Source organism: Dunckerocampus dactyliophorus, chromosome 8 (genome assembly GCF_027744805.1).
Source record: "Dunckerocampus dactyliophorus isolate RoL2022-P2 chromosome 8, RoL_Ddac_1.1, whole genome shotgun sequence".
NCBI lineage: Eukaryota > Metazoa > Chordata > Actinopteri > Syngnathiformes > Syngnathidae > Dunckerocampus > Dunckerocampus dactyliophorus.
The window spans coordinates 12,678,552-12,966,909 of record NC_072826.1 but is presented as its reverse complement, the minus strand read 5'-3'; the positions used below and the strand labels follow the sequence as shown (position 1 = coordinate 12,966,909).

At 41.2% G+C, this 288,358-nt stretch overlaps 2 protein-coding genes across 2 annotated transcripts; both read left to right on the top strand.

Moving 5' to 3' along the window:
- Positions 1-48,743: 48,743 nt before the first annotated feature.
- igsf21a (immunoglobin superfamily, member 21a) lies at positions 48,744-278,232 on the top strand. The gene is made up of 10 exons (XM_054784820.1): positions 48,744-49,225; positions 123,270-123,382; positions 172,474-172,595; positions 193,377-193,495; positions 233,408-233,523; positions 252,627-253,110; positions 262,310-262,410; positions 266,556-266,748; positions 270,551-270,589; positions 276,196-278,232. The coding sequence occupies exons 1-10, from the start codon at positions 49,126-49,128 to the stop codon at positions 276,270-276,272; spliced, it is 1,464 nt and encodes a 487-aa protein (XP_054640795.1). The 5' UTR covers positions 48,744-49,125; the 3' UTR covers positions 276,273-278,232.
- A 4,362-nt stretch (positions 278,233-282,594) lies between these two features.
- klhdc7a (kelch domain containing 7A) lies at positions 282,595-285,911 on the top strand. The gene is made up of 2 exons (XM_054784808.1): positions 282,595-284,131; positions 284,210-285,911. Exons 1-2 carry the CDS (start codon positions 283,453-283,455, stop codon positions 285,583-285,585), a joined length of 2,055 nt encoding a protein of 684 aa, XP_054640783.1. The 5' UTR covers positions 282,595-283,452; the 3' UTR covers positions 285,586-285,911.
- Positions 285,912-288,358: the final 2,447 nt, after the last annotated feature.

Genomic DNA, 288,358 nt, shown 5'->3' with positions numbered 1-288,358 from the left:
CCGGTTTCCTCCCACATTCCAAAAACATGCATGTTAGGTTAATTGGTGCCTCTAAATTGTCCATAGGTATGAATGGTGAATGGTTGTTTGTCTTTATGTGCTCTGCGATTGGCTGGCGACCAGTCCAGGGTGTACCCCGCCTGTCGCCCGAAGTCAGCTGGGATAGATTCCAGCATGGCACCGCTACCCTCATGAGGAGCGGTATAGAAAATGGATGGATGGATGAACTCAAAGAAGTTAATTTTTCTATGGACACAAAATATGAATATATAATAAATTTTTCTCTAAAATCCATCTAAATCTGTGGTAGTGAACACTTCTCTTTTTTGCAGAGATAATCCATCCACCTCACAGTTGTGATATATCACGATGATGATTAGACAGCATGATTACTGCACAGGTGTGTGTCTTACATTGGTTACAATAAAAGGTAACTCCAAAATCTGCAGTTTTATCATACAACACAATGTCACAAATGTTGAAGTGTTGAGGGAGTGTGCAGTAAGCATGCTAACTGCAGGAATGTCCACCAGAGCTGTTGCCCAAGAATGGAATGTTCATTTCTCCAACACAAGCCTTCTCCCAAGGTACTACCAAGAATTTGGCAGTACTGTAATCCCTTTTTTTTTCGCAGTTAATTGGTGACAAGTGAATTTCAACTGAAATAGGATTCCTTATTTATAAATCAAACATTTTCACGTGTAGAGCATAGAAAACCTGTTGAGTTTTAGTTTGGAGTGGATTACAGCACCAGAAGAAGCCCGTGTTACTGTTAGGATTATTATTATGATGATTATGTTTAAATGTGTACATTATTATTGTGCCTGTTGTGAGATCATTCAAAACTGCAATAAAAGCCTATTGTTCCGGAGATCAAGTCTGTGTGCCTCACCAAACATTACAGGAACATTACTGACACCAGTAATGTTATCAGTGTAAAACACTACATAGCATCACGTTTGTGAATGCATCTTCTGAATGCCTTTTATTTTTATTTGTTCATTTGTCAATTTTGTGCTTGAAAATGATATATACCAAAAATATGTAAAGATTAGCTTAAATATGCATATTTTTAGGCTGTAGTCAACCACAAAATCGCATGCTTAGTTAATTTTTGTAAAGTTTGAACCGCAATGTGACGACGGACGACTGTACATGCAATCAGCCTCAAAACCGAAGTCCACACATAACTACAAAAGTCAAGGGCCTCCGCATCCAGCATCTTCACCTTCAGAGAAGCTCATCTGACTTGACCTGACTTTGTAACCGACTTGAGTGGGCAGATGCTCACATTCGATGGCGTCTGGCACTGTGGAGAGGATGGATCACAGATGAATCCCGGTTTCCACTGTACAGCGGAGATGGCGGAAGCGTACAATGTCACGTAGGTGAGCAGTTTGCTGACATCAATGTTGTGAATTGAATGGCCCATGGTGGCGGTGGGGTTATGGTATGGGCATGCGAAGAGGCACCATGATAAGATCCTGAGGCTCTTTGTTATGCCATTCACCTACATGTACGACATGATAATGCACAGCCCCATTTTGCAAGGTTCTGTACACATCGCAGTTGTTGCATAGCCAGCATACTTACAGGAAATGTCACCCATTGAGCATGTTTGGGATGCTCTGGATCAGCATATACGACAACAGTTCTTGCCAATATCCTGCAACTTTGCATTGAAGAGGGCTGGACCGACAGTCCACAGGCCACAAGTAAAACCTGATGAAATGGTGGTCACACTAGATACTGACTGGTTTCTAAAGTGTATCCAAGTTTACATTGTACAGTATTGTACCTTGATTTGGATATAATAGCATTCTGAAATTGCTGAAATGTGAGGGCTGTACTCACTTTTCACTGTAAATGAGCTCAATTCCAGCAGCTCGACGCTGATGTGATTTCTAGTAAAGATGTGGAACACTTCTAAATATGAATTCACAGATCGGTGAGCACATAAATCTCCCTAACCTGGACGTGTCTGCAGCACTAGCACACAAGAACAAATGGCGGTTTTAATGACCTTGAAATTGGTGTTGAGCATTAAGTCAATGGTGTGAAAGGTTGGCGTTGACCCCGTCCTAATGTGTCGCTGACCACCGTAAGTCACGTTGATTGCATTTTAATGCAGCGTGCAAAAAACAAGCACTAATGGCCCTGCGTTGGCTCGGTACGCTGACAGAGACGTATGGAGCCCATTTTGGAGACGAGTCAATCAGAGCAAGGGCCCCTGCCAAGCACGTGTCATCGTTGCGAGATTCTCTCTGAGGGGTCACGCTGGACCGCTAATACACCTCGAAAGGCTGTCTCAAAGGAAAGTAATTACTTTGCTGATATTCAAAGGCAAGATTACAACTATGTGATATGATCTCTGCTTCCCTGATGCGCAAAATGAGCATAATAGATCCTGGGGGACCTGATAGCGTTGTTGATCAATACCAATGACTCAATTATTACGCTGGCAGCTTCTCGGGCTGCTGGCTTTCAAACTTCATTTTCCAGCTCATTTTCGGTAATGAAGAAAAATCTACCTATCAACATCACAGCTCATGCTAAGACAGATGAATTAAGTTGCTTGTGAGTAGCACCTACAATACACTGTGGACCTTTTTATATATGAAAAATGGCTCCAACCACTTTGCTAAGCTATGTAACAGAAAAAGTCCAGTATTGTCCACTTTAAAACTGAAGAAAGGTCCAGTACTTACTGTCCAGTAAGTTATACACCCCTGATCCAAATTTTAAGACCAGTTGAAACGTTGCAAAAATTTACATTTTTACGTAGAGCTTCAAAATGCAACAAGAAGAAATGAGAGGGAGACAAAAAAATGAGTAAGAAATTTATTGCAAACAAGCAAAGTGAAATAGGCTATTCCTTTCCTGATCAAAAGATTAACCACAGCCTTTAAAAAAACAAATCATCTCTCATTGTGCACCATTGCAGCTGAGGTTGGATGTAGTAAGACTGTCATTTTAAACTACTTCAAACATCCTGAGGGTTACGGAACAAAAACATCAAGTGGGAGACCCAAAAACACGTGACCGGCCCTGGGTAGGGGGATCCTATTGGCTGTCCATCAAGACACTGGACGATCCTTGGGCCATATTAAGGTTGCTCCTGGTGCCGAGTGCAGTCCAATAACCGTCAGACGGTATATGCGAGAGAAGGATTTTCAGAATGAAAAATGCCACAAAATTGCCTGTTTGGAATTTGCACGAGAGCACCAAACATGGGACACTGAAAGGTGGAAGAAAGTTTTGTTCTCTGATGAGAAAAAATGTAACCTTGACGGTCCTGATGGCGTCGAACGTTACTGGCAGGACAAGAAGATCCCATTTGAGATGTTTTCCACCCCACACAGTGGAGGTGGCGCCATCATGATCTGGGGTGCTTTTTTCTCCAATGGAACAATGGAGCTTGAGGTTGTGCAGGGGCGTCAAATGGCAGCTGACTATGTGGAGATGTTGCAGGGGGCATCACTTATGACTGAAGACTCTCGTGTGTGTGGGAATGACTGGGTTTTTCAAAGTTTTCGGATGCCCTCCTTGAAGCCATCTTCACCACCTGGAGCAGCATTCCCACTAGCCTTTTGGAAACACTGGCAGCAAGCCATGTAAACAAATATTTTAGGTGATTAACAAGAATGGTGCAGCTACTCATTACTGAGTTCTTTTTTGAACATTTTATTTCCGTTTATGGGGGTTACGGGTTTTGTTTTTGAGCTACAATCTTAAATGTTTGACCGGCTGATGAACAGGCCATTTCAGTTTCATGGTTGTTTGCAATAAAATTTCTTATTTTTGCATTTTAAAGCTCTACGTAGAACCTCCTAAAGATCCATTCATCCATTTTCTGTACCGCTTGCCCTCACTAGAGTCGTGTGTAAGCTGGAGCCTATCCCAGCTGTCTTTGGGCGAGAGGCGCTGTACTCCCCGAACTGGTAACCAGCCAATCGCAGTTCTTTAAGATGTGTATTTAGCGGTCACACATTTCTCCAGTCACATGTTGCTAGGCAGAATTTGTGGGACACAGACATTTGCTAAGCTGCAAATGCAATAATTAGCTTATATCATTTTTAACACTTGTTGCTGCGCAGAATTCATGTGGCACAAACATTTGTGCCTCAAGGTGTAATTTCCAATAATTTCAACATTATTCCAAAATCAATTCAAGGAGGTTATAATACAAACATTTTTAGACCTATTAATATCATATCTGATATCACTGCTCTGTATTTAATATAACATTTTAATTAAACAAGATTAAGGTAAGGAGACTTAAAGGGCACTGCAAAGTTGTCATGGAAATACGGTACAGTAATCCCTTGTCTATTGCGGTTGACTGACTCCATACCCAACAGTGATAAGTGAATTTCACGTGATAATTCGATAAATCAAATATTTTCATAGGTATAGCTAAGACGTATACAGCTGTCTTGTGAAATGCACCACGTACGTAACAAAACACGTTTAATATTGCAACGTGCATACTAACGGCTCATGTGGCGTTGCCCACTGCCTCCACTTTATTAGGTTTTCCTCAGCTCGCCTCTATTTCGGTTTGTATCTAAAGTTACTTGGCAAACTTGTTTCGTCAAGTACGCGGTGCCTTTCACAAGACGACTCTGTGCAGGCTTGTGGTGCGTCAGTCACATAACAAACAATTAAATTGGAGTAGCATGATCGCTTTTTCCTTGAAATGTGTTTTTGTCTTATTCCATGCCAGCTGTATACGGCTTGTGCGTCAGTTACCGACGGTGATTTTTCCTGCTTGTTTATAATTTGGCTGGTGATATAAAGTCAGTCGGAAAATTTTGCTTGTAGTACTGAACGCGGTGCTTTTGAGAAAAATACAGTGAACAAGGCTGACAGATTATTTCCCTCTTTGCCATCAGTGGATGTTTGCATGAATCACCAACTTCACACAGAGCATTAAAAAAATAATGAAATAATGAAGTCTTACAGATCACTTACACACATACACAGTACACATATAGCTGAATAATAAACAATAAGTATAGCAACTTCTGATCAATCCATGTCCATTTCAGACTTACAATACTGTACTGATAATGTACTGATTTAAGCCCCACCATTTCTGGTTAAACCACCCCCACTTCTGGTTCATTCCCCACCCACTCCGAGTACAGATACAGATACAGATAGTGGTGCACTCGCTCATCCCTTATAGCATAGAAAACCTGTTTAGGACTTTCTAAATACGGCTTTTAACATTAGTAGCGCCCTCTAGATATGAGCACCTCTATAGTCACCTGTACACTTGTATTACCCAATTTAGTAGACATAAGAGTAAATAAGCCATTTAAGGCATAAATAAGACTCATGCTCGTGTGTGTTGCTATAAATGTGTTCCCGAGGGGAGCTGAATGGCAGGCTGACAGGAAGTGATGCTGGTTGGTTACTGCAGCAACAGTAGCATATGTTTTTATTGGGGATTATTGTGCCTGTTGTGAGATAATTCAAACCTGCAATAACTGCCTGTTGTTCCTGGCAATCAAGTCTGGTGATTGTGTGTCACCGAATATTACAGTAACATTACTGACACCTAGTGACAGGTGTAGAATACTACATATCATTCACAGTGTCTTTGAATGCATCTGCTGAATGCTTTATATTTTTATTTTAGTTAACTTGTTCTTTTTTATGCTTGAAAAGGCTTAAGTCAAGCAAAAAAGGCATACAACTTGCTTCAATACGATTAATAATAGGCCGTATTCAACCACGAAACAGCATGATTCATTAATTAATATATTTTTGAAAAACCTTCATAGAGTGAAGCTGCAAAATTCGAACCGTGCAGTGGCGAGGGACGTGTTCTAACTTCAGCTTATTGCTTGGTGGATAAAGCAAGCAAAAAAGACAAAATTATCTGCCTCGCACAGCAGAGAAAGGACAGAGTAAGACAGACTCATACTGTGGAAAATTACTCCAAAAACAACACAAGATGGATTATAACTAAAATGAAGATTCTTTCATAACTACAGCATCTACCGGATATACCACCCCTTTCCTTACCCCATAACTACCACTGAATACATAACGTAACTCGTGTGTTTGTAGCACAAAATTACATTTCAGCCTGTAAAGTCCAGTTGGTGGTTGTAGGCTTGCAGGGTGTGCTTGTTTCCCTTTTAGACAAGATACAAGGTCACAGAAAAGTCGTTCAGAGCAGCTCTGCATGGGCATCAGCCACATATAGTACAGGAGTGCACATCAGCAGGTTTGAGAACTGACTGACGGCTTAATGAACTGAATCTCCACCACTGAGGCCAGCCATCAGCCATCTATTAACATCAGTCAGAGCCACCGAGCTCTGCTTCTGTGCTAGCTTTGCTAACACTGACTTCTTGAGGAGACTATGCAGCAGCTCAGACGAGCACTATTTTGGAAGTGTGCAAAATGTTGAAAGCAAATAATTATAATTACAGGAACGTAGCGAGACAGTTATAAAGAAGCAGACCCTCCTCTTGAAAGCATCATCAATTTTGACAATCGTCAATAACTGTCAGCTGTTGGTCTGGTATTGTGCTGCCTACAAATGATGAAAACTAAATTCATGTACTGTACAGGAGTCATTACGTGTGCTGAAATTGAAATAAAAAGTCTGATCGGGTTTTATTTACTCCTTCTGTGCTGTGTTAAAATATGTTGGTTCTGATACCCATTATTTAACCCCTATTTGACAAAGCAACGGTGCAGTTTCATTGTCAAATGTTGTCACACTTACCAAGGTAAGTGTTTCTTGCCACTTTTATAAGTTTTATGTAGATACTAATAGAGCTAACCAGACATTTTTTGGACACAACAGTTTATCTGTGAAGGGCAGGCACTCTGAAGGTTTAGTTTTTGTTTAGAAAGTCATAAAAATGTCCTGTTTTTCATTGTTTTTCATTGGTCCATTGAGTTGAGCGGCATTACGGCACTAGGGCACTCTGCTGCATGTGACATTTGCCTTCCGGCTCACATCTCTCTTCACCAAGACGGTCTGGTACAGCATTACTGCAGATGCTGCGCCGATCCCCCTGTCAACCTTACGCTCCAACCTTCCCTCACTCGTGAACAAGACCCTGAGATACTTGAACTTCTCCGTCTGGAGCAAGACCTCGCTCACAACACGGAGGGTGCGATCCACCCTGTTCCGACTGAGAACCATGGCCTCAGATTTGGAGGTGCTGAGTCTCATCCCAGAATCTTCACACTCAGCTGCAAAGTGCCTCAGTAAACGCTGAAGGTCACAGCTCGATGAGGCCATTAGGACCACATTGTCTGCGAATAGCCGAGACGAGATCCTCATGCCCCAAAACTGGACCCCCTCAAAGCATTGGCGGCGCCTAGAAATTCTGTCCATAAAAATTATGAACAGAATCGGTGACAAAGAGCAGCCTTGACGGAGGCTTACTGCTGGCAATGCTAACCAGGCTCCTGCTCCGGTTGTACAAGGACCAAATGGCGCGTAGTAGTGCGCCACCAATTTCGTACTCCCGGAGCACCCCACATAGGACACCATAAGGGACATGGTCGAATGCCTTTTCCAAGTCCACAAAGCACATGTGGACTGGTTGGGCAAACTTCCATGTACCCTCCAGTACACTTGGAAGGGTATAGAACTGGTCCAGTGTTCAACGACCAGTACGAAAACCACATTTTACCTCCTGTAGCCGAGGATCGACTAACAACCCTTCTCTCCAGCACTCTGGAATAGACTTTCCCAGGGAGGCTGAGGAGTGTGATCCTTCTATATCCTTCTATATACTATACCAACTTCATTAGTTGGTATAGTTGGTATAGTTGGTTACGTTCCAAAACTTAACAAGCTACTTTAAATATATTGAAATTGTAAGACTTCTTTGAGTAAACTTTGAGTATCATTTCAGTATCTCATTTCTGAGCCCAGTGTTCTAGTTTTTGGTATTCAAAATATGGTCATCTTAGTCAACAATGTCCATGAAAACATACAGTAACATTTTGGCAATGTAACTACTCAGAATTAAACCTGAAATTGATAAGGAAATATGGTCTGATAGCCATTCAATTCATACATGAAATTTGGTGGACATGTTTATCATAAGAGGGCGCACAAAAGCATCTCAAGAACCCATCACTGTAGTCCATTCTTGTTCTCTGCAGTCACTTCCTATCCACATGGGTTTTGCTTCCTGTTATTTACCAGATTGGGCATTTAATGTTTCTGAGGCGGACAGCCATCCATCTGTCCATCTTCTATGCTGCTTATCCTCACTAGGGTTGCAGGGGTATGCTGGAGCCTATCCCAGCTGACTTCGGTCGAGAGGCAGGGTACAGCCTGGACTGGTCGCCAGCCAATCGCAGGGCACATATAGACAAACAACCATTCACACTCACATTCATACCTACGGACAATTTAGAGTCACCAATGAACCTAACATGAATGTTTTTGGAATGTGTGAGGAAACCGGAGTACCCGGAGAAAACTCACGCAGGCACGGGGAGAACATGCAAACTCCACACAGAGATGCCCAACGGAGATTCGAACCAAGATTTTCCCGATCTCCTGACTGTGTGGCCCAAAATCTTTTGTTCTTGGAGACATCAGCATTTCACCAGCAGCCTTCGTGCACCTGTGCTCTTCAGAAATTTAATCGGCCACTTTGCTGGAACGAACATCGCCTCATAAAAAGCCTTTTGAGGCTGTGTAAACAAGCAAAACACACACGCACACACACGCACACACACACAAAGTTCCAAGTTTGACGTGTTGCACGCTCATGAAAGAACATCAACGACATGTAATTACAGTATGTTAGAACTAGAACCAGCTGATTGACTTTTAAACAGCATCTGATCCAAGATGATGATAAAGGTAGCTGAGGTTGAAGGTGATATGCGTTTGATTTGGTAGAATTTGAATGAAATGACTATATTCAGTGGTAGTCAGTGCAGACGTCTTTGGATGGAAAGTAGAAAGTGTGAGTCCATATTACTTCAAGGCAAACTGCTGATGGGGTGAAAAACACACAAAATGTGTTGTTTATTGAATGACATTTTTTGGGCTCCATTTCCTCCTCCTGTACACCGGCATGGACAGGAGAAATATGGTGGTGTGTGTCATTTATTTTTTTGTATTTATTGTTATTACTGAGACATTTCCGTGGGCACATTTGGGAGGACGGGGAAAAATGACAAAAAAAACGACACAGGAATAAAAGACTATGTTTGAAAGAGTAAGTTTCTTTGCTTTGTGTTTTATTCTTTTTTGATAAAGTCCACTACTTAATTCCAAATTAAAGTCATTTATTTGATGTCATCAGGCCTCCCTGGCTGCCTTAACTTATTGTGCACCTGGCAAATGTTTGACAGTAGGTTTGTTTGAAAAAACCAAGTCAGAAAGAGTTTAAAGTAATGATTTAGAAAAATGCAGCCAAACAAATCTGTTGTGTGTGTCAATTCAGTCGTCATTGTCTAATGTAAACATACATGCAGTGTAAATGCTTTAATCATTTTTAGCTAAACCAAAAAGAGGATGCGTTGATTGCAGGGGACAAATGGAGAGAGAAATTATTTCCAAAAGGCGAAAATCATTATCTATAACAAGTTATTTTTTTTTTTTTTAGTTTAATAATAATTTGGAGTGCATGAGAAAGTGGAAAGGAAAATATAGCTCTCTTTGACCACATGGTCATTTATTAGTAAGTGCTTGTATATTGCACAACACAGCAGCAACAGAACCAATGTTGTAATAGTGGCAAGGAACAAACTGGTCAGTTCATTGTAAACAACAGTACAGCCAGTGTGACACGCATGAGTTTCATGATACTTCAAATGTTTTGGCAAATTTGCTCAATCTATAAGTGACCAGCAGTATAAAGTACGTCACCCGTTTGTATTAGCTTGGAACAGTAGCTGGTTTTGGAAGTAGTCGTAGTTTTGGTATTGCTTAGAAACTTTTGCTAGAGGCATCATGTGTATATTGTACCCCATCAGGCTAATTACTGGCCACCACTGTTTGTACATTTTCCATGGTCAAAAAGGTACAGTCTGTTCCCTTGTTGTAAAAGTCAAGTGTATAAAAGCAATACATTTGAGAGTACCCACCCCAGTGAAAAGCGATTTTCCCCCTCAAGGTGCAAGGATGTACTTTTATTTCCTGAGGATGTGTGGACCCATCAAAGACCATAAAATGTATCATAACTCCATTCTGAATACCTTGCTGCTGAGGAATGACGTGTTTTCTTTGGACTTTTGCGCTTCATTACACTAAAGCCTGGGGGTAGTAATCTTGAAGATTACAAATAAGTGGGGCTCGTCGCCGGAAGGCAGAATGGGTGCACTTTTAGCGTGGGAAGTAGGAATTTGCCAGGATGCTGTCAAGCTGACGGATCAGCATCTTTTTTCGCTGCCTCAATGGCTCGTCAACCCCCCCCCCCACAACAAAAATAAAAAACAAGAGTGAGACAGTGAACAAAATCTTGGAAAGACTGCAGTTTAAGACACTCACGCTTGGCTTAAAGCGTACCATTTTAGATGCCAGACTTGCTGATCGTGGCTCCATAAAGCACTCAAGTCAGCAGGGGGAGACAGATGAGCTGTCACTCTCAGAGCAACCAAAGCAACGCCAACCGTAGTGCACGATATGGATGTCAACAGTTTGTGAAAGTTCCAATTAAAAGGAAGATGTAGAAAATATACATTTTCATTGAGATGATGCAGAAGTAAAACGCACAAGGGATTATAATGATCAGCAGTTGCTTACATGCTGCCCTGGCATTAAACACATCTCTCAAAGAAAGTGTAATCCATGCTCCAGTCCATTCCCCCAGCACACAGCCAAGACAGGGAGCTGAGCACTATTGTATATCATATATTTGCTTGGTATAATAAAACTATTAAGGTATACATTTTGTTGTTGATGGATTTGGATCATGGATTTTTATGCCATGCACGTTGATATTGGTTGATGAAGCGCCAGAAAGTCAGTTTCAACCAAAAGCTTGACAGTAGTACCGGTAGATTGCAACTGTCTCCTATAGTAAACATGTATTGTATTTTCCGGCCAGTTTACAATGGAAGTGGAAATGTCCTATTTGGTTCCAAATTGAGTGTCCACCTGGTGGTATCCATACTAAAGCTTTTGCAGAGGCATTTGCCCTTTACTCAAATTCTATCACATTTGGTACATGTGTAGTCAAGGAGCTGCTGAAAGTGACCAGCAGACAAGGCGAGTATAGAAATTTCACATTTCTCCTTTGGTTTGTTTAAATTTACTCAGGCAAAGTAACAGGCACACTAGTTTGGACGTTCTCTCATGTCTGTAGATGTCCCCAGAAAATACATATACAGTATGTGCTTATTATTGTGGATAAATTCTTGATTTTCTTTGAGTAAGTCTGTTTTTTTTAAACTATGGCTAGGGATGAAAGCAGGGGTCACCAAACCATCAATCGCGATTGACCAATTTATTTTTGGGACTTGCCGGTAGATCCAGAAAATATTAGGAAAAATTAACACATTATCACATCAGTGCCTTCCCCTCCTAGAGAGTGACCACCAGACCTGCCAACAGGCACACATTTTGGTCCATAAATTCACCACTCTCCAGGCACACACTCCACCACCCCTGAGCCCAGTCCCTTAAACCCGGAGGTGCCAGAGCATGCCACACCGGCTTGCCTCGCTACGAAACAAGTGTTGTGTGACGTGCACCTCCAAAAAAATCCTCAAGCTACGGTGACATGGATTGTTAAGGCTGACTGTTGTAATGCATCGACCAGCTCCAGCCGTAACAACCCTCCCCCTCTCCCCTCAACCGCCATCGCTTGGCTGCGGCGGAGAGCCACCAAGCCAAACAGAGTTGTGGTTGTGTCACATATCCAACGCCATGTGCCGAACCCCGACAAAGAGCAACAAAAGCCCAAAGTGCAGCCCAAGGGCCATCTACTGCCCGTGGCTCATTTGTCACTGGCTCGACACTAGAAAAACAAAATTAAACAAAAAATAAAGCAAACATTTTAAAAACAGCAGAAGGCATAATTGGTTGACACCAAAAAACTACAATCACTTACACAAATCTTTGTCTGTAAATAAGTATCAGCTTTTAAAAACATTTCTATAAAAATATATATTAAAATATCACAGTTGGAGGGAGGGGATAAATGTTGCCTGAGTCACAGGTAAGCTTTAGCCTATCTGAGATAACTTTGGACGAGAGGCAGGGTACACCTTGTACTGGTCGCCAGCTAACCGCAGGGCACATCTAGACAACCATGGGGAAGAACATGTAAACTCCACACAGAGATGCTCCAGTAGTGAAGAGTTAGTTCGTTGAGCCTAAGCTAAAGGGCTATGTTATGCTGATGACTGACTGAATACAGCTTGTTTGTAGTTAAGGTTTTTGTTTCGACAAATATCCTCACATCACATCTTGTTTTCCCACTTAAACAAAAACACAAAAGCTGCACATAATGAAAGCAAAGCTACACAGGTGGTGTTGCACACGTGGTCCCAGCTTGGCGGGGATCATGTGGTCACATTTTGATCACTTCTTCTCAGTTGTGCAAATTCCGAGCTAAAGCGACAGAGCGCCCATCTGTCCCACATGCCTTTCTCCTAATTACAAAGACAGACCACCGTGGAGAGACAAGAAAGGTATACATTTTTTCTAAAACAATGTGTTTCCTCAACACCGTCTGTTGTCTTTCTACGCCTGATTTGGCTTTGAAAGACGGCAAATGTGTGAGCCAAATGTTTGTCTTTCTGTTGCGAGTCTAGCTGTTTGACAGATAAAACTGCCGATTGCAGACTATATCACTGCATCGCTTCAATAAACTTTTGTATTTCTCACAAAATGCTCGTTTATAAGGCTGCAGCAAAGTGGTTCAGGTTTTAGGGGATTTTGTGAAGCCAGTACTACTTATCTGGGAGGAAAATGGAAAAACTGCATCTGGCAGAACACTGACACAATGCATTACCTGAATATGAACTTTGACTCCAGGTACCAGAGGCATCTGTCATGAAATGGGTTTTTAAAAATCAGTCCTACGATTGTACCATCAGACAGGGAGTGGTAACCTTTGGAGTTGTGGAGGGTGTTAATGGAGGACAATGGCATCATGTTTTGCCAGTTTTCTGGCACATACTTAAGATGCTTGATGCAATTTTGTTGCACATGTGGCAGGTCGTTGAAGTTGTTAAATGGTACTTACCAGACAGAAGGAACAGGTGAACTTCAGGAGTCCGTCAAATATGTTAATATAAGGGGTATAACGGAGGTATAATCATTTTCCGGGTAGTGCAATTGTAATTTGTTTGGCTTATTGAACGTGCACTTCTCGGCTACCAGCATTAACCGGAAAAGGAATTTACCAACTTCCCGGAGCTGATTGGTCCAAACATTATCACTTCCGATAAATCTGGGATTTGGTACATTCCCTTTCTGGCTGGTGTAATTGTAATTTGTTTTGCTTTTTGTTAACGTGTTTTGCACTTCTCGGCCACCGTACTGCAACACCAAAGATCTATTGCAAGTTGTTCTCAGTAAAAAAAAAAATCTTCTTGTTTTCCAAAAATCCACAATCTGCTTCACTCCTAAAAGATGAAGGATGTGTTGAAAATGTACGTATGGCTGATCATTCAAAATCAATTGCATTCTTTAGAGTCAGTGGTTGTTTTTTTGTGTGTGAGTAATACTGCTGTTAGCAGCAGCAGGGAGAGATCAAGCAAATTACAGTTAGATGATGAAGACAAAGTGGTTAACACGTCCGCGTTTCAGTCAGTCACACTTTGATGTAAAATAACCTGCAGCGGCGTGGCGATGAGCGAGCCCAACATACGCTGCAATCTGATCAGCCATGTGTGACAATATGTAGATAGACGTTGACATTGCAATTCCAAAAAAATCAGTGGGCTCAAGGTATGCAATGAGATTGGAATGTTCCATTAACTCCTTAGCCCTCCTCACCCCCGACATTCATGTCTCAACATCGGCCAAGGCTATTACATCAGTCGGGACATTACCGGCGAGGTGAGGTGGTGAGAAAAATAGATTTCATATTTGACAGGTCTTATCTGCCCTTCACTAAGCACATTTGCAGCTAGGAAGGGTAGACTAGATTAGTCAGTGCATCATGTGGGAAGATTAGCGACATGGGCAGCTGCCAATAACGCCACGCTTGATTGAAAAATTCGGAGTTGCTCTGGAAGCAGTCACAGGAAGTCACCGACAACAGGAAGCATAGTGCATCAAATGAGATGAATTTTAAATATGACGAGGATGAAGGTAGGACGGATTTTTTTTCTTTGACATAAATGCTTGAGGTAGCATGAAGTCTAAGGTCAAACTGGAAAGAAGGGGATCACTCTTACATGGTCTTGTTCTTTACTGAAGCAAGCCAGTCAACACTCGTTGCATTTACTCGCTGCACTAAAAATAATGTCTCATTCGCAACATTAGTGTTTTTCTTCCGAGTAATGGCCACTTACTGACTCACCGGCTCACAGCTATTCTTGTCTTTCAGAGCCATTAGAGCTGTTTTCCCAGTTTACCTGGCAGACAATACAGTGGGTGCATGCCATATCTCACATCTCCAGCCTCCCGGCATCTAATTAGTGACACAAATCACCCAGAGATGGTGCACCCGGATATGCCATTAGCACGTAATTGACGATTACGCTTTATGCTGATGCTCTTGCAACGTCTGCATTTGGGAATGACGATTTGAATAGATGGTATATATAAATCAGGTGGGGCTGGAAAAGCAAAGGCACTGACCAGAAACAATCAAGCCCTCACATACTGTATAATACATTGTGAAACACCAAAAGTAAGAGAGCATCAAGACGTGGCGTTTTGGCTTGAGATTCCAAAAAAGATGCAAGAAGTGCCAAATGGAAATCCTAAAAAAGCAATGAAAACATAATGTTTGCAGGGTGCCGACAATGCCATCAAACAGAGAGAAACACATTCAACTGTGCATATTTATTTACATGGCAAGTTCACTGCCAGCGTGAAGAGTCCAACTTCCTGTTGTCGCGAATCAGACGCCAGAGGCTCAACGCAACCATCTGGACGCGTCAATTAACCAACATTTTACAATCCGACTCTGCCATCACAGCTTTGCACTACTTTTTTCATTTTCCTGTCACTTGTCATTGCTCGCAAGGAATTGTACGTAAAACTAACAGGTCATACGAAGCACTGTAAGAAGTGAAAGATTGTAAAACATTATAGAATATGACATTAGAGTTGAAAACAGTATGTCCTCCCTTAGCAAAAAAGAAGTGTATTCAAGTGTTATATGAGTACACTTTTTTTTTGGGAAGTTAGTGATTCATGCAAACATCCACTGATGGCAAAGTGGCAAATAATCTGTCAGCCTTGTTCACTGTATTTTTTTCAAAAGCACCGCGTTCAGTACTATAAGCAAAGTTTTCCAAAAAAAAACAACCGGGCAGTGACTGGCGCACGAGCCGTATACAGCTGTCTCGTGAAATGCACCGCGTACGTTAGGAAACAAGTTTAAGATTGCAACGTGCATACTGCAGCGTATTGAGAGGGGTGTAATATTTTACCACGCTTATGTATATAATGTAGTATGATAGCCATGGTGGAAAAATGAACCCATTCATGTGAATGAGACAGGAAGCGGCACGCTTTGATGTGCACCACCCACATTGTCGGCACATACGTAGGTTGCGGTGCATTCAGCACTAAATTATGGAAATTATGCTTGCCACAAATTTTTAACATTTTGAAAGGAGCCCCGCACTCTTTAAACAGACTTCACATACTTTAACCACCAATTTACTCACTGGCACGCCATTGGCACGCAAAATTCGTACCACTGTGGGGACAAAGCGTCTGTAAGTGTAAACAAGGCTTCAGACTGTTGAAATGATGGCAGATCATAAACAGGGCCATGTGCACATTGTGAATTAGTTTTCATTCTCATAGTAATTTTGAATAATTAAGCATTTTGGAATGGTTTTATGATATTACCTTTTTTCTCATTGTTTAAAACACCATTTTCACATATACGATCATTATTTTTTCTGTTGTTGTATAGGGTGTGTCAAAAAATTTTAAAAAATCAAATATTCACACATTGTATAGAAACAGATCAAGATTCTATATTTCATGTTTTATTTATTCTGTTCTGTCCCAAAGAGAAGTCGTTTTGCATCTTGGAATGTGCTCGCAGACAGTTACCCAAGACTGTGCAGCTGTGTGACAGGCGGTGCACATATTCAACACTTATGAAATCGGTCCCATGATAAACTTATGATGTTCAACACCTAAACTGTTGAATTTTTTGAGCTAGACTTTTTCAAAATAATTGCTTTTAAAATGATGTCAGATTTTTTGGGACACCCTGTGTATTAGCTTGCTGTACTGTCAATCACGCCACTGTATTGACGATACCAGTGTGAATTTTACTCAGTACTGGATCGGAAAGGAAATGAGTGGTATCACACATCACCTACTAGCAGTAACTAGTTTCTCTTACGGTAATGTCGGCATACGTCAGTCAGCCAGTCCGAGGAGTGTCGAGATATGCCGCTAAACAGAAATGGGCACGCGTCACACAACCGTTTGCACATTTAGACATGTCGCTCAGCTCGGCACTGTTTCACCTCTGGTTTCTCTGTTGTATTTGATGGGGAAATGGGCAAATTCAGTGATCTTTATTTCCGAAAATGTTAAAGTTGTTTGGAATCATACAATACGCTCATTTACAACACAAATCAGTGGAATTAATATTAATGTTTATTTTATGTTATTATTTTTTTTAATGTTTCATGATGGCAGTCAGAGCCTCACCTGTCATCATGCCTCCCTGACTGCACGTCACTGTTTGCTGTCATCTTTACACTCAAACAGCCTTCATTCTGTTACCCCGGTGGTTGCCAAGAAACAACACCGCACCTAATTATGACTTATATTGTCAAAATATTCACATTATTTTCCCGTCTCATTTCAACAAGCACACGGCCTCGGACGTTCCATCAGCCATCACGCCTGCACTGCCAACATCCATCCCTGAGTGATGATGATGATGATGATGATGATGAAAACACTTGCAAGCACACCAGGCCCTACTTCATTTGCAAGATGTTAATTTCAGCCAAATGTCATAACCTTTTCCAGCCTTTTTCATGAAATGAGCGTGATGACTTCAAAAGCAATGTGGCGACCATCATTAAATAAGGTGCGCTTAGTTACCATTACAGCTCCTTAAAGGGTCCCAGAAATGATTTATCAACTTTACTTAAATATGTCCCTCCATCCATCCATTTTCTATACCGCTTCATCCTCATTAGGGTCGCGGGGGCATGCTGGAACCTATCCCAGCTGACTTCGGGCGACAGGCGGGGTACTTAAATATGTATTGTTTGTAATTATTTCTACATTGTTCAGTTTTTGAAAGCCAACCCTAAAGTTGCGAAAATTACATTCATAGTTAATGGCTCCACCCATGACAAGCTAGCTATTATTCTTCAGTTAATTTCCGGAAGTGACGAGAACACTGGAATACTGTCACTCACCTACACAAACATAGTGATGTACGAGACAGAGGATGTTTACAGTGATTATAGCAATGATTTGAGCGATGTGTTGATAGTTTTCGAGGAGAAACATTTGGAGATGAAACAGATAACTTGCAGAACATGGACTTAACCCTTAAGACATGAAGATAACGATTGGTCACTTAAAAAAAAACAGAATGGTAAGTGTAAATTACTCTGGAGTTGCTTTTCCTTCAATTGGTGTATTAATGAGCGTAAAGGAGTCTTTTTCTAGCCTGATTCATTTCAGATTTTGTCGCGGTCACAGAGGCAGCCGTTGCCTCAGTATTTGGTGAATGTAAACACAGTGACATCAGATATATATCACCTGAAATGACATGTACATAGACAAAAATCATTGGATAAAGACACTAAATCAGAATTGGGCACTTAGACCTGCAGTGTAAATCCAGCCTATTTTGAGTCTTGATGTGACAAACTTTAGGAAACCTAGTTCAGTTCATATTATGAAGATATATTGGGCCATGTTAGCAGATGTGATGGCAACGCACTATAACTATATGCATCATAGTACAAAATATGTCAATGTGGTAGCTGCCTTTTAAACCTATGGGTGTCAGTCCAGGGGCCTGTACTATGGACTACTATTTTACGGGCACTGTAAGCACACTGTTTCATGGTGTCTCATTCCAAACATCCAGTACGACCCCAGAAGCAGGCAGAGATAAGACAGTCCCTCTGATGACAAATTAGAACTTCCCTGATATGAAATCACGAAGAAAGTCAAAAGCTTTTCACCCAATCTCTGCATATCCTTGCATTTAACTCTTACTATCTGCGCTGAATTGGTGGCGTTGGTGTCCACATAATTGTCAATGAACAATGACGTCATTTTTCCAAGACACCTGATTGGTCAGTGGCCGTTATTGGCTCTGATGTTGCATTGCACGAACCTAACCTACTCACCCACAGTTAGGCTCCAGCGTATAAGTTACCGTGGCGACGTATCTTTGCTAAGAAGTGAACCAGCTTTAAACTTAATCCTTAAATTTATCCAGGATAAGGAGAAATCTTGATTTGTAGAACAGGCCCCAGGCCAAACTACTCAAAAGGCTTATTTGGCTTATTTCGCATAAATACTATTCATAAATCTGTCTCAATCTGTGACAGCACGATTATTGCACAGGTGTGGCATAGGCTGGCCACAATATACGGTCACTCCAAAATGTGCACTTTCATATATTGTGGGAGGGATCAGTATCACTATCTGGTGTGACAACAACTTGCTTCACGCAGTGGAACCCATCTCCTTCACATTGAGTTGTTGATTATTCTAGCATGGCCAGCATACTCGCCGCACATGCACCCACTGAGCATGTTTGGGATGCTGTGGATCAGCATATACGACAGCATGTTCCAATTCCTGCCAATATCCAGCAACTTCGCATAAGCCATTGACGAGGATTGCACCAACATGTACGACGCACTCTGTAATGTTGAATGTAATATTCACAATGCACTTTCTGCTGGATGTCATGTCTTTTTCTGTACTGTTTACTTGAAAGTAGGTATACAATATCAAATATAGGACCATAATAGGCAGTACGACCAGCAGTGTAAAGCTTTACCATCTCAGATGGTGCGCTATTGCAGGATGGATGTTGGTCACACACGGTGGCGCTGTTCAAGCTGGTGAGGCTCAGTTGCGTCCTGCCAAACGTTGATGCTGCGTTGTCCCACTTTCACGGATGGCCTTAATCTCTGCCCTTAGCTCAAACAGATTAATCCCAACAGTGCTGACATTATCTCCTGTCCAACACAGCAACACTGGATGCAGGAGGAACTCCCAAGGTCCTCTCACGTCGCTAAGCTAAAAAACGCCACCTTTGGTGCTGCCGGATCATAAGAGCACCGAGGAGTAAGGGTGTGGGTATCCGCTGACAGTCATGCTAATCGCTTAGGAGCATATTTATTCTAATCCACAGTTAACACCATGCAGATACATGCGGTATATTGATCTAATGTCAACAATTCATCGTCAAGGGAGCTGTGCTTAAAGGCCTCCTTGGTTAATTTGTGTGTGTCTTACAGGTACACAGTGTGTTATATGAGTGCAATGAATGCAGTTGTAAACTCAGGCCGATTTTGCTTTTTTCGCCACTCCATAATGGAGCCACAAGCCAAAAACAGCTTTGCCTTTTTATTCATTCATTCACCCCCCGGACTGGTGGCCTGTAGCGCCGTAAAGCGGGCATGCTAACCAGTCATCGCCCTGCAACACTTGTCTTTTTATTTGACTGATTTAGAAATTAGGGCAGCTTGCTGCAACTTTTGCTTGTGATGGAGCAGCTAGAAAAAGACACACATTACCTTTACCATTAAGGAGCTTATAGAAGCTGCCTGATGCACAGTGACAGATTATCGGAATAATGACGGAGGATGGCGGGCCACTGGAAAACATGTTTTGACAAGACAATGAAGCTTTCTCCTGCCAAGCACACTTCTCCACACATGCTTTTTAGAAAGAAGCAGTCACTGATACCACATTGTGTTGAAAGGCTTTCAGTTAGCACAATGTGGAATTTTTAATTATTTTTGAAAATAAAATAACATTTATTTTTTGAATATGCTTTGCAGCTGGAGGGCTGAGCTTCCTGAAACTCAACACACATTTCAGTTGTATCTGCATTTCAATGATTCTTAAGGTCATTATGAGTGTTTAATGAGTTTATGAGTTTAGGCAGCCTCATTTCGTACAAGAAATTCCCCCAAAACTAGAAAAGCACAAATGCTCATGAGCGATAGCCATCTATTGAACTGTATGTAGGGATATTTACCATCTTTCTCCAGCAGTAGGCTGAGGCAACAACACTTATCCCCTGAGGAGCGTCCATTTTTGCCATCCTGCCTCCAAACGCAGCTGAAGGACAAGTCTCCATCTCCTGGCAGACACACCGCCGATTCCTGTCACTGCACGGAGAGATAACTGAGCCCGTCCTTCACCTGGAGGTCAATCGCGTGGCCGGTGAAACCAAAGTGTAAGTCACAGACGTCTATAAGCATCCATCTGCACGTGAGTGAAACGCTTCCTTCTCCATCGATTGTCAGACAGGAATTTATTCCCTTTTAGACGACATCTAAGCACTTTATTATCTATTACCTATATGGCGTTCCAACTATGACGCTCCTCTCATGTTCAAACTCAGGTTGAGCAGCAAACCTGCATATGTCACCTCATCTAAGATAACAGGGATGAAAGCCACTTTGTGGAAATATCCTAAAACATTACCTTTCCAGTGAACAAAGGTTTTATAATTGAAATAGTTTGACACTTATTTTCCTCACACATGAGAGGTTGACCAGCATCCTGGAACGGAACTTTAGGATTCCACTGTCATCATTTTATAGCTTAAATATATTTTTTTCACATCTGAAGTAACATTTGGTCCACTATCATTTTCAACGGGTGTACTCACACTAGGCCATTCAGGCCATGCTGGACTTGGGCGTACTACGGCCCGTTTGCTTGGCCCATCGCTTCTAAATTACTGAAATTTCCCTGACTAATAGAATTTCTATGTTACACTCTTCTGTACTCTGTGTGTATTCTACCGGCCCTGAATGAGGACTCTTGTCATGTTTTCATCTCTGACAGCCCCCATACTAATTGTAATTAATATGAATAAATAATAAATAATAATTAATAAATGATTGCTGTTTCATGGTTGACTACAGCCTATCATTATTTTTAAAAATATGCACATTTATGTACAATTTTACATATTCTTGCCTTAAATTAAGAATTTTCAAGCATAAAAATGGCTAAATGAAGTAAACTACGCATATAAAGCATTCAAAGATGTTGATGAAATGTAGCGTTCTACACTGGTTACTCGGCATGTAAATCTCTTTGTGATAGACGATTTGATTCGAAGTTCGAACACAAGTTACGATATGATTCAAAAAGGATATATTTTAAAAACAGAACGATTCGATACGATTCAATTCAATACGATTTGATTCTACGGTTAATGTTTGTGGATGTAGACATTAAAGGGATAGTTTGGATTTCTTGACATGAAGTTGTATGACATCAGCAGTGTAGTCCACCAACAGCAACGCACCCCCCACTTGGTCTAGTTCCAGGTACTCGCTGCGGTTTCACAAGTAAGGAGTTTGGCGCAACCCGTCAAAAGCCTGGGCAGATGGGACAATGCGAGTCTCAGGGACAAAGAAGAGGTGCAGGTACTAAGGCAAGACATCACCACCGGTCTGGACACCATCAACAAGACAATGATGCCAGGGAAGCTCAAACTCTGGTGCCTACAATCTACGAGGTCCCAATAACAACGGTGGAGAAGATGGAGCGAAACATAACTTCGTATGTGAAGAAGTGGCTTGGGGTCCCACGCTGTCTGACCAGCATGAACATCTACGGCAAAGGAGTTCTTCAGCTACCAATCACAAGCCTCGCTGAAGAATACAAGTGCTCTAAAGTGAGACTACATATGACATTGAAGGACTCCAGAGATCAGACCGTCAGCAATGCTGCACCACCTCTGTTAACGGGAAGGAAATGGATACCATCCGATGCAGTGCAGCACGCTACGTCAGCCCTGAAGCACAACAACATTGTGGGACATGTCCAGCTGGGAAGAGGAGGATTTGGCGTTAATAATAAATCAAGTTGGCACAAAGCTTCAGCTTCACAAAGGAGTAAAATGGTGGTAGAGGATGTGCGCCGTCAGGAGGAGGCTGAAAGAAGCGCAGAAGGCTGTCTCTGTTGCCAAACAGGGACAATGGATGAGGTGGGAAGGCGTGGAGAAGAGAAAGCTCACCTGTAGCCAGCTCTGGGAAATGGAAGCAAGAAACATCAGCTTCATCATAGGAGCTACATACAGTATGATGTGCTCCCATCCCCAGTTGACTAGTTGTAGGACCAGCCTCACACAAGGCCGCTACACCTGGAGGCACAATCAGGTCCTCAAGAGTCTGGCAACAGCCCTTGGGAGTGAGAGGATCAACTTTCTAAAAGAAAAGAAAAGGAACAATAATAATGTAATAATAATAATGTTCCCCGGTAATTTCTAATGTGTAAAAGAGCACATCATATCCCCAAGCATGCTGTAAGGCACTGGCAATCATAAAGTCAACAGAATAAAATGTCAAATGTTTTTTACTGATTAGACACAGACCCAAAAAAAGAATAAACATATTTTTCTTTGATGAACCCTATACTCAAAATGTCACAACAATAATGATCGTAATACAATAATGCAATAATAATGTCATAACAACATGCAACACTTCAGACTGAGCATGATAGTGTTTTCACTAGATAAGAAAGATGGAACATTTCAAAGTAAACAAGTTACCATACTCACCTCGGTTGCTCTGGCTGCTCAGGTTTTGCGCGACTTATTGTAAAATCCAAAGATGTTCCAAACTTTAGTGTTTTGGGAGAGGGATGTGTTGAAAGTCTGTCACGGTGATTAGCTAGGTGGTGACTAGTAAATAGCGGTAAGTAGTGGTGACTCGTAAATAGTTCCAGGCGCGCTAGGTAGCAGCTAGCTAGCGGCCGGCTAATGGCTAGATCACTGGAGCAACAGGCTTTTATTGCAGGTTTGAATTATCTCACAACAGGCACAATTGTCACGTTTCACGGGCTCTCTCTCGTTGCCCCCGTCTCCCGTGCCTTTTCTGTGTTTTCTGTCCAGATCCTTAGTTCCTGGCTGGAGGCGGAGCTGCTGAACGCACCTGTTATTGAGTGCCTACGCCACTACTTAAGCTGACTACGGACAGCTGGAGAACGCCGGATTATTCCTTCGCTACACCACGTTCCAGCCGTGTGTGTCTCTCAGCCTCGTACTGTTTCCAGTCTCTTGCTAGCGCTCAGCAGACTCTGCCTCCAACCGGCATTATTTGTGTTTTATTTTTTCATGGTGAATCAGTTTTGTCACCATCGCTTTTCGTTGTGAGTTTTGGAACAGAATAAATTCTGTACTCACCTACCTGCCTCCAGCCTTTGCATTTGGGGTTCCCAGACCGGCACCTACCCGCACCGTGACAGAATAATCCGGCCAGATTATGGAACCTGGTGACATGGACCCCCTTAAGAAATCACTTCGTCTCCAAGCGATGCGCCTCACCAAGCAAGAGGAGCAGTTCGGTGCACTTGGAGCCAGTGTGCAGGGGTTGGCCGAGCGACAAGACGCTCGTATGGCCGCACTTGAGTCGCAGCTCAACGCGGTGCTGTCCGCCCTCCAGGGTCATCCGGCTCTCACTCCACCACAAGCCGCTGACGCCGCTCCGGATCATGCGCTCCTTCCTGCCCCCGAGTCCAGCTCGACGGTCGTGTGCCCCCAGCTTTCCAGGCCAGAGCGATTCTCCGGGGACTCTGGTGACGTGCGCACCTTCCTGACCCAATGCGAGTTGCATTTCGAGCTGCAAGCGGCCGCTTTCCACTCGGAGCGCGCTCGCGTAGCCTTCGCCACGTCGCATCTCACCGGCAAGGCGGCGGCCTGGGCGACGGCAGAATGGAGCCGGCGATCGGCCATCTGTTCGTCCTTCTCCGCGTTTGCCAAATCCCTGGAGCAGATATTCCAGCGGAATCAACCAGGCCGCGAGGCGGCCCGGACCCTCCTGAGGCTGCGCCAGGGTCGCCGCAGCGTATCGGATTATGCAATCGAGTTCCGGGCGCTCGCGGCGGAGAGCGACTGGAATCCCTCCGCGCTCTTGGATGTGTTCGCTGACGGACTCGCTGAGCGGATAAGGGACCACATGATCCCTCTGGAGACTCCGGGGAATCTCGACGAACTGATCGCTCTGGCCGTGCGAATAGAGAAGCGTTTGGACCACCGGGAGCAGGACCGCCTGTCCCGTCGAGCAGCACCAGGTTACGACCGGAGCCTTTTCGAAGAGCGCCCTCTCGACAACCGGCCGCCATCCACCACGGGAACCACGCCGTTGCTGGCGCCGGAGGAGCCCATGCAGCTCGGTGGGCACCGTCTCACCCCAGCAGAGAGGAGGCGGCGCATGCGGCTTCACCTCTGCATCTACTGCGGACAAGCGGACCACACCATCTCCCTCTGCCCCATTCGTCCTGGCCACCAACGTTTCCAGACCTCCCCCTCGTTTCATCCTAGTTCGCCGATGGACTCACGGACTACGCAGCCGCCTCCTGCTGCTCCAGCGGCCACCCGGTTGCAGCTGCCAGGTACACTCGCATGGTCTGATATCAATGTCGATATCAATGCTTTTATCGACTCGGGCTCGGACGATTGTTTTATTGATGAGCTTTTCGTTGCTAATTCCGCTATACCTGTAGTTCCGCTAGCAACAGCTAAAGTGGTTCGTTCCCTGGATGGGCGTCACCTGGCTAATGTCACTCACAAGACACGCCCCCTCTCGCTCCGTCTGGCTGGTAATCACCGTGAATTTATGACATTTTTTGTCATTCCCTCGCGCTCTGCTCCCGTGGTGCTGGGGCTTACATGGTTAGGCAGACACAATCCGCACATAGATTGGGCCAGACCTGCCATTGTTAGTTGGAGCGTGTTTTGCCACACGCACTGTTGCAAGGGGGTGTGGCCTCGGTCCGCGGCCGCTCGCGCCTCCTCGCAGGAAAGTATCGACCTCACCTTGGTTCCTAACATGTATCATGATCTCAGAGAGGTTTTCAGTAAAGATAAAGCCACATCACTCCCCCCCCACCGCCCTTATGATTGCTGTATTAATCTCCACCCGGGTGCGGTTCTCCCTTCCTCACGCCTGTACAATGTTTCTAAACCCGAGAGAGAGGCACTTGAAGATTACATCTCCTCCTCACTTGCCTCCGGTCTTATCCGCCCCTCCTCCTCACCACTTGCCGCTGGGTTTTTTTTCGTTGAAAAGAAGGACAAGTCACTCCGCCCCTGCATTGATTATCGCGCCCTTAATAATATCACAGTTAAGAACAAATATCCACTTCCTTTATTAGATTCCGCATTTAACTCTCTGCATTCTGCAAATTTTTTCACCAAGCTTGACCTCCGCAATGCTTACCACCTCGTCCGCATCCGCGAGGGGGATGAGTGGAAGACTGCCTTTAACACACCATTGGGTCATTTTGAATATTTGGTTATGCCTTTTGGCCTCACGAATGCTCCGGCAGTTTTCCAGGGTCTCATAAACCATGTCCTCCGTGATATGCTTGGACGTTTTGTTTTTGCGTATTTAGATGACATTTTAATTTTTTCCACTTCTCTCGAAGAACACATTCAGCAGGTCCGGTTAGTCCTCCAAAGACTTCTCGAGAACAAGCTTTTTGTTAAGGCAGAGAAGTGCACTTTTCACTCGTCATCCGTTTCTTTTCTGGGGTTCATTGTGGAGAAGGGGCAACTCCGAGCCGATCCTGCCAAGATCCAGGCAGTGGTTGACTGGCCCACTCCTACATCACGTAAGCACCTTCAAAGGTTTCTGGGCTTCGCAAATTTTTACCGTCGTTTCATTCGGAATTTCAGTCGGGTTGCAGAACCTTTGACCAGGCTCACATCTACTAAAGTTCAGTTTATGTGGACCCCAGACGCTAACTCCGCCTTTGAGAAGCTTAAGTCCTATTTCACCTCTGCTCCGGTTCTTGCTCACCCTAACCCTCACTCTCCTTTTGTTGTCGAGGTCGACGCTTCCGATACCGGCGTCGGGGCCGTCCTCTCCCAGCGCTCCACCATCGATCACGAGCTGCACCCCTGCGCCTTCTTCTCACGCCGCCTGACCCAAGCAGAACGTAATTACGATATTGGCAACAGGGAGCTGTTGGCGGTCGTCTTGGCGCTGCAGGAGTGGAGGCACTGGCTGGAGGGCTCGGAGGTCCCATTTGTTGTACACACAGATCATAAGAACTTGGCCTACCTCCGATCTGCCCGGAGACTTAATCCCAGGCAGGCGCGCTGGGCACTTTATCTGGCCAGGTTTGACTTCACGCTAACGTTTCGCCCTGGATCCCAGAACGGCAAGCCGGATGCACTCTCCAGGATGCATTCCCCACCTATGGACTTACCTCAACTAGAGACCATCCTTCCTCAGTCCCGCATCCTGGGAGGTCTTCAGTGGGACGTGGAGAAGCGAGTGGCGGAGGCAACCAAGGACTCCTCTCCTCCGGGGGACTGCCCCGCTGGTCGCCTATTTGTGGTCCCAGAGCTGCGCCCGGAGGTTCTACGTTGGGCTCACGAATCCAAGCTGGCTTGCCACCCGGGAGTATCACGCACAATCTTCCTCCTGTCTCAGCGGTTCTGGTGGCCTTCCCTCCGCTCGGACGTCAAGGAGTTTGTGGCCGCCTGTGCTAGTTGTGCCCGGAATAAGCCGTCCCATCAAGCCCCAGCGGGGCTGCTGCGCCCCCTGCCCATCCCCTCCCGACCGTGGTCCCATGTGGCACTGGACTTTGTGACGGGTCTCCCACCATCCAATGGCAACACGGTCATTCTTACCATCGTGGATCGGTTTTCCAAAATGGCCCATTTTGTCGCCCTCCCCAAGCTCCCCTCGGCACTGGAGACAGCTCAACTTTTGGTCAAAGACGTCTTCCGGCTTCACGGTATTCCCTGCGATGTGGTCTCAGACCGGGGACCACAATTCTCTTCGGCAGTTTGGAAGGCCTTCTGCAGGGCCTTGGGGGCGTCAGCAAGCTTGTCCTCCGGCTACCACCCGCAAACTAACGGCCAGTCAGAAAGAGCTAACCAAGATTTGGAATCCGCCATCCGCTGCGTCTGCCACCAGCAGCCAGCCTCATGGTCCTTCAATCTGCCGTGGATTGAGTATGCGCGCAACACCCTGGTCAGCTCAGCCACAGGCCTCTCACCTTTCCACGGGGCCTACGGGTACCAACCTCCAGCTTTCCCTTCGCTGGAGGCGGAGTCGGCGGTCCCTTCCGTGTCAGCCAACCTGCGCCGCGCCCGCCTAGCCTGGCGGAATACCCGGACAGCACTGGCACGTACGGCCGAGCGGAACCAGCGTTTGGCCAATCAACATCGGTCGGTGGCCCCTGAGTACAAGACTGGACAGAGGGTGTGGCTATCTACTCGCGATCTACCCCTGCACACGGACTCCAAGAAACTACAACCCAAGTACATCGGTCCTTACCCTGTGGAACGGGTCATCAGTCCCTCGGCCGTCATGCTGAGGCTCCCGGACTCTCTCAGAATTCATCCTACTTTCCATGTGTCCCTCATCAAACCAGTCAGTGTCAGCGACCTAAGCCCTCCGGAGGTGCCTCCTCCTCCTCCCAGGCTCATCGACGGCCATCCCGCATTCACGGTCAAGGCCATTCTGGATGTGAGAAGAAGGGGCAGGGGTTTTCAGTACTTGGTCGACTGGGAGGGTTACGGCCCCGAGGACCGCTCGTGGATCTCTCGTGCCCTCATTCTGGATCCCCAATTACTATCCGAGTTTTACAGTCGCTTCCCGGAGAAGCCAGGTAGGCCGCCAGGTGGCGCCCTTTGTTAAGGGGGGGGAATACTGTCACGTTTCACGGGCTCTCTCTCGTTGCCCCCGTCTCCCGTGCCTTTTCTGTGTTTTCTGTCCAGATCCTTAGTTCCTGGCTGGAGGCGGAGCTGCTGAACGCACCTGTTATTGAGTGCCTACGCCACTACTTAAGCTGACTACGGACAGCTGGAGAACGCCGGATTATTCCTTCGCTACACCACGTTCCAGCCGTGTGTGTCTCTCAGCCTCGTACTGTTTCCAGTCTCTTGCTAGCGCTCAGCAGACTCTGCCTCCAACCGGCATTATTTGTGTTTTATTTTTTCATGGTGAATCAGTTTTGTCACCATCGCTTTTCGTTGTGAGTTTTGGAACAGAATAAATTCTGTACTCACCTACCTGCCTCCAGCCTTTGCATTTGGGGTTCCCAGACCGGCACCTACCCGCACCGTGACACACAATAATTGTCATCATAATAATCATAATAATAACAGTAGTCATAACACTGACTACTGTTGAGGCCGTAATCAAACTAAAACTCAACTCTGAACTCCTGACGTCACTTCCTGTCCTTCTCACATCTGGAACACATTTAAAGCAACACACACAAGCACAAGTCTTAAATGGCATATTTTCTGTTATTATGTCTACTATATTGGTTAATACAATCCTAAAGGTACAGTAACTATAGGGGTGTTATTTCATGTCTAGAGTGCTTTCATAATGTTAAAAACCATATTTATAAGGTTGTAAACAGTTTTTTCTTGATCTAATTACAAAAATATTTGCTTTATAAAAAGGATTCTGAATTTGTGGAAATTCATTCACCACGATAAACAAGGGATTACTGTATAACATTTATTATTATTATTTGTATATTTGTATATTTATCTTTAACGTTGATATTTATGATTTAAATGTCACGTTTAGTTTTAGCATTTAGATTAAACATTTACATTTACTATTTCTATTTACCGTTGAATTTCTACCTCGAATCTGAAGAAAACGGATTAAATGTGAGAAGAGCGAGCTACATCTGAGAAAAGCCAGCTGACTATTCAAAATATGTCAGCTGAATAAGTGTGACTGAATTTTTACATTCAACACACCATAGTTCTCAAAAGTATTTAAGTTCACAAACTGAGAACCACTGCATTACGGCCTTTCTGTGACTGAATTGTGTGTGTGTGCATGTGCATGGAATTAAGACCATTAAAAACATCTATTCCAATCACACCAAACATGGGGAAGTGTGCCATGCCTGAGCGCGGATCAGTGTTATCAGCCCAGCCAAAGGTTCCAGATTGTACAGTAGGTGTGAAGTGGGCCCAGGCACCCTAAGGATTTTGATGATGCTCCCACTTTAAAGCAACTCAATCAAAAGCAAAGAGGGCGACACAACATTTATAGTACATTATTAAAGTATATGATTATGTGCGATGGATTATAACATTCTGCCGAGAGTCATTCAGAGGAGGTTGACTACTTTAATTCTACGTAGGGCTGTAAAATTCTTTGACTTTAACTAACCCTTCTATTTGGCAATAAATATTTTAAATAATGTTCCCTGGGGGTCATTTTTAAAGCATGAATGTGTATTTCTTTAGAAGGTGTCATAAAAGACTACTGCTAAGTAGCTTAATTGCCTTCGCATTGATCAAAATGTGCTCGGAGATGGAGGCCTATTTCTTTGCTCCTCATTGTCGCTTCACATACTGTACTGTAATTACACTCACGGAGTGCATACTGTACTGTGATATACATACAGTAGTGTACAATAAAGAAACACTTATGGGCTTATGTGAGGCAGCAAAGCAGAGCGTAAACAAGGTAAAAGGCATCTTCCATTTCTTGAGCCCACCTTGAATTAATCCCATTTAGCGCTTTAGCTACACTGTGCACCACAGAATTCCCTCAAACTAATCCATATCACTCCCACATGGCTTTGCCCAAATGCGTCACATGCATGCAAGATTGGTAAAATTGTGTCCACTTCCATGTATCTGGTCACTGTCAGACTCTGCATTGGCCTCTGGCTCTCACAACATGTCATTGTTGCAAAAAATGTACATCAATAAAGATTAATCCCTCATTTATTGCGGTTAATTGGTTCCAGACCCGAGTGTGATAAGTTAATTCCCGCAAAGTAGGATTCCTTATTTATCAATGGGATAATTTTGTAATAAGAGCATAGAATAAGAATAGCATAGAATACCTGCATAGAATAGAATACCTGTTTACGACCAGATTGGGAAGTGTGAAGGGAGCCAATTGACTCTCAGTAAACACTCCAGGCTCAATATAGCATTTCATTGTAAAAATTCCACATAGAACATTTAGTAAGATATTACAACAACCTCTCATGGCCAGCGTTATAGAAGTGTATGGAGTACATTATGTAGGCAGTACAGTGAAGGGTGGTGAGCTTCATGGCTGGTGAAGCAATGACTCCCATTCAGTTATTTCTTTCATATTAATGTACTTTATGCAACTCACTCAGAATTCCATTTTTTGAAACCAAAATGATAAGAACACTACCACCGACCAGCATCCACAAAACGAACAGATTGTACAAAAAAAATGTCTTTATTTTTCAGAATTACGAATGAAACTGCATGAAAATTGTCGTCAAATTTTGCTCGGCCCGAAAAAAACAACTTGCCTTCATGTCTGTCACTCACGGCTGCATACACACACTCAAAAGCAGTCTCAGAAAGACGAACGACAATTTACATTCATGTTGCTGTTAGGCTATATACTGTATATTCAGTGATAGTTAACCTTAGTAGCTAATCTTTGCCAAATTGCTGTCATTAACTGACAACAAACCCAACCAGTGCACATGCATGTGGTGTGTACTCAAAGCAGGATTGATCTATCTATCTATCTATCTATCTATCTATCTATCTATCTATCTATCTATCTATCTATCTATCTATCTATCTATCTATCTATCTATCTATCGATCGATCTAATGCCTGCATGACGTTTGAATGTTGGCAGCAGGTGGAACCCAGTATGGACAATCTGTGACGAGCACAGGAGTGAAATAACAAAGCACCTCTCTGGTTCAAATCAGGAGGGCCATTCCTCCCAGTTAGGCCTCTCCAGGTGTCACTGTCACGGACAACGTATCCCCCAGCAGAACAAGGGAATCCCCAGAGGGAGCACTCTCTAGTACTTCCTCTAGAGAAAACAGAAAAAGGGGGTACTGTTTGGTGCATCAGAACAAGCAACAGTTAGGACCCGTCCCCCCCACCCGAAGGTACTACCGTCCACAGGGTTAAACACCAATGTACAGGCACTAAGCCAGAGTGCAACAAGTATTTCCATCCCTGCTCGTCGACTCTCACCGCTGGCAACGGCAGAGTGAAAAAGAGTCCAATCCCTCCCGAGAACACTTGTTCCAGCACCCTTGCTGTGCGTTGAGGTTTGTCTGACTGTATCTAGCCAGATGTTCTCATTTTTTCTCATATCTAATCCACACATCATCATAGTACACTGAGCTTTATGGACTTTCCTTATGTGAAAGAGTCGCTGGGACCCGGCAAATGAAATAACTATCAGAAAGACAGAAAACCAATAAAATACAACAGACATTGTAGTTTAAGAGACTGCTGACGTATTTTTGTCTCTGCAGAAACAGAAATTTTAATGACTGTACGCCATAGTCTGTTTTGCTTCCTCTAGTAAAGATGTTTTCCAATCCCAAAGACTTTGAGCCAGAAATGAACCGATTCCTATGAGTGCTTACGTTTCTTAGAAATGCTTGGTGGAAATTTGTACCAAGCGAGCTTTCAAGAATGGGACTGATTTGATCCCTGCTGCATGCACAACAAATTTGTATGTGTTTGTAGCATCTCTTTTAATGTGATAAACATCACAGTCCGTATGAGTTTCATTTCCACTTGCCTTTCCTGTCTGTTTTTGTGTTTCGTCCCTGGATGCCATGACTTCCGGCTTGAGGTGGGACTATGGCGCACACCTGCAGCTGCTTTGCAATTAGCGGCGCTTTGAAGCACAGCAGCTGCGAGTAGGGAGACGCCTGTTTGTTCCACATACTGTATCTCTCCAGGTTTCCAGAGAGATTTTTTTTTCCTAATTGAGACTCCCTTGTACGTCCATGTACTCCCATGCACCCCACTACACATTTGTCTCCTTTTATTAATTCTCCCTGTTAGGTACCTATCCTCCCGCGGTAAGATTAAGGTCCTGTTTCCTACAGTGTCTCGTCTCAGCTGCCCCTTTTGGTTAGCTGTTTATTCTCCCTGTTTGGTCTTGTTCCCTATTTTTCTCTACTGTGCTGTTTGTCATTCCTTTTTGCGCTGTCGCCTTTTGTTAGCCTTATCCACCGTTGTTTATTTGTGCTTTGTGTTCGGACTTTGCCACTCTTACATTTTTTGCCCCTTTCTCTGTATCCTGGTGTCCAAACCTAGTAACATGTGACCAAGTCAAATCATTTAGGGTGTGCATATGTTTCTAGAAATAGGTTATTTATTATTGCTGCTGTTGTCAAGATTAATTTTTTGGCTTGAAAGAATTTGAAATCTTGAAAAATGTTGTGTTGGATGTGAATAATGAATGTGCTTAGCCTGATGTCTCTTTTCTAGAGACAATTTGAGGCTCCTAATCGACTCACATCCCAGATAGCGAGTTAACATAGAAACAATATTGATTGTTTTGATTTTTCATCAGAACAGATGACAAGGAAATTTCAATGCAAAGCAGATGTTGATTCAACATTGACAAACTGATGAAACTTGACATGTTGACAGTAGTGACATTGAAACAACACTGATACATAGATGAGAGGAAAGATGATTTTGTTGGAGATGAAATTCTCCACAACCTACTAAAGGTCAAAGGACCTTAGAAAATTAATTGAGCCAATTTCACCTCCCCCTTACGTGTTCGTTAATCTCCAGTTATGAGAAGGAAAGAAGACTCAGACACCAGATTAAGTTTAAGAATTGTACTGAGAATAAATCAGACACAATATCTTAACAGTTTACGAAGCTCCGGACTGATTCTCTTCCCACGGACGCCTTCCGCCTCCTCTCCGAAGGAAGAGAAACAGGCCTCGAGCGATGGTCCCCTCTGCCGTTTTATAATCGTTTTGCTCAGACTCTCCAAAGATAACTTTCTCCCGGATTCTTTGACGAAGTTGTGTGACGCCAGCAGGTGGTAGTCGCTGAGTTGTTTACACTTAGCTAGCATAACCAAGACATTCTTTTCCCCAGTCTATCTCAAGACTTGTTTGTGCTTCCCTATCTGGCTGCTGGTCCCGGCTGGCCTTCACTGTGTGTGAGCTCTCACTACTATTACAAGTTAATCTTTGACACACTTAAACAGTTGTTCATCTACCCAGCTAATTATTTAATAAACCATTATTTCTATAAACTACTTGTAATTACTCACTCAGTTAATCATAAAACAGTTATATTTATACTCTACTTATATTAAGGCACTCAGTTACTAATTCAGTCAATAAATATCAATGCAAACAGTTATTCTAAAATCTACTTGTATGTTACTTATATATGTTAATAATAAAATCACTCGGTAAGTACATTTTTGCCTACAATTTAGAGTTGAGCGGGAGACCATCGTGTGGTAGACTAGTGCACTAGACCTGCGCCCAAAATGAAGATGGGAAATTTAGCAGCTGCGATTCCTGTTACAGACGAGCGGTGGCAGTAATACACCATTTCAACCGTCATTTCAAGATGAAGGAGAGGGGAAGCTAATCGAATGGATGAGTGTGGCTTTGCACATCTCTACCCATGTAGAGCATTATAAAGGCACATGTTTGTTTCAATGTTCACCTTAGTTGACGCACAATTGAAATTGTATTGATCTATAATTATGAAATCAACGTTGTTTCAATGTTAAACTGATGCTAAATGAACATTGAAGTCTGACATAGATGTCATGGTCTAACTCTGAAAATTCGACGTAAATTTGACGTTGTCTTTTTTAACAAAGGAAAGAAAACGACCCCAAATCCAACCCAATTCCAGCTTTACAACATTTACACACACATCACAATGCATTGCAGTGAGATGCAGTGCATCTCACAAGCTTGACAAGCTGCTCTTTCTGATTTCAATAAAATGTCTGTAATTGGCATATTGAAATACGACTGAAAACGAACTAAATGTGCAATAAAATACCTTTTTAATGTGAATCTGGATCAGCCAATTAGCCACTATGCCACACGGCATGCTATTCAAATTCACTGGAGTGAAATCAAAATGGAGTGTGTCGGAAAACACACCATTCCATTCATGGCCTACCTCGCCATGCAGCAAAGCGCTAAATCCGTTTAGGGTGCATGGATCATCACACTGGAAGACAGGAAAGAGGTAAAATGTGAATGTGATATATTTACATAAAGAAATAGAGTGAAATCCTGAAATCGATGCGGTAGATTGTCTGCTTTGTAGATCTAACATCATTTAAAAGTTTCTCTTGGAGCAGCCGCTCTTGTCTGACTTTGAGAGTTGAAAGAAGTATGAACCTTCGAGGAGAAGAGCAAGACTTTTGTTCAACATAAAGAAACCATTAGATGAGGAATTGCCTTTATGTCCCCAAAACAAACACGGAGCCAAGATTCAGAGCAGCTTCTTTGCAGGGAAATAAATTAAACAAATCCTTGATGTTTTTTGAGTCTATTTCAACAACTAAGGCCTTCAGTGAGCTTTCATAAAGGACAATTAGCATCATGTGCTTCTCCCCTCCAGTCACGGAGCTCCAGGGCGTGGCATTTCAACATGGAAGACACGGCATAATTAGCGTCTTTCTCCTCGGGACGTGATGTGTCCACTCCAGCATGGGATGATCGTTGCACTTTTAAGCCCCCACCCCCTTAGATTAATAAACTAACAATGAATAATTAATTAATAATAATAAACTAAAGATTAATAAATGTATGAGTGAAATCTCCCCGAGGTGGATCATCGAATGACTGGAGAGCACCACTTGGGGGTAGGGGACAGAGGGGAAGTTGACTGACACGTGTTGCTCGGCTGCGTACGCGATGTTTTGACTTAATTACCCGAGTAGAAGAGAGCTCACTTCTCTGGGCGAGATGCACCTGGGATCAAATTAGCCGATTTAATTAGCGACTCTCATGAGTTTAATGGAGAGAGTGTTTGCGTGTGCGTGTGCGTGTGTGTGTGTGTGTGTGTGTGTGTGTGTTTGCTGCATGTGTGGACCTTCATCGTTGTGCGGTGGTATTTGGCTAATTCGAGCCACGGGGTAGGAGGCAGTCATGACGTTTTCAATATTGTTTTGCTTCTATTTATAATCCCCTCCTTTTAAGGTTAAGTGTGTGCCGGCGAATTGGACAACACTGATACTCGATATCGTCATCGATGTAGCCATGACACCAATGATTATGAGTCAAAAATACATGATAAAATACCCCAAATTGTGCAACAACATAATTGGGTATAAGTACAACGGAACCCCAGTTGTCGTGTCGTCATTAACCCAGAAGGTGACGTATGAAAACCGAGACAATTTTTCCCATAGGAGATAATGTAAATCAATGAATCTGTTGCAGACACCCAAAAATATGAATACAAAATAAATGTTATAGACAATATTCATAGTTTTGCGTGCAGAAAACAATGTGAAATAATTATAAATAACAAATGACATGGACATTTAATATGACCTTTGCCTTTACTGAAGACTCTAGGCAAAAAGGCAGGGGTGGAGTGTCAAAGAGAGGGAGAAAAAGAGGAGGAGGAGGGGAGGTTCTTGTTTGGAGGGGGAATCCCTTCTTTGTTTTTAACTGTTACTGAAGGCCTCTGACACACAAATCCCATCCCGAAGGGTCTGTTTCCGGTGTTTTAACAATGCCAAAAAATGTTATCTGACAAATGAAATAAATGAAAATTTCACATCAGCTTTAAGTTTGATTGACTAAATTAACTGCCTTCTCACAAATGAAGCCCTTCGGAACAGTACTGTATCTCCCGCGACTGTTTTTTGTTAATCCACAACTTCTCAACATCGCACTTAATAAAAAACAGTTAGACAGTAAGACGCCAAGGCTGAGTGTCAAATGTTTGGCCACTCGATTCCGAGACAGTAAAGTTTGAATGTGCCTTACAGGATGTCGTAGTATGAAGTAAATATCCTGAGATTTAGCGTCGGGCTGTGTTGTTGAATAAACGATAATTGACGCAGTCTTTTATTGTTAGGGTTGACAAGTTGTTGGGTCTTCAACCCTACCAGCGTGGTGATTTTTTGTTTTTTTTGCCTTTTTTGTTATTTGTGTGAATTTTTATACAGTTTGACTTGAACCAGAATTCAGGCAACCCAGGTTGCTCTTGTAAAAGAGATTTTTAATGTCAATTCGTTTTTTAACCTGGTTAAATAAAGGGAAAATGAAAATAAAATTATGAGTTAGACTTATGCTTTGGAATCATACCGTATTATCTTGACTATAAGTTGCACTTTTTTCACAGTTTGGCTTGTCCTGCGACTTATAGTCAGGTGCGACTTATGTATTGAAACACATACTGCATATAATTTAACATGTGCTGCCTCTAAGTTAAAGTGGAGAGGTGGTTGTTTTTGGCGACACCTAGTGGCCACATACAGGACGCATTTTGTTACGGAGTACTTCCCATTCAGTATGATACCGGTGTACATTGAGAAATGTCATATTTTAGAAAGCAGTGTGACTTACTTAGGACACTAATTATGTCTAACTCGGAGATTGTAGCTGCTCTGTCAGTCACACCAGGATGCATCCAGGCGTACCGTCATGTATTAAAAGTGTCTTCTTTGACAATATTATGACTTTTATTAAACGGGGAGGGTTTTATTGTATCCATATACTTAATAAAATTGACTTTTTTCAGCTTCTGTAGATTTAATTTGTCTCCTCGTTGGCTTAAACATTACCCCCTCCCTCTGGCTTTGGCTCTGACTTCTTCTATTGTGAATTTGATGTTGTCAAGAGCGGCGCAATGACACCCCCCCCCCAAAAAAAAACTCGGTTTGATGACAGCTTGAACATAAATACTCATAAATGCGACCAGTGCAGTGCGACGTGCTGTATATATAATTTTTTGACTACTCCGGAGCGACTTATAGTCTGGAAAATACAATACATGGAAAACAAATTGTTCAGGTGTGTCCAGGGTGTACCCTGCCTCTCGCACGAAGCCAGCTGGGATAGGCTCCAGCATACCCGCGATCCTAGTGAGGATAAGCGGCATAGAAAAAGGATGGATGGATGGTTCCAAACCCGACCGTGATAAGTGAATTTACGTGATGGAGGATGTCTGATTCATGAATAGAATATTTTTGTAGTTAAAGCATTGAAAAAAATGTTAACAACTTTCTAAATGTGCTTTTTAACAATATTAGAGCCCTCTAGACATTAAATAACACCCCTATAGTCACCTTTGCACTCATATTACCCAATACAGTCGACATAATAAGAGTAAATAAGACATTTAAGACATAAATAAGACTTGTGCTTGTGTGTTTTGGGATAAATGTGTTCCTTAGGGGTGCTGAGTGACGGGCGGACAGGATGTGACGTCAAGGGTTCAGAGTTGAGTATCAGCTTTGCGTGGGTAACGGCAGTCACAGTAGACCGTGTTTTTTACTGGATTTTTATTAGGGATGATTGTGCCTGTTTTGAGATCATTCAAACCTGCCATGTAAGCCTGTTGTTCCGACCATCAAATCTGGTGTACAGTAACATTACAGTAACATTACCGGCACCTGGTGACCAGTGTAGAATACTTCATCTGAACATCTTTGAATGCGTCTTTTGCATGCTTTATATAGTCGTCCTTCATTTATCGCAGTTAAATGGTTCCAGATCCGACTGTGAAGTAGGATGCAATATTAATAAACTGAATATGTTCATAGTTAGAGCATAGAAAACCTGTTTAAGACTTTCCAAATACTGGTTTTATGAAATAACATGAAATAACCTCCCATTAGTCTCTTTTACACCCCTTTTATTCTTTGTTTACATCATTGTGCAGGCTACGGGATCACTGCAGGGACAAAGCAGACTCCCGCCACTAGCATAGCAAGCTAGCGAACTAATTAGTTAGTGTTAAGTGTTTCAAACGGAGTGGGGAAGAGGGACAAAGAAGCCAAAAACTCACCACTTCCACACGGAACAAGAAGAGAACCTTTTTTTCATTCGATCTCAGCCATGGCATGTCGGCTTGGCTCTGCTGGCTCACTAGCCAGTCTCCATGTAGTGTCAAAGGTAATGTAATCTAACCTCATGTCTCATAACAATAGTAGAGAAAATTTGTCTTTCAATATTTTTTTACTAATAGGCCATAGTCAACCACGAAACAGCAATCATTTTTTAATTAATTACTTTTTTTAACACCTCGAAGGGTGAAATACAAGTTTCTCACACGTTCCATATTGCACGCAAACAGAGACAAAACATTTTCAGTACATATTCGACGAAAACCGAAAAATACAACAACTGAGGTTCCACTGTATTAAACCCCAAGGGACTGAGGATCCAATTCAGGCCATAGTTTCAAGGTTAAAGTTCAAAGTTAGTCTTTTTTTGCAATTGTTTTCAAGTGTCAATCACAACAATGCAATCCAAGGTTTGGCAAAAATATCCCGACAAATATTTGCTCATCAATTAATTGCCTTTCTGCGTATACCAGCCATCTTTTATGCACAATGACAGTATAATGATTACATTCATACGATTACGTGTCGAGTGTGCAAAGTGACTTTCATTCTTGCACAATGCTGCGGCACTATAGCGGTGTGTATCTTTTCAGTCCAATTGGAAATAAGCTGCCAGCACGTTAATTGCAGCCTCATTATGAGCCATTTTGTCAATATTGGAGAATTAAAAGGGGGTGTACAGTAGCCTGGGTTTTGTTTGGAAGGCTAATTTTATTAGGATAGCCGACACACTTTTTCACAGCCATGGTGAACAATTAAAGCACATGAGTGTAACGTGCACACTTTAGAACAGGGGTGCTCACACTTTTTCAGCCAGCGAGCTACTTTTAAAATGGCCGAGTCCCAAAGATGTACCTCCTACTATAAATATAGGAAAAAATACATATTTACTATATTTATAAAAAAATATGAGTACGTATTTATGTAGGTTATACATGTACAGTATATCAGGGGTGCACACACTTTTTCAGCATGCAAGTTCCAAATGATCTACCTCTTTCTATAAAACATATATCAATTCTAACCGGTAAACTTTGAAATACTATTGTAAATACTATTGATTAGTATTTCAATGTGACATTTTCAAAGTTGAAAAAATTCGCTTTAACGGCACTATATTTTTTGACACTGGATTAACGTGCACTCGATCTTTTTGACCCTCAGCCCACACCGTAGTTTGTAAAAGCAGCATGCTAGCATTAGCAGAATGTTAGCTATTCACCGGGAAAGATTTTCAACACATCAGAAAAACATAGGTACATTATAGCGATATAATTGATCTTATTTACTATGTATTGTGTAAAACTATGACAGGAACAACATCAAATTAAAAGCACTGAATAAATGAATAAAGACCTTCCAACCACGAGTACGAGCCTGGAGTTTGTTTTTCAGAGAGGTGCACCACACAAATATGCACATTAGCACTCAAGGTAATCATATGTTACCTTTATGAATTCTCACATACATAGTGTTAGTATTTGGGGCCAAATATGCAGTAAAAGAAAAAGGGGAAAAATACAGAATATGTGCAAAGAACTGTGCAAAGTGGGACAAAGTTAGATGCATTCAAGGACCCTCGTACAAAGTGGGACAAGTCGCATTAAAGTCGTATTAAACATGAAAAACTGTGGGATTTCTAACTGTATATTATTTTTAGTATAAAATAATGGCCCATATTTCCAAAATTGACATATCTTTACGTAAAATTTGATGTAGTTATTTAGAAATTATTTATTTTTAAATTTTTTTAATTGTTTTTTTTTTTTTTTTTTGTGATTGCGCCTGAATGTTTCCCGTGGCCCGGTGGTGTGGGATACGTTTGAAAATACTGTAGGAATGCTACTTTTATTGAATTGGCTTCTTTATTTAAGATAAATGTCTACATCAAAAAAATTAACCGTTGAATTATATCGAAATTATTTGTATTGTTTGTACACTGTTCGAATCGTTCCGTTTTTAAAATATATACAGTCATGGAAAAAATGATTAGACCATCCTTGTTTCTTCAACTTATTGATCCATTTTAATGCCTGGTACAAAAAAAGGTACAAATAATAAAATTGGACAAATAAGGATGATAACAAATATAGCTCGTAAGAGTTTCGTTTAAGAGCTGATATCTAGCAACTTCCACGGCTTTCTTGATAATAACCAAAATCACTTAAGCTCTTACACGACTAGCTATAGCATTGTACTGCCAAACAGTTTAACTCTTATGAGCTATTTTTGTTGTCGTTGTTATATTTGTCGAAACAAAGGTACCTTTAGTTGTATCAGGCATTAAAATTGTAATTATATTGCATTGCATTGTAATTATATCTTAATCCGTGTATCTAGATATGTATTGAATTTACTTATTATAGAGAAAAATGTATTTCTATCTGTGATTAATTATGATGAATTATGAGTTAACGATGGACAACATGTGATTAATCATGATTAAATATTTAAATTGATGGACAGCCCTAGTCAAAACATATGCATATTTAAGTTAATTGGGTTTTTTTTGCCTAAATTAAGCAAAAAATGGCTAAATGAACAAAAATACAAATATAAGGCAGGTGATTATAGGGGTTCTATTTCATGTCCAGAGGGCTCTAATGTTAAAAAAATGGATTTAGAAAATGGATTTAAGTAAATGGGTTTTCTATGCTTTAACTACAAAACTATTCCATTTATGAATAAGGAACCCAACTTTGCGGAAATTCACTTTTCACAGAATGAATTAACTACGATAAACGAGGGATTACTGAAGACCTATTTTATGACTACTGGCATGTGGAAAATTAATATAAATTGCCCTGTAGTCAAAATGTATCGTGACCCATGTCTGAGTGGCTTCAGACTGCTTGGAAAAATGATTCACGTGACACCCAGGAAATAGAAAACTTGAGCAGAGCGATACTGCTTGGATATTGCAGGAAAAATATTCATCTCCATCACAAAAATGAGGTCACATGTTCACTCATCTGCCTCCGTCTGTCGGTTAGTAGACATCCCAGCAGTTAATCAGTGGATTTGGATGAAATTTGGAGGCAGATGGCCGTAAGCCTGTAAGGTTCACTTGATCAGATTTTAGTGATGTCTGGCTCTGGGATGGATGCCACTGGACGTTTTTTAATTACCTTTTTTTTAGTATTAGTTTTGTTTTTATTGGTCACCACTACACTCACATGTCCTTTGTGTGGACATCAAAATTCGGGTTGCTTTTGACATATGTGTGCCTCTTCAATTTTTTTTCAATAATTGACACTGCAGCTTGGCTTTCGTAAAGCGAGATATCCTTTAGAGTGCAGATTTTATGTACTGCATGTGTGTGTTGCTGCACAGAGAAGCAATTTTAAGGAAACCCCTGAGGTACAAATGTCACTTTGTGTTAGCTAGTCCAAGTGTGTGGTGTTAAAAGGCTAACTGATCATCAGGAAACCCCTGTGCATTCTTGTCAGCTGGCCTACGACTTCAATGTTTTATTTAAAACCACACTACAGCCTGAAACTTGCCGGGAAAAAAATAGTTGGTCTGAAACTCATCAGTTATGGTGAAAAACTGACATTTTAGTATCTCAGTTAGGGAGATATTACACTTGGCTGGGTTCTGTGTAAAAGGCACACACGCATAGATCCGGGGTCAACTGCTATAGCTACGATGCAGAAATTTTACAACATTTGCGTGAAGGAGGTTTATGAAACAATGGCTGAGGCTATGTCCCAGACCTGCCAACATGTATGCATTTTTCTGTACACAAACGCTTGTACGTTTTGCATTTTGTTGCATTTCCCCGGTTTCAGTTTCCTTGTTGAGCCAGCGTCAGTTGCTTACAGCAATGCTGTGACACTGAAGAATGACAAAATCTTCTATTTCTGCGCACGGCATGACGTCCACTTCCAAATCGTCGAGCTGCTGCGACGCAGACTGTTAAGGCTGTGATTGGTCAGCGTGGAGTACATTATTTCCTGTGTGTTTACGACTCCTTCAGAGGGCAGACAGACAGCCCACCTCCGTGAACGGTTTCTTTTTCGATTTCGGATATACTGACTGTTGTCATGAAGTAGTTAGTTTCAGCCTGTTTGTATGCTTGAAAATATGTTTCCCCTATTCTTCCCTTGTGAAAACATTCCTGCATCTCTTTCTTATATTATATTATACCTTCTGAGATTACTTCAGCTTTGCTCTCAGAGCCTCTGTGGTGATAATGAAGAGCTATCACTATTGGGTAAATTCTGCTGTTTGGTGTTTTGGATAGTGACCTGGTAATAAACCATTGTTTCTATTAATCTTACTAGGAGACATCGTAACATCAAGCAAATATATTTAATTTCCTCGTCATCAACGTGCAACACCTTGTTGATCTCCACCAGCCTGGTCTTGTCCCATTTTTAAGGAAGTCACTGTTAATCCCTGGCCTCACTGCAATGTGTTTGCCACTGGCAGACCTCTGAGTCTTTACCCCACCTCCTACGCCGAGCATAATATCCATGCAGTTCTGCTTCTGACAGATATGTGTTGTAATCTCTTTGAAAATGAGCATTTGTAACATGTAAGAGCCTCAAAGCTGCAGGCCTGAGGAAGGCAGGCGGTAAAATGACGCACCAAAAAAAAAAAAACATGCCTTGAGTCCAGCCTTTAATCCAGGTTTTACACAGATTGCTATTAGTTTCTTTGAAAGCACTTATGAAAATGTTTGTGACCTAAAAATGTGATTTTTACTTAAGAAAGTTTACATCATCAGTTTGTTGTCAGAAGGAAGATCAAATCAAATGATGGAATAGTGACCAAAACCAAAGGTGCTGCTGTGTTCTTTTTTTATTTGCTGACAAGGAAAATTAAAATGATTTGACAGTCATTCAAAACTAGCAGTGTTTTTTTTTTGTTTGTTTTTTTGACATATAATTGGCCAATGATCCCAAATGAAATGATGATTGACAGTGAAGAAAGGTTAGGGTGGCTTGTCACATTCCACAACTGCAAGAGTATTTTTTTTCCCCCCCTAATGTGACATGTCCCATTGAATATTCCTTGCTGGAGAAATGAAAGCCATTTGGATGGAGTAACGACAATAATTAGAATCGCTCCTACTGTACCTGAGCAATTAAACTGCTTTAAATTGTAGGAGGGCTTGTAGTAGCTGCTGGGTCATTTACATTTGCCACAAGACACATTTATATTCAGAGCGTCACGTCTGATGATAACAGCCAATTTGGATGCCACACATTTGGGTAGTACTTCATTGTGAGGCGTGTTTTTTAGCAACGCATGGAGAGTATTGAAAGAGACGCGTATTTTAAGTGGTGATGTCTGGGTTTCATAAAGAAAGCCCCCACATAACACATACGTACCACAGATGTAAAATCGATTCCATACATTTAATATGAATGAGAATTGTTAGGCATGTGCACTGCAATGAAGGTTTCATTCAGCCACCGAGTAAATTGAGTTGTGTATGTGTGTGTGTGCGCGTGTGTGTCTTGTAGCGCTTGTGTGTTGTCCAACACTGTTGGACTTTATCAGAAGACATCCAGACATTTCACCATGCACTGCCTTGGAAACACCACATGACTCACTTCCATTTCATTCCCACTGACTTACTTTTCCTGAAAAAAATGGTGCGTTAGTACAAGAGCTCTTCTTTAAAACAATGAATCTTGAACTTGTTTGTTCAGCACTCCCATCAAAACACATCATGACAAGCAAGCGAAGATTTACAAGTACAGCGGACCCTTGGAACTCAAATGATTGAGGCGGTTGAACAACTCGACCAACGATTCTGATACTTGTTGTAAAGATTGAGCAATAGGTTTTTTTGCAGGGCCGATACCAATTTTTAGTAATCAAGCAGGTCTATAAGCAATATTTGGAGCAGATATTAATTTGCAGTAAAAGTGAAAATACTGGTGACAAAATTTGGGATTACAGTTTTCCCTCGCTCTATTGCGGTTCACCTTTTGCGGATTCGCTGTTTTGCAGGATTTCTTTGTGCTATTTTTTTATTACACCGTATGGACGCTGTTACAGCTTGGCCCTTTAAAAATGGCATTGTGGGAAATTGCGTGTCTATCCCTCTCTTGTCTGTCTACACCGTCCGTTGTTTTCTGCGTCCTGATTGGCTGTAGACCATTGTCAACCAATCTCCTTCATGCCGTTCTGCCATGTCTCCTGTGTCATCGCTAGTTTCCTTGCTCGCTAGCTTGTAAATTCATTTTTCGGTTCGTCTGCAGCAATATGATTTTTTTATTATGTTTATACAAAAACGCTACAGTACAGCAGAACGACGCCAGGACGAAAAGGCACGGTCACAGGAGTGAAACGTGAGTGACTTCTAATTTCTTGTGTCCAACCTGTCGGTTGATCATTAAAATTCAAACGAAGATTTGAAGCCTATTATTGCTAATAATAGGCTGCATTTGACCACAAATCAGCAAGATTTATTAATGAATATACATTTGAAAAACCGTGATAGAGTGAAGCCACGAAATTTGAACCGGTAATATCATGAAGACTCTAGTTTTAAAATGATATTTCTTATCAACACAGCATAGCTGAAATTGGATCATGTCACGTGATTAATTCAAACACATGCGTCAAAATACCCATATTGTAATATGAGTGTATTAGAAAACTTGGTACTGGTAGTATCAACAGTTAGGTATCAAACCGCTCTTGCATTAGATCAGATTACAGTGTGCTGGTATACCCAATGCAATGCCCAAAGAGTGTTTATGGTCCTGTTAGGTTGAGGAAGACACCACGCATACACGCACATGGTGACCATTTATTTCTACATCATATAACTCAGTCAGTCTGTCTACACAAATCTCCACAGACCACACATGCTTCACCAGTCCAGGAACAAGTACACGACGACAAAACCGACAGAGTTCTGCACTGGGGCATCCTCTGACCCAAAATAAAAAGCCACCATCTATTTAAAGTTTATTGATTTGCGCCGGTGGAGGGGGAAGCACATGAAAGCCATTTATGCAATGGTGGCTGCAGCATGTACAGGCCGTTACCCCAGAAAATTGCTGTTGACACTACCCACTAGAGATGTACGATGGCACATTAGTACCAGCTGACCTGAACCAATTGGGAGGAGGGTGGTCACAGGGGAGTCATTTTCAGCACCGCAGTTCATGTTCCTCCAGGTTCATGCCAATGCACCTGTGTATGCTTACATCCATTCAAGTCATTGTTGACTCCAGTGAGGCGCATTCCTTCTTGACAAGGTTCTAATAATGACTGTATAAAGCAACCAGTCATTGTTTGAAAACAGCATTTGGGAGGGTTCACTGTAGTGAAAGGCCTTGGTGGGTCACCGCTGCTCAAATCAATACAACATTATGACTTCGATCCAAATCCATTGCTTTATTCAACTGCATTCATACTTTTCACAGATTGGATCCTGCAAGTGGGTTTCGGCCTGAATAACTTCTTCACCTTGATTTTCTCAAGAAAATGGGAAACAGACAAAACCATGATCCTCGGTTTGTTTGTGAAATTCCCAGGTTACTGTATTGCACTTAAAAACTTTTAGCCGAAAGATGGAGAATGCACTGAACATTCTAAACCACACCTGTTGACAATGGAAGTGTCAATGTGGATTGAAGTGTGACAAACAAAGAAATCAGGAAGGGGGCAAACACCTTTTCACACCATTGTATATCCAAGCTCACCGGAAGGTGATCTGACTTTTACAACAAGAAATCAGAGCTTTTCCTGGAGAAGGTTAGGATGCATGTACTTTCTTTAAAAAAATAAATATATGGGACCAAGATGTATTTGAAAACAATTTCAAAACTTTTTTTGTAACCAAAGTAAATTGGTCTCTTCTTTTTCTTGTTGTTTTCTAATGAGCAACCTCTATTAGCATACAAAATCCACCTGGATGAGTCAGTGCCTCACCACACATCACTGTTTGCAAGGCACTATAGCTCACTAATCGGTAAACGTGCTGGGCCTCTATTAATGACGTGACATGGCACAAATTAACTTTATTCAACCAGATGCTTGATGGGTGTGTCCTGAGCCTTGAGAGCGACGCAGTCAGAGGCAAATGTCACATGACCTGTTTGACGATGCATACCTAAACCGCAACAGTTGTTGGTGAATGTCTGGGGAAGGCTAATTGGACATCTTTGCAAATGTCATAGCTTTTTCTTAAGAATACTTTTGGGCCATGATGTCAGCGCAGGTGACATTTGCAAAGAGACTTTCTGATGTGAATGACATTAGTGTCAAGAGGTTTGTTATGCAACCTTTCTTTACAGGAGCTGTGACGTTAACGAGCCTATGGAATGATATTCAAGCCTTTCATGTCCTTCACCAGTCAAATACATGGCCGATGAATTATCTATCCGACAAAGGTGAGTACAGCCATATTTCAGCAACATTTTTATTCCAGTATATGTTGTCGAAGGACAAGAATACAATGTGGACACAATTAGTGTCTGGAAAGTTCTGAATGGATTTGGATTACATTTTCAGAAATTGTCGGGAATGGGATATGGAAGAACTGATTACATTTCGGAGGTGATCGGGATCATCGTCAGGATCCAGGAAGTTTTTTAAAGGATTCTTTAACATTGCGAGATAGGACTATTTTCGGCATTTGTGCATATAACTCCACAAAAAATGGTCAGAACACTTTTTGTACATACAAAATATCAAAGACTGATCCAGATAATGGAATAATTCCGGATACTATGATCCAGAATATGAAAAAATAGGGGACGTTTAGAATTTTCATCATAGGAACACAACAAATGAAGCTATACACATGCAACAAACACCATTATGTAGAGCCGAAACACTGTGGAATCTGAAGTGTGCCAATGGATTTGTTGTATCTTCATAAGCTAGATCCAGAAGAAAACCGCCATTATGCAAAATGTGATTTTTGTGAATAACTACTCAAGTAATATTGATATAATTATGAATCCAATTGCTAATGGTATGTTTTCATGGTCAAGGAATATAAATATGTAGATAAAATAAATGTAGGACTAATATTTATAGTGGAAATCACAATGTGGGGGGAACTATGGCGCTTGGCGGAGGTCTGCGTTCTGAGTGCTTTTCTAGTTATGCCAGCCCCTATATCAAGGTGTGCAGCTTCTTTTCCTCAGACAAAATGGCCCAATAAAACAAATGCACAAAATGTTTCCAAAAATTGTAAAATAAAATAAACTTTCAGAAGGATGGCGCACGCTTGAAATTGCAAAGTTATTGGGTTGTGATCACAGAACAATCAAACATTTTGTTGCAAAAACTCAACACGGTTGATAGAAACGTGTTGAGAAAAAAAGATGCAAATTTACTACCGAAGATTTACCAAACTCAAGAGTGAAGCTGCTAGAAACTATTGTCAATGGCCTCCATTGTTGGCATATTCTAAAACTGTCGTCTACCTGGAGCACCCAGAAGTACAAGGTTTTAGTGGTCAGACACATGGCCAATTGTAGGTCAAGGCTGGAATCTGTCCGCCACTGGACAAGACACATAACACGGCAAGACAAGACCTTATCTAGAAATACCTGAAAACTGCTTTTTCAAATGTTTTATAGTCTGATGAAATGAGAGTGACTCTTGATGGACCAGATAGCTGGGCCCGTGGCCCTATCAATAATAGCCACAAACATCCACTTTGATTCAGTCACAGGAAAAGGTGGAGCTAGGGTTCTGGTATGGACTGTTATCATTAAAGATGAGCTAGTCGAAGCTTTTCATGTTGGAGATGGACTTAAAATCAACTCCCAGAACTACTGTCAGTTTTTAGAGGACACTTTGTTTGAGTGGTGGTGTTAAAAAATAATCAAATGCTTGCCTAATGATTGTGCACACAGTGTATGGAACATAAACTACTTTAGAGTTGTCAGTGTACAGCTTCTATATAGGCACAGAAATACTATCCGCCGGAAATGGAAATAGAACAGAAGTGTAAAAACACAAGATATTTGTGCCTTGCATACGGTCAAGCATGGTGGTGGTAGTGTCATGGTCTGTGCTGCACACTCGGGAGCTGAGGTTCATTGAGGGAAATGAATTCTATCACGTGCTGTATTTTCTGAAGAACAACATAATCCCCTCCCTTGGGAAAGTGTCTATATCTATCTCTATCTGCCTATCATGAGATTTAGAGTAACACAAGCACACATTAAGACCCGTGTAGGGAACAACATTACTAGACATCTCCCAGTATGATTCAACTGCAAGCTTAGTATTAAATATTGTTAATCGAAGTCCCCTCTTGCAGTGTCAATTAAAATGAACATTATTGTCTTTGTAAATTCATGTCGTCAGATGTTGGATGTCATTAAATTGTGCAGGTGTACCTAATGAAGCGTCCAGTGATGTCATGTGGCATCTGGCAACTTTTGCACATTCATGGCGGGGATATTTAAATCCTGTTTTGTTTTTCCCCTACAAGGGGAACACTAAATCGTCTTAATGGACAGAATTAGAGAGGTTTGCATCCAAGCTGGGATTAACACTGTGTGAAATGGGAGGGGAACGATTGATGAGAAATGACTGTGCGTCTGTGTGGAGGTAGGAGGAGGAGGAGGAAAAGCAGGAGTGTTGGGATGAAGAGAGAAAGAAAGAGAAAGCGAGCGAGAGAGAGAGCGCCTCCTCCATCCTAACATCTCCGTGTGTTGTATCACTGCCGCGCGGCTCAGCTCGCCTCAGCCGCCTATTGTTTGTTTGTTTGAAGCAGGCTCCGACGGGACCAGAACACCAACCAGTCCCAACATCATCTTCTTTTTTCACCCCCCCACTCCCCTCCTCTTCCCTTCACTGCAGGCGACATTCTGCATGCTGCATCAGTGCTCAACTTGTGCGCCTGCTTGCACTTGGACTTGCATCATGACGACTAGTTTGGGGGCACCTTGCAGCCGCGTTCCTCAGGAATGGTGGGGACTGCACAGCCGCATCCTGGGGAGCATGTAAATGCCAGTGGAGTTTGGGATTTATTGCATCAAAGGGGGAATGATGAGCGTCTTCTCGCTGTGCTTGCTCCTGTGCGCGGATCTACTGGATTTAGCCGTGGGTAAGTGTCACTCCGTCCTGCTTTAAAAAGGGTGGGGGGGAAATCGGAACCACTCAAGTCGGTGCATGCTGCACAATAGCCTGAATTGGAGACAGCATGGAGGGTGGTGGTGGTGCTGATCAACTTTCCCGATCTCACCACGCGCCCCCCGCCCCGCAAGTGGTGAATCATAGTAAAACGAACATAACCACAAAAAAAAAAGATTCTTGCAGCAGAAGATAACCCATGCAAAATGAAAGAAACATGCTATTTACTTGCACAGATTTTTTTTGCAGTGGCGCTCAACAGATACCAAGACAGCAAAAGCATGAAAGAGCAGCAGTGTGGCGCTCTACCCTCCCCTCCTGCCACCTTTTACCATCATGTACACGGGGAGGCAGTGTGATGCATGATGCTGCATTTCTGTTGATGTATATTATATAGAGATATATTCTGATGTTTGGAGATTGGTGCATTCTTTGGGTTGTCTTTTTTGAGGTGGTGATGCAGTGGCACATCCAAGCAAGTGTGCAAAAAATGGCATTGATTGCACTCATGTAGAGCAACTCAGCCCTTTTTACATCGTGTGTCACATTGGCCTGCAGGGTGAATGATGCGCTTTTAAACAGACATAAGGTGTTTCATTAGCATTGCAGTCAAGCAATGAAGTCTCAGATCAGGAGCAGTCAAGATAAGGCTGAAAATGGTTGATTTAGAATGAGATTTTAGAGGTGAAACAGCGCAAACATACCAGGCAATCTAAGAGGACAAACAGTGTTATAATGCAGCGTGCAATAAACAGAATTCCCTACCATTTCTCAACCTTGACCTTGCTTTTTATCCACTTTCTGAAGCTAACTGGTGAACTTTGACGTCTTTGTCTGGCATCACAACATCGCAACAATACTACAATTCTTTACAGTGCGTGCCATTAAATGAAATCAAAGTGATTTCACTTTTACTGACCTCCCAAACTTAGCAGGTGACATGCTGCCTTGTTTAAGTGACATGACACACTCCCTGCATGATGCTTGTTTCATGCTCTGGCTCAGTGTACTTGATCACTGCGCAAACAAGAGTAGAAAAATGCAGGACTTAACAGCCTTGAGAGCAGATTCACAGTTAAAAAGCCACAGCTGTTGGCTTTATTTGTTTGCAAGAGATTTTTCTTTTTGGGGTGGTCGTTTTCCTTCCCCTGGCTGCCGTCTGCTTGGGTGTCACTCTCACCTGACAGTGCGACAGGTTGACTTTTAATGTGCGTGACGTGGGGCTGTTGCAGGATAAAACGCCAGGCTGTGGTGCGGCGTGTTTAACTGTCAGTACGCAGCCTCGACCAGTGGAGTTGTGCACTTGAGGATTTATGTGGCTGCTGAGCATGTCAAAGAGCCACTCTTTCAGTGGCTGCGTTTTTCATGTTTCCCGAGGAAAAGGCACCCGTATTATGCTTGCATATACTGTATTTGTGAACAGTAGAGAGAAGCGAGAGATGTAAAGCAAAGTTCACTCAAGCACATGGAACACTATTGGCAGAATGGGGTGTTTTTGGCCTGCAGTGCATCTGTTTGGTCTGATTGACCTTTGAAGGGAAGACGTCATAATGAGGACTGATCTCAGTTCTTTGGCTGTTAGGCAAACATTCATTAATAGGAATCAAATCTGTTGACAGACAACAGATACAGTTGGCGATGATGGACTTTTTGAAATGTTTGTTGACTTTCCCAGTGCAGTTCAACCGGGCAGAAGACATCAGGGCACAAGTTTCAGTCAATTAAAAGTGTTCAATAATGGGAAACACACCGGCCTTCAATGAATAAGCACTAAACTGCACGTTAAATAACTTTTTCTTAACCAAAAACAAATGTACCAACTGCAGCTAGGCAGATAAACAGCGTCGTTCATGTGGCCACTTGTTGCTTGGCAGAATTTGGGGGCTCTACTGCCCCACACAGTTAGAGAAAGGACAGAGAGGTTGGCATCGGAATGGATACACTAATACGCAAGACTTTTGCAATTTGAATCGCTTCCCTGGCAGAGTCTAATTCCGTGAAAAGAAACCTGTGAAGATGCCCTGCGATTGGCTGGCGACCAGTCCACGGTGTACCCCGCTTCTCGCCTGAAGTCAGCTGGCATAGGCTCCAGCATACCCTCGCGACCCTAAATAGGATAAGCGGCATAGAAAATGAATGGATGGATGTAAACCTGTGAAGAGCTGAAGGTTCATGGATGCCCGAGGCTCAGTGGTGCATGTGGGGAGCAAAGGCTGAAGCGTTTGCTTCGATCCCTCAGAAGAGCTATTGTAGCAGAACAATGGTATGCGGGAAAGCAAGCACGCAGAGGCCGAGTGATGCTCTGGGCATTGTTCTGTTGGGATAACTGTGGTCCTACACTTGCTGCTGACACACACCACCGTCCTAAACAATGTTTCCAACTCAGTCCATCTACTATATATACTGTATTACAAATAATTCCAATCAGACTTGATTTAATCACCGACTTAATGTTCATTGTCTCTTCTCTGGTCATCTGTCAAATGAACTCTGCACGGACAGTAGCATAAATTACGTATGTGTTCTACAGTGCTAACATTACAGTCACATTTTAACAGCAACATTATGCCAGGTTAGCCTATTCACTTTAAACTTACAACTCACACGTCTGTAGCTGGCTGATGGATAGTTGGCAGAGCTCCAGACTTTATTTTTAGCTGTGTAGTGAAGCCTGATATTTTACAACGCTTTAAATATATCCAACAATTTTGAGTCTCAAACTAACGCTAGTTGAAGTTGGTGGTTAGAAGGGGCCAATCTTTTTACAGGCTTTGGTTCAAGCTTTAATGGACAATAATGGACACTCAAAGTGTGGGAGCACTGGCAAAACAGAAGCATTGTTGAAACATTTAATTAAATTATAGCCACTATGCCAAATGTGTGTTTCATTAGACTGCAAAACAAAACTTGTTGACAAGCCTACAATGATTTAATTCATAATTGGGACACTAAATGTGCTGGGAAACTTAATCAAGCCCAGTTCCTCCAAACTGCTAAATATATAATCTAAGAATAATCTTGTGCACATAACAGTTTGTCTCAAAGATGGAGAGATGTGAGCAATACCGCCGGATTTATCGGCCGCCGGATGGTTTCCATTGCACCGTGACTGTCTGCTTCCAACAAACAGCGATAGAGGCTGCTTTTTGATACCATTCCTAATCGTCATAAAAGTGTAAAAACAAGGGAATCAATAGTTGTAATATAAGTCAGTGTTAAAGGGATCGTTCTGATTTTTTGACATGAAGTTGTATGACAACCCCATCAGCATTGTAGTCCATTAACAGCGACTTCCCCCCCCCCACTTGGTCTTTTAAGTCCAGTTCTGGTCAGATTTCTGTGATTAAGAACGGAGTTCCGCTAAGTTGCTGGGGACAATTAAGTAAAGAGTTTGGCTTCTCAAATCAAAATGAATTCAAATGTTTAATACATTTGCATCACAAAAATGCTTTCTCAAAAAAGGCAAACCTCACAAAACGCTCGGTGTTTCTCCCGCCGTTTCCCTGCGCACTGCTGCCTGTGTGTTCATGTGTATGTGACAAAGACACTTGCATCTTCTTCCGCTGTGCAACACATACGTAAACAAGATGGCCGCGGCGCTCCATCACGGAAGTAGATGCGAGCGTCTTTGTCACATACACAAGAATGCACGGGCGACAGTGCGCAGGAATACGGAGACAACTAAAACGGCAAGTGTTTTGTGAGGTCTGATTTTTTTTGTACATATATTGTTTTGAGAAGCCAAACTCTTTACTTAATTGTCCCCAGAAACAAATCGGAACTACGAAATCTGACCAGAACGGGACTTAGGAGACCAAGTGGGGGGTAAGTCTCTGTTGATGTCATACAACTTCCTGTCAAAAAATCCAAACTATCCCTTTAACTTTGTTAAGAAATGTGGATGCTTCGCTGGACTCTCACCGCTCTGCTCACACCACATAACGTCCTGTCTATGTTGTTCTTCTCTTAAGACCTCTTGTTGAGGATGAGCCTTCCTTTCGAATAAGCGTCACGTGAAAGCCAAAGAAAGAGCAAAACCAGGACAGATTTCAGGTCTTGTGAGACACGCTAATGTATTGTCATTTTTGTCCAACTTTAGCTGTGTTTTCGTCTGAAAACTTGGACATTTGGAATTGTTTAATTTAATGCTGTTTTGAAGCTTGTCAGTAATTACCAAAACAGACATTTAATTTTCACAGCTCAAAAACACGACCTCTTTAAGCTGTTAAAAATAATTCTATCTCAGCCCCAAGCCTTTGGAGATCTCGTTTTGAGTATATTTATGCAGGATCGCTGCATTTATTCATTTATTTATATTTAATTATAAACTAATAACTATTTACTAGACTACTGCTGGTTATTTTTTATTCACATGGCACAATCTCTGTGTGTGTCACCATATCCTGTGCGGCTACGCAAATCCCATTAGTCCTTCACTCCATTATGTATTCTACTGATAGCTTTAATGCGACATTCTATGTGAAACAGTGTGCCTGTGTGGTTTGTGGGGATATTTAACCCTGTAATAAACTGTGACTTAGTATAAAGGAGAGTAGCACCACAAAACTACTGCGTAGTTGACCTGAAAGGACTCAGAAGAAATATAGCACCAAAGAAAACCTCCAGGACTTTTCTTGGTAGTCGTAGTCTTTGCCTATTAAAAGGTGATTTTGCTTATGCTCACCTTTTTTATTCCTAGTCTTTTGTAGCTCAAACGTCCACTTAGTGTGATGAAAGCACCATATGAAATACTTGAATCGGGTTGCTGACCCAGAAATGGCAGCTTTTGTTGGAAGGCTGCAGTCAGCTTTGTGCGTTTAGCCCACGTGCTAATAGGTTCCAGTCAAAAGGTCCCAACAGCCTAAAAAACATCTTTGTACGTGAAGCCATGCTGCCCGTGCACAACTCCACAATATTTGTAGCTTTATTATAGAGGCTTTGTGGTAACTACTTAAAGTAAAGCTCAACTCTGTCCTACATGTGTCGGAATTACTGTATCAGCGCAAGTGAATATGAGGGCACGATTTGAGCGAGGGAGGGCTTTGCATAAATCCTACAGATTTGATTGGATTGCTCTTAAGTGGGTGTTGGAAAGGAAAAGTGATTCTAAAAGAACTGCAGGCTTCCACTCACGCGTTTGTAACCTCACGGTAAAGTAGCAATTCAAGATAACCAACGTCCGTTCTATCTAGCAGGTACATTTGTTTAAATTGTGTCTTACGGTAACTTAACTAGCTATCACGGTAGCTGGTTTTTGGGGCAAAGTTAAGGGACTTCCTGCTCTCCACAGCCCGGAACACATTTATTGCAACACAACATTTACGTCTTAAACGGCTTATTTTTTCTGATTATGTCTACTATATTGGGTAATACAAGTGTAAAGGTGACAATGGGGTGTTATTTTATGTTTAAAGGGCTTTAGTAATGTTAAGAACCTTATTTAGAATGTCAAAAACAACTTTCCTATGCTCTAACTACGAAAATATTGATCTATAAATAAGGAATCCTACTTCACCGCAAATTTTCGGGGAGGCAAATTAAGCATTCTGTTCAGTTTCGTACACATTCCATTGCAAAACCTCAATACATTCGAATCAGGTATTTGGTGTAGCTCACCAATGTATGTCGGGGCTAAACATGCTGCTGTCTGTTGACTGATAGACCAGGAATGATCACCTTTGCCCACCAGTGTGCCAGCTTTGCTTGATCTGCTCGCTGTGTCGTGCTATATTTTTGGCAAATAAGACTCAACTCCTAAGTATGCTGCTCACTTTTAGGAAGGTACGCACACTGAGACAGCAGGGAATTTATTATCTTCAAAAACAAGGGTAACAACGAATAGCATGACGTCTGTGATAAGCTACACAAGAGAAGATAGCTGCCACATATGCTAATGATCACTTATCTGCCTTTCAGTCAAACGTGCAAAACCCAATCATCTTGTTGACATTTTTGATGCGCAAAAGTGGGATGTTTGCACTCAGCTAGACACCGGAAAACAATGAAGACTTTGTCAGCCATGCGAGCTTTATTAACAAGGTGTCTGCATTGAAGAGAATGTGACGCGCCAAGAGTGGGCCACAGGGGGGCCGCCTATACTCTCCTGATCAAAATCTTAAGACCAGTTGAAAAATTGCTAGAATTTGCGTTTTGCACATTTGGATCTTAAGGAGGTTTTAAGTAGAGCTACAATATGCACAAGCAAGAAAGGAGAGTGAGAGAAAAAGCACTTTGAAAAAATAATTTATTGAAAACAACAATTAAACTGAAACTTTAACAAACTTTATCAGCTGACCAAAAGTTTAAGACCACAGGCTATAAAAGCCAAAATCTGCTGAAAATTTTCATTTTCTGTCAGGCATTCACAATGTCATGTCCTCCTGATGGCTGAAGCTAAGAAACTTTCTCTTTTTGAACGTGGTTGGATTGTCAAGCTGCATTAGCAAGGCCTCTCGCAGTGTGCCATTGCTGCTGAGGTTGGGCGGAGTAAGACAGTCATTCAAGTTTTTTGAAAGATCCTGAGCATTATGGAACAAAAAAGTCAAGTGGCAGACCCCAAAAAATCACACCTGCGCTGAACCGGAGGATCCAATTGGCTGTCCATCATAACACAGGGCGGTCTTCCACCCACATTAAGGCCCTTAGTGTGCCGACTGTAGCACAATAACCATCAGACGGCATCTAGGAGAAAAGTATTTAAAAAACAATAAAGGAATTCAAAGACCTCGTCTCCTTCAATGCCACAAAACTGCCCGTTTAGACTTTGCCAGGGAGCATCAAACATGGGACATTGAAAGGTGGAAAAAAGTTTTATTCTCTGATGAGAAAAAATGTAACCTTGACAGTCCAGATGGCTTCCAACATTACTGGCATGACAAGGAGATCCCACCTGAGATGTTTTCTACCCGGCACAGTGGAGGGGGGGTCCATCATGATCTGGGGTGCTTTTTCACTCAGTGGAATACTGGAGCTTCAGGTGGCGCAGGGTCGTCAAACGGCGGCTGCTTACGTGCAGATGTTGCAGCGGGCATCCCTCATGACTGAGGGCCCTCGTCTGTGTGGTAACAGCTGGCTTTTTCAACCGGACAACGCTGCAGTTCACAATGCTCGCTTGACAAAAGACTTCTTCAGGGAGAATAACATCACTCTTTTGGACCATCCTGCACGTTCCCCGGATTTAAATCCCATAGAGAACATTTGGGGATGGATGGCAAGGGAAGTTTATAAAAATGGCCGTTCAGTTCCAGACAGTTGATGCCCTTCCTGAAGCCATCTTCACCACCTGGAGCAGCAATGTTCCCACTAGCCTCCTGGAAACACTCGCATCAAGTAGGCCCAAACTACTGTGACTGTTTCAATGCAGTATTGTCATTGTGCTTGTTAATATTATTTTGTCCTTTCCGTCAGGGTCTTTATAGTCGTCCCAGACATTTGCTGATGTAGCCCTGTTTGTTTCTATTGTTTTGTTATTGTCACGATTGTTGTTGCTGCTGTTGTCCTTGTCTCTGTCTTTTTTGTCCCCCTCTTATCCCCGCACGTGCCCCCCCCCCTCCGTTTTCTTTTCTCTTCTTCTCTGTCCCCTCCTGCTCCGGTCCGGCCGCTCCAAATTTGCATAAAAACAAAGCATCCAAGTAGAGAGAGAAAAAAAAAAGCATGCCCAAACCAATTTTTGAAGTGATTAACAAGAACGGTGGAGCTACTCATTACTGAGTCCTACTGAGAACATTTTTTCTTCTGGTTTGGAGAGTTTTTTGTTATTTTTTGAGCGATGGCCTTAAACTTTTGATCAGCTGATTAACAGCCAATTTCAGTTTAATTGTTGCTTTCATAAAAATTACTTTTTCAAAGTGCTTTTCATCTCACTCCCCCTTCTTGTTTTTCCATATTGTAGCTCTACTTAAAACCTCATTAAGATCAAAATGTGCAAAATGCAAATTGCAGCAATTTTTCAACTGGTCTTAAGATTTTGATCAGGAGTGTGTGTCTGCCACAACATAAACAATGCAACAGAATGTGCAACCATCTTCACAAATCTGTCCTTCCCCACAAATGCTTTTTTTAATTTTCAAAGCACGTGTGAGACTGATTCAATGAAGAATCTTGTGATGAGTGGAGACAACTTGGCTCGAGGGCGAGGGAGTTCAAAAAGAGAACTAACTTCCACTATTTTCTCCACCCCCCAAAGTCCTTCAATCACAGATGTGAGGCTTCCTCGTTGATGTCTTTGGCTTGCGTGGGAGGTTGAAGCAACTCTGATTCCCTCAACAGCTGCTGATTTGCAGCCACAGAATGAGAATATAATCTCTTGAGAGTTGGAACCGACAGAAAGCTGTTTATGATCTTCAGTCGCACCATTTTGTTCATGACTATGTTCCGTTTCCACAGATATCTTCAGACAGAGACATATTAGGGCCTCCTGCTTTTAAATTACAGCAAGGATGTTCAATGATGGCATAGTGTTAGTCAAGTAGTGTCGGCCCTAACCATCCTAACCCAGGTTGGCACTTGGTCAGTCCAACCGTATTGGTCATCTATTTGAATGGAGGTCTTTATGGGTACAGGTGGGTGGCGTGGAGTTGATTGGTCAATGGAGAATTGCTACTTCCATGTGACAATAGGAATGTTTGTAATGCTCACATCAGCCCTTCCTGTTCTTATGTCTCTTTAGATCTTAATCTTCAAGAGAAATTCACTTTTTATCAGCAGCACTTATCCATAATTCAGTGGAGGAACTGGATGCTCCCTAAATAGGTCCCATATTATAGATGCACTTGCCTGAGCAGAGCAGCCAAAGACCAAATGGTTTAGCTGTTACTATTGATTGTTGCCCTCTCCTGCATGGCTGTAAGAACATGCTCCTCTGGATTAGTGGTGAGAATTTCGGATTGAACCAGTTCTCTTGGCTCGACTCCCTGAAAAGTGTTGACTCCCAAATGTCTGATTGTTTTGTTGTTTAAATGTATTTATTGCCAAAATATGTAGAATATTTGTAAAAATAAAATATCAAAATAAAATTGTTGGGCGATAATTTTTATATCCTGTATTTACGCTGGTATAAATTCTTCCAATGATAAGAAAATGACTTATAGCGGTATAAATGATAAACGCAAAAAAGCCGACATCATGTGAATGAAATGCTGTCATCGTAGGAGAAAGAATGTTTGTGTGGAAAGTATTTACTCGGCGAGCCGCTCAATCATGGCAATCAACACTAAACCGCCTCCTCCCGGACTAAACATGTTGAAACGGCGCTAAACACCGGTGAAAGCTGGCGGATTCTCCTCTTACGTAGCGTGAATGGAAGCTCAGTTTAGCATGCTAGTGTGGTTGTGTGTGTGCGACTCGGGCTGGATGACTATATTTTCACCGTGTTGTTTTACCGCTTTAATGTAAGGAACGTTTTACTAGGGTTGAGCGAGTACACCACTATCTGTATCTGTATCTCTATCTGTATCTGTTCACCACACTTCCGGCCTTCAAAATAAGAGCGTCGTTTGCCCCATCCCGTCTAACTGTGTAGACACATCACGACTCTGTCATTTGTTGGTCAACATTTAGTGTGAGCAGTAGGACTCAGCAAGTTTGCAAAAGCTGTAAATCATGATTTATTTCCTTCCTTTTGTACACACACACACACACACACACGCACACACACACACACACACACAAACACACACCACATACAGGGTTATGTGCTTGCGTTTTAAAGAAATTACTTTGTTGTTATTATTATCATCATTATTAGCCTCCTCATTGTCGTGTTCTGAATTAGAGAAACTTCCAACGGTCTTTCTGCTAGTCTTCATCAGAGGTCTCAGAAGGACAGATAATGGGGGACGTTTTTGATTGAAATTATTTGAAAGACTAAAAATGAGCCATCAAGGTCTGAGCATGGAGCCAACATGCCCTGGCCTTGGAGACGGGGCGAGTGAGGAGGAAGTGTCAGCCTTCATGTCAAGGACAGTGTAGCATGAGTCTTTTTGTAAAATGAAAATTGGAGCAGTCCGTTCAGTAAAATAAAAAAAAATAGTATTCATTTAGAAATTAGATTGCATGTTAATGTGACTCAAGATCACAATTTTTATTAGTATTTTTTGGGCAGCCCTCGTTTACATCGTTTACACTGTGTTCATCCTCTTGGACATGGAATTCACTAAAGCAGAGATCATGCTCTGGTTCAGAATGTCACAGTACATGTTGGAACCGCAGCTCCCCAGTGCCAGCAGCACTCCTGCAGCCCCAGACCATACTAGTTACTTGTCTTTCCAGCTCGTCAGATAATTATAGCTGTGTGTTGAGTCATTTTTAGTGTGTTAAAGATTATTGTTCCACCTTTAGATCCAGTCTATTAGCTCAGTGCATTTTCAGTGTAATAGCTTCTCAGAAAAGGCTTTCTCACACACTCACATAGCGAGACTCAAAGATAACCCAGAGTAGGCCTGCCATCATAATCAATAAATCAATCAACCACACGATAAATAAAAACTAAGTTGATCATTTTAGCCGCATGTGCTCGCGGGTTTGTTGGCACTAAGCGAGGCTTCACATTACTGTAGTGATTTGAAGCCATGTGAAAACTGCAATTTCAGCCCATTTGCACATCTTCATTTTGTGACATGAAAACATTTGCGACAAAGACAAATGGAACTTGTTTCAGCTGCCGTGATTTCCTAAGCATGACACCTCATTGTGCACCGAACGCATTGCGCTGCATCCGAAACATGTACTTCGACCAAACTCCGACAAAACGTTAAATGTAAACGGCGTATTCCACACAAAGTTGCTAATAGGGAAGCAAGGAAGTGTATTTGACAATGTGGATACACAATGTGATATTCAGAGTATTTCATGGTTTTTATATTCAGACAATAACGAAAGTGGCACTGATTCAAAATCACTAATATTGTGATTTTTATGTGCAATTTTTGCGTCCATTTGAATTTCACAGGGGGAATTTTTGTCTTTTTTTATTTATTCTATTATGTTGTTTGTTTAATTTACTTTATTTTAAAGCGCTTGTCATTCCAATTACAATGGTAAACACTCTTGAGAAATTAAAGTTTATTGCTTTTGATATGGTGTACTCGCATTATTATGCCGTATATTATCATTACATTAATGAAAAAATTGTCCCAAAATAATGACAATAATATCGTTTATCAGCAAAAATGTGTAGGACAGTTATCGTCCAGCAAAATTAGTTATCGTGACGGGCCTAACCCGTAGAAAAGTCCTGACAGGAGAAGATAGTAAACAGAAATGCTGTCAGCATAGTTAGAAGCAATTCAAGCCAGTCTCTCTCAAACAAACTTGACATTCACTTTCCAGGCACACAAGCTTCAGTTTCACTAGAGGGGCGCGGCAACTGCTATATAAACTGTCATTCATTTTCCTCTTTGATGATAACACTCCAAAGATGTTGCGCTTATGTTTTAATACAATTTGATAGCCTTTTTAAACTGTGCGATCACTGACTACTTCTCCGACAGCAATGCGGTCCCAAGAACCAAGAAGAAAGGTTAAAGAGAAGAACCAAGCCTTTACACGTGGATAGTAAATCCCTACTGCTACAATGCTGGACATGTATATGTACACTGACTTCTCTAAAGTATATCCAAGTTGACATTCTTTAGCATTATCCCTTGAGAAGATATATTGTAATACAAATGTCACCCCTGAGGAATCCCAGTGTATGGAGTGTTTGTCTAAATATCCTGAGTGACTGCTTCTTTTGCCTTTAAGTTGAATTTCCCTCCCCATTCAAAGCGTCCTGCAGCTAGTGAACGCAGCATGGCAGCAGCTTCACCCACCATTCAGATTAGATGTTAAAACATGGAAGAGAGTGGAAAGGAGGGGGATGGCGGAGCATTAATCTGCACACTTGACGTCACACTGGATTGGCTGAAGCTGTGCAGATGGGAGAGGAAAACGAGAATTGTGTGGGTTCTGCATCTGACAGATTATTCTCTTTTTATGTCTTCTGACGTCCTACATATGAGCCACGGAGAGATTTTTCCCCCCCCCCCCACTCATGCCACTGGGACAACATCCCGGCATTAAAAATAATAAAACTAAAAAGGAAATCATGAAGCCATCAATCTGTCGTTCTACAGGCAGGTCCTGCTGCTGAGTCAGTGTCTGACGGGACACTGCAGAAAGCCTGCCGTCAGTGATAACATTTATCAGCAAACCTTTGATCCATGCCATGCAAATAGAGAATTAATCTCACCAACAAGTGACATGAATTATACAGTCATTTAAAACCCCGCTGCATATGGATCTGCGCTCCTTGCGTATGCGATGGCAGTTAATACTCGCCTCGCATGTTGGCCGCTCCACTCTTTTTTTACACAAAGCAAAGATGATATAATTTATTCTCCCCCAATAAAACTGTCAGTGTTCATTCAGTTTTAAAGTGAGAATGGCTGCGGCCTTTTACCTGGTTTCTATCGCTCTCTCTTTCTACCAGCTTGCACCACGACGCGATCGCCTCGCTGTCGGTTGCTCATGCTGTTGCCTCGCGTGCGGGAAAGGACCTGTTGCGTAAACAGATCTTGCGGGGTCATGGCGTGATCTGCTCCTCTTATGACACTAATCTCTAGCGGGAATGCCGGCACGAAATTAAAAGCTGTTTATGGAGTCCAGTTGCTTCAATTCAAACTATGAAGCAGAAGAGGTCTGCAAAAAATGCTATGCTAATGCTATGGAACTTTTGCCAATTTTCCTTTGCCTAGTACCTACCCTTCGCACCATAGCTCGACATGCTATTGACCTTTCCACTGGCAAAAGCAGGTACTACCAGGTACTTATTTCAAATACCTGGTCAACCAGGGGTTCAAATACCATCAAGGTTACTTATAGGGTCGTCCCTTGTTTATCGTGGTTAATTGGTTCCAGACCCGACTACGATTTGTGAATTTCCGCGTAGTTGTATTCATAGTTAATACATTTTTTTCGTATTTGCGAAACCTGCGTATCCCGTTTTTAATTACGATTTTTACCATTATTAGAGCCCTGTAGACATGAAATAACACCCCAACAGTCACCTTTACCCTCTTTAATTTAGTATTATTGTTTACAACACATCGCTCAACTGTAATTTGCAGGCTGTGGTATCACTGCGGGGACACAACAGACGGCAGACGGCTTTAAACATAGCATGCTACGGGGCTAACGAGTTAGCCTCCAATTTGTTTGAACGTGGTTTCAAATGGAGTGGGGAAGAAGGATGAAGTAAGAAGCCAAAAACTTACCACTTCAGAAGGAATGGGAGGAGAACTTTTTTTTTTTCACTACGTTTTGAGGATACACGACTAGAAATGCCAGAAATAAACACACATGCTAATATTCTGATCAGTGTTAGAATGAATGCAGTATTACACTCTACTCCACACTCTCCACTTTGCTGCAGTGCTCCGTTTTGTTGCTGCCCCCAGTCTCCTCTTGAATAAAACTGAACTCCTTATTGTGGCCATGTCGAGAAGTAAATACAGGAAACTGTACTTCACATCCATCGTTGTTGTTTTTGTAGCGTTTCTTAGGCTACAACAACATGACTAACCCGAAACTAGAACGCTACTCAGTCAATAACAAACTGACCGATTGTTCTTTGGATCGACACCAGATTTGACGTTTTCATGGATAGCTACTTCCTGTCTGAATATTGTCATTAAGTTTCATGCATTATTCACAGAGACTAAGTAAAATGTTGAGAAAGGTCCTCGCTCACTAAATTGAACATAAATTACTGAAACTGCACCAAAATGTAATGGCTTTTTCCCTTGGCAGCGTCAGAATGTTAAATGAATGCATTCTCACACTTTGTCCATTAAAACCGAGCATTATTATCTTTTAAAAAAGAGAATTTTTAATACATCTCTCAGACTGGATTGTGCAAGGGTGCCTAATGGTGCGTCCTATGTAAATGCATGGCATGGAAACATCCTACAAGCTAGCATGATGCTCTTTATTACACTCTATCTTTGGTGTTGCTTTGTTAAGAGTTTCTTTCCATTATTGGTTTCACCATGCTATTAACATTACAACACACACAAACACACAGCGCACATACATACATGCACTGGCTTTTTTAATTGTCTCTTCTGCTGTGACTTTTAATGTGAGCCTATTAGCTGCCGCTGCCATTTTTCCCCACTTTTATGTGAGTAGATATTTCTCCCTGAGCAGAATCTCTGATATGAAATTGCCATCCCTCGTGTCTGAAATGACTCGCAATTAATTTTACTGCTGCTTGAGACGCTGTTATATTAAATACAGTATGAGCTGTATTATCAGTCGATGGAGGGGGGGCGCCATAACCATCCCAAGGGATGCACAGAGCTAATATTAAGCAATTAATAAACAGTGTGGAAATATTGTGGCTGTAAAGATTCATTCAGGTGCCATTTGAGCAGGCGTTTGCACAGCGCGTCACAGTTTATGGCTCATCACTTTCGGCATGGGGACTGTGTGCAATTGTACCACCTTGCATGGCATTTTTGTTACCACTTCAAAGTTAGTTGCACAGTTCTTGAAGATTTTAATGCATCAGTGTGATGTTTGAGGCCACGTTCTCAGTCTGTTGTGCTGATAAAATAAATAGATAGCATCTAAATCCAAGCTTAGGTTTTAAAATGGGAGATTTCTGTCACAAATGCTATGGTGACACTTACCATGCAAAATTATGAAAGCGCAGTGCTACTCCTGGTGTTGTTGTGTTCCCTCGTGGATAAAAGTGTAAATCCTGTAATCTTGCATCTCTCGTGTTGATTGTGCTCAGGGTGGCCGTGCTGTCGGGACTCAGAAACTCATTCATGCTGTGTGTTATTAGACCTTTTCACGCAGTTGAAATTCAATCCAGTCTGCAATGAATGTGATCAACAGGAGGTAGAGCAAAAAAACAACAACAAAGAAGTCATATAGGAAAAACAAGTGGAAGCTAAAATGGAAATTGCCAGACTGCCAATCTGTCCTTCAACATGAACTCAGACGGCACCATTTGAACAGCGCAAAGGTGTTGATTAAAAATGAAAGGGTAGCAACTGAAACTGTCATCTCAACAAATCTGCTACAGTAGAACCTCCAAAGTCAAACATTCAAGCTGTGCAAGATTTCTACATCTCGAGTGAAACAAACTCGTCAAAGCATCGTCGTGTTTCCATAATCCCTTAGCTCTCCATTAAAATGTTTCTTCTGCTGCCTCAACTGTTTTGCACGTGATGGCATTTAAAACTAATGTTGATATGTCACAGCAACAACCTTGGTAATCAGTGGAAGTTTGAAGAAGACGACCAGTAGCTGGAAATTTGCGCTGTGATTGGCTGGAGACCAATTCACGGTTTTGCCTTTTATCTGAAGTCAGGGCAGGTTAGGTTGAAAATAGATGGATGGATAGTTTAGTTCATGTGTTAACAAATATAACACATGAATGCAGCATGCTTTATTGTGGAACTACGATATAACCTTTTAGAATGTGTGAGAATGTCTTGCTGGGTTTCAGTCACGTGACCTGGCATCTTTCTGGTGAGCAGACAGGGGGACAAGCATAACATTGCTTATTAAAATACGAGTCACCGAATGATTTGTGTTTTACATAAAACGGACATGTTGCTTTAGTTCCTCAAAGCATGCAACTTGTCAATGCTACTACTACTACTACTACTACTACTACTACTACTACAGCAACAACTATGGTACAAAACGTTAGCTGTGCTAATTACCTCCAAGCCTGCACCCGGACTCTGCACACCAAGCTTGAGCCATTGCTCTGTGGAAGGGGAGTAATGGCATCAAAGAAGTATCTTCACGCATGTAGGGCCCTTTTACACTTTTCAACCATAGAATGTGTGCTTTTTGTGTCAGTGAATAAAATAAATGGACAGAAACGGCTGTAGCTTGTCTGTCGGGATGTCCACCTCTGCCCACATGGCTACAAAATCCTCAAAAAACAGTTATGCCCGTGGTTGTGGTTAAGGAAGACATCGTCGCAATGCAATTCAATTTGCTTTAAAAAGCAGCAAAAATATCATGTTTTAAACACACTCATACCGCCTGAGTCGAACCAGCATGCGCTGCTAAGTTCCACTTACGCTCGCTGACGAGCTGGCTGACCAGATGACTTTCCAAGTTATTTAGTCGGCTTAGGTTGCATTTCAGGTGGCCGCTTCATTGGTGTTTGTGAGGAAATACCACCATGAATGAGCAGTCCGCTGGGAAAATATTTCCCCACACAAACGTCCCTTCTAGTCACGATGACCGCATGTCATTCAAGGTTATGTCAATTTCTGTGTACATTCAATTTTTATTGGCCAATTCTGCGATTTATACGATTCCGGAGATAATAGGTGATGATAAGGGCCAATTAAAAATGGATGGAAGACTGCATTTGGGCCGTGGGACATAGTTTGGACACCCCTGACATAGTCAAATTAGCAGGTTGTTATTTTGTGTCAAGAAATGTGTGCTGGTTTAAATGACAACTCGTTGTGTCATTCGTGAACGTGTCTTCACTCTCAGACTTGTTAGGCTTTTCATTGAGCGATGATTCTACATTCTTCAGCCTGCGCCGTCATACACCTGTTTGGTAAAAGAAGCCGCCACGTTAGATTGAAACACTTTGCTGTCATTTTACTCGTCTTGATGGATGCCCCCACCCGGCTGCCCACGTTTCCTCATGTGGCTGCTTCTGCCGTCTCCGAGGCGAGATGAGTGTGTGACAGCGCTCACAGTACAGCGAGCATTACGCGGCATTCTGCAATGGCGAGGCCTCCATCACATCACTGTTAACACTCAGGGAGAGAAAATGAAGCAATCACGATATTGTTAGCTTGGGCTGCCGGTGAACGTTCGCCAACATTGACAATAACCCCAACCATCTACATGAACAGATGCAGAGATGGTATGCATTATGTATGCATGCATTTGTGTCTGTATTTCTTTTGAATTTGTTTTAATTAAACAAATGTTTTTCACTGAAGGAGAATTCAATATTAGTACAGAGTAATATAACACGGTAGTTTCCGGACTATAGAGCGCACCGGTATATAAGCCACACCCACTAGATTTAAAGCGAAAAAGGATGAATCCAACCACTTTTCGGGTTATCCGCCTGAGACCTCCGACTGCCACGCACACACGGGCGAGTGGCCAGCGTTGGCCACATTAGCCGCCACCTGACTAATGATCACATCGCGAGCCTCGAAAACTCACCACACCCCACCAAGTGACCGACCCCCCAAATGCCGCATTTAATGTGCCAACTCGGCGAGATATTTTCCGTGGCATGTTTTGCAGGGTTCAAAATTTATATCACTCTCACAAACGTCAGGTAAGACCCACACGGCAGACATGATTATTTTGGCTTTGGCACGGCTGTGTAGTGTGAGGAAAGTTGGCAGGAGACGCTTGCTACAGGTTGCATGCTGCAATAGTACAAGCCACAGGTGAGGCTTTGTGGTCGGTCACGTGATTTTTCACGGAAATCAGACGATTATGATTGGTGGCCAATCGAACAGAGCAGCCCTAATAATAATAATAATATAGTGCCATTTGCCACTTGCTAATTTTTTAGATATGCGCAGTATTGGCTTTCTTACTAATATGAGATATACCGATATCGTCAAGCACTTCAGTACCACTACCAGTATCAGCCAATATGGATGTATGCAGCAGGTCTTCCCTCAAACTAATGTTGTACAATGAATTATCATGATGGAGGCCTTTGTTTTGAGGACATACAGTGGTGAAGGTTTTTCCAGACAGAGGGATTTTTTCTCCAGACAACATTTCTCCATCATATCTCTTCGATATCTTATTTTTATGTCAATATTATCGGACATCCCTAATTAACATTAGCATCACTCGCACTGTACACAGAACACGTGAAGATCTTGAAATGCAGTAATAACAGTAAATACTGTACAAGAATTAAATGAAAAAGTAATTAAAAGAGAACAACTTACTCTTATCGCTTTGGTTTATTGGGAGGAGGAGGTATAAGAGGCAGCAGAAGCTGCAAAAGGTGCTGAGTGTACGGGTTCACTTTCCGAGTCATGAGGCTCACTGGGATACAGCACAAGCGACCTTTCCATCTCAATAATAAGACCACAAACCTTGCTTAGTTATCACTGTCGCTGTCCTAGGAGCAGATCCTTTTATACAATCGTTATCCTTAATGATAGACATCACAGTTGAATGGCTAAGACCAAAAGTGGAGCCAATATTGGTGGGAGTTTCTCCTCTCTCAAAGCTTCTGACGATGTCTTTTTTCACTTTCATGGTGAGGTTTTTTCTTTTTCTTCAGCATACAGGGCTTCCACCAGAAGCCTTATGCTTGCTGGACATAATGAAGTACAAAAGGTTCATTAATAAGCAACGTCATTCACTCTCTGTAGCTGTTAATGAGACATACTGTCCAGTAGCCATCCGCGGCGTGTGAATCGCCTCGCTCGAGATACCTTGCCTCGCAGCATCTTTGGCGCCGCTGCAAGCTGGTGGAACGGCGTAACTCAAGGACCACCTGGAAAGTTGCAGGAAAGGGGTGGATTCATTTTCAAAACATGTTTTTTTTTTAAGCCCAACGGGCATATTTAGCATTAGCCATTCTTCTTGTCATTCATTCATTGTGCTCCTATTATGACGGTTATTATTTCTCTCTGATGATTGGCAGAACAATTAGCACTGCTGTGATATGCCGATTTTCAACGTTTGCCCAACTTCAGCTCCTTGCCTAAAATGGTGGGAAATATTTCTTGTCTATTTCAAATCAAAGCGATTTGCGAGGCACGCATTTGTCGTCCTCCAGGGATAGACACTGTTGATGTACATGCCTTCTATCCGCCCAGACTCTCCAGCGATGACACCATGCTGATTGCTATCAGCATGCTAATCTCACAGTAGTCAGCACTGAGGATGGTATAATTCCTCCCCTTTCACCATTCCATCCGAGGCTACACAGAAGTTCATATTAATCCCATTGTTGGAGCTGCTCTCCCGAGGAAAGACATCAGACGGTGAGAGTATCAGAATAAAGCAAGCCAGGGAAGGAAGAGTTTGAAAGACCACATTATTTTTTCTTTGTTTGTGATAGAAGTCGCAGTCCAAACAAGACTGAGATGGCAGCCATGAGCCCTTGGGGAATGTTGACAGCAACATGTCAGCACCCTTTCACGAACCATCCTGTTAAAGACGCACAGCCGATTGCTTAGGACAAAAAAGATGACGCGCTCGTGGACAACATCGCTTGCGGGAGTGTGACCAGCATGCTGGCGCGTTTGGCACGATGAAAGTGAGGACTCTTTGGTGAGAAGGCGACCTGCTGCTTCGCCTGCCTCCAACACTCCATTGCACAAATAGCATGATGAATGCACTTCAGCCTTCCCCGGCTGGGATCAGAATAATGCCTCGCGCGAGCAGATGATGTCAGAGTTACCACATGTGACCGAAAGCGTGCACTCACTGGACAGCCAGGCCACCTAAATCCCACAGCAGATTAAACTGCTGGAAGGCCGTCAAGGACAGCGGAAATGTGCGCCAATACGTGGCTTTAATTATAAAAGAAACAGTGTGCAACTTCACCTTTTTGCTGTTGGGTGTTTTTAATGAATGAAAGATAGTGAAGTGCCGTGGGCTCGTTTTTGACTCCTCCAGTGCTTCTTGTACAAACGCACAGTCATTTGTAGAGAGCGTTACAAATGATAATAAATGATAGTACAAATATAGTGCATGTACTGCCCACGGAAGCCACGGAATGATTTCATTCATCAGGTGAAAATAAGAGGCGGAATATGGGTGTATTCAAGATGTTATGTTATTGCTTTCTTTTCTTTTTTTTTTCTTTTTCACGCCAATAACTGTTTGTGCTACTTTTACACTGGGAAAAGACTGTTCCAAGGTCCAGAAAGGCATGCTTGGATGACTTTGGTGAGCAGAACTTACAATACCAACAAACCCTTCTGGGTCTAGAGATTGAGATGTGTGTGATTGTGAACAGTCCTGCGTTGGTTTTGAGTGTTTCTTTAATTCCTGAGCCCGTTTTTGTCTATGACTTATCCGTCATTCCTAAATCCATAGTACCTCTGCATTTGTTCAATCTTGTTCGGTAAACTTAAATCGTATTGGATTTATTGATCATGTTTAGTACTGCCAAGTTTAGAATGGATTTTACGTTAAAAATAATAGTTTGCGAAGTACAGAGAAACGTTTTGAAAGTATGAAGTAACAACACTAACGTCTGGGTTCTATTGAAGAAAATAAAGTAGGGAATATATCATTGCAATGGAACCTTAGTTTTCCTTATTAATCTGTTAAACCAAAACAATGTTTCCCAAAATATTGACACAAAACACTTAATGTAGAACAATTATAGTTTGACATGCAGGAAATGCAAAATGCATATAACGTCGTTTTTACCTTTGACCCGTGTTGGCGAGGACGGGAGGAGAGAGCCACCCTGATGGTAGTGTTGTATTTTGCAATGACTTTTTTCTTGAATTCAATAGTGTTTCTCACCTTCTTTGTCAAAGTGATGGCACTTGCACCTTTCTTTGGCCCCATCGTGGGTTGTTTTCCAGCAATACTAAAAAAGCAGAGACTTGTGATGTATCGTAATTGTGTTAGTTAGCAAAGAACTACAGAGTCATTCTTTGATGACGCCATAGACGGGCGACAGATGAGCTGGGGGACAATGATTTCAGGATCATCGGTTGGCTAATAGGCACAGTTTGTAATAAAGACATGTTACGAACACAAGTTGGACTCACGCAGTTGATGTTTGCAAAATACAAGGAAGAAGAGTCTTGAACTTGTTTTGTTCTTGACCATCACATGATAGAGTGAAAAAAGTTCTGCTCCCATTCAGTGTGAAAGTGGTAAGTTTTTGGCTTCTTAAGTTTAGAAGAAATAAATATGAGGCTAACTGGTTAGCTTGCCGACTAAGGAAATTGAAAAAAAATCACATTAGGCTGAAATCAAAGGATATTTACATTTTTAAATTAAAAAATGATCAAATAGCAAATTAGTTTTCGATTAATTGGATAATCTATTAATTATTGATTCATTGCTTTCCTTTTCTTTTTGTTCTGCAGAACAGGAACCTGCTGCAAACCATTTTTTTTTAACTGAGTCAAGCCCCATTAATTGTAACATAACTTTTGCTTTTAATTTTTCCTGTTTAATAAATTAAATTGAACGGATGGCTAGTTGTTTAAGTGCAATATTCGGCCGTAGGATAATCGAGACAGTGTACGAAAACTAAGTTATTTTTGGCAATAATTTTTGACAATAGCCTAATCATACGAAAAGCAGCGTGTATGAAAAACAAGGTACTACTGTATAAAATTCAGCCTTACATACACAAGTGGTGTATTATTAGTTGACACAGACTTCAAGCTGATGCAACCTATAATACATTAGCAGCGTGAATCTGCTTCCACCTTGTGCACATATTTTCCCTCCCAGTTCAAACTGCATACGTATTTAAACTACACCTTCGAAACACTCTTGCAAGTGTGACATAAGGGGCAGAGGCAGAGCGGCAAACGACAAAGCTGCAGGCTGCTTGATATTCCGAAAGGCTCGGCCTCTTCGGATGGAACTTAAAGTGAAAAGTCGATGCCCTTTGTCGCTGAGGGCGTAACATCAAAAACACGCACTTATGAGAGCAAGTGTGAGGCTTCTTTCTTCCTCACTGACACTGAGGATACTCTAACAGTATCCATTCATACCAGCAGCTGTTGCCCCCTTTGGAAACCATCCAAATCACTGTGGCTTGAAACGAGGACTCCAAGATCAGTGATGCTGCCATTTAAACTCCTTTTAAAAACCAGTGTACGCTCTAAGCAGTAGATCTTCTCTAAAAATTGCATGCTACTTGGGAACATCCTGGTTTGTGTCCAAAAGCTCTCCTATTGGGCTCTTTAGTCTGCCCTCGGGATAAAGTACCATCAGGCTCCTCCATCACCAGATGTATTTCTGCTTTAGGCAGCATTCAGGCAAAATCAGCTGCATGCCAAATGCTTTGCGGCGAACAGTCAGCAAAAAGATAATCAATAGAGATTTACACGCGGGACCTTGACGCTGATGCTCGATTGTGCAAACCACGAGGCTCAGCTGCAGGCCTAATGTCATGGCATCATGACAGGGCGATGGAGTACGCCGGCAGTGCAGCACGGACCACCTGTGTCGGATCAGCTGCAAAGGCTTAACTGAGGAGTAAAATCATTGTGGAGCCTGTTTGTAATTTTTAGCGCTTTCATGGAAGTTTTGTGTGTTCAATGCATCGTGGTGCATATTGATATCATCTGCTGGTCATCGAGAGGCTCAATAATCCCAACATTTGGGAGAGATGAAATGAGGATTTGTGCACAGCTGTATGCAGGGAATTGATTAAACGCTTGATTAAACACAAGGCGGAGAAGTGCAGCAGCCTCATTCAGAAGCATATGCAAATAATCTTGTGTCCTACATTATTGCCTTTCATGAACTCTTTCACACGCAGCCTTGCTAATGCATATTCACTGAAAAACTGGACGACCATGCAGGCGCATATGAGATTTATAAACATTCCATCACACCCACACACGGGCATAACATCTACTAAGCTCTGTTCAAAGCAGTGATGTAATGAGTCAGCAAAGGATTCTGCATTCAGGGTCAACACACTTTAGAAATAGTTAAGGTCCAAAGTGTTTGTTAAGGACAAATGGCATTCAGCAGATGCACTGCTTCATAGGTACACATACAAAAGATATGTACTGTTCTGTACTGTTTCAAATATGAGGGAAAAAAGAAGTGAACATAAGTGTCACTGAGGCTTTTGTTTAAATTAAAACTTTTCCTGAAGCATATTTATGTTTAAACAGTAGGGTTTGTGGACCGTTCTCATGTTATTATGGTGCCAAACGTGTACTTTTCAAAAGGTCCCAGTGTCCGAACTTAACAAAGTACTTACTTAAGTACTTAAAAAAGGACATACAAATTTTTATTTTTATGGAATTTTCTAACATGAAAATTCAACAGAATAGCAATTTAAATGCTTTAATATAAATGATGAATAAATTATCCAATATTGAAATCAAAGTAACAAATTGTCATAATTATCACAGCAAAACCAGCAGCAATACAGAACACAAGGAGTCAAGATTTTACAGCACTTTAAGTTCATACATTTCACTGTTTAAGTACACATATTCTGCACAATTCGAGTCGAAGCTGCTAACGGATGCACAATTGTGGCGATGTCAGACTACAGTTTCAACGATGTTTGCTCGTTAACCCTAGGGTTAACTCGGTTAACTAGGTTAATAAAATTAAATTACTTACAAGACACAATTTGCACAAAATCTTCTTCAAGAACTCGTTGCAGGTGGCGGAGTCTGCATCTTGTGAAGCACAGTACAACGAAACGTTCGAGCGTTTCAGCCTGAGAGTTTTAGCTAGTTGCTCACCGACACTTGACTCGGCCAGTAGCTATACCCCATTTTTGCCTTATTTCAGTGCCACTGCATTAATAGTGACTATTAATGAATTAAATAATAGTAACAATTCATTTAGCACCAAAATGAGGTACTTATGTCTACTTACTTTTTCTGTTTGTTTGCTAGTTTATGTCTGCACGGGTGCCACTATGGTACTGAGTTTCGCTACCCATCCCTATTAAACAGTAACTTTTGAGAAAATGTTCACAATCCAGTATTAGCAGTGTGCATTCCACACCAATAGTTGGCAGTGCAGAAGGGAAACCATGACTTGCAAGTCAATAGTGGGCAAGTGGGCAGTAATGCCAAAAAGTCACAATAAAATATCTTCTCACTTTTATTTGTAATCTTTACGTTTTCTCCAAATTGCACGGAAAATGGTTTTGAAGTTTTTGCATAATCTTGGTGGAGGTAATTAGCATCTGAATGGAATTTCCCCTCAAGTGACTAATACATGGTTGTTTTTCTTCTTCTTGCTCATTCACAATTGTTGTTGTTTTTCCTGCAGCTAGCATACAGTAACTTCACTAGAACTGAAGAGTGGATGTGCTAATTGGCTTGAGACACAACTTTCAATCACGGCGGGTGCATATTCAAAAGGATTACATTGTAAAACCCAATAAGCAATATTACAATGCAATGCGGTTATTGTTGTAGCCCAATGGGGGAACCTGGGAGATGGATTTGTAGTTGGACGCCATTTTAGTGTGCCGAACACAGTTAATACATTTATGTCATATACAGTATTGTTGCCAGCATTATTTAATTGGATTCTTATTCGTGAACGTATTAAGACTAACCTGTCTTACTTGTTGATAGTAGAGCATGTTTTTTTAGTTGATTTTTGTTCATGTCTTTTGTTGATACCACCCATCCATTTTCCTCCGCTTATGCGGGTCTGGGTCGCGGGGGCAGCAGTCTCAGTAGGGAAGCCCAGACTTCCCGGTTCCCCGGTCCACCTCCCCATCGAACACCAAGGCGTTCCTAGGCCAGCTGTGAGACATAATCCCTCCAGCGTGTCCTGGGTCTGCCCCGGGGCCTACTACCAGCTGGGCATGTCCGGAACACCTCAGCTCAGGGCTTGTCTAGTCTACTGACAACAATTATTCTTTAGTAAGTTGTTCACAATGTGTCGTTTCACGTGGGAAAAATGAGGTGCGTCCCTGGGACGCATGGATAGTGAGTCTACTGGGTCCTTTCAGATTTCATTTCATCAGGGATGCGGGAAGACCTAGCAATATCGCTGGTGAAAGTGACTATAGGGGTGTTATTTCTTGTCCAAAGGGCTCTAATAATGTTTAAAAAACATTTTAAGAATTTTGTAAACAGGTTTGCTATGCTGTAACTACGAAAATATTTGATTTATAAATAAGGAATCCCACTTTGCGGCAATTCACTTATGGTTCGGTCTGGAACCAATTAATCACAATAAGCCAGGGATTACTGTATCGGATAGTGGTAAGAAAGCCAACATCGAACATCTCTAGTTATATATTTTTTAAACCGGTTCAGAAGAACAGCTGAGCTGACCATATCTTGGTACGCAATTGTTTTGCTGAACAACTTTTATGGTACATATACTGTACAGCATCATCAAGTAGCTGTGTTTGATACACTGTGCAGGTTGTCACAACGAACAATTTCTAGAGCTTTTTCCACGTAAACTAAACAGTTTAATGAACTACTCAGCCTATTTGTTTGCTGTCCATGGGCATTGGTGAGTTGTCTCATCTGTGGGCACTTGCAGATGTCATTGATCAAAATCTCTTCATTAAAATTGTCACTGGTCTTAAAATGAACAAGTCTCAAACGATGTACGCATGCGAGCTGGCAAATGCTAGTAAACATCCAATTGATTTGGTTGGATGTATTCATCTCGATATGAAGAAGCTGCATATTAAGCCTCTAAAAAGAGCATAAATAGACAGTCTACACAATGGTACACTTCATTCTCCTGTGAAAGTCCAATGAGTCCATGAAAAACCTCTTCTCGGTAAAGTGTTTTTCATCAGTGCCTCAGAGCATGAACATCTAATACTTTTTTAGCATTTATTTGGAAAATGTTTCATGCAGTGTTCCTGCAATAAAGTACAAGGACTCCCATGAGGCTCCGAGTAGCAAGTTGTCCTGCTGTGTCGCCTAACACATTAGCCCATAAATCATGTGTCATGTTTGTCCAGACCGGAATCCTTTTGTACAAACAGCTTTTGATATACAGTAGAACAGCATGGATTAGAATGGCTTTGATTGAATTCCATTTTGCCCTTTGGGGTGTTTGGATTTGCTGCCTCTCTCTTCCTGACTTGGAGTTCGAAGCCACCTGTATCAAAAGAGTCGTATCAAAAGGCTCACCGCAATCATTGTTTGACTTCTTGTATGCTGCAGGAAATAGTTTTGTCATAATCACAAACTTCCAACAACGGTCTGTGGTCTCGCATGTTGTTAATTAGGCTCTATTTCTCTATTTTTAGGGGCTGACCACAACATTTTCAGGTCAAAACGGCAGAGTCGGCTGTGTAGACAAGCAAACCCTACTCTCTGAAAAGAATTACGTCACCAAACTGTTGCTGTCAAGTGACAAGCCGACAAAATATCTGAATACTTCGACCTGACTCACCCTGGTCGACATTCTCCTGATATTTTTTTTTTGTCTTATACTCCAATATGACTCGCAGAAGTAATGCCAGTTTGTCATCAGTCTAGACAAGCCTTGGAAAGTGGAATACGGACGAACTTTATGCACATGAGTTCTTTCTTCTTTGATAGTCATGTGGTTCTGTCTGAGTGTCTGCTTACAGTGCCACAGGTAGGTGTGGATTATATTTCACATCGTTTTCACCCACTGGCCCGTTCTCGTCCAGATGCATCTGGCACAGTGTGGACACAATTTTTTTTCAACCTGGCAAAAAAAAAAAAAAAATCCCAAGAACGTTTCCGTGTGGACATTGACATTTTCAGCATTTGTGAATATTCGGCTTCAACTCAAAGTTAGTTTGGATTAATTGAAGCCAATTTTGTGTTTTATAGGTTTTAATCATGTCTTGTTAAACTCCTGCCACATAATTATCATGGGTATGTTGTATGGAGGCAAGATATTCCTATATTAAAACATCACGTTTCAGGGATGTGATGACATCAAATTGCAAGTGCGAGGTGAAAAATCCAAGCATTTTGTTTGATATTGAAAATAGGGATGCACCAACCCACATTTTTTCACTTCCAGCCTCGATACCTGAATTTTTATATCTACCGATACCAATACTATTCCGACACGAGAGCTTTTTGTTTTAATATTATTATCTTCATAATGCTTGATTTTAGCTCTGAACCCCCGATGCCACTTCCTGTCTGCCCGCCCACACATTTATGGCAATACACACGAGCACATGGCTTATTTACTTTTGTTATGTCACTGTATTGGGTAATAAAAGTGTAAAGGTAACTCTGGTGGTGTTATTTCATGTCTATAGAGCTATAATAATATTAAAAACCGCATTTAGAAAGTCCTAAACAGGTTTTCTATGCTCTCACTACAAAAATATTCCATTTGTAAATAAGGAAACGTACTTCACATAAATTCAGTTATCACTGAAATCAATTAACTGGGATAAATAAGGGATTACTGTATATTCTTTGGCATACCGGTATAGAATAGAAGTATTTCGGGCTCCTCTTCCGGCTGCTGACGTAGGTGGTAATGTAATTCGTCATTTCCGGATTTTGGACATGTTCGCTCGTGTAGTTGCTCTCTGTAGATATATTGTTCTCTCTACACTCTTATTAATCTTAAATTTCCTGTTCATAGCTGGTTACTCTCCTCTGTAATGCGGCTCCAGCTAGACTTCTTTCAAAGTGCACTAACTACTTATTCTTTTGTTTTCACGTTACATTCAAGTTAGCTTAGCAGTTAACATGGCTTCTCTGTCTTAGCTTAGCGAGTCCTCGTCCTTGTCCTTGTCCAGTGATAATTATACCTGTAATGTAGTTTATTTGCCGCCATGGAGGGGGCTTAGTAACTTGGACTTAAACACTCTGGAAAGACATACTTTACTCTTGCTAGCCAGAAGTGTGCTCCATTACATTTTGCAAGCAGCCAGGTCGTAGATAATAAGGATGATACTCGTTTATAATGAGTATTTGTTATGGATAATGCATTTTTGCCGAATACGAGCATGAAACGGGTACGTCTCGTCATTATCCGTAATCGTGGTGACAGAAAATCCTCATTATGTATTCACTCTTCAAGCTCTGTAATTGGCCAGTCACACATAGCGACTGCCCATCCCGAGACAGATGAACGCAGTGCTTTTGAGAAAAAGAACAAGGCTGACAGATTATTTCCCTCTTTGTCATCACTGGATGTTTGGACGAATCACCTAATTCACACAGATCATTCAAAAAATAAACAATAAAGTCTTACAGATCACTGACACACACACACACACAGTACACAAATACTGTAGCTGAATAATAAACAATAAATATAGCAACTTCTGATTAATCCATGTCAATTTCATACTTAAAATAATTAACCAATTTAAGCCCCACCCATTTTTGGGAAAACCCACTTGCGGTTTGTGCTTCTCCCACTCCGAGTACAGATACAGATCATTTAGAAGGGTGAACAGATACAAATACAGATACAAATACAGATACAGATACAGATACAGATAGTGGTGTACTCACTCATCCCTAGTAGATAGTCAGCTGGGTGAGATGTTTTCCCCATAGGTAGTATAATAACATCAGTTGGGTTCTAGCTTTAGCTTGCCAAACAACGTGGGACAAATACAGTTTAAAAAGCAACTTCGGTCTCGCTGTACCATAAACCAGTATTTGAAAATAATTTTTAATCAATACTTTTATCGTTTGAAAATGATAACTTGACCGTGCTTGGCTTGATCTTAGCTACCTTGGAAGTCTTTTGTCATTCAAAACCAATGGGGTTCTTGTCCCGAGCTTGAGAAAATTCTGGAAAAACTTTGCCAACAAATGTGGTCACCAGGAAATATAACACAATCCATTTGGATTTGGCCGATTTGTTTGGATTGTAAAAATCTTTCTACAGGAAATAATGGCAAAATAAATTTGTTCTAGGGTCAACCTGGCACAATCGTAAAACAAGTTGTGTTGCATTTGTGAATAATGCATCCTACACAAGCATATAAAGTTAAGCAATACAAAATTTTAACCACTACAAAGTCTATGAGATTCTAACAGCTGATATCATTTAAATATTGATATTCTATAGAGCTGTGTCACTTTCAAAGATGACCTCAAACAAGAAATGGGCTGACTGTGTTCTGCTAATGCAAACATTCCTTAGCTTTGAGGAGAAACAGAGCAGTGTGTCCATCTGTCTAATCTCTTACAGTACATAAGAATATGTCAGGAAGGTCGTTCAATAAGCTGCAAGGCTGAGGATGAATTCTTGCCTCCTGATTCCACTCATTTCATCTCAGCCCATCTTTTACTGCTGATGTCTTTACAATTCGATCTGATGCTACGACGATGACTCAAATAATGTGAATAATCTCGGGATATCTTTGGGCCGAGATGGAGATGGATTTCAAGAAAACACAATGTTTAATGATTCATTATTGCGCTCGGCCACTGAAAATGGATGAGCTAGACATTTTATCCTGATTAACGCCTCTAATGGGTTTGCCCATAAAACGAAACTGTAGCATCGGTGATGCATGCAGAGTGTCTGGCTTTCATATTTCCAGGTTGATAACGCATGCGCTAATCCATCACCATTGACAGCCATCATTAGAATAATACGGAGAGCAGATATCTGACAGCAGCTCTCTTGGTGGCGCTTGCCAGTCGAGTAAAACCGTGTGAGACAAGTGAGCAACCTTGACGGCGGGAGGAAGCCACTTTATCACAAAAAGTTCACTCTGTCCAAAGATAACTTTTCCATTTATTTGCAAATATATATTTTATATATATATATATATATATACACACATTTTTTTGTATTCTTTTCCCAGGCACACTATTGTTTCACGGGGTCCTGGCCCAGCGTCTTCAGTTAACGCGAAGATAGCAAACAATCTACGTTTGCTAAAGTCTTATCCAGCCAGCGCTGAAGGCATAAACACAATTTGGGATGCAGACTGCTTGAATATGCGACCGCATCTGTGCACCTGTCTGATTGGACTGTTAGCTTTGACAGCTATGCACTGTGGGAGGCAGTGACGTGTGGTGAAGGTTCATCGTCGGTGACTTTTTTTTTAATATTGATCTTATTAATACAGGTTGCTCATTAAGAGGATAGCAAGAAAAAAAGAGAATAATCCACATTTGGAAAAAAAGTTGTTTTCAAATGCTGCGTCATCTCATTTATTTATTTATTTTTTTGAGCTGAAAAAACATTTGTGGTCTTACCTTGTGTATACGCAGTACATGGACCCCATCTTTCTCCAGGAAAACCTTTGATACTTTGGTATAAAAGTCACCTTTTGTTGAGCTCGGCTATATAATCCTCCATCTTGGAAATCTAATTTATTTATCAGAGCATCCTATCTTGCATTTGCCTTGCTGCACTCCAGCTGGTCAAAAAAATAAATAAAAGCCGCTGACTTCTCTTCCTCTCTAAGGAAGTCAGTGACAAGCAGCTTCCAGCTCACGCATGCCCCAACCCCTTTAGGATGAGGAGAGTACTGCAAGCGGCTGACATTTCTATGTATTTTGTTTTCTGATTTGCAAGATTAATGATGTCACACTTATATTAAAGACATTACACAGACATTACATGTAGAAAGTCACGGTGTACATGACCGGAGTTTTTAACTATTTTGCCGTCTTCCTGACCAAACTTTGTGATCACAAAACTAAAATAGTGTGTTGACATCTCTGACTTGGACTGGTGAGAGGTACAGACTGGTCGAAATAAACAAATTATAAGCACCGACAGCCGTTAGCAAGGCCAGCTAACCGCCGAAGTTCAAAGCGGTTGCAATGCAGAGAAAAAAAACAATTTGATTTCGGTGCGGAGACCTCGGGGTCAGATTCCCGGGAAAGGCCACCCCTGGAAATAATGCTAACCCCAAAAGCTTTGGGGCCACCCATTTATGCCGTCTCAGCTGAATCTATTTATTGCGCAAAAAAAAAAGCGCTACAGCAAGAAATGGTGGCGCATACTGCATATAATGCAGCAAAAGTATCAGCCTCAAGAAGAGTTTCTCTGAGGTTAAACACCCGAGGAAGGAAAATAGAGAACAGCGCATGGAAAGCACGGTATTGCAGGTTAATAATGCCGCCTTCAGCGCCGCTCTTAAAGAAGATAAAGAAGCGAAAGAAAAATAATTGAACAAATGAAGAATATGATTAAAACACTTCACGTATATGCGAGAACAACGCTAAAAACCTTTAGCATATTAGTATGTGGAGTCAAGTTATGCAACGCATTGAGTAAGGAACTCAAACAATACATTAAATGAGTGATTTCAAGAAGCAGTACAGGCAGTTGATGTGTACAAAGTTCAAGGAAGAAGAGTCCTCAACCACTGTACGCATTCAATGCTCCGTCTAATCACTCTTGTACTTACTACTAACTCTTCATATCTTTGTGAATACGTTGTCTGTACTCACTCATCATCCAACCATTAAACCTTTTCATCAGTTATTATATATTTCTTATTTATTATGACTGTTATATAATTTCTTTACAGTGATTATAAACCTTATTGCACCCAATTGTTATACTGCCTTTTCATTTTCCTATGTATTTAAAATTGGCAAAGAGTAGATTTGCAATACAGAAAGTGAACAAATGTATTGCAATTGACGTGAAACAGAAAGGGTAGGATTAAATAAGCTTTGCTTCTTCCTACTCCTTTTTGGACATGTGGAACTGCGACTTGCACTGTGCGATTATATTCCAATGTAACATGTATGCATGCTCAAAATAAATTCAACCATTACCATTACCATATGTTTCTATATATTCATGGCGACATGCTGACAAACATAAACTGGTCCAACTCAGTGAGTGCACTTCATTAGGTACACCTGCACAATCTAATGAGCTCTAAGAGAAGGAACACAAACTAGCAGGACAATTAGAGTGCAGACCTCTGCCAAGGTTGCACCATTAATAAAACTGAATTACGTTCATCTTTCGTGACCAATATAACTTCAGATAAATAAATGAAGGCCTAGTACATCAATAATCATGATGTTGTGTGGTTGATTACGGCCTTATATATGTCAAAAAATATGCATATTTAAGCAAATCTCACATATTTGTTGTCTAAATTAAGCATTTTCAAGCATAAAGATTGCTAAATGAATGAGAATACAAATATAAGGCATTCAGAAGAAGACGCACTGGTCACTAGATGTTACTGTAATGTTCGATGAGACACACGATCACCGGACTTGATCACCGGAACAACAACAGGTTTGAATGATCTCATAACAGGCACAATATTCCATAATAAAAATACGGCCATAAGGCAAGCCAAACTAAAACTCCGAACCCCCCACGTCACTTCCTGTTATATAGAGCAGTGGTCCCCAACCTCCGGGCCGCGGCCCTGTACCGTTTTATGTTAATGTTTTATTTTGAAGAGTGGCCGAATTCTCTCTGTTACATCCGTCTCACTTGACGCATGTCCATTGTGCGTGTGCTAACTTTATCTCATGCCGCACAGACAGACTACTACTGTATTTTTACTATTTTTCTTTCACCTCATATTTGGTCTCAAATGCTGATACTATGTGGGAATGCATAAAGGTAAGTTTTGATGAGTTATTGAGTGCTAATGTGCACATTTGTCTCAAGTTAATTCATGCTAGCGCACTGCCTTTTACCACACACGATGTAGCGTGTAATAATCTCTCTGGAAAAACTTGGCTGTAACTTGAACTGGTGGATGGTGGGTCGGCATTCATTTTGTGCTTTTAATTCGATGTTATTCATGTCTTAGTTTTACACAATACATAAGAAATAAGATAGATCGCTATAATGTACGACCCCCCCCACACACACCCTGGTCCGCGGGACATTTGTGGGAACACAAGCCGGTCCGTGGGTCAAAAAAGGTTGGGGACCACTGATATAGAGGGCTCTAATAATGTTAAAAAGCGTATCTAGAAGGTCGTAAACAGGTTTTCTCTGCTGTAACTCCAAAAATATTCAATTTATAAGTATTGGATTCCTACTTTGCGGACATGAGTTGAACTGTACATGTATAATGAAGATTGCCTCAAGTCACCTTGCAATGTATGTTGTATAACATTAATTCTATCAATAATTAGATTCAGATTTAGCAGGACAATTGCACAATCAACGTGAAAAGTAATCATTTACAACAAAATATTGGACTGACATGGGGCAAATGTGTGGATTAAAAGTGTAACAGTGAGAAGTAAAATTCACACAGAGTGTCGCACCACAAACAAAGCATGCGGGAGGCGAGGGGCTGTTAGCAGGTGAGACAAAGGCGACAGGCTGACAGGGGCTGATTAAACTAATAAGACGCAGGCGAAAACAATAGCTGACTGGTAGCGAAACACACGCTGGAACAACAACAACCACAGCGAACAAATGGAGCTTCGAACGGTATTGTCATATTAATGACAAGCATCACATGTGATTAGTGGCAGCCATGACATCACTCCACCTTCACTACAGATGAATTACTAGTGTCATGAAATGACGAAGAAATGAAGTATGCACACTTGAGTTGTCAAACGAAGCTTATCATGATGGAGACATTGCCGTGAGCTTCGCTTTAGCACACCACAGGACACTGAATGAGACAAGCGCAGCTTTAAAATGGATTCATTATTCTAAACCAGGGTTATCCAGACTTTTTCAACAGAGGGCCGAAGACTAAAAGAATTAAAGGATGCGGGGGGCCATGTTTAGATTTTTATTTGGCTGAATCCCAGTTGCACCTCTGAGCCCTTCCCCTTCATCTTATCCCTTGTCTTACTCCTACCACTTAAAACCGAGGGCCGAGTGTTAAGATTGGCGCTAAGCCAGCGGTTGGACTCCAAAGCAGAGACAACAAAGATGGCGAAGAAAAAAAGATTTAATAACAAAACGCGCACTCAAACGGAGTGGCAAATACAAAGTAGAAAAACAAAGTGCAACATAAAATCCGGGCAAAGCCACACAGCGAAGGGAGCTGCTGAAAAAGCTGAGCAGAATTAGCCATGGTACTTACAGAAATATAAGGGAAATAAATGTCCAGAGAGCAAAAACCCCGAGGCAAGGCAACACGAGGAGATGGTTGAGCGTAAGAGAGCGTAGACATTGCAACAATCTGGCAGCGTGTGAGTGTCCAAGCATGGCTTATGAAGGCCTGACTGCTGATTGAGAGCAGATAGGCAGCAGCAGAGCAGCTCCAGCAGAACATGACACCAAGGGGAAGAAGCCACTAAAAAATGAGATGCCGCTTGATTCTCAGTACGTCATCAACCTTCACCGCTTGCTGGCTGTGACATAGGCGACAATTACAATGTTTAGAATAAATGTTCCCTGCCACAAAGGCGCATACACTTCTCCTTTATTTCATTTTTGTGCAGCCTAACTCAGGAACACCTTTTTTCTTGGAAAACACATTATTACAAACTGTGAAATTTTATCGCCAAACATAGCTCTCTAATAAATAACATCTTAAACCAGCACTAACAACATTAATAAAAATACAAAATGTATCATACATACATACATCCCTGAGTTGGGTATGAACGAGTCGTTCATACCCAACTCAGGGAGCGACACTTCCCTTTTATTAGAGGTGCTAATAGCAGGAGAGGATTATACCACTACTCCGCCCAGGCTTAGTGTAAGGAACCAATAGTAGGAGGGTGTTGGCACACCAATTCCGCCCACTCTTACTGTATTTAAGGCCTAGGCTGCCAGCACTTATTAGTTCGCTGACGAAGCTCTTCGGATGAGGAGCGAAACGTCCGAGACCTTCTTCACAGAAGTACAGATGACGTCTCAAGAAGCCTTTCCCTCGATGGACAACTCCTGTACAACTGAGAGCCTACACAGACGCATATATACATACGTTTACAAACCTCCTTGTTTTGGCCTCGGTCTCCTCCTGTCATTGTTGTTCTAGCTCAGATTCATTTGAAAGGAAGTCTAGAATCCCATTTTGTTAGTCTGCTTTTCCATCCCGGGCTTTGGATCTTCCCGGAGTGCTGTGTGGTGTGGCAAAGGGTTGTGGCAATGCGCTCTTCTGGCGTGCTGACTTCAGTTGGCTCAGCATCTCCTGCAGGAATGACACACATGCATAATTGATGGGGTACAACTCATTGTAAATACATTAAGAATAGTAATAGTAGTATATAATAGTGTGCTGAAAAGAAATAGAAAGCAACTGTAAAAAATAGTGCGGACAACGTTAGATTCCAGAAGTTTAACAAACTTTGATCATCTGGAGTGCTGTCTCCATATGTTGTTTACATGCTTATTTAGCTAATTCAAAATTCCCGACCATCGATATAGTATGCTGAATACAACAAACATGTCTCACCATGAGATTGTTGTTGGAGAAACACTACGATGTACTGCGATACATGAGTGATTAGACAGCTAATATAAAACGCGAATGTCACAGTACAATTCATTTAATGTAGCTTCATCAATAGCTGCTCATTATAACAAGCAATTTTAAAATACAATTCACAATTAACAAGCTAACGTAGTCACTATCTAATCATTGTCTAATCATTTATGAAATGCAGTAGATTGCAGTGAAGTTTGATATCGGTGTTATTTATGTGGCGTAGCAAAGGGTTGATTATCTAATAAAACATGACTGTCGTTACTATGAAAATGAATAAGTGTGCTTAATTACGGACATTTATAAGCTTCTTTCGGTCTCCGCTCTGCTGTCTGTAATTGTACCCCTTAGCCTTTGATTTGGGGAAAACTGGGACACCACTTAATTCTCGTGAATGTGAAAAACGGAGGTGTAAAGGTTAACGTAAGAGGTTGAAGGGTAGTATTGTGATTCAGCCTATTTTGTAAAAAATGCTAATACCAAGGCCGCACGGTGGGCAAGTGTTTAGCATGTTGGCCACACAGTCAAGAGATCTGGAAGATGTGATCTCCGCTGGGCATCTCTGTGTGGAGTTTACACCCCCACCCCATGAGGATTAAGCGGCATAGAAGATGAATGAATGAATGAATGAACGCTAATACCAATCCGATATGCTAGTTTATTGTTTCCCAAACTTTTCACAGTCGCGTACCTCTTCAGACATTTGATTTGAAGTCATGTACCACCTACTCCTTTGCATTTAAGAAACATACATTTTTAATCTTCCTTAGCCTGAAATATTGAACATGATTAATTGGTTAATTAATCAATTAATCATTACTTATAATAAGTAAGTAATTCTGGTTCAAAAAGTTGTATTTTGCATGGTCAAATTTTGTTAAAAGTTTTACATGAGCAAGTATTCGTCCTACGTATCTTTTATTTCCGTTTTCCTTCCGTTTCAATGGGTGGAACTTGAGCTTCACTTTTGTCCACTCGCAGTCACTGTGATTTAAGTCTACTTGGGTTTATTTGATACCAAATTGAAAGGGAAAGTTTAACAAACATGATAAAGCAGCATCCAAAGTACAAAAATACATACAACCAGCGATAGAGTCTCATTTTCAAGGGAATCCCCACTTTCTCATCTTGAAGCATACATACATTGACTGGTTTTCACAGTGCGGGTATCGGAACACCAATACAAATTCAGTCTTCAAGATGAAACATAATTAATGCACAACATCATCATCAAACTTACTTATTTGTTCATATAGCTCACACAGAGCAATGACGAACTAAATGCTCTGTCTCCGTCCTTCTTTCTGCTCTGTGCGCTCTGCGCTGTGAGGCATTGATTAAAAACAACCTCCATGACAGCTTTGTTATTAGCATCGACATTTCGACTTTTTCTCCATACATCACACCTTTTTGCTTTTATTTTCCTGTTGTTGTTTTTTTAATAAAAGTTGTGCAGCGGGACGCAAATGGGCCCCCCGCACTTTGGACACCCCTGTTCTAAACCAATAGACACACTGTACAGTATTTCACAAATGTAAATACACCTCTCGCATTTCAGCAGGCATGTTTATGACAGTGTATCTTCTCAAGAGACGATACTACATGAATACAACTTCTTTACAGTAGTCAATGTGTACAGCCATGATTGTCTAAATAGCTGGCAACACTAGTGAGTACTATGATAAATGTGTCTTGCCTACAAGCATGTCTTGGGCTGCACGAGTGCTGCCAGAACTGGGGAACAGCAGTTCATTGAGGGAAGAATGTATTCCAACATGTACTGTGACATTGTGCAATTGTTGGGAAACCGGTGTTCCAACATAAGGATAAGGAGCCCAAACGCACCTCTAAAATGACGAGTGCCTTGCTGAGGAAGGTGAAGGTGATGGAGTGATCAAGTATGTCTCCAAGCCTGAAATTAGTTGAGCACCTGTAGAGCATCCTCAAGAGGAAGGAAGGTGGACAAGTGTGACGTCATCACGGAGGAGCGGAAGAGAATTCCAGTAACAACCTGTGCAGCTCTGGTAAATTCTGTGCCCGGGGGTATTTATTAAGGAAGTGCTAGATAACAATGGTGCTCACACTAAGTATTCACACTTTGAACACAGGTCAGCTATTTAGACAATCATGGATGTGTCGTGGCTCATTTTCAGTGCAAAGGACGTGTCAGCTGTACACTGACACTGTACTTTTTATAGTTTTGTTCCTCAACAAGATGCAATGTTGCTGAAATGTTAGGGCTGTACTCACTTACATCAGAGACTGTATAAAGTATACCAATTTGCTCCTTAACAGGAAAAGCAATTTGTATGGGTTGAAGACATCCTTTCCTTCCAATCTTCTCAAAAGGATAAAGATTCTAAATGACAGTAATGAAGTAATGTTCCTTATTACTTGCATTGTTCGTTGTGTGGAGCCAAGCAAACAGCTCTTTATATTGCAGCCAGGAACAATTCCTCCCTCTCTGAATTTGGGTCGCCACTTGCTTACAAATCCGCTTTTTTTCCCCAGGTGATTAATCTCCCAGACAAAGCGATGTTGGAGCAGGAAAGTTATCCGTGCGCACAAAGGGAAGGTGACGCATCCCTTGCAAAACATAGATGGACAACTACCAGCCAAAAAAGAACAACAAGCATCAAGGCAGAAAATGCCATGTATCCATCTGCTTTCTTTGGCGTGACACAGGCTGGTGTGACTACGCCTCATTAGAGTGGATACTGTCACGGCAATCTTAGGTATGAGGCTGTCAAAAGAGGCCATATTTGTGCTTGAGTCTGCACCCTGTCATCACTGACTGCCACCCGTTGGGCAAGGAGAAGTTTGCAAGTGCTGACCTCAGAGAATTTCTCACTGAGGCCTGTCAGTCATTTTACTGCATATGTGGTTTAACCTGTGGATCCTCGGAAAGGATGCACTTTGATTGACAGGAGGATATTTATATATGGTCTCATGCCATAAACCACCAACATGTTCCGGCCTATTGGCTTCAGTTAGGAGTGATTTCCGAGGAGACGTGCCAGACTTTTTTTTCCTGTTGTGGTGAGTGAGCAACCATATCAAATGTCTCAATTAATCAATTCCACAGCCAAGTTGACAGCATTTAGGCTATGTTGTTTTATCATAGATTTGTCTGCTGCTTCTCAATACACCTACTTTCACACCTTAAAATGTGGTGTGAATCCCAATTTTAGAGAGCAGTCTCGCCATTAGACTCTCCCACAGGGGTCCCGACTTCTGTGTACTTACACATACCTAGTGGAAAAGAATCCATTGGCTGTTGAATACATTTGGAGCAGCTAGTGATGTTTTTTTTTTTTTTTTCCAGCTGAATGCTCTGCAAACAGCAGCTCTGCAGATGCTACATCAGATAGTGGCTGTTAGCGATCAGAGCCCAATGATCTGTTATCCCCTCATTACATCCATTTGTCTATTTAGATGTAAACCACGTGCACGCCAGGGCAGTAAATGTACCGAAAAGAAACAAGGTTTCAATGGTGAATAGTGCCTGCTGAGTTGCATTGATGCAAAACTACAGCTCTGTCCTCTGCTGTAACAGAGGTGAGCAGTCTTAGTTGGGATTTTATAGAAAAATGCACAGGGTTCTGTCATGAACGGCTAAGCCGGAGTTAGGATCCCAAATACAGAGAGCGACGCTTGAAGGTGAACAAAGGTTTTAATGTCCAAAAAATAATGGTTTTCACAAGGCAAAAAACGAGAAGAGAGTCCAACGAAAACACACAGGTCGAGCCCAGCTAAGAATAACAAAAAACACTACTACATAAGGTAGTAGGGAAAAGGCTTAGGACAACCAAAGGCACCACTACAAAATGTAGCAGGAAAAGGACTAGGAGTCTTATAAAACAGAAACTGCAGTAACAAGGAACTACTGCTGCTGGAGTAGCCGAGCAGGGATAAGTACTCACGATACAGTAGCACTATAGCAAGAGGACCAATCGGGAATAGCTAGTACAGTAGCTCGAGGAGCGACATAGCAGAAGATACGCTCTGGTAGCTCCACCTCAGCCGACTTGGTGGCAACTGCAAGACACAGCAGACAGGCGGCAGCAAAAGGATTCCCAACTGCTGCTGAATTCCCAACTATTTATTTAAAACAATATTCAAACATAAAATATGCACAATTTACTGCATCATTATATGCAGAACTTGATGCAAATCCATACCACCAACTGCATCTACTAAAGAGCTCATCAAACAAATCTTTGCTCATTAGAAAGACCACTTTATATTGTCTTTAGAATCCAGCACCATCCTGCACCTCCTGACTGTTTTGCCGCTCATTTTGCTGAAGCTTTATGAACACATGTCAGGATGATGGTTCAATAAAAGCACCCAATTTCTGGCGCTGTAAGAGTCATTTAAAGCGTACACAATACATGCACCTGCTGTAAAGAAAGAATCATTATTCTGTGTGAGTCACAGGCGAGCATTAGACGGCTAAATCAATCACTGAGTTCAAGCAAGCACTGTCTTACTCTTGGCCGTCTTGATGAATACACACTTCCTGTTCAGACAGACTCATAACTTACTCCCCTTAATGATCCATTCCCATGCTGACTGGGGCCGTATTCTCTATATTTCCATAGCCTTTGGAAAGAATACACTCTTAGCAGCATTTAACGTTCAGCTGCGATAAGTGATGGGTTTGCAAAATGCGGATGTCTCGGCTGTTCCTCAGAGACTGCCTCATGTGCGGCGATGACCTTTTTACCTGCGTCACATCCTGTTCCTGCCTTGTAAAAATTGTTGAAGGATCGATGGTAGGACATACTATAGATTGGTGGACTGCAGAATAGTTTGAGAAGGTGTGTGGTTGGCGCATGGATGAACTGACAGAGATTTTTGGGTGAATGGAAGAAGAGCCAGATTGAAGGGTTAGCTCATGGAGGTAATGGATGAGTCGTATAGATGAATGGATGGCAGATGTTTGTTGTTTGCATTGATTTGTTGGACAGTTCAATGGATAGTGGATGTTTTTGAATGGATGGATAGATTGATGGAATGATGGATGATCCAATTGCACCGGTATAATGGACAGATGAATGTTTGATTGAGTGGTGTTAGTAGTGTTCCGTATAGTACAGTAAAGTGGCTCCCCACACATTTGTGATTCAATTTTCATGTCATGTGGCGTTTTTGCATCTACAGGTAATTTGTATTTTTTTTTCTTCTGAAAATAGGCAATTTTTTCCACAGAAAAAACATCTAATTCACCATCAGTCGGAAATAATTTACAACTATGTGATAGTAAAGGATTAAATGTACAGCGTAACAATATACGGTGCAACAACGTGACGTCAGTGCAAGATGGCTGCGACCTGTGTGGCAATGGAAGTGCTCCCTTCTGTAGTCGTTCTTACAATGTGGCCTCAAAACGTCACGCGAGGTGAAAACAAGTTCATATATGATGGTAAGTCATTACTGGAATTACAAAGCAGTGTAGATTATGGAGATGTGGTTTAAGGGAAAGGCCCTCAGCCAAAAGACAGCCAGAGCAGCGTTGCACCACTATCCACTTTAGAGGGAGGTGGAGGCGGTGCCACAGCAGATGGAAGCGCGGTTGTAGCGCTAGCCTGGCAACCAGGCTAAAGACTAGACCATGACTCAGATTCCATTTGTTCTCTCGATCATCTTTCATTGTCATTCATTAGTGGTGAGTGCCTATACATTTGATCATTTAAAATGCGTTCAATAAGTGTGTGAGGCATATTTAGGGATTAGGGATAGGTGTTCCCAGGCCACCTGTGAGTCATAATCCCTCCAGCGTGTTCTAGGTCTGCCCCGTGGCCTTATCCCGGCTGGGCATACCCGGAACACCTCACCAGGGAGGCATCCAGACTACATGCCTGAGCCACCTCAACTGGCTCCTCTCGATGTGAAGGAGCAGCGGCTCTACTCTGAGCCCCTCCCGAATGACTGAGCTCCTCACCCTATCTCTTAGGGTGAGTCCAGTCAACCTACGGAGGAAACTCATTTCAGCCGCTTGTGATCATAGGTGAGGGTGGGAACATATATCGACTGGTAAATTAAGAGCTTTGCCTTCCGGCTCAGCTCTCTCTTAACCACGACGGTCCAGTACAGCAACCGCATTACTGCAGACGCTGCTCCGATCCGTCTGTCGACCTCACGCGCCATCTTTCACTCGCTCGTGAACAAAACCCGAGATATTGAACTCCTCCACCTTGGGCAAGACCTCCCTCCAAACCCAGAGGCTGCAATCCACCCTTTTCCGACTGAGAACCGTGGCCTTGGACTTGGAAGTGCTGAGTCTCAACCCAGACGCTTCGCACTCAGCTGCAAACCGGAGTACAACAGTGCAACAATCACTTTTATTGCAAATTGGAGGAACGTCAATGTCAAGCTAGCAGGAGGGTTTCAAGGGAGAAGACTGAGCGGGCGTATGGGGGTGCCTGAATGCAGCGGCATAATGTAGGATTTATTAGAGTGTCAAAAATAGCCATTTTTATGGTTATTTGTTGAATGGTCTTGGATTGTAACCACCGCGAATAGCGGGGCTTACTGTGTATCTAAGTGGCCAGGCGTGGAAGAATGAGCCAGACACAAACAGCTCCCAAAATGTTATGTAGGTTTTATTTACTGTTTGTCCTCAAAATGAGAGAAGCATTAATTTTGGTTTGATTTGGCGAATTAAAAAATCACAGCTTCTTGCTTATTCAAGGCATCTTTCAAAATAAAGAAAAGAAAACAGTAGTGGGCTTATATTAGTGGTCCTGATATAAAAACATAGGCAAGCACCACTAAATTGGCATTCAATTTAAACTTCTACCAAAATATACAACTTTGTGTAAGTAGTACTTCGAAAACATATTACATGTGATTTGTTACATCAGTACACTTGAACTCACTTGAAAATGTCCGACAGTATAGGCAAACAAAGCAAAATATTACACCCCCACCCTTCTATATCGTATTCATATAGTCAGCCCCGTACTTCCCTACAGTGGTGGTGAATGGTCAACTCAGCATAGTATCAAGTTTCTCCCAGATGAGCCACTCTACATCAAACTCTGTCTCTACCAAATTAAATGTCAATCTTACAGTATTAGGCTTATTATGGCATTGTCTAATATTATCACGTTTTATATTTAGGTCACATTACCAATTTGAAGAAACATTTTCCACTTGCACGCGCCGCTATTACAGTATATCAACTCCTCGGGACCATCAGCTGTCATTTGACTTTGCACTGACATGAGGGTAGATTGCCATACCACTTAAAGCGATAGTGCCACTCGCCGGACACTTTGAAAACCACATGAGGAAAAAAAAGGGAATACAGTGTTCCCTCGCTCTATCGCGGTTCACCTTTCGCGGATTCGCTGTTTCACAGAATTTTTGTAGTGCTTCTTTTTTTATTAAAGCTATGCTCCAGGCCGAGCTTGGCCCTTTAAGAAAAATTGCATTGTGGGAAGTTGAGTATCTCTCTCTTCCCTCTCTCATCTGCCTGCACCGCCCACTGTATTCTGTAGTCCTGATTGGCTGTAGACCATTGTCAATCAATCTCCTTTGTGCCGCCCTGCCGTGTCCCCTGTGTCATCGCTTGCTTGCTAGCTTGCTTGCTTACTAGCTTGCTAGCTTGTAAATCTTCTGTCCGGTCGGTCGGAGGACTGCAACAGGAGGAGTACTGCACCGATATGTTTTAACAAGAATACAAAAATGCTACAGTACAGTGGAACAGTCTAGACTTACAATCTACACTTGCAAGAAATGAAATTACTTCTGCGAGTCATTTGGATTGTAAGACAACAAAATATCAGGAGAATGTCGACTGGGGTGAGTATTGTCCGTCGAAATATTCAGTTACCTTTTCAGAGCACCCAGAACGCCGTTTCCATGTGGATGAGATGCTGACTCATACTTTGCCGTTTTGACTTGAAAACATTTCCGCGTGTTTGCAATCCAGTTGATTAACCCTCACCCCGACCCCGCCCCCCCTCGGGCACGCACGCATTCCCCTTCTCCCCCCGAGGCCGTACGCACTCGACTGCTTCCTCTATGTGACAGCAATGCTCTGCTGATGTTTTTAAGGACCTCCAGCAGAAAAACAACTAAAGCTCCTCTATAGGACAATAGTGCTATGCTGCTAGTAAGACTACTGTTAGCAATTAAGTTTTGAACTGTACTCGCAGGCCAGCCCAGGCTTTGGATTTGGCCTGTGCACCGTCACTTGAGCAGCCCTGCTCGTACATGAACATGCCTAAAAAAGGTCTGGATCCCCTTCGTCATTTTGCTCTCCGCTCTTTGTCAGTTCTGCAAACAGCGCAGAATGTGTGATATTTGCCTTTAATTACTTTCCAGACACATGACCATTCAGCATGATAGTCATTCTTGTACTTATGGTAATATTTTATCTTGGTCGCCATTTCCCTGTGATCACGTATAATTAATTGCTCAGCCTGATATCGGCACACCGGCTGATGGTGCCCACTGCTGAGCTAGCTAGCAATTGATCCTTTATACTAGCTAGTGGCACTATGTATTGTTAGACGGCATACAGATCATGATCTTAACATAACACATCCATCCATCCGTCCATTTTCTATGGCACTTGTCATCACTAGGGTCACGGGCACGCTGGAGCATAAAAAAACGTATTTACAAGGTCCTATACAGGTTTTCTATATAAATAAGAAATCGTACTTCACAAAATCACGGTCGTGTCTGGAACCAATTAACTACGATAAAAAAGATAAAGACACGTTGAATTGTGTGTGTGTGTGTGTAAACGTGTGCAAACATGTTCAAAATAAACCATACCATTATAATTACCATGTAATCATTTTTTTTTGTCATCACATCTGAAAAGGATTTGTAGTCAAATCAACCACTGTCCTATGTTGGCAGATGTGATTGTTTTTTGCAAAGTGTTCACTTCGAATGGTTGACAAAGAGAAGCGCTCTAAGGCCCCGGATAAACTTTGCATGCTGTCAGGCGTCTCGACACATGCGAGGCACAGTGTCCCCTGCAGTGAACAATATCGCACGCTAAGAGGCTTTGGACAGTTTTCTGTGGGGAAAGTTGACGTAAAATGTTCTATTGTGTCTTTTAACCCTGTTAGATGGCACTCCTTGGTTATGAAAATGACTATATCCACGACAACAGCTATGAGGATAATTAGCGCAATGATTTAAGACCTCGTAGGGCCCTTTGGTCCATGGAGGGCTTACCAAAAGGCACCCCCGCACAAAGCAAAGATGGAGATGTTATTGGAGCTTCCAGTGGAGGGGCGTGAAGCAGCGTCGTTGCTCCATTCATCTTCCTCACAGCGCACAGGCTTTTTCCCACTCATTAGAGCTCCACTAACGCTCTAATGAGGAAGCAAGAGGGGAGTTGGCTACGGGGCGGAGACACTCAGCGGTCAATTTATTTTTGTTTGAAGGTGACCACGCCGTTTAATGGAGGTCTAGTGCTCTCCGCACATGTCATCCGTCTCCATGGAGTCCTACTCTTTGCCGGCTTTGTCTCGTTGAACTTGTTTATCCCCTCGTCTTCCTTCCTTCCTTTCCTCTGTCACTCGCTCACTCTGTGGCGTTCTCCTTCACCGCGGCAGAGGAGGTACTATTCCTACCGTGAATAATGCACGTCAACCGCAGAGGTCAAATGGAATGGGTTCTGCGAGATAATGACTGGAGCAACGGTTGCCCAGGCACCACCAGATTGTGGAGCGTCTGAGCTCGTCATAAAACGACAGGGGAGGATGCTCGCCGTGTCCTTTAAGCGTTATGAATGTTGGAGAGGCAATGTCAGTACGGCCCCGCTTTCATCGCCACCCTGCTCTCCCCATCCCTGCACTGACGATGCTGCTGTCATTTTCATCCGGCGGGAAAAAAATAAGTATCCCCACAGTTCATCGGTGGGTCACACAGGTGTGTTGGCTGGTTACAAACTCGATCTTTGATGGAGCGACAGCCTCGACTGCGTGTCATCAACCTGCGTCGCACGCCGCTCAAAGACAATATTTATTGCATCTGTCATCTTGTCTTTGAACGCCTTTGATGCTCAATACTTGCACTACACGCTCCGAGTTGTCTTTTCCGCACGTACACCTCCTGTTTATCCTTTTGTCCGCCTGCTGCTTTTTAAAGCAAAAAACATGACGAGTTGAGCGCAAACGTGGCATCAGGCCAGCGTCCTCTGATAAGAAACACAACACAGTTGCAGCCCAAAGTGCTTCCAATTAAAAGCCAATGAGCCGGTGTCGTATGGTGCTGTCAAGTTGACTGACAGTGCACAAAATATTCAGTTCTATTAAAAGTTGTTGTGATGTATTTGCAGTGGGCGGACAAGAGTCAAGTAGTTGTTTGGAAAACATGTCACCTGTCAGAGAGAGAGGTCATTGCTGGGTCGTAATTAAAAAAGAAAAAGTTTTATGAAGTGCGATATGTGGCTTTGTCAGCTTCATGAAAATGTTTACATTTGTTGTATTTTGCTTTTGACCCATAAATTATAACAGAGCACTCCCAGCCTCGAGCTTTGTGTGTTGTTGTATATTGATTTGAGTGCTGATTTCGTCATAAGGATTATTAGCGCCCCTTATTTGCTCTCCCTAGTAACTTTTTGTTGGGTCTCTTGAGTGCCTGCCCAACCATGAAGAGTGGAAATTACACTAGTAATTGTTTATCTTAGCTGCCTATGTTGGAAAGTGTGTCTCCAAGTGAGCCATTAAAAGTGCCCTATCCTACATCTGCATACTCTTACGCCACTTTACGAAGAGCTGTTTTGCAAACAAAGCACAGTTCAATGCTGGATTCTCCAATATTATCCAATATCAAATTCTTCTTTACGGTTTGCTGATAACCATTAGCATGTAACTGGTTGAGGGGTCGTGTCTTTATGCAGCTCTGAGCAGTAGCGGAACCTGGGGGTGTGAGATTGGAGCCGACCCGCAACCCCTCACCAATAGCAATAGAGTAGGTGTGGTCGGGAGAAGAGGCTGCGGAATCTGAGTGCGTTGGCCAAGAGGAGAAGAATGCAGCGTTGCCCTGTACACAACCTTGAGATTTTTGTAAGATTTTATTAAAAGAAAGCTACTATAGTACCCCACTGGGATCCAAGATCATTTGAAAATCCCCTGAAATGAGCAGGACAGGGCCCCTTTACGTTTTGGGAGGAGTGTAACAGAACAATCCAGCTAATTTACATAAAACCATGACTTGGGTACTGCTTGGGCGAAGATCTGTCAATTTCATTTCTTGCAAGTGACCACTATTGTACCAACGGCAAAAGCTAAACAGAACTGCAGTGTTGTTGGATGCACGGATTGTTACACATCATTACATCACTTAGCAGTCACACAATTTTTGACAAAGAATAAAGCAAAAACACAGTTTTTTAAGAGGTACCTTCTAGAAGGTGTGAGGAAGGTAAGGTCAGTAGGGCAGGTACAGTACATGTGCTTACTCAAGGTTTTGATACATTCAAAACACACTTTTTATCATTTTTTTCTGGAGTAAAGCAAAACCACTGTAAGGATTATGGTTTTCCAAAGCAAGAGACTTTATGTAACTGAAGTCAAAGTTCTGTCCATCTTCTCGGCTGCTCATGAGGGGGACAAGTTTGTCTTCTGAGGTAAACTTGTATCATCTTGAACAGCTGCAGCTCCTTGGCAGAAGGAGATAATTGTTTCCAAATGTCAGTACTTAAAAGTGATTCATTGTTATGGTGGGAAAATCCCAACACTCAGACAGCCTTTCCATCTTCTCCGCTCTGCTGATGTGTGCCACTTTTTTTTTTAGCTTAAATGCCTCACTCGTTCATGTTTAGGAGACACTTAGATTTAACTGCTTGCTACATTTTGGCTACGTCTCCAGGCAAACAAACGCACATGGCTGCCCTGATGAGCACTAATGTGGTGCATTTCAGCCTTTCAGTCAGGGGAAATGGCCACAATGAAGATAGCAGTTGATTTATATCAAATCTGGCCGTGGATTGAACTGCTTTAATAATTTATGCCCTAAAATGTTATCTGTGAAATTATGTATGAACATTCCCTCTTACACGTAAAGTCAAAACTCCATTCTTAGACTCTCCTGCAATACATCTTTGCTCACATCAGATGCTCTAGTCCTTGCCCGCCTTGCTCCACAATTAGTGGCGACGTTCACACCCGATTTGCTCCGATATCCCGGCGGCCCAGAGGGATAGCTGACCTTGTGGGTGGGTTCAGGGTTTTGCCAAGGATGATATCCGCCGTCCTTATTTAGACCTTATTTGCTAAAGCTCAGCGGAAGCTGAGATGGATGAGCCTCCTGAGTGAAGCGCCGGCATGGTTGAGGAGAAGGTCCTCCATCTTTTAGCTTGATGTCTTTGCCTGCTACCATCGCTCATGCCGCATCTGACGTGTGTTTAAGCCGTCACACTTTCCCATGAGCATCTGATTTACAATAAAGATGGGCGTCTGCAGTCCATCACATACAGCTGCTTGTCACGAGACACCCACTGGTGACCCACTAGGTACACTTGCAGACTTTCCCTATCTTTGGATCTGGAAACAAAAAGGCTTCCATGGGAATTTTTAATGGGTTATCAATACTTGGCATGTTATTAATTATTATTATTATTAATGTATATGCATATGTTAATACACAAGGTATTTTAGTAAGATCAAGAGGAACAATACATCTTAATTTGATATTGATTGACACTGTCAGAGTGCTATTAATACAACAATGTTCCCATGTACTGTTGATTCATACCGTGGCCGCATGTTGAGTTAAAGTGGATTTTGTTGGAGATGAAATTCTCCGCAACCTAATGGTCAAAAGGACCACTTTAGGAAATTAATTTAACCAATCTGACCTCCCTTTATATTTTCGTTAATCTCCAGTGATGAGAAGGAAAGAAGACTCACACACCAGATTAAGTTTAAGAATTGTATTGAGAATAAATCAGACACAATAGGATAACAGCTCCGTAGCTCCGGGCCCCGTCTCTTCCAGCGGTCTCCTGGTCCTCCACCCCAGATGACAAGAGAGAGTGTCCCGGAACTTTGTTCCGGAATCTTTGATGAAGTTGTGTGATAGTCGGAACCTTCCCTGAGTTGTTGACACTTTTCTTGCACTCAACATCACATACTTTCCCAGTCTGTCTCAAGGCTTACTGACTTGTTTATGTTACCATATCTGGCTGCTGGTCCCGGCTGGCCTTCACTATGTGTGAGGACTCGCTATTTCTGTTTATTCTATGACGTGCTTCAAACAGTTGTTCATCTACTCGGCTAATTATTTAATAAAGCCCTGTTCCTATAAACTACTTGTAATCACCTACTCAGTTAAACACAAGACAGTTATATTTATACTGTACTTATGTTAGGGCACTCAGTTAATCATTCAATCAATAAACATCAATGCAAACAGTTATTCTAAAATCTACTTGTAATAAATATTTACTCACTCAGCTAACAAGTAATAAAACAATAATATCCTGCAATTTTTATGCATTAAATGGATATATTCTGTCTGGAAAAGGCATATGAAAGTGGTAAAAGACTGTAAGGCCTTGTGGTAGGTTGTATTAATGGGAAATATTAACCATTTTCATGTTATTCTACCTTATGAAAATGATTAATATCCCTGAGGCTTTTGTACAATTTTGAGGACACATAATTTCATTTGGTCAATCTAGAGTAACTAGATTCAACTAAAATCAAATAATTCCAGCTACAGAAAATTTCCTTAAGATAATGTCACCTCCCGCGCTTCCAGAGGGATACATGAACACAAATGAGTGTACATTTTGTGTTGAAAGCACTGTCCACTTTTCTCTTCTTACAGCTCAATGTGTAATTATTTTTCTGTCGTCTCACTTGTCTCGCTGTCCTCTCACTTCTCCACCGTTGCCAATGACAAGGGCGAGGGTGGGCGGGCGGGCGGACATACAATAGCTCTCTTCTTTCCCCATAACTTTCATTCGTCTCGCTGTCCTCTTTATCTGTATCTATCACTCATTTCTAGCGTCTTTTCCTGTATGTCTCACTCGTTTTTCCTTGTCACTTGCTTCACTTCTCTCCTCTTTTGACTGTCTCTGTTGTATTTAGAGTCACAATGTTTAGCACCAATGCACAGATTTGATTGGCTGAGTAGTATCATGGCATAACTCACATGCAGTTGGTCAATGGATTTCCTGATCTGATCAACCGTTACGATGAACGTCTGATCAACCGCATGCATAAATTAATATGCATTGAGGTTTTGAGAATGATTGTCTTGACCCCCCCATCAATTATCATCCACAATCATCCACAGTAGATGTGGTTATTGAGAGATAAGTATGCCTATTGTTTGGTTTTGTGGTGAATTTCCTAGCACCTATGTATTGTATGTACCGTATATGCTGCTGTGCCGTCTCAACAAAATATTATTTTTGACGTGTAAAGACAACGGCACGAAGTCCAATAAAATACCAGACGAGTGAACGGAGAAAGTATCCAAGCGTTTAGCAGCTGGTGTCTGTGTGACATGTGTACCTGTCGGCCGCCGCCCAAACTCCCACACGCCTCTGGCTGCACACAATTATTGCCTTCTCAGAGGCTTGAAAGGAGCTGTCAAAAATAATGTTGTCTCTCTCTGACTTGCTGTAAATAAAACTTTTAAGCTCTCTCCTATTGAGCGGCTGGCAGCGCTGCTCATCCAAGTATTGGACGTTTGCCTTCAGATTGTGATTTTCATTTTTCTCACACCATCACACAACAATTGGATCCAAATGGCGTCGGTGGAGCATTGCGACCATCGAGCCTCAGCTGTCTCGTAAGCCGTTTGCAAAACTTCTCATTTATTTCATACCAGAAAGATTAAAAAAATATATAGGTACGCCTACGGGAATTGAAAATTGAATGAAATATATTTGTTCCCTCTTTGCCGCTCTACAGCTTCCATGCTGTTTGAGGAAGTCTTTCCACAAGATTGTTGGAGTGTGTCTGTGGCCGTTTGTGAAATCAGAGATCACTGCTGGCTCGCAGTCTCCATTCTAGTTCATCTCAAAGGTGTTCTTTCACACCAAAGTCATCCAAGTTTGCCTTTAAGATCCTTTCCCAAACTGTTTCCACAATTGGACGCATATAGTTGTCTTGCGAAGATGAAGAATTAAGATTCCTTGCCAACTAAGGACTCCAACTTTCGACCGATTCATTAATTGAGGTCCACAGAGGTGTATGTATGTCTACAATATCTAATACCAGTTAATGCTTACGTAAAAGGTCATTAGAATATCATTTTACTGCCAACTGGGAATTGTCTTAGCCCCATTGTCGCCTTCATTGCATTCATCGAACCATAGCTTATGTTGTCTGGAAACACACACGTACACAAAGAGCGCACAGCGTGTGCTGTCCGCTCTCACTGGGAGCACAAAGAGCACGACACAATGCTGTAGTAAAGCTGCCTGCTTGAGTGGCTACTGGCTAGCTGAAAACGTCAGGCAGCGTTTTATGACTTATTGATCTGTACTCTGGACTTTGCCAAGGATTTTCTGGATCAGTTATCTGTTCTGTAACGCGGAAAACGGGATGGGTCCACGGATTGATCGTTTTGTATTAACGCTTCAGAGTTTTTTTTTGTTTTCTTTTACAAAACTTCAGACATGTTTTTAAGTTAAACATACGCCAGTGGAAACCATAGCAAAATATCTGTCTAAAATGTTTCTTACATATTTTAGACAGTTAGTTCCTTTCCTATCCTGTTTCTTCCATAATTTAGCCAATTAGCTTTTTACTCACACTGCTGCATTTTTACGTAGGTCTAGCTCTGTGTTACATGGGCATGTTAGTCCTGCACTGGCTGTACAATACACACACATTTTATCTGCTGAATTTCTCAAGTGTACACTGGACAGCACTTCACTATTTGAGTTTTTCATATATTTTTTTTCATAATAATTTTTTATTGTTACATTTTTCACCTGCAAGCATGCCTTTTACTATTCAGTGTCTATATTTTTAACTTTATTTAACTGTGACTTTCTGTTGGAGATTAATAAAGTACAGTGTTACCTCAGTTTTCAGATGCTCCGGTTGTCGTAGGAATCGATTTTTCACATAAACTATTGCCAAAAATATGTCTCCGTTTTCATACGCTGTTTAGCTTATTGAAACAGTGCGCATTATCAGAATGCCTGCGTAACATTCTACAGAATTGAGTGTCCAAACAAAGAATCCATGCGTTGGTAACTCAGTCTCCCAGTCTGTTAAGAAAGGAGAGTGGTTCTATTGATATGTTGGGACACTACAGAAATATTCCAGCCGTGGACTCCTTTAATTATCTTTATTGGGTGTGTGTGGGTGGTTTATTTCTTCATAGAACGCACACAGAACAATAAACAAAACTCTGTCCTATTTCTTCCTCCTAATAAGCACTGCTCAGATGCTTGCTCAGACAGTATGTGCTTTTTATTTAGTTCACGTGAGTATGTATACCGCTCTGACCGTCCAGGCGTTAAAGTTAAGTTTGTGTCGGACTAGAGGGAAAGATCAGGGCTCTTCCGTCCCCTCCCCACTTCTTCCCGCCACCCATCACTGTCACACCCAGAACCCATCACTGTCTTCCAAAAGGTAAGAGTGATGTTGAATGTCCATTTGTCCATTTATTTCATAATTTATATGTTTTTCGCGTTGTTTTCTGCATGTAAAACCATAATTATACTCTATGGAATTTGTGTTAGGATTCATTTATTTTTGGGTGTCTAGAATAGATTCATTGGATTTACATAATTTCTTATGAGAAAAATTGATTTGGTTTTTGTCTGACCTTTTGAAACGCATTAATGACGAAAACGAGGTTTTACACTGTGTAAATAGGAAATGGGGAACTAACCTGTTTGTGTAAGTGTGACATAGGGAGTGAACACTGTGCTTTTCATTTTGCCGACGTGATGCTGGAGACTGTACGTTGTCTTTTAATCCCAGAACCTGCCAGATGTGATCCATCTACGTCTGCTCACATTAATTTCCCCTCTTGTCTCTAATGCAGTTTGGCCCAATTAACACAGTAGCTCTTTTAACAGTGGGAGGGGCGGGGGGCGCATGTGTCAGAGTTGCAGTTGGCTGCAGCTTAGAGCTGAGTGTGTTCCAAAATGGAGGGACAGCTGTGAATACCAATGCTTCCTGCATCCCCCAACCTGCAAAGAGTGATAGGTTGTGCTCTCTGCCTTTGGCTTCCTCAAGCCACTTTAGAAATGCATCATCTCCAGAAGGTCAAAAAAGGTGGTGGGGGGGGAAAGCTTAAAGGCACACATGGGTGCACAATTAGAAGAAAAACTGAGAAGCCTAATGGGGAATTTGGGAAGTTCCTGGTTTATGCACTTTTAGGGGGAATATAAAAGTAATTTTCAACCCAGTTCAGCCATCCGTGTGCCTTTTTGAGCATAGAAACAATGGGCACCATTAGGGATAGGTGGTTCCAATGTAGGCGTGAAGCTTTTACAAACAGATGCACTTTACTCTTAGGCACCCGATTTGGCTAATTTCTGGACTACAATCGGACAACAATGTATATTTACAATATTGATAAAGTCAAGAGTTAAAAGGACAACAGTAGTTCCTTTGAAGGTTCCACCCCAGGGACTGTGTCTGAGTTCACACAACTAGATGGTTGGTGACATTTTTTTTAACAATATGGTACCACGTAAAGCAAGAGTTTAGTATCGCCAATACTGATGCCCATTCTTGGCAAAGCAACATGTTTGGAAAATAAATAATACACTATGAATACCAGCTGTTAAATCCAATATAATATGTAGAAATTAAAAAAATTCATGCTAACAGGTAGCTTTCTGCTGATCATTAATGCAGGTATACTACTATAGATTATAATTAAGGATACTTAGCCAACAAGTGTTAAGACATGTGTAATTTATATGACACTAGAACGCACACAGAACAATAAACAAAACTCCTAGTGTCTCGTGACACTCCTAGTGTCACGAGACGAGGCATTGCACGAGATAGGGTCTACGAAATGAGACAAGACGAGATTTTAACAATATATTGTAATACACTCATTTAATTTCTACTACGTTACAGTCGTCTACATTCTGTGTGTTTGCTCCTGGCCCTGCCTCTACCCACCGAGACAAAGAGACTGTATGACTGACAACAGGGTTCACCCCATTCATGCCGCTGTTCAATGGAACAAACTTGCAAAGCACAGAGAGAACTTTCTTCCTGCCTGTTTGGAGGTGACAGATGAGGAAAACAGACACACATGCACATGGCAATATCCATCCATCCATCTTCTATGACGCTTATCCTCACTAGGGTCGTGGCTCTGCTGGAGCCTATCCCAGACTATGGCCGAGAGGCAGGGTACACCCTGGAGTGGTCGCCAGCCAATCGCAGGGCACATACTGTATAAACAAACAATCATTCACACTCACATTCATACCTATGGACAATTTAGAGTCGCCAATTAACCTAACATGCACGTTTTTGGAATGTGGGAGGAAGAAAACCCAAGCACGAATGGGGAGAAGACACAGAGATGTCGAACCCAGATCTTCTCAATCTCCTGAATGTGTACCCAACATGCTAACCACTAGGCCACCATCCGGCGGCACCACATGGCAATATATTGAGCAAAATTATCAAGTTCATTTTGGTTTATTGTGTGATTAAATAATCACAATAATTAATAATGACCCCAGGCGTAGTGCCCATGAGACATTTATTTTCTGAAAGAGAAATCTTTTCATGTTTTAATCTTGTGAGATATTGTGACACGAGACCCTTACTCTACACACATTGTCGAAATAGTTGGTATCAGAGGAGGAAAAACCCGCACGTATCACTGAAATAATTGGAAACTGAAACAAAATAAATAACAGATGGAACTCAGACATTGCCTTTGAGTTGTGTTTCAAGAGAATGTTTAAAAAAAAATACAAGCATCTGACAAAAGTGGTGGTACCCTTAACCTAATATTTTCATGCGCACTGTTTTGAAGCAATTAGTTCATTCAGGCGCTTCCTGTAACTCTCAATGACACTCCTGCACCTGTTGACAGGCATTTTGGCCCACTGCAAACTGTTATAGCGCTCTCAGATTTGATGGGTTCTCCATCCTACATGTTTCAGCTCTTTTACAGATATTCAACTGGATTTAAATCAGGCAGAATAGTCCAATGTTTCGGCCATAACTGTTTTTGAGTGGCCATTGTCCTGTGACCTGTTACTCTGAGCTGCCTTGGTAGTCATAAGCACAGTTGACCAAATTGCTGTAAAAAGTAATTAGTTATAGTTACCTTCCTAAAAAGTAAATAAATAAGTAACAGAGTTACTCCTTCATAAACGTAATTTGTTACTTTTTTGAAAAACTTTCAAATATGCCCAAAAATTTGTATTTAGCTTTGCAGTGTCGTTGAGAGATGTTTGATGAAATTAGAGTTACTCACAATGGACGCAAACAACACTTTGCTCTGAGATATAATGTATGTTTTTACATTTTACACCAATGACGTCGAAGTAGTGCCCGTATTTATAGCCTGAAAACAACACTTTCAACTTGACAGACCACTCCAGTAAATGAAAAGAACCGGTATCGTATATTTTTCTATCTCAAAAAACGTTTGTCATCGTTCACTTCCAAGAGTGGTTCAAAAGACGCGACTCGCTCACGAACGCCGTACCTTGATGAGGGAGCCAGCGAGAGGATAACAGCCGTGAGATATCAGTGCATAGTAACACAACGCATTTCACGACCGTAACGATGCTGTGACGTTTGAAGTCGTAATTTCTGAGTTTACCCGTCACCTGAAAACAATCGTAACAAAGAAACAGGAACAAAGTGTTCAAACTGAACCAAACTAAGTGCGCTATCAGAGCAATCACACTAGTTTTAACCAAAGCATATGTGACAAGTGCGAACACAGGCTGTTTCTCTTGGTGCTAAACACTCTTTTCAGTCCGACAGCAATGTCACTGGGATGTCTTGGCTTGCGGTGTCAGATACTGTGATCCTTACATTCTTACACCACTTTCACACCAACCCCACCATCTCACCTCCCAACCAGCTAATAGTTCCTCATTTGCACAGCTTGAAAGGCTGACTAACAGGAAATAGCCACAGGACAGAGGACATGTCTGCTTTGACAGTGCCACGCCAGCTAGCGGGAATCATTAGGCGACAGCAGTGTTAATGCTGAGTGATCAGTGGTGGGTGTAAATGTTGCCACGGGGGCAACAACGGTGATGAGGGATCAAACTAGAATACAATACCTTTTAGTTCAATCAGGGCACATTTCATCATCCAGTTCAGCTGCAGCAAGGTGTGATGATCAAGGGGAAAAAGGCCACTAAAGGTAACTATTGTAAGGTTACATTCAAGCATTTCAAGATGTTGCGTCAATTGTGAAGTGATTTAGTTTGTCAGAATATGAATAAAAGAAGCAGCTCAGAAAAGTGCCATCATTCCTCTGTAAAAATAGATGGAACGAGAGGGTGCAGGCCAGTGGTGTCCAAACTTTTCCCATTGAGGGCTGCATACTGAAAGGATGCGTGGGGACACTTTGATATTTTTAAAATGTCTAAATTGTTGTTTTTTTAGTGTGTTATACAATAGTGACAGGGTTTTCCTTCATCGATCATGGGGTAGCTTAGGGCTGAAGGAGTTTGCGTTGTGTTTTGAAATGGCTCCAGTTCTAATAATTGCCGTTGGTTAAGGACTTTAGACATTTTGAAGCAATTCTTACCTGTAGGCATGATGGAATGGTGTGATGGAATTTTCGGTCATGTTTGTAAATGTTACTGTAGATTGTGAATATTGCACTGAAGCTTAATTTGGAGAAACCTGTGAGCTCTCATTAAAGTTCTAATACACTAATGGAATTATCCCTTGTTTACCGCAGTTAATTAGTTCCAGACCGATAAAGGAATTTCCGCCAAGTAGGATTCCATATTTATAAATCAAATATTTTCATAATTAGGACATAGAAAACCTGTTTAAAACCTTCTGCATATGGGTTTTAACATTATTAGAGCCCTCTAGACATGGACTAACACCCCTATAGTCACCTTTACACTCATATTAGCCAATATAGTAGATATAATCAAAGAAAGTAAGCCATTTCAGGTGTTCATGTGGATTTTAGTAAATGTCTTCCGGACGTGTGACATCGGGAATTCAGAGCTGAGTTTTAGCTCAGGAGTATGGCCACAACAGAACCCCATTTTATTGTTATGATTATGATGAAGATTATTATGAGATAATTCAAACCTGCAGTAATTGTTGTTGACCGTGAACAGGAAGAACAGGAAGTACCAGGCAACCAAAATAAGAACATGAGAGCTGGGGCCTCATCTATAAAGCTTGACTTGGCACAAAAACGGGGCCGAAAAGTTGCGTACGTCGTTTTCCACACAAAATATGGTACCTATAAAAACACAACTTGACGTGAGAATGTGCACACCGCTACGGCGCCTTTGTCGTTGGCCTACGCACCTTTTGGAGACATGGCAAAAAGGCGACGCACATTTTAAGTGGGGAAGTGAAATCATATGTTAGAAATAAACATGCAATGGAAGCCAATAAAGATTTATCCATCATTGCATGAAAACATCACGCCGTTATTGATTTGTGGAAAGTGTCGTTATTTGCCATGACACTGATGGACATCATTTGGCATTTATCATGAAACACCATTGCGCACGAGCGTATAGTATCCAGACTAAAGAGATACATGAAAAACACAACGCAGCGCTTGAATACTTCATCATTTTATTTCATAGTCATGATATTATGTGTTTGATGAATATTAATTATAGCAAACATCAGGTTGTTTATTACGTTTACAAGACACAGAGGTAATATGTCCTTAGTGCTCCGTTTCTCGCTTTTTTTGGACAATTTATAAAAAAAAAAAACTTGCATATGTCAAGTATGTAGTCAATAGCAACATTTATTTACCGTGCACGGCCTTTATTTGTGTGGATAGCGTCACGGCCGTGTGCTTGACGGAAACTTCCTCTTTCCTTTCTCACAAATGATGGGCTTTTTTTTTTGTTGTTGTGCTTTGAAATAACACACGTTAGTCCCTCATAAAATAATTATAATATACTTAATAGTTTAATGGTGTTAAAGTCATCATTAAGTTACATGTAAATGTCCATCTGGAATTACAGCAATTAAGTTTTGATATAACTTCTTCATTCCCATTTTGAAAGAGATTTTGCTAAGCTTATAGTCATCTAAAATGTGGTATCAATTAGGAGAAATGTACAAACATGAAACATGAAAATGGAAATGTGTGCCTTGATATCCGACCAGTTTTTTGTAGTTGTTTTTTTTGCCTCGGTTGGCCCTGCTCCATTCGCACAGAAGACAGCGGACGTGCTGCCGTGCAATCTTTGTTTTGATATGCCACTGCTGTGTCTTCCAAATATGATACTTTTCCTGTATTTCCGCCTCCATTTTCGTGAAAGCCCGCTTCTTCGTCCTCGTTGTCTTCCCACCTGCCGTGATTCCAATGCAATCAAGGCCTTTTAAATACGGACGGCGCATTCATGAGTCGCTTTGCATTGACCTTCTGTGGTGAAGTGGAGGCGTGGAAAGGGTGTGACTTGAGGCGGAGCTGCGTACTCACGCTTCTCCTCAAGGTAGAATCTGTGAACCACAAATTGCGTGAACTTTTTTTCGGTCTGAAAATGACCGCACATTTTGGGGTTCTGGCGTACGCAGACTTTCAGTCAGATTTCCATTTTTATAGATGAGGCCTCCTGGACTGTGACAATGTGCTTACTATGCATATTTTTTGACTAATAATAGGCAGCAGTCAACCATGTAACAGCGTTTTAAACGCAATAGAGGGCGCAATGTTCGATCCACAAAGTGGCGAGGGAAAATATGTGTCGCGCCATAAAGCTATTACACAGTTGTGATGCATGCAATTAGGTTTGACATTAAAGGTAATTGACGTAGATTGGCCTGTGAGGTTTAAAGTACAGTAGGGTACAGAAGTGACTTGTGTGTTTTGTGTGGGTGTGTGAGTCATAAGTGCTTTGTTTTGGGACGTTTTTGAGGTGAGGGGAAGGCTTTGAAACAAGTACCGTAGTCTCCATAACAGTAGAAAGGGTGGAGTGCGAGCTTGAGGAAGATAATTGCACACTAATGTAAAGAGCAAGATGATCGACCATGTCAGCCCCGCAATCAGTCAGATCACGTGTAAGTCAACACAGTCAACACAATAGAATGCATTGAGCCGACCCTTCTGCTCTGATGGTGGTGCATTGTGTGGAAGATCGTGTGGAAGTTATCCCAGTCATCACATGACGTATCTCCACAAAAGCATGGCGCTGCCACAAATCCGTCTCAGATGTTTCAACCTTATTTCATTGTTTTAATCAGCACTCCAAACCCCTCCTGAGCATGTAGTCGGGTTTGGGTGTGTTCCCATTCGTTTGACAGTAAAGGTTGAATGCTAAAAGGAGGCTCTGCTTACCTCGCCAAAACACTGTTGCTCTTTAACAGAGGTGACTCGCAGGAGAGGACTTTGATGCGTCTTTTGCTGCAACGGTCCTCAGAACCACGGGTGACTCTATTGAAGCGCATCTTGAGAGACGGAAGAGGTTTAAAAGCTGCTGAAACAAAACACGCCGGCAGTGGGCTGGTGATGCAGGCAGCGGGAGGGCTGGCAGGACTTTAATCCTGGCCGCAGTGCTGATAAATGGGTGCCAGAGTTTCATTCATACCACTGCGCTTGGCTCCTGAGTGACGATGGAAATCCTGCATGCCCGTGAGGCCTTTTGATGTTGTAGCCAAACATGGATCATGGCCCCTGCGCCCGGCCAGTCGGGGGCTGCTGGTGCTGGGCTTACAGGTGGATGGAATCAGGACCCAGGTAACTTTGAGGCAGTCCCAGAAGAGCCGTTTCTAGGATGTTTGAAACTGCAATCACTTAATCAGTGGCTGAAAAATGTCACAACATTCATGGTATTATTTTTTTAAACTTGTAATGTTACATTATTATTTCATAGCGTGGTGAATGTGCAGGTCACAACTTGTCCACAAGTGTTTTGGAGTTGTTGGATTGTGTATTTCCTGAGTTGTTATTGGTTGTTGTTGCTAAGCGGTTGTTGCTTGTTGTTCGGTGGAGAGTAGGGGCGTAACGATTCATTTTAATAACGATTCAATTCGTATCATGATTTGTGGTTATACAATTCAAGGATGACATTTAGAACGATACGATCCGAAACGATTCAGTAACTTTAAATCGATTCAATAACTTTTTAGCCAAAAATTCAACCAGTGTGACTGTCAAATAAATAACTGGATACTCAACAGTGCAGGTCAAGATTCCTAGATTCTAGGTATAAAATAATTATGGATAAAAACAAACATGTAAACAACAATTACTGGCAAATGCATTCACATTCTATTTGAATAAAGCACAACTGACATTTCAGGTTGAATTAACAGGAGGCTAACCTTTTCTGCTCCCATTTTCAATATTGAGTAAATTTCCAAACATTTAACATCTTTATCATTAAAAGTGCTAAAAAAACACATCCATATTAAGCCTGCCATGCGTAAACCCAATGCTTTATTTCCTAGTATCGATGCAATCGATTGATTACCTTTTAAAGTATGTCACTCGGAATAAGCTGCAATGTGTAATTGCTTATGTTTACACTATAAGTGATTAAACAATGACATTTGCAACTTATTAGGTTATGTCCAAAATGTACTTAAATAGTTTTGTGTGCTTACACAGTAGTTCAATAGCTGCAAAGCCGGGTGAAATACACACGAAATCCACACGCTACAGGATGCAAAACTCTACGAGGGCATACGTCTCGTCACACTGGCCCCGCTCACAAGGCAGCTAATGTCGGAGCTACCTATGCTCTGAGTTTTGGCAACACAGGTCAGTCCCGTGGTTTCATCACATCGAAGCACGGTTCCAAATGAGAGGAAAAACACAGGGCATGACAAAAGTATTTCCACATAGTGGCCGTGCTGGACCTCCACTTTCTCTCATATCGCAGGAACAGTATGACAGAGAATTTTAGCCGCTTTGAAACCGTGACTTTTTTTATACCGCGGTATATTTTGAAATTTTGAAATATTTTGAGGTAGGTATGGGTAGGCCCATACCTACCTCGAAGATGATGATGTCTTACTGAGGAAGCTGAAGATGAAGGTGATGGAGTGGCGAAGTATGTCCCCTCGAGACCTAAGCCCAACTGAGCACCTCTGGGGTATCCTCAAGCAACGGAAGGTGGTGGAGTGCAAGGTGCTCAGCCTCTTGAAGTCATCCTAGTACAATATTCATGTTTGCTCCACCAGTCAAAACCAATAGAGCAATTTCTTTGAGAAATCATTTTTGAAATTTTACAAACAATTGGTTGAGAAATGCGCCATGTACTGCTGCAACAAGGACTATGTGCCTGATAATAATTTAAAACATTCTTGTCTTGGATACCATTCAACATCGATAGGGTTTATGCTTTTATGTAGTCAGTCATCCATAAAAGGTTGGATTGGATTTCACAAAGAGCAAAAAACTCTGCAGGGTTATTAGGACATGCCTTGCCCAAGGACAGCTCAGCTGTGGAAGTCAAAGGAGGCAGCATATTAAGGTCATGACTGACCCCCCCCGCCCCTCCCTTCCGTACAGTAGGATGAAATTATGGTGAGATTCAATTAAAAAGCGCATCCTGTCCTTGGGCTCGGCCCCAGTGCCACACTTCATTTAATATGCTCTTTTTTTAAAACATTACAGCCCGCCCGCTACTTGTGTGATGATTGTGTAAGCACGGCTCAGCATTAACGAGTCGCGTACAAAGTGATGAAGTGGCGAAGTTGAAAGGTTCTCCTGCTCCATGCCATGGAGGGCTGAGACACTGCAGGTTTGGTTTTCTTTCCAGCCAGTCACTAAATCTGCAGCAGGTGATTTAATTGAAGGAGGTGTTGATCATTAAATCACCTGCTGCACAAACTGGTTGGAGAGAAAACCTGTAGTGTGTTGGCCCTCCATTGACACATGTTCTTTGGCCAAAGGCTGCTGAAGTTAACAGAAGTACAGTATGTGATACAATAGTCAGTAAGCCACCAGCACAAAGATGCGAACTGGAGAGAAATCTCAACACACTCTGTCGTGATCTCTTCACTGAGGGTATCGTTTGCAATAGTTGTACTTCATCTTTTTTCTACCGCATCAAGGCCGACCAGTCTGTCTTTTATATCTGAAAGCGTTTGTATTAACACAGGCGCGGCAAAAAAGACGATAAAACGCTCCATCTCAGCTTGATTTTCCCTTCACTAAATTTTACCCGTTTGACATTCAGTGTGCCCATTTTCTCCTCCCTCATTTCCTGCTGGCGCGCATGACCTGCGCTGGTGCAAGGCTTCACACGTTGAATGCACAAACAGTGATTGATACATTCCATGTTACCACGACAACTTGCTTCCGTGGCAACGTGGAGGCCTTCATTAATATGGCACCCGAGTTTCGTATTGCTTATTCAGGACACAATGGAATATCTCTTTGTGAGAAATGTAAAAAAATATATATATATATATAATGTTTGTTTTTTTTTTACAAAGGAAGCAAAGAGTAGCAGCTTTGTGAAATATCTGATTCCAGTGTGAACACTTGCCATGTATTGTATGCACCTGCGTTTATCCCGTGCATGCGTGTAAAAGCCGCCTGACATCTACATGCAAAAGACCCAAACTGATTATACTGCAGGCTTTTACAGAAATTGGAATTAAAGAGCGGTGAACAACAAGATAAACTCCTATTTGGAAGATTACTTTTTGGGGAGGGTATTAGGCTTTGGGATTTGGGGAACACAATTTATATTTGCGCTGCAGGTGTCCACTTTGTTTTACGAGGCAAACAAACGCGGCCGACCAGAACCGACAACTTATAACACGGCCTGATCGTTTTTCTGTCTGCAGCTGATTTGCTGAATTAGAAGGCTGTCTGACGTTATCTCCTCACTGCAAGTTTGTTTGCATTGGGGGCTTTGTGCGGACGTCCAAATGTGAAAAGCAATAACATTTAGCTAACAGGCTCACATTTATCTGATAGTACTTTTTAAAAGAAGTCATTGCTTTTGTTCAGCTGTTTCCACAAGTATGTTGAATAACGAGACTTTGTCAAGGTTTTTCATTGTTTGATACTATTGCAAGGCGAATATCAACATTTATCCATCAGTGGACGTGTAAGAAGCTTTTATTAGGAGGCTTTCGCAATCCACACCATTTATTTTGTGCCTCCACCAAAACAGACTGTATTTATAATGTTAATTATTTGTAAGGGTGACGGATATCCCATATTTGTTATGAAGGAGTGAGAAAAGCATGGCAGATATGCACCATATTTACTGTATAGAACGCTGTAATTGGTGTGTCAGTCGATGATGATAAATTGTTTTAAAATGCCAGATGGCTGACTTGTTTTTATATGACCGACATCAGGGATGCACTGTCTCCATGCCAGCAGTTATTATATTCATATGCAAGGGAACACAATCTTTTCCAGGAGCCTCTGAATTTTTTCATGTTTGGAAATGATTTTTAATATTGGAAATAATGGAAATAAAATCCAATCCAACTATCACCATCATAAAAGCTTTATCAACTGTATGAGCAATGTTTTAAAGCTCCCATATTGTAGTATTTTTCAGCAATTTTTAATAAGTCTCAGAGGCCCCACAAAAGTGTATTAGAGGTGTTTTGTCCAGCACTGATGCTGGAATTTAGACAATTTTAAAGTGCTTTTAGTAAGCCCCACTGGAAAGATGTCATTTTGTGTGTGCAGCTTTAATGCTAATGAGCTGTGTTTGTCCACACCTTTTTCGGACATAGTGTGTGGTATGGAGTGGGAAAATATAAGAAAACGTTAGCATAAACATAGTAGAGTAACATTCCAATATAAAATAAGGTAATAAATAAGATTACTGTAAATGAATCAAACTGAAAAACAAAAACAATCAACTAGTTTAAGGGCGACTACGATGAGGAAGGGAGGTTGAAGGGAGAAGCCTGTCTCTCACACAAAGTCACGTACGCGTTGTATAAATCAGCCAATGAGATGAGAGCGTAGGCGGTGCCCCGATAATCAGCCAATGAGATGGGAGTGTAGGCGGTGCCCCGATAATCAGCCAATGAGAGCATGAAGCGTCAGAAGGCGTCACCAAGTGTACTCTGTTAGTCATGGAAAATGTTTCCCTCTCTCCGTCGTGCGAGCTATTCAAATCGAATTTCTGAACTTGCACCGATATGACGCTTTACGTTATATGGAATTTCTTACGTAATACGATGCAAAAACTTAACATAAATTCTTTACGTTCAGTGGAATTTAGGTAAAAGGAGGTTTACGTTATGCGAGGTTCTACTGTATACTGTTACTCTGCATGTGTCCAACGTGATAATGCCACATATCACGGATGACAACGTTACATTAAAGCGATAGTCCAGATTTTTTTACATGAAGTTGTATGACATCCCCACCAGCAGTGTAATCCATTAACAGCGATTTACCCCCACTTGGTCCCCTAAGCTGCTTTTGCTGCCTTGTAGTTTCTTTCACCTTGTGTGGTTTTTATGCCCCCATATTGTAAAGACTAACTTTGCGTCCTTAATTAATTGAATGTATGCTAATTAATATCCTGGGACTTTATGGAATGTAGCAGGGCTTGTGGTCCTGACGCTCATGAAACTCACTTGGCGGGTAAATGCTTCCTCGACTGGCAGACCTCCTAATATAGATCCTTATTTGGATTGGTACCAAACTGGCACCTGAAATTGATGCACTGTTAACTGGCAAATTAAAAACAGTATTCCAAATTATATAGATTTTTAATTATTATTATTTTTAAAATAAATGGTTTACCTGATAAATGCAGACTGTAGTGTTGGGAGGCTTGATACCTAAATATCGACACCACCATACCCAATGTTTCCAATAATGATATAGATTTCCATATTCATGATGAATATTTTTTGACACATTAGAAGGAGATGTGCTTTTGAGAGAAGTTATATAGCAAGAAATATAACTTTAAAAAATGTCTTCAGAGTCTTAAAGACATCATTTTGGAACTTTTCTTTCTGCTTGTAATTCTAAGTAGGGGTGTCCCGATACAGCTTTTACACTTAATAATTCTTTTTGGAGATACCATCAGTGGCATTTTGAAAACTAACCAAGAAGATTTGACTCAATTTGATTCAATTCTATTTATACAATACATTACAACAGAAGTTATCTCAAGGCACTTTACACGTGAGCAAGCACACGGCGACGGAGGCAAGGAAAAACCCCTCTAGGGAAGAAACCTTGAACAGAACCCAGGCTCAATGGGGCGGCCGTCTGTCTCGACCGGTAGAAAGGTAGGAAGACAGAGTAGAGCGACAGATAGTGTATTGAGCGAGAGAACCAAATAGGGGGTTTAAACAGCAAGGGAGGGTTGAAATGGGGAAACATTTCTTATCAACAACAGCAATGGTCCCATGATGATGATACAACGCTCACAGCCCGCTCAGAAAATGCGAGAGCTCATGATATCAAGAGAGACCCCTCGTCTAGGCCACTGTTTCCCAACTTGTTTTGTCTTGTGTTGCCCCGGAGTCTTTTTGTCATACTATGAGTACCCCCTCACTCATACTTGTTGCTAATTCTCCAAAAGTAGAAATTGAGATTACAACTTGGAATTACTCTCAAAGTGGAGTGTTCTACTGGGTTTATAGGGCACCGAGAGCTATTTCAGGTAGTGGTGCCCGGCCATGTGGTGCTTTATATGTGAGGAGGAGAATTTTACTATCACGATTGTAAAAACAACTAAGAAATTAATAAATAATAAGGAAGGGGGGGGAAAAGCAAAACAAAAGCAAAAAAAGCAGCAGGAGCTCCAACTGTTCACCATCCCCACAATGATGAGAAAAATCCCAACACAAAAATGGATTGGGTTTTTCCTGTTCCCCGTGTCCGACTCCTTGAGAGTTTCATTGGACTGAACTAGTATTACACATTTAACACACACTGTTAACAAACATGAAAACAGAAGCTTCTTGGTGGAGGTACGGGAAATAGGAAACTGAAAGAGAAAGTGACAAAGTTCTTTTGCAACGGTGGACCCTTTTTTCTATGTTGTATTTTCTGTGTGGATGCGACACTTGTCAGCAATGGCGTGATGTGCCTGAAGCACCTTCAGTTTGAGAGGATGCTGATTGCTGTGGCGGATCACAACAGACAGTCGCTGGCACTCTTTTGGCCAATATGTGTCATTTAGCACAATACATCATATCGATTGGTTCATGTTTGTTTCATCTGTGAGCAACTATGTTTCACCTCGCAAGCTCTTTTTCTGTTCCTTATGTTCCTATAAATCTTGTAAAGACCTACTTTTTTGGAAAGAGCTTTACTTGCCGTTCTTGCTTTTTCATTGGCAAAATCAGGGGTATCTGCTTGACAGGTGCTTTCAATTCCAGACTTGGCTATACTCATCAGATTTTTTAAAACTTTAACAGGTTCTGTTCCAAAGTGCTCAGGTTTACTAAGATGAAAGATCAGATCAGAAGGTCCATGGTCAAATGTCCCTCTGATCTTCAAACTGGCGTTTATTGTTGTATAAAACCAAACCATTAGGATTTTAAATTATATTCCGTTCATGGTAGTGGAGATTAAAAGTCAGTCAGTGGATGTTCATTTCCTCCTCCTTTTGACTACGCAGAATTTTCCATCAGTTATCTTTTAGGCAAGCCAGAACCCCATTAATGAAAGATATCTGCTCCTGTATGGTGGTTATTAACATCAAAAGTAAAATCGGTATGCAGTTTTCACAATGTTTTACAGATTTCACCCGTTGGTTATTATTATATCGTACCAAACTGAATAACTTATTGAGTTTGAATGATGAGGTCAAATCCGTGTCGTCACCATTTTCCAACAACCATCTTTAAAGTACTTTTAATGAGAATGCAACAATCAACATGCTGAATATCCTCCGGGCTGCACTTTTAACACCCTTGACTGACAGGGAGTGTTTGCAACTGTTATGTGGCTGCCTAGAGGGCACGACCTTTCCAACGTGGTGCAAGCACCATATCCCGCCCTCTTCCTGTGCCAAGCATGCAAGACAATCCCAGCGCAACACACACACGTGCACTACTCGTGCTTGTTGTCAGCTAGGTTGACCAAACGGCTTGGCCGTGCTGTTTTTTTTTTATTATTAGAAAGTGATTAAAGAGTCATGTCTTGTTTGAGCAGCATTAGGCCAGTCTTCTGCAAGCGACGTAATCACTGAGAGTCTCTGGTGTGGGCGGCTTTTTGAATCAGTTTTGCCAAAAAGCCAAAGAAAAAGCCAAATATTTGCTCAGTTAATCCTCCGACGTTTGAAACGTTGACAGGAATTTTCACTGAATTTAATTTGCAGTTCTGAAACAGACATTTTTCCTTTCAGTCTGTTTCGTATGGCAACATATGCTAGCCAGTTGTGTTCTTTTTTTTTGTTGGTTTAAAAAATGCAATCTTGAGCAAGTTGCAAACAGTCCCTTAAAAGCAGGGGTGTCAAACTGAACCGCACTGGGGGTGAAATCTCAAAGCCGACTTCAGGTCGCGGGCCGAACACGAGAACGCACCCTCTGGATGAGCCAGAAAAAGGGAGTGGGTGACCGTAGGATATATGACTACGGTTGTTTTGGTTGTTCATTTCATTAATGTGATTGTTGATCAAGCACCTCTTCGTCATTCTCTCGATGTCCCGGCAAAAGCTCCTGTATTTTATATCAACACATAAACACCACCATCTGGGAGACGTGTAACCACTGAAAAGTTTGCTTCTGTGGAATGGGCGGAATACGCGTTTCCCAGCATGCTTGATGGAGTTTAAATTATCATTTTTGACTGTTTAAGGTTTTGTACAGACAGGTTGCAATAGTTTTAAAGTGGTGTAATTTTAATCATGTAAAGTTAAACTATTATTGATACTTTGAGCCCGAATCTGGCACCTTTAGTATCAATGGTTGTGCAATTAGTGCTAAATATAATACTATGGCCACTTAAGTTCAACAATGCTAAAGGAATAGTTGAAACTGACAGAATTACTTTATTGCGCAGATCCTCGCAAGTGCATTGACTGATGAGATCCGCAGTATGGCCTAACTTAATAGTATTTTCCAAACAGTCCCGCGAGCCACATAAAATGAAGTGTTCAGGCCACATTTGACTGGTGGACTTTGAGCTTCACACGTGCGATTTAAGGGATTGTTGATGTTATTGTTATTGGGTTTCTTGTTGGATGCAGACTCCCACAGTGACTGACAACAAAGCTGTAAACACACACACACACACACACACACACACACGCGCGCATCCCTCAGCCGTGACGCAAATGTGAATGGCAACTGATGAAAAGCCCACACTTCATGCGGTATTTATGTAAACGTGGCCAAGTATTTTAAGTTGCAGCTCACTCCTCTTGCTGAGCTTATTTTGAAGACCAAATTGATGATAAAAGTGGTCAATCAGTCTTCAACCCCTACCCGACTCTATTCACAAAAAAATATTTTAGCCCTTCATCTCTTTGCTGAATAATGTATTAAAACTTTAATAAACCATCCGTGAAGAGTAAGAGCTGCAACTTCCTTTTTATTTGACTGTAAAATATTAATTTTGACTCAATATTGGCTGTAAATATGCTTCCGTTTTGGGTTGTTTTTTTTTTCCACTGATAAGTGCAACACTGGGGAGCCTTGGTATTTTTAATTTGTTGTCCATTTACAACTCAACTTGAGATTCAAATTCAAATGGTCACTTTTTGAAATACAAAATGTATTTTTTTTTACTGATTGTAGCAACATGCATCAATACTGTATAAACAATGTACACTTATTTCTGTTGTTTAACTTGTTTTGCAACACAGATAATATATTTTCAGTGGCTGCTGATGTGCCAGTAAAGGTGGTGCACTACCATAAATCACAGGATTCCCCCCCAAAAAACCCACAGATTTTGGTGGTGGCCCATCAGTGGATGTCTTTTGTTTGCTCGTTTCAGCTCAGCAAATTGCCGTGATTAATGGCAGAACGCTGAATTTGCAGCCTTCATTCGATGATGTTGTGATAGATGAAAACAAGACAAGGGCCTCTACAAGCAGCTAATATATGCCAATTACACGCCCTCTGGTCGACCACTCCACACATGCTTAGGCCTAAATGGGCTTCAGTTTGAGGATAATTTACCGTTATTAGCTGCGCTAATAGATAGGTATATTGAACATTGTCCTCTTGCTTAGGAGCACAAATATCTTCCTTGTTTACGCTCTAATTGCGAAGGAAACTCATGGTAAAGCATGACCTTTGGTGGTGTTTGTGCCATATGGATATGGCCCCCTTTAGCCTCCGAGTCCATGAGGTCGACCGGCGTAAAGAGAAAAAAATAGGCAATTACTGTGCTTGAAATTCAAGGAGCCATTTGGATGACGTGACCACGATTGACTTGCGTGGGAATGAGAGCTCGTGTAACGCAGCCTGCATCTGCCCCGACTCCTCCAGACGTGAACCACCCTGACGAGTGCATCACCCGTGCAATTTGCTCTTTTGAAATGCTTCCCCATCCTTTCCTGCATGGTTTCCACTACTGGCAACAACGTATTTTTCCAGTGTCACACTGAATTGTCCACGATGCATTTGTGCACCAACACCAGTGGACCACTAGACCATTGAAATATTGTACTTTAAAGGAGCGCTACCTTGCTCATTTCAGGGGCTTTTAAAATGATATTGTATCGGGGCACTATAGTAAGTTTCTTTTAATAAAACAGTTGTCCTTCTTTTATTGCAGTTAATTGGTTCGAGACCCGACCAAGATAGGTGAATTTCCGCGAAGTAGAATTCAAATATTTTCATCATTAGAGCATAGAAAACCTGTTTATGACCGTCGAAATACAGTTTTTTATCATTATTAGAGCCCTGAAGACATGAAATAACACCCCTATAGTCAACTTTACATCTGTGCCACAGGGTATTGTCTCCCTGGAGAAACTAGTTGTAGCGCACACATTCAATTGTATTGTCTGGCTTAATATGAAATTACTGACAATATTTACTTATCTTGGAAATTAAATGTTTCCAAGTACCCCCTGCAATTAGCTCGCCTACCACTAGGGGCATGCATACCCCTAGTTGGGAATCACTGATTTAGGCTATAGTCCAGGGGTCGGCAGCCTTTACTATCAAATGAGCCATTTTGCCCCCTCACCCACTAAAGAAAAATTGTCTGGAGCGGCAAAACATCAGCTTAAAACAACATCTCATAAACTTCCAAACGTTAGAATCTTTCTTAATTTTACCAGTTATAACATCAGAATACAACATATAGAAGTGCAGGGTTGTGTGATAGTGAAGTGCAGGGTGACAGTATGCTGGTTAAACCTAACTACCTGACGCCTCAAGAAATGTGCAGTACAGTGAAATGACGACGACGAGCAGCTGTGGCCAGCGACATCTGTGAGCAATGCACTCACATCCACAGTGAATTACGAGTCTCCCCCAGTTTTGATTGGCTGTCAGATTTGGAGGGAATTTGGAGGTATCAAATTAGTTCAGAGGAGAAAAAGCGGCCAGTGTTGATCAAGTACTCTTGCTAGTACCGGATCTGGCTAGCATCGGATATAAACTTACACAAATTTCACAAACAAACTAATGTAAACTTACCTGATATGTTTACTCTGGTGCCGACAATTTTCCATGCCACTGCTTTTTTTGTTTATATCTCTATTTTCTTTTTAGAACTGTCAAATAGCTCCGGAAATCTGACACAGCAAGTATTATTCCTCCATGTTTACCTGCAAGAGCATACTGAATAGCATCCTGTCCGCTCATTGGTCGGTCAATGAAACGCTCACTGATTGATCCTCGTCTGGGTGACAGCGATGAAAAGTTGAACAATTTTCAAGTCTCTGGGATCCTGTCACAAGCCAGCGTATGCACAATGACATGCATGAGCACAAAATTGAATATTCACAAATTTTCGCGCTGTCGATTGAAGATGAATGGTGAAGGCGCCTCCAGTATGTAAAGCCCATCAGTGCACCTATGTGGTTGTTCATTTGACCCCCTCGTGCGCAGGGCTGGACTGCAGGGATGACCACTGTTACACGTTGGTCTACTTTGAAGTAAATCACTATGTTTCAGAAAGTGTTGAGTGCTTGTTTTGAAAATGTCTCCGCGTTTTTTTGTTGTTTCTCGCCACATTTCAAATAGGTGTAAGGTGTTTTTGGGGCGACATACTGATGGTTAGGCGTTCCTTCCTTGCGCTCATCCAATCACCAGTCAGAACTCAGCCAGGATGCATTCACAGTCTTTTTATTTTATTATTATTATTTTTTCTTCCCCTGTCCTGTCCAGCATTTAAGGCAGATAGAATTGTAGATCTAAATGCCCTCAAGTGCTCAACAGATTTACTCTGCCAGGGAAAGTGTGAGATACACTTCCCCTGTTATACAAAGTTTATTTGACTTTAATGCTTGTTGTTATGCAAATTTGGAGTGGTCGGACCGGAGCAGGAGGGGACAGAGAAGAAGAGAAAAGAAAACAGAGAGGGGGGTGCGGGGTTAAAAGAGGGGGACAAAAGAAAAGACAAGAGACAAGGACAACAGCAGCAACAACAATTGTGACAACAACAACAGAACAACAGAACCAATCAGGACTACATCAGCAAATGTCTGTCACGACTATAAAGACCCTGACGGAAAGGACAAAATAATATCAACAACCACAATGACAATACTGCATTGAAACAGTCACACATAATAGTAGTCATGAAATGATGAACTATGATAGTGATCACAATGACAATACTGCATTGAAACAGTCACACATAATAGTAGTCATGAAATGATGAATTATGATAGTGATCACAATGACAATACTGCATTGAAACAGTCACACATAATAGTAGTCATGAAATGATTAACTATGATAGTGATCACAAAGACAATAACCGTAATGCACATCATTGTAAAAACTATAATCATATTGCTGACATCACCGTCGCTGGAATAAAACCAACAACATAATAACACCCTGGTTAACTCAGGGAGTAATGTGGGGAAGTACGTAAGTACTGTGAGTGTGTGCATATGTACGTGTGTACATGTATCTCTGTATGTGTGCAAGTCCTCATATATATAAAGGTGCAAGAATGTGTGAGCGTGTAATTGTCACTGAGAATGCATGAAAGGAAAGGGGCCCCCCTCCACCGCCCAGAAAGCCCCGCTCCAAATAGCCAGGCTGAGCCCAGAAAGCCAGAAAGCCACCAGGCCCACAGGGGCAGGCAGCACAAAGATCAGCCCCCCAAGAGCCAGCCCAGAGAACCCTCCCCCCCGGGAAGACCAGCAAGGGGCTGCAGTGAGGCAATTCCAATCAGAAACAGGGCGCCAGTGGACCGGAGGACAGCCAACCCCCGAAACTGGCGACAGATCACACCCCGCAGAGGCAGACGGGCACCGGGGGCCACACACCAGCAGGCCCAGAGACGCCCCCGCAACCGGAAAGAAGCCCGCCCACGCTGGAAGCGCCAACCCCCTCAATTGGCCTGGGAACGCCTCGGGATCCGCCGGGAGGAGCTGGATGAAGTAGCTGGGGAGAGGGAAGTCTGGGCTTCCCTGCTTAGGCTGCTGCCCTCGAGATGCAACCTCGGATTCGGATAAGCGGAAGAAGATGGATGGATGGATGATAGCAAGTTGTCTAAGCCCTGAGGCAGCAAAGCATGCCCATATATCATGTTGCTCCCTCCAGCATGCTTCACAGTTGGGATAAGGTTTTGATGTGGGTGTGCTGTGTAATTTTTTCCTCCACACTTGGCATTGTGTGCTCTTCCCAAACAATTCAACTTTGATTTGATCTGTCGACAGAAAGTTTTTGCCAGAAATGCTGTGGAACATCCAAGTGCTTTTTAGCAAACTTCAAACATGCAGCAAAGTTGTTTTTTGACAGCAACGGCTTCCTCCTTGGTGTTCTCCCATGAACCCCATTCTTGCTTAATGTTTTACGCATGGTAGATTTGTCAACAGAGATGTCAGCATTTGCCAGTGATTTCTGTAAGTCTTCAGTTGACTCTAGGGCTCTTTTTTTAACCTCATTGAGCATTCTATTCTGTGCTCTTGCAGTCATCTATACAGGACGGCCACTCCTCGGAAGAGAAGCACCAGTACTGAGCTTTCTCCATTTATAGACGATTGGTCTAACTGTGGACTAATGAACATCAAGACTTTTAGACACTTTTGTAACTTCTTCCAGCTTTAAATAAGGCAATAATCGTAAATCTTCTGAGAGCTCTTTTGAGCGGGGCATGGTACACATCATGCAGTGCTTCTTGACAAGATACTATTCTAAACTGGTGGGTGATTTCGAATGGCAAGAGCAGCTTTACGTCACACCTCCGATTTTGTCTCATTGATTGGACTCCAGGTTGGCTCACACCCGACTCTGACTAGCTCTTGGAGAATCCGTAGCCTAGAGGTTCACTTACTTTTTACTCCCTGTCCATGTTTACATGTTATTGTCCATAAAAATATGAAAACGTGTCATTGTATATGTATTATATATATATATATATATATATATTAGTTTCAGAAGACTGTGTTTATTCTGGTGATTTACATGAAGATCAGACTACATTTTATGAGCAATTTATGCAGAAATCTCAGAAATTCCAAAGGGCTGACATCATTTTTCTTCCAACTGTATATTCTTATTCCATTCAACACGTGTGTTTTGTTGTTCATTGAAATAAATGATTACAGCACTCTTCACAAATAAAGGATCTAAAATATTCTCCACCCAAGGCCAAATTGTTGCCAATAGTATTCCAGATCTTTCCAGATTAATTGATTTGTAGTTAGATGAATGTATGGATGAGTTGAGGGAGCTCACTCAGTCACTATCAGTATGATGCACACACAGCAGTACACCACTGCAAGCTACAAGCACGAAAAAACATGACAGTGTCAATCAAAACTGAGCATTTTTGTCATCGTAAAGGCACATTTTTGATACAGCTACTGTGATTTGATACTTATTTGTGCAGGTGTACCCAATGAAGTGATAAGCCATCCTTGCAACCATGCATACCACCTTTCTGCAGAATTGACGGTCACAAGTCCAGACTGTTCTGCTTGTGGGTTTGTGTTAAGTGGTTGGGATTTTTTTTTAAAGAGGATGATGAGCTCAGTGTTCGCCACACGTTGCCTCCACTAAGGTTTAATCATTCAACTTGACTCTTCAGAGGAGAGCCCTCAATGCTGCTGATTTAATAAACATGCCTTAATTGAGGTACACGGATGTGACAGACACTCTGATCTACGTCTTTATGCACGATAATGCGTTTCGTACTTCTGTCACATTTGCTGAAATGTAACGCTTGGCACACATCTTAATTGTCTCCCAATCTTTAAGACATTTTGGATGCTTCTAACCTTCTGAGACTTTTATTTTTCTTTTTTTTCTGAGACAGAGTTACGGTCGAGGCGCTGGAGCCTACCAGCTGACTTAAGACCGTTAAGTCTCTTGACCGGTCGCCAATCAATCCCAGGGCAACTGACTGGGAATTGATCCCACACCAACTGTGTGGAAGTCAGCTTTGTGAACCCTACTAGCGATGTTTCTTCACTAAACAGCGAGCTTCCCATTCCCATTCCCATTCCAACAAACTTGGTGCATCACAAATTTTGCTTCTCCTAATAAATACCAAGACCCTGCGGCAGTAAACACATTAATGGTGTCATTAACGACTTACAATTAGCCACTTATAAAGGATGAGGGATGACTGGAGTCATCTGGGAGGGGTGGAGACGTCTTTGAGCACAGGTGGCTAACTTGCCTTTCGCGCAACACAAATTGGTTTTACCAGATGGGATGGAATTTAAGTCATTAGCCGCTTCTTTTTCTGCTCTGCACACTTTAAATTGTGCAATGCTAACATTATTTTCCTTCAAGTTCCACATGAAAGTAAGGTTTTTTCGTGTGTGTCATTGCAGGATATTTAACAGTTACCATCGAGCCGCTGCCTCCTGTGGTCGTGGGTGAGACTGTGACCCTCAAGTGCAACTTCAAAACGGACGGAAGGCTCCGGGAGATCGTTTGGTATCGGGTGAGTGAGCCATTAATACTCTCCAGAGGAGCAGACCTTTATTGTGACACAGGAAGCATCTCCCATGGCGTCTTCCTCTATGCATCAGGCTTTTATTTTGGCCAGCTGCGCGGGAGGCATCTCTGGCTGTCGTCGGCATTGCTTAATAGTTCACAGCTGGCGATTTGACGGTTATTAAAGTCCCGAGCGGTTTACTACGGCACACAACTGCTGCCAATAATTAAATTTCTGTTGGGGAGGAAAGAAAAAAAAAACATGTATGCCTGTAGGAGTTTATTTGGTTCATAAAACTGGCGCTGTATTAAATTAATATGCATGTTCATTGACATGCACATTAAATGGAAAGCCATGTCACATTCCTGTCTAAGCTCCTCAATAACAGTAACACAAAGATTCTCTGAGAAAAACAAGCTGGATTCTGACTGTCTTAATAAAGCTTCTGAGTGGTAAATGCGAAAATCAAGTACCTAAAATGAAAGTAAATGTTTATTCCTTAAGTCACACGGTAGTTCATTTTTGTATATACTATGTACTAGTCTGTTATTATTGTAGCTTTTTTAGGTGTTCCTACCGATGTGGCCATTTTATTTGATTGGTTTATGAGCATCTCTTCTATTCTGTCCGTTCTGTCTCTCCAAAAGAAAATTACAATTGTTGCAGATGACACAGTAAACATATATCTGCAGTTTTAAACATTGTTTTCGCTGAGATCACTTTTTTTGGCTTGGAGTTTTGGAAAGTGTTGTCATCATTTTTTAAAGTGATGGAATAAGACTTAAAAAGAAACTCTCCTCACAATTGCTCACAGCCCACAAACAGCAATTTGCTGCTGTGAAGGTCTGTCGGAAACACAAAAACAATTTGGACTCGCAGCTGGAAACGAGGGAACAGCTGCCCCCGTCTCGGTCTCAGCTGTCCGTGCCTCCGACCTCTTCTCTCCAAACACATCCGCATTGTATATTGATGTCTTTCCTTTTGTAATAAACTATCATTCAAGTGTTGGGGAATGCAGCTCGGCAGAATGAAACTTAAGTGCATATGTGTTTACCCACAGTGCATCATAGGCCTCTGATAACAAAAGTGAAAGTAAAGTCTCATCAAATTGAAATTGCTCTTTTAAAAGTACCTTCACTTGAAAAGTATAAAATGACATCGCTCTCTCATTCTATCGTGGTTCTGCACACATTAATTACCGTTACTGTCTCGTGGTTGACTACCGCCTAGTATTAGTCAGAAAATATGCGTATGTGAGCAAATTGTACATACTTTTTGCCCAGATTGAGCATCTTCAAGCATAAAAATGGCTAAATGAGCTAAAATAGAAATACAGTATAAGACATTAAGACCACCAACTTCTGAATGTAGTATTCTACATTGGTCACTGGGTGTTTCTCTGACAAACCAGCCGTGTAAAGGACTACCAAATTCCGCCCCCTGTTTCTCTGCTCAGGCTCAGGTGTAGTATCCCTTCTTTTCCTGGCAGATTTAACAAAGGCCCATTGAGGACACCTACAGTTAGAAAGAGTCTTCCTGCTGGTTGTTTGTTCCTTCTGTCTTCTGTTGCCGGTTGTAGGGATATTCTATGCTTTGTCCTTGAGGGTTCTGAGAACTCCTAGCTTGTGTTCCAGTGGGTGATGGGAGTGAAAGAGCAGGTATGTGCAGTGATGTTGCTAGGTACGCTCATCCCAGTGGAATCAGTAAACTCACTATCCAAGCATCCTGGGGACGCACCTCATTTTTATCCTTGTTGCTACTTGAGCCGCTACCAAAACAACTAGCCAGTCACCGCAGATTTCAATAATTAAAGATACAAACTTCATAGCAAATAAACCCACGTTGCCACAGCTCGATGCTGCTCTCAATGGAAATACTGTAGTACTGAAGTACTGGAAATACGACCCGATCCGCGCATTTTCGAGGCTTACGTCAGTTAATTCGCTCACATTTTTTGGACTGAGCTTCTGTGACGTCACTTATTGTGATTTACATGTTTATATTGTTTTAATGTGTGACCGTAAATGGTCAATAACCATACTTCATATAGCCGTAGCAAACAAAAGACTACATATAAACAGTCATGGAAAATATGATTACGCCTTTATTTCTTCAGTTTCTTGTTCATTTTAATGACAACTAAAGGTACCTTTGTTTGGACAAATATAATGATGACAACAAAAATACTTGTAGCTCATAAGAGTTAAATTTGTTGGCAGTATAATGCTATAGCTATTCATGTAAGAACTTCAGTGATTTTGGTTCTTGTCAAGAAAACTAGGGAAATGGCTAGATATTAGCTCTTAAATTCAACTCTTATGAGCTATTTTTGTTCATTCATTCACAAATTTTCTATGCTGCTTGGTCGTGGGGGTATGCTGGAGCCTATCCCAGCTGACTTTGGGCGAGAGACCGGTTAAATTGTTGTAAATGGACATTCCAGGGTCATTTTATTAAATAAAGTATTGTTGAAGATCTTGCTTGTGAATGTTATTCCTCACATACTAATAATAACTAAACATGTCGAAGCTGCCATCTGAAACACTGGCTAAGTTGGCGAAAAAAACGTTTTAAACTCATCTCTGAGCGGAAGCTGGCTGGGTTTGCTTAGTTAAGCAAAGCATGCTAGTGCAGCTGTGCATGTGTGATTCAGGCTGTCTGAGTGTGTTTACACTGTGTTGTTAATGCTTGTTAATGAAGCGATTGGAATTGCATCGGTGACTATGTCTTCCTTAACCACAAGCACAGACGTTGCAATTTGTTGAAGATTTTGTAGCAGTGTGTGCAGAGGCTTAAGCGCATCCATTTCGGAAATACTGGCTAAAATTTTCCAATGATGCATTGCATCAATAAATGTGAGGATTTTTGCATGAATTAACAGTCATGTTATTCACTGACACAAAAAGCACACACTCCGATGGCAAAATAAAAATAAGTGTAAAGAGTAAAAAAAGAATGGAATTCTGAAAAATCTAAACAGACAAAACGGAATTTAGAAAATAATTAAACAGAATTTGATTTAAAATAAAAATGATTTTATAGGGGCCTATATACAGTAAATACTGTGACTCCGTTATGTCCACCACAATGAAAAATAATGTAGAGTTGTAACACTGTAACAATCCTAACCCTAATAGTTACACGATAACAAAGTAAAATTGTAACAAACCCTGTAGTAGTAAAAAGTGGTAACAACCCAGCAATAATATTGCGACAGGTGTAAGGTAACAACCTACAGTTCCATACAGTCATAACTCTGAAACATAACTCTATGTTAATAATGTAACAATGTTGAAATGATCATTATAATATAGTGATAATACATTAAAAGCCCTGGAGTGCGTAATACTGTTCAACGGTTGTAAAGTTGTAAACATTACAATATGTTGATAACACTGTAACACAACTCTTTAGAAACAGTTATAATGTAACTGTAACACGGTTGAGATGTAACCTCATAATAGAGCTGTAACCGTGTACCCCTATAGTAATACTGTGACGTACTGAGTATCACTATAATACAGTGGTAATACCTTACCATAGTAATAATGTGACACATCCATCCATCCATCCATTTTCTATACCGCTTCTTCCTCATTAGGGTCGCGGGGGCATGCTGGAGCCTATCCCAGCTGACTTCGGGCGACAGGCGGGGTACACCCTGGACTGGTCGCCAGCCAATCGCAGGGCACATATAGACAAACAAACATTCACACTCACATTCATACCTATGGACAATTTAGAGTCGCCAATTAACCTAACATGCATGTTTTTGGAATGTGGGAGGAAGCCGGAGTACCCGGAGAAAACCCACGCGCACACGGGGAGAACATGCAAACTCCACACAGAAATGCCCAGGGGAGAATCGAACCCAGGTCTTCCCGATCTCCAGGCTGTTACTGTGTTGGCCAACGTGCTAACCACTAGACCACCGTGCGGCCCAGTTGTGTGACACAGTGTGACACAGTTGTAGAGTAATACTATAATACAGTCATAACTATAATATAACCTATGTTAATACTTACAAGTTTGTAAAATATCACCGTAACAGAACTGTAACACAACCTGATCAGAGTGAGCAGTTGGATGTTATAAGTTGAGTTGACCGCTCATGATTAGAAAGAAGTAGATCCATAACGTTGTAGAGGTGTGTACACCTGTGTATCATTGACCACACTCCTTTATGTGATGGTGCAATTACATCAGTGGGAATGAAATAGTGTCCGGCTTCCTCAGACAGCTGCTGTTGAAGTAAGCTCTCTGTGCATGGATGTTCTCACGAGGAAAGTAAAGAGATAGTAGGAGAAAGTGGCCCCATCTCTCGGGTGGCTACGACTCAGCATAACCGCTGCTAAATTATAAATCAATGGCCCATAGTTGGCTGCCAAAGTTTCTTTAATCTCTGGCTTTTATTTGACTAAATACTGTTGACTTCTCATTTTACCTCCAGTTGCAGTGGAACCGAGGCTGACACTCACCTGGGGAATACTTCTATCTAATCGAAGCTTAGCCAATCAGCAAGACTTGTGCACAGACTGAATATTTCAGCGCTTGCGGCGTTGCATCCTGACATATTCTGTTTGAGGAATTTTAAATGCTTCCAGACTGCAGTTGGAATTAACGCTTTAGAGAACCTTTTAAGCCACAATTAATCAAAACGCTCTTCAACTTTATGTGTGGAACAAGAGCGATAACGGCAAAGGATTTGAGTCCCTTTCATATTGAATACTTGCCTGTTTTATCCTCAATCATGAATTAGGTCTTTTCTGCAAAGTGAAATGTAAGGGCATGCAAACTTGACTTCTTTAAAGCTTTCCTGTCTCAGCAAGATTACTTCACATTTTATGAAATCAACTGTCTGTGCACTTTTTAACCTCTGCAGCATTAGATTCTGTATGTTTCTACGTATAATTAAATAGAAAGCTCAAGTATGTTGCAGCAGCTTGCACGCGTCTCAGCAGCAGATGAAGGCCAGCTTTAAAGGCAGCCTGTCTCAAATGTTGATTGTGTTACCATGGAAGAATCTTGTTGATCTTGAACAATGTCAAAAGTAAGAACCCTACTGATTCTGATTGTTGATTCTGATGATGGATCCATGAGATATTTTGGATGAAAGGTGCTTTTTGTCTGTTGGTTTGTCTGGTTTGTCTGTTTGTCTGGTTAAGTTTGTCATGACTGACGTATCACAACCTGGTATTTCCAATTACTTCAAGGTCGCTCATACATTCTGTGGTGTGCTGCCACATATATATATGGTATATTTGGTAGATTATTTACTCACGTTCATATTCTAATGTTCTGTCTGAACTGAATGGAGTAGTTAGAACTCCTTTCAGTAGAATGTATTGTAACTCCAAATGGTCTACACTTCATGTACTCCAGCTGCAGCCCAAAGTGTCTACAAGGCATGTCAGGTACTCCAGCGACGACTATATGCTAAGCTACAAATAGCGAGATATAGGAATGGCTGACATAAACCATATAAAATCGATAGAAATAATATCATTTGGCCTGCAACAGAGATTTTAATTACATCGCCCCATCGCATTTTGATAACGGAACCCAACCGTGTCCTGCAAAATTGAGAGTAACAAGTTGCAACAGGCTGCACCAGATTGCTAAACACACCGGAGTTGTCATTTTTGTTTGAATCGTTGGACCCTGGATGCAGACATGACAGGAGTGTTGAATGAAAGAAAAATAATTCATTACAGACCTCACCAAGAGTGGAGGAGTCCACGAAAAAAAAAAAAAAAAAAAAAAAAACAGAACAAAAAGGCAAAACAGAAAGCGATAGCAAAATGTTATGGATGAAAACCTAACAAAAAGCGGCACGAACGGGTGTAACAAAAAAATCACTGTGGAAAAAAGCTAAAGATAAACAGAGAACCCACAGCGAGGAAAACTAGGCTGCTGGTCAGAAGCCACACATTCCCACTCTCACCTATGGTCACAAGTTTTGTGCAGTGGCGGAAACAGCAAGATCCCTGATATAGTCGGTTGAAATGAGTTTCCTTCGTAGGGTGACTAGACTCACCCTAAAAGATGAGGAGCTGAGTTCTTTGGGTAGTGCCGCTGTTCTTTAACATCAAGAGGAGACAGTTGAGGTGGCTCAGGGCGTCTAGTCTGATTGCCTCCTGGACGCCTCCCTGGTGAGGTATTCCGGGCATGCCCAGCAAGGCGGAGGCCCTGGGGTAGACCAAGGACACGCTGGAGGGATCATGTCTCGCAGCTGACCTGTGAAAGCCCTGGTGTTCGACTGGTGGAATTGGAAGTGGTGGCTTTCTGGGCTCCGCTACTGGGACTGGTGCCCTCACATCCCGGATACAGATAAGTGGAAGAGCATGGATGGATGGATGGATGGATGAAATAAACTACAGGAAACACAAATGTGGAACATAACACAACAAGTTTGCTGCAGTCATATAAAGAATCTTTCACAAGCATTTTTGTCATAAATCCTTAAAAGCATCCGAGCACTCATGTAGGGTTGGCCATCGTTTGAATTTGAACGATTCAGGTTCCGATTCCGATTCCTGTTTTCGATTCCAGTTCCTAACGATTATTGATTTCAACGCTTTTAAGAGGCAGGGTCAGAAAAGTTTGCATAGTTTAAACAAGGGCACTAATCAGAGTTCTTTTTGGATGACATGTCTGAACTTCCCCATTCATTTTTTCAATGATATGAACTTTTTATCAGCTTTACTATGAATTTCTCACAGATCGATTTTCACAGGAGTACACTTTCACAAAAGATGTTTACTTTTAAACAGCTCATAAAAAATCATTTCCACGTGTTATTGTTTATGTGTTAATGAGTGTGTGCTGCAGACACTTAAGCTTGCACTAACCAGGGTGCAGAATATTAAGGGAAACTACGCTCTTGTTCACCGGGTTAAATTCCAACATACAGGCCACAAGCCGAGGAGCAACAAGAATTGCCACCCTGCCTGCCGCCTCTCACTGCTGGCAACGCCAGAGTGGAACAAAGTTCAGCCCCTCTTGAGAGGACTGGTTCCAGAGTCCTTGCTGTGCGTTGAGGGGAGTCCGACTATATCTAGCCAGAACTTCTCAACCTCGCGCACCAGCTCAGGCTCCTTCCTTACCAGAGAAGTGACATTCCACGTCCCATGAGCTAGCTTCTGTAGCCGAGGATCGGATCGCCAAGGTCCCCGCCTTCGGCTGCCACCCACTTCACCCTGCACCCGAGCATTTTGGCCCCTCCCATGAGTGGTGAGCTTATTCAAGATTCAAGATTCAAGAGTTTTATTGTCATATGCATGGTAAAACAGGCAGTTATACTATGCAATTAAATTCTTATTCTGTTCATTCTCCCAAGAAAAGAAAGAAAACACAAGAAAAAGAATAACAACATAAGAAACATATATACCAATAAACTAAGCAACAACAACAGAAGAGACATTAATACAAATAAATAATACAAATAAATAAATAAATAAATAAAGTGCTATGAGTGTGTGCGTGTGTTGCGTGCGTCGTGTGCGAGTGCTTCGTTGAGAAGCCAGATGGCCTGTGGGTAAAAGCTGTTTGCCAGCCTTGTGGTCCTGGACTTCAAACTCCTGTAGCGTCTGCCTGATGGTAGGAGTGTGAATAATGAGTGTTGTGGATGTGTGCTGTCCTTGATGAGGTTGTGTGTTCTGCGTAGGACTCTAGATTTATAAATGTCTTGCAGTGAGGGGAGGGCTGCCCCAACAATGTTCTGTGAGGTCTTGATCACCCGCTGGAGTGCCTTCCTATCACGTGTTGTACAGTTACCGTACCAAACAGTGATGGAGGCGGTAAGGACACTTTCGATAGTGCATCTGTAGAAGCAACTCAGGATTGTGGTGGACATGCCAAATTTCCTCAGTCTTCTCAGGAAGTACAGTCTCCTTTGGGACTTCTTCAGAATTTGTTGGGTGTTGTGAGACCAGGTGAGGTCCTCGCTGATGTGTGTGCCAAGGAACTTGAAGGTTTTCACCCTCTCCACCTCAGTCTCATCAATAAACAGGGGCCTATGCGGCTCCTTTTCCCTTGTTCTTGGGTCGATGATCATCTCTTTAGTCTTATCTGTATTGAGAAGGAGATTGTTATCACGACACCAAGCTCTTCTGTATGATGTTTCAACACTACCAGTGATCAGGCCGATTGTGTAGTGTAGTGACTGTAGTGTCATCCGCAAATTGAATGATGCTGGTGTTGTTGTGGGAGGCCACGCAATCGTAGGTGAAGAGCATGTAGAGGAGTGGACTCAGCACACACCCCTGTGGGGTCCCAGTGCTCACAATTCTTGAGCTGGATTATTGTAGGCCCGGCCACCAGACACTCACCATTGTGCCCCACCTCTAGGCATTCGACCATGTTCTTCGAGGAATTCTGTGAGTAGTACTCCGGGAGTATGGGGTATCGGACCAGCTAATTCAGGCTGTTCATTCTTTATATGACCGGTCGGATCCATTTGTGAGGGTTGGACTTCGCCGTCACTGTCACTTTGTCACCGATTCTGTTTATTACATTTATGGACAGAATTTGTAGGTGTAGCCCGGGCATTGAGGTGTGTCGGTTTGGTGGCCGCAGGATTGGGTCTCTGCTTTTTGCAGACAATGTGATCCTGCTGGCTTCATCGAGCCGTGACCTTCAACTCTCACTGGATCGGTTCACAACCGAGTGTGAAGCGGCCAGGATCAGAATCAGCACGTTCATGTCCGAGTCCATGGTTCTCACCTGGAATGGGGTGGAGTGTCACCTCCGGGTCAGGGATGAGATCCTGAGTTTAACTACCTTGGGGTCTTGTTCATGACTGAGGTATATACTGTATATACACACCGTATTAGCCATTTGGTGAGGTAAAGGTGTGAAGGTGGATTTTACAACATATTAGTTGAGTAGCCCTACACATGTTTTGGGCGATATCTGTCTTTGCTGGGACCACATACTTTGTTATGACCTGTGATCTTTTCTTGGTAACATTGACTGTCTTATCTGAGAGTGGTCATAATGCAGTTCCTAGTCTACCTGCTTCCACCATCATCTCCACAACCCATAAACAGATTGCAGCCATTAGTCATTTGTAGGCGTATAGCTATCCAAAGGCGGCACTGGCTTCTGTTCTTGCCTCGTGACATATTCACTGCGATGCTGTCAGCACAGAAACATGTAGTTAAAGCATCGACCAGCTGTGTTTGGTCACGGGCCAGCTGCCGTAATTGCTTGGAGAACAACACAAGGTTTATATTTGGAAACACTTGGAAGCGCTGACCTGACTGCAAGCGCACATTTCAACTTCAAGAAGAAGAAGACGAAAGTTATTGCGGGTTGAGACACTTGATGCCCACACAGGCTCAGTGCAGCTCATCTTCTAATACCCCCGACTTGCACTGTGGCCCTGAGGGGGAGGCTCCTCACATTTCCTTTTGGCCCACATTTTGACAAATCCCATTAAGGCTGTTTACAGGGTCCAAGCACAATATATCAGCCATGCAAATGACTTATCTGTTGTCTGCCAAGAAGCATAGAGAAGCCACCTGAGGGACTTTCTGTCCCCTGACTTACTTCAAAATGCAACATTAAAGATAGTGGACCTTTAAAAGTCAAACACAATCCCTTCCAGAGGGCTTTATAGTGCAATCTCTAAAGTGGTAGAGTTTGGTTTTCAACTAGAATGTTCTGGAACTGTATACCTGAAAAGCCAAGCAAAACTTGGAGCCTATGACACCATCATGCATGGCACCACGCAAGACTTCAACAAATGATGAGACCTCGGCATCCAAAGCTGGGGTCGCCAACCCGACGGTCGCAATCAACCAGTCGATATTTGGGATTTTGACTGTCGATCCCGAAAATATTATGAAAATGCATTATATACATCAGTGCCATCCTCTCCCGGCCAACAGAGACACATTTTTACCTCTGACAATGCGGTGCCTGTATGCCTCGCTGCCCGGCATGCACCCCGCCAGCCCCAGCCCTGAGCTCAGTCTCCCAAACCCGGCCGGAAGTGCCAGTGCATGCCACACTGGCTCAACTCGGCTCGCATCGCATGACGTGCACCAAATAATCTTCAAACTGTGGCGACGGGGGCGACGGGGATCGTTAAGGCTGACTGTTGTAAGGCATTGACCAGCAGCGGCAGCAACAAAACTCCCCATCTCTCCTCACTCACCATTGCTCGCTCGCGACATTAAGCCATCGCACCAAACACAGTTGTGGTTTGCTCACAGAGCTGATGCCACATGACAAAACCTGACGAAGAGCCAGGGGTGCCAAAATTGCGGCCCACGGGCCATCCCCTGCCAGTGGCTCATTTATCATTGGCACACTGCAGAAACAAAATTTAAAAAACAGTAACAATTGTAAAATAAAGCAAAAGGCACAATGAAAAAAAGCTGAAATGTTGACACCAACAACTAGTCATAACATAAAGCTTTGTCTTGAAATATTTCTTACTTTTTAAAAACCTTTCCAGGATCCTGGGCTCAAAAAGGTTGGTTACCACTGATTCTAAAGGTTTACTGTAACTCCTTAAGGCAGCACTAGTATCTATAAAATGCCCCTGGACAAACATGTTGCTGTTCTTCCTCTATTACATGTCAGCCAGGCATCTTCACGGTTTTACTTAATTTTAGTTTTTATTTTGCAACTTTATTTTCCAACTTTTGATATGTTTGGGTTTTTAACTAGTTTCCTAATTAGTAAAAAACAGAAATAAAAATAATCAGTTTCAGGTATCGAAATTTGCACACGGTCACCCTTTGTGTATTCTTGTCATGTATTTGATCACTTGATGTTGGATCACCGGACGGTTTGAGCTGCAGAGGTGTGGCTGCTGGAGTGTTTTTCTTGTGGTTAATCCTATTTCTTCATTGAGCAGAGATACAGTAGTCCGGCGCTGGAGCCAAGTTTAAAATCTGCAGGAAAGGGTTGCCTGGGCAACAGTAAGCTCACTTAGTGTGAAGGCACAGCACTCTCCTGTGGCGGTCTTTTTGGGTGTCTAACTTAGCACTACCGAGTCCCCAGATGGAATTGTGTAAGAAGCTCTCCTGCATGACCGAAGACAAAATTCACCTGCTCCAAAGACATATTTTCACATCCAGAATGAGCATCTGTGCGGTAAATGAGGGGAGAAGACCAAGCAAACTCCATTAGTTTTATATGAGAGTAATTATAGTGAGGTAAACATTTCCTGGATTGTAACTTTTGAGACGTGTAATGGATTCTTTCTCAGATATGATGACAAACCAAAATATTAAATTAGAAGGGTTGTGATGCCATTTTCAACTTGTCCATGACTTTGAATATTTAGATTGGCTTATTTAGTATTTTGAAATACGTGATGTGAAATTTTCACTTTATATTTTGCTGATTAATTTGAACTAAAAGCATGGATGGAGTCATTCCCTCACATGCATCCTGAATCAGCAAGTAAGTCAAACATTCAGAAAGTAATACCAATTTTTTTTTTTTTTTTTTTTAGAAATACGGTAGCTATAAGGAGTAACTTAAGTTAACCTTGTACTGAACAATAATAATAATAATTTGCAATTTTAGTAGTAAAGTAATAAAGTGTTCTGAGAGGCAGTTTGATTTGCAGACTTTTTGAATTCCTTTGTCTCACAAATTGTGTGTAATAGTGAATGCATTGCGAAGGTCTGCTTCTGATTGAGTTTCTTGGTGTAACAAATGACCCTCAGAGTTGCTTGCAAACAGAATATTTTACAAGTACTTTCTGCAGTAGAAAAAGAAAATAAAATGATAGGGAAAGGAGCCTCTTCTACACAGGCCCGCTGCTCCATGCTAAACATGGCGCCCCAAAGGGGAGATACAGTGATGCGGATCATTGCACCATGCACTGCCTTTCCCTGCAAGGATCACACTGAGGCAAATAAGCAGCCTGTTATACACGGGATGATAATTACCTACTTCATGTCAGCAAAATACAAGATGAGACACTTTTTAATCCACAAATGCTAACAGCAACAAGGGGAACGGTCGTTGGCCTGCTAATGGATGCTGCTGACATAAAAATGGGATGCTTTCTTGCCAGTGCTGCTGGGAGTAAATAATGTCTTCTTTGTTGGTGTCATCTCCAAGTACAGATCACATCCCCACTGACTAATTAATTAGGCACATGGGATCATTTGACTTTCCCTTAATGACTCCTTTGCTCGCCTAGAAACAAGGTCTAAACACATTCTCATAGGCTTACTTCCTCCTACAGTGGGCTACTGTTATGAGAATTGATGTCACTGTATTACATTAACTCTTTATCGGGTGCTTACTGAAAATAATTCAAATAAAATAGTCAGCCTTAGACAATCATTAGATTACACTGTATGTAGGGACGCTCCGATCAGGGTTTTATGCTTCCGATTTCAATAAAGATCATCCCGGACTGAAATCGGATGATACTGATACAGGTCACTTGGATTAATTATACATTTTTCAATGTATTTATGATGAGTGCTATTGGCAAGGGGTGCCATATAAAGGGAAAAAGTCAGGACAATTCTCAAGGTCCCTTGACTGCCAGGGGGCCCATAAAATAGGTAATTACTTATAAAATTAGTAATTAGTAAAGGGGAGGAGGGGGAACGTGACTTTTTTCATGGAACCCAGAATTCCTCGCTGCACCCCTGCTACTGGCTATATCAGGGATCGGCAAACTTTATCATCAAAAGAGCCATTTTGCCTTCTCTTCCAGTAAAAATAAAATAAAATAAAATAGTCATGAGCCGCACAACAAGACACTACTTATAAACTTTTAAAAATTGCAATCATTTTCAAAAGTTACCTTTTTCAAAAGCTACAACCACAAAATTCAACAGACAGAAGTGAGCCTACATGCCTACTCTGAAATAATTTAAACACTTAACTCTGAGTAACTTACTGAGTGGTTCCCATATTTGTGTAAAATTAAAACAAAATGTAGCCAACTTTAAGATAAAAAAAAGTTGATCGGAGTTCACATATCTGCACATCAGTGTTGTTTGTTCAATACCCTTTAAGCCTGCGCTGAATTGTCATCAATGACCCTTCTATTGATCCTGTCCTTGCCTGTCTTGGCAAAGAGAGGCATTCTTTCATTTTCTGAATAATCTCCTGTTTATTTTTTAATTCAGAGACTAGAAGCGCTAATATTTTTATGAACGATTCTTTCATTCTATTGAATTCTATTCTCCATCTGTGAATGACTTCCCATCTTGCTTGCTGCTGTAACAAGTGGATTTCCCCGCTGTGGGATAAATAAAGTACAAATACAATACAATACAATACAATCGCATGTGCAGCCCAGTGTTGCCGACTTGGCGATTTTCTCGCTAAATCTGCCGACTTTCCAAACCCTCATTTTTTCAAAAGCGACCAGCAATCAATACAAAGACTTTCCCTGACGTTGTTGGGAGATTTTTATGTTATCTGGAGACATGAAAGTGAAAGCACATATTGTTCTGAGCAGTGGGTGTACAGAGACAGCTGCCGCTGCACACTATCTGCCTCTCCTGGAGTCACCACCTCTGCGATTAGCATGTCACAGGCTCTGAGCCTATAGCTACAGCTCGCTTCTTTTTTTATAAAACATATTGCTTTGCTCCCTTTAATTACATTGTTATTTCCTGCACAGTAACTTGCTTTAGACTCAACTCAAAACTCCCTCACTTTTTTTTCCTCTCCCGCACAGTTTGACTCACTGCATACACTAGCCTACCTCCTCCTGCCAATCAGCAGTCAGAACGCAGTCTAGATGCATTCATGGACTTGCGGTTAGTCAGATATTTCACATTCATTGAGAAAATGCACATTTCCCCTACTTCGGTGTTAAAAAAAATATCACAGTGCTTGGTGAAGGGAGCCGCAGCAAGGAGCTGCATGCGGCTCCGGAGCCACGGGTTGCCGACCCCTGATTTAGTCAAAAATATATTTGACTTGCTTTTTCAAGAGAACATATATCACTCGTGAAACTCACAGAGGATGAGACACATGATGACACCTTCTTTAAGGACAATTTGGATGTGAAAGCACATTGGTGGAGCTCTAGCAGGACTAGCAGGACCAGATAAATGAGAAAGCACTCGGCGAACCCTGTCTTCCACCGCTGAGAAAGTCTGGTCATCTCATCCGATGAATTCAATTATTTTTTAAATGTATTTTTGCTTAGCCTTTTGACTGTCATGCACATACGGGTGAGTGTTGTCCACATGACTGATGAAAATTCACCATACTCAAGTGTTGTACAAATGCCGTATTAAATTAAAGCTTTTTAACATGCTAGTTTTCGTGGCATGTGTTGGCAGGTAAGTTCCACACGGCAGACCTGATTGTTTTTGTTTTGGCATGTCAGAGCACTGTGAAGGAAAGTGGGAGGAGGACACTGCCCAAGATGTTAGTTAGGGCAAGGCACTACACTGCACGCAGGGATCGCTGCGGCCGCAATAGTACTAGCCACAGGTGATTGGCTTTTGTGATCGGCGTGGAAAGGCATTTATCGGAATATTGATTTTTCACGGAAATACAGACGATAGTGATCGGTGTTCAACTGGTCAGAGCATCCCTAACGGTATGTAATATATTTTTATAATTTACTTGTATTGATTTATGTTTCCCTAGGGGTGCAGAGTCAGTGGCGGACAAGACGTGACATTAGGGGTTCAGAATTGAGTTTCATTTTGCCGTGGGCTACGGGTGCAACAGTAGTGTGCATTTTTATTTGAGATTTTTATTAGGGATTATTGTGAGATAATTCAAACCTGCAATAAAAGCCTGTTGTTCTGGTGATCAGGTCTGGTGATTGTCTCACAGCATTTCTGACACGTATTGACTCGTGTCAAATACCATGTCAACATCTTTGAATGCGTATTTTGAATGCCTTATATTTGCATTTTAGTTCATTTTGCCTTTTTTATGCTTGAAAATGTTTAGTTCCTGCAAAAATATGTTACAGGACCTTAAATATGCATATTTTGACGCATGTACGTACATCCAAGGTCAAGGCAAACTGTTAATTGTTAGTTAGCAAGCTTCTTCCTGGTTCTACCACTCTACAAAGGAAATCAATGGTATATTTTTTGCATAATCCTCCTAACTGTGTGTGTTTTGCTATTTAGTGTTTAACAATGTCAAAAGGACTGCTGTGAAAACGGTCATTAAAACAACAAAGCTAGTGGTGGTCTGCACGGTATTTTCCCCTTAATATCATTCAATAGCCACCTTTGCTAATTGGTTGGAAAAATCTGAATGCTTATTTTACCAAATCTGGTCCCTTAGTGGAAAGACTCTGGAATACAGATGACCAGGATTTTATTTTTCTAATCTTTGGTTCCTTTCAATTTTCTAACACGTCCCGAAAACTTATAATCCTCTGACCAGAATCATCCTGGATTTCTAAAAGCCATTCTTATTATCGCAGAAGGATCAAACAGGAAAGTGATTACTTGATGATTAGGAGTGGCTCAGAGCCTCTTTGTGGCATTTGCATTAGACGAGGAAGTCATCTCCATGCCACATGAGCCTTGGCAGCCGCGTCGCTGCCAGACAGCTCAATCAAACATCTGACAGGGGAGTTGGGATGGTTATTTGTTTATCTCTTTATCGCTTTTATTTTTATTTTCCTGTTTATTGTCGTGTTTGATTGTATAGTTAGACGTGTACCAAGGAATGACATAACATGGAACAACAAAAAATGAATTACTTTCCAAATTTCTATCATATCTGGAATTGTATGTAATTACTAGTTTTTCAGTGAATATCTCAAAAGTTATGAATTATCTTGGAAGGAACAGTTGTCTGGCTGATAACAGCCACTGATTAATTTCAAGCAAATACTATTATAAGAAAATGTGACTGGCTCTTATGTGACTTCAGAACAATATCACAAATGAACCCCCCCCCGCTGGCTTAAATTTGGATTTCAAACAGCTCCACAGTCCCAGATGATAAGAATCAAAAGACAGCTCTTATTCGGAGGAAGCAAATGCTCACAGAGAGACTTGATTTGTGAAAAGTGAATTAGGCAGAGTTACGGCGGCCGTGTGCCCGCTGTGCATGATGGCGGCGTACTTCTCTCTCTTTGAAAATGTTTTTTGAGATGACCTCATCCACTGGCGTGATTCCATCTGAAGGAAATATTAACCGTCCATGATGTAATATTTGTGTGGTATCAGAAAGCAGTGTGGCTTTCGTCAAAAAATATATAGCAACATTTGTGGAGATAAGCTACCGCATGTCCTCCAAAAACGGCCTCTGCTGTGAGGTTGCACCAGTGTCACACACCTGTCACAGTTTGTCACATAGTTTTTGTTAGCCATTCTGGGAAAACAGCCTTTTGCATGTCTGTGGCTTTGGTAATGAGCTGTGTTTGTCCAACAGAGTGCGTGGCTTCAAGAAAGGCTATTGTGCACTTTGTCCACTTTGTACATACATAGAGATCCCTCGTTTATTGTTAATTGGTTCCAGACCCGATTGTGATAAGTAAATTCGATATTTATAAATGGAATATTTTCATAGTTAGAGCATAGAAAACCTGTTTGCGACCTTCTAAATACTATTAGAGCCCTTTAGACATGAAATAACATTCCTATAGTCTCCTTTACACTCGTATTAACCAATATAGTAGACAAATAATAGAAAATAAGACATAATAGAGACTTACCCATGTTAGGATTGGTGAGAGTTTTGTGTTGTTTTTTGTCTGGGACTTCAGGCGGTGCCTAATGTATTGTCACTGACACCTAGTGACCGGAGTAGAATACTACATATTAACGTGTCTTTCAATGCGTTTTTTTTTTTTATTTTATTGATATTTTTGTTCATTTAGCCATTTTTATGCTTGAAAATGCTTAATTTAGGCCCAAAATACGGAAAACATTATTAAAAATGCACATTTTTTTTTACTAATAATAACCGGTATTTTTAAAAGCCGTGATAGCGTGAAGCTGTGAAATTCAAAGCGAGGCGAGGGCTGGCGGAACACTGTAACTCTACAACTGAAACTACTACTATATAAAAATATACCGCAAACACATTGAATAAACTGGGGAAAGAGTGTTGAATATTTTCTTTGTATCTTCTGTGTATAAAACACAATTAAACACAATCAATTTCAGCCCGTTTGCGCATCACCATTTCATTACATGCAAAGGTGTGTCACAAACACGATTAAATAAATATCTAAACGGCGTAGTCTGCACACAATGTAACTAAAATTGAATCAAGGAAGTCTCAATGCAAATGAGCTGAGGTCTGCCTTGACACACAATGTGAACTTCAGAGTGTTTCAAGGTTATTTCTGTGGTTTTTCATCAAACTTGAGAAAATCACAAAAGTGAAACTGGCTCTAAATCATTCAAATTAAAATGATACGCGTTATAAGCTGATTTTCTGCTGATCTATTTTTTCTAATCAATACACTTTCGGGAACTATTTTTTCACATCATGACATCATGCTTCCGCGGAAGATGAAGTGTGTTTGTGCTAACTAACGCAATGCTTTGAAGAACACACTGTGGTGTTTGAAGGAGGGTCCATCCACTAATTGTGTTAAGTGAAGCATACTTTGCCATTACATCACATACTGGTCAACCCAACAACACAGAAAATGGTAAAATGTGAAAAAAAAAAATCACAGGAAAACCTTCACCATCATAAATTGCAATAAATGGGGTGCACAATAGTGCACAATATAATTTTGCCATGACTGTTTATGTGTATGTACAGAAAAACTAAAGAAATGGTGAGGCTAATCACACTGAAAATTTGAAACGCACATGACATTTCATTTGTTTACTAATAGAAAGTGCAAATCAAGCATTAATTAAACAAACAAAAAAAATGCATGTTACAATTGAGAGAACAGTGTTGCTGTCATGAAATATACCAAAATGTGATATTTCCTGCAGGTTTTTCTTCATAAACTGAAACAGAACAAGTGCAGAACAAGTATTTTAATATTCAAATTGAATAGAACATAACAACTTTAATTATTGCTTGCTATGACACGCTTTTGCAACCCTTTTCATGAGAGTGTGCCATAACTAAAAAGGAATAATTATTATCAACCATGCATCTTGTCAGTTCTCTTATGTTTTCCTATTCAAGGACATCAGCTGGAGGCTCTGCATGCACATGAGGCGGGAAATGACCTCACTATCACGGGTCTCATCACTTATCAGCAGCTGGTAAAGAGCAGTTAATACGTATCGATTAGAGAGCTCATGCTACATGTTTATTTGGACACAAAGACATCAAATATTTGAATACTGTGATGGTGCTTGACGTCCTGTTTGCAAATCATCATTGACAGAGATAAATTCGATTTGTGAATACTTCTGTTTACTTTTGAGGAACGCTCCTTTCGATATTCCCCCAAAGTCTCCATGTTTTGTTTTTACTCTGGTTTGTTGTTGTTGCATGGGATGCCACTGAGAAATGGCTTGAGGTGCAGCTGCCCGACTCCAAAAGGACTCATTTGAGTCTCTTCAGGGATCAAAACACAGTCTTTACTATTTGTGCATCAACACTCTGCTTTCTGGCACCAGTACCAGCACCACACGGCTCGTCCACCCCCTCTCCAAACCCTCCTTCTAGCCTGACGTTGATGTCCTTCTCTGATTTCTGATAAACATTTACATTAAAAGTGACTGTTGTAATTATTCGATTTGATTCAGCCCTTCTCTCCTCAACTGCCATTGTTTGCTCTTTACACAATCCAGGTTTGAGCCCTAAATATGCATCGCACACTTATTAAAAGCATTTGAAATATAAAATGTATAAGTACTCATCACTAATGAATGATAATGTAAGATTATTGATGAAGGGGAATCGGATTTGCGGTGTAGCTTTTAGCCTGTTGTAATTCCAGTAACGATTTATGTTAACTTGTGTTCACCTTGCTGCAAGTTTTGATTCTGAATTGACTGCCGAAGCTAGTGCTAGCCAAATAAACTATTGCGTTTCACAGCACACCGCTATGGTGGGTTCAAGGACCGCAGACCAAAGTGCAAAGTTTCAAGGCTTGACAAAAAGACGTCGTCAGTGAAGCATAAAGACTTAAACATGTCAAAATTGCGGACTTTCTAACAGTGCTGCATGTGAATTGAAAAAGAACATTGAAAAAAATGTAGGGGTGCACGATAAATATTGGACTGTTAATTATTGGGCTGAATTATGATGTGATACCGATAAATCCGATAACATAAAAAAATAGCTCATATAACCATTAATTAAAAAAAAAACAAAAAACGTGCCAATGAGGCGATATTACCAGTACTGTGCTGGTGAGCAAATCATGCACTTCTCTTTTCTTCTGCCTGTGACTTTAACGGCCTGTCGTAACTTCCCCCGAGCTCGCTTGTAAACAAACATTCACTGTTTGAGAGGAAGACATTTCATAGATACCGCAGGTAGATACTTTATTCATCTCCAAGAGAAATTTACATTTCCAGCAGCTCTGCAAAAATGTCATAATAAACCTAAACATTTAGGTTTAAAAATCAAACAAAGCAAGATAGGAGAGATAAAAACATACGAAAATAGAATACAAATAAATAAGCATAAATAAATAAATGCTGACAAAAAAAACCCTCATCAAACTTCAACACCTCATCAGGCACCTGAAAACACCAGCCCAGGGCTTATTCTTATCACCGTGGAGTTTAAAAAGTCTCAAAAAGTTTGCCAGAGATGACCCGAGGTTTGACGCAATCTGTGATTTTCATCATGGAAATGACCAGCCCTTTGCCATGGTTGAAGATACCGGCTTTTGTCAGCTAGTGAAGCCCTTGGAGCCACAGTTTGTACTTCTGAACCACTTCTACTTTTTTATGTTTTGTTAATAATAGTGATTTCATAATAGTTGGTTAGGACAAATCTACAGTTACAGTTTGTCAAACCCAACGAGAGTTGTTCTTACCTCCAGGTGTGCACAAACTACAGTTAAAAATCAAAATTAAAAAAATAATAGATATAAAAAGTTATCGGTCTTGAGAAGTAGGAAGTTATCGATATTGATATCGGCTTGAAAGAAAATATTGCACATCCCTAAAAAAAACAAATACAAGTACAATTTTAAAAAATCAACCAAAAATCTGCAGATTTGCAGGGCTGTGAATGCTGAATCTCGCACGTGCGGGGATCCACTGTAAATATAAGCGGCGTGCTAAAATTGCAGTTTTATCAGAACTGAACAAAAAAAGACCAAAGAGCACTTGATGGAAAGCATGTTTTCACTCGACTCCGAAGGCAGCTTGTCAAGCTGGCACTGTGTATTTTACTCTTCTATTTGTTGCTCTGGATCGGATGTGACAATGCTTTTAAAAGTGTGACTTTTTGTCCAAGGGGGCTTTTAGGACTCAAACCCTGCAATCCCAGAAACAAGAAAGGCTGAATGGACTTGACCGCTGCTTGAGCACTGGGCGTAATTTTTCAAGAAATGCGAAAACAAGACAAAACAAACTTGTTGGGCGGCTTAAAAATGAACCATTTACTTTATTTGTGTCTCTGTGTCTCAGACAACGGGAAAATAACTTGGAGATTAAAGGCAGAACACCTTCAAAATTGGTATTCTATCCCGAGTAATGTGCGACCCCCTCACTAATTACACTCATAATAGTGAGGAGGACCACTGGCTGTAGAAGCAGTGTAGTTGTGCAGCCAAGGAAAAACAATTAGAGAAAAGCCTCCATCCCCAGTGGATTTAATGTGAGCACAGACACAGAGAGATAGGCTTTCTAATAGATTTTTGTCTGTGTAAAATGAGACACTGACCTCGAGGTCTGACACTCTGAAAGGCATCAAAGGAGTGGGCACGACTCACTCCCAGTGGGAGGTGGCAAAGGATGTTCATCCAGGACATCATTCTTACGACTGGCGTGAGGCACATCACAAGTGGTCCTCAATGAAGAATGCATTACCACAGTTCATTTTTAAAACGTTGCAGGACCTCGGCACCAATCTCGGCTCTCCCTCTGTTATCGTGTCAGCTCGTCACATGATTATGTTTATGCGAAACTGAGCAAACGGCATAAGCTCACCACCCTCCTCACCAACTCAGAACTTGTCGACACCTTCACGCGTGGCACAATTGCACTTGTTATTGGCAATAGGATAGCCGGTTCTTTTGCTTTTGCTCCCGAAATAGAGCTGACTCTTTAGGCTCCTGAATGGCTCTCCAGCTTTGTTTATTGCTTTAATTGATTTATTATCAAAACACATGTGAAATGATTTTCTATGGCAAAAATATAACTACAGTCGACAGTCACCACTTTGTGGTTGGATTTCACGGATTCGCTCTATCATGGTTTTTCAAAAATATAATAATTAATAAATCATGCCGTTGTGATTGAATGCGGCCTGTTGTTAGTCAAACTATATGCATATTGAAGCAAATTTGACAATTTTTGTCTAAATCAAGCATTTTCAAGCACAAAAATGGCTACATTAACTAATTCACTAAAATACATACAGTATACATGTATAAGGCATTCAGAAGACTCATTCAAAGATGCTGTGAATGATATGTAGTGTTCGACACTGGCCACTAGATGTCAGTAATGTTAATGTGATGTTCGGTCAGACACGCAAGCACCAGACTTGATCGCTGGAACAACAGGCACAATAATCCCAAATAAAAATCTCGAATGAAAACATGGGCTACTGGTGTGGCCGTAACCCAATCCAAACTTTGAACCCCCCAATCTCACTTCCTCCAGCACAAGTCTTTTTCACGTTTTAAATAGCATAGTAGCTCTTGTTATATCTACTATATTGGGTAATACAACTGTAACGGTGACTACAGGGATGTTAGTTCATGGCTAGAGGCCTCAAATAATGTTAAAAACCATGTTTAGAAGGTCACAAACAGGTTTTCTATGCTCCAGCTACGAAAATATTTCAATTATAAGTCAGGATTCCTACTTGGCGTAAATTCACTTATCACTGTCGGCTCTTGAACCAATGGACGGCAATAAAAGAGGGATTAGTGTATATAAAATGTTTATTATTTATTTATTTAGACTTACCTCCAAGGAGCTGTTCAACACTCCATTTCCTCCCTGTGAGTCCATAGTACTCATACAAAGGGTATAATTTTATCTCACCCCCAGGGTGCAGAAAATGCACTTTGAAACGCATTCACAGGCTTTCAAGAGCATTCAAAGCAACAGGTGGTGGTGCTACAACTATCGCTCCATTTTCGCCATGTGCTTTATCGCTATGGCCCATCCATGCACAAAACAACACAGTTTTGAAAATCTCTACCATGGGTTTTTCAATGTTTAGTAGCCTAGAAGAGAATTTGGATATTGGATACAATTCCATAGAGCTTTTTTAAATAAAAGGAGCAAGCTTAAAACTGTTACTCTGACAGCTCCCATTTTAAGGAGCAAAGCAGAAGTTAAAGAGTTAAAGCGCGGCCAGTTGAATACCTAATATTTAGAATTATTTTTAACAAACAGGAATTCTTGAGGTACCTGTCAGCTCTCAACATTCAACATTTTCAATCCATCTCTAGAAATGTACAATGAATTGTGAATCGTTAACCGAGTCTCATCTAATTTCGAATGTCACCAAGAAATCAGTCATTATGCTACAGTTTTAATCCTTTCAAGCCTTAACTAGTGTTCCAACATGACTATTAAAAACAGCCACAACCTGTTTGGAAATACCTGCAGTGTCTCACAAAAGTGGGTTGAGCTCTCACATTTAAGCAACAATTTTGCACAGTATATCTCGTTAAGGGACTATACAAAAGGGATCAAACTTGGCTATACTTTAAAGTAGTCAGTGCACATCATTTATTGCAGTATAAATATACTATCCTTTGAAAATGACTCAACACACAGCCATCCATCCAATCATTTTCTATACCGCTTGTCTGCACAAGGATCGCACTAGCCAATCGCAGAGCAGATAGAGACAAACAACCCTTTCAACACACAGCCATTATTGTCTAAATAGCTAATCAATTTCTATAGTACTGTCCCTTGTGAGGGTAGAATTAAATGGTTGCTGAAATGTGAGTGGTCGACACGCTTTTGGCAGATGCTGTTTTTTTCCCCCCAATTTTTAATTGTGGCAACACAGTTTACTCTATGCCTCCGTGTTGTTGGAGGATAAAATGCTGCCTTGTATGTAAGTGACAAGGATTGCATTATTTTTTCGAAATATACATCTGGTGTCTGGAGCTATTTTTATTTCACAAGTTACTGCTGTGAATGTGTTCATTAGAAATCCCAAAGCAGCACTGTTACCATTGGAAGACGTTTGTTCTCTAGAGTCACTGAGCTGTACATTTTTGCCCTAAAAATTAATGTCCCAATAAATGTCAGGAGTGACGCTGCCTTTCAAGGGGACTTTAGAATGTTGCATTTTATAATGTTAATTAACTTGTCAGACGTATTCTCAAAATCTTCAATATAAGAAGACCCAAGCTAAACATTGAAGTAACCTGTCATACTTTTTTTTTCTGCAGTATACAGTACAGTATCTCACAAAAGTCAGTACTCGCTTCACATTTAGGCAAGCATTTTTACTACAGTGTATCTTAGTGACGTGCGGTCAAGTGAGGCAGGTGCGTGTTATAGACCCTGTGTATAGCGGTCACCTGTCTAATGCGGCCAGCGGCCACCCATTTTGTATCCCTTGGTCAATATCTGACCGCATATAGCAGCCAAAATACCGACTCAAGCAGAAGCTTCATGCACGAAAAAGTTTTTTTTTTTAATCAATGAAGCCGTCGTGTGTAGACTTTAATTACTGAGTTGTAGCTCAGTCACAATCATTCACAAGATCCACACAAACTGTCAGTTGTTCGACATAAAAAAAAGCCGTCTTCCTTGGAGCTTGTTGCAGACAGTGACACCGTTTATTTTCTGGTGTGAGACAATGTGCACTGGTCAATACTGTAATGCCCCTTGTTGTGGGGAAGGAGAGACTCACGTCGCCGATGCACTTTAATCGCTTTATGAACAGCGGAGAACACTGCAGGACTTTACATCCACGCCAACATCCACACACTTCCCAACTCTCTCAACACTCACAGCTAGCACTCAGCCTAGCTCTCCTGCTCGTGACGTTGCACCATCACTTCCCGTCACTTCCCGTCACTTCCTGATGAACTAAAGCTGTAATGACACTCTGCCGTATATATAGTAGCACAGCTTTGTTCAGTGGGTGATGTAGAATAACAAGCCTAGTTGTTCTTTACAACTTTTATCCGCAGACCCACAGTGTCCTCTACTGGTCAACATGTAACAGTATAATTATATGTATCTGCAAACACAACAAGCTTCTAATCACAGACATGTTAATATGTGCGCGCACAAATTCAAAATGGTCGCCAACCTGTCTATAACAGCCACCTGCCTATAGCGGCCACTTTTGCCGTTTCCCTTTAGTGGCCGCTATAGACAGGTTTGACTGTGTGTGTATATATATATATATATATATATATATATATATATATATATATATATATATATATATATATATATATATATATACATTGATAACATATACAAATATTAATATTTGTCCATTGAACTATATTATAAATGTATTTGCTGTAAGATTCAAATTGTTTTTAACATTTTCTTAAGTACACTTCTATTATTCATTGCTGAACTGTACTACGCAGGCTACGGCTATTCTAAACTAAAGAAAGTGCTTCAGTGGGGAAGAAACACAAAGTGAGAGGCCAAAACCTTACCATTTCCACATGGAATGGGAGGAAATCTACATGCGGTGTGAAGGTAATATAATCTAATGCGGCCATAATACTACATATAACTTGTTTTTCAACATTTAATAATAGTCCATAGTCAAACACGAAAGAGGTATTTAATTAATTAATTAATTTTCAAAAGGGCGCGATCCGCGCGATGTAGCGAGGGACGACTGTAGTCGTCTTTGGGCTTCACTCATCATTTTTGTTCCTGCCACAACCCTCTCATTCAATAAGGAATTGTAGGAATTGTACCACTACACTGCCAGTGCTTGAAGGGACCTCCTTGTCATCATTGGAAGAGCTAAGCTACTGACTACCTCTGTGACCTTGTGACAAAGGCTCCATAATTAAATTCTCCATTTTTCTTTCACTAGAAAAGCAGGCACAATAGAAGCACTGCATGCCAAGTTTAGATGATTTGCATTCTGATTTGCACCATTAGCTGTAATTTGTTCACAAAAATGCTTATAGAGGCTCAGCCCAGTTACAAATGACTGAACACCTCCCATTGTACACCGCATACATATACGAGTCAAAACCAGGTAAAAGCCTGCTAAAGAAACAGTTTTAATATCCTGATCGATTGTTTGGTTTGCAAGTGTAAGTGTTATGGCTTCATTGTATTAATCAAAAGCTCTCTTGAGTAATTGATACTTGAGTAGTGATTGACTAAAACAGTTTAATTTAACATCATTTTCACCAGTTTTTCTCCTTTCTAAAACAGCGGGGGAGGTGTTTGGTTGCTGGGAAAAGGTGTTCTTGCATCTGCCAGAGTCTTCTTAAAAGGGAAATTTTGATTAAAAAAGCTACATGTAATTTTCTTTGAGGCAACGCTGACGTAACTGTCCTGATGTGCACACTGACGCAGTAAATCACTGGTGGATGGATTTCATAGAGCGCTTGACCCCACGGAGCCGTACTGGATTACTTGCAGAGGCAGTAGAAGTCAAAAATAAAGTATAAAGACATGGTCACAAGCAACGCCCATGCAGCAGAGTTGCAGATCAGGCATTTAAAATGTCTTGTTTACGGGTTTAATTACGCCTTTCAAATGGACACATAAAAGGAAGGGGCAGGCGAAATTTACGGCGTCCAATAAATCTGTCGCTGGATTTCTTAATGCATTCTTCGAAAGCTGCCCGTTTATCTCTGAGGCAAGATCTTTTCTCAGCACTATCAGAGGCAGAAGGCATGCAAACGTACGGTTCAAATCAATTTCAAGGATAAATAGAGTTGGTTCAGCGGTGATGCAGAGATAAACTGATAAAGTGAATTGTAAAGTCTCTTGCTTGCATACCTGCTGAGGAGACAAAATACAATTGGATCAATCAACGTAACCATTCATGCAGTCTGTTATTATTCTATTATCTACACTCACGTTTCACAACATTAGGTACACCTGCACAATCTAATTTGGACCAATGTAAGAGATATAGCAGCAATTCCATGCCGTGGGAAGAACCACTGAGCGGATCTTGACAACTGTTATTCACTCTTATCTGAATAAGCAGAGGTGTGGACTCGAGTCACGGAACCTAGACTTGAGTCAGACTCAAGTTACAATTTTGATTATTTTGGATGCGACTTGACAATATCATCTAAGACTTGCCACTCGACTTGGACTTTGACATCAATGACTCGGGATCTGATTCGGACCTTAGTCTGATGACTTGAACATACTGGAGATTTTCCGCGAGTGCGTTGAGTTAAAATGTGTCCCCACTCAAAGTATTGCACGAACGTGACCATTGTTATATTTCCATCAAGATAAGACATTTTCCCACAGAATTTGCCTCATGGAATGCATGTATTAATGTCCAATCAGGTTTAAGAACAAATGAGGTTTTGCCTTACATCTTACATCTCCAGACTGCTGGAGAGTGGTAGGAAGTTATTCACATGCGCACACACACACACACACACAGTTAATTAGGAAAAATGAATATATCTTGGTCTTCAGAAGTTTGTTTGTTGTTGTACTGGTTTGCACTGACTTAATCCTATGACAGCGCTCTTTTTCTGTGACTACGTCTTGTCAGGGTGGTCTTTTATCTGAAAATAAAACAAATCAAAATGCATTCATTGTATTTGTCCAATTTAATATATTAGTACATTGTTAAAATGGCATTTTATTTGGTAAACAAGAACACACACTACACAAAACAGTGCTTATGACTAAAAAAATTCCAGCCAATGATTTTGGACTTGACTTGGCCTGTCTTGTCTTGATTTCAGACTTTATTTGGACCCACACATTTTTACTTGAGTGGCTCAAGACTTGGGATTAAACACTGACTTTCTCCCACCTCTGTGAATCAGAGGTATGCATACAGTACATTCACAAACTGCTCAGCCAGCATTAATACCGCTGATGAGTTCATTGTTATCAACACTACAACTGTGATATAATGATTCATATCGCTAGGAAAAATGCATCAAGTATTAAATGTATTAGTATTACAATATTTAGACACTGGTTTTTGCTTATCTTGTAAAATTATGTCCTCAGTATCCTAAAACTACAACTTTAACCTTGCAGTTATAGATTTTTGTTTTACTGGAATATATAGACCCTTTCCAAAAAATTAGAATGTCATGGAAAAGTTGTTTAATTTCCATAATTCCATTCAAAAAGTTAAACTTTCATAGATTATAGATTCAGGGCCCACAATTTAAATGATGAATGAATGTTTATTTGTTTATTTTTATGTAATTTGGGCTTCCAGCTCATAAAACGCACGAAAACAGGAATTCAAAAATATTAGATATTAGGTGAAGAAATCACCCTTTACTTCTCAGTTTTTGCAGGAAAAAAAAGAAAGAAATTAGGATCACGTCAAATCAATCAAAATATGGTACTTTCAAAACGATATGTCAATCTTCAATACTTGGTTGGGAATCCCTTTGCCTTAATCACTGCCTCAATGCGACGTGGCATTGAAGCAATCAGCCTGTGGCATTGCCTGGGAGTTATGGAAGCCCAGATTTCCTTGATGCTTGCTGTCAGCTTTTCTTTGTTGTTGGGTCTGGTGCCCCTCATTTTCCTCTTGAGAATACCCCATAGATTCTCAACGGGGTTTAGGTCCGGTGAGTTGGCTGGCCAGTCAAGCACTGTGATGGCATGGGCATCAAACCAGGTTTTGGTGCTTCTGGCGGTATGGGCAGGGGCCAGGTCCTGCTGGAAGATAAAATCTGCATCTCCATACAGATCCTCAGCAGAAGGAATCATGAAGTCCTCTAAAACATTCTGGTAGACTGTTGCGGTGACCTTGGATTTAAGAAAGCAGAGTTTACCAACACCTGCACCGGACATTGCACCCCAAATCATGACGGACTGTGGATATTTCACACTGGACCTCAGGCAGCTTGGGTTCTGTTCCTCACCCGTCTTCCTCCAAACCCTTGGACCTTGATTCCCAAATGAAAGGCACACTTTACTTTCATCGGAAAAGAGGACATTGGACCACTGGCCAACAGTCCAGTCCTTCTTCTCCTTGGCCCAGTGGAGACGCTTCCTACGTTGGCTCAGGTTCTGAAGTGGCTTGACCCGAGGAACCCGACAGTGGTAGCCCATCTCCCGGATGTGTCTGAATGTGGTGGCTTTTGAAGCTGTGACTCCCGCCTCATTCCACTCTTTCTGGATCTCTGCCAGATTCTTGAATCTTCCCTGTTTGATAATCCGCTGAAGCCCACGGTCATCTTTTTTGCTGGTGCATCTTCTCCTGCCACATTTTGCCCTTCTTCTAGACCTTCCATTGATATGCTTGGACACAGCACTCTGTGAACAACCAGCCTCCTTAGCTATGAACTTTTGTGGCTTACCCATCCTATGGAGGGTATCAATGATGGTCTTCTGGCCAGTTGTCATGCCTGCAGTCTTCCCCATATTGAACCGAAATGAGACAATTGAACCAAACTGAAGCAATTTAATGACACCTGGGGAAGCCTGTGCAGGTGATTTGAGTTTAGTAGATGATTAGTGTGTGACACTCAGTTTAAAACATTCATGCCCTTCAAAATTTGGGCTGATTTCTTCACAGTATTCGAATTTTTTGAATTCCTGTTTTCGTGGGTTTAATGAGCTGGAAGCCCAAATTATGTAAAAATAAACAAATAAATACTTGAAATCGTTTAAATTGTGGGCCCTGAATCTATAATCTATTATAGATATTATTGAAATTAAACAACTTTTCCATGACATTCTAATTTTTTGGAAAGGGTCTGTATTTTTTCTTCTTTTCAAACCTCTGCCTCTGATGTAGTCCGAGCAGAGGCCATTATCGTATGTGATTGTGAAGAGCCGTTTTCTTTCAGTTGAAGTCACCATTTGGACGTCAGACTTGCCAAAGAGAGAACAAAAGCCCGCAGAGAGCGGTCTTTTAAGGGCTGCCCTACCTTCCACAGTTCTTTGTAGAGCAGGAGCCATGTTTCAGGGGCTCATCATTAGGCCGGCTGATAGATCATTGCAAAGACGACATGCCCGTGAGGACAAGAACACGACATCAAATGGCCAGCTCATCTGAAAGGTCTGGTCTTATTAAACATTTGTTCCAAATAGCTCATTAAGGCCATGTGGGGTCTTGCCTCTGCATTCGTCTCAAGATGAGGAGTGACGCAATGTCGTGACACATTCCTGCCACCTGGGGTGCTACATTCCTGCATCTGAAGCATTCCTTTCACACTAAGCCAAAGCCTTTTCATCAGACTTCATAGGGGCTGCTCACACGGGAACGTTTTCAGGTCAAAACGGCAAAGTATTTTATCGTTTCAGCCTTTCTTCCACATGAAATCGGCATTCTGGCTGTCCTGAAACGGTATTTTTTTTTAATGGCTTCCAGAGTGGAAAAATCTGGCAACGTTCTCGTGCCATTTCCATGTAGACAAGCAAACCACTACTTTCTGAAACTGATGACATCACCGCCCCTTCGCCAACCCGTTGCCGTCACGTGACCAGACGTGACTGTTGCCAACATAATGATCTGAATATTTCTATTGGCATGACTCACCCCAGTTGACATTCTCCAAATATTTTGTTGTCTTTTACACCAAAATGACTCGCAGAAGAAGTATTACCACTTCGTCGTAAGTCTTGACAAGCCAGTCAATTGGAAGAAACGGGCTTTTTGCACATGCGTTTTTTCTTCTATACTTTTAGTGACACATGGTTCTGTCTGCGTGTCTGTTCACAGCGCCACAGGTAGGTGTACCTTATGAATTACATCATTTTCACCCAGTGATTCGTTCCTGTCTGCATGCGACTATTTACTAATCCGACAGTGTGGACGCAATTATTTTTTTCAGCCCACTAAAAAAAACGGTGACCAAGCTGCAGAAACACTCAAAAGTTTGGTTACACTTCACAAGAAAAGATGACAACAGGGCAACTTGCAGTGCTTGCAAAGTGGCTATTTCATCAAAGGGAGGAAGCACTACCACTATGCAGAAACATTTGCACACACAGCATGCAATAACTTTGAATGAATGTTGCGTTTTTGATCCATCTGCGCAGGCCTTTTCCCCTCCGTCTGAGAGGGTGTTCTCCACAGCCGGAGACACCATAAGCCCAGAAAGAAGCAGATATTGTTCATTTTTCATAGTTGATTGTTGCTGAACTACACAATGCGCAGTTTAATTGGATTTGACTCGATTGTATTTGTCACACTGACTGACGTAGTATTTTTTTTTAACTTCTTGGGACCCATCAAGGAGTCCTAGGCTGTGGGCCTCTTAAGATCTCACTGTTGGGTTTGTTAGGTTACTTTTAAACTAAATCGATAAAGAACCAAATTGTTAAAGGGATCGTTCTGATTTTTTTACGTGAAGTTGTATGACATCCCCATCAACAGTGTAGTCCATCAACAGTGACTTACCCAGCACTTGGTCTCGTGAGCCTAGTTCTGGTTGGATTTTGGTGATGAGAAACGTAGTTCTGGTTAGTTATTGGGGTTACTTAAGTAAACAGTTTGGCTTCTTAAAACTATAAAGTTCGAAAGAGTAATACATTGGCAGGACAAAAATGCCTCCTCGAAAAATCAGACAAATCGCTTGGCTTTATTTTCTTTGACGTCGTATTAATGCGCACTATCGACTGTCCATTCTTGTGTATGTGATGAAGATGTTTATATATTTCTTAGGTTATACCTTTTAAGTGTTAAGTTGCTGTGTGATGAGTTTAGTGTTTCTTTATAAGGTGACACTGTGAGTCAAACTGTTATATTGTTAGATATAATGACCTCCTGTGATTTCCAGTGGGTTGACAAGGTCGCCGTGAGTGCACTGATAGCTCGTGATTGGCTCCTGCCAAAGAAAGAGCTACCGTTTCCTCACTGACTCGCGAGCAGCACAGTATTTAAACAATTTGTAGTAGTTCTGAAGTAAAGGAGGTTACACGAGATGAGAATTTAACCATAAATTATGAGACACATGGGTTCAAAGTTTAAGAAAAAAGTAGCAGCTTAAACACCAGTAATTATGGTACATGTTTTTGTCGTTCTCAGCAGGATATACATTTCAGTGAGTTTTCAGTAGTTGTTATTATTGGCATTGCACATGTTAGAAATTGGCCAATAATACATGAATGAATGCATGTTTTTGTATGTTGGAACAGTAAAATCGTATCTGACTCATATACTGGGTTGAAGCTGAAGGACTGATGTGTCGGTCACATAAAATTTTTGTATGAGTTCCCTCAGACCTGTGACGAGTAATGCTTGACGTCCAAGCAAGAACACGATTGTCTTTAAAAAGTATCTGACTAAAAGTGTTTAATGTGCCTGTGATTAAATTTTTGCATGTCATGTTTATTTTTTTTTATTATTATTTCTCTTCTCTGTAGGATTTACGTTACTTTGAATTCTTCTCCAGGTTTTAGTATTCATTGCTCATGGCTACAAAGCTATTTATTGGGGCATATACGTGTGTTTGTACCAGGTTCCTAAACCATCATCTATATCATAAGCAATAACGCAAGAACACGGCTCATTTTGAAACATCAGCATGACTCACTTATGGAACCATGAGTCCCATTGTCCTAATTGTAAAGCAATGGAACATGAGATTATTTGAGTGACATTAATAAGTAAAATAAAAACATTAAGTCATGGGCCCTTGAAAGAGTTATTTGGAGTTAATTATTTGAGCCTGTGTCTGCCTCCCCAATTTACATCAAGCATGTCTTATTAAAAATGGAAAAGGGCTCTTGCCACATTAAGGATTTGAAAATTGTACTCAAGCATGAAATGAGTGTCGCACGGACAGAGAAATGCCAAGACGAAAAAACCCAAAGACATCATTTGGATTTGCATGAAACACGGCAGCGTTTTAGCCCTATAAGAAATTAACATGGTTTATTCGAGCCATTTTCACACCAATGAAAAACACATGCAAAGTGATCAAATTTTCATGAGGAAATTATGAAGGCTGTTATTAACCTCTCTGCTGCCTTTTGGATGCACTGAGCAGACAAAAACAAACGTGGTTTCTGTTTATGTTGGACTCGTTGATAGGATAGATTTTGTGAGGTTTTACTCACAAATTTGAATTAATTTATATTTTTACTTGTAGATTAAGTTTGAGTGCAAGCAAGCAACATATCTAGTCTGACTATACTTTTTATTAATAGTCCAGCACCACAGCTTGAATGAGAATTACACTTTTATTGTACTTGAAAGTGACCTAACTCTTTCCTGTGCTCTTCAAAGCTTAAAACAATTCACACGATCCAATGTTTCTGGAGGATAAAATCAATCATCCTGTGGTGTTATGCATTTACCTTTTTAAAAGGACTTTTGCTTTCTTCCAATTTTTGTCTAAGGATTGTCCCAGTGATAAATCCTCTCACAGCACGGACAAAGAAGATACTTTATCATAATAAACTCGCTCATAAAATTTTGCAAGGGGTGGGAGAAAAAAAAACCTTTTGTCTATTTTAGTATTCTGCATTTGGGATGCTCTCCCAGCCTGCTTTGTGATAAATGGCTTAAAGAGTGTTCCTATACATCCATCAAGCAGCACGTGCAGATGGTGGCTGGAGGATAAGTAGTGCAAAAAAAAGCCAAAATAAGTTGCAAACATATGCAGACCTGTCTTCTCTGCAAAGAAGCTTGTGTTTTAAAAGAATCTGCTTTGCGCTGTTTTTTGTTTTTCTTTTGTTATACCCTAGTCACGCAAGAGGCAGAATGAACCAGAATGCCATCGAAATGAAAATTATTGGTTTATTCCAGGATATTCCAAATGCATTCTAAAAATTCTGACTGCATTCTGAGTGCACTCTGAGTGCACTCTTAGGGCCCATGTAAACCCCCTCACACGCAACAAAAAAAAAAAAAACAAAAGTAATTAAAATGAAAAAAAACCCAACAAAGATAGCATAAACAAAAAACAACAAAAACAATTCTTCTGCCCCTAGCCCACATAGCAAAAGAGGAGGGATGAGTGAGACTTCATACTGACTAACCACAAATATGTTCCAAGAAAAAGAGATAAAATAAGTAAATATGTTCATGACAGGAAAGGGGGGTCACCAACATCAATAAATAGTGGTCTGATGATGGCGCTGCAGGAAATGTACTAGCATCACCACAACCAATACTGTTCAAACGCTTGAGGTCAGTAAATTGTCAGTAAATTTGACAATATTTGGATGTAAACTTTTCAAGATTAATTAATTGGAATTTAAACATTTGGCCAGATGGAGGATTGGCAGCTCAGGGTTTCATTTTCAAAGACTTTTTTAAGTATTCAACAAATAAACGTGTAATAATAAGTAATAAGTGCCTGACACAGAAGCTTGTCAACAGTTTTCTGTAAATCATTTTGTGGAGGCAAATATCCAACATCCCCAAGAGTAAAATGTGTGAGTAAAGAGGGTACACATCCACAACACTCATTATTCACACTCCTACCGTCAGGCAGACGCTACAGGAGTTTGAAGTCCAGGACCACAAGGCTGACAAACAGCTTTTACCCACAGGCCATCAGGCTCCTCAACGAAGCACTCGCACACGCCGCACGCAACACACGCACACACTCATAGCACTTTATTTATTTATTTGTATTATTTATTTGTATTAATGTCTCTTCTGTTGTTGTTGCTTAATTTATTGGTATATATGTTTATGTGTTTATGTTTCTTATGTTCTTATTCTTTCATTTGTTTTCTTTCTTTTCTTGGGAGAATGAACAGAATAAGATTTTCATTGCATGGTATAACTGCTGTTTTACTATGCACATGACAATAAAACTCTCTTGAATCTTGAATCTTGAATCTTAAGATTTGTCAGATCAAAGCAGGATTGCTGTATTAAACTTCAAAACGTGATATTAGAGTCCACGTCACTACTCCAATTCACTACTTCCTAAATCTGCACTCTAACCATCATGGAAACTGTAGCTTCTTAGCCATAAATTAGCCACATCATTGTTTAAGCCAGAGGGTTTAAACGTGTGAAAAAAGTAGCGGCTTATAGTCTGGAATTTACAGTAATTTATTAATGATGCTGTTTTGTGGCTGATTACAGTTTATAATTAGTCAAAATCATACGCGTATTTGAGCTAATGTTGCATATCTTTTGCCTAAATTAAGCAAAAATGGCAAAATTAACTAAAATACAAATATAAGGCATTCAAAATGTTACTGTAATTTTTTAGATACACTGTACCGGTAATTTTTTAGCCTGTTGTTCCAGTGATCAAGTCTGGTAATCACCAGGCTTTTATTGTAGGTTTGAACAGGCACAGTAATCCCTAATAAAAATCCCTAATAAAAACACAAGCTATCCCTGACGTCACTTCCTGTCCGCCATTCACTCTGCTCCCCTAGGGAACACACAGGAGCGCCAGTCATATTTATGTCTTTAATGGCTTATTTACCTTTATTATATCTACTATATTTGGTAAATTGAGTGTAAAGGTCGCTGTAGGGGTGTTAGCTCACATCTAGAGGGCTCTAATAATGTTAAAAGAAACATATCTAGAAGGTCATAAACAAGTTTTCTGTTAGGGTATGTTATGGTTCTGCTTCATCTTGGTGTTGTCACCTTTTGACCTCTGTCGTGCTTCCTTTTAGATCCCTTCACTCCCTGAGTGGGCGGCGCCACGAGGCACACCTGTAGCCACTCTGTCATCAAGGGCTCTTAAGCCACATGGCTGCAGGAGGAGGACGTGGGATTGTTATTACTGGTCTGCATGCTGCCCGTGAAGCACCAGTTTGTGTGTTGCTGGCCTCGTGACCTTAAAGCTGCTGTGTTTATTTAGCGCCTGTTCCACGTCCTCCTTGCCTCTTGTGATGCCGTCCTGCTCATCACTGAGTTTGCCCTTTTTCCACGGTGCTTTTTGTTTTACTACCTTAGTTGCACCGTTCTACCTCAGTTTGGAATCTGGACTTTTGTATTTCTTTTGTTGGTTCCTGCTCCACTACATTAACGACGGTATTTTTTTACCTGAACTGTGTCTGGCTCTGCATTTTGGGATCTCCACCTGACTGTCTGTAGCAGATTCTATGCTCTAACTACACAAATATTCCATTTATAAATAAGGAATCCTACTTCGCGGAAATGCACTTATCACAGTCGGGTCTGGAACCAATTAATTTAACTGAAGCCAATTTTTTTTACAATACAAAACTTGCAGAGAGCCACCACGTTAATGCTCACACTGTATGTTCCTTGTCAGTGCTGCTCCATATAAGTTCTTATTACTTTTTCTTATCAACACATTATGTCACTATGGAGACCTTTTCCATCCTTTTACATCATGAGCTCACACCATCGTAGACACAGTAAAAGAGGCCACATACTGTGAAATGGCTACATGAGCCATCCTTGCCTCAGCCTAAAGTAAATTTCATAATGTAATAATAAAAAAAAAAGGACTGCTGTGTTGTGCACAGTGCAGCAAGTCTGAGTAGGTCCCAGGGCACAGGGTATGCTGTATTTTGCAAGAAAAAAAGTGCTTTATGGCAATACTGTAATTGCAGAAGACAGTAGGGATATCGTAAGAGTGTATAAAACAGTGAAGGACGGCATACTGCAAGCTTTGCCATTTCAATATTGATTCACTGTTTTATTGCAGTGAAGAGTGAAATTATTAACATTTTACAGTTTTTATTTTTCCAATAATGCTTTGTATTTTGTTGATATATTACCAGTAATGGCAACACAATAGCTTTTCCATTCAAGCATCGCTAAGGTACAGAGACACTGACAAATACACAAACCTCTCTGGGAGGTGATGGGGCAAAGATTAAATTTGCCGTTGGGTTTTTTTATGGGGCACAAAGCTGTGATATACAAGAGACAATACGGATGTGTTACAGAAGTGGTATGTTCTAAAAGGGCTAATAAAGCAGACGAAACACAGGAGGCGGCTGCAGGACAAACTGTATTAGTCGTCAGAGGGAGGCCCAGGTGGCAATATGGCCCGCTGGGTCAGCGTAGTTTTGGTATTCTTTCAGGACCACGCCTGCTCAAAGATGATAATGTTCAGCTTTGATTGACTCAGCCAGAGAGGTATTTATTTTACAATATGTTTATTGTTGAGGTCGCACAATTCAGAAATCAATCAAAATGCTCAAAATTAAAATAAACCCTTTTATTGTTTGTGTAAAAATCAGTGATGGCCGGTACATTTCGTACCTGAACCTTCAGTGGGGCTTTAAAGGAAAAGTGCACTTTTTTTTTTAATTTTGCCTGTCATCCACAATCCTTATGTGAGGCGTGAATGCATGTCTCTTTTCTGTGCACTCTAAAGATATAAAAACAGATAAAAAAGAGACAGCTCAATACTGCATGTAATGGGATCCGCCTATGCCGCCTACAAAGACCACTATTAAAACACCTCCAAAAGCCTCCAACAAGGTTTTACGGTTTTATATGCATGCTGTGACCATGTAGTAACAGGTACATTCATGATAACATGTAATACTTTCAGTATTAGGCACATTGATTTCACACAGCTAATAGGAGCTAACGCTACTTCCGTCAACAACAGCAGCATAGAAACAGCGTGTATGTGCTATTACTAATGATGGACAAACTACTTTTGGACAAATGAGGAACTAGGACCTTATATTTTGAGTCTGAATATATGGAGGATGAGCTACAGGTTATCAGGTAAGACACCGCCTTACTACCCTCAGCGCTAATGCTAAATGTTTCGTGGATAACAATATAATGAAAACAGTCACTTACAATGTCTGCTCTCATTGGGATGGCTGTGTCTTTCAGCACAAGACTTGGGCTCCCCGTTGAGCTGGTAAATACAACATAGTCCTCAGGTAACAAATGCTGACAGCAACCTAGCATCTTGTTGAGTCTTCATAGTGATGTTGAGAGCCAGTAGTATCCACTCTTCCGTCTGTCCCATGGTTTTGTTGGTAGCCTGTGGAATCTCAAAGTTGACCGACTTATCGGCTTATTGCCACGACCTTGGATGATACACACGCAAGGCGTGATTTATAACCTAGCGTTAACTTTTCAAAACTCAGCACAGCCATCTGCAGTGGCTGCTTGGCAATGGCTAGAGGCATTGTTAGTGACACTGAGACGAGCGAGGTGTTGTGTTACTCCGCCAGAGAAATATAGTTCTTCGTGTTAGCTGCTACAATAACAATATCGCTCTAGCTTGGTTCATTTGCAGCTCAGTTATGTAAATGGAACATTGTTGGCATTTTTTTTTTTTTTTTTAGGGCTTCATCGTCGAAATTGGAGGGTCCTAAGATGTCCATTGTTAGCTTGCTCATGCTAATTTGTTTTCTTTCTTTACGACGCACAGAAAAGGGAAAAAAACAAAGCTTTTATAGTATATAATCTTAAATTTAAAAACAATATATATCTAATAACATGAGAAAAACATACAAAGTGAAATAAAATACACCACACTCACAATTCACTCATAAGCACCGGTCTGGAAGACTTCCAGTGGATGTGGCGAACAGACTGACATACTTAGAATACAGTATATACAGTATACGTGTAAACTCACATATATGTTCATATAACACGCACAGAACGATGAACAACTTTGTGTTAGTCTCTTTGTTTGTGCTGGAACAGGATCAATTAAGTGCTGTGCTTTTCATGTGCTGAGGCATTCAAGTGCACTGGTAACTACTGTAGTGTTGGCATAGGCTTTCAGACATCAACCAGTCAGACGATGGAAACATGCTGACATCACCGTGGGCCCCCTGTGAGGTGAATCTGAAATCGGAGTGAAAAATATAGCTCCTTTACTAACCGTGCGTATGTGACATGGGCCAGCAATCTTGATTTTGAAGGCCCTGGGCAGATTACATTGACATAGAAACATATAGAAGCTGAAATCTCATTGGGAAAAAAAAATCCTACATGCACATACATGTACTGGAAGCAATGCAGCCAAGAGACACATTACTGAATAAAGACAATAGACTGTTGGGAATAAATTAATTCAATTCCATGGAACAACTAATGAAATTAAAGTCATTGTAGCTCAGTGATTCTGAGGCCACCAGAGAAGGCCTTTCTGACCCTGACTGCACACCACAAGTAACAATGTACTCTGTACAATGTACAATTTTAAATGCTGCATGGAAGTAACTTTTTGTCAAATACAGCTGCAGTATGTTTTTTGGTCACTTTACTACCAGATGCAAAACTATGGTTCCTTAAAATCTACAGTAAGTTGTATTGTTTTTACCTTATATGATGATTTTGAACTTGCATGCCAGTTAAGAGTTAAAATATGTTCTGTAGAGCTGCTGAAGGTTTTATGATGGTGACCTTTGAACCTTGAACAAAAATATTTCAATGGTTACATTATTTTCTAAGAGGAAGAAAGCAGAAGAGCTTCATCCCGCAACACATCATGTTCAACCTTTTGAGAGTCCACTATACAAAAATATCTATTTGTCTAAATTCAGCCTTGAAGAGATGTATTAGTGTATGATTATTCTGTTATATAGTACGTGGCTCCTTTTGGCCCTTTCATCCTCTGCGCCACAAGAGGCCGAGGTATGACACCACCAAGGCTGCAGATATCTTTTTGGGTCAGTGGTGTCACATGCTAGTGCTCTGCTCTCAGGCATTTTTCATTGTGATATCAGAGTGGAAAACAGGTTGCGATTGGCAGCTGCTGGAACTGCCAGATTACATGTGGATTAGAGCTGGGCTGTATGGAAAGTGTGCCACCAACAGGAACAAACTGGCTGCGTTTGGCTCCGCCTCAGAGGTATGGGGGGGGTGTATCATTCAGGCATTTAGCTGTTATGCAAGCATGTTATTGAACGCCATCTGAGACATGCAGAGATGCTTATTATAGCAGCCGCCGTGAGTGAGACAGGCTGTCAGCAGTGAGAAGGTTATCACAGCAAAGCAGGTCGGCTACAGTGTTTCTTATTATGAGAGCACAAGGCACTCACAGGCCACAACATTAGGTACACCTAATGTTTACCAACAGATGTGTCACGGATGGTAATGGTGATGATTTTACACTTGTTGATGTTTCCACTTTTCATGTTTGTACAATTCAACATGTCCGAAAAGGAGTAGGAAGAAGCACACTTTATTTAATCCGGCCTTTCTCCATGTCTCAGCAACCACTGATAGTTTATTCACTTCCTGTGTTTTGACGTTGCTTTTCTAATAGGGAGCAAAAAGAATGGAGAATGCGTGACAAAATGAATAAAACAAGTGTTACATTAAAAAAAGCCATAAATTCTAAATTCGTAGAAATAACAAAGCCATTTTCAAAAAAACAGTGAATAAAATGAATTAAAATAAATAAATACAGGTTAAAGTGAAATGGACACTTAAGAGTACAGACCTCTGCCAAGGCTAAAACATTTTGTCACCTGGGAAAACCATAAGAGAACCATTGATGTCTCATCTTTTGTACATAAACAAAGCAAAACCTGATGACATTGATTTATAAATATAATAATTATCATTTCTAAATATGTTATAAATTATAAAATATAAATACATAATTTATAAACTATTATATATATATATATATATATATATATATATATAAGCGACTTTTGTACGCTTAGGTACATTTGTATATTTTTCCCTATCCGTATTATGAATCTTATCTTGCTACATTCTCAGTATATTGCAGCAGTGGTGCCGCCAGGAATTTTGGGCCAATCACATTGGGTCCCCCTTTTTAGTTTTTTAATAATTACCTATTTTGGAATTGTCCCAATTGTTACCCACTATACGGTGACCGTGTGCTGCAGTGTGCAAACTACTACAATAATTTCCAGTGGAACCTCGGTTTTTGTCATCAACCCTCCTGCCGTGTTCAACCTCCTAGTGGTCTGGCTGCCTATACTGCCCTAACTTTAAAGAAAACATTTTGCATTCTTCACAGAGACTGAGTCCCGAATTTGTGGATGCTTTGTTTGCGCCGTTTGTTTGCCCACACGATAACCAAGACAGTGTGCGAAAACTGACACACATTTTTAGCGATTCTTTTTGGCAAAAACTGAATCAGACACAAACTTTTCACTGCACTGTTTTGTTAAATCAGTACCGCTCTGACGGTGTCAAAGACTAGAGCTATATTTTATTTGAGCACATCGGACTGTGCAATTGTACCTAATGTTTGGACACTATACTGTATATTCATATTCATTCACTCATATTCCAAAAGTTGAGTCGCCCTCTTGCAAAGCAAATCACGAACACTGATTAGCAAACAATAGAATATTGCTAGGTTGTTCTGGGCAGCCTTGTGTAAATGAGAAGCAATTTGAAGAACTTTGTATAATAAATTAACTGCTGAGTTTATTGCTCGAATGTGGAATTTAATTAAAAGGGCTAAACTTGGGCGTTACAGCTCTATAAACTATAAACCTCAAATTAGCTTTCACTGCAGACAGCCAGTGATTGGCATATTATGTAACGCCACACCATATTCACCTACACGTAAGCGAGACCAATCAGGGATGTTCAGGTTTAATGAGATGCGGCGCTGAGGGTAGAGCGTCACTGTGACCACTTGTCCTTAATCTGCTTGATAAATGACGGTTACGTGGCTTGGATTTCTTACCTGCCGACGTCTTTGTCAGACAGCTGACTGCAGAAGGCCAAGCTGGAAGGAAAACAGCATGACAGCCGTTTTCATGACTTACTTATGACACGTCATTATTGATTTGACACTGTTTTTCTGCTTTGACGCCCCCGAAAGCCTCACTTTACTTCACTCACAGGAAAATGATGTTTAAACCGACGAATAACAAACTGATCTTTGAACCTAGCTACTCAGATGTTCTACTGGGAAGCATGAAAAAAAAAACAGTAGTGTTCTTGCTAACACCATAAATCTGTAGAAAGGTGGCAGAAAAATATCAATACCGAACTAGACGATATGCTGCAAATGTGCCCAAAGTGCGGCGCGTGATTCGTTCATTATCGGTCCGTGGCACATTGTAGAAACAAAATTTAATAACTTAGCCTTAGCCTTATTATAAAATAAAAATAAAATATCTAAAAACATCAAAGTGGCCCCCCACATCCCTTGTATGCGGCCCTCAGTGGAAAAAGTTTGGACATCCGTGATAAACTGTCTATTTATCCGACCCCCTCACGCTTATCATATCTTCTATTATATTTTATTATATCGTCTCAAAGCACAATACAAATCTTGGATATATTTTAGAGTAGTCAGTGTACAGCTTGTATAGCAGTATAGATTTACTATCCACTGAAAATGAGTCAAACACACAACCATTGTTCTCTAAATAGTTGGAAACTCAAGTACACCTCACAGTGAACATGTCCAAAGTGTGAATACTGCGAGCACCATTATTACCTCGATCCTCTTAGGCATGGAATTCACCACAGCTGCACGGGTTGTTGCTAGAATCCTCTTCCACTCCTCCATGATCACTGATGGAGGTTCGACATTTTGCACTTGGTCACTCAGTCACTCTATCACCTTCACCTTCGTCAGCAAGGCACTTGTCATCTTGGAGGTGTGTTTGGGTGACTTTTTATGTTGGGGAAACTACCATGCGACCCTGTTTCTCAAGGAAGGGAATCATGCTGTGCTGTACAATGTTGGAATTAATCTTTCCCTCAGTGAACCGCAACTCCCCCGTACCAGCAGCACTCATGCAGCCCTGAGACCATGATGCTACCACCACCATGCTTGACTGTAGGCAAGACAAGGTTTCCTTGCTACTCACTTGTGTTCTCAGCTATTTACACAACAACGGCTGTGTGTTGACTTATTTTCAATGGAAAGTAAATCTGACTAAAGTATATTTTCTATCAGGGATGTCCCGATTCGATCTTCAGGATCGGGCTGCCGATCAGGCTGCTGATCCGCTGTATTGTGAAGATCGGATAATATTGGCTTCCGCCACGACATCGAGACGATCTGGTTGCCGTATAACGTTGGTTAACTCTGTGCCACACTCCAACATGGTAAGTGTGGTAATGCGCCTCAAATCTGGTTGCCACTCAAGTCCCATCACCTGCAAAAAGAAGAAAACGCAACACCACTATGCAGATATGTCTGCGGTGTACCGTGGTGATGTTAGTTTCACGTTGGGCAATGGATATTCGGCTCCGTAGCTACAGCGGTCGTTCCTCCTCACTGTGCCCAGATTGCTGTGTCATTGTGAGGGGAGCTCGCACGCAGTGACGGAGCTACATGGTGGCTGTGGCCACCCTTGTCTTTTGGTTGCAGTTTTGCAGAAGAGGCATCAGCGAGTAGCAAACATGCAATGTATTTGACCAGGATCTAACTTGATTACACCTGCTTCTTGTTTACGTGCATACTTTTACTCCACTCCATGTTGTGTGCAGTGTTTACTCATTATGTTTCCAAGCATGCTTCTACGCCTGAGTCGCTCTTTGACCCATTTAACCTCCAGGCTCCTGTAGCCTGGCTTCACCTTCAGTTCACCACTGCGCCCACACGTGCACGCATCATGGCCACATTAACGGCAGCGTCGACCACTATGACTTTATGCGTATACTGTTTTGTGTGGCAGTGTGAATAACAAGAATTCATGGTCATGCCAAGAAAATCTATGGATGCAGGAGGTGCTAAAGTCTATCCAGTTATATCATGTAACTGCAAAGTTGAGCAAAAGCATGGAAGAATGGGCATAAATGAGGAGTAAAACAAGCGCGGTCTCTAATTCCAGTTTGTAAGGGCAATATTCGATTCATTCTTCTCTTGCATACAGCAATTATACGCATTTAAAAAAAAATACAATGTCTCCCAATGCGCCCCCACCCCAATCTGTTTCAAAAAGACACTTAATGTGATGATAGTATTTGGCAAATTAGCATGGATACGACAAAAAGTACCAAGCTGGTTCATGACAAAGCTCTGATCATCTTCTTTGTTGCAGCGTGTCTCATTCTGCTAATGAGGGGCTCAATAGGAATAAATCTCATTAAGAGTTTTTTTATTCTTATTATTTTAAGAGCTATGCAGCCATCTCAAATCATAGACACTGAAGACTTGTGGATTTTGAGATTAGAAAGGAAATGGGTTTAACATTTAAATCGGTGATGCTCTATGCATATGTAGGACCCAGTACACATATAATATGTTTGGGATGGGGGGGGGGTCTACTAATAATTGTAGGTTTGTTCTATAAAAGGACTTGCTGCGATGATTTTTGCCTGCAGTGATAAGGCAGCATTCAGGTTGACTGTCTCACATTTGGCCCGCAGTGAATTAGCTGCATTTCCTCCAGTGGCTCTTGATGCAGTTGCAGCCTATAAATAGTCCGGCCCCAGACTAGCAGGAAAAGGAGGGCTGAGGTTAACCTATGAGTCCTGGTCCTCGGCTGGGCCCAATAAAACAAGAAGCATCATTAGAGAGGCTGCTCTGTCTTCACCCACCCCAGTTGGGCTGTGTGTTGGAGAGGTGTGCTGCACTGTGTGCCTGCGTGGCCTATATTCTGCAAAACAGTCGTAGGAACGCTTTGCCTCTCTCCACTAATGCTACTTTACTGCAATCAAAGACTATTCATATCCTCCCACTTGAACAACTATTTTCTCCCTCGCTGCATCACAATCTGGCACCTTTTCCCAGCTACCACAAGCGCAACTGGGATAGGTAGACATTCAAAGATGCTTTGCACATTTGTTGAAAGGTATCAGTCATCTAAGTTCAAATTTTCCGGCCCAATTGTGACTAAAGGCGTGTATACAATTTTGTCCATTTACATTCTTACTTCAAGTGATCTATTGCCAATATCACAATGCTTATATTTATTGATGCATGTCTGGCCTGGGCTGCATCCAATCTTACAGCAATCCCTCCTTTGTTGTGGTTAATTGGTTCCAGATCCGACCGTGATACGTGAATTTCTGCGAAGTAGGATTCCTTATTTATAAATGGAATATCTTCGTAGTTAGAGCATAGAAAACCTGTTCACGTTTTTAACATTATTAGAGCTCTCTAAACATGAATTAACACCCCATAGTCACCTTTACACTCGTATTACCCAATATTATAGACATATTAAGTGTAAATAAACCATTTAAGACATAAATAAGACTCATGCTCATGTGTGTTGTCATAAATGCGTTCCCTAGAGGAGCACGGTGAGTAGCGGAAAGGAAGTGAGGTCGGGGGTTCAGAGTTGAGTTTCATCTTGCAATGGGTTACAGCCGCAACCGTAACACGTGTTTTTATTACAGATTTTGATGCGGTATTGTGCCTGTTGTGAGATAATTCAAACCTCCAATAAAAGCATGTTGTTCCAGCAATCAAGTCTGGTGCTTGTTTTTCTCACCGAACATTATAGTAACAATCCTGACACCTAGTGAATTTTGTGGGATACTATGTCAACATCTTTGAATGCGTCTTTTGAATGCCTTGTAGTTGTATTTTAGTTCACAGGCCATTTTTATGCTTGATTTAGGCAAAAAAAAAATACATAACATTAGTTAAATATGCATATGTTTGACTAATAATAGGCCGCATTCAACCTTGAAACAGCATGATCGATTAATTTATTTTGGAAAAACTGTGATAGAGTGAAGCCACAAAATTCAAACCGTGAAGTGGCGAGGGGTGACTGTATATCCGTTCAATAAATACACTCAAAGTTTTGCAAAGGTAGCGGGTCTTGTATGATATCATGCATGATGCCATTTCAACCTCTGTAGTTATGTTTGACATTAGAATCGGGGAGTAATGGTACGGCATAATCACAGTTTGGTACGTATGTCGATTTTAAGATTACGGTTCGGTTCATTTTCGGTACAGCAAGGAAAGAAAATGCAAAACAAAAACTGATTAGCATATGTGTAAGCTTTCATAATTTTTTAAAATGAAACGTAAAAAAATGCAAACTGCTAGAAGACAATTTTCCAATAAATACACATAAGAAATATAAATAATTAATATGAACATATATAATAGTTTACATGATGCAGACAAGTGAAAGTGTAACAAGTCTTGGACAGTCTGAATTATTATGTTATATTGTTTTTTAAGTTGCTTATTCCCTAACTGTCTAAAGTGCAGTCGTTCCAGCTTGTAGCTGTGATCCTGATCTCAGCTGAATAATGCAGGCACACTGCTTACATCTTATCCACTTGTCTTTGTCCGTTTACGTATTTCACCGCAAAGGCGAATGAGAGACTTTAATGACAGACGATGGTTTTCAAGGTCTGGCTTCTCCATGGCACTATCACAAGCCATGACTCCTGCTTTCCAAGGGCTGGGATGTACGATATTTGCTTACAGAGAAGATATAGACACTTTCTGTCACTTACTGTACTTAATGTGTACCGTGTGGGAAACTCGCATGGCTGTGAACCTTACCGAATGTTCCGTACTGAAAAATCTGATTTGGTTGGTATGTGGACTACCATGGGCGGATCTAGCTTTTTTGAAAAGGGGGGGTGGGGGGTGAAAATTAGACCTCATTTCCTGCAATCTGGTGATCTCTGAGGCCAATTTTATGTCCTTAATTTCAAGAGTTTGTTGTTATTTTCATCCTTGGAATATATTGTTTAAGTTTTATAAAATTACCGGTACTAGGAGATTTCCTGAAATATTTTCCAACTTGAAGCAGCTGTAAATTCCGAGGATTTGAGTATAATTTTATGTCACTGGGGATCGCTTTTCTGGTTAATTTTCATTGAGAATAGACAACAGTTTTCCTTATAGTCATGATGCCAGAACCTTTATTTTGCACCTCCACCTGAATAGCCATGTAGAGCACACGTTCAATGTCCAATGTAAATTATCAGCCTGACAGTGGGTTCAGGAATAGCATGCGTCTCGGTTGCATTCTGGCATATGCGTCCACCACGCGCCCATAATTCAGAACATGTACCTTCACTGGGACTGGGTGACTGGAATCCAGGATGGTTTATCATTTTATTGGATTTTATTGTGGCAAAAAAAATCGTGGGTGCCTCAAAACGGGGGGGGGGGGTACACCCCTCTACTCAACTTCACACAATACCAAGCTTTTAAAGATGACTACTACTACTGCTACTACCTTTACTTATCTGTTCCTATTGTTACTGCTGCCATTTACAGTATTAGGTTTGATATTCGTTCAAGTGTACTATTTTGGGTGACTGACTCATTGTGAATATGTGAATATGCGGCTGCTGTGCAGAGCTGCTCCTCACGGTTCATGTTATCTAATGTTTTCTCTGATGATGTATAAGGATTGCATGATTTAACTGTGGTGCAATCGGGCGAGAATATCAGTAATGGCCTACTTATGTTAACATATGAGCTTCAGAACATATTAACTGTGATTGGTCGTGGGCCTGTTTTCCGGTTGGCGCTACCTATCGCTACCTTCACTTAGTGGTCGGTTCTATTTCTAACACCAGCAAATGTCACTCGCTGCCATTTTGCATTGGTGCCATTTGACAGCTCGCTCAGGTGAACAAGCGTTCACAGGCGCTGTTGGGGAGGGTCTGAAACGGCTGATTTTCATTTGCTGGCTGGGCTCTTGTTGAACTGGGCATATGCCAACACATCCACTCCAATTACCTCAGAGGTTTACCAAGAAAAAAAAACAAAATGTCATCATCAGCAAAGCTAACCTCTTAGGAGGTGGATTTTCGCTGTGAGAGATAATTAGGAAAATTTACGGCCATAATTACATGGCCAACTACTACCTCTAAATTACGCTTCATCAAACTGAGGCTTTGTTGATTATTATTTTCTAATAGATTTGTTTGCAATACTTTCCCTAAATTAACCCAAATGATGTTATGACAAATTACTTTTTTCCAATTATAGGACACTCTCCAAAGTTAAACACAATCCATGAATCTATCGAGGGGTCGAACTTTTGCCATTGCTAAACGATTAAATGCTGTGTCAGTAATGTTTTAGGTGACATTTTAGAATAGTTTTCTTGCTTTAAATATGACTGTATTTAACAGTAAACCAGCCGTTGAATCTTGCAGGATTGTAAAACTTAATAACCATAAGACTACGGGTATAACAATAAACCATAAATACAGTAGGAGCAAAATGTATTTTGTGATCGGCACTACATCTACAGCCAGCTGGTCCGCAATGATATCAGCATTTTTCCATCTTCTGATTTGGTTGTTCAACAAAATCTGTAGCGATCTGAGGATGGTGGCGTTTGAATGAATATTTTTCCAGTGAGAGCATAGAAAACCTGTTTGTGACCTTATGGTAGACATAATAACAGAAAATAAGACATTTAAGACATAAATAAAACTTGTGCTTGAGTTGCTGTAAATGTGTTCCGGTGCTAGGGGAGCTGAGTGGGGTTGGACAGGAAGTGACGTTTGGGGTTCAGAATTGAGTTTTAGCTTGGCGTGGGTTACAGGCATAACAGTAACCCGTGCTAGGGATTTTTGCGCCTGTTGTGAGATAATTCACACCTGCAATTAAAAGCCTGTTGTTTCGACGATCAAGTCTGGTGCTTGTGTGTCTCACAACAATGTTACAGTAACATTACAGTAACATGACACCTACTGACCAGTGTAGAATACTGCATATCCCTGTATTCACAACATCTTTGAATGAGTCTTCTGAATGCCTTACATATGTATTATACTGTAGTTCATTTCGCCATGTTTATCCTTGAAAATGATTAACAGAAGTGTAAAATTTGCTTAAATATCCATATTGTATGACTAATAATAGGCCGTATTCAGCCGTGAAACAGCATGATTTCTTAACTAATATATGCTTGAAAAAAATGTCTCCAAGACAAAATTAGATATGATTGGATTTCATTCTTATCAACATTTTCATCTTGTTTTTAGTTGTTGGCATAAGTGTCAGTTCATTTGATAATTAGCATTTATTTTTATTGGTTATTGTGTTGAAAAAAAGAAAAAAAGGTCGAAAACTATGATAAAAATGATTTGTTATTTATATATAGTTAATATATAGTATAATTGTGTTTAATTATACTATGATGTTAAAGTAAGCAGAAGGGTGCACTTGCAGGTGTCCAACAGCGCTACCGAAACAGTGTCATCCTTACATTTGTATTTTTCCGTGTTTAAAAATACCCAAAGTTGCCAACTTCCTGGTGACGGGCATGAAGCTAATTTATGTCCACCCTCCTGCTTTTAGTTGTTTCAGCACCGTCGACTCCATGTGTTGTAGCGCTCGGCACAGTAAGCCCGGGGCTCTCAGCTTTCTCCATAGAGGCAGGAGCTTCTATGAGTTAGCCAACGTTCACGTCAAATATTGTTTGCTTGTGTAAATACAGTTTGGCTTTGTCTTCATGTTGCGATGTGTACACTGTGGAGGCTAATCAAGAAACGCCTTGACAGTGTTTACCCCAGTGAAGGGATTGGGTTTGATGTGAATGATACCTTCTTAACTAGAAAAGCATGAGAGAGCTTCCAGGCCCAGCAACAATTTCCCTCTTCAAAGCAGTATTAGTGACTCCATTAAAATCCTGTCACCTTTTTTTTTTTCTTTATGGCAGCTTGAGGCTTCTTGGGAAGAGAAGCAATCACTGTCACAAGTGACTTTAGCAATCCTGTGAATATTAAAGGAAGAAAAGAAGTACTCCATCATCCATCCTGCCTAGAGTGTTTTGAATATCCCCCTAGCTCTGCAGTATCTTGCCACAAGTCATTACCTCTGCAGAATGCCACATCCTTGATACTTCGGTTGTCCGTCATCACTGAGGTCTAACCACACGGACGGACATGCTTACTCCTGAGAGACTGTGCCGCAGATGCTATCCAATAAGCAGGTGTTCGATGACTAGCTCGAAGCTCTACAAGCTTATCATTCCAGCACATTAATCAATGAGGCAATTACACGTATCTCCTCCACTGCGGGCCCCCTGGACAACAGGTTGTGCATAGGCGAGGCTCAAGGTGCAAAAAGGTTAGCTCTGTCCCATCCATCACCAAATGAATCATGAGTGTTCTCTTGTTTTGCTTCACAGGTCACAGATGGAGGCACCATCAAGCAGAAAATCTTCACTTACGATGCCATGTTTAATACAAACTACTCTCACATGGAGGACTACCGCAGGCGTGAGGACCTTGTGTACCAATCAACTGTGCGGTGAGCCTCATTAGCAATTAGGCTTATTGTTCAGCAAATGAAGTGTATTTCACTCTCTGGGTCTTTTGTAACTCAAGCAAATGATGAACTATTCATGGTTTGGGGAGATAACAATATAAATTTGCTCAGGGCAAAAAAACAAGCAGTAGTACAGTAGTCCCTCGCTACATCACGTTTCAAATTTTGTAGCTTCACTCTATCACGGTTTTTCAAACATATTAATTAATAAATCATGCTGTTTTGTGGTAAAATAAAATGCATATTTAAGCACATTTTACATTTCTGTTGCCTAAATGTATTATTTTCAAGCATAAAACTATGGATTTTATGCTTGTGATGTTTTGCTTTGAGTTATTGCTTGAATTCAATAGTGTTTCTCAACTTCTTTATCAAAATGCTGGCACTTACAACTTTCTCTGGCTCCATTTTGGGTTATTTTGCAACAGTGACCAAAAGAAAAGCAGAGACTTGTGGCGTCACTTTGTTAGTTAGCAAAGACCTACTGAGTCAACCGCTGATGACATCACAGACAGGCAATGGAGCTGACCTTCGGTTCATGTTTCTATGTCCTAGAAAAGCTAATAGCTAACAAGGATGTGATTAAAATACATCAAGAACACAGCTGGACTAACACAGTGTATTGCAGGACAACATTTTCGCGACATTGCACACTAACTGGAAAATGTACGCAAACCTTGGAAACATTTTGTTGTAAATATCCGGCGTAAACTGAAAAACACGCTATACGCTAACCGAGGTTCCAATGGTAATCCAAATTCCTGAGTCAAACTTTTGTTATCATAAAAAGTCAAACTGTCATACAAGTGTTAACATAATTTAGTTGTTAAAACTGTTAAAAACAATAAAATATGTTTGAAACACTCCTCCTACCTTTAATAATAAATGCATTGTAAACCTCAGGCCAGTGCCATAGAAGACACATCTCTCTTCAGTGAAAAGAAGTTAACCACTGGAAAACATACACATAGCTAAAAAATATTATTTTATATCATTTTTTTGTCAACAATTCAGAGGTTCCATTGTAATTCATTTTGTCATAGAAGGAACAGTACCACTCTATTGAATTATTGAATTATTATTGTTACCTGATAAGAAATGGCCAAGGTAGGTCAGATGCAACGGTGAAATTAAATCATATTCCATGTGATCTATCATAATGGATTTTACGAGATGGAAAAAAAAATCTTGTATAATTTCTGTGGGGGTCGCACGGCGGCCCAATAATTAGCATGTGGGTGTCAGTCAGGAGATCAAGGGTTCGAATTTCCATTGGAGCATCTCTGTGTGGAGCTTGCATGTTCCCGTGCGTGGGTTTTCTTCCTCCCACATCCTGAAAAAACATGCATGTTCAGTTGAACGGCTGTTTGTCTATATGTGCCGTGTGATTGGACGACGACCAGTCCAGAGTGTATCCTGTCTCTTAGTGAAAATCAGCTGGGATAGCTTACCCGTGACCCTAATGAGGACAAGTGGTATAAAAAATGGATGGTTGAATAATTTCTGTTATGGCATTAATCTGTTTCCTGTTTCCTTAACTCTACCGCCTCCGGTGGCCGCTCCTCATACTTACAGCAAAGCGCGTCATCAAAGTGCATCATCTTAAACCATCTCCACGCCAATGCTTTAATGTAATTCCTGGCATGTTTGCACAAAAGCAAGCATTTTGCTCAGGACATTCAGGCCGTCTTGCTCAGCGTGATGCTGTCAAATACAGACTGATAGAATACAATGAATCTACTGCACTATTACATACATGAAGAGTGTGGACTTTACCAATGGACATTAGTCCATAGAAAAGGATAGAAAAGGAAGAAAGGAGGACAGATGGGTGAGATGTAGTCAGACGACCCCCAGATCCGCACTCTCATAGGCCAGGTCGTTAGCCTGAAATTCCATCAGTAATGAGGACATTGTGCTTGGGTAAACACTGACTTTGCTAAGGATAGAGGGTTCAGTCTCCAGGAATTAGCAAACATCTGGCCAGGTTGTTCTCTTAATGATACTTAAGTCCCCGTTAATGTCCACACTGCATACTCATTACCAGGTTTCTATGAGTGAATGTACCAGCTAGAGAAAGACAAAGTACTGCAAGAGCAGAAGTCCTTCAGGGGATGTCTATGTATACTCTTGACTAGGAATGAGCCGGATACTCATTTTAGACGAGTATGCGTTACGGATAATGCATTTTTTCAGAGTACGAGCATGAAACGAGTACAGTTCACCATTATCCGTAATCGTGATGAAGAAAAATCCTCATTGGGTAATTACTTATGAATTCACTCTCACGCTCTGTGATTGGCCGGTCACACACAGCGACCGCTCCTACCAAGAACAGACTTGCTTGCTGCAGCTGGAGAAGCCGTGCTGCAGTCTTTCACACACAAACAGTGACTGATGATGTCTCCGTGCTTGCTCCAGCTCACATTGCTGAAAACAGTACTCAGTTTTCCCCAGCTTGCCTCTATTTCAGTTTGTACGATATTTAAATTTTTTTCATAAGGTACGCGATGCAATTGGCAAGACAGACTTGATAACGGCTCGTGTCGCGTTGGTCACTGCCTCCACTCCAGACGGGTTTTTTTTAGGTTTTCCTCAGCTCGCCTCTATTTCGGTTTGTGTCTAAAGTTACTTGGTAAACTTGTTTCGTAACGTGTGCGGCACATTTGACAAGACAGAGTTGTAAATAGCTCGTGCTGCGTCGGTCACTGCCTGTGTTTTGCTATTTTTTTCCGTCTGCTTGCTTCTATTTTGGCTGGTGATACACAGGTAAAGTCAGTTGGGAAATTTTAGTATTTTTGAGAAAAATACAGTGAACAAGGATGACAGATTATTTCCCTGTTTGCCATATCAGGATACGTGAATAATAAACAATAAACATAGCAAATTCTGATCAATCCATGTCAATTTCAGAATTAAAATAATGTACCGATTTGAGCCCCACTCAAAGTACAGCTACAAATACAGATCATTTAGATGGGTGAACAGATAGAGATACAGATAGTGGTGTACTTGCTCATCCTTACGCTTGACTTCGGTCTGCCCATCTTGTAATTTTTACTTCCTGCTGCTTTCACGCTCAACGTATGTATGTTTGACATACTGAACGTCATGCTTTGGGAACAATCCCTCTGATCATTGTGCTTCATCTGGCCTTTGGTCTTTTTTTGATGCAGCCTGTGCGTACGTCTTCTCCCTCTATGTGTGTTCTCCTGTTTATGTAGCTTTTTTTTTTTTTTTTTTGCGTTGCTCCCCTTTTGTTTGGTGTGGCTGCCCAACTGAGAATGATTTATCCGGACAAGCCTACTATCCCTTTGGGAGAGTAGCATCATTACAACACATGCACACAGACATAAAAACATGACTGCTCACATAAAAAGCCTAGACAACGCACTAAGAGGAAGTAAGATTTAAAATGAGCAAGCATCAGATGCAGATACAAACTAGCTGCACTGACCTTTACTCGCATTTGGATCAGGATGCTTGGCTTGTGTGGTCAGCTAAGGACAATTTTCTTCAGGAATTTACTAGGAAGTAATAGAAAAGTACTTAAAAAAGACAATTATGAAGCCCAACTCCTTAACCTATGACCACTTTAAAATGATGGTTGAAAATGAGTTTTTTGTGCCAAAATATTTCCTTTTTAGCTCAACATGCACACAGCTGATGATTTTATAGCGCTTGGCTTTGCATTAGAAATTGACTTTTGAACGACGTATGGGAGAAATTAATTTGATGGTGTTTTTTTAAACAATGGCATTGTAATCAAATACCGTGAATATGGTCAACTTCTCTTTAACACTAGAACTATCAAGAAGGGGCCATGGCCTGTTTATGAGCTACCAAGAAGGGGCCATGGTAGTTCTAGTGTTAAATGTAATGCTGTATTGATCAGAAGAATGCTGCCACTGTGAAAGTCCACGTGGATGTAACTCGACTTCCCGTTGACAGCGCATCTACTGGTTGCAGCCAAGTAGTGCCCTCCGTTTTTTTGGAAATTGACACATTTAACCAAAACCAAAACACAAATCCACACAAATAACAATTCTTAGTTGACTATGATGCCAATGACTTCTTCGATGGTACTCATTGTGCGGGATTGTTATGCACCTTAACCCTTTAAGGGCCAAAGTCACAAAATTGCGACAAGCAACATTGCTGAATTTAGCAAGCCATTTCTGCAAATATTGTGCCTCATGTAGTTAAAACTTTACATCAGCAGATGAAGGACACCTGTAACCTCAACCTGAGCAACATTTGTAGAGTTTACAAGTTTATAGACTTTGAAGCCCCTTGTGCGTGCAGAAACACGTCCGCTCGCCCTGACAGTCCACATGCAGCATACTTGAGCGGATGCTTTGCTAAATCGTGTTTGGGGTAGCAGGAGGGGATGTGGTGGGTTGTCAAGTGGGAATGTAAAAAAACGCAGAAATAGCCGCATACGCGGTACCATCCGCGGTACCGCGGGAGATTCCTCGGGAAAAAATACACTGCTAATAGACAGATATGACCTGAGAATACAATGACATGGATGAATGAGAATATTCACAGGCATAGTACTTGTAGATAGATAGCTAGATACTTTATATCTATCTATGTAATAATAGCAGTATTAATGGCGGTGCAGGCCACAATGGTGTTTATGATCACACTGTAAATGATAATGATGATGGCTGGGTTTGCTTGAGAGATGAGGAAGAGTATTATAAGTGGATCAGACATCTTGATGAGCCGGTATCGTGGAGACAGGGATCTGACAAATTCTGAGCCTGGTGACATCATAATATGCACATTAGATGAGTAAATGTACTCCCATCACAAACTTTGGGTCATATTCATGTGTTTTCTAATTTAGGGTATGCCTTTATCTCTAATCATTTTCAAGCTACAACATTTTGAAATAGTAATGTCAAAACTACTGGAAAAAACTCTGGTGCCAAAAGGTTGAAGTGTCAAGACTGAGCAAAATAATTGTTTATTGCATTTTCGGTGATCCTACAGTTGAATAATATTGTGGGATTGCGTTTTCATCATTATGACTGATCTGCCAATTTGACAACATTTTCACTATAAGGCTGTAAAATAGTGCATTAGCAGTGGTAACAAATTTATATCGTTAATTACATTAAAATGTTTTGCAGAATTAATGCGTGTGCATCATGTCAAGCCACACCTCTCTGTTATGACGGCACACAATATTTCCTCACACAGAGGCTGACGCTTGACTTTATTCTGACCTGAACACATCAACATCAGTTTAATTCCAACACCATATATTTATCTCCAACTCACAAACACGTCTCTTGTCCGCTTGTCATCAGAAAGACACTTCCTTATTGTCACTAGACGCCCACGAGATGCATTCACAGACACTCCGAACATCACAGCAACATCTTTAGTATGCGTGTATGTGTGGGCTAAAAAAAACAAACAAAAAAAAAAACACTCTGGATATTCTTATCACTCACTAATGTAAGTACAATTTGCTCCATTTAAGTATGCTCGGAAATCTACACTCAAAACATATGAATCCAATTTAAATTGTGTGGTGTCAACCCCCCATGGCTCATAATAAGATGATTAGCTCTGCTGCTATTAAAGAGGCTAGGCTTAGGCAACTACATTTTCAGACGTGTGTGCTATCTTTTAGCTTCAGTTACATAAAATACAGTAAAAATGGGCATATTTCACACATCGTTGCAAACGGTGATTAATCACGATTAATCATCATTACTTTGAAAATTGATTCATTTGATTAATACCTTGAATCATTTGACATCCCTAATTTTAACAGCTCACATTAACTTCATTTACTGTGGTAAACAGGGGATGTTACCCAATGTGATTTTATATGAAATCTTCATCTTCAGTGATTTACTTACGCTTAAAAAAAAAAAAATCAAATACCGTTGTTTTTACCATTGTCTTTAATTATTATGATAACGTGTCACCTAATTTACATGCTTCACAAATTACAAATAATAATATGCAAACATCTGAAATCCAATATAAATACCCATTCCTCCAAATAAAAATAATGTAAATCAAGTCAATAAATAATCATAGTAATAAATTCCAAATACAGCAATCAAAATTAAACAATTTAAATAACACTCAGTGTGCGAACAGTAACTCCATATATAAGCTACATTTACACTCTGCAATCACTTACTGTAAGTCCCACTCATGACGTAGCGTAGAATAGCATGACCTGTTGAACTGAGGATGTAGGCGATTTTACCAGAGGTGCGCTGCATCATAAGGAGTTAATTTAGGCAAAAAAAAAAGGTAAAAAAATGACTTGTGCAATTAATTTAACAAAGTGACAATAACTGTCTACAAAACCCATATAAAAAAACTATATACAAATATGGAAAACTGTGCAAAAAGACACCAATCAGACATGGAATAATGAACTAGGGTGGCAAACAGATGCTATGTATGGTAAATATGATCAGCGTAATATAGCGTGATCATGTCAACAAAATTACAGATTCCCAGCCTTTCCTCCTCTCTGACACGGGAAGTGCACGCCCTTTATTACGCACATACAATACAACTATGCCCACACGACCAGCGCCTCTTCTCTGGTGCAAATACACACAATGCTACCTACCCACCCGTGCATGTGCAGTAATAGTAGTTGGGTATGAATCAATGTGAGCTTTTCCATTTGAAGTTTTAATATTGTACCGTCGCTGGATTGCTTCTGGGTTCCCAGCATGCATTGCAACGCTTGTTGTAAATCAGGGTTGCCCAAAGTTTGCCCATTTCTGGCCCATGGCTCATTTTTTTTTTTTTATTGGCCTTCGGCATGTTTTAATAATAAATTACAACCAGAAAACTCACAAAAACAACAAGAAAAATGGAAAGAGAAGTCATTTTACAAGAACGAAGTAGAAATATTAAAATAAAGTCATAATATTAATATTAAAAATTTCAACACATCACAACAAACAATTTTACGAGTGTACCACTGTAATACTATGAGAAAAAAAATCACAATAATTTTCATAATATTAGAAACAAAATAAAGAATTAAGCATTTTTTGGAAAATTACGTTGGCAAAAAGTTGTGACCAAAATATGATGGGAATCATACAGTGTTATGAAATAAATTACAATAAGACTGTTTAACTATTTGTAAAATTGAATAACAGCAAAAATGAAAAAAACAAGCAATAATACACTTTGTCATCTACAATGCAAACCTGAAATGCAGGCTGTTTTTTCTTTAAACATATGCAGTGGTATGAAAAAGTGTTTGCCCCCTTCCTGATTTTTTTTTTTTTGCATGTTTGTCACACTTAAATGTTTCAGCTCATCAAAGAAATTTAGATGTTAGTCAATGACAACACAACTGAACACAAAATGCAGTTTTTAAATGAAACTTTTTATTGTTAAGGGAGAAAAAAAATCCAAACCTACATGGCCCTGTGTAGAAAAAGTGATTGCCCCCTAAAGCTAATAACTGGTTGGGCCATAGCAGCCACAGCAGCAACAACTGCAATCAACCGCTTGTGATAACTGCAAATGAGTCTCTTACAGCGCTGTCAAGGAATTTTGGCCCACTCAGAATTGGTGTAATTCAGTCACATTGGAGGGTTTTTGAGCATGTCATGCCACAGCATCTCAGTAGGATTCAGGTCAGGACTTTGACTAGGCCACTCCAAAGTCTTCATTTTGTTTTTCTTCAGCCATTCAAAAGTGGACTTGCTGGTGTGTTTTGGATCATTGTTCTGCTACAGAACCCAAGTTGGTTTCAGCTTGAGGTCACGAAGAGATGGCCAGACATTCCCCTTCAGGAAATTTCTTCCAGGTCCTGAAGCAGCAAAACAGCCCCAGACCATCACACTACCACCACCTTATTTTACTGTTGGTATAATGTTCTTTTTCTGAAATGCGGCCTTACTCTTACGTCAGATGTAATGGGACACACACCTTCCAAAAAGGCGTGTCACTTTTTCACAGAGGGCCATGTGGGTTTGGATTTTTTCTCCCTTAATAATAAAAAGTTTCATTTAAAATCTGCAGTTTGTGTTCAGTTGTGTTGTCATTGAGTAATATCTAAATGTATGATGATCTGAAACATTTAAGTGAGAGAAACATGCAAAAAAATAAGAACTCAGGAAAGGTCAAACACTTTTTCACCCCACTGTATAACTTATATATAACCCATGTAGGATATCTACATGGGTTGGTTTACGACATGGAAAATATCAAAGTGGCCCCAATATTCTTTCATTTTACTCCTGTTGTAAATAGTAGTTAGAACTATTGTTATCGTTCCCTGTGTTATTAGTAGTTGCCCTGTGTGTGCTAATGTTTTACCTTGCACTGTGATTTGCAGTAGTTTTGTTAAGGACCTGCCCTTTTAGCAGCGCAAAATCCACCCAGATTCTTTTGTTCTAACAGCTGTGAAATAATGCTAAGAGTCTCAAGTACGGTTTAAAATTGAATATCAAAAGGAGTAGATCAAAACAATTGCAATACAAGCACTGGAGAGAAAGGTCAGTTCCCGAGCAAAGACCTAGCGAGGTCGAAGCGGTTTGTAAAGTGAAACTGAGGTACTCTTCCTCATATGCCTTCTCTGGAGGCGATTTCACTGACCAGGAAACTTCCTGTTAACTGTTTGTTGGCGTATTGGTTTGATGTGGTTTCAACCAATCTTGGCTAGGAGGCTTGGTTTCTCAGGGTAGCTCATAATGAAACTGTGTGTGAGATTACTTAAAAAGAACAGGGCATCTTTCTTCCTAGTGAAAGTCTTGTGAGTGTGTTATCTCTCTGTTGTAGACATGCATGTTTACTAACAGTGTTCTGCTTTGTGACCCTCCCTGTTCAGTTCACTGCATATTACGCTCATTCTGAGTTCACTTCTGCTGCTGCTTGTCTCAATAAAAGAGCATGTTCATGCATGCATGTTCAAGTGCCTCTGCCTGTCTTATTTGTTGACTTGTGAGCTCCATAATATGATGTGGTGCCCCTGGCGGCTGTGGCGCCTTTCATATTTCCCTATATTGTGTATTGGGCAAGCTGGCTCTGGATGTTACCTAGACTATGCGTTATTATATATGCTAATGAGTTGGGTACAGGTCGGAATCAACCTTACACAGTTTTACAGCTTACTTGTTATTCTAAATTCTCTTGAGAACACATTGCCTCCTGCAGGCTAAACCGTCCTTCTGACTCAACACTGATCTAAAGTGTTTCTTTTGATAAGCTCCTTTTTCTGTGTGAATATCTTCCCAACAAACAGGAAAATCAATCTCTGTTGATGTATAAATAAACCAAGAGCTTCTTCAAAACTGGCCTCTCACCTTTTCTTTCACTTCAAAACACAGAATTAACAATAACTGAGGCAATTCTCATTTCTCGCCAGCTTTCCAATGATTAAACGGTTTCAGACGCGACATTGGTATTGACTTCATTTGACACGGCTGGTCGTCGCTCTGCTCTGACAGCCATTACATACAATCTTTCAAAGGGAAGACGAGCGGCTGTGGGGGTTGTTTTCTCTGTTTTCAAGTGCCACTGAAGAGATTAGTCCTTGCGCAACAAACAGCTCGTATGTCACTATAGCCACTCGAACTTTAAAGCAGTGGTTCTCAACTGGTTTGGCTGCAGTACCCACCATCACCCTTTAAGAACGAGTGGCGAACCAAACTGCAGACATCTTTCTACTCATATCTAATATTTGATAAAGACAGTGCAGTTTGATTTAAGGCAGTGCAAAATAATAATGTGCCAAGTTTAATGACCATTTCATGAGTAACAGGGTTTTTATACACAAACTCAAAATTATCGGAACAATGTGTCGGTAAATGGCGTATCTGACGAGTCCAATTGCTTTGATTAAACACTTCAGGTAAAAAAAAAGTGCAATTCAATAAGATTTAAAAATACAAGTTGTAATTTTCTCTTGATTAACTCAGCTGGCCATCGCAAAACTACAAATTTAATTAGAACATGATAGGGGGCCACTTCCTGGGCACCATTGATGTTATACTGTAAACACAGACATCGTCACAGTGTGTCTGTCCCCCAAGGTAACATGTTATCTATTGCAGCTCAATGGCGGAGTCTGGTATGTCGTCGTTAAACCATGTTTCCAAGACAATATAAACACCACATTCTCTCACAATCTGCTGGGTGGATGTCAAAAGGTGTACATTGTCATGTTGTTGTCAGGGGAAGCAAACATTGACCAGGGTGATCGATGGAAAAGCCAGATTGTACGGGTTAGCCGTTGGCCTAGCCCGGATCTCTCTGTTTTCTCTCACACCGCCTGCAGCGCTTTCTCTGCAGCTGCGGTGCAGTAGTGGGGTTCGAGGCTGAGGTGGGCCACTGGAGGATGCCTAGCTTTTGTATTTGCCTGGCGTTCTCTGGTTTTAAAGTCCATAAAGGGCAACTGCCAATGTCTAACAACAACTTCCGACAGTACACGTATTTTGGTGAGCAAACACGGTACTTCCAAAAACATGTAAACACATCAGGAAAGTGAGGGGCCTCTGCGTCCAGTCACACCGCCATGTTAACCATTCCGAATTTGTTTCAAATATTTTGTGCAACAGGAGTCAACATTTTCTTCACCAAATGATTCCAAGTAGGAGATTAAGAAGGAAGAGGGCAAGACGTTTGGTTATGGAAGTTTGTGGAGAACGTGCTGTGATGTCTGTTCCGAGGAGGGTGTGAGTGACATGAGCCACTTCACTGACACTTTTTTAAAATAATTTTTGGATGACAAGAAGAACTTTTGCCTACATCTGTGAATACTTTCGTTGAAGTCTCGTACGACAAAACACACCTTTTGATGACGTGTAGGTCAAGGTTAAAGTCAAATGTATTTATATAGCACATTTCCATCAGTTCAACTGCCCAAAGTGCTGTACAGCAGCCAATAAAACACAAAAACTACACAAACATACCCAATGATAAAAACAGTACGATTAAAAACCACAGTGAAACAATACACAAAAATAATAACGATAATAAAACAGTATAGACAATCCCCGAGTTAACCTGTATTAAAAGTCAGTTCATAAAAGTAACACTTCAATAAGGATTCAGTCAAAGACGTCAAAGACCTGCAACAGAAAAGTCCAGAGATTGAAGTTTTTAAGGAGCGGTTAAAAGCAACTGTGAACTGGACTTATTGCTCTAGCAGGAACATAAACAGACGGATAAATACGAAGGAGCAAGGCCATTCAACAATTTAACAACCAAAAGCAGACTTTTAAAGTGGATCCTGTAATTAGCAGGTAACCAGTGTAAGGAGGCCAGGACTGGGGTTATGTTGCCATCTCTTAGTACCAGTTAACAGGCGGGCAGCTAATGTATAGAGGACTGGTCCAGATCACAACACAAAGAGAAGCAGCAAGTAATGAACAAATGAATAACACGCTCAAAGACGTCAGCGGGAAGATAAGGTTTCACCTTGGCTAACTGTCTCAAAGGAAAAGGCTAGATTGGATCACAGCACTCACCTGTTTACAAAGTTTAAAAGAACCATGTCAAAACACGATAAGGTATTTTTTTTTTACATGTGTTTGGCAGTATGAGGATAATGGGCCCAATACACTGTCAACGCCAACTCAAAGAGCTGGATTGCCAAAAATAAGAATTTCTGTTTTGTTTTGTGGTTCAGCTTATTAAAGTTAAGAGACATCCACTGCTTAATATGTTTGAGACAGTTCAATAAAGCAGAAAAAGAGCCGGTACCTGATTGAATGGTAGATACATTTGCAGATTATCTGCAAAACAATGGAAAGTAACATTGTATTTTGTAAAAATAGACCTCAAAGGCAACATACAGAGTGCAAACAAAGCTGGGCCCAAAATGGAGTCTTGAGGCACATCACAATCAAGACTAACCACTTTCGAATTATAACAGCAACAGAAATGGACTGTTCAGATAAATAGGATTGAAACCACTGGAGAACAGTGCCTTCAAGACCTACATATACTGTAGGTCCAAACATGACAGGACGATATCATGGTCCATGGTATCGAAGGCTGCCGTTAAATCTAACAATAAAAGGGCAGCAGAACCACCAGAATCTGTAGTTAAAAGAAGATCATTAAAAACCCTTGAAAGTGCAGTCTGTGCTCAGATGTAGGCAAAAGTTATTCTTGTCATCCGAAAATTATTTCAAAAAAGTGTTAGTGAAGAGGCTAACGTCAATGTCCCCCCACTCCTGGCTCTGACATCCACCCACACGCTGCTCGGAAAAGAGGTCGCAGCAAGTTCTCCGCAAACTTCTCCACTTTTTCTTCTTTCTTCTTAATCTTAATCATTTGGTTAAGAAAATGTTGACTCCCTTTGCAAAAATCCAAACACACCAACGAGAGCACAAATCGAGTCAATGTTTAGACACAACAAAGCGTGTGACAAGCGTGTGCTTTTGCCCATGCGCGTCACTTCCCGGACACTTTGCATTCACATTAACATGTCAAGTTTTTTTTTTTTGTAACGTGAACGACCACATAAAAAAGCCAAATTCGGCATCATACCCTGCAGTGTGAACATAGCCATAGTCTACTTCCTTGTCATGACTTTGTTGACCAATCTGTGGACTGCCCCACCCTTTCAGGTACACCAACAGAAAGATGTTATGTCGGTACACTTCATACTCTTGGACAATGAAAACACAAAACATTGCATATGGAATCAAACAAAATGAAACTGTTAGTAGTGGTCTGCTGCTAACAAGGGCTGCAGCCAACGATTATTTTCTTTGTCGATTAATCTTAGGCTTGTTGTTTCAATTCAATCAAGCAATCGGTTAGGATCTAAATGGACAAAATCAATATGAGCCAAACACAGTTTGGTGGTTTGGTCCACAACATATCAGAAAATAAGCAAAAACGCCAGTCGCTGTTTTCCAAAATCAAAAATGATGTGTGTGAATATCTTGTTTTCCCTGAAACACAAAAATAATAGGTCTGCTTTCATGGATGACTAAGGAAATTAAAAAAATATTCACATTTGAGAGGCCGAAATCAGATTCTATCCACATTTTTAAATAAAAAAGTGATTAATACCTAAATTGTTGCAGCACTAACTACTTACCTTTTGTCATTTGGATGCTAGTATAAATACATCATGTCTAATCAGTCATTTTTCAGTTCTATGTGACAATTTTATCGCTGAATGAATTGTCATTGTCTACATGAATCTTGTAGAGCAGAAATAGTAAATCTTTGGATTGAATTACACAAAATTCTATACTCTGGGTTTTCTATCCATCCAGTAATTCTCCTGAATCAATGAATGGTGTGTTTAGGGTAGCAAACAACAGCACCGCAGCTTTGTTGGTAAGGAACAGAGAAATGAGCTACCTCAGCGCTTGTTCTAATGTAACCAAAACCAATCACACATCCCTCGACGCTTCCAGAAGTGCGGCATTATGCTCATCATTTTTGCTTTATCATTGCTCCCTCCTCCAGGAAACACGAGTGATTACACACCTCTGTTTGCATGCCTCTCCCTCTCCAGCGAGGACTGCTTTGACCTCCTTCACCCATAAAGCTTTGGACCAGAAGGAATATCAGACGGCGTGCTTGTTATTTTGATGGAGGGATTGACTGCTATTTTTCACGCTCCATTTAGACAGTGGCATATGCTTGCATTAGCAGGCGCTGGGAGTTCTGCACACACTCCTCCTAAACAGGAAAGAGCTTTCCCATACAACTCCTGGGGGACAATCGATCCCCCCTCTGCGGTGTTCCGTGTTTGCCGCTCATCCACCAGTGCATATTTCTACACAGTCCACAGTCTGTGGTCTACTTGGGAGACCTTGTGGGGTTCATCCACCCCATATGTTTGCTTATTCAATTTATTTTCCACTCAGAGCAGATTACTGTTGTTACACTCACAATGAGCGTCATTTGTCTCCAACTTCTTCTGCAGAATCCATCGTGCCCAGCCAGCCCGATATTTTTTTTTCCACCCTCTTTCTTTCTGTTCTTCATTTTAAGTGCAATAACAACACGGTTGGCTTCCAAGAGAGGTCTATTTTTGGAACCAACTCTACCGTCTTGTGCATTTCCTGACACTTCCCACAATACAAAACACATTTAGAAGATGTTGAATAATTTTGCCATCAATAGGGCTGTGATTTCATGACTTGGGCAGCACAGTGGTTGAGTGTTTAGCAATGACGTTTTATGTTTGAATATGTACTTGAATGGGTTTTTAAATGTAGAGTTAGAACTAGTGCTAGATTGGTGCTAGTTCCAATAAGAACCGACTAAGCATCCTGTTTGTTTCTCCAGCTAGATCAGGGATCTCAAACACCATTTACCTGGGGGCTGCTGGGGGTAGATCCTGAGTGAGGCTGGGCCGCATCAAGTATTGGGAGTAGGGCTGGGAATTTCGGGGTTCCTCACGATACGACACGCGATACATGGCTCACAATAACAATAATATGTTGATACAGTAATAGGGTGAATCAAATAAATAAATAAATAATTTCACTGTTTATATTTTGCTGCATTCAGCTGGGATAGGCTCCAGCTTACCCGTGACCCTAATGAAGACAAGCGGTATAGAAAATGGGTGGAATTTTTTTTTTACCACATTTTTTAAGTGACTCACTCACTTTTAGTTCAGTGTAGTCTTATGTGTGCATCCTACGAGTAACATTGGCTTGTCACAGGCCGTATTGCAGTAATCTTTGAAGACAAATCGCGGGCCACAAATGCCCCACGGGTCAGGAGTTTGAGACCCCTGAGCTAGATCATGACATCATTATTTATGTCTGAAACTTTATACTCTAAACTTCTATTTTGTAGGCTAAAAGATTGAATTTTTTGACACACCTAGAGTTAAATTCCTGTTACTGGAATTCTCCTTCCACTCCTCCGTGATGACATCTCTGGTGGAGGTTAGACACTTTGCCCTCCTCCATCTTCCTTCCACTTGAGGATGGCTCACAAGTGCTCATTTGGTTTCAGATCTGGAGACATACTTGACCATTGCTTAATCTTCAGCTTCTTCAGCAAGGCACTTGTCACCTTGGAGGTGTTTGGGCTCCTTATCATGTTGGAGAACTAGCACGGCCCTGTTTCCCAACGGAGGGGATCAGGCTCTGCTTCACAATGTTACAGTACATGTTGGAATTCATTTTTTTATTCAGTGAACCGCAGCTCCCCAAATGCCAGCAGCACTTATGTAGCCCCTGACCACGACACTACCACCACACAATTATCTTGCTACTCACTTGTGTTGCCAACGATTTAGGTAATAGCGGCCGTGTGCAATGTTCCCCCTGATTTTCAAGTATCTGAGCATACACAAAAATGACCTGAGCTTCAGACGTGCACACTGTAGCACCTGTCCAAAACCTGAGACCTGAGAACTTCCATTCTGTCATCTTTTCTATGAGTGATTTCAAACAGACGGCAAGGAGGATTCCACAATGTAGCTTTCTTTATTCCAGAGTACCTCAGACAAAATAAGCCATGGTCTCATGCAGTTAACCATCTGAATCTTGTCGAAAACCCCTAGTTAATCATTTTATTTTCAATTTATTTTCTTGTTTGCCATTGATATTGTTAAGTAGGTATACTTCAATTTCCTTATTTGACTATCACTTTCTGTTTTAAAGCAGCCTGTTGTGGCACTATTTTGCCGTGTTTGTTGTATATGTTTACTTTTGTCTAAATTAAAAAAATAAATAAATAAAATTAGCTCTCAACCAACCTTTCGGTCCCTTGAGTAAGACAAACTCGGTGTAACACTTCCTGTATTTGGACGGTCGGCCATCGAAATAAAAGCACAGCAGTAAAACATGCACACCACACATTCACTCCACACCTTTCACTCTAAAGCTACCTTGCTACTTTGGCTTTCAGCATGTTTTGTAATGCAGCCCTTTCTCATAAAAAAAAATGTCACCCTGCCATGTCAAATTTCACCTCTTATTCTTCTGTTTGCACATCCATCCATCCATCCAGCCATCCGTTTTCTACGCCGCTTATCCTCACTAGGGTTGCGAGGGTAAGCTGGAGCCTTTTCGACAGCCAGTCCACCTTTAAAAGAACCGCTTTTTTTTCCCGTGGCTTGGTGAGTCTCTGTTGTACTGTGCGTTTGTTTCGCTATAATACAGGGTTAGCAAGCAGCATTAGCTATATGCTAACCTGCAAAACAGCGGCATGCACTATGTAACGTGCTGTTAATGAATTGATTGGCTGTGGAAGTAAATACGTGCAAACAGGATTTTATCGTTGGCTGGACAGTGCTCATCGTTGTGTTATACAAGTATGTTACCGCTTGTTGTTGTTCCCTGTCACTCACTGGGTTGCATTACAAAACGATAGAGAATAAATTGTTATGTCTATATTTCGTTTACAGTTCAGGTTGGATTGTATTTTGTGCGCAGCATGGTTTTTCTGTGTGCAGACTTTGCGATTACTCACGCGCAGCTTAGGGGGAACATTGGCTGTGTGTTGACATTTTCAGTGGATAGTAAATCTATATTGCTATTAAAAAAGCTGTACACTGACTACTCTAACGTACAGTCATGGCCAAAAATGCCAATAATTTTGGCCATGCCAATATGGACTACAACAATCCATCCATTTTCTATACTGCATCTCCTCTTTAGGGGGTATGCTGGAGCCTATCCCAGCTGACTTCGGACGACAGGCGGGGTACACCCTGGACTGGTCGCCAGCCAATCGCAGGGCATATATAGACAAACAATCATTCCCACCTATGGACAATTTAGAGTCACCAATTAACCTAACCTGCATGTTTTTGGAATGAGGGAGGAAACCGGAGTACCCGGAGAAAACCCACGCACACACGGGGAAAACATGCAAGAAATGCCCAAGGGTAGGATCAAACCCAGGTCTTCCCGATCTCCAGGCTGTTACTGTGTTGGCCAACATGCTAACCACTACACCACCGTGCGGCCCCGGAATACAACCAAAGCAGCGTAATTTATACAGCCACGGTAAAAAACATTGGCATCTTTTAAAAGCTAATATTTTTCGACATGGCTGTATATCCGAGTTTACTTTTTATAGTAGTATCCGCTGACAAAATATCTGTAATGAAAACTGAAATGTGAGGGAGTCATCTCAGATGTGTTGAACATTTCATACCAACACTTTTAAAAATGAACAAACTCACTGTTTCAGGCATTGATTCTCTTGAACACATGGTGTTGTCAAAACTTCCAAGCGAACCAGCCTTCCAGGCTGAACTCGCTGTAGTTGTAGGTTCCTTTGTGGCCTCCTCACCCTTCTTCCAGCAGGCAGCAAATCCTCCCCTCCATATTGGTTGTGTCTGGTTACTTTTCACAGCACTTGTCTTGGTTCGAATCCATGAATTCCACAGTCTGGACTGTGGATAGCAGATAGGGCTTTGTGTGTAAAAACAAAGCAATAGGCTACATCAGCGTTTACTGGAATGTAGTCAGCCAAGACAAAGCCAATTAACTCCCCTCCGGAGAGATTCACATTGCTACTCTCATCATTTTACACTACAGTAAAAAAAAAAAAAAAAAAAGAGGGAGGGAGAGACTATTTTACACTTATCCCTCGAGGATGTCTGTTGAGACAATCTCACGTTATGTCTGGAGGTGCTCACTTTTTTTTATGTATACTTTACTTTTTCAAATATTTGTTCATCATTGGTTTAACTACTTCATGCTTGTGTTATCTTAAGATGGATGTTTGGGATAGGTGGACGGGTGTGTGGTTAGATCATGGGATGGTGACTCGGTGGGTTAATTGGAATGAAAGGTGTCATCACTGATACGTTTGTGAGGAGTTGTACACACACAGAAAAACTTCTGACTGTCCTCTAATGTTTGAGTAGTAGTAGTTTTAAAAAATTAAAAAAAAAAAAAAAAGAGAGAAACACAAATGTACCTATTCTTTTCATGGCAACAATTAAACTGAAACTAATCCCTGGTGACTTTGAGTGAGAACTGGACTGACAACCAGAAAGATAAGACTTAATTAAAACACTGACAACAGACAGCAGATGAGCTGAGGGACAACTCAAGTTTAAAAAGTCATTCCTTTTACTGTGATGTGCTATTATGCTATTTCCATCAGTGTTACAGCAATTACAGTAAGTAGCGCTGAAGCATTATAATTAGCATTAATAACTGGACGTTGAGGGAGCACACAATGCATCCCAACAGCGGCAAGAGTTGTATCAAGGCAGCTCAATGGCCCAGGACACATGCATACAGTCTGTTACATTGAACCGTATAAAGCACTGCCTCGTGTGGTGGCCAACTGAGGGTAGCGGTCAGTCGGGTTAAACTGTCCTCGTGCGGCCGTGGGTGCGTCACCACAGTGGAACACACTCAAAACAGCTTTGGACCTGCAGCAGGAACAAGCCTGAGATAACATGGGTCACCGTGGACGACCTTGTCATTTTTTAGTAAATATTTATGTCCCGTGCAGCTTTTGTCCTGTTTCTGTTTGGAATGATATATAACAATGACAATATGACAAAATGCTTATAAATGAACCACTGTGATGCATGCAGGGTTGATTCTTTGGTCATTTGGATTATCACAAGAAACACACGTGCTGATATATTGCATATTTCCAACCAACCAAGGAAAACCTCGTAAATCCACTTTTTATGACTTTTCTCAAATAATCAGAGTTCCATGTCGTCGTGCGTATACTAAAGGTGTAGCAAAAGCGCCATGTTCATAACAAGAATTCCTCATCAGAACATGGTCTTGTTTTTAAAAAACGAAGAGCTGAAGATGACACGTTTTGAGTTGTTCGGTTGTGAAACAACTGAGCAGAATTTCTGGTGTTAAGGTTGTCTAATAGCAGTTTTTCTAGTGTGTTTTATATCAAATACTACAGTGCTAAACATTTTAGTTGGCTGTTTTATTTTACAAATTAATCACATTCAAACACCACGCTTTTCTCTGTCACCTCCGGCGTGCCGCAAAGAGCCATTTCTTTTCAACTGCTTAGTCCACAACTGCAAATTCTACATACATTTTTACTGTTACGGCCAGCTCTATTTTGCTACCAAACCCAACCACAGCCTCAAACCCATCTTCCTCAAATTTATCAGCAATTAAACTGAAATTCTACTCATCTGCACCGAGCGGACTTTCCACGCTTTCCAGCTTTTTTCTCCTTATTTACCACTCCTCTTTTCCCCCCTCGCCCAAGGATAACAGTCCTCTATCCTCCTGAGATCAAGTGCATTACGGTACATGTTTGCCTTTCAGCACCATGGTACTTGTTTTTAAAACTTTGACCTATTAGCCTCAGTCAGGGAAACTGACCCCACCATCTTATGGTGATATTACATCATTGCGCCCATTTCAGTGAAAACAAGATAGTGGCAAAGTTAGCAAAATACCGCTGCACCAACTTCTGAAAGAAAAAAGAGTAAGGTCAAAATTATGTCAAAATTTTCAGAATGAAACCAATGTATTTATGCACAATAACGTCTGTAGCTTCGCACTGCATTAAAATTTGACAAATTCTAGTAATAGTGGCAATCTTCAAGGTCTTTTGAGGCACTTAACATTATGTAACGTGATTTATTGTGCCATGTAGTGTGCTAAGCTTGTAAATACTTCATTGATTTTATAGTTGTCAGTAGTTATTTTAAGTGGTGCAATTGCTTATTCATGCGGTTAAATAAACGTGGGAATATTAAGTGTAAATATTTCTAGCAAGTGGTACAAAGAATGAGAGTCAGCTACAACATCCACAAGTGCACAAATATGGCGTAAATAAAAGCGTGTTGAAAGTTTTGTGTTTTTACTCTGTAGCCCGTATATTGGTTTAAAAATCCATCCATCCATCCATCCATCCATCTTCTTCTGCTTCTGTGGGGGTAGCAGCCTAAGCAGAGAAGGCCAGACTTCCCTCTGTCCAGCTACTTTGTCTTGTTCTTCCCGGGGAATCCCGAGGCGTTGCCAGGCCAGCTGAAAGAGGGTCCCTCCAATGTGTCCTGGGTCTTCATCGAGGTTCCCTGCCCTGAACACTTTCCTAGAGAGGCATCCTGACTAGATGTCCAAGCCACCTCATCTGGCTCCTCTCAATCCGATTCTTATCACAGCCGCTTCGCACTCAGCTGCGAACCGATACAGTGAGCGCTGAAGATCACGACTCGATGAAGCCAGTAGGACAACATCATCTGCAAAAAGCAGACACCCAGTCTTGCAGCCTCCAAACTGGATCCCATCAACGCCCTGGCTGTGCCTCCAAATTCTGTCCATAACTGTTATTAACATAATTGGTGACAAGGGGCAGCCCTGGCGAAATACAACCCTCACTGGAAACGAGACTTATTGCCGGCAATGCGGCTCAAGCTCTGACACTGTTCATACAGGGAGTGACCCACCCGAATTAGGCGGTGCGGTACCTCATACTCCTGGAGTACCTCCCACAGGATTCCTCGAGGTACACAGTCGAGAATTGACATCTTCCACCACATGGCAATAGATCTAATAAACTGGTTCATGTACTTTGTCATGCAGTAAAATAGACCCATGGTACTCATAGGAGGACTTTGATTTTTGAGAGAATGACATATTTTAGAAAACTAAAATGTTGTATTTACACTAATGGGGCCCTTCAGATCCCAAACAGAAGATTAGTTATTATACTTATTAGGTCGTCCTTTCTCAAGGAGAGATTTAAAAAATGCACTGCAGACAAAAGCTTGGGTCACAGGAGGCTATTCCATTGTATCAAAAGGTTTCATACTGTCAAAGTGGCAAAGTCTGTTCATTTCAACGTTGTCGTGTTTTCCAGGCTCCCAGAGGTCCGGATCTCGGACAACGGACCTTACGAATGCCACGTGGGAATCTACGACCGGGCAACAAGGGAGAAGGTTGTCCTGGCGTCAGGGAATGTTTTCCTCACCGTCATGTGTGAGTACTCTCCACTGTCATTTACAACCATGGAAACAAAATAGCATGAGTTATATCACCGATGACTACGCTGTGCTAACTAGCTAATGCGATCTACGATCAGTGTTTAGTCTCATGGAGGCTAGTCCAAGTCTGTTTTTGGTTTCAGTGACTATTAAGTATATGTTGAGAATTTGGGTACTCCATGCAAAAAACGTGAGACTGATTTTTTTTTTTTATTTGGTTCACAAATCAAAGTTAAGTGACCAACGCAAAGGCTAGGTTGAGGGTTTTGATAGAACTATAGCGTAAATGTGGCTTTTCTCTTTGACGTAATACTGTAGTAAACGACACAGAAATAGGGTATAAAGCTGCCTACCAGATTGAAGTTGGGTCTTCGTTGTCTAAAGCAAAGGATCCACTCAGTGGGTGGTTCTTGGTTTTAGTGACGTGTGGGAAGAAGTGAACAATGCAGCGGTGGGACAGCTGAAGCACCCCGACGTAGCTAGGTCCTAAATTACCGCACCGCTGGAGACGAAGACGAATGGCCTCTGGCATTGTGGCTAATTGCCGTCTAAACTGAAACAGAATTATTCATAACCTATTAGTGTGTCAAGTTCAATAGGAAGTAGGAGAGCGGAGGGAACCGAGGAAACAGAACGAGAGGGAGAGAGAAAGTTTAATTAATAGCAAGCAGTACACGTAAAGTATTTTAATTTTTTAAAGGGCTTCATAAATAAGAATTATCATTTTAATGAATCCCCCTGCCAAGAAATTCAATCATCCAATTTTAAAAAGGATAAACCCTGAACTCTTGCTACCTCCGCCACTGCCCTTCAAAGTTAGTTTTCCTTCCCATGTGTTGACTTCACGAAGAACTTCTTATCCTTGAATGACTGGAGAAGTCATACTATCATGCATATTTTCCCCGTAACATATAACAACTAATCTTGCAATGGCATGTAAAACATTGTGTAAACGTAAAATCAGTGAAGTTAGATCGGCGCAACCTGAGGAATAATTACGTAGCTTTAAAAAAGTCCAGTGACGTAATTTGGAACATAAATGCACTACAATGCATTGTAGTCACTATAAATGAATCACACCAAACAGCAAAATCAGACAAAGAATATTCATTGTGACCATAAAATACATTGAATAAATTCATCAGCTGGGGTTTTTTTATGGTCACATTGCAAGATTATTCTGAATAACTCCTACACCTAAATTATCTTGTCACGTATGTTTCATTTATTTTGCATGCACTGGCCTTTTTACATAATTTGCTAAATGGCTGTTTGATTTGCATTTGGCACAGTAATTTCTTGCTTATCCACATCTTTTCCAGTTTATGTGACGTCCGACAGGTTCATGCATCAACACGCAATTACTAATTGGTGAGGCAACAAAGCAGGTCTACGTCCACCAGAATGGGGAATCTCTGCGAAAGAGGCTCGGTTTAGTATTTACTTCTCAAAGTATGTTTGTGGAGCCTTTTATTTCCATGGGAATGGTGCTTGAAATGGGCAGTCACATGACATTTCAGTATATTGTGATTCAATCACGTCGGGGTGGGGGTTCTGACCCATCACCAATCACATAAAATAGATATTTCATTGTGCAGACAGAAACATATCCATCTTTATGAAGCTAAGGTCGTAATTTCAGGCTTTGCTGGGTGAATGAAATCAATACGTCTTTTGCCAGTGTTGGAGATTGGGTCATTATTTGTTATTACCCAAAGTGATTCCTATATGCGACATTCCTAAGATGACGAGGAAAGGTCATTTGTCTCCGCTGGCTTGAGTTTGACCTTGACAAACCCGCCCATGGCTGATTTGTGCGCACTGTCAAGCAAGGCTGTTGTGTTGTCTGCATAAGATGGCCGCTGGGTTATTGTTTTATGCATTGGTTTTTACTTTTCCAACGTTGGTACACCGTGGTATTTATAGCCAGTGTAAATGAGTGTTAAGGTGTAGTGAAGCTAATTACCTTCTCATCCTATAAAAGTGGGATTTGTTTGAATAATTGATGCCCAACTTTAACTAAGCGCTGCATATATTTTGCGGCTTGTCTATAAATCGGTGGGATTAACGGTGTGGGAGCTGCAGACAAGGCTGTGTATGAGGTATAAAGTATGGAGAGGGAGAGTTTTTTTTCTGAAAATTGAAGAAAGCATGTTATCCCCAGTCGACCCAAAGACGATGGTCTATATTTTTAGACTTCTTTTCGGGATGTCGGTGTTGTTCAGGGCTTCCTGATATGACTTGCTCTTAGTTTGTCACTTATCCTGCGTCTTACCTTTTTGGTGAAGTCCTACAGGGCATTAACAGCATTGAAATGTGCTGTTTACTGTGCCAAAAAATGTCTCATGCAGAAGGCAACTACATGTCAGTTTGCAACAAGGTGATGCAGCTACAAGCGACGTGCCCTAATTTTATTGTTTTCTTGTCCTCCGGCATCATTTTGTCTCTACAGTATATTATCAAGCCCCATATTTGTGTTGTTGTTGTTAAGAAACGTATGCCACTCTGTTCCATTACGGCTCTTGACATTCCGTTTAAATGACTGGGAGAAGTGACAGCACCAATAAAAAAAAGCTGGCTCAAGGCCCCACGGATGGAGGAAGAATGAGCGGATGAATTATTAAATGTTTGTCTTTGAGCGAAACCCTGGAGTGATGAGGGAAGCAAAAATAAACAGCTCACGAGCTTCCTCAAGGATTTTCATACCCAACACTGAACTCGTAGTCTGGGCGTCTTTGTCTGTGATCAAGACTTTATCAGCCTCTCTGGTGTCTGATTGTTCTCTTTTATTATTTAAAAGAGAGTTGAAGATTATAACAAAGAGTGGAATATCTCACTGTCATTTTGTCGAAACTGACCTTGTCACATTTGAGGTATGAACTCATTTAAGGCGTGTTTAACGTTAAGCACATCAGCCACAATCAGCCGTCAGTGAGGCAACAACGTGCACCTTGGAGAATGCCTCTTTAGCTCTTTAGCCAGCCGTGTTGCGTCGCTGCTCATTTCACAGAGAAAACAGGAAAGGTGTTTCAGATTCTTGTGTCATCCTCATCAGCTCACATTCTGCTGCTTTGGAACTGAAGTGGTAGTTCATGTCGGGGGATGATCATGCTCCATTTGCATGCATGAAGTTATAGTGAAGATTAGCAGAGGCTGTCCTACAAAAATTCTCTAAAACCTAAAGGATTAACAGGCAGGAAACGGCAAAATCTCTCACCACGTGTACTCTGACACAATCAGGTGTAATACAGGTTGAAGAAGGCGGAGAAGGATAAATAAAAACTATAAGTGGTCCTCGGTTACAGTTCCGTATTACGATGCACTCCCATAAATGAATAAAAACTTTATTTTGGTCCGGAAGGACAAAACTCGCTCGAGAACTGTCGCTTCCAACCACACGAAAACAACATCAGGAAACCCAACTGTCCTCGCTGAGTGACAGTAATAACTAAGCAGAATAGTGTTTTTTATTACTGTGTCATTTAATTACTGTAGTTGGTGTTTTTGTTACTGTGTTTTATGTCCTTCATATGTTTTGTGTACAGTGTGACTTAACTGTTAATTTTGGTATAAAATTCGGCTTACAACGTGTCGTAGGAACGGAACTTCGGAACCACCAGTACTGTATACTATTAACTTTAGGCATTCCGAGTGTGTGAGGCGTCTTCTAAAGTGGCCTTAAAGTTTGCTGTATATGTAGAATGTGCTGAGTGCAGTGGAATCCCTGCAGCTGAATATAATCACGCTGTTCAGCCTCTTATTTGTTCTAATTTAGAAACAAAAAAATCAGATTTTTTTATAGGAAATAATGGTAATTGTATTGAGTGAAACTGTCACCTTCGTAATGCCTTTAACAGTGTAAGTTTTAATGTTAAATGTGCTTTAGCGACACTTAAAAACTACGTTATGAACATGCTGAGAGAGATTACAGCATCTTCCTTGTTTATTATTGATATTGACTTAGTAGCCATATTTGCACAGAGCAGCCAGGACGTGTTACAACTAGTTATCATCACTCTATTCATTTTTTGTCAATTACTGGTACTCTGTTTGGCGGTAACAGCAGCAACAAACATCAGTAAATGCATGGAGAATAGGTAGGATTAAATAGTATAAACATGTGATGTACTTCAGTGTAACTTTGCTAAGCATGCTCGACATAACCATCATAACCATTACAATGACCACTGCAAAGACAGATGTTGCCTACTGCAACATTATTACCACAGTGGATATGGCCTGTTTCTGCTTCCTCCTCAAACACCAGTCTTCACTCTTTTTGAGAACCGGAGACATGTCCTCACTTCATCCTCCCCTGGCCAGACACCCTGCAGCCTTCCATTTCAACCCAACAGAAGCCGCTGCAAGTGTTACCATATGGCATGGCATTTATCTTAAAGAGGTTGGAAGCACAGTACCGAGAAATTCTAAGCTGTGGCAATGAACAAACAGCATTTACTGCGTGTGACATTGAGAGATATTTATTAAACCCTGCAGGGCACGGTGGCTCCCGACTGTCTTGCATTAATCATGTAGTAAGTTTCCTCCCTCCGCGATACGAGACACCCGTCATGGAAGAGCAGCAGTGTGGGACCTTTTGCAAAGATCATTTGTGCATGGGTACCATTTGTCAGCAATGCATGCCGCTATGTCTGAGTCACAACCAGATATTTGCCAGTGAATGATATCGAACTAGTGAATACCCATTTAGACTTGCATGAGCAGATGTACATGTAAGCACAGTGTGCTTGCTACTAGTCATGTGGCTGCAGCCTAGTGACGAGCCTTTGACTGAAGTTCCTTCATGGACCATGGGGAAAATTAACATAACACAACATAACACAATTTCATCAATTGATTGTTATTTTAAAGGGATGGGAGAAAGTTCTGAAGTCCTGTTTCTATGCCAGTGCGGACAATTATTGCTGCCGGCAGGAGTTGAACCAAAGCGGAATTATCAACCTTTCACTGCTCATGTCATGTTTTTCTGTAGAAAGCAAAGTAGTTGAGGATGAATCAACAATGCCTCTGCTGGCTACAGCCAAGTAGTGCACTCAATTTTGCCTCAATTGCCTCAAACACAAAATAAAAACACAATTCCACAGAATGTGGAGAATTCTTAACGCTCAATCTCTGGATACAGTTCCTTTCTTCCTCATTTTTCTTCTTTCTTCTCATCTTTACCATTGATCTGGGAGCAGTCTCCTCCCTCTTCTTCATTCTTAGTGGACTCTTCTACCAGTTTATTTGTACACGGGGCAACGATCCAAGATGGAAACAAACCTTTTGCCACTTTGCAAACTGTGGATCATCCAACTTCTCTATCGTCTGTGTTTGGCCCAATGTTTTCTTCCTGATTCCAGCAAGCCATAGCAGCATAATTGATAAAGAATTTTACCTCTGTCACATCACAGCACAATTATCCAAATGCACCTAGAAAAATCTTAGAATCGGATTCAATTATTTTTCTTAGAATGTTTACTTGCTAAGATAAAAGTTATTCACAAGCCGTTTTAGGCCTTAAGAGAGATCCTAAGGCGGCAAAATGTTAGGAGTGGTGAGGAGGACTTTTAAGAAGCCTAAGAGTGGCATAAACAGACAAGATGGCGGAAAGACGAGAGATATTCGCCATTTGCTACATGACAGTGATTAAATAACACGCTACCGGCTCGATCGTGCAGGGATAATGTTTGCGGTGGACCTCATCAGGGGTGAGCTTACTACTTCCACCCGGTGTATCTCACTAAGATAAAAGTTTCTGTCCCCTCCTTGCTCAGACTTGCTCTCAGGAACTTCCTTAATCAGTATTAAGCTACGATTCCTTGCTAGGAATCGTCAGGCTAAGTTAGAAGCTTTCTGAGAGGACACTGAGAAGCTTTATGAATACGGGCCCAGATTTTTTTTAAAAAAGCCTGTCACTGCAATACCCAACCATCAATAATATACAAAACTGCAATATAACAAGGCATGGCATTACAGAGCATATAGAGGATGAATACCATTATTACTATAGCAAGACCCATTAACCCTTTATCTTCTGCATTGTCGCTGAGTGCCCAAGTTAAATTTCAGTTGGTAATTTGGTAATTTCCATCACCTGTGGAAACATTTGGCCGCGTGCAAATTTGGCACGCGGCCAAATGTAACAAGCGTCAGACAACTCCAAAGCTCTACACAATAACATCATCTGGAGCATCTCAGCATCAATATTTATCCAATAACATGACAAAAACAGCAAAAGATCACTAGAGTAAGCTTCTATGAGGCTGTTAGCCGGTTGTAGCGCTTGTGAGCAGTGGTCTGTAAGTGGCAAATGAACCCTTTCCCAGGTTGAGACGAGCTAGCTAGCTTTGATAAATACATCTTTGGTATGAGGTAACAAAGAAGTGCTTGGTAGATTATTTCTCTATTGTAACAGTTGTTCTAGACAATGATTCTTGTCAAATAGTATATGCTATGTTTCCAAGTCACACGCGTCCAAACATTTGAGTCAGGTTTACACCAGCCTGTCAGGTCAGGTGTTTGATGATGCGATGCGGGTCTCGGCTTCTTCCCAGCACAAACTTGTTGGGCACGGAAAAACTTTTCACAAATCAGCAATTTTTTTCTTCCGAAGAAACAGACTTAAAACACATACGAATACCTTTTCAAAGTGTTCCCAGGGTCTTTCAAAGCATCACTTTAGAATAACCTTGTACTGTCTTTCATGATTCCTTTCATGGCTCCCTCGCTCATCCTGAGACGTGGATGTCTGATATGGAACACAACGACTCCCCTGATGTCTCCTTTTTTGTTCTCTCCACACTGTGAAGTGGAAGCGCCATTTCCTCATGGTGCGTTCACTCCCACCCCCCTTGGATGTCTTCATCACTTGCTCCCCAACCAGGTGCCTCCTCTCCATCAAGGGAGGCTGCAAAGGAGACGCAGATAACAGTCCCTTGACCATTTACCTCACTATCACCTCGCTTGATACCACATCTTCCCTGACAAGGCATAAAAATAGATTCTGTTTTTTTTATGTGTGTGTGTGTGTTTGACAGAACTTATCAGATAGTCTTATCATTTCCTATTGTAACTGAATCAGCTCATCCTCTCCAGGCAGTTGTACGTTTTATTTTAAAATTTAATTAAACTTTCAAGAGACTAACTCAAGGGCATCAGTGACGTGGAGAATGTCGGCTAGAAAGTGCAAGAGGGATGAAAGAAGGCCGTACGTCTCCCCGAGTCTTTAATAGCTTTCCACAAGATGGTTTGATATATTTTATCCTTTCAAACTTTTTTTTTTTTTTAATTATAGCAAAACATGATATGAAATCACCTGTCTGTCGCTTATAGCTAGCTTTGTGAAGACTTTTTGGTAGCTCGCAGTCGACCTTGGTGTTCTCCCCTATCAGTATCTTTCAGTCTGCCGGCCAGTGAAGCAAAGATCTTACCTAGGAAACTAACACGACGTCAGTGTTCTCCTCCGATTTTACAAGTGACTGTTAGCTCCAGAACCATCGCCTTCTCTCTTCAATTACCATTATTCACTTGCAACAAAAAAAAACAGGTTTGAGCCCTAAATATGCCTCACACACTTATTAAATACATTTAAAGTATGAAATGTATAAATACTCACCACTCATGAATGATATTTTAAGATGATCGATGAATAATTGATGAATTTGGAGTCACACTGTAGCCAGTCACAGCACACAGCTATGGTGCGTTCAAGGGCCACCAAAGAAAGTGCAAAATTTCAAGCTTGTCAGTGAAGCATTAAAATACCAACATGTAAAAACTGTGGGGTTTCTAACAGTGGTACATGTATGCTGTACATTTCACCTGTATTATCACACACTTATATATTATTACCAACGAACGGTGAATGAGATGTGTTTTCTGTGAAAAATACACCTTATTTTTGGAGGATAAAAATAATAATTTGACCCAAAATCCGCAAATTTGTGCAACCTTGAGTCCGCAGCTCAATACATGATTAGCGATGTTTTTAGCGATTGTTTCTCGATTGTTTCCTCGATTGTTTAAGGGAAAAAAAAACGACTGATTTATAATCAATTTGGTAGCTAATGTCAGTTAATTCTAAAAGGGTATTTGATGGGAATTTTCAAAAATTCCACATCTGAATGGAAATCTAGCAATAATCTTATTTATTTAAAAGGTATCTGACCCGACATGCAACTATCGGTAGGTAGCTAAAGTTAGAGGTCGGATAAATACATTTGTGCTCAGTGACATTGCTCTGCCGGGTGCAATTTTAGGCACATCGTCAAACTTTCAGGACTGTTTTTTTCTCTTTTCTTCAAGAACTATTTACCTTAGTGATGTTGTTAGAAGTGTGGCAACATTTCAGTTCCCAGTGTTGTTTTAATTGAAATCATGAACTTTACACTCTTTACGGTTTAACTCTGAAATTACTTTTTTCTTTTCTGTTCTTTTTTGGGTATATAAACATATCCCTTCCAGATGGGCCACAACAATTGGAGGTTCTTTATCCTCCCCGTACACTTTAGGTGTGGAAAGTGTCAGACGTTTCCAAAAGAGATTATGTCATCGTGGTCTTAGCTCTTTGAGATTTGACACTCATCTGTGGCACACAAAAGGATTTGGAGACATGCAAAAATATAGAAAATGAAAATTGTGGAAAGAAGGAAAAGCTTTAGGAAGCCATGAAAGCCAAGCATAGCCTTGGATTTAATTGATTGTGACTCAGTGTGCGGATTGTTCTGAACTTTGAAGAAAAAAAGAGGAGATTAATGGATATATGAAATAGTAAATTATTTTTGGTAGCCGTAAACCGGCTGTAAAATGCAAATCATTGAATAACTCGTACTTTAATAAGCAGTCATTGCATCGATGCTTAACAGTTACAAACCAATGCACAGTTTTTAGTAGAACACGTTCCCTCATTTTACATTTAGTCCAGGAGTGTCCAAAGTGCGGTCTGGGGGCCATTTAGGCCGGCGGCTCAGTTTGTGTTAGACCGCGGCACATGGTAGAAATGTAATTAAACAAAAAAAAAAACAGCAGAAATGGGGAAAATGTAGCTAAAGGCACTATGTAAAGAGAAAAAGCTTGACTGTTGACACTGTTAACAAATAACACAAAGCTTTGTCCTTTACTATCCTGTACGTTGAACCTTTTTACAAAAAACAAACAACAAAAAAAACAACAGCATTTGCCCCTCGGTGGAAAAGGTTTGGACACCCATGCCTTAAATGCTCACTCACTGAGGTTCATTCACGCTAAAATCAATATACTCCTCTTTTAATATTCTCCACTCTCACCTGGCGAGTGGAACCTCCATATCGGGATTTATATAATACTGTGATCAATAGACGGAGCGAGTGCAGTTTGCTCAATTCAACGATCAACATCACAGCAGCATCTGCTTCCTAGATCTGCACACTCAAAGCTCTTTGTTGAAAAAGACTTAATGGAAATCAAGCCTTGCACACAATCTCCTCTCCTTCCATATTTGCTATACGCCGCAGCAGTGTGTGCTTTGGTGGCAAGAAATCTGCTGCCACGCTGTGAAGAACGCAACTTAATTGACTGCTGTCTCAACCCAACAAGACCTCATAGGGACTGTCACAGCACACCAGGGAGGAATGCAGCAGGGTTTCCAAAATATAACCACAGTATTGTTGAAATGACACTCAGTGCTCAAATGCTGACAAAGCTTTATGATCTGAAGACGTGCCGTGCAACCCAATCTTGACTTTTGCTAATAGGGTAAATTCAGTCTGCTTTAATCCATCAATCAATGTTTACCTTTAGGAAGTGTACATCTTATATACAGTAGCTATTCCTCCTCAAGCTATTTGCTTAAAATGATGACACTTTAATGCTGTAGGTATAATTATGTATACCTCTATTATGAACAAATTAGTTTATCAAGGTTTCATTTCAGTTATTTTATTTGAAGTATCAAATTGTGTCATCTCCATAGAGGTAAATACTAAATAGAATGTTACCTTAAAAATAAAAAAAAATATGACATGAGTGGAAAAGATAGATACTTTTTTAATCTCCAAGAGAAATTCACAGATCTGCAAAAATGTCATAATGAACTGCATCACGGACTTAATTGCTTAATCACAAAATTAAACAACCGAGGCAAGCCATGAGAGATAAGAAAAATAAGAAAATAGAATAAAAATAAATATATACTGAACAGATCACGTCAAATTTGTAGTGCAGTAATACATAATAAATGATAATAACACATGATAAGTTAATAAGTCCAGTCCTGTGTGCGTATTTATTGTTCCCCCTCTTTTGTGTTGAAAAGCCGCATGGCGTGGGGGAGGAAGGATCAGCTCAGTCGTTCGGTGGAGCAGGGCAGTGACAAGAAAATAAACCATGAAAATAAAATATAGTAAATAACAGTAACATCATAATATTTCAGTAATATTTCACAACTATTCAGCAGTATGTCAACTGGAGCGAGGCAGACATTCAATAGCAATAAATAACTAAATGTTCATAATTGATAATTATTACATGATTAAAATAAATACATCATCTGTAAACTAAAAATTGACTAAATTAAATGATATCCAATTATCTGCATTGAATCAGGCAGCAAAGTTTGGACACCCCTGAATTAAATGTATTGAACTGTTGTCTGCGAGGGGGCAGACTCTGAAGGACGATACCAAAAAATAATAGCATAAATACACAGTCTCCCTATAACAATAAATACATTATAAGGAGTATCAAATTGAAGCATCTTCTTATTCCATTAAACAATACAGAATACAAAATGCGTCACCTGCATAGAAGGTTTCTGCAGGTGTACAAAAGTAAGATTGTATTATTTATTTATATAACACTAGTAAACAGCAAGGGGCCTTGATATGAATCTTGGGGAACTCCTTTTGATGCTTGCTTGCTGATCAGGTCTGCTGTTTTCAATCCAATATCGTATTGTGATATCTAATTTCAAATTAGACAGAACAAGTGCATTTCGGATGTTGTTTTTGGCAAACCTGCCCTGTAACTCTATAATAAAAGAAACCAGTGCATACATTGTAATGCTCTGTTTTATGGAGGGAGGTGGAGATTCAAAGCCTCCATAGCACAATGGAAGTGGTTGCACATATACAAAGTATGCTGCCTCATACTGTGTGTGCCAAAGTCAATGTGTTTGTCAGATTGGCCTCAACCATAGCTACCAATGCTCTGTAAGTGATTCCTTATGCCATATAATGAACTTCCTCTCTCTCTGCGGTGGCCGCTGGCTGTGACTTTGCCTAGGAGCATAGTAGCACTTTTTCTATCTTATTGTGACGGAATGACTTTGGAATGGAAGCCGGCGCACAACCTGACTTACAATTAAAGCTCAGCTATTTCTGTCGGGGCACGAGGGGCGTTTTTGGCACCGCCTTTATGAAGACAAATATACTGACACATTTGTTAGCTCACTCAGAATTAGACTTTGTCTATTACTTTTCATCACATCACTTAGCAGAAGCTTTGTCCAAACCCGTTTACAATGATACCTTTTGTCTCGCTCATAATTCCTCATTTCAGACTCCCTTTTTGACAACTCATGCATACATTGTCCTTGGATGTTCTGTAGGTACTCCCAAAAGGGAGATATACAGTCAAATACAGTTGAATGGCCCTGGACTTGTACAATTTGACTATAGCTCAGCAACCATCTAAAGCAGGGGTCTCAAACTCGCGTCCCGCGGGCCATTTGCGGCCCACCAAATCGTATCTTGCGGCTGCGAGTGGACATCAAAGAGTAGTGTAACCGCAGCCCGCAACATCCAGCTCAGTGTTACTTACATACTTCCAGGGGCAAGTAAACACCAACACTGAACTAACAGTGGTGTTATCACATGGATGTATTGTGAATTGTATCGTATCGTGAGGTACCCTGAGATTCCCAGCCCTACTCCCAATACTTGATGCGGCCCAGCCTCACCCAGACTCTACCTCCACTGGCCCCCAGTGAAATTGAGTTTGAGACCCCTGATCTAAAGTAATAACTGCTGTTTTTGTGTTGCTGCCACAGAAATGTGCCATTGATGTTGATCATTCCATAAATCAATCAACTTTGACTGATTCGTCCTGTCAGTGCCATATTAGAATGAATTTTGACAGGATTATCTTCCAATCTGTCCATCAGTGTTTTAACAAATCAACACGCTACTCTGAAAACATGAGTGAGTGCCCTATGGGGTTTTTTAAGAGGAGATGTGGAGGCTTTTTTGTCCACTGTTTTTGCACTTGGGTGACGTGAGGCCGCGTCTCTTCTACCCTGAGCGGAATCTCCAATGAATCATCACAATGAGAAGAAAAACAGTCCATTTCTCAGCGAAGCCAAACAACGCTGCTTTGCATTTGCACGTCTGTTAGGGAAATGAAGACGTGTGCTTTCACATGGAAATTTGCTCCGAAAAATAATCAAGTTACACTTTTTTGCATTGATTAGCACATGCCATTCCAGACTTTCTGCGCAGAACAAATATCCTCACAGGCACCTCCGAACTAACTAGGAAACCACACATTCAAATCTCGACTTTTGCTGTATTTTTTAACATTCAAAACAGCTGATTAAAAGTCCCCGCTCAATGTATAAATTATTTTGTCTGTATCAGGCATGTTTCAATTGACAGTCTGCAGCTCTAGAGAAGAACTGACAGGACAATAGACAATTCTAATGCTAATATTGTCCATGTTAAAATGCATAGACTGCCAACCTCTTGAAAGATAGTGAATTTTATCTGAATCTCTTTGTTTATGCATTGGTTTATTAGCCATTTCTATAAAACCAAGCACTTTAAACATTACATTGACTTTTTACATTACTGCGTGTTCTATTACGCATCAGTTTAATTTATGCCACACACCAAGACCGTGTTCAGACCTAATAATCTGCTGTAGGTTATTAGAACATAAGAGAGTGTCCTCCTTCATGCTTAATAGTAGAGCTCATACACTCTTGATCAAAATTGTAAGACTAATTGAAAAATTGCAAGAATTTCCACTTCTGCGCTGTTGGACTGTTGCATTCTTGCACTGTTGGATTTGTTAGACCTTCAAAATGCAAAAAGAAGAAATGGGAGTGAAACAAAAACAAACTGAGTAATTAAGTATACTACTCACAAAAAGTTAGGGATATGCACAACTGTTATGTTAGAGAACAGTAAGTTGTGCGTTAAGTGTGTTACGTATTGCACATGTTGGACATGTGCATTCACAATTACAGAAGCTCAAATTAAGATCACCTTAAGCATTTTCAAGCATAAAAATGGCAAAATGAACTAAAATACATACAGTATATAAGTTGCATTCAAAGGCGTGACATCACTAGGTGGCAGTAATGTTACTGTTGTGTTCGGTGTGACACACAAGCGGTGAGACGCACAAGGCAGACGGGCTTTTATTTCAGGTTTGAATAATCTCACAGCAGGCACATTATTAATAACACCAATAATAATAATAAAAATAACCATAATAACACAGGCTACTGTTGCGACCGTAACGCAAGCAGAGCTAAAACTCAACTGTGAAACCCCAATGTCACTTCCTGTTCTCCACACATCCTGAACATTTACTCCAACACACACAAGCACAAGTTTTCTTTAAGTCTTGGCTTTTTTTCCTCATATTATATTTACAATATTAGGTAATAACAAGTGTCAAGTTGGCTATAGGACTACAGGGCTCTAATAATGTTGATCGTATTTAGTAGGTCGTAATTCTACGCTCTAACTATGAAAATATTTCATTTATAAATAAGGAATCCTACTTCGCTGAATTTCAGTTATCACAGTTAGCTCTGGAACCAATTAACTGCGATAAACGAGGGATCATTGGCTCATGAGTGGTCAGTATCCAGCACCTTTATCTACCCCTGCGTGTGCTTTAAAATGTTACTTGTCATTGTGACGCTGATTTGTTTACACTCTCTGTACAGTTGTTTACAATGAAGTCCATCATCAGTATTAACGCTGGCTGAGCAGTTTGCTCCTTACTACTATTACAACATTAGTTCTGTCGCTGCTGTGTTGTGCAATATACTTGTAAATAAATCACCACAAGAGGTACCTTTTGCTTCTCGCTTTATCATGCATTCTGTGTCGCCTGTTTCCAGTTAGCGCTCCATCCTCTTTGCGGTTCAGGTAAATAAATGCTGCACTTATAATTAGAACATTTACGCATCTGTAGCACACAGCGACACCATTAACTGGAATGACGTGCTACATGCTACACTACACGGTGGGATGTTCTGCAATGACCACCTGGTGAATGGCGTTACGATTGCATAAGCTGCCTTTTAACAAGCGTAGCAACCGATAAAACCGCACACTTTATAGCTCATCCGGTGTTCTTGTCATTGCTTTACAGAAAGAAATATTACATCGCACTATAATTTTATGCCGGCACATAATAGGGCAGTTTTCAGAAAGGTCTTTTATTTTTTCATGGTCATTTTTTTCCGGTGTGGCACAGGTTTGTGATTCAGTGCTTCAGTGCCAGTCGGCTCCATGACTGTCATCACCCTTGCTAACACAGTGGGATTTCTAACTAGTTAAGCAATTAAAAGCTAGCCTTGAAGTAAAAGCCACCTAGTCCAGAAGAAAAAGGCCTCACATTTAATTGAGAACATTTGCCAGCTTGCCGAGTGTGAAATAGTTCAAGTACAAAATGGGATTTTTGGCCAGAATAATGTGGCGGCGGCGGCTGCCAGGGGACGCTATGACAAATTCCCCAAGCTGCCTTTGTCAAAGATTCATTTGTCAGAAGAGAAATCTAAAAGAAATGGAGTAGGATTAATTCACTGACAGTACAAGATGCCAAAAAGTGTGGACTGAGGTGTCATAAAACATTCAGCCCTCGCCACTGGCTCGCACGACATAACAAAAAAAAAAAAAAAGGGGTTTAAAGTTCCAGTGAGTCTCCAGAAGACTCTATTCAGTGTCGACATGTTTTCAGCCCTTAATAAAATGTAGTAGGCTCAAATCAATCCCATGAATATTTAGGAAGTGGAGATGTAATATTTCATGGTCATTTCCATGCAAATGGAGTATTTACATGTGTGGCACATGTGGAAAGCGCTGAAACAACATGAAGTGTAAAACTCATGTTTTATGCAACGCGTAATATATCAGACAATGTCATTCACTCACTTGGCCTTTCATCTTTGTTCACTTTGTTTGGATTACGTTTTATGATAAAAAAACACTGGTTAATAAGTGCAAGTACTTTTTTTATGGCAAAAACAAATGAAACTATTTAGTGCAATTGTGCAAAGTGATTACTCATACCGTTATTTGCTGGGTCAGTCAGTCTCCTCGCCAAACCTTTCCCGACGATAATAAACTGTAAATAGCTCATAGCTCATATCTCCTGAGTTTTGCTTCAAGTGTAATCCTCGCAGACCATTCAACCAATAAAATGATAGGGACAATAAGCAAACTGGTGAGGCCATTGAGGAAGATAAATGCTGTTTTTTTCCAAGTAGATGTTGATGCACTGCAGCAAATGAAGGTGGGCGAAATGCAGTTGCGTTTGCATCGTTGACGAAAAAAATACAACTTCATCTGCTGCAATATTATTTGTAGTATAAAATCCAATACAAATTTGTTTAAATTGTATCATTTTGGATAATATATGTTTGGGTTGGGTTGGGTTGGCAATCTTCAATGGAGGAGAGCTCTGTACAAAAGCAGGCTTCTCTACACATCTTAAAATAAAGCCTGAAGCTCTGCCAACTATCCGTCAGTCAGCTACAGCTATGGGAGGTGTATTTAATAGAGTGGAACTGTACCAGAAGGTCTGACTCCAACCGAAACGCACTCTAGCCAAGTCAAATTGTCCTGTAAGAAATAATACAAATCCAATGAATTCATTCTGGACACCCAAAAGTATTAACACAGAACACTTTTTAAAATAGTTTTACATGCAGGAAACAATTAGAAATGCATATCAATTACGAATGAAAGGGATAAATGAACATTTCACCTCGTATAATGTTAGGGATAAGCCGTGTACAAGGAGGAAACGAGTACAGATGTCATTGTCCGTAAGGGACATCCTCATTGGGTTTGTATGCTGTTCTGTAGTTGATATGAATAAAGTTTATAAAAAAAATAATTGGGTAATGTTTTCACTATTCACTCTTCACGCTTTGTGATTGGCCAGTCACATACAGCGACCGTGTAGCGACACATAGCTACAGTGTTGCTAATGTTGGTGTCCCCCGTCCCACTCCATACGTTATGTTACATTATATGGTGTCTATTACGTTGGCGTGCAGAGGTACAGTGTACAGTCATGTCATGCCAAACATGCTAATGTTTTTGCCCATGACTGTATTTGTTTGTGTTAACTAACACTTCTACTTCTGAGCCACTACACACAAAACGGTGACATTTTTTCAAAACAAGCACCCCTACTGTGTTGCTTGTGGTAGTCTTTTTCTGACAAATACACCACGGGGTCGCGCTGGTGTTCAACCACACAGTTTGACCTCATAGAGTCATGTCCAAAAACATCGGCATGCCAAACATGCCAGTGTTTTAGACCATGACTGTATATGTAAAAAGTGGATAAAGTGCACAATAGCGCTTCTTGGAGAAACACACTCTATCACAGACAGGCGTGGACAAAAGCTCATGAGCATTAAAGCTACAGACACACAAAACGGGGTTCCCGGTAGGGTTTACTAAAATCACTTTTAAACTGTCTAAATTCCATCGTCACGATTTTGGGTAACACACTTCTAATACAATATTGCTGGACCAAAGATTTAAATGGGATATTTTTACCACATAATCACCAAAAAACACCTTCTCCACAATTGGAGAGTATTTTGAGTGACTGGTGAACAAAAGATTGTGAACGAAAAGCCTTTTCACAGCAGTTCAAGGGCCATTTCAATGGATATTTGCACACCAGATTAATGAGGCATGCTCTCTTAAGCGTAACACAAAAGAATAGTGCCTCAAGACAAATACTGCAACACAACACCGCTTACTATGTTTAGCATACTGCAGGACTATGCAAGAACATAGTAACCATCCATCCATGCATCTTCTAGTCCGTTTATCCTCACTAGGGTCGCAGGGATGCTGGAACCTATCCCAGCTGACTTCTGGTGAGAGGCTGGGTACTGGACTGGTCGTCAGTCAATCAAAGGGCGAACATAGAAACACAAAGTATTATTAGCTGTAATTAGGGCTGTCAAAAATAACGTGTTAACGGCGATAACTCATTTATTTAATTAATTATATTTTTGTGTAATTAATTAATGCGCACCATCAACCCCATCTACAGTATGTATCTCCAACTCACACACGTCTCTAGTTTGTTCAATATTTCTAATTCTCATTACAAGAACACGAGATGCATTCAGGGACACTCCAAACATCACAAAAACAGCTTTCTAATGAGAGTGTGTGTGTGTGTGTGTGTGTGTGTGTGTGTGTGTGTGTGTGTGTATAAATAAACAGGAAGATAAAGGAAAACATGAATTGGATATTCTTATCGCTCACTTCGTCACTCTTAAGGGGTTTAATGAGTTTGAAGTGCCGCTACACGGAAGCTCATGGCTGCTAGCGGCAGCGCGTGTGCCTGCTATGACGGTCCACTAAGCAGCACATTTTGGAGATTCAGTGTGTTCTGGGTCGCAGGAGGGGACATCCCAGAGGATCCATATGTTTCTCCTAAAAGACGGTGCGTGTAGCACGGGTGGTCAAAACACCACTATGGTGGGGGGGAGGGGTAGCGGGAATGTAAAAAAAACGCCTCGGAATGCGCGGTAGGAAATACACTTCTAATAGCGGAGGAGGCAGCAGTGCTGTTCAAGAGCCCGCTGTAAATTCTGATGACGATTATGATGGCTGTGTTTGCGTGAGAGATGAGGAAGAGTATCACAAGTGGATTAGACATTTTGACGAGTTTGTTGAGTACGGACGGAGATCTGACCATTTCTGAGCGTGCTGATGTCATAATATGCAAATTAGATGAGTGAATTTACTCCCATCACAGACTTTGGGTCATACTGATGAGTTCTTTCTCATTTACAGTATGCCTTTATCTCGAACCATTTTCAAGCTACAACCGTTTGAAATAGGAATATCAAAACGGAATATTTTCTTGAAAAAAGGTTTCATTCAGATGTCCAATTTGCTACATTGAAGTATGCTGGAAATTACACCGAAAAAAATTAATTTACCTGAAATGACATGATGTCTTTGAACACAACCCCTCATTGCTCATAACAGGTTTAAAGTAGGATTCAAATGTTCTACTACTATTAAAGAGACTAGTGTTCGACAAATTGATTTTTAGACTTTTAGCTTGATTGACATATTCAGTTCAATTGGAGCTGTTAATACATACAAATATGTATAATCCTTTCCTGTCATTGATCTTTCTCTTCATTAAATAGAGTCAAAATGGGTATATTTCACACATAGTTGTTAATGGTGATTAATCATGATTAATTAATTTAGAAATTGGGATTCATCTGATTAAAATGTTTAATCATTTGACAGCCATAGTTGTAATTCACAGCAGTAATGCTTTGACACACTGACTACACTGCACAAAGAAGTCATCAGTCACATGACCAGCACAACAAACGTTATTCACACTCGCTGAACCTTTTTATACGTCTAATGCAGGGGTCGGCAACCTTGAGCATCACGAGCCATTTTGCCTCCCCCTCCAGTGAAGAAAAATGGTCCGGAGCCACTAAACATGACCCAGTTTATAAGCTTTTAAAAGTTTGAATCCCTTTTAAATTGTACCTGTTAACACAACATACTGGTAATTCAACTAACAGAAGTGCAGAGCGCATGTGTAGGTCTGCTTTGAAATAATTTGAACACTGAACAATGTAGGCTTTTTCGAGTTAAAACGAAAACGAGACGTACAAACTTTAACATAAAAAACTAGGGCTGTCAAAGTTTACATTAATGGAAATTTCCTTGAATGGCACTTTTTTTGACGGGCCTGTTTGACTCTCGGCCCAGACCGTAGTTTGAGTACACGCAGTGGGGTGGCAGTTGATGTGCAGCCAGAAGCGGGAACAAATATTGAGCATAAATGGACAAAGGAAAGGGTATTTTGAATGACGCGTTTAGCTTCAAAGCCCTGGCAGATGGCTCTCTTGACAAGACCAACATTTTTTGTCTCTACTGTCTCTGTGAATTGAATTGTCACCGGAGTACGTCGAGTCACAGAGAAGGGAGAAGGTCCTGGAACACTGCTCGTATTTTTTTATTGTCATTTATACAGTGGTACCTTGGCATACGAGTGTCCCAACTAACCAGTGTTTTTTAGATGTGAGCCGTCTCTCGGCTTATTTTTTGCTTTGAACTGCGAACTAAAATTTGGGTTACGAGCTGCGAGTTACCAGCAGACATAGCAGAGCTATTTGGTGGTTTGTGTCAATCAATGTAACAATGGCTGAAGTGAGCAAGCGCACGCAGCGCTCAATGAGATGGCAGTAAAGGCTGGCGGGGAATTTATTATTGTTAATTTATTTTTCCAGCACCTTGTTTTCATTTCACTTAGTTGGTGCATGTTTGTGCAAATCTTTTTTTGTATTATTAATCTCAACTATGTTTCGTGAGATTATTTGCTTGAAAAGAGCGATGGACAGTTTACGTTACCAATGTCTACGGAACCAGAATGCTTAATGAACAGAAACTTGCATAAAGCAAACATACTGTAGAATCCAGTCTCATGTTGATAGGTGTATTAAAAACTTTAAAATGATCTTTCTAAGGTACACTTATTGTAGGTAAAAGCTTCTTTCTATTCCATTGCAATTCATTACAAGTTAACTACGGACAAAATGTGATTAATTGTGATTAAGTATTTTAATCAATCGACAGCCCTAAAAAAACATACAACATATCAGCATATCAGTGCTGTCAGCTCAATATCCTTTACATTACTTGACTCATCACAGGCAATTCAATATACTTGCACTGAATTAATGTCATTAATTTGGCTACTGGTGATGTTTGTTGTCATTCTACTGGTTCTGTCCTTAACTGTCTTTGCAGAGCGATATTTTTTTATGAACAATTCTTTCTTGTAACTCTCCATCTGTGAACGGCTTCCTCCTCCTTACGCTCACCAGCCGAGCGACAGCTCAAGCAGCTGTAGTTGAGTTTGGAGCGTGCATCCACTTCTTGAAAGTATGTTTGCTCTGCTCAACCTTCCATACTAATTCCAAAATCTCTCTCTTATGCCCATTTGCAGTTGAGTACTTTCCAAAAAAAGCTGAGTGCTTGTTTTGATTCAAGCAGTTCAAAGCAAAAAATCAGCTGAGAGACGGCTCATTAGCTGGGACACTCATATGCCAAGGTACTAGATACAAATAACTTTGGTCTTGTTGCAAAAGCCATCTGCCAGGGCTTTGAAGCTAAACTTACCATTCAAAATACCATTTTCTTTGTCCATTTCTGCTCCATATTTGTTCCCGCTTGTGGCTCCACATCCACCGCTGCATTTCCTCAAACTACGGTGTGGGCCGAGGGTCAAACAGTTAATCACGTGTCAAAAAAATGCCGCAGCTATGCTTGACGCCCTGGACACGTTGACGCACATCATGTTTGTCAATAAGCAGAGATACACGCTGTAACATTCATGGCAGGCGACCAGTGTGCACACATGCAGGGAATATTATCATTGTTAAAGCCTAAATCCCACCATTCTGTCTGGAAGGACCTTGAAAATTAAACTGAAGGACAAAAACAGCAAGTACTGTGTACTATAAGGCCTAGCAGAAGTTACTTGGTGATAACTTTAAACAGACACAAACAGAGAAAACAAATTTGAACTTGCCAATTTTTGCCATATACTAAAACATTTAAATAAACCATTTAACATCTCATGTTGTAAATGTGTCCCAGTGCTCGGGGAGCTGAGTTTTTTCTTGACGTGGGTTACGGCCACAACGGTAGCTCGTGTTAGGGATTGTTGTGCAAGATAATTCAGGCCTTCAATAAAAGTCTGTTGTTCCAGCGACCAGGGCTGGTGCTTGTGTGTCTCACTGAACATTACAGTACAATTACTGACATCTAGTGACCAGTGTAGAATACTACACATGATCACAACATCTGAATGCCTTATATTTGTATTTTTGTGTATTTAATCATTTTAATGCTTGAAAATGCTTAATTCAGGCAAAGAATACATAAAATTTGCTTAATTATACATACGTTTTGACTAATAATAAGCCATAGTCAACCATGAATTGATTGATTAATATATTTTTGAAAAACTGATAGAATCAAGTGACGAAATTTGAAGTGCAAACCGTATATGGGTTAAAAACGGTGACTGCTTATAAATCAAACAGTAGTACTTATAAATGTACTAATGTACGTGACTGTATGCTGTACAGTGGCACAAATGGCCCATAAGTGGCTTTACAAAAAAATGCCATTAGTAGTCTTATTTTTGACAGCACAAAAGTGAATGTTATCACCTAAGAGCCATTTGTGCCGCCGTACAGAAACCTTTAGTATTTTTTGTAAAGGTTAAGAACAAGGTAATCACAGTCATTCTTCTGTGTTCTCCCTCCCATTAAAAAACAAATCCCTTTTCCATGGCTGCCTATTTGTCCTTGTCATAACTTCCCCATCAACAACCTTTGCATGTCAGCTTGAAATATGAATTTTCTTCCCCATCCCTGGATGGTGTTTATATTATATTGATATTTGTGGCACTCAGAGCCGCCTGCCCGGCTGTGGACGCTTGATGTAAATTTTTGTCGAAGACGTGTTGGGGCGTATTGTCCGAAGACGGACACTTCAGCACCTGGAGCCATTCTCTCTGGCCTCGTGTAATTTCACCATCTTGGTGTGGAAGTTAGGGGTCATTAAAAATTTAACACAATCAACACAGCCAAGCCTTGCTGACACTCTTATCAAGACATTTGTGCCCGAGGCATATTGGACCCGAACATGCGCCTATGTACATTGACATGGCTGCCAAATATGTAGTTGGGTTGGGTTTGGGGGGAGAGGGCGGCGCCGGGAAGGGGGGGGGTTGCAGAAGGAAAAGGTATAGGGGCCAAATAGGAACAGATTGCTAACCCTAAACCCCTGTGATTAGACAAAAAAAATGGACTTAAGGGATGAGGGTGCCAGTCACAGCATAATTAATGCTGGGCAGAATACAGGGTGAGTCCCATCTGCTAGCATGGATGGAGGCAGGGGGGAAAAATAAATAACCAAATAAAGCACTCTCCCTTTTGTCCTGTCTCAACCTTCAAACTGTGCTGGCCAAATCCTCACGTCTGTCCCCCATGTCCTCATTACAAACACATTGCTTTAAGGCCAAGTGTGCTTCACCATCAGCCAAGTACAGCCACAACATATGTCCTATCGTATGGGAGCCGGATAGCGCAACACAAATCCACAACTATTGGAGGATGTGTTGTTTTGTTCTCAATTCTCAGTATGAACCAGCAATATTTCCAGCCCCTATAGGATAACATTGGTGCATGCGGGTGGTGCATTTGTCCTAATGTGACGTCCGCTTGAGAGCGGCAGACAGCTGCCATTGCTCAGTAATGCCTCAGTGACACCATATGCTCTCCCATACGAACACATGAGCACATTTCTTAAAAGGATAAATTCAAACGCACAAGCAAGTCGTTTATACTCTGGCTGGAATTCCATGGCAGTGATTAATGGGCGACCGAGGTGCACGCGCAACTCGCTCATCGTGATACAAGCTTTTATGTCTGCGTGCGTCATCCTCTTCCTCCTCCCCCTCGACAACCACAGGATTCGCTGCCCATTCGGAAAGAACACAGGCCGGGAGGGCAAGGAATGATCTGGCAGCATGGTAGTACTAATGCATGCCAGTGAAGCGAGTAGAAGGCATACACGTAAAGATCAGTAGTGACTGCATGCCCCTACAGATTACCAATATGTACTTTATATTTTAATACAGAATGTAAAATTCTCAAAGAGTACTGTTTTTCATTATTATTAAATATTCTTTTTTTAATATGTATAATTTTGATGCTAATTGTTATATTGCGAGTAAGTATTACTTAGACTATTATTATGTAATACCATGTCAACATCATGTTACACAGTTGTGTACGTGAAAAAAGGCTAATATTAAAAAATATATATATCTGATAATTAGGGATGTCCGATAATATTGGCCCACCGATATTATTGGGCCGATACTGGCATCAAAATGTAATATTGGTATTGGGAATTTTCCCTATAATGAAAGTTGATAATAAACATAATGCTGTATGGGCTCCTGTATTTGCCGGCGTGCAAAAGATGACCTCATCAAACGGCCTCTCAAGCATGTAAACAAACGTGGCCATGGCTATTAAGTAGCAAGCTAGCTTGCTCCTTCCATCCATCCATTTTCTATGTCGCCTATGCTCACTAGTAGGGATGTTGCAATTCAAGCAGAGAACGGTAAAATCTGACACTGTGTGTGCGCGCTCGATTAGGAGAGTCCGTGGGGACATCCTTGAAAATGCTGCTTTTTATATGATATTGGGCGTACTTTCATTTGTAGACATCTTTGTTAGGTAGATTACCTTTCCTCTTCAATTTCGTATCGGATTTATACTGTGTTGGACCAACTCGACTTATACGAGTACTCATGGATCAGAGAGGATATAAATTCACGTTAATATCGATCTGCAGATGACATTTCATTAAAATCTGATGGTGCGAAATATGTTAATTTTGGCCATGCAATGCAAATACATGCAATTTGTAGTGTGGCGTGGAAACGAATACAGCGTGCTGCCGCACAGTAGCTGTAGCATGCCAGTCTGATGTTGGCATCCTTCCCTTTGAATGGGTTGAATGTGAGCATCACTTTTTTTGTCCACTCACGATGGCTATGGTTTAAATCTGCGTATTACTTTAATACCAAATGAAACCAACGATAAAGCCTAATTTTTGAGGGAATGCCCACTCAGTGACGGGTTTTCACCTCTGCACCGTGCAGGGATTGGAACACCGATATAAAAGAACTCTGCAAGATTAAACACTCTTAATGCACAAAATAATCATCAAAGTTACTTATTTATACATATGATGCACATAGAGCCATGAACAACTTTGTGTCTCCTTTCTGCTCCGTTCTCCTGCTCCAGCGTGAGGCGTTCAGGTGCACTTGCAATTTTGAGTGTTAAGTGCTAATTGTTTTTCATTTTTATTCACGTACCCCCATTACAATTGGCGTACCCCACATAGGAAACCTTGGCTGTACATTGATAAAAACGTTTAAAAAATTCGGTAAGTTACGGTAATCAGAGTACAATTAATGTTGTTGAATGTTTGTTTGTCTGTGCGATGAACATCAAGTTATAACTTTTTTTAAAAAAATCCATTTCCAATTCAGCAATAATTGAGCCCTGTGAATTCTGCCTAGTAACAAGTGACGATACAGCATGACCTGGAAAAAGAAACTACATCGAAGCTTCTGATAGATGGCTAAAAAGTTAATCCGGTCCAGAGGATCAGTGGAAAACTGAATACATTTTTCCCATAAGAAATAACTTAAATCCAATTAATCTGTTCCAGACATCGAAACACAAAACACATTTTATGTAGGATCATTTAAATGCATGCGAAATAACGAACGAAATGGATAAATGAACATCACTTTTACCTTTATTGAAGACTCTTATTGGCAAATAGACAGTGATGAGTGGCGAGGTACAACTTTCTTGAATTCAGTAGTGTTTCTCACCTTACTTATGAAAGTGCTGGCACTTTCAACTTTCTTTGGTTCCATGGTGGGTTGTTTTGCAGCCATACTAAATTTAAAAAAGAGAGAGTTGTGGTATAACAGAGAAGTAGACAGTCAACCGCTGATGATGTCATAGAGAAGCAACAGAGCTGGGCACAGTGACTTCCGGGTAGGAGTTGAGAGCATGCTAACGGGCACGTTTTGTAATAAATCTACATCCAACACAGTCCTACACAGTTGGACTCATGCAGTATATTAATGGGGATTCTTTGTTTGGGCACTCGATTCCACAAAATGAAACAGTACAGGGCAAACTTACTAGTTTGTGTAATATTCTCATGTGAGTTGGCCTAATAGGATGCCGTAGTATAATGTAAACTAAGTATCGATATGCGATAACCAAGACAGTGTACGAGAACTGAGGAATAATGAAGCAGACTATTTGGTTTAGTACATTATCATGGCATGTAGCATACATTCGTGGTTGGCGCCCCAAGCAATGTTTTTGTATACAAACACAACTGTCTGCTGTGGTCTGATACTGCAAAGGGGGTGCTAACTTTCGAACATGCTATATCCTGATGCATGCAAGCGACAAATCACGTACAACACACACACATAGGAGAAGGGGATGTGATCAAGCAGCCTTTTTGTTATTTAATGTGAGCTATTTGGAACTGGTGCCATGCCTAACCCATTGTTAATGTGTAGAGGATTTCAATTGTATTCCAGGCACTCTGACTTCCCAAAATATGCAATACAAGCCTCTTGGCTATGGTTTTATGTTTTGCTCAGATTAATCAGGTTTGGAGCCCAACTACAGCTTGAGCATTTCTCAGTAGAGGTCCTAATTAGCATGTAGACCGCCGTCAGGGAACGTTCTAATGTACATCGCCTCCAGCCGCCTGTCTAAAGTTGCCTCACATCCTCAAGCCTACGAGGAATGCCAAGATCATACGACTGACTCAAAACTGAAGCAATTAACTTTGAATGGATTAGGTGAAAGAGTCAATTAACTTGCCAGTTTGAATTCTTAATTGTTTAATGTGCAGTAATGGGTATTTCTGTTTCCACTCTTCACGCTTGACCTTTTATTTATGCCTTTGTGTCTGAGAGCAGCCACAATTTCCACTGGCGAGAGACAGAATATGGCGCCTTTCTTCCAAAATGTTCAATTCCATTTCCCACTTTTGATTATTCTAACAGTGACTTGAGACACTCGCTGAACAATTAGAACCAAAAAGAAGGACAAATTGGATTTTGTGTGTGAGTGTGACGCACAACACAACAGGAAGTGGCTGGACAGTTTAGTGTGACTGAAGGATGCTTAACACTCTCGAGTGCCTGCGTCACTTAGCATTAGTATCTCTGAACTGGACAGGTAATAGCATCAGGGGCACAGGTTTCCCAACTGTGAACATTTCCCCTGACTTCTGATCCCTCAGTGAACGGTCAACACGCTCTGACTCACCTTCTCTCTAAGGCCCTGTCCACACGGGAAAGTTGTTGGGATTTTTTTATTTTTTTTGGCGGGTTGAAAAAAAGTCGTATCCACACGGATGTGCCGGATTAGTAAATAGTTGCATCCAGACGGGAATGAATAACTGAATGAAAACGATGTAATACACAAGGTACACCTGTCGCTGTGAACAGATACGCGGACAGAACCACATGACACACAAAACCACAGAAGAAGAAAGAACAGATGTGCACAAGTCCGTCGTCTTCGGCTTTTCAAGGCTCGTGGAATCCCGTCTGTGTCATTTTGGGAGTACAGTTTTACCTCGTTTATTGTGGGGGATAGGTTCCCAAAGCAGCCCGCATTAAGTGAAATTCACGAAGTAGCCAACTTAATTTTTTTTTACAATTATTAGAAATGTTTTAGGGCTGTAAAACCCCTCACCATACATTTTATACACTTTTCTCGGACATGCATTAACATCTTCTCAATTTTCTCTCATGTTTAAACACTCAAAAAAGTTCAAACCTTTGTTTGAATTTTAATGATCAACCTAGGAGGTTGTGACTCACGCATTTCACTCCTTTGACCGTGCCTCTTTGTCCTGGCGCCGTTCCGCTGTACTGTAGCGTTTTGTGTCCTTGTTAAAACATATTGCTCCTGTCATCGTGTTTTCTTCCTCCTCAAACCAAAGATGTATTTATTCCGTAATGGCGCCCTACAGCCGCAACTTCTACCTTCCTTCAGCATGTCCACAAGTTAGCATCCTCCTCTGCTTTTTGGGCGCAACCGCAGGTGCCTTTGACCGTGCAGAACGTTTCGTCGATATCGTGGGTGTTGTCGGGGATAAAACTTGCAAACATACAGCACTTCAGAGTCACACTGCTAGCGATCGAACATTTATGTAAATTCGGCAAGCCGAACGCATTCTGTATTGCACAGGAAGGCACGGAGGAGATTGATTGACGATGGTCTCCAGTCCCTTAGCCAATCAGGGCGGAGAATATAATGCACGTTCATACGCTGTAAAAAAAAAAAAAAAGCACAAAAAAAATCAGTGAAGCAACGAGTTTGCCAAAGGTGAAGCATGATGGAGAGAGGGAGCACTGTATAAGACAAGAACATGTGACTGTGGCGAGGCATGACACTCGAAATATTCAGATATGTTGGCTTGTCGTCAAAGCTCACTTCTGGTCACGCGACGGGACGGTGACATCATCGCTTTTAAATTGGTGCAATGGATGGAAACAAACAAAAAAAGCACTTCCTCTCATTATGAAAGCTTCACACTGACAAGTAAAAAAAGAAAAAGAGAAACAGAAAGTAGCTCCGGCGCACTTGCTCTCCATTCTCTGCGGGTGGCCTGTAAATATTCTACAGTATTGTAATTTTGTGGTTAGTATGACTTCTCAAATGATGGACTACAGCTAAAATGTTTTAGTAACAGTGTATTTCTCTCACACTGCTGCATGACAAACATTATCGCTGAATATTGTATATGACAGTGAGCGTGAGTTTCTTTTCTTTGCACTCATACTTTGATCAAAGCCCCCGAGACGTAGACTGGGGGTGAGGGTGCTTAGCACAAGGGGATGTTGGGAGTGTTTCTTGTGAGTCCAGCTGTCTCGAGAGCTTTAAATCCCTTAATTATGAGGCGAGAGGAAGCGCTCCCTCTTGGGAGCAATAAATGTTCTCTTGTTCTGCACATTCACCAATCCCATTTGCCGTGTCCTCAACCCCCACTCCCCTCTCTTTTCATGTAGAATGATAGAGGGTTATGGGACACAGAAGAGGGGGTGAAACGTGGCATGATGGAAGGGATCAGGGTGAATGCAGATAGAAACGTGCAAAGCATGCCGTGATGTTTTCCTTATGGAATGCTGTAGGTGGAGTCTAATACTGTACTCTCAAAGCCATCCATCCATCCATTTTCTATCCCGCTTCTCCTCATTAAGGCCATGGGTAAGCTGGAGCCTATCCCAGCCGACTACACCCTGGACTGGTCGCCAGCCAATTCCAGGAAATTCTCAAAGTGAATAATCTAAACCAGAGCTTCTCAAACAGTCTTACCCATTTTTCACATTTTTTCAATGGCCATTAAGTTGTGGCCCACTTTTATTTAAGTCAAAGCAAGCAAATGTACGTATGTGTTTTTAAATTGTCATCTTTTGCAACAGTAATTGTCCTGTCCTCCTTCAAGAGTCATGCCAACACCCACCTCTTCAAACTGGCTTTTAAAGTCTAATGATCCCATTTATTCTGTTTAGTTGTTCATTGTTTTTAACTCAAAGATTGATATTCTCTGTATTTTATTGTATATTTTATGCAGATATTTTTATTGCTTTATTGTAAAGTGCATTTGAGTTCCGTGTAAAATAAAATGTATTATTATTTTTATTAATTATTAATTGTATTATATTACCTTTATTATTTATTTTTATTCAGGATGCATACAAATCATGCATAAATTAAAATTAAACATCAAAATTGCACTAAATAAGACCACAACAGCTCATGTTTCACTTGTAACTGCAATGAATATATACCAAAGAGGAAGATGACTAAAATATTGTTCAATTTTACTTCAAAATAACAGGAAACAAGTCATATTTTGATGTCATTTTTGACTGGCTGTCTGCAACCATCCCGGAATGGATCCGGAACCCACCACTTGAGAATCATTGATTTCAACTACATCACCCGCATGTGCTCTCATTTAGAATAAGATCAGTGGTGGAGTCGTTGCTCTTAATGAAAATACAGCCAGTGATTCTCCTGCCGGAATCATTCTCGGCTGCACCTGTGTACCCAGTTTGTGTGCACAGGTGTAGCGCATTCCCCTGACAGAGCGTCCCAGTAATTGACAGCACCATGCACACAATCTGTCTCAGCACGCAGATTCCAAAAATAATAATAAGCTAACAAAGAAGATGCAACAAGTCACCACAGATGTATCTATTGACATAGATAGATAGATAGATAGATAGATAGATAGATAGCGTCTACAGTCTGTTGTTTTAAATACTTTTTTTCACAACAGTTATTGTGACATAGTGAAACATAACTAGTAGGACATATGCAACTAGCAGGGTTAGACAAAATACATATTCAAGCAGTTTCAGGTATCTTTGTAAATGAGGATCTGGATACAGTAATTGTAAGATTCTCCACCATTTTTTTGCTTCTTTTTCTTATTATTCCGCCGCTTTTTGACGCTTAAATCCTCCATTTTTCAACCAATTCACAACATCCAAGCATCAAATCGTTCAGCTCATTCGGGAATGGGGTGCAACCATTTCAGTTTTTTCCAAAAAAATTCTCAGATTTTCCAAAAATCCAAACATTCCACAGACTTTTTCCCATTGAAAGTCAATGGGCCATTTTTCAAACTGCCACTATTCTCACATTTCTCAACCAATTCAGACCATCTCCAAGACAGAATGTTCAAATCATTGGAGAATTTAGTTTTTCCTGCAATAATTTTTTGGTCTACGCCATACGGTGTGGGACTTTTCTTTGAAGATTCCCTGAGGTGCCCCTAAGATTCCCTAGTGATGATGTACGGTGTATAGTGTTCGGTGTACCTGTGTACCACAGAATTTTTCACATTTAAAATGAATGGGAAAGTTCCATATTTTTCACTTTGTTCAACAAATTCGGACCACCTCCAAGAGAGAATGTTCATACAATACTCTTCTACAAGAGAGGATAAAGATGATCTTAAGTAAAATTTAAACCTAAAACACTCGTACGTGAGAACGCTATAAAAACCCACAGCATTTCAGTACATCACATCATACATCACTAGGCCTGTCACAATAACAAATTTTGCTGGTCGATAATTGTGCTACAAATAACTGTCGATAATTGATTTAATCAAAAAACATTTTTTCAATAATTGTCATGAGAGGTGTACTACACATTTGAGCCACTAGATGGTAGTCAAGTATCGTGTATGGTGTACCTGCATAGATTTTTTTTTCCCATTGAAAATTAATGGGGAAGTTCCATATTTCTCACAATTCTCAACCAATTTGGATCACCTCCAAGACAGAATCAAATCACTGGAGATTTGGAGCCATACTGTGTGTGACTTTTCTTTGAAGATTCCCTCAGGTGCCCCTCCTAAGCTGTCTCTCACTCCTAAAATGCACATAATGATGGGTCGATCGCGAATGGATCGAATCTTTGAAATAAACTACAAGAGCCGACTGGCGTCGTTGGGAGCCGATTCGTTTTTCCTTGTGTTTTTTTACTGTTAATCAAGAAACCTCCACCATTTGGTGATTAGGGTTCGAGTTAGGGTTATCGTTTAGCGTTAAGCTTAGGGTTTTCCTACTCCTATTTTTTTCCTATTCCTATTATTCCTGTTAGGATTGGAATAGGGTTAGGATTAGGTGGTTTAGAGTTGGGGGTTAGGGTAAGGGTATCATTAGCATTGTAGCATTTGTAGCCATTTTCATTAGTTTTAGCCTTTTTTTTCCTTTGGAAGTAAAGCCGTAATTCTTTGACTTCAGTTGTTAGACTTAACCTATTACATTTAACATACATCGTATATATTTTGTCTATCATGCTACCTTAGTCTTGAATGCTCTATCCATCCATCAATTTTCTGTGCCGCTTTCTGTGCCACTCCTAATTAGGGTCTCGGGGGTATGCTGGAGCCTATGTCTTGAATACTAGATTAAATTTGTATTCCTTTTATTCCTTTTTCCTTGTATTATTCCTTTTTTTACTCTTTTTTTTCCCCTCCACATCATTAGGCTCGGGCATTCACACACAATATCTTCAGACATTGCAATCATCTAGTCATTTTGTGAGTTTCTGAATTTGCTACTAAGATACAATTTAGCGGGATGCACTGTGTGGAGTTGGCATGTTGTCCTCGTGCTTGTGTGGGTTTTCTCTGGGTAGTCCAGCTTGTTTCCACATCCCGAAAACATGCATGTTAGGTTAATTGGAGACTCCATTTATCCATAGGTGTAAATGTAAGTGTGAATGCTTGTTGATTGATATGTGCCCTGTGATTGACACACAAACAGTCCAGCCTACGCTCCAGTGCACCTGCGACCAGAATGAGGGCAAGCACAACAGAAAATGAATGGATGGATGTAAACATTAATGCATGTATCCATGATGACTAACAATCCACAAAAAAGAATCCTATGTGCTTTGCTTTCTATTGCAGTATGTGTCGAAATATTTAGGATGCTGTGCTTACAAGGTCACTGTAGTATGACCTCATTTTCATGGAAACAAAGCTCCATTTTGTTTTATCTTTTGTTGTGTCTTATGTGAACTTTGTCACTCTTAAAGGTTCTACATTTTCATCGGCGGTTTATTAACATACCTTTCAGGACCAGAAAAAGTTGCATTGAAGCTGAATAATATGCCTACGGGCTACATAAGTGTGGAATGTAGCATGAGGGACACAAATGGAGTTCCACTCTCTCTTTCTATCCCTGATAGAAAAAGATCCACAGATTTATATGTGCAGGATCCTTTTCAGTTACTTTTAAAGAAAAGAAAGGCTTGAATAAATCCATTCTTGAAGCAAACTGTGGGGACAAATGAATGTCACATCCACATGCAGTGTTGCACACTCTCACCTGACGGGTGAATGTGATTAATAATCCCCAGCAAAAATCGAAGGAGACGACGCAGTGAGGATTCCAGCTGTGGAAGGCTGAGATGTTTCTGCCTTTACACAGTGTTGAGCTGAGCATCTTTTATTATACGAGGAGAAGGCGAGACATGGAGCTGGAATTTTTAAATCTGTGCTCCCATCCTTTGTGTCTTTGGAAGAAAGCTCCGTATTGACTGAGAAAGTTTCTCAGCTTTTGCAATTTTCCTCTCTTAGAAGTGTTTTTTATTTATTGTTTGGCAAACTCGGACGTGGCGCTGTTACTTGTTTTTTGCGTTTTGACGCATAATTTCTTCACTTGGTGCCTCATGCAGACAGCTAGTGTCATGACTAGCGATCCGTACTGAAACTCGGTATCATCATGCCACTAGTGCCGATGTAAAGGTTAGTGACTGGACCCAAAATGTAAGTACCTATCGTTGCTCATTTTGGTGCAAAATGAATGCAGACTCAGCCTTCTGCAATAAGTGCTTGATGCTGATATTGGACAAGTTTTGCGCAAGTCTTGTAAGTAGCGCAAGGTCCCCACAGACACATGCTTCTTTTTAAACTTTATTGCTGACATTAACACACCAACAGCGGTGCTCCAACGCGGTAAACTTCACACAGGTTTCTCCGTCATTGTCCACACGATAGACAACACTTCATTACCCACCGACTTCAACCCACACCAGGATTATCAACATCCATATTACAACACCGCACGATGCCAGGATTGTGAAACAGTAATTCATTGCTGTATCTATGCACTTAAAGGGTCCCTGACATGGTTAATCAACTTTGCTTAAATGTTTGTGATTATGTTCTACATTGTTCATGTTGAAAGTGAAGGGTAAATTCACAAAAATTACATTTGTAGTTCATGGCGCCAGCCATGACGAACTATTCTTCTAGCGTAGCCTCATTTCTGGATGCGACGCAAAAGGGACACCACTCAGCTTAAGCAGAGGTAGATCATCTGAGGTAGATCATTGACGTGTTGCTGCTGGATGTTAATAGTCTCCAAGTGACACTGTAAGTTTTTCTTTTCCAAAACACAAAGTTCTAAGACAACAATGAACGGAGTAAGTGCAGAGAATGAGAGCCAGATGGACGCCCTCATCGAGTTCTATCCTTTGCAGTGACTGATGACCGCTTTGAAGGAACACCTTCTTTACAAGAAGCATTTAGCTTGAAAGTATGGCAAAAATGCATTTTGAAAAAGGGTGCTATTCTGTCGGTATACAAGAAAAAAAAACACTGCATCAAAGTTGCCATAGAACACAGTGAGTCATGTCTTGTTTACATAATGTATTGTAAACACTATTCCACAATAGTGACAAGGCTGCAAAGCATTATACGTGTTATACAAACATCTTTCGACAGCGATATGTTTACTGGGCGGGGGGGGGGATTGGGCGCCGGTGATGGCGATCATTCATCGTTGACGGGAGGCCACATGTACATTAAAACAGAAACCCCTTCACGCACATTAAAATTTAAAACTATAACTGAAGGATAAGAAAACTAACTGTACCATTCTGTGTTTTGACAGGGACCAATCTCCATTTCCATGTTTTAAGGCTTAAGTCCATATGTCATCTCCAAATGTTTCCATCCATTCATTTTCTATGCCGCTTATCCTCACTAGGGTCGGCAGGGGTATGCTGGAGCCTATCTCAGCTGCCTTTGGGTGAGCGGAGATGTACAGTCAGTAACAGCAGTCGCAAGTAAATCACAGGGCACATACAGACACACTTTGTATTCACACTTTAGACAATTTAGAGGCGCCAATTAACCTAACATGCATGTTTGTGGGCGGAAACCGGAGTACCCGGAGAAAACCCACGCACGCACGGGGAGAACATGCAAACTCCACACAGAGATGCCCAACGGAGATTTGAAACCAGGTCTTCCAGATCTCCTGACTGTGTGGCCAACATGCTAACCTCGCGGCCACTTTGTGGTCCTATAAATGTTTCTTCCTCCTCAAACTATTGACACATCACTCAAATCTTTGCTATAATGACTGTAAACATCACGGGTGCCCATTACGTCCATCGCGAGCCACCGGTCGACCACGAAGGTAGTTTTGCTCGATCACATAAATGTCACTTTGTAAATGTCACATGACATCAGTCAGCTGAGATTAAGCTGCCCTCCTGATTCGCTCCCCTGTGACATCTCAAACATACACATTATTATTCGGATTATGGATAAACTAACTCGGCGGTAAGATGTTTATATCTATAACAAAAGTTATCAGTTCACTTGTAGCGGCTAGTTACGTAGAAAAAAGGTCAATTGTTTGATGGCTTTGCTTTGCATTATGAACTCCACTATAGAAATGCATGCTTTCTACACTTGTACTTGTACATAAATACTATATATATACACATAATGTATATGTTCTGTATATTTATAGTAGGAGGAAGAGCTTTGGGTAATTTGGTCATTTTAAAAGTAGCTTGGAGGCTGAAAAAGTGTGAACCCTTGGTTAACATCCTCTGTCTCGTACACCGCTATGTTTGTGGAGCTGAGCGGTGTTACCCTGATGATCTCACATCCAGAAATTAGGCTGCGCTGCAAGAACTAGTTCATCATGGCTTTCGCCATGAACCACATGTAATTTTTGTTAATTTATCATTAGCTTTCTACAAATTGAACAATGTAGAACATAATTACAAAAAATATACAATACAATAAAATATAGTATATAATATATTTAAAGGGATAGCTCGTATCTTCTTCTGCTGTGGAACACACGTAAACAAGATGGCCGCGGCGCTTCGTCGCGGATGAAGATGATCTTCATCACATACACACGAATGGAGAGGTGGCAGTGCGCAGGGACACGGCGGGAAACTCCTTACTTAAATGACCCAGCAACTAAGCAGAACTACGTTCCCCGTCACGGAAATCTGACCAGAAGTGGACTCGCGGGACCAATTGGGGGGTTAAGTCACTGTTGATATAGATGGCGATGTCATACAACTTCATGTCAAAAAATCCAAACTATCCCTTTAAGTAAAGTTGATGAATCATATCAGGGACCCTTCAAACAGCAGAATGTATGCATAAAGTACAGTTATCGTTTATTGCAGTTAATTGGTTCCAGACTCGACCATGATAAGTGAATTTCCGCGAAGTAGGATTCCTGATTTATAAATGGAATGTTTTCATAGTTAGAGCATAGAAAACCTGTTTACGACCTCCTACATAAGTTTTTTTCAACATTAGGAGAGCCCTCCAGACATGAAATAACACTCCTATAGTCACCTTTACACTCGTACTACCCAATATAGTGGATATAATAATAGCAAATAAGACATAAGACTCACAGATGTTCGAATGGAAAATAAAAAGGAACTATTTCATATTGGTGAATTTAATACTTTGTTATATCCATCCATCCATATTCTATGCCGCTTATCCTCACTACGGTCATGGGTATGTTGGAGCCAGCCAATCGCAGGGCACATATAGACAAACAATCATTCACACTCACATTCATACCTATGGACAATTTAGAGTCCAAACATGCATGTTTTTGGAATGTGGGAGGAAACCCGAGTACCCGGAGAAGACCCACGCACGCACGGGGAGAACATGCAAACTCCACACAGAAATGTTCAACGGAGATTTGAACCCAGATCTTGCAGATCTCCTGACTATGTGGCCAACATGCTAACCACTCGGCCACCGTGCTTATAACTTAGGTATATTTTTAATTACATTATTGAAGTAATTTACTATCATGTTCAACTAGCATGCCACAAAATTTTGAAACATTAAAAAGGCACCGTTTAAGCACCAGCACCGCTTCACCATTTGTAAACGTCTAAACGATAACCCACCTTAGTCATGATTTTTATTATAAGAAGAACTACACCCATGTACAAGTTTGACAGTCAAGATACAAGGTAAAGCTTTCAGGGGTGGGCAAAGACGGCGCAGCAATTAGACCTTTGGAGGAGGACTCAGACAAGCGCCTAATCCTTCACAGGAGCTGTGTGTTTGCACAGCGGTTTTACTTTTAATCACATCAGATTTGTCGGCCCAGTGTCATTGCACTTTTTGGCTTCATGTGGCAGGAAACAAGAGTGGTGGTGCTCAATTATTTATCTCTGCAAACTCAAGAACGCTGATTGTTGCGGCTCTGGCAAAGGTACTTGTCGGGAATTAGAAGGGCTTATCCGTCGAGCAAACGCTTGCACTATGATGATTATTATTATTATTAGATTAATGAGATTAGCTTTTCTCCAAAAGAAAAATGTCTACCTGGAAGCTATTCAGAGGCCACAAAATAATAAAATGGAACAATGGAATTTTTCATCTTAAACTTAGGACTACTATGGAACTTTGTAGGTGGAACATAGTGTATTCCATTCCAGCACACCAGTAGCTTCTTATTTGTTTTAATTTTGAAAAAAAAAACGCACTATAAGAAACAATGGAAATAAAAATAATCTGTTCCTGAGTCAAAAAAATGACTAACTGCACAGGTATTTTTAAAAAACTTTTCAAGTGTTGAATAAAATAACCCGTTAAGTAAGACGTGTAAAACAATAAAACACTCTCACTTTGATTTTGAATGACTCTCGTCACAGGTGCACCTCACAAGTGTAAAAAGAAGTAAACTACTCTAAAAATTGAAAGCAAAACATGTATGGTGACACCCAACTCACGAGACGAGACACGACGATACATGAGATTGGGTCCACAAGAACGAAATGAGATTTTAACATTCTTTTTTTGTTTTGTTTTAAAGTACAATGAAAAAATATGACTCGACAACAAACTTTTTTTATTTAACTAAGTCACAAAACAATGCAAATGTGTTTTGAAATATTTACTGTCACACTACAATATTATTGTCTACATTTTTTGAGACCGAATAAACCACTAATATGATGATATCATAATAATAATAATAATAATAATAATAATAATAATAATAATAATAAAAAATGTCCTATAATATGTCATCTTTCGCCCTGTAAAGTTGTGAAATTTCCATTTGTGACATGTTATTTTCACAAAGGCAATTTTTACTGTTTCAAACGTTTGCAGCATTTCTTGAAATGCGTCAAGAAATGCAAATACTGCTTCAAAAAGCAGCATTTCTTTGGCGATGTATTAAACCACACTCTCTGGGAGCCCACACCGTTTTGCAGTCGCTGTTTTGCCGTGCCATTCCATTTGTATTTCCAATCAGATGTCTCAGTGAGTGTTGACTGTCGGTGTGTAGTTGTTGTTTTTTTTCACAGATGGGAAAATCGGGTTGGGTGGATATGCTTAGGTGGGCGAGTTTGTTTTGTTTATGTTGCCACCACTTTCGAACATATTCGGCATACTTGCTCGTTTGTGTTAAGCTCACCTTATTAATGTTCCCACACGGGGGCTGTGGCATTTGGCTTTGGAATCATCTTTTTTCCTTGTAATTTCTCCTGCCTTCTATGGCTCCCCACGAGGCTCCACTCTGTTGCTGTGTATATGCTAGCGGCCCTGTCTCCCCCACAGAGACTGTATGACCGAAAAGAGGTCTCACTCTGTCTCACAACATCTCAAGCCGTATTCAAGAGAGGAAGAGCATTCAAGAATGCATTCTCATGTGGAAATATATGGAGGCCAGCACAGTTGTCAAGTTCATTGTCATTTATTGTGCGATTAATTCATTTATTTATTATTGTGACACAGTTTTTTTCTGAACGACAAATCTCATCATGTTTTGATCTTGTGAATTTCCTGCTGGTGACTCTAGAGAAGTTATTCTTCTGTTTTTCTCCCCTTCTTTTCTTGTTTTCTTGTCCTTCTTGGGGCTGATCCTTTTAGAATGCATTTTGCAAACCCAAAGAAAAAGGAAAACAAAGGCCGAGATTACATCACAGTGGATGAAATGGAAACGTTTTATGCAACTTTAGAAGTCTATTTTCCTGAAAAAGTGTGGTTTTGTATGTAAATTTGGGTTAAGTATTATTTTTGGGGGCATAGCGCTCCGCAACGTTGAGTCCTTGACTGGTCAGACAACTTGTGATGTGCCAGGTTGAGACGGGCTTGTCAGGAAGCTAATGGAGTGGCCTAAGGTTAATTTACAACCATATGAATCCCATCAATAAGCAATTAAGAGGTGTGGAAGCACAGAGGCATGGGGGCCAGCAGCTAAATCCCCACCTGCCTTTAATCAATTAATTGCTGTGACATGTCTGTTTAAGAGCGCCTGATAGATTTACACATTAAAGCGACACACAGAAAAGCCGCTGCGTTGACCTTTCTCGTTATCTCACGGGCCCTAAAGCGTGGCTGCGCAAGCTGTGAATTAGCATTTCTAACGAGACGCTCCCCCTCAAGTTGCGCCATCCTCGCTAGCTCCTCTGAACAAATTCACCACATATTGATTGGAATTTTGGGGAAGGCATTAAGCTGACTGATGTGAAGGGATGTGAGGGAGCAGAAGACTGTTCATGGCTGCCTGTGCATAATGATGCATGGAAACGCTCATAAAGTCTGCAAACACACCAAAACTCCTATAGTATTTTCATCTGATGGACAGAAACGCAGTGTGGTTGTCATGAGCTGCACTATGTGAAATAATTACTGACATAAACTTTGACCTTTGACACCTCTTGCTATATCCTGCGTCTGTGAAAGTGTAAAGATGGCTGAACAGGACTAGTGACTCATTTATCCTTTGACTACTGCTTCCTCACTGATCATAACTAACAGGTCATACAAAGCCAATAGTGCTGAATCAATCGATCAATAGCAGTAAGGAGCAGATGCGGATGAGTTTATTGTAAAGAACAGTATGACACACATGAGTTTCACACCATTGAATAGAGCAAACATTTTAAAGCACATAAAGAGCTAGATGGAGCTGCTGGATGTTGACCAATCATGATACTGCAAGTGCAGCTACTGCCATGTTCTGGCGTCAAGAGGTTGCCTACAGCCACAGCTATTAACGCCAACGTTTGCTCATTAGAGACTCGGCGGTGATTTGCTTTTGTAGACCACACACCTGGTGACGAAAGAAGGCCCTGTGGTTAATTGAATAGAGGTGTTTATTGGAGCATTGAATCATGTTAATATGCAAGCAGTCCTTCAAATCAAGTTGCTCTTGTATGATATGTTCTTGTTGGAGGACGGCAGGGCGTGATGGGGTGTTTTGCATGTGGGGTTGGGGTTGGTCGAGTTCGTCTGCGCAGGTCATGGTGTGACTTGGCTTTCTCCAGGGGTGTTGCCCTGGGGCCCGGAGACCCCAGCTCTTTGTGAATTGTGTTTGGTGACTATAATGATGGTGAATTTGGTGAAACTATAATTATGCTCTATAAAATGTGTTTTTTGTTCATATTTTTGGGTTTAAGGAACAGATTGTTTGGATTTACATTATTTAGTATGGGAAATAATGGAATTTTGTAACATTTTCATACGTTCCGGTTTGTGACTGACCTTCTGGAATGGATTAATGATGACAACTGAGGTTCCACTGTATAAGGTTTAAACAAAGATTTAATCAAACTTGGCATCACTGCCTTTAGTGTTGAAAAAAAAATGCTTTTTGTTTATTCCCACAACTCTTGAAGTGTGTGCAATAAGATGGTGTGCTAGGCACTAGATTGTCTATGAAATATTCACGTTCACCTTCCCAGGGACTGAAAGGCTCCATGTTGAAAAGTTGATTTTCTTTGGAGGGCCTCAGGAAGATTTCCATTCATTACCTGCTCTTCCACACTCATATGCTCACATGCTTTATTCCCTACCTTTTTTTCTCCCTGGAGAGGCTGAGACTGAAGGCCTAGTGATATCATATGTATGAGATTTTCTACCTGATCAGCCTCATCTGACTCACATGAGCCCGGGGGAGTGTGAAAATATTGTCCCGGCCTCTCAGTTAACATGTTAAGAGGAAAGTCTCGCTTTTGGAAATGTAAACACGGACTAAGATAGCGTCCGTCCATTTGTTTGTTCTTGTAACACTTTCAAATGAAATCTCACGACTGAAATTTCTATTTGTCGCCCACGTCTTATGTGATGTAATGATGGAACATGTCAGGTGACGTCAGTGACTGTGGCTCTGCTTGTCGTCCACACAGCTCCTCCAAACAACATCTCAGTGGTGGCAGAGAACACGCCAGCCCCGTTCAGTCGATACCAGGCCCAGAACTTCACTCTGGTCTGCACCGCCAAGGGAGGGAAGCCAGCACCGTCGGTGAGTTGGGGACCTGAACAACATGACACTTGATTCTCCGCAGTGTTAATGCCGGTGTTTTCTAAAAAAGCAAAAGCAAAAGGGATTACGAAATACAGTATAGTGAAACCTGGAAAAAAAACACACAATCTATTTCTATGTGGCAGTAAATTCCGTTTCTAGTTCTATGGTTATCATTCCACAGTACCATCACTGGTACCCGTACCGTTTTGTGGTCTCGCCAAAAAGCCACGGAATAAGAAAAAAAAAAACTCACCAGATATGTTGACATCTTGTATGATATTTCCGCATGACAATGATTTGATTTTTGAGGCATTTTTTGTAGAAACTCCAAGCTGAATGACTTTTAGGGTGTTCCACTATTGGAGTTTCCTCTGATAAAAGACTTCCACAAATAGCTAAATCATTGACATGAGTACATCCTGCTGACACCTAATTGCTTACTGTCTGTTTTTACATCAATGCGGGCATTCATATTTAAATTAAAGCAGCAACGTGTGACATGTTTTTTTTTCAAAATTATTTTATGCTGCACTGGCTTGCATTAGGGAGAATAGCATATGAACATAATATTAAAACAGAGATGTGCAAATATTGCTTTAATACTTGTAAGCTGATCCTTGACTGACAACTTAATGGTGATGCTGCATCATCGTTAAAGTATAGTACCTTTAAGAAACTGCATATTAATGTTACAGATGGTCACACCACCAGCAGTGACATGATGTTGATAATGTGCACACATAAATCTAATTTGTACATAATCATAAATGGATGCATAAGCAGACTGAGGAGATCTGCAAACATCCCAAGTAGTCGGGTGTCATTGGAGAGCACCCACTGGGTCATTAATCATTGTCCACAGGCATATGCTAATGAACTCCCAAGGCACAGCGCATGGATCTCGAACAATTATAAGCCCAGTGAGAGGTGAATGCAAGGTGAATGTGATTTCCGCCTCTCAGGTGCCTTCTTGGACAACACGCGCCCCGTGCTGATGTCACCACAAGACTTTTAAATCTCGTTTTTCCGAGGCTGACGGGAAGAAAAGAGAATGGACCATTCGATGGTGGTTATTTAGCTTCGCAATTATTGAGTTACAAAGCAAATGAGTGGGGATGAGAAGAAGAATATCTTCAGGGGAAGATGAAGGCCGTAGCAGTGCTAAAACAAAGAACAATTTTTTTGTACTGTAATTTCTGGTGTAGTGGCCGCTACTTTTTTCGTAAACTTGGAACTCTGCGGCTTATACAGTGATGTGGCTAATTTATGGCCATGTTCTAATCTTGTGACATCTCCTTTACTTCAGAACTACTGCTAATTGTTTTACTGTGCCACTCGTGAGTCAGTGAGGAAATGGGAGTTAGAGCCAATCACGAGCTATAAGGGCCCATTAAATGCTTAGCTGGGAAGAACTGTATGACGGGAAACCGTTAAAATAGTTGTTGTTTTTTTATTAGTACTTGTATTGTATATTCCTTACCTACCTTTTGAGTGTTAAGTTACTGTGTGATGATTTTAGCATTCTTTCTAAGATCACACCATGAGTCAGACTGTTATATTGAATAATGACATCCTGTTAGTTCCAAAGGGTTGACAAGCTCATTGTCAGTTTTCTCATAGCCCATGATAAGCTCCTGTCAAAGAGCTACCTGGTCCTCATGGGCTTGTGCGCGCCGCAATATGACATTTTATGACGTTGACATGTGCGGTTATAATCTAGTGTGGCTTACATATGTACAAATCAATTTTTCTCTCTAAATTTTGTGTTTTCGGCTTAAACACCGGTGGGTCTAACACTGGAAATCACGGTAATTTGCGCCTTAGGGTAATTTTGTTACTTTTGACAGGCGCAGAGACTCTGCTGTATAATTTGTGACTAAAGTGCACATCTAATGCTAACAATGTAGTTTCCGAACTTCGACTTAGCATAAAAACAACACGCATCACCTACATCTTTGCTTCATTTTCCTGTTCAAAGAAAATCTGCTTCCCTGGAATAACAAACAACAGAAACAGAAACCCTATCAGTGTACTTTAATGTGTGTGCACGCCTACACAGGTTTTGTTACTCTCTGTGGATGATAGTATGTGCTGAAAGTTTGCAAAAGTTATCCAACTTCATGAGGGGAAAAAAAGCTAATCATCCAATATGTTGTTCACTCCAGGAGATGTAACCTGCTTACACACACAAAGAGGTTTAATCAGCCTGCTGTGTGAGTGAGAACACCTGTGTGTGAAGGACTCGCTGTGTTGTTCTCACGTATGGAAATTACAAAGGCTACAATGGTGTGTGTGAAGCTTTAGTGACACCTTCATACTTGACTGCCACTCATCTCATCCGTTTTTGCACTGTAATAATGCATAACGCAATGAAGTCAAGGCCGCCATTTTTTGATAGATGGAAAGTGAGGAAGAATACATAATCAGCTGGAAAAGTCACAATGGCTATGTTGGAATCCTCTAAAAGTTGAATTTGAATTCTAAAAGATTAATTTACCCGTGTTTTATTGTTTTAAATATGCAGGAGTTAAATTTTTCAAGTTAAATGTTTCAAGTAAAAAAAATAATAAAAATGTATGATGGCGACATTTTTTTACACTTCCTTACATTACCGTAATTTCCGGTGTATAAGCCGCTACTTTTTTCTCATGCTTTAAAACCATGCGGCTTATACGGGGATGCGGCTAATTTCTTGGTCTCACGACATCTTGTGTGCTTCAGAGCAGTCATTTCGTGCATCACGCTGGACTGGACTGGACGAGACTGGACTGCTGCATGGTAGGGAGGCCAGCACAGGGGGCTGATTTGCCTCTGGGCAGGGCTGCCGCTGGGAGCAACAACGACAGAGGGCGAGAGACTCGCAGGGTTTGTGGCAAGGGAATTGTGGGGCTGTTCAGTTCCGACACTGAAGAAGACGACTTTAGTAGTTTTAGTGCGGAAGGAGGATGAAGATGGTGATGACAGCAAATTTTCTGGTGGGCTATACTGTAACAAGCTGGGTTATGTGGGCGGGTGCTTACATTCATTCTTAAGTGGTTCTGATGAAGTTCTTTGGGAATGCATGATTTACAATTACAATTTCAACAGACAAGTCAACAAAAAGGCTATTGGGACCTTGCCCTATCACGTTGCCTTCAGGGAGCATAGGAACTAAAGCAATTAATCTAAAGATTTTATGTAGGCTACATGTCGTTGAAATGATGAGCTATAAACTTGTGAGTGTGCATGGTGTTGAATAAACACATAAAATAGTTCAAAAGGTATTTTTACTTGATTATTGTTTTACGAGAAAATCCCTGGTGGTGTAATTGTACACACTTTTGCCTGAGGGCATGGGTTCGATTCCCAGCCAGAGGTGCATCAAAAAGGGCATTCGGTGTAAAAGCCATGAAAAAACCATTTATGCGATTGACTTGTTGTGGTGAAGCCTGACAGGGAAAAACTGAAAGTGGAAAACAAATTAATGTTTTGCTATAAACAGTAGAGTTCTCAAAGCAAGCGACACTTTGCATTATGTTCTGTTCTCTGCATGCTGTTAATGGAAGTTGGAGAGAAAACAAATATGCAAACAAATAGCAGTGCCATGTGAAGCGTCACCATCACATTTAGGGGGTATACGGCGAAAGTGGCTCCACAAACCCAGGCTTTGTGCTCAAGATGGAACTCGACAAAACCTAACATCCGTAATCAGACTTAATTGCTCCTGAGACGGTGATTATCAACTTACTTTGTCAAGTCCGGTTTTCGGCTTTGTGCTAAGTGCGCGTTCACATGAAAGGGGGCGTTTTACGTCATATTACTCTACTTCCGCTGAAAATTGAAGCGATCCCAGCCAGTGTATTTTACAAAAAATGAGTACGTAATTATTATGGAGCTTTATGAAGCGTTCCCAAAAGACTATGACTAAAAGCAACTATACCCTACTAGTCTTTTCATTTATCAACGCTCAACGCTTTGACATATTAACACTTATCCATTTAAAAAATAAATACATTGGAGCAACAACTTTCGTTTTTTGATTACATACATTTATGAAATATTTTAATCTGCTATATCTCGTTGTGACCACTAGATGGCAATGTTTTGCCTGTGACGTGTTTTGCGGCGACTTAAATTTTTTTTTTCCTTTTTATTATAAAACAAGTGTTTTAATGCAGTTGATTGATGCATCAGAGTGTTTATTCCTCCAGCAAATATTGTAATTTAACACGACGAACTCAGTACTCACGCAAGGACTCCCATGACATTTACATCTGCTAACATTAATTATTAATATTTCATATTCCATTTTATTTCTGGTGCTCGCGTGAGCATATCTAGCGTATTCCCTCGGCTGAAAATGTATCTCACTTATCAGGGAATGTTTTTGTTTTTTTTTCCATGTCCCGTCGGGAACCTTGGAGCTTTTAAATAAATGGTGATGCCATCTCCGAATTAGTTAAACAGTGAAACAGAGCACTTTCATAGCTGATTTTAAGCTGAAAGCCTGGACATAACCTGATCCCGACCAGACTATGACCTTAGCCTAAGTTACCATGGCGATACATCTGCTTTAAAAGAGAGCTCCTTCGCTGAACACGCAAGTTCCACTCAACACAGCTCGCCAACCCACTAAACTCGCGTCGCAGAAAACTGGTTAAGGAACCAGTTTAAACACAATCGAGTACTATACAGGACTCTCCAACAGTTGTTTCTTTTGTGTTGTTAAGGGAAAAAACAATGTTGTTTTTTAAATTATGCTTGTCAGACAGAAATAATGACTTTTGTTGCAAACATAAACATATGACATTGTGTCACAATAGAAAACATTCTGAAAGATTTGATTTCACATGAAGTATAGAGTGGGTTTGTTGTGATAAATTAGTTTGTCCCTCCATGCAAATTATTCCTTGTTGCTGTGCCTCTCTGTGCATCCTTCCTGCAGGCATTTTTTCCCTTTCACCCAACACCGCTAGAGCATCCTGCTCATTTTTGTAATTACAAAAAGCTTTGAGACATTTTTTTTATGTAGTCACTTTGAAGGGCTACATTTTCTGTTAATGCATCCTTCAAAATGATGATGCTACTTGGGTCACATTGGGGCCGGAAGGAGAGTTTGATGGCTGCCTGTTTTGGATGGTACACAGTCACCACGTTTGCAAAAAAAAAAAAAAATCCCAAATATTGTATGAATTTGGTTGAAACCAACGATAAGAGTGATCGTCCAGATGTACAGTGATCTGCTTCATCAGTAGTGAAGTAGAAATGGAATATCCATATATTGATGGAATCCATGAATTCAAAGTAATTCACTGCACTAGTAATTCACTCTTTTTAAATAGTCAGTCAATTGTCTGTGATTTTTTTTCCATGCGTCTGAGGAGCACAATAAGAGCCAAAGCAGACACATTGTAGAAAGCTAAAGTATTTTATCCATTTGTCATGCTTCTACTTGTGACAGTTATTGGCATGTAACATTTTCTTCCTCTACCCACATATCTAAATGAGCTGAAATTACCACAATCGCCTCCTAGTGTTCCGGAGGCATACAGCCAACATTCGAATAAGAGAAACGGGGACTTCACATAGAAGTGAGAAAAACAGAGGGGTTGAACTATTTGAAGAATTTAGGCCTTGAAAAAATATTGCGTCCACAAAGTGTCGGATGAGTAAATAGTCCCATTCACACGGGAGCGGCTTACTGGGTGAAAACGATGTAGTACATAAGGCACACCAACATGTGGTGCTGTAAACAGACACACACACACAACCACGTGACACACCGAAGCAATACAAGAAAGAACGCATGCACACAAGGGCCATCGTCTTCCAATTGTCCAGCTTGTCCAGGCTTATGTTTATCTTTGTAGCCGAGAAGTGCAAAACACAAAACAAAAGAAAAACTAATTACAATCACACCACCCGGAAAGGGATTGTACCCCCGCTGTACCCTCATTAAAATATTTGATGGTATTTGCATGCATGCCAACATCTGCATGCATGTCGTGGCTGCGCGCACACGCCGCTAAAACCTAAACTACAGTCATGGAAATAATGATTAAGTTTCAGTTTCTTGTTCATTTTAATGCCAGATACAACTAAATGTACATTTGTTTGGACAAATATAACAATGACAACAAAAATAGTTCATAAGAGTTACATTTTTTGGCAGTACAATGCTATAGCTATTTATGTAAGAACTTAAGTGATTTCGGTTATATGGAGTCCATTAAATATTTTAATGAGGGGTACAATCCCTTTCCGGGTGGTGTTATTGTAATTTGTTTTTCTTTTTGTTTTGTGTTTGGCACTTTTCGGCTACAGAGATAGACCAGAAAAGGAATGTACCAACTTCCCGGAGCTGATTGGTCCAAACGTTATCACTTACTATAACTCTGGGATTTGGCACATTCCCTTTCCGGCTGGTGTAATTATAATTTGGTTTGCTTTTTATTAACGTGTTTTGCACTTCTCAGCCACCATGTGAAAACATTCCCGCGTGGATGAGTACGTGAGCAGCGAGTGGCACCTCCACCCTCATTTAAAAACATTTACTTTCGATCTGGAGACAGTTGACATGCTCTTGAATGATCACACGCCACACACGTTTATGTCTCTGGCATTGTATTTTGAGAAGTGTTGCTATGTGACGTCAGTGTTTGCTTGGCATCGCTAATAGCCTCCCAGTGCCACTCATTAGCACGTCCTTGGAGCACGAGTGCGCACTGATTGAAAAAGAGGGTCGATAATGATAGTTAATAACAAGGAAAGCTGATGAAGTCATGGCAAGGAGCCTTTTCTCTGCCACTTCTCTCTTCAAATGGCAAAAACAATAAACATGAAAGTGTACAGTGACAGAGTGATGTATGCCTTAACAAACCACCATAATAGATTCGAAACTAAACAATCAAGGTTTTAAGTGAAGACGTAATAGGGTTCACGTTATATAGGTTACCATGCGTCTGTAGCGCTTTCTGACAATGTCACAGTTATTAAAAGTTTTGTGTTTGGATTCATTGCTTGCACACTTAAGGGGTTTTATAACAGAGGTTTCATTGATAGTGGCTTTATTCCTGGCACTGTAAGAACAGACAACACACAAGCAAGGTTAAAAACAACACACAAAATTATTAAGAGAATAAGCTCAATTTGTACACGGCCTTCATGCAAACACAACATTTTAATCAAACAAAGTGTATTTTAATATATTTTTTTCCCCAATCTGAATATTCTTTTCCTTATTTTTTTTCTAAAATACTACCAAATAATGTCAAAGGTCAGTGATGTTACATTCAGTAGATGTTGCATTGTGCGTTAATGAGATATGTAGTGGGCTAGCAGGCTGCTAACAAGGGCGTTTTGTGATGAAAATACATTAAGAACGCGCTTGGCCTCGTGCAGGGTATCAATGACGTGAGAAGATGCACACCACATTGTACGCGAAACAGAAAATGTACGTGTAGGCAAAAATTTTTACTTTAACGAAAAAACACGCTAATGGGGTGTGTGCTAACCAAGGTTCAACTGTATATGTGAAAATAAATAAATAAATATATATATATATACTGTATATATATATATATACAGTAGACGCCCCTACAAACTGTAAATAATCCGTTCCGAGAACGTTTATGTTATAGGGTTTTTATGTTATACGAAGCGTAAAATACATGTAAATAGCCTATTCCGTTCCAAATCTTCCCAAACTCACTCCTTTGGGCCTTCAAAATATTCAAAGTCCACCAAATATGGTGGGAAAATATAAGAAAATGTTACCATAAACATAGTAGAGTAACATTCCAATATAAAATAAGGTAATAAATAAGAATACTGTAAATGAATATAACGGAAAAACAAAAGCAATCCTACCGTTCACGAGATGTCTTGATCAGGAGCACGCAAGTGGAGGCAGCAGGAGAAGGAGGAGGAGGAGGAGGAGGAGGACTAGCCTGAGTCAAAATGAGACTCAAAGAGTCTAAGAGTCAGCTGGTCTCACAAACGCACACGCACTACACGATAATGCTGTGTGCAAAATTTTAATTTGTAACTTAACTTAATTGTTTAAGTTAAGTTTCTGGGCGACTATGAAGAGGAAGGAGGTTGAAGGGAGAAGCCTGTCTCTCACACAAAGTCACGTACGTGCTGTATAAGTCAGCCAATGAGATGAGAGCGTAGGCGGTGCCCCGATAATCAGCCAATGAGATGAGAGCGGAGGCGATGCTCCGATAATCAGCCAATGAGAGCGTGATGCGTCAGAAGGCATCACCAAGTGTAAGCTGTTAGTCTGAATTTGCACCGACTTCATTGTTAGTGTAATTTGTGAGGAATTAATAAAGTTGATTGAAAAAAAAAAAAAAACTTGCACCAACTTGACGCTTTACGTTATATGGAATTTCTTACGTAATACGATGCAAAAACTTTACATAAATTCTTTATGTTCAGTGGAATTTACGTAAAAGGAGGTTTACGTTATGTGAGGTGCTACTGTACTAACTTTGTATATTAGTAGAATCTTAGTAGAATGTTGCCTCACTTTTCATTTGAGGTGAATCTAATCTGTCTGCTGACTCCTCTGTAAACAGTTTGAATTGGCGCTCAGGTGGTGGATGACAATGCATGCATGGACTTGCTGATAGCGGTTGCATTTAGAGCCAAACAAGATGATAGTGGATGTTGATAATGGTAACAATAAGCTTGATAGACAGCCTCCTGGCTACTGATGCTTCTCCGTTGAACGTTTCAATAACAATGAAAGGCGTATCATTCCAAGAGGCATCCCTCAGAGTTTATTAACATCACCCTGTCGTCATAGTCACCATGTTTCGGGATTCACTGCAGTATTCTTGCTTCAATTCATGGGCTGCACAAAGCACAGAAACTGGACCTATGCTGCTCCTCCATCCGTCCTTCAAGCCATCATTATTGTCAAGCTAATGATTTGCGTGGTCGAAGCGTCGTCGGAAAAAATACAGCGAAAAATAAAATTTCGCTTGTCGCTGAATGCTTGCTGTTGCGGGGCGAGGTGAGCCGGTGTGCGTGCGCTGGTACCTCCGGCTGGGTTTTGATGACTGAGCTCCTGGCTGGAGCTTGCGGGTTGTGTGCCGCAGGGTGGCAATGCGTACAGGCGTGGTCAGTGGTCAAAATGCGTGCCTGTTGGTCGCTCTCAGGGAGGGGATGGCACTGATGTAATAATACATTGTTTTTCTAATATTCTTGCGATCGACCAGCAAAGACCCAAAGATCGGTTCGTGGCTCGTGGTCGACGGGTTGGTGACCCCTGGTGTAAGCCGTTCAGACCACCAACTTGTAGTATTCTACATTGGTCACTTGGTGTCAGTGATTGTTCGGTGAGACCTCCAGGGAACATCCATCCATCCATCCATTTTCTATACCGCTTCTCCTCATTAGGGTCGCGGGGGTATGCTGGAGCCTATCCCAGCTGACTTTGGGTGACAGGAGGGGTACACCCTGGACTGGTCGCCTCCAGGGAACAACCGGCTTTTATTGCCGGGTTTAAATGATCTGACAACAGGCACAATAATAATAATAATAATATTATTATCGGGTCTGGACCCAATTAACAGTGATACAAGAGATTATTCTTGTAAAATGACAGCTTTTTTGGTTTTTGCTGTTGTATTTTTGGGGGGGTCTTGTCCTTGAACACCCCGGACTTAGGACAATGGGACTGTACGTTTTTTTTTTTTTATTTTGGGGCGGAGAAAATGCATCTGTGCTCAACGAGTTATGTTGTTATTGCTAGAATATATGTAGCTCAGGTGAGAATATGAAAACAATTGGAGACTATTAGTATAACGTCATCCTCCGAATCAAATAATAGTTACCCACAGTCTTTAGTTCAACCAGGCCTGATGTGAACGCTTAGTTTTTTTTTTTTATTTTTAGAAAATTTATAAACATTTCAAAAGGAAATATATGCTCTACTGAATAAATGCCTGAATTTGACTGCCAAGATGGAGGATTGTACACCCAAATGCACCAGGTGGTGACCAGACTTTTATAACAAAGTATCAGAACTTTTCTGTGACAGGAAAAGGCTCCATGTACTCAGGTACTTCATATACAACTAAAAGGTAAGAAAACAAATGTTTTTCAGTTTACAAAAAATAAGCACTTGTGTCTAAGAAGTATCTGAAAACATTCTGAAAACCTTTTTTTTAACCAAAGTTAAACATTTTCCCCTCTCAATAAGCAACCTGTATTAACATAAAAAACTAACATTGACCACGTTTCACTCCAAAAGCAATGTGCATCATTCCTACCTTGTTCTTTTCCCCATCTTTCCCTCTGCAACAGCAAGAGAAGGGCGTTTGTTATTTACAAGTCTATTTTCAGCAGCACTTTAATGAGACATGTTTGGTGACAGCAGCTTTTTTTTTTTTTTTTACCATTTTCTTTACTATTTTTTTTCTCATGTCAAATTACACGTTGACTGTCGTAAAATCACGAGGGCCTTACTCACCCAAGGCGGTGCTCAGCAACTTGCCCGTGTCACTTTGGGAGATGTAACTCTTTATTTTTGACACGTATCACAATGAGCGACATCCTCTGGCAGCTTCATAATCACTAGAGGAAAATTAATCAGTGTTTGCACTTCCAGTTGATGACACTTCAGTGTTTTTTTTTGTGTGTGTGTGTGTTATTACTGCCTGTCAAAGTGAGATATCTGGAAAATTACATTTTAGCAGCTCATATAAATAAACACAAAGTGTGCAGGCCATTAAATGCTGTAAATGCCTGCACATATTTAAAAACACAGTATGGCGCTGGGGGTTCATTTGGTTGGGAACATTAGGTTCCTTTGTCTGTTAGATGCCTCACTTTAGCAGCTCATATCTCAAATGAATGCAATTACAGCCTTGATTATGTTTTCTGTTCTTTAGTTTTTTTAAGAAGAAAGTGAGTTTTACACATGGAATGCAATATGATAAATCGATGTTTTAACTTCAGATTTCAAACAAAAAAATCATAAAAATGCTAATTATTTGATATTATATGTGATATTTAACAACCCCATGACCCGGAAACGGAAGTGACACTTGCAGAATGTCTTCATAATAATATTGTGGGTCACCACAGTAATACACATGAATAAATAAGAATAAATTCCCCACTGATTCTGACTATTAAACGGAATTTTGGCTCATTCATGCGAGCCAGTTCTGATGACTCGGTTCACTAAAAAGAGCCAGGCCTTTTGACACCTCCGATTTTTTGTTCATTCAATGAATTTATTACAAATTAATGTAAAATTTGATTACGAAAATTACCTGTATATAAGATCGGATCGGGACATCCCTAAGACATATACTTTTTCCATTCCATTTTCCTCCGCTTATCCGGGTCCGGGTCGCGGGGGCAGCAGTCTCAGTAGGGAAGCCCAGACTTCCCGGTCCCCGACCACCTCCTCCAGCTCCACCGGGAGGACACCGAGGCGTTCCCAGGCCAGCTGTGAGACATAATCCCTCCAGCGTGTCCTAGGTCTTCCCCGGGGCCTTCTCCCGGCTGGGCATGCCCGAAACACCTCACCAGGGAGGCGTCCGGGAGGCATCCGGACTAGATGCCCGAGCCACCTCAGCTGGCTCCTCTCGATGTGAAGGAGCAGCGGCTCTACTCTGAGCTCCTCTCGGATAACCGAGCTCCTCACCCTGTCTCTTAGGGTGAGTCCCGCTACCCTACGAAGAAAACTCATTTCAGCTGCTTGTATCCGCGATCTCGTTCTTTCGGTCATGACCCAAAGCCCATGACCATAGGTGAGGGTGGGAACATAGATCGATCGGTAAATTGAGAGCTTTGCCTTCCGGCTCAACTCTCTCTTCACCACGACGGTCCGGTACAGCGACCGCATTACTGCAGACGCTGCGCCGATCCGCCTATCGACCTCACGCTCCAACCTTCCCTCACTCGTGAACAAGACCCCGAGATACTTGAACTCCTCCACCTGGGGCAGGACCTCATTCCCAACCCGGAGGGAGCAATCCACCCTTTTCCGACTGAGAACCATGGCCTCGGATTTGGAGGTGCTGAGTCTCATCCCAGAAGCTTCACACTCAGATGCAAACCGTCCCAGTAAACGCTGCAGGTCACAGCTCGATGAGGCCATCAGGACCACATCGTCTGCAAATAGCAGAGATGAGATCCTAGTGCCCCCGAACTGGACTCCCTCGACACCTTGGCTGCGCCTAGAAATTCTGTCCATGAAAATTATGAACAGAATCGGTGACAAAGGGCAGCCTTGGCGGAGGCCAACGTTCACCGGAAACAGGCTTGACTTACTACTGGCAATGCGAACCAGGCTCCTGCTCCGGTTGTACAAGGACTGAATGGCACGTAGTAGCGCGCCACCAATCCCATACTCCCGGAGCACCCCCCACAGGACACCGCGAGGGACACGGTCGAATGCCTTTTCCAGGTCCACAAAGCACATGTAGACCGGTTGGGCAAACTCCCAAGTACCCTCCAGGACCCTTGCAAGGGTGTAGAGCTGGTCCAGTGTTCCGCGACCAGGACGAAAACCACATTGCACCTCCTGTAGCCGAGGTTCGATTAACGGTCGTACCCTTCTCTCCAGCACCCTGGAATAGACTTTCCCAGGGAGGCTGAGGAGTGTGATCCCCCTATAGTTGGAACACACCCTCCGGTCACCCTTCTTGAAAAGGGGGACCACCACCCCAGTCTGCCAATCCAGAGGTACTGTTCCCGACTTCCACGCAATGTTGAAGAGACGTGTCAGCCAAGACAGTCCCGCAACATCCAAAGCCTTGAGGAATTCAGGGCGAAACTCGTCCACCCCCGGAGCTTTGCCACTGGGGAGCATTTTGACTACCCCAGATACCTCAGCCACGGTGATGGAACTGTCCGCGTTCGTATCCTCAGTCTCTGCTTCCTCTAGGGAAGGTATGTCAGTGGGATTGAGAAGGGCCTCAAAGTATTCCTTCCACCGCCCAACTATATCCTCAGTCGAGGTCAGCAGGCTCCCGTCCCCACTGTAAACAGTGTGGACCGGGCACTGCTTACCGGTGATTCTGCTTCCCCTTTTTTATTAAGCATATATAATTATACAGTAAGTATATTATGAGTTTATTATTTTTATGGCTTAATATATTTAACATGGAATAGTGCTACAAAAATGTAATTTTAAAGCGCAAACTATCATCCTCTTGATTTGACAAAAATATATTTGATTGTACGTATAACATTTATAAACTTGGAACTGACATCATCTACGTATTCCAGACCCATATGACAGAATATTAACAAAAATGTGTAAAACAGAAGTCACATCCACGCAACAGCTATAGCTGATGAAGAAAAAACGAGGTGCCATCAAGTACAGATCTCGATATGATATTTTAACCTTGCATACTCACCCTGCCTTATTTTCTTCCGTCATTTTCGAACCTTAGATGGCTGCAATTCTGTCACAGCTTTCCCTTTGTGTTCATGTCTGTAACTACGCCCCTCCCCGTTCTGACATTGCGGACACACAGACGCCATCACACATTATGTAATTGACCAATCAGGTGTGGCTTGAACAGAAAAAAATAGAGGAAAAAAAGTGGATTTTTAAAAGAGACGGTTCTAAGAACTGTTTCGTTCGGGACCGACAGATCAAGCTGTGACAAAGAAAATCAACGAGAGAAATAAACACGTTATATTCCCCAACAATCTACAGGAGCTCTTAACACAGACGAATTGCTGTATATCTATTTTTTGGTCTATTGTGTGATCTCCTCCTTGTAAAAAAATGGTGATGGTGACGTGAAAAGAAATGAAGGGTACCTGCATGTACTGTAGAACAGAGCTGTCAAGCATTCAATACTTCCTTTTTCAAGTCAACTAGCAAGGGAGAGTAGCTACAGTATAAGGAAAAGTATAAGCAATAAGGGTGTCACAGTATATGTATTGGGAATATGAATGTTTGGCATGGAACATTGGCTACAGTACAAATTTGTACCAAGGAAGTGTAACTCCCTCACAAACTAGTCACGCCTCTACTCCGTAAACAAATACAGCCTCTGGTTAGCAGGAGTCATGGCGAGCAATAGTGCCACGGAGAAGCCAGAGCTTGACAACCCTTTTCCAACGTAAAAGTCTGTTTGGGAACACTTCGCCTTGCCAGTGAAATATGTAAACAGGGAAATGCATGTGGATAAGACGAAAGCAGTGTGCCAGCATTGTTCAGTAGAGAACGGAAAAGGGGACTATAAGCTGGAACTGTCACTGCTGCACTTCAGGCACTTTAATTATTCAACTCATAAGAGTTTAATTTTTTGGCAGTACAATGCCATACCTACTGATGTAAGAACTGAAGTGATTTTGGTTATTATCAAGGAAACCATGGAAATGGTTCCATATCAGATCTTAAATTAAACTCTTATGAGCTATTTTTGTGGTCACCAGTATGTTTGTCCAAACAAATGTACCTTTTGTGGGCTATCCACAAACGTTTTCAGGCCAAAACGGTCTTTTAGCATTTCAGCCTCTCATCCACACGGGCTGTCAATCGATTAAAAATACTTAATTGCGATTAATCGCATTTTGTCCATAGTTAACACATAACTAATTGCAAATAATCGCAGATAAAAAGAAGTTTTTATGCATCATAAGTAGGGATGTAAATCTCTTTGTTACACGAGTTAAGATACGATTAAAAAACGAAATATTATTATATCAGGGGTCACCAATGTTTTTTCTTGCGGAGAGCTAATTTTACAAAATGAAAATGGCGGAGAGCTGCTAATTTTTGCACTATATGCTTGTTGACAAAATGTTGGGATCCACAACTCACATTTTGTTTTTCAAAATGCATTTCTTTTGAGTGTTCTCACATTATTAACTGAAAACCTGAATTAAAAGCCGGCTTGTAAGGCGCCTCATGTGGTCGTGGGGAACTCCCTGGTGCCCGCGGGGCACCATGCATGTTGGTGACCCCTGAGCTACAGCATATTTGACTTACGTTTTCAAAATCACCAGTGAAGCTTAGAGGATCAAGTGCTTTCTTTAAGGGGAATTTGGATGCGAGTGCTGCTTGATGTCGCTCCAGCTATGCTATGCGCCTTAGCCCTTCGACCGCCACACACACCCGATCACATCGATCACATCGCACGCCTCGTGAATTCACCACACCCTGCCAAGTGCCAAGTGGCCCCCAAATGCTGCACAAAACTAAAGCTTTTTAACGCGCCACCCCGGTGAGACATTTTTTGTGGCAGGAAGTACCACACGGCAGGCATGCTTGTTTTGGTTTGTGAAGGGAAAGTAGGCTGCTTGTTGAGGCTGCTCCTACTTTTGGTATAAGTGATACAAAAAAAGCCAAAGAAAAAGCCAAACACAAGTAGGTAATCCTTCGATTTTTTTCTGAAATGAAGATCCGGTGAGATGTCAGCTGTAATGTATATTTTTGTGTCAATTTAGAGGCCGACTTTTAACAAAACATTGGTTTGCATTCAGTATGTAGTACCACTGCAGTGGTGTTTGATTTAAGAGTTTGAGAAACAATTAAGGCAAAGTTATTGCATGACATGCATTGATCTATCCCCCATTGCTTGCCTGTACCTGCCGTGATAATAAATGAAGGCTATTTGACATGATTAACAAAACAGCCTTATTAGTCAAATGGTGAGGTATCTATAAGTGCTAAATATCGAGGTTTATGCCTTCCCATTGTGCTATTGGATTAACACTACGGAGCACTCGAGGCCCAAGTCAATAAAACAGTGATGGCTATTGAATGTTCTCGCGCGGTCGCATTAAGCAAGTGCTCCAAATTGTGTTGAGGTTTTAAGATAAAGTGGCATGCACTAAAAGTACTAAGCCACCCAGGACGACCGTTGGAAGTAGCAGTAGATTTATTCGTTGGCCACTTTTCCATGGAGATCGATATTGTGAGACTTGATTAAAGCAACACTGTAAATAAGACACTTCCGACGGGGAACCTCAGTAAGGTCAAATAGGGAGTTAGCAGTAATCACACACAGAACATTGTGATCTTCATATTGTTATTGAAGACACTTCCTGGCAGTTGCTGTTCTTTTTTTTCCATTTGGATGATTGACGTGGCAGGCAAACTTCTAATACAATTTAAAGACGAACACTGTTTTACTCCTACTCCTATTACTATTACTACTACTGTACAGTAATTCCTCATTTATCACAGTTAATTGGTTCCAGACCCGATTGTGATAAGTGACTTTCCGCAAAGTTGGTAATTGAATATTTTATAATATTATAAAATATATAATAAAATTTAGTAGCCATAATACGAGTACATTTTATATTTAAGACTGGCGCTTGTGCATGTGTTGCTGTAAATGTGTTCCGGTGCTCAGAGAGATGTGTGACGGGCAGACAGGAAGTGAAGTTGGGGGTTCAGTGTTGAGTTTTAGCTTGGCATGGGTTACTGCCCCAACAGTAGCCCGTGTATTTTATTATTTACTGTAGATGCCTGATAGTTGTATTTTAATTCATTTAGTCATGTTTATGCTTGAAAATGAAAATGTATGCAAAAAATATGCAACATTGCTTAAATATGATTATACAGTCATCCCTCGTTTATCGCGGTTAATTGGTTCCAGACCCGACCGTGATAAGGGAATTTCCGCAAGGTAGGATTTGATCTTAATAAATGGAAAATTTTCGTAGTTAGAGCATAGAAAACCTGTTTCTAACTTTGTAAATACAATCTTTATCATTATTAGGGCCCTGTACACATGATATAACACCCCTGTAGTAACCTTTACGCTCCTATTATATACCTTTATCTTGAAATATTTTTGACATATAATGTGTGATTGGCTGGCGACCCCTTCCAGGGTGTACCCCGCCTCTCGCCCAAAGTCAGCTGGGATAGGCTCCAGCATGCCCCCGCGACCCTAATGAGGAAAAGCGGTGTAGAAAATGGATGGATGGATGGAATATGCCATAGTCAACCACGAAACAATGATCAATAATTAGTTATTTTTTGAAAAAACACGATAGAGCGAGGGAGCGATAATCGAATCGCGATATTGCGACGGATGATTGTATATATTATATTATGGAATTTTTTTTATTAATAGTTTAATTTAATTAAAAATATCGACCGCACGGTGGCCTAGTGGATAGCATGTTGGCCACACAGTCAGGAGATCAGGAAGACCTGGGTTGTGTGGAGTTTTCATGTTATCCTTGTGTGTGCGTGGATTTCCTCCGGTTTCTCCGGTTTCCTCCCACATTCCAAAATGCATGTTAGGTTAATTAGAGACTCTAACTCGTCCATAGGTATGAATGGGAGTGTTAATGGTTGTTTGTTTATATGTGCCCTGCGATTGGCTGGCAATTGGCCGGTCCAGGGTGTACCTGTCGCCCAAAGTCAGCTGGCATTGATGCTCGGCTGCAGCATATACCCGCGACCCTAATTAGGATACGCAGCATATAAAAAAAAATATATAAAAAGACATAATCCACTCCAAAGCAACAGGTTATACTAAGGCTCAAAATGTTTGCCATCATCAAAAGAAGATCACAAAAATGGCAAATTGAAGAAAATAGCAGTAATTCATTGAGAGTGACCGCAAAGTGATAATATCACACTGAAACATAAATTCTGCAAAACAAAAGTCATGAATGACATTAAAGCACACACTGTGGCGTTATAGCAAGGTAATGTTCAAAAACTTAAAAAAGGTATTTGTACACACACAAACATAAAAATACTACTGGATATGTATGAGGAACGGATGTTTTTCATGGAGTTAATAACCACACTAGAGAGCGTAACAAGTAAACATGGAACACTCTAGAAGCAAGTCCTGTTAACATGACAATTCACACATGCTCTGATGTAGAAATAATAGTGGGGTTATTGGTATCCATGGAAACCACCGACTGAACAGGCCGTATCACTGAGCATCTTTGAGCTTGTGCACATGACACCCTGCTTGCAATCTAATGATGTTGCTTTTGTCGCAGCAAAGACAACCCCGGTGACAACGCCGCGGAAAAAAATATTCAGGAATAGTGTCTAAAAATATATCGCCTATCGTGCATGGATAGACTCCACAGGTAGTCCGATACTCTGATGAGAGTATGCATGTAACTGAGTGGTTAGAATGTTGTTAAGTTGAAATACACTGCTGTGGTGCTGCCGAAGGGGGAAAAGCATTTGTCACAATAAAGAAGACTCATTTTCCACAATGTCAGCTTGTATTGTGGTCCAGGGACTTTTACGCTCTCTCTCCTATGTGCAAGTAAATGCAGTGACTGCTGTGATTCCTTAAAGGCCGGGATGTATTAATATTTATTCACACCCATAGATGTATTCACACTGAATGTAGCAGCCCTAAAGGTGCCAGCCACAGTTACTGGCAACATAACTTTACTTCAGTGCAAATATCCAACCATTATGAAGTGCAACAAGCTGTAGGGCTCTGCAAAAAGATCAGTAATGGAAATTGATTTGTCAACAAAGCATCATGGGAAAAGCCCTTTGTCCACTCGTGCACAAGGAGGCACTCGAGAGATGTCTCTCAGTGTAGTTAGCAGTGTAACATGTTGGCATGCAGAGTAAAGGTTGATAGAGACTTGCTCAGAGATTTAAAGCACTTTCAGCTCATTGTTTGGTTTATTTCTTGTACTTGTACCTGTTTAGATCTTACTATGGGAGTAAATGCTTGGGTAAAACTCTAGAGACCTAACAGGAGCTAAAAGCAATCAGAATTAGTTGCTGTTGCTGTTTTTGACTGGATAAAACTTAAAACATTCACGGTATATAACAAATGGATGGACGAACACAAAGATTGGACCAGTTTGAGAGATATCAATGTGGTGGACCAAACGCAACAGCACTGCATTTCGACACAAGTGTGTCTTTGGTGGATCCAAATGAGCAGCAACTCACCATCGGGTCCCAAACGAGATATGCTGGCCCTCCCTTCATGCTGTTTATTGTTTTGATGAATTATGCACGCATGTTTGTCAGGGGGCCAGAAATTGCAAACAAGTGTTGCTTTGTTAGAAATGCTGGTGTACTTCCATGAAGGTTGGTTTGAAAGTTTGAATGTGACTGGTTGACAAAGCAGATCAGCTTAATGAATGTGTCTTTCCATGCTGTGTCTAAGGTGTACTTCAAGCGGGATGGTGAGCTGATTGAGGTGATCTCCTACACTCAACCCGCAGCCGGCGATCAGCAAGGTGGCGGCTCGGCGGGGTTTAGAGGAGCCAGGCCGCTCATAAGCCGAGACCTTGACGAAACCAAGATGCAGCGCTCCCTCTCCCTGCTGGACCCTGAGAGCCGGTCGGCACGCTTGTACACTGAAGGTCCCCAGCGTGTGCACACTCAGGGCCAGCAGGCCTCTGAGCCCAGCCCCGCCACCGAGGTCATCCCTGAGACAGTGGTGAGCCGAGAGTTCCCCCGCTGGGTCCACAGTACAGACCCTCTCTACTACTTCAGTCACACTCACATCCCGCAAAGTGACGGCTCGGTGGTGGTGCAGGCCCGACTCACTTGGACTCTCAACCCTCAGCTGGATAACGATGCCCTGTTCAGTTGTGAGGTCAAGCACCCGGCACTGTCCATGCCCATGCAGACTGAGGTCACGTTAGGTAGGCTTTGTTTTTTTTTGTTATTCCGATTTATCCTCCATCCTCCCCTATCTCTTTTCTCTTATTACTCTATTGTCCCGCTTATGACTGCCTCTTCATTCTCAGAACAAGCGCAATTTTCATTAAACGGCACCTAATTGCGTTTCAGTTGTGCAGATTGTGAGTTTAGGGGCGAGTGCAAAACTATCCATGACTGACAGGCCAATTCATGGTGCCAGATTAGATCATTAGAGACGTCAGATGACAATTCAGTCACAAAGTTGTTCAAATTTGTGAATTAGTTTAGTTTGAAATCAAATTTATTTTCCAAAAACTAAACAATGGCAGGGTTTGTGTTTCTGTGCTTATGAAAATATCAAAGAATGAATTAAATGAAGAAAACGAGAGTCGAACTTTAGGGGGACAGTACTTTTGAATGTGTTATCCAGGAGATGAACGCACAAATCCCCTTGTTTTCTTGCTAAACTAAAAACAAAGATGGCTCCCAGCATTTCCAATTAACACTTCAAAGGCAAAACGTTGGCGGAGTTCTTCTGCAGACAAGCAGCCTGATCCCTGAGTATCAGAGATTCTCTTCATTGGGATAAGAGCAGCAAACCGGGAAGAAACTCTGAACGAAGACAGATGCTATCCAAAACACAATCAGACTGTTTCTTCTTCTTCAAAAGAAACATCAGCTTGCATGTGAATGTCTACCTGTAAATAAGTCTTCTCTAACCAACGCTGGCGCTAACATCTGTTCTCGTTGAATCACTCTGGAGTCCGGTGTTGTTTTGTGGGAGTGTTCAGTTTGCTGTGTGCCAGTAAGATTCCCTGCCAGAGTCCACATCCGTATTTGGGTAATTAGGGTGATTCTACAGAGTCTCAATTAGCGGGGAAGGGACACTCCTTTCTGTTGTAGAAACTGAATCAGTGCAGTCTGATAGCAGGCCTTGGCATCCCACGTTGTTGTTAAGAATTTGGCCTGAGGAAAATCAAAAAGGTTGGCGTCGTTCCTGATGTTCAATCGTCAATCAGTTTAAACTTTGTGCGCCTTTAGCTGACTTTCTGCAGACACTCCAGGACTTCCATAAGCATTAAAATGCACTTTTCTCTATTATTTTATAGCACACGTCTCCTAAGATGTTTGACATAGCTTTGTTATAAAAGCAAAGCTACATTTTTAGCTCATATGCACAATTTTAGTTCAGCAGAATCTCTAATGTCATTTCTGGGACACTTTTCACTTTGCCATCATGAGACCTTTATTACTCAAGTCACATTTGAACTTTTTTACCTTTCATTTATCACCACTGTGAGACTTCAGCTCAGTGAGCATCTAAAGGATTAACTCCACAACCTCACTCCTTGTCTTTGGCTTTTTTGTATGTTTTGTGACGCCACCACAGACGGGCACCCTTGATGGAAAAGTGTGATGATTGTTCATTTAGTAGTTTGAACCCTTTACCCTGTTGTCAATTTCCAACTATTAACAGTGAAAAACACATTATCAACAAAACATTAAACAACAAAATTAGGCAATACATTTTGCAAAAAAAAAAAATAAATGCAAAACTAAAAGACATCCAGATAAGTGTTTTTGCAAGTGAAGCAAAGCTTTTGTTTCCTGCTGCTTACTTTCCTCACCCTTCCAGCGTATAGTCTCGAATTATGCCGCAACATCCTTTCGCTCTCGATCGTTATTCACCCTCGTGGTTGTGTGCTCATGGCTGTGCAGTGTGTGTAACTCCTCCCTCCCCCTTCTGCTCAGTGTTGGCACATATGGCACCACACGTTTTGACCAATCATGTGTGGCTTTAAGAGAAAAAAAAAGACAGGAAAAGGACAGCGGATCTTTCACTTCAAAGAGCTGAATCGTTCACGATCACTAGAAGGCGAAGAGACACAAACAGGAAGTCAACAGCAACCGCACCAAAATAAGAGCACAACTAATTCCAAGATGTAACAACGATAACAGTAATGGTAGACAATTTGATACAAGTCTAGATGTACGAATAAAAAAATCTATATTTTAAAAACAGAACGATTCGATACAGTGCACTAACGATACAATATCGATTTGATGCAATACAATTGCACATTTGCTGATGTAGACGTTAATCTTTACAGTACTTCAAAGCTGCTCTGCATAGCTTACAAATAGCGTGGCTTTGGTCACATTTTCCATCCTTCTTCTAAAATCCAAAGACGTTGCAAACTTCAGATTTTTGTTTTGCTGAAGTGCTGAAAATCTCTGCTACCGACGCAGCCGTATCACTCGCTATCCCGTTGTATCGATTTATCGTTCACAACCCTAGTCCTATGCTACCTGCTGACAGACACACAAAACAGTTCATTAACTCAAGCAAGTAGCCCGGGTTTTTATTAGAGATTATTGTGGCCGTTGTGAGATAATTCAAACCTGCAATAAAAGCCTGTTGCTCAGGTGATCAAGTGTGGCGTTTGTGTGTGTCACCGAACATTACAGTAGTATTACTGATTCCTAGCGACCGCTGTAGAATACTACATATTCATAGTCTTTGAATGCGTCTTTTGAACGCCTTATATTTTTATTTTACTTCATTTAGCAATTTTTATTCTGGAAAATGCTTAATTTAGGCCCAAAGGTACATAAAATTAGCTTCAATATGCATATTTTTTTTTTACGGATAATAGGTTGTATTCAACCATGAAAGAGTATGATTTATTTATTTTTATATTTTTGAAAAACCCTGATAGAGTGAAGCCACGAAATTCAAACCGCAAAGTGGCAAGAAACAACTGTAGTTTTACTGTATTTAGTTGTACTTAGTTTCATTAAACTGCGGTGAACACACACTTTTGTGGCAAAAAACGTTTCCTATACAGTTCATGAAGGTTTTACGATTGTGACAGTTTGACCCTGTCCCAGATTCAAAGGTTCAAAGGGTCAACGGTCGCAATTATGCACTAAATGCAACCTATTTTTCTCACAGCGTCTTTTTGATCAATAAATCAATGACATCTAAGCCGAGGAGATGATACGACATGTATTTAAAAACGACAGAGAGAAGTTATTTTAAAAACTTCTCACTTTTCCAATGGGAACAGGGCATCCCAGAATAATTCCTCGTGGAGAGCAGTAACTGTCACCGTTCCGTCCCCAGCGGGGAGAAATATAGTTCATCACATGCAAAACTGACTCAGCAGCGTCACATCAAGCTCCAGCGACATGAGCTGTCTTCATAACACTGAAGCGCAGAGCAGTAAATATTTTAGCAGCTCTCTCTCTCGTCAACGTGGATGATTAAACGTGTGACAAATCCACAAGGGGCGGGGGGGGTCGACAAGATGGGTAAAACTCTTGCTAAATGTCAAAGCCGCTTATATTTTGACAAGTTGTTCTCTCTGTTTTGCTTGAAGTCATTCATTTATCACCAGCGTTTGTTGTTGGAACGACTGTCATCAGACTCCTTTTGTTGTCCCCCACCACGTGAAGAAAAGAGAATAGAAAATGAGCAATTGAATTGGAGCACACTTGGAATTCCAAACACTCCTCTGAGAAGTTGGAGAGGAGAAAACAGAACACAAATTATGTGTGATTCTGCTCAGATAACTTAAAAAAAAACACAGTGTGGACCTGTGTGGATAAGTAGTGCATTTGCATGTCAATAAGCCGTTGAATGTTGGTACGTGCTGGAATAAACATGTGGACTCATCAATTAATACACTTGAACAAAGTGAATAAAAAGTGGTGTTATACAGACTCCAAATTCCCCACCTTGGTGGAGGGTCGGCCACTCACTGAGTCCTTTTCTAGTTGGACTGTAATCGGCAATGATCCCCTCCACTTCCACAACGTGTGCGTTTCTACGGAGCAGCAATAACGGGGTAAGTGTGCAATACGTGCACGCTCTCGCTACTGCTTGCTGCTCTTGGTCAGGAAATGAATAAGAGGTCTTTGCTGTGCGCATAAGTGATAAATCTTTCAGTGATTTAATATCGCCACACGAGACAGAGCGACAGTCTGACAATCGACCAATGTTGTACTACACTGCTTGAATATTCATGAAGGGCAGCGTGCTCGCCATATAAATGGGGCGGGAGGCTTGGCCTGGCCTCGGGGTGTTGGAAAGGAGCACTCCTCCTCCTTCGTTAGATCAGGAGGCTATTCTGGCACTCCTAGATTCTATATATGAAGGTACTGTATGTGCCTAAATATTTAAAAGATGCTTTTTGCTTGGAGTCTCAGTGAGCAAAGGTGTGCAATACAGTATTGTTACAAAGCAGTGGAAGTCTTATTTCCTACACCAGACACAAACCACCCTCGCATTGCCGTTGCTTTGCCAGCCAGGGATAATCAAAGAGCAGATGCTTAGTTCCAGATGGACGTTGGCATGTGAATAAGGGACGAGCGTGTGCGCATGCACATGCAGTTCTTTGTGCTAACACTGGCTGCTCATCAATACGTCTTATCTTTGTGGCTTTAGTGCGCTGGTCGAAGCCGTGGAAGGAATTACATGGCTGGATTCACCTGGATGGAGCCACCGCCTGATCCAGAAGTCAGTCGGCCCTTTTTAGAATTTACAGCATGCATCTCTGGCTTCCTTTTTTCTTTTTTTTAACAAAGCTGCTCATCCAGTTAATGCGACAGGCTCTCCTCAACTGCTCCTGTCTGTGGGGCAGCTGGCCACACCTGTTGACACCTCAAAGCGCACCTGATGCACAGCATCGTTTCTTTAAGGGGCACATTTCAGGTGCTCAATTCCTTGGCAAAGGGTTGTTGATTCCTGTCATTCTTTATCATCCGTTTATGTGCAGGTGGCACAATGTTATGGCAATGTACAGTGGAATGAAAAAGTGATTGAGTTGTTATTTATTTTGCATGTTTGTCACACAAACAAATGTAAGTATTAGTCAATGACAGCACAACTGAACACAAAATGCAGTTTTTAAATAAAACTTTTTATTATTAAGGGTAAAAAAAAAATCCAAACCTGTACATGGCCCTGTGTGAAAAAGTGATTGCTTCAGGACCTGGAAGACTTGCTGTGATAAAAGGAACCATAAATTCTGCTGTCTACCAAAAATCCTGAAGGAGAATGTCCGGCCATCTGTTCATGACCTCAACCTGAAACAAATTTGACTTCTGCAGCAGGACAATGATCCAAAACACCCCAGCAAGTCCACCTCTGAATGGCTGAAGAAAAACAAAATGAAGACTTTGGAGTGGCCTAGTCAAAGTCCTGACCTGAATCCTATTGGCATGCTGTGGCATGACCTTAATGTCCTCCAATGTGACTGAATTACAACAATTCTGCAAAGATGAGTGGGCCAAATTCCTCCACAGCGCTGTAAGAGACTCATAACAAGTTAGCGCTTGTTTGCAGTTGTTGCTGCTAATGGTGGCCCAACCAGTTATTAGGTTTAGGAGGCAATCACTTTTTCACACAGGGCCATGTAGGTTTGGAGTTTTTTTCTTCCTTAATAATAAAAAAGTTTCATTTAAAAACTGCATTTTGTGTTCAGTTGTGTTGTCATTGACTAATATTTACATTTGTTTGATGAACTGAAACATTGAAGTGTGACAAACAAAAAAAACGAAGGGGGCAAACACTTTTTCACACCACTGTATGCTCTATTTTAATAAGTGTATGACAGCAGTAATGACAGAAGTACCGTATTTTCCAAACTATAAGTTGCACCGGAGTATAAGTCACATCAGTCAAAAATAAAAGCCGTCATGAAGAGGGAAAAAAAACATATATAAGTCTTATTGGACTATAAATGGCCTTTACCTTTTATTTATGACTGCGCTGTCATCAGTTATTGTGTTAATGATACCAATAGCACGTACAAAAGTAGTGTTTTTTTAGATAGTGTACCCACCGCATGTTTTTACACGATTTAAAGTACTAGTAGAGATACTCTACAAAACATGGCATTAGGATGCATAGGTGGGGATACTAGGTTTTCATCAGACAGCAATTATAATGAGATACAGGCAGTAAAAAAAGATTGCGAACCACTGTCGTAGAATGAAGTGAAGTACTGGATGACTCCCTAGTGGGATCATGGCACATTTCTCCCGCTAGCTCTTCAGCCTCATGTCCATCTCGGCCTAATCAAGGGTGGTGACGTCGGACGCCAACTGTCGCCGTTGGACCAAGTCCCAGAAATCAGCCATCATCTTTTACGGCCATATGCCCGCAGAGCTCTGAGTTTGACACCATGAAATCGTGATCCTCCTACGCTAGCACTCGTTGTTGCCAGAAGTAGACTGTGAAATGCCATCCGTCCTCGGCAGGAGAAGACACGCTGGGCCGTGTCGCACGCTACCCCTTTGCCTCTGCTGCCAAGGGAAATATGTTGATGTTTGCTCTCATCTTAAAAATGTCAGATTTAGATTTTTATTTGTCACTGTCTACTGTCCTACTTCAGGAGGCCTCATATGATGCTATTATTAGACGAGATATTATCAGATAAGATTTAGGATGCCATCCTAGCATCTTAAAGGTGCTGTCTGGCATGGTTGGGTACGGCAATGGGCACCGTTGAAACATACAAAATCCCACCTTCTTCCTGCTCAGAACATGCAAGCCACACCCCACGTAACACACGCCAGAAAAGGTGACGTCAGCTTCTCTTAGACTGTGTGTGTGTGTATGTGTATGTGTATGTGCGTGCACATAAAGGGTGCTAGTTCACGAGCCGTGAGTGAGAAACAGCCATTAACACCACTCGCCCCTTTTGGGCAGAAAGACAAATCTCATTCCACTGAACTTAATATTGACATTTTTTGTCCAATCTGTTCTCTGAAACCACTAATGGTAACAGCCAGCCACATGCTAGCTAGTGTTCTTTTATTTTTGGATGAAAAAGGGGTCATTTGGAGCCAAGGAGGGATAACACTTTAAATAACTCAGAAGGTAAATAAGGATGTACTGGATCAGATATGCATATGCACTAAGGGTGTCACGAGACACCCAGTTCACGAGACGAGACGATACCTGCTATTGGGTCGACGAGAACAAGACCAAATGAGATGAGATTCTAACATTACTTTCAAGAAAAGTACAATGAAAAAAATATATGACAATATATTGCAATTTAGTCATTTAAATTATACTTACATTCTTCCGGGGTGATTGTGTATGCTAACGGCCCTGACTCCACCCACCGAGACAAAGACACTGTATAACTGACAAAAGGGCTCACTCCATTTATGCCGTTGTTCTATGGAACAAACGTGCCAAGGTGCTGAAACCAATGCACAGAGTGAATCCTCTTCCTGCCTGTTTGGAGGGGAGAGACAAGGAAAACAGACTCGCATAAACATGGCAAAATACAGTGGCCGGCAAAATTATGGACTTCATTTTAATCTATTGTGTGATTAATTAATTGTTTTATTGTTGTCCAAGGTCTAGTGCTCATGGGATGAACAAGAAATCTTGTCACGTTTTACCCTTGCAAGATCGTGTGACTCCTAGTATGCAGTGCACTTCTATCACTGCATTTGGAATCTGTGTATAATCCGTCTCTCATTCGATTTTCAAAGTAAGACCAAAATGAAAAAAAATGAAGTAAAGACTTGCTTTTTCAATTTTAGTGTCCAGGCCCAAAACAAAAAAAAACGGATAACGAATCATTTTTCCGATTTCCGATTTTTGTGCACAGTTGGAAAGTGAACAAAATGGATAACGGGCGATTGTCCAATTGTGCAACTTCCATTTGCTGCAAGCTGTGTGACAGGAAGTGAACGTCGATTTGCTGCAAGCCAGGCAACCCAGAAGTGAAGCTGGACCTTATTCAGAGACTTTAGTTTAGTTTTAGTTTAGTTTAGTTTAGTTTAGTTTAGTTTAGTTTAGTTTAGTTTATTAAGGACTCATCTCAAAACGGTCCAATCTGGTCCAATGCATTTATTATTTGTCAATGTTCAGCTACTTGGAAAAAACCCAACATCAACAAAACATTACACAAGCAAATATAAATAAAAATGTGCAAAACTAAAAGGAAAAAAATCTGCATCCAGGTAACAGTTTTGCTCGTCTCTAGTGAAGACTGGCATTCAGAAACACCAAGTGCTTCAGCTTTTCTTTCCTCCTACTCATTTTCCTCACCTTTCCAGCTTTCTTGTGTGTGTAAACCCTCTCTCCCCTTCTGCTTAGTGACGATACACACGGCACCGTGCATTTTGACCAATCACGGTGGTTCAAAAACGGTGGTTCGTTCACTTCAAAGAGCCGGCTCTAAGAGCCATTTCGTTAATGTATGACCCATCGCTAACTTTTAAACTCTTAAATAAGAATAAGTTGGATTAAAATGAAGCACTTCAAGTGCATTTTTCTTCATAGACATTATGTGCTCTGTCGTATTACAAATGAAAAGGTCTAATCCATCCTTTCTTATGCCTCACAGTCGGTGACTTGTTTTACAAAAGACTTCATTAGCCTCAGTGGCCAGATGAATAGCTGTCAAGTGAGTTTATTTGCCTGTTCGTACTTATTTGTCCTCATCAATGAAAATAGGCATCTAATGCAATTTATATTAAGAGTTAAAAGCAGCAAATTAATTGAAAAAGTGTAGTGGACGAATGGTGTTATTGATAGCAGGCCTTTTTGCATTACTCACTGCTGATTAATTAGTCCATTTGTGGAAAAACAGCAGTACACTGCTATGCATGGGGCATCGCCGACTTCTTTGTTCATCATATCACATAAAGCAGAACCTGCTTACACAGGCCTGAAACAGTATCTTGCGCCGCTGGGTCACCATGAAAATGACCATTTTTGCTTTTCACACATTATGCAAATCGTTCTTTTTTTTATCTTCGTTCAACACATAAGGGAGGAATTCTGACCCCGTATAATCTTGGAATATTAGAATCTCCCTGCCACATTGTTTTAGCGGCCCACGGAGGGGCGGCTGTCCACCCCAAGACAAGGGAATTAGCTCTCAGAGTGTCCCTTATCTCACCGCCTCCACACTTCACCCGCCGTGCTCCCATTCTCCTCCAGTAATGAGTATCCACCCAATTTAGCCCCTTTTCTCTCCAACAGGGGAATAAATCCAGCGTTGTCTTTCGGATAAAGGGACCTGCATGTCCCCCGTCTCTTGCCCGGTAACCTTAATTGACAGGAAATTGTATTTGTCTCTCTCCTCCTGTGACAGAACAGGTGGTTTTGCTCTCCATGCACAGTGTGGTGACCTTTTGTGTTCTTTTTTTCTTTTCCCCTTCCAGCTGCCCCTAAGGGTCCTAAACTCTTCATGACTCCAAGCAGGGCAAAAGTTGGGGACACAGTGCGCATCACTGTGCAAGGATTCCAGGTAGGACCTCATGGGGTAAGTGTGTGGGGCTTTTGGAACGGGAAAGGGACAAATTCAATTTTATGTCGGGCTGGGGGAGACGACCGTTAATTTAATTTAAGCTTTTAAGCTTTTTAATTTAAGCTTTATTTTTTTTATACATGATTTTATCATTTTAGTTTTACCTTTTTCATATTCTCCTTATCAAATGGAAGCCAATGTAAGATTGAAGAATTTGTAGGGACAGTAAACGTTCCAATTAATGCCTCGATTCAATTAACTACGAGTCTCCAGAACCAATACAAATATACTGAAAGGCGTAGACATCGAGACACGGAGATTGCAAGTACAGATGTGTCAACTTTATTTTAGCACAACAGTTAAAATGCTATAGGCGTGTAAAACATTGTAAAATGCATTAAAATATTACGACGTAGTGGCTGATAAAGTAATTCAACAAAATCGAACAAAAGTGAAATAGCGCATGAGGGATCGGAATTGTGTTTGTGTTTTTCCTTGTTTTTGGTATACCCTGCTGTTTCAACTTTTATTTTGTCTTGCCTATTTCCTGTGTTGGCCATTCATGTAGGATCTTTACATTCTGTTCAGCTGGTTTCTGAGCCACAATTTGTGTCTATTAGGTTAGCTTAGGTTAGCTGGATTGCTACCTCAGTTCGGTTTGCATGTGTCACTCTGCAACACTGGAGGTCGTGCTTCTCCCTCTGAAGCTACCCGTTTTGTTCTTAAAGGAATCGTTTTACATGCACGCCGCCTCTGTCTTTGCATCCTGGGGCCCGTTACACAAAAGTAGGATTTAGGCATCCAGGGTAATTGACTGACCTGAGCTCAACCAACCCAAAACCAGAGTGTCTCAGCTCAATTGGTTGTACAAAGCCCAAGCCAGGATGAGTACACACGGATTAATCAAGAAGGTGAAACCAATCCCGGATCAGTGCGCCTACGCGGCTTCCTTAAATACACAGCGCTATCGATCACAGAGTCATCGATTCACCATGGCAACGAGAGCAACGTACTTTCCCCCGACGTAAGCGGAAATCCTCATAGGGGCTTACGAGGCGGCAAAAGTCAATCTGCAATACTTAGTGCCTAAGTCGTGCACAAATACACACCCACTGCTCCACTGAAACTATCACAATTAAAATCCAAATATATAATGTGATGTTTGTTGCTTGTTTAGCAAATCAGGAACAGCAGTGTACGGTAATATCTATGAACTTCTTGCTTTATTAGCATGTCACCATTACTCGCTCCTAACTTCAACAGCGTGTAAACTTCCGGTTTTCCCTCGAGCTCCCAGCCTTCTGGGTAATGTAGCACACATCCACATTAACCAACACAATTAACATCTCCAAAAACGTGGTCGCACTGTTATTATGAATCTGTTTAAATTGTAGGTGAAATTGACTGCAGATGTGACATTTTGTAAATGCAACTCCATAGACTCTTTTGTCTTGCAGATGTGTATTTGTATTTATATGGGATGTGTATTTTATATCTAGTATGTGAGACACTGTGAATGATCTAATAAATGATCTAATGATTGCAACATCATCTGAAATCCTTTATGTCCAAGGATTGAAATGAATGATCACCAGTGTTGAAATAATGACGGTGGGTGATAACAATGTGTCGTGGGCAGTGGATTCATTATTGGTTTCCAGTTATGGTGACTACTGATCGAGATAAGGGATGAGATGAAATAGATCCTGGACCTTAGCCTGGTCTGGAGCAGGCTAACAGAATAAATCCCCAAAGTAATTTATGTCATATAAACATATTCCACTTTCCACTATTCCACTTTTGTGCAACCGGATCATGGATAAGTTGAGCCAGGATAACCAAGATGTCCCAACTTAACCGTTGGGACAACAACCGTTTTGTGCAACGGGCCCCTGGAGTCACGCAACATGCCAGCACGTGACAGATCATAACATAAATAAAACAAACCAAGAACAACTTTATTAACATACAAAAACAATTGATGCAAAGCAAAGTCAAAGTCAAAGCAAACCCCAAATTGACTGCTCGTTTTTATTAACAGGGAAAATTACGATGACTAAAGTTTTTCTCTACCTGAACATGCAGCTTTTGGGGTCCCCTGTTTCTGTGGGGGCCATAGGCAGTCGCCTAGTTCGCCGACAGCACATGCGTCAGTTGAGGGCCAAGACACTGCAGGGTTTCTGTCCCACCAGTTTCTTCAGCAGGTGATTTAATTGATGAGGAAGGTGTTAATCATTAAAATCACCTGCTTTAGTGACAGGCTGGAAAGAAAACCTGCAGTGTCTCCGCCCTCCATGGCACAAGTTTGACACCCCTGGTCTACAGTATAGCAAGAAACGTCCCGTTTTAGGAATCTATTATGGATGGCGACTCTGCGTTGTTGGTTTTAGTTTGTACTTTTTCCTTGTTGGGTTGTGCATGAGATCAAATACGAGGCTGTTGGTTTGAGCAGCACAGAGAACTAATTTTAATTTGGGCTCTCGACAATGCGCTGTGATTCTGAAACATGAGCTGAAGAATGGATATTGTGGGACTGTTTTGGCTGACATGTTTCTTCAGCATTGGGTGGAAGTCAGGAACAGCACCTCTGGACTGACAGACGGGTGGCCAAAAGATGTGTTCCAACTACAGGGGGATCCTCCTCAGCTTCCCGAGGAAAGTTTATTCCAGAGCGCTGGAGAAAAGGGTACAACCATTAGTCAAACCTCGGCTACAGGAGGTGCAATATGGTTTTTGTTGTGGTAGTGGAACACTGGACCAGCTATACACCCTCACAATGGCATGTGAGTGCATGGGACTTTGCCCAACCCTCGCGACCCTAATGAGGAGAAGTGGTGACAAGCTGTGATAAGATGTGGTGAACTGTGATCTTTATGCTCTTTTGCTGTGCTTTGGTCTGCAACAACATGGACACAATCAGTACAATGCAACTAGTTACAAGTAAATATGATAATTATAAATGATGATGAAAACAAAGGCACATAACACACAGAAATCAATCAGGAAATGAATTCAATATGAGACTTATTACTGAGTCAAATGGACATATGAGCATATATAGCATGAGATTATGCACCAAGAAAAAATGCACAGCAGCACAGAGGCAACATTATTAAACCTTGCCTCTGTGTATTTACGCACAGCCTTAACATTTGTGAAGAATAGAAAATACACGTCCGTCTGTGCAGCGTCTGGGAAAGTCATCCACATAAGTCTCAATCTGCGTCACGCATGGTGTGTTCAAGGACCGTCGAACAAAGTGCCCGCAACGCCCAAAGAAGGCACATTATTTGTGAAAGCATAAATTTACTCACATGTGCAAAATTAGGGGCTTTCTAACATAGTCAGTGCATGCAGTCAACACACAAATGACAGCATCACACAGCTCAGAAAACACTATTTTGTCACAGCAACACGTACGAAGACCAGCACACAATTTAGCACACAATATGAATGATCTTGAAGAATCTTCAAGGTTAAACACTTTGAATGAACAACGTCATCGTCAAACTTACTTATTTGTTCATCTAACGCACACAGAACAATGAACAACTTCATGCTGTCACCGTTCTTCTGCACGGTACTACCAGCTGTGGTTGTTCACATGAGGCGTTCGAGCGCATTACGTACATCTCAGTAATTAGTGCTAATGCAGTCGAGCCGTTTTTAATCACTTTTTCACACAGGGCCATGTAGATCTGGATATTCTTTCCCCATAATAAAAACTTTGACGTAAAAACTGTATTTTGTGTTGAGTTGTGTTGTCAGTGACTAATACTTCAATCATCTGAAACAGGAAGAAGGCAAACACTTTTTCACACCACTGTATGTGCAGCTGGAGCTCCTTGCAGTGCGGTGTGCTCTTTATCTACAAGTACTAACACGCTGATGATATGCGTTAAAATCCGCTTCACGGATGCGCAGGCATTTATTTTTAGAAACGGGCTTGTTGACTGCAGGGTTAAAAACAGCAAGGGGAATAAACTCTTGTAAAGTGAAGTGTCGATTATTAATGCATGTTGTTAACTCGCAGTTGAATCAGAGGGGGGACAGTTTGTATTATTTATATATCCTTTGCTCTTAATCTTTTTTTCTTTGCACCACACTTCTCTTCTTCTTAAATCCCGCCCCCTCCATCCATTCACTGTGTTCCATTATAGAACGAGGTGTTCCCGGAGCCCCTCTTTACCTGGACGCGCGTGGGCGGGCGTCTCCTGGACGGCAGCACCGAGCGGGAGGGCAAGGAGCTGATTCTGGAGCGGGTGCCAGCCGAGCTGAACGGCTCCATGTATCGCTGCACGGCCCAGAATCCTCTGGGCTCCACGGACACGCACACCCGGCTCATTGTCTTTGGTACGTCGGGATTAAGTTTGAATGGCGATCGAGTTTAAGTATGATCCATTATTTAGAGCACTCGCATGAGCCAAATGGACCGCACGAGAATGCGCTGGAACGCTCTTTACACAATTAAATGAAAAAAAAAGACATTACTCGACAAAATGTATTCCATGTACTGTATCTACAGTAACTGTGTAAGAGACCTCAGAGATTTATGACACCACTTTTGGCAATGAATCATTAATACGGCTGCAAAAGTGAGATTAATAAAAGATCGTGTCCCTAATTGGCTCAACAACACATTCTTTTTAGGGCTGCACTTAGAGAGATGACTATTCTCTAATGAGGGATTTAGTCCATCAATGGCGAGCGATGTCGCACTCTTATGTGAGCGCCAACTGCCGACCAACCATAATGGAGTATCTCTGTGGCTGACTGACTATATTAAAAGTTGTTCTTGTCAGGGTTTGTTATAAGGCTAGACTCAGGATGCACAGAGGAAGCCATGGCGGAGATAAGAACTCCTTTATTCGGCCAATAAAAAAAGTCCACTAGGCACAGGAAGATCAAAGGCCAAAAACTCAAGAGGCGGCAAAAAAGAGCAAAAACGAGGAGAACAATTGGAAAAGGCTAGTAGTGCCTAAAACTTACAAAAGTCCACAGGTAGATGAGCATAAACATGAATGACGAGGCAGACAGCAGTTGCTGAGCCTGAGAACTGGCAAGTCGGAACAGGTGTGTCTCGTGGCTCCACCCAGGACCAGTGACGGAAAAGTCTAGAACAATAAAAAGGAAACAGTAGAGGGCAGTACAGCTCTGCATGAATTCAAACACTTTCAGATGATTTAACAATGGTGGTTCGCATTTTTATTTTCAATACAAACATGAGAATGCGCCTCTCAGCCAAGTCACTCAAGTGCATAAAATATCTATTGGACAATGTCAGGTAGTATTAGCCCCTTTTCCTCCATAGGAACTTTTCAAATTCCCTGACCCGAAAAGTTCCACCGACCAACCAGGATCTTTTCAGAAGTTCCAGGAACTATTGTGGGGCAGTCTGTGACGAGGAACGCTGATAGATAGAACACACTTGTAGTGTCTCTCTTCAGTCGCCATGTTTAAGCTCATGTGCAGCCGCAAACGTGTCTATTTCATTTTTACAAGCCTTATTTTGTTTATTATTTTGAAAATGGAAGAGGACAGACATTTTCTCTTTTTCGACTTTGTTCTTGTAAAATTACAGCTGTTTTTCTCGTTTCTGCTGTTGTTGTTGTTTTTTTTTCTTTTACAACTATTTCAACTTTCTTTTTGCCAGTTTTCTTCTCGTGATTATGGTTTTATTCCTATAATTCCCCAACCTAATTTTCCAATAAATTACAACTTTATTTGTTTTGTTTGTTTCTCATAATATTCCGACTTTTAAAAAAGATTCTTTTTCTTTAATGCTTCAATTTTGTGCTACTAAAATGACTATTTTTCCTCATAACATTCATATATTTTTCTTGTTATAATAATTATAAAACTTTTTTCTCTTCACAATTTATTTTTTTACATTTTTGCTTTTTTCTTCTTGGTAAAATATACTTTTACAAAGTGCCGTGAGTGCCGCAAATGACCCACGGGTCACACTTGGGACACCCCTGATGCATGCTGTAACAAAATGATGAAAAGTTGGAGAAAGTTAAGCAAGACTATTAAAAGTTAATGGACAGTCGCATGACCAACTTGGCGTACGACACCAACAAAGGACTGATGTGATGTGCCAAAATAAGGGCGACAGTAAACCATTGGAGCAAAGGTTAATCACATCAACTCAACAACATTTTTTACCTGGGTTAAAAGATTCCTTGTAACAAGGTTCCTCCAAGGTTTCCTTGGTGGAAAAGGGGCTCTTATCGCTTGCGATCAATATGGATACACTCGCATCAAATATTGATATTGACACAGAACGGTGTCCACTGTGAATTATATTTTCATGGTAATATCATGAGATTAGCAAGATTAGCAGCTATAATGTCAAACCAAGTTTTACCTGGACCTGATCCACATTTGGCAGGACTGTAAATTGAACGACGTAAATCTCATTTGATGTGTAGATGCTGTCAAATAAGATCGAGTTGTTGTGCTTGTCTAAGATCTTACAGGTATGAAGGAGGTGCATATTAATCTGCAGCCAGGATTTAGAACTGGATCCAAGAAAGGTTTTTCAAAAATAATTGCTGCAATATGCCTATGAAAAGTGTCCCACGTTATTACTTCAACCTTTTAGGGAGAACTGACATCTTAAGAGAGATGTTACCTTGGGAGGAGTTTCACAAGGAAGAACACCGATGTCTCCTTAGCACCCCGGTGCACCCTGAGGTGTCATCTGCCGTGAGCATCGTATGGCCCCATCTGTCCTCCCCTACCTTGTAGTTTGCTTTAGGGGGAGTAAATTGTGATTAAGTGACCTTGGCGCCATCCCTCGCGGCCTTGAGATGCGATGCTTTGCTCTGCGCTGGGGGTCTTTCAGGGGCACTCACTGTCAATGTGCAATATACATTAACAGGAATGACCGTCAGGTGTAATTGCGGCCCAGTGCGGCACATGTCACCGTACGCTCGCATATTGATGATGTACATGGTCATGCAGCATGGGAGGCTGCAGTAAGGTGACTCAGCACTGTAAGGAAGTGCGTAAGTGTGTGTGTGCTTATGATAATATGCACACATGTAGCACACAGTAAATACATGCCCCCGGCCAAGCCATTTAGTGTGTTGACTTTGTTTAGCTAGCTATGACGATCAAGTTAGTAGAATATGGTATATGTCAGCGGTTCCCAAACCTTTTACAGTCACGTACCCCTTCAGACATTTGACCTGAAGCCATGTACCCCCTACTCCTGCACACTTAAAACATGAACATGAACATAATTAATTGTTTTATTATTGTTATAGTACTTCCCGGTCAAAACTTTGTATTTTGCATAGTCACATTTTGATAACGTTTCACATGAGCGCTGATAAACAGATAACTAATCATCCTACATATCTTTTATTCCAGTCTGATGTTGGCGTCCTTCCGTTTGAATGGGTTGAATTTAAGCTTCACTTTTTGTCCACTGACGATGGCTTCTGTTTAAGTCTGCATGTTAATTGAATAGCAAATTGAAGGGGAAAGTCTAACAGTCACGATAAGGCATTATCCGAAGTACAAAAATACATACAACCAACGACAAAGCCTAATTTTCGGGGGAATCCTCACTCACAGTGACAGATTTTCACCGCTGCGCCGTGCGGGGATTGGAACACCAATATAAATGAAATTTTCAAGATTAAAAACTCTTAATGCACAAAATAATCATCAAACTTACTTATTAGTCCATATGATGCACACACAGCAATGAGCAACTTCATGCTCTGTCTCCTTTCTACTGTGTTCCTCTCACATTGTGAGGCATTCAGGCACACTCGTAATTGTGAGTGTTAGGCGGTAATTGTTTTTCATTTTTATTCACCTACCCCCATCACAATTGGCGTACCCAATTGTGTGTACGCATACCCCACTTACATGTAGTGAAGTGGGTGTCTGCACATCCAGCATCCAAAAATAGCTCCTTATGTGTAACTTTGAAGCGTTGCTAATACCCAGCAGGCGCTCTTATCGCTTTGCGTTGCAATAACTCATGCTTAAGAAATTTAAAATGTATATATTATTTACTCCAAATGTTTGGCACCAGACTGGCACTGTGTTCTCAATTCCATTACCAGGCTAGGTATTTGTCACAACGCCGCAATGTTAATAATAACAACCTTTTGTCTTTTTCTGTCTTCAACAGAAAACCCCAGCATGATGAAAAACACACAGAGCCAGAACAGTAAGTATTCCGACCACGCAAATGACTAAGCTTTGTGTGGGTGTGTGAGCTAAAAATGCATCACTGAACTCCCACTCTGTGATTTTGACACCACAGCCTGCATGTGCTGACAGCAAGTGTGCGCATCACAAAAGCTAATTCCTCTGGCGCTCAAAATGTCATGTCAGGGATCCATCTTGGCCTCTGTGCTCACCCGACCTCCGTGATGAACCGAGAATTGTCACATCCACTCAAGTGCGAAATTATGGAGTGGCCCCGTGTGTTGCGATATGTCGCGATAGGAGGCGTTTTCCCACTCTGTTTCCGCTTCCATCTTTTACTTTTCCTACCTAACAACTGCCCCTTTTAAAAGTACAAGGTATGCTGATTTTGATGTTTTGGTATAGCTGAGCCGTGCATGTGAAGCAAAATGGATGAAGTCTTGGATAAACATCCCGGCTTTGGTGTTTTCCTGCGTTCGCACTTGTAGTACAGTAGTCTAGTCTGGAGCAAAAATGTAAAAAAGCGCATGTTTGTATATTTGGTGCACATGTTTGTGTGGTTCACTGAACATTCACACTGCTCATGGGACCAAAGGCTGTGCAGTAGGACTTTACTTGATTGGGAAGCTTTAGTAAAATATTACCTGATGTACTGTAACTCAAATATTCCAAACCAAAATGGCGTACGCTGGGTTGAATACATACGTTATTTTTTAAGGATGCTCCGATCAGGGTTTTGTGCTGCCGTTTTCGATACCGATCATCCGTTTAGTGAGATCAGCCGATCACTGCCGATACTGATTACATGGATGAACTGTACATTTTTCAGTTTATTTATGATGAGCGCTATTGATCAGGGCCGCCATATGGGGGGAAAAGTTAGGACAATTCAGGCAGTTCGGGGCCCTTAGACAAAAACATATTTTACTTACTTTTCTCAAGAGAAGATATACTCACTCACTTGTGAAACTAGAGACTTTCGCTGAGCTCTGGCAGGACTTCCAGGTAGCAGTAGCGGGTCTCCAAGTGAGAGAGCAGTTGGTGGACGCTGGTGTCTTCCACCACTGAGAAAGGTTGGCCATCTAGTCTGAAGATTCGATTATTTTTCGGGTTATTTGCTTAGCCTTGGGACTGTCACGCACATACGGGCGAGTGTTGCCCAGCGTTGGCTGCAACACATCGTGAGCCTCGAAAACTCACCACACTCCAAGTGTTCATTCTTCAAATGTCGTATTAAATTTAAACATTTTGACGCACTACCCCCTTCGAGATATTTTTCGTGGCATGTGTTGCAGGATGTAAACTGTCCCAAATGACATATACGTTGGGTTTTCTGCCACACTGCACACAGGGGTCTCTACAGGCTGCAATAGTACAAGCCGCAGGTGATCGTTTTTTGAAGGGCATCGATTGGCATTTGCCGATCACGTACTTCTCCACGAAACTCGGACGATACTCATCGGTGGCTGATCGATCGGAGCACCTTTTATTATTTTTACATTCAGCTATATTTCATAATTGTTGCAAAAAGCTTCTAAGGGCGTACTCACACTAGGTCATTTGCGCCGTGATGGACTTGTGCGATTGCCCCTCCCTCTCCTGGCCCCCGCAGCTGAGCATGCGAGGCATGGTTCGATTGCTTGTCCCATAGCTTCTATTCTTCTGTTTTACAGTAATTTCAGCAACTTGTGGATTATTTGCAGTCAGTTGATCATTTATATGGTTATTTATTTTGTGGAAGGTGCCAGCTGCACTTTCACTTGCATTTTTGATTACATATTTCCAATTTCTGTATGCTTTTTGCTGTCATTTTAACGCTGGACTGTTCACATTTGAGCTCAGGTGAAACCAACCATTCACTTACAAGCGTCCGCTTGTTTAACGCACACCAGGGTTTGGATGATCGCATTCACACTCGACCAAACAAACCGCGCTAACAGAGCAAATACAACAGAATACGTTGTTGGATGGGAACAGGATGTGAACGCACCCTTAAATTTTCCACCCTGCAATTGACTGGTGTCTAGTCCAGGGTGTACCCAGCTCCTCCTACTTGAGTAGGAATCTGGGCTTTGTGGGGGGCAATTTGAGGATTCCATACACAAATAAGACCATCACCTTGGCAGGCCGCATCAGGCCCCAGGTTTGCTTTACTTGGCATAACAAAACTTTGTGGAGGGGCAGAGCATGAGCCAAAGAAGGAACCATCAGATTTAGTAATGGCTCGCACAACAGTGCAGGTCCTGGAGTGTTTTCACCCAACGAGAGGCAGTAGATATGTCCTATCTTGTGCATTACCGCCACCTGTGGGACTGGAGTGGAACAGATATTCAGATTTTCAATCAGGCTCTGGTGTTATTATGCTAGGAGGGAAGGAACCGTCCTTACTTAATAAAATCAGGACAAAAATATCCTGTGTAATCCCGATAAACTGCTTTTATGAGCATAGCAGTAATGACGTGTCAATTATTGTTTGTTAAATAACCCTGTGTTATCAACCACACATTAACAATGCAAATGAACGTGTAACCTCTGGAAAACACACACATAAGCTGTCGTTTAATAAAGCAGCACTTGATGAAGAGGCAAATGCATTTTAATGGACTGACTGCATAATGCCTTTAGCAAAAGTGTGACGGCCATGTTTGTCCCGGTGCATCGTGGGAGCAGCTTACTGAGCAGATGGCAAGAGGAGCCATCGGAATGACACAAGTTGGGGGAAAATGTTCAACTTTGCTCGTTCTCACTCTCCCTTTAATTGAAATAGTTGCTTTGTTGTTTTTGCATGCAGCCTCTGTCCTTTATTTGCTCTTTCTTCCTGTTGCTCCCCCCACGAGCTGTGTCTCTGAGATACACATTTGAATATGCAAATGCCACGATAAGCGCAGGAGCAGCTGTGTCACAGCAAGGACAGAATGGGGTCGGCATGGGCACGCACACACGCCTCGCATGCTAGTTAAATTGGTGTACAACAAGGCCTGGGAGGTCACCGCGTACGTGCCCGCTCGTCCGGCGACTCTATATCGGACTACTCGCCCAGCGCAAGCGGGCACACGACCGCCGCAGTCGCCAGACAAACTTCATGTCAGGCCTACGCATGCCAAAGCACAAGTTGTCTTGTCAAATCTACTAATTAATTAATTTTTGAATTTAAAAAGTGGTGATAATAATTGAATTAAGGCAAAATATTAGAAACTGTATTTTTATTTAACAAGCATAAAGTTGTGAATACAGTAATCCCTTGTTTATTGCAGTTAATTGGTTCCAGACCCGACCGTGATAAGTGAATTTCCACAAAGTACAATTGCTAATGTATAAAATAGAAAACCTGTTTACGACCTTCTAAATACAGTTTTTAACATTATTAGAGCCCTCTAGACATAAAGTAACACCTCTATTGTCACCTTTACACTTGTATTACCCAATATAGTAGACATAATATGATTAAATAAGATATTCCCTGTGTTTCCTAGGGGAGCTGAGTGGCGGGTGGACAGGAAGCGGCGTTGGTGGTTCAGTTTTATCATGGTGTGGGTTACAGCCGTAACAGCAGCCCGTGTTTTTATTTATTGATATTAGGGATTATTGTGCCTGTTTTGAGAGAATTAAAAACCGCAATAAAAGCCTGTTGTTCTGGTGATCAAGTCTGGTGTTTATGTGTCTCACCAAACGTTACAGTAACATTACTGACACCTAGTGACCAGTGTAGAATACTACATATCATCGCAACATTTTTGAATGCATCTTCTGAATGCCTTATATTTGTACTTTAGTTTATTTGGCCATTTTTACGCTTGAAAATGCTTAATTTAGGCACAAAAAACATAACGTTTGTTTAAATATGCATAACAAGGATTGAGCGAGATAGTATTATCTTTGGTCACAAAGAAACCACTCCCACAAGTGTCGCAAAGGAGGTTGGCAGTGTCTCATCGTGTGTGTAAACAAACAGATGGCCTGACAATTTGCGTCTGTACAATAGCCGTGGACCGCAAAGGATGCTCTCGCGGTTGGATGAACCCATTTTGGAATATTTACCGTGAACATCCAGTTGTTGTTGTAGTCTAATATTGTGTGACAGTGTGAGACACGCAGAAAATGGCTGTAAAAATGGAGTATGGTGTGGATAAAATACCCCAGCCCTCACATACCAGCAAACATTTGGAGTGCATGACATCTTCTCAAGTGAATACTATAAAAATGAAACTTGCGAATGCTTTAGAGTGGTCAGCAACATTATGTTCTATCCACTGAACGGGGGGGGTGCTCTAGGAGCACAGGATTGGTGGCGCCCTGCTACGTGCCATTCAGTCCTTGTACAACCGGAGCAGGAGCCTGCTTCGCATTGCCAGCAGTAAGCTGAGCCTGTTTCCGGTCAACTTTGACCTCCGCCGAGGCTGCCTTTTGTCACCGATTCTGTTCATAATTTTCATGAACAGAATTTGTAGGTCCCGCCAAGGCGTCGAGGAAGTCCAGTTTGGTGGCCTTAGGATCTCATGTTGTTCAAATGTATTATTAACAATGTATTCTTATTTTATTTTCTTTTTTTTTCCTTAAAACTGCACAAAGTATATACTGTACATGCAGGAAACGAACAAAATAGAAATGCCAAAAAGTAAGCAAGTGAAATATTGTAAGCCTGTACTGTAAGTGTCAACATGTGCGTGTTGGTGTGAATGAATTCTAGACATGGAGAAGGGGTAGGATGAAATAGGCTCTGCTTCTTCCTACTCCTTTTCAGATGTTGAATTGTGCAACCGTGACCATGTGAAGCCCTTTAACATACGGAGCCCATAAGCCCCTGAGGGATATGGTGAAAATAAGAGAAGAAAAAAGAAAGAGAGAGAAAAAAATAAAGAGAAACCGACCAAAAATCCAGAGAAACTATTGCGGGATCCTGACTCATGACCGCTGAAGCAAATTTACAAGAAGAAAGTTGAAATAATTGGATTTTTTTTGTTGTTTAACAGCAGCAATAAAAAAAAAAAAAAAATGGCTGTAATTTTATGAGAATAAAGTCAAAATATTGAGAGAAAAATTCTTAAACTCACAAATGAAAAATGAATGAAAGTCTAATGAGAAAAAAAGTTGCAATTTTCTGAGAATAAACTTGTAATATTATAAGGTAAATAATGTCATTTTAGTACCATACAGTTCAAATATTCAAGAAAAAATATGTAGTTGTTTTTTTAATTGTAATATTATGAGAAACAAAAACTAAATAAATTATAACAAAATAATCATTTTGGAAAATTAGGTTAGGGAATAAAGTCAAAATATTATGAGAAGAAAATGAGATTAAAGTTGAAATATTTAGAAAATTTAAATTAAAAAAAAAAACAACAGTAAAAATGGGGGGAAAAAGAGCAAACACCAAAGCTTTTTCACCTACGTCACAAAGCTGAGATGCAGCTTTTTCTTGAAATCTATACAACTTATTAAATCTACATGATTTTGGGGGTTTACAAAATATCAAAGTGGCCCTTGCATCCTTTCATTTTGCAGTATGTGGCCCTTGGCGGAAAAAGCCTTGACACCCCTGCTATAGGGGCTCCGTATTAATGGAACTTACCACACCAAACGACAGCATGCAACTTTCATATACGATTCTTGTTTGTTTTGCAGACAGAGCCTCCAACGTGGACGTGGTTGGCCTCACATGGATGGCGGTCGTCCTCACAGTGACTGTGGAATTGACGTGAAAACTCTCTCACTCGAACACATACTTGCCCTTCTTACCCACCACACACACACACACACACACACACACACACATACACACTTTGAAACAAAACATCAATGTACGTTCCACAACCTTGCCAGTGTTCTCCAGCCATCAACAGAACACGTCAGTCGGTAAAAGCCACCAGATGGCACTCCTCCCATTTTTGTAACAAAATAATAACCAAGTTAAAAGTGATGAACATGACAACATCTTCCCATTTATCCCTCCCCAGTTCCATCTCTTTTTTTTTTTTGTTCCTTGTCCCACGTCTGCCTGTTGACCAATAAAATTAGTTGATTTAAACCTGGAAAGACGGCATTGGGATATTTTTTTTGTTTGTTTTATACGTCTATGTTTCATTGATTTGCGGCGGAAATGTGGTTCGGGTTGTTGTGCCAAAAAGCCACGGCACCCATCTGCTCTACGTCCTGGGATGCTCCAGATCAGCACCGAGCTGCTGAACCACAAGGGGTGGGAGGGACCAACACAGATGCGCCAAGAGAACAATCTATACTCTGTTCAACTGTTTTATTTCGTTTCTTCTGGATGGCTTAGAATGTACAAAAGAATTGGGAGTTCAGTGTATTTTGTGTACATCAGTGTAAATAATGCAGATAATTAAAAGAGGTTTTATCGGGTTGTCTTGAGGGACAGTTGAGTTTGGAGTTCACCTGTTTGTACTTCATTCATCACAGCTAAACCTTGGCTGACAGAACAAAAACCTGAACAGCTTATCCCATTTGTTTTGTTTTTTTTAATACCAGTATGCCTTGGAAGTGTTCTCACATATGTCCAATGTTTTCAGGGTTGTGGTGCATGTGAAAGTTGTTTTGTTTTTCTCTCTCCTTTTTCTTTTCCAGCTGCTGCAGCAGCTCCTTATCGCCAGGCTGTGCCGCTGCAGATATATTTACTTGTGTCATGCTATCTTATGTGACCTACATTGTGTGTACGTAACTCTCACCCAGACGTTTGCGAGATTAGACGCGTCATTCTAGCCGCCATTTCCACGCCGGCCTGAACAGGGTTGTTGCATTTGTTTCATTTCGGCTGTATTAAAGTGGAGAGGTGATACAACTCACATGCCTTGGCTTTACTTTTAGACATTTGTGTTCTAGGTTCACCTGCACAGGTCTCAAGGTCAATACAACAGCTAAAAAATGCTGCTTTTACAAAGATAATAACGCTCACTGTTGATTGATACTAGAAGGTATTTCCAGTATTGAACAATGTTTATTATGTGGTTATAGTTTGCAATGTATCACACTGTAGGGTGCCCGTTATTTCAGTACCAAAAACCAAAACACTTGGCCCGGCAGTGAGATACTAGAGGTTTACTCAAAAATGCCTTCGAATTTCAACACATTTCGAGTATGGACAGAAAAATGACAAAACACTACAGTATGTAACCAAAGACACAAATTCCAAAGGGAGAACCTTCAACGCCCATCACAAAAACTATTCAAAAAACAGAACACAGGAAGCTGAGGTCATATGTCATTTTTTGAATGTAACCAATATTTTTAAGGAGAAATATGCCTTCTAAAGTCACAGGAACTTGGAAATTTGAGCATCCATTGTGCATGATGTCCCTTATTTTACAAGACTTGACCTCAGGAAGTGTCAGTGGATTAACTTGCTTATGTTTTGCCTTTTTCTTTGGATTTTTGGCGACACTAATAAAAAAAAAAATCCACCCACACGACAGCCTTTCAGGATGACGTCACATGAATGCTGGTCAATGAAATGGCTGAATGAAAACAAATGAAAACCAGGACATTTTCATCACTTTCCAAAAAAATAAAAAAAAATCAAACAGGACGGCCAGGACAGGAAGTGAAAACATGAACTGGGAAAATAGGACGTTTGGTCACCCTATCATACTGTAGGGTACGTGTCTTGATTTCACGTCCTGTCCTGGCCTTCTTGAGTTTTTTTTTTTTTTTTTTTTTTTTTGAAAACGATAAAAATGTGGGCTGCCGTGTGGGTGGCTTTTTTCATTTGTCATTTGTGTTGCCAAAAAGCCAAAGAAAAAGCCAAACATGCACAGAGTTAATCCTCTGATGCTTGCTGAGTTGAAGTCTCGTAAAACCTGGGACGTCATGGAAGTTCTTGCGACTTCAGAGGGCACATTTTTCCCGCACATATCGGTTACATTCCAAAACCTCAGGTTTCTGTGTTCTTCTGTTTTCGTGCTGGTTTTTGAAAGTTCTTTCTTTGGAATTTGTGTTTTTGGTTATAGATAGTATTTTGTCATTTTCTATCCATAGAGAAGAGGAATACTTGAAATGTATTGAAACTATAAGGCATCTTTCAGTAAACTTCTCTTTGCCGGGCCGACTGTCCTGGTTTTTAGTAAGGCTGTCCCAAAAAAAACATATACACACTTTAAATACTGTAATTGTAAACTAGTTCCATCCATCCGTTGTCTATGCCACTTATCCTCACTAGGGTCGCGGGTATGCTGGAGCCTATCCCAGCTGACTTCGGGTGAGAGGCGGGGTACACCCTGGACTGGTTGCCAGCCAATCGCAGGGCACATATAGACAAACAACCATTCACACTCACATTCACACCTATGGACAATTTGGAGTCGTAAATCAACCTCTGGAATGTGGGAGGAAACCGGAGTACCCGGAGAAAACCCACACACGCACGGGGAGAACATGCATCCAAACAGAGATGCGGAGATTCGAACCCGAGTCTTCCCGGTCTCCTGACTGTGTGGCCAACATGCTACCCACTAGGCCACCGTGCGGCTGTAAATTAGTTGTTTATTCTAATTTGTTCGATTTTCAAAATGTACAAGAATTTACAAACATAATTATGTTGTTTTGTCACTGCCTTTTCTCAAAATGACATCCCTTCTGGTCCAGACACTGCTGACAATGCCAAGCAATGGAAGCGCACACATCATGAAACAACTCCACTGGTATCTGCGTGCATTCACGTTCAATGACCGCTCTCACTTCAGCGACCGTTGCAGATCTCATAGCGTAGTCTTTTCGGTATCCCCATAAAAAAAAGTCTAGCGGTGGTCTGGTGGACGCGAGGGTATTCAATGAAACCCTTCCCTCCAATCCATCGGTTTGTCAAGATCTCATCAAGGAAGGGTCTAGATGACAGTGTGGAGGTGCCCCATCTTGCTGAAAATAAAACTCTTCAAAGTCTTCATGATACTTGCCATGACAGACTGTTGCAGCAAGTGTATACATTTTTTGGGACACACTGAATGGTCACCCTAACATACTGGGACCTTTTTCAAATTTTTGGACACTGAAGTAGCTAAATATGGTATGCAAAATACTTTATTTCCTCAAAAAGTGGCTGCTGGTGTTTACTCAACTTCAGAAAGTACCAGGCACCTTACACTTGTGCGAATGATAATGACATTTAATGCATCAAATAGTGGCTAACTACTGGCATGACCTGTTTTTTAACGTCCTGAGGAACACATCTTGCATTTATAGGAGGCGTGGTGTTTATTTTTCAATGCAGTGCGTCTGTTACGGTGGAGGCCCCTCTTGTGAAATATTCCTCAAAGTGCATCTGCAAATACGTTAATAGAAACACGCCACAGTAGGACGCAGTACAATTGTGCACTGCAAACTACAAACGCAATAAGAGAGGTACTGTTACATGAATCCCTCGTTGCCTCACTCGATTGTGTGGGTGTACCCAATGTTGTCACCGGTGAGCTCAGTTCTGTATTGCACATTGCTGCATGTCTTATGCAGCATGGCTCTATTTCATGCAGCTCAACTACAGTAAAGAATGACCTTTGAAGGAGAGTGATAATGTGTGTCCACTGGAAGGTTAAACGAATGCAGCATAAGCCATTGTTGTTCTTTATTTAATAGCTCATCTATAAGCTGTAGTCTAAAGACACAACATGCAGGAGTTGACGAAGGCTTAAAGGATGTTTGCTGAAAACAGAGAGGAGCCAACATCAGCATCAGCTCACCTTCCAAGAGTGTGATGCAAATGGTACCCCAGCAAAGCGGAGCGCTGCCTTGCGTCATGTTTAACATGATTATAATATCACTAAGAGGCCTGAGCTCGGAGAGGGAAGCTGAGTGCACTCATGAATGTTCGACTGTATCTCGTCATAATTTGTCATTTCCATTTGAATTCAAGTGGCACTTTGGTGCTTTTTTCCTGATTTATCGTCACCAGACTGGCAAATAAAGAAATAAATCCAAATAGAAGAGGTTGATGCATTCTGGATCGCTAAAGTTATTGTTAAATGAGTCGTACGATTGTTCAAGATGTTTTTTGCACTTCCCACGGATAAGAAGCAATTAAGTATAAAATTGCAGGGACGACAAAACTGTTGGCCTCTCATTGAGAGAAAACTGAGTATGAATACTTTCCAGATGCTTGTCTTTGTTGCCTCCAACAGTTTAATATGTTTATCATTGCTGTTTTTCTGAAGGTTATGCTCACATTACCAATTTCTATAAAAATATGCCTGCCAAGAAGAAACACATCGCATGTTTTGGTGGACTTGATGGGTGAAAGTGTGGCTACAGATGCATGATTCTCCATAATGCCAGCATTATTCTTTATGTCTGAGTGAATAATGCATAATTATTGATGATAGATTCGTATATATGCAGACGTGTGCTGCTCATCCATATTTGGATTGTTCTGCCATGGCAGAGGGCTGCATTAACCTCCACTCTTCCTAAGGGATCTTTTCTCCTTCAAGGAGAAGGAGGTGAAGGTGGCTCGCCCATAGACAATCACCTTGTCCTACCGGCCTACAGCTCATCTGAGCTGGGAGCAAAAGTCAACGCAATCTGCAGAGCGTCATAGATGACCACCTGTGAATTATTCATTAAGTTAACCCTGCTTGAAGACTCTGGTTTCCTTCATGTTGTTTTATGTACTGGAAGCCATTGGGTTACATAACGCTAGTAATTATCCCGTCTGTTAAAACTAATGCATGTCCTTCCTTTTCCCTTTCAGCTCTGTCGGAACCATATTTGGTGATTTTGGGCACATTTACATGACCACATTTTTTTTTTGTGTGTGTGTTTGTGTTTAAACAAAGTTTCATGTTCGAAGGGAACGCTGAAAAAACAAAACAAAAGCAATAGATTGTAATAAGCATTCCAGGCCAGTTGTTGGCAATGTTGGCACATACGCGGCTTTGAAATTTCACACAATGTAAGTAACGCGTCTCCACTTGTGATAATACAAAATGTGGAAATCCAAGCTCAATTGTAAGATAGATCAATTAAAATAAGATAAAGATTCTGCCAACAGAACAATACGGGTCTTGTACAGCACTTTTGACCTTGGTTTCAGTTCTAATCGTTCTTGGATTTCTACGTTTTGTAGCGTAGTCCACAAGATGCTGTTATCACATTAACAAATAACAAAAATGTTGCTGTTTCTGTCCAGTTTAACTAAAAAAACGTTGCCATACGATTGTGCCATGTCCTTGTTCCAGTGATGCCTCAGGTGAGGCATGTGAGGCTCATTTGTCATGATTTAAAAAAAACAACAAAAAAACGAATCATAACATTAACAAAATATTAATATATGTCGATTGACTGTATTATAAATATATTTTCTGTACGATTCCAATCGTTTTTCACATTTCCTTAAGTAAAACTCTCTGAATTTGCACATTACCTGATCAAATACAAGGCAGAAACGTGGCTTCTCGGCTTCATGTGCAAGCCCCGCCTACTGCCAATGAAATACAGTAAAAAACAATACAATTAGTGAGGAAAAGCCAGTCTTTTTTTTTTTTTTTTACTTTATTGAAATACACAAACAGCAGTGCCGGCTAGAGCTAGATTTACAAACAAGTCAATCAAGATATTTGTTATGCGCTGCTGAATGAATGAATTAATTTGACTGCCAAGATGGAGGATTACATACCCAACCTCACCAAGAGGTGATCAGTCTTTTACAACAAAGTATCACACCTTTTCCTGGAGAAGGAAAGGGTGCATGTACTCCGTATACCGATAAAAGGTAAGAACGCAAATGTTTTTCAGTTAATAAAAACAAATAAATAAATAAATGGGCCTGAGAAGTATTTGAAAACAATCTAAAAACATTTTTTAACCAAAGTGAATTTGCCTGTTTTTTTGGTTAACCTCTTAATGAGCAACCTGTATTTATTCTTATTCTATTTCCTCATTTTGCTTATCTCTCCTGTCTTGCCTTGGTTGTTTTATTTTGTGATGAAGTGATTAAGTTTATTATGGATTATGGATAATGTGATATCTATCTATCTATCTATCTATCTATCTATCTATCTATCTATCTATCTATCTGAAGTTCTGTCTAGAGCCTACTTGAAATCAAACAGTAAAAAATGTAAATTCTTGTAATGTTTCAACTGGCCTTAAAGTGTTGATCAGGAGTGTTTATGTACATTGTTGACGGTGGTAAGTGTTTATTAAGAGAGCGAAGTGTCTTTCTTGCTACCAGTTTGCGTAGGGTTGAAAGTACACACAGAGTCGAGTTGAAATCCTGAGTTTTGTTATGGACCATAAGCTCTCTTCAGTGTGTTATCAGTGCAAGATGTACTGCATATGCAGCTTACGAAACTGAAAGAAGCTGTTAGTTTTCACTGTGGATGCTCTCTCCATTGATTGAAAGTTGAGGCATAACTGTGCAAACACATGTATCCTGGTTGTTAAGGATTTGATAAATGTCACCTATCCTCCCACCCCGCCCTTTATTTAAACCCTGCTGTTCAAGCTGTGCTGGGCAACTGAGCCAGTCAGTAATAAAACATCAAATGTTTACACAGCAAGTGAGAAATACACCAACAAAAATGGTAGCAAAATGTTTTCTTCCTCTGGAAAAAGACTGAAGTACTGAGTGAATGACTTTGCCAAATATTGATCTTTGGTGAGTGTGCAGTTCCATCTGTTGAATCAGCATCTGACTCCCCTCAGGTGTTGCATGACCCAAGCCCCGCCTTCAAAGAGATGCAAATATACCACTGCAGGTTTCATTTTACACCTGGAGGCAAAGAACAGCAGTCATCGAATGACGGGAGCTCTGTTGAAATGAAAACTAGCCGACATGCAGTCGTCAGCTGAGAGCACTTAACAAAAGGATCAGTCAACCGGTCACGAGCGCCATCCCCACCGCTGCCACCGCTACTGCCACCACCCCTCCACGCCACCATGGCCATTGCAGACCTTTTAGGAGTCCAATTCGACATGCAGCTGCTGCTCAAGATGAGTATTTCTGTGGCAACAATGCTTCTGGTGTCATTGGCCTACAGGTTCTACAGCTCCAGGTACACAGAAGAAAGCCCAGTCCAGGAGAGCAAAGCACCACAGACTTGCCAGAGGTGCAAGACAGCCCTGCAGGGCACGGGGACCGATGACGAACAACACGGACTTTTGCTCGCTGATGAGCCATCATCTGACAGCACCAGAGAGGCAGAAGATTATTCAACCCAAGAACTTGGTAATGTGGCACACTGTACTCAACATATTGGCAAAGAAGCAGAGATATCTTCATTTCCAAACCAGGCATTGGTGGCCTCCCGCGATACTTCAACCGGCTCGTCTCTGGACCTTCCTTATCCAAAAAAAAACGGGCTAGCCAGTGCAACAGGCCGACGTTCCCCTTGCTTTTTGAAGAAGTTGGAGGGCAGTACGGGCGTGGACAGAGAACTGAGGAAGGACTTGGAGCAACATGGTGTCTACTCAAGCTTCCACTCCAAGGCAAAGGTCAGGGTGGAGGATGCCAAGCTGGTAGTGGACACTCCAGAAGACCAGATAGTGCGTGGGAAGATATACGAATACTATGTGGAGACTTCGTCTCACTATACTACAGACCCGAACACCTTGCTGGGTAAGAATGAGAAGAAATCTGAGTCCCGAGCAGAGCATGAAAGCAATCGCAGCATGACAGATTCTCCTTCTTCTGCAGACCCTGATGTTACTGAGGAATCCTCCTCTCTCGGGAAACAAAAGCTGAGGTCCTTGCAAGGGTCTGTACCCCTACGCAAGAAAAGCTATCTGGCTGCTGCGGAGCTGTCAGAATTGTCAAATCCACCTCCATCCTCTGTCGGCTCAACCAGCACTGATCCCGTGGCAGTCAGTCCTTCCACAAACAATACATGCCTCAATGTGAATAATGGATCTGATCTAGCAGCTGGACTAGTGAGTCCTTTGCTACACCTTTCCACTAAAACTCCAGATTTTGAAACTCTAAAAAGTCAACTGGATCTGGGTAACTGTTTAGAGGCACTCTTCTTTGCCAAAAAACATGGGCAGAGCTCTGTGGAGCAAGCAGCACTCAGGTTCATGTCCGACAACTACCTCCAGGTCCTGCGGGACGGCAACCTTTATGGGCGGCTCACGGATGCCGAGCGGGAACAACTCCAGAGGCAAAGAGAAAGAGGAAAAAGATTCATTATGGTGGCGGATATGGACCCCCAAGACGTGTCGAGGAAAACGAGAGGAATGAGAAGAATGTCTAGTGCTGTGTACTATTACAACGACTGCGTGGATGCTTGGCAAACGCTTTGCCCTATCCCACAGGAAGTCATCAGCAAAGCCTGTGCCATGTGCACAATGGATAACTACTTATTTGTTGCAGTGGAATGCCAAGGCATCAAGAGTGAAATGAGCCCCTCAAAGCGAGTGTTTTGCTACAATCCTTTGACAGACATTTGGAAGGAGATCAGTCCCATGAATGAAGCCAGACCTCGCTGCAAATTGGCTGCACTGGACGGCCACGTCTATGCCATCGGAGGGGAGTGCCTCTCCTCAGTTGAGCGCTACGACCCACGATCGGACAGATGGACTTTTGTGGCCCCTCTCCCTAACGATACATTCGCCGTGGCCCACCATGTGATGGTGTGCAATGGGGAGCTGTTTGTCTCTGGGGGGAGTCTCCGTTGCATGCTGCTGCGCTACAGCCCTAAAATGGACATTTGGAGGGGGAGTCTGCTAGCAAGCGGGAAAGACAGGATTGTAGACATGGTGGCCGTGGGACCCTTTGTGTATCGCTTTGAAGTAAACCCCCTTCTGGGGGTTAGCGTGTACCGCTATCACACTGTGGCCCGACTGTGGTACGAGTGTGCCGCCAAACGGCTTCTCCGCTGCCCCGCTTTCCAGTGTGTGGCGATGGACGATACCATCTACTGTGTCAGCCGTGACTTCACCCTTAAGTTTGAGGCTGATGAGGTCTCTCCTGCTTTCACAGATGACAATTTCACTGTCCCCCCTGCAGCCAAGGGCCTACTTGTTCCCTTTGTTTTGTCACTCCCTGATAAGAGGCCTCTCCAGACAAGTGTGTAGCACAGATTAGGTTTTGTAGCGATGATAACGTTCTGCTTCCCAGCTCGACCTCAAGTAGCTTTTTGACCATGGCTGTAGCGAGCCATGAGGTCCCAGAGGTCCAGACTCACACTGATATATGCACCCTTACCCAGTGTTGGATGGATTGATTAGCTAAAAGTTTTACATGCTCAGCTGTACGTCCTGGATGTTTAATATTCATAAGTTATTCATGAATAAAGTCAGAATACAAAAAATACAAGGTAATAAAACCCTCAATGCATGAGGATCTTAAAATAATGCCCTGTCTTTGAGTGACCGTATTTGCTTTGTGCATGCTTTCTGTGACCCCGCCAAAACACAATCCTTTACAGTTTTATTGCAATTGCTCTTCTTCCCAACTTTATTACCCGTCCCTGCCCAGGAATGTAAAATATTACCGTCCTAATGGCAGTCCAATGACTGTTTGCTTAGATTAACACTGCATGTGCTGCCATGCAAACAGTTTGCTCCCTTAGATTTGCTGCTCCTCCCTGTCATTAAGTGACTGTTACATCATTTCAGATGCTGAACTTCTAGCTCTGAGTATTATTCATGAGTAAGTGTTGCAGTACGTCATATACATTATACAAATTGGGCAATAGAGCCACAATCTATCACTGAGCTCCGAGTGCACAGGGCACAAATATAGCTGGCACAGTGGCCTGGATAGGACGCAATTATCTGCAACCGCTGTGTAAATATGACAGCATGTAAATGGGAGTGTCATGCAATATAAATAGGTGAGCTTCTGAAAGCATTCGTCACGAGTGTCCTTTGGTAGCCAGAAACGGTGGCTGAGTCCACCTATACAATATTAATTTTTTTTAATTGTACAAAACATCCTAACCATGTACACACACGTCATTTTTTGCTTTTATATGTGCACGTGCACTTGGTAAAAACTGCATTTTGAGGTGCTGTATGTTACAGTGTTGATCATTAAGTGTAATCTATGAAGAAATGACATGTAACTATTCAACACTGGGGCCATGGAGCATCCTGTCTTCGAGACTGACAGCATCCCTGGAGAGAGATGCTGCTACAGCACCATCATGTGGTTCAGGCAGCAAACAGAGCCTGACAGGCTGCACTCCAGAACCTCCCTCAACATCATGCGCGGGACACAGCCGAGCATCTAAGCTGCCACCAGTAGAGGTGGCGGCGAAAAAAGATGGTTGACGCAGATGGCTGATCATCAAACACAAGCTTTTTTGATTCTTTCTCATTAAACACGTTGATTCCATGTAATTAAACACCTAATGGGATGGGAGTAGCGTGCATCCCTGCAGACATCACCTTGGATGACACATGACTAAATACACGGGTCACTTCCTGCATTTCTTTTTTTTTTCTTTTTTCTTTCCCTGCACAGGTGATCTAGGGGATTCTGAGTTGGAGAGATGAAGAATTTGTATACAATTATCCTCTGGAAGTGTAAACAATATATGCACCAAAGTAGCACCATGCTAAATAGTGTTTGAAGCAACAAATGACATAACAGTAACGGGGGTGTTTTTAAACAGTGGAACAGAGGCCAATGACGCACAGATACAGACTATAGTAGTTGACCAATGTGTCCTGAAAAATCGTAAACATGACAACTTTTTCCACGCCGCGGTGACACTGCTCAATGTTGACCATTTCCACTGGCAAAGGTGGGTACAGTTTTTTGTACCTGGTCAGACGGGTTTCCAAGCATGCCAAGCAAATACGAAGTGATACCACTGCTGGTCCCTCATTGGTCGGGCGGCTTTGTTATTGTAACGTTTGAGGACACGCAGATAGAAGTGAAAACAAACACAAATGCTAATGCTAGCTTACTGGCCTATTTGTAACTACTATGTTAATCATGTTATTTGATTCACCAATGTAGAATAAACAACACAATTCTCTGACTACCATGCATTTTATTCCCATTAGTAATACTCATAAATCCCCATATATGCCCATTAGTTCCACCTGTAAAATGTCCCAGAATGTTGCATCTCGAGGCATGACTGCTGCTTTCATTCTAGCTGGCCATGTTTGGTTGGAAAGGCTATAAAGGAAGTCATTAACATCTCTCTGCAACAATAAAATGTGCATCTAGGCGGAGCCACTTTTCATTGTTCATGAGCACAAAATATACTACCCTTAGGTGTGTTGTGCTCATTGCTGGGGTAAAGCTTAATATTTAATTCCTCACGTACGTATAATGTTTGGCTTGCTGTTGCATGGCTGCTTAAACTGTAGTCTGGTCAGGCTGGCTTTATATTGGAGGACGAGTCATGAAAAGACTTGTACACAAGCAGAGTTGTCTATTCTGTGAGCGACAGGAAGCCCGTGCAGAGATGTAAGCACTGGACTAATATGGTCATATTAGTTCTAGTCAGGACTCAAGCAGCAGCATTATGGATATGGATTATGCAGCTGCTTTATAGCTCATTTAGAGAGCCCGCTGTTACAGTAGCTTAGCTTGCTGGTGAAAAAATGCATGGCATGGCCTGATGATTAGGTTTTTTGAGAGAGTGTCTCAAGGTGACTAATAACACAATAACACGTTCTCTGTTTCTGTGGGCCCCAGACAATGGTTTCAGTTTTGTCTGAGTTCAGCTGGAGAAAACGGTTTTGCATCCGCACACAGCCAGCCAGCGTGACTGCGCAAGCAGTTAGTAATATACGTTAGTAAACCTCACTCCCTCGGCTTTAAGGGTCGTACTGATTGCTGGGTTGACAGTCCAGGCTTACGGCCCAGCGGTCAGCGTTCTTAACA

What these genes read in the sequence shown, in the direction of transcription:
- klhdc7a (XM_054784808.1), top strand. Translation starts at nt 283,453, where the DNA reads ATGGCCATTGCAGACCTTTTAGGAGTCCAATTCGACATGCAGCTGCTG. An exon ending in AGACCCGAACACCTTGCTGG is followed by an intron (nt 284,132 to 284,209) that starts GTAAGAATGAGA and finishes CTTCTTCTGCAG; the next exon opens with ACCCTGATGTTACTGAGGAA.
- igsf21a (XM_054784820.1), top strand. Translation starts at nt 49,126, where the DNA reads ATGCCAGTGGAGTTTGGGATTTATTGCATCAAAGGGGGAATGATGAGC. An exon ending in GGGAGATCGTTTGGTATCGG is followed by an intron (nt 123,383 to 172,473) that starts GTGAGTGAGCCA and finishes TTTGCTTCACAG; the next exon opens with GTCACAGATGGAGGCACCAT. An exon ending in GCAGACTGAGGTCACGTTAG is followed by an intron (nt 253,111 to 262,309) that starts GTAGGCTTTGTT and finishes TTCCCCTTCCAG; the next exon opens with CTGCCCCTAAGGGTCCTAAA.